We start from the raw sequence: 241,952 nt of genomic DNA, 5'->3' as shown, positions 1-241,952 counted from the left end.
AGACGCCAGGATCATCTAATGCACCCTGGCCATCACCAATAGTCTTGACTTTTGTCTTGCCACTGGACTTTGATGACTCTAGAAAAGAGAGTGGGGCTGAAGACTTTGCTCAATTTTGCCTCACTTAAATCCAATTCACACACCAGTCAAGACATCACCTATCATTCATTTTTACCCCAATTGTGATTCCATTGGTCCTCTCCAAAAACAAAGAAAGAAAAACAACAGCAGCAGCAGCAGCAAGCCTTCACTCTGAGATTACCTCAGTTTATCCTATATGCAACTTGCTGGCATGTTGCTTCTCCCAATTGACTGGGAGCTTTTTGATGTCAGACACCGTTTTTGCCTTTCTTTGTATCTTGTTGCCCTGAATCTGACAACGCAGAGAAGGGCTCATGGTTCACTTCCAGTGGACCCAGAGGCCGCTGACATCCTGAGGTGATAGCTGTCCCAATATCCTACATCTTTACCTTTGCCCTTGTGCTCTTACCTTCATTAACTGTCTTTCTCTGTTTTTGTTAACCTCTCATTCATGTTGCATGTATTTTCATAAGCCTTGCTAAATCATGGTGCTTCCTTTGGTTTTCGTACCGTGTACATTCCTGTCTGCTGTATGTTCAGTTCAGCATCCCTGTGACATTCCACTGCAGATGGCTGCCCAGTAGGCTAGTATATCTTCCTGCTGGATTTGTGCCTGAAACAGGCCTTCACTGTTGGGGCCTGGCTCTGAACTACTTGGAGTAATCGCACCCATTTCAGTTTGGGGAACTGACTACTCCATGATACTCTTAGCTGTATTAAAGCTAGGATATGCCAACTCACCAGTGCTGGCCAGCTCTTTGGGTGGACTCATTCCCTGGGCAGATGAACCTGTTCATGAAATATCATGTTTGACCAGGAACTTATCCCTCTGTATTGAGATTCCCCACCACCCTTCCTTACAATTTGTAGGGACTGTTCCTCTTTCTGTGTTGATTACACAATCATGGTAGATCTAACCAGGTCATTTCCTGTATTCCAGGCCCCTATTGCATTTAGTTGTTCAGTCCTATGCCCTAACTGGCTACTGCATTTTTGCTGGAGTGCACTCTGATTGTGACCATAGCCCTTGTTGTCTGCTGCCTGGAACCCCACTGGTGTTTAATGTTTGTACTGGGAGCACTGCTACCTTCACTGCAATTCCCCTTGTGACCATACAGATGAATCCCTTTTTGCCCTACTCCAGGGATTTCGCACCCTCCTCCCCCAGCACCTATGCTGCCAAACATGATTGAGTGAATCAGGGACTCTTCTGGGTTTATGGCCATGACGTTTGCCTCTCTCTTCCCCCTCCATGGACTGGGCAGTGTGGTGTGGAGTTGTTACACTGATGCCTGATATTGGCCACAGGCCCCATCTTCCGGCAACACTTGTCTCCAACCTTGGCCTTCTGGAAGCTGCCTGATTTTGCCCTGGGCCAGGGCAATTCTGGGTGGTGGACATTCTTCTGCTTCACTTTCCCATGGTTTGCCATGGTCTCTCTTGAGGCTGCCCTATAGGATGTCTCTGCATAAGTTGCTGAATCGATAAATACTACTTCGTAGTTAATCTCTGCTGTTCATGAGGAGCTTCTTACTTTCAGGAGTGGTCCTGAACAGCTGTCGTGTTCATGCCTTGGCTGCAGCACAGGGTGGAGCCTGTACCTGTATTGGAGAAGAAAAGAATGTTGTTTCTTTATTAAGTGATCTGGTATGATACAAGAAGGCCCTGCAGCCTTAGAAGAAAAGGCTTCTTATTTCTATGCTACAGAGCAATGGAATTTGGGTCTGTGTAGCTGGTTCCCCAAGGGCTCAGACCATCCTTCAGGGGTAGGGTCTCTTGTTAGCTTTCTGTTTGCTCACCTTTATCTTTGGTAACTATCTCTGTACCCTTGCCTCCAGATGCTCAGCCCAGGTGGCATCCAAGATAACGTTTAATCAGGTGTGGTCATTAGTGCTGCCTTGACTACAATGGGGAAATGTTGCCCTGAATCCAACTTAACTTATCTTCTTGAATTGCCATATATGCCAGAAACACTGGACCCAAAGTGTGCAGGAGACCCTAAATGTGTCAAGGATGAACCCCTCCCCCCACAGCTGACATAATTTCTTGTTTGCACCCCAAGCTGGAAGCCCTGTGTGTCTTTGGAGTCAAGACAGGCACCAGTCAATCTGCACTACACCCGGAAATTGCTTGTGCAGCTGGGACCCTTGTAGATAAGCAGACCATCCCATCGTAATGGTCTAGCACAGTAGTGTGGAACCTGCAGCCTTAAGGCCACATGTGGCCTTCTAGGTCCTTAAGTGCAGCCTTTGGACTGAATCAAAATTTTACAGAACAAATCCTTTTATTTTTATTAATACATTTTTGTTCATCTTTCAAATTTTTATTTTATTTCTTACAGCTAAATATTAATGTGGCCTTCCAGCACCTGGTCTAGCAGTTTCTGAGGGAAAAGAATTTGGCTTCTACCATCATCTTGCTCATCCCCTTCAGGAGGGGTTTAGTCCTTTCCCCAGCCCTGCTGCTCATTTCCTCCTCCCACACCACTCCCACTTAGGAGGAGATTTCTGTTTCCTCGTCTTTCCTTGGTTGCACTTTCATAAACATGCCAGCTTCTGTTTGGAATGTGAACTCTTCGCACTTGCATAGGGTTCCACATGCATGTTCATTTCTCTTGTAATAAACCTCATTTTTCAAGTATGTTTCATGAAGTTCTGATGGCCATCTTCAGCATTCAGCACAATGCTTGGTACATAGCAGGAGCTTAATAAATCCTGGGTGACTAACTAGGTGCTAATCGCAGTCCTTTCAACTTTTTTGAAGGCAGATAAGGGCTGTCAGTGCCCTGGGGCAGCCTGATGCCTGGGTCTAACTAGACCCAATATCTTGCTTTCATTGCAACCAACATCTTCAAACTAGAATCTTCAATTGTTCTCTGATCGCTTAATGTGCTTTAATGTTGTCTCTCCAATCAGATTATAAATTTCTAGGAAACTCATATAATAGTTGGAGAAGTGGACGGGGAGCCTAGTGACCTGAATCGGAGAGCCAGCTTATGACATCCTATTTGGGTGACCCGGAACTAGGCATTTCACCATCTGGGCCACAGTTTCCTCATTTCTAAAATGAGGAAGGTGCACTAGATTACTTCTGAGGTTCCTTCCAGTTCTAAATCTACGGTCCTGCGACCTCTCAGAGCCTCATTTTCTTCATCTGCAAAATAGGAATAACAGTACTTCTACTGTCTAACTCACAGGGTCATTGGGAGGATGGGGCTTGGCAAACCTTAAAAGGCCAAGGAAATGTGAGCTATTATTAATTCAATTCAACTCAGCCAGTGTGCATAAAGGACCTCCTATGTGTCAGGCCCTAGGAGAGCCTCTGGAGATACAAAGATCCTCTTGGGGAGCAGATACTCCCCTTGATCCTGACTTGGTTGCCCAAATCCCCAAAGCCAGGCTGGATACTCCAGTAAAAAATGCTCATTTACAGCTGTTGCTATTTCCTCTTTCCAGTTGCTGGTTGAAGATAGAAAAAGGATTTATCTGGAGTTTCATAGGACCCGTATTTGTCATCACGTTGGTGAGTCAAAAAACAACCTTTTATTTTCTGCTTCAGTCAAAATGAGCTGAAAATCAAAAAGAATAGTGGGCAGTGGAAGTACCACTGGATTTAATATCGCAGCACTTGACTCCAAATCTGGATTCTGCTTACTCCCTAGATGACATGGGATAAGTTACTTAGTCAATCCATAAATATGTATAAATGTTTACTCTATGCTAGGCTGGGTGCTGGGTGCTAGGGATAGAAAGGCAAAAACACATTCCCTGCCCTTAAGGAGTTCATATTTTAGTAATACTGACAACGTGCAATCAACTCTGTACATATAAGAAATATGCCGGATAAATGGGAGGAAATCTCAAGGAAAAGCCACAAGGCCCTGGGGGTGTGTGGAGGAAGTACAGGGAACTGGGAAAGGTCTATTACAGAAGATGGGATCTGAGCTGAGTCCACTGGTTATCAAAGAATGATCCATATATCCCCGGGAGGACAATAGTTTTGTCCTCAAAGTCAAAATTATGTTTAAAGAAAATTTTGCTGTTTAGTCATTTCTGACTCTTGGTGACCCCATGTGAGTTTTTTGGGGGGCAGAAATACTGGGGTGGTTTGCCATTTCCTTCTCCAGCTCATTTTTACAAATGAGGAACTGAGGCAAACTGGGTTGAGTGACTTAGCCAAGGCCACACAGTTAATAAGTGTCTGAGGCCAGATTTGAGCTCATGAAAATGAGTCTTCCTGACTTCAGACCCAGCACTCTATCCACTGTGCCAGATAGCTGTCCTTTAAAACAGTAAGATGCTATCTGCCTATTAACATACTCATCCTTTTTCCAACTAAATATCGGCAAGATTCAATTTTCTTCATATACTTGAACTGAAAAAAAATCACAACATATTGAATACAAAAGCCTTCTATTAAGCCAGACATCAAAGCAGTAAAGAGATTTGCAAAGATATTTATGTGTGTTTATATCTATCATCTAACTATCTGTGTGTGTGTGTGTGTGTGTGTGTGTGCATGTGTGTGTGTGCGTGTGTGTGTGGCATGTATGCATATAGATATGTATAAGCAATGGCACTCACTAAATTTTTGTTTTGGAAAAAAAAGACTTTTTAGAATAAAAAATGGTATTTATGTTATTATGTAGTAGGTTTATTGTTATTCTTAAATGAATAAATATGCTTAAAAGTTTCTCAGTTCTTATTTCTGAAATAAAAAATATCAATGAGGAAGTTAGGTCAGTCAGAAGATTGAGACAAAGAGAGCATTCCAGGCCTGGGTGGCAATCAGGTAAAAGGCGAGAGTTCTGGAGACGTAATGTTGCGTGTGAGAAACAATAAATCATGGTCACTGGATTGTAGAACACATGGAGGGCAATAAAGTGTTCAAATGCTGGAAAGGTAGGAAGGGGCCAGGTTTTGAAAGCCATTAAATTGGAGGATCTTAATTTTGAACATGGAGGCAATAGGGACCCACAAGTTATTGAGTAGTGGGGTGAGCTTTAGGAAGACCTCTTTGGCAGCTGAATGGATGATGGACTGGAGTGGGGAGAAATGAGGCAGGAGACTAACCCAAAAGTTATTGTAATAGTCCAGGTGAGAAGTGATGAGACTCTGGACCAGGGTGCTGGCACAGTTCGAGAGAAGGTTATGTGCATTGTTGTTATCCTTCCTTCTCAAAGATGACCAAAATGACACTGCTATGTTGGGGTCAAGGTATAACCATATGTATATGAGAAGTGTTGTGAAAGTAGAATCAAGGGCAGCTAGGTGGTGCAGTGAATAGAGCACCAGCCCTGGAGTCAGGAGTACCTGAGTTCAAATCTGACCTCAGACACTTAACTAGCTGTGTGACCCTGGGCAAGTCATTTAACCCCAATTGCCTTTAAAAAAATTAAAATTAAAAAAGAAAGTAGAACCAATACTTGGAAACAGACTGGATATTTGGAGTAATTCTGAATGAGGGTACTAGGATGACACTGAGGTTGTAAGCCTAGGTGACTAGGAAGATGGTGGTCCCCTAAACAGGAACGAGGAGGATCGGAAGAGAAGAAATTTGGGGACAGTAACAAATTATGTTTCTGATGCGTTCAGTTGGAAATGCCCATGGAGCACCCAATCTGCAGTTGCTTACATGAGGATGGAGGGCAGCAGAGAGATTAGGGCTGAATGAAAAAAAAAATCTGGGGATTTTCTGCATTAAGATAACAATCAAACCAATTCTGTTTTTCTTCATTTATAAAATAAGGGCATTGTACTAGATGGCTTCTAAAATTTCTTCTATCTAGAAATCTATGATCCTGTATTAAAACTGTAACAGAATCAGTCATTGAACATAAGAATGAAGTTGTCATATCCACTTTTGACATGTATCTTAATCTAAAGGTCCAATTATGTAAAGAAAGAGGCAACATGGACTAGTTAATCAACTCCTGAACTTGGAATCAGAAGGGCCTGGTTTCAAATCTCTTCCAACATTTACTAGCTGTACAACCATGAGCAAGTCATTTAATATCTTTTTGCCTCAGTTTCTTCCTCTGTAAAAAGGAGATATTAATACCTGTAGAATTTACCTCACAGAGCTATTGTGAAGATTCAGCGAGATACCGTTTATAAAGCTCTTTGCAAATTTTGAAACACTCAGTAAATACCAGCATGTAATTCACTTCATTTGAAGTCGTGCCTTGCTCCAACATTTCCTTCACGCATCCCTGTTCTGATGCAGTCTTGTCATCTACCTGTGGTTCTCTTACACCTCAGTAGAGCACCCTTGAGCATTTTCACCAGATCTGTGTGTCCTATTCCTTTCTGAACATGGCCTAAATAATATCCTCCAATGCTGGGTGGGGGGTGGAGCTAGATGGCACAGGTGATAGCATGCTGAACCTGGAGTCAGAAGGACCTGAGTTCAAATCTGACCCCAGACACATTAGCTGTTTGACCCCGGGCACATTACTTCACCTTGCTTGCCTCAGTTTCCTCATCTGTAAAATGAGCTGGAGAAAGAAATGGCAAACCACTCCATTATCTTTGCCAAGGAAACCCCAGATGGGGTCATGGAGAGTCAGATATGACTGAAAATGACTAAATAACAACAATACTGGGGAACCAGCTGATAGGTCCATTGGTTGGAGGGTTACAGCCATATCAGTTGTAAATATTGGCCCCAGAGTTTGGTTCAAAGATTTCTTATTGTTCTTATAGATAAATTTGACCTTTTATTTGACAACCCTGTGGATTTTGAGAGAGAGACTTTCATCACTCAACAAAGAAGTGTCCACCATCCAAAACACAAGGTAAGCTGGTCAGCCCCTTCCTTGCCAGAAAAGTCTAGGGAACTAGGGGAATCTTAAAGCAAAAGTGTGGGGCTATTGGCTAGGTAACTTGTAGAGGACGATGTTGCTCTAGTCTGGCCTCCCAGGTCCCTCCCAATGTTGAAGTTCTGTGAACTCTGTGGGCTGAGCTGATTCAGCACCTTAACAGTATATTTCTATTGGGTAATAATAATGAGGAGGAGGAGGAAGAGAATAGCTCCCACTTATAAGGTACTTTAGAGTTAATAAAGAATTCTCCTCACAAAAAAAAAAAAAGAATTTTGCTCACTATTGTCCTTCAAGGTATACCACAATAGACATTATCATCCCATTTTAAGAAGAATAAATGACCTGTCCAAGGTCACCTAGCTATATAAGTCACAGGGATGGGACTTATACTTAAACCTCTTGACTCCAAGTCCAGTTGTCTGTCCAATAAAACCAAGTGGCCTCTCCCAACAACTCCCCCTTTGCATTCTGATAGATCTAGAATTATCATTAAGCCCTGGAACTAAAGCCAATACTGCCAGGTGGAAATCAATCAGCATTGTATGTGAGACAATGGGAAAAGTGTAATGGGCTGCCTCAGAAACTAATGAGTTTCCCATCAGGAGAGATTTGTTTTGCCACTTGAGGGAGGAAAGTCTTGCTCTAGTTCAGGTAGGACTAGATGACCACTGTGGTCACTTTCACCTTAGAAATTATGTTGGCAAAAGTGATTCATTTAAAAATATTTCTCTCATATGACTTCTGAAAAAATCTTTTATAAAATTAAAATTTCTTTTTTATCATGAACTTCACAATCACTAAAAATATGAACATTTCAATATACAGAGAACAAGATATATTTCCTTTAAAAATAGCCATACATAACAGAAGCCAATAGTTTCATATGCTACTTTTTTAGGAGCTTATCTATTGTGCAAGGATGGGTAGTGCTAGCTGTAATATAAAAACAATTTAAAATACACATTCAATGTGCTCCTCTTCAAGTTAATGGCCAGAACTTTCAGCTCTATATTTATTATTAATTAATTTCCCCAATTACTTATTACTTATTACTGTCATTACTTGAACATGAGCAAAGCTCAGGTTAGTTATGCCTGCAAAGGCAGCCTTGAAGAAGGGTAGTCAAAAATAATCCTCAGGAATGGGAGAAAAGGAAAAGAAGGGGGTAAAAGCCATTTATGTAGGACCTACTGTGTGCCAGGCACTGTGCTAAGTGCTTTTCATAAAAATTATCTTGCTTGTTAGTAGGATATGGACTATTTGTGCCTGACCTGTGATAAAGCCTTCTAAGCTCACATTGGTCCGATCAGCCAGGTTGGACACACTGTACCTTGACTCCAACATAGTGATGTCATTTTGGTCCTCTTTGAGCACAAAAGACAACAACCAGATGGGAATAGGAAATGCTGAGTTGGGTAGAAGATAAAACATAAAAGATGAATCTCATCTCTGCCTCTTGGTTTTCACAGGACCCTGGCAATTAAAGCCTTAGCTCAGCTCTTCATCCTGGGCTGCTCGTGGAGTCTTGGCTTCTTTCTGATTGACTCTATAGATGAACCAGCCAGATCAGTCATTGCCTACACCTTCACCATCATCAACTCCCTGCAAGGCGTCTACATCTTCCTGGTACACTGTGTCCTCAGCCGCCAGGTAATACGAGGCTTTCATCCTCTTGCCAGCTCACATGAAGAGTCCCATTTCCGAGAAGTACAGATTCATAGAATCTTAGAGTGGAAAGGGTCTCAGAGGCCATTTTGTCCAATCCATACCTGAACAAATGTCCCCTCTACATCTTGCCCTACATATGTTCACCTGGTCTTTGCATGAAGACATCCTGCCACTCATTGAGACAGCCCATTTCACATTTGGATAGCTCTAGTTCCTAGGAAAGGTTTCCTTATTTCAAGACCAAATTTAACTCTTTGTAACTTCCATCCTTTGCTCCCATTTTATGGCTACACATTGTCTATTTCTTTCCTGACTCACTGTATTCTCTCAAATGTTTTCTTCAGAGAGGGTGCTCCTTCTGACTGATTACTTCCCTTGTTTTCAATTTTCTGGTTTCCTATCACTTGACTGTACAACAAAAGTTCTGTTGTGATTCCCTTAACTCATTTTCTTGATGGAGAAATAGTTCTTGGCAGAACAGGCAGTAACCTGTTGGGCAATTTTTTCTTAATTTTCTTGAAGCTTTCACTGTTTTCCTGATGACAATACTAGTTCCTTTTTCCCAAAAAAAGGATTACAATAAAAACATAGGAAGCATTTCAGATATATTTCTCTAATCCTCTTTGTCAAACCATCAGTGGTAACAAGGACAGGTCACCTGGGGTAATAACATGCTCATGGCCAAAGTCACTGCCAAAATCATGTGGACCCTAACCCTGCCAACTCATCTAGGATATTTCTTTCCATCTGCCTTTAGATATCCCAACAAGAGATTGCTTGTAGACTTTTGACCTTCCTTGAGGTCCAGATGCCCAGCTGCCTAATCTCCCCAGATGCCCAACTGCCTAATTCCTAATTCCCTCACTAAAAATAGTGCACAGCAGAATGGAAAGCAACTAACAAACCCTGTACAAAATGTGGGAACTGTTTCCTCTGTTGTCCTACCTATATAATATGAACTCTTCTCCCGTCCCTCACAAAGCTCCTATTACAGGGACTTTATGATAGAAAAAGGAACTGAGATAAATGAGCCCTGAACCCAGATCTCACATTTAGAGTACCAACAGGTAAGTTAATATTCTAGAGCACTTTTTTTGGAGAGTAAGTCCCCGTCTGTGATTTCCTAAGTACAGGGGACTCCTTGGAATGGAAATTCCCTTTATCAATATACATCAGCAACTTGCCTATGACTTAGAGTCATAGCAGCCTAGAGGACTGAGTAACTAAGTGACACAGCTAGATTCTGTCAGAGAAAAAAACCTGAACATCCATCTTCTTCACTCCCAAACTGGCTCTTAATGCACTAAACCAAGCTTTTTGTTGTTGTTTAGTCATTTTTTCAGTCATAGCTGACTCTTCATGATGCCTTTTGAGGTTTTCTCAGCAAAGATACTGAAGTGATTTGCCATTTCCTTCTCCAGCTCATTTTACACATGAGGAAACTGAGGCAAACAGAATTAAGGGACTTGCACCAGACGCAGCATGTCTGAGTCCAGATTTGAACCCAGCCAGGGCCAGCATTCTATCCACTGTGTCATCCGGCTGCCTGTTAAGCCATGCTAAATCTTATCACGTCCATCAGCAGAGTAATAACATTAAACTCTTAAAACTCCTTTGCTCTTCCCTCCTGGGTTTATTTTTAAAGGATCTTTGCATCTATAATCTCATTTGTCTTCATAAGCCCCTGTGAGGTCTGTAAGACAGCTAACATTTTCAAAAGCCCTCTGACCACAAAGCAATAGTGTTACACAATGAAAGAATGAGAAGCATCTCACGATACCATCAGGAGAATGGAAGTGACTTCCCCTGAAGAGCCAATGGGTTAGTGTCTTTAATTCAATTTTACAAATAAGAAAAATAGAAAGTACTGGACATGGATTCACAGGACTTGACATTGAATTCCAGCTTTACCTCTTCCTAGCTGTGTAACCCCGGGCAAGTTATTTTATGTCCTTGGGGTTTAGTTTCTTTAGGTATAAAATGAATTCATCAGACTGTATGATTTTGAAGGCTCCTTCAATCTCTAAACCCTAATCAACTTTATCTAAATCATAGAGAATATTAAGGAAAAAGTAGACATTAGCACACACATACATGTGCACACACACACACACACACACACACACACATATTTCTACTTCTACTTCAGTGATGTGGCTGCTAAATTGACCCTCTGTGTCAAAATTCAATTCTCTGTCCTCCCAAATCTTCAGGTCCAAGAGGAATACAAGAAATACTTTAAGAGAATTAAGATAAGGACTGAAACAGATACCTATGTAATGGCTCTTTCAACTAGCCACAGCAGAACGGTAAGACTATTTCTTTATCACTCAATATCACTGTCCAAATCAAATACCTCAAGTTTGTTGGGAATCCTTGCTCCTTGGCTTGCCAAGAATTGTGTGACCTGATTCCATACTACAGCCATCCAGAGTTCACAGAGTTGTAGAAACCAATAGCAAGCTGAATTCATTTTCATATTTTACTTTGAAGTAAGTTGAGTTCAACCATAGAAAATTAAAACCTATGCATAGGAAGAGCTCCTTCTGAGGGGAAGGGATGATAAAGGATATGCTTGACCTTGACTCTACATATGCTGCCAGGAAGATGTCTCACCCTCGTGAGTGAGAGATTGGGTAAAACTTCATGGACCGCATTACTCACCTACCTTGGACAGCGTCACTTCTCAAGATCTCGGGGGTGGGCTAGAGAATCTGTCAGAGAGCATTACGTAAGCACAATACACACTTATGCATGTTTTGCCCCAGGGTCCTGAATAGTTTTTAGCCCTTTCTTGTAAGTGAAATGAAAATGATCTGGGTTGAGGTTGGGTTTGTTCATATGAGTTAAAGGATGGCCAGAAGTCACAAAGGTAAAACGAAAGAACCAGCTGTTCATTAAGATGCTAGTCCCATGCATGAGAATCTGGAGCTCATAGTCTGGACAACAATAGGTCCCTGCCCAAGCGCCACTTCATGGTTATTTGGGGGCCCTCCCGGCTCAGGGTGAATATAAATAGTAACTGTTTCTTTTTGGCCAGCAATCCTGAGGGTCTTCCCTTCCCAGTTTGATTTTTTTTTTATTAAAGGGGCCATCCCTTGACTCACTTCTTAAACAGAGTTCTTCGCTGAATAGATGTTGCCTTACTCAAAGTGAGAACCAGAAGAGACCTTAGCTTAAAAGGGCCAGGGTCTCCCATTGCATCCTGGGCTATCTTCAGTCATCCTGATGAATATCTGGCTACTGGACCCAGATGGCTCTGGAGGAGAAAGTGAGGCCAGTGACCTTGCACAGCCTTCCCTCACTTAAATTAAAGTCAATTGCAAGTCCTGTCATCATCTCCCTGATGTCATGGTCCTCTTCGAGAACGAAGGACAAACACAGCAACAAGTCACATACAGCTCTTTCCCAAATAGATCTAATTACAATCACAAACATTTAAAAGTGTAGCTCTGATTCATCATGTCTGATTCAAATATGTAAACCAGTTTGTACAAAGTTTCAAATTACTATATAAGACCCATTTTTTCATCCTCTAAGCAAAAGTCTTTTGCTTTAGAGTTACATTCTCACTCATTTTCAATCTCTTTTTGTCTCCCTTATGTTACCTGCTTCCTTTCTTTCACTTTATTGCCTCTCTCCCTGCACACCCTCCCTCATCAACACAGCTGGGAAAATAATTGCACTTTGAAAGGAAAAAAAGATGCCACCTCTGCCTGAAAGGATCTCATTGCTCATTCCATCAGCAGACTCCAGCTCCTGGGAGATCAGAAGAAAGAGAGGGAGCTTTCATCAATGGCACATTCAGGAAGTACCACCTCTTGCTATACACTTATAGTACCGAGAACTTGTTTCAGAAAGATGCTCCTGCTAGAGCATTTTGTTAGATTTCCTTGATCACTATGTCTATGTCATGTCCTCAGTGACACATTCCATGCATCTGACCTGTAATTATCTGCTATACAAGCTATTATTAACCCTTTTCCCTGGCTGGCCACTTTTTTCCTGAATGGGATTGGGAGGTGGGGAGGTAAGAAAGAAGGAGGGTTTGGAGACGCAAAGGTACTTGCCATTCAGAGGATGAACTAGATTAGGGAAAGGTAGGCTTGGGAGATTATTGTCTGATTTCAATTCTTCCACCCAGCTAGTTCTTCAAAGGAATATGTAAGCCAGTATCTGCCTAGACACTGACATGCTGGGGACTAGAAAAGAAGCAGGAATTATCACTGGGCTATCTCCTTCCTTATATAAATTGTCTCATTCATTTTTCCCCCTCTCTCTTCCTATGTAAACAATTCTAACCCTCCTCACACCCTCCTCTTCTGATTTTATAAGATTTTACTTTCAATATTGATATTGCAATAATATCATCTGCTCTTTTATCACAAATGTACAGCATTTCAGCTATGTGGTTCAAACAAGGGTTGTGTGGGCTAGCCTGGGAATGTGACCGCTAGTCATGAAATGCTTTTCGTGTTGCTAGTTTCAAAGAACCAATTCACAGATAAAGTTTGGTAATTTCACTCATTTGGTTACTTATCAGTTTTTTGTAGTTACTTTGTAAGTTCATAATCTATAGGCAATATTAAAATAGTTACTACTACTGTCATCTCTCAGTACTGTATTATCAATCTGTATGCCATTTTGAGTTAGTTACATGCATGAAAATGAATAAAACTAAGTTTTTGCTGTCTTAATCTCATTGATCTGGCACCCAAGAGTCTACCATCTTCATTCCATTACAGTGAACTTGGAAGGAGTCAATGAACAAACTTTAAAGATTTGATGCCAAAAGAAGGAACTAAAAAAACTGAGAATTCCCATTTATGCTTGCAGTTATAAAATTAAGATATGGCCCTAAAAATCTTTAGTATCAGTATCCTCAACATCAGTAAGGTTGTGACATTTGACAATAAAAGAGGACAGTAGAATGTAAGCACTCTAAATGAGACTCAATACTCTTCTGTCCCAGAATATAAAAGTTCATGAAAGCAAAATAGAAAGCAGGTGGAAATTTGGTTGCCAATACTAAATGTTTGTTGAATTGAAATAAAACTACCAGAAAAGTCAAAGGACCCTGCTGAAGATAGTGAGTATGATAACTTAAGTGAAGGTGAAAAAAATCAAGATGCTTTGATAGTTAATTCAATAATTAAATTTTGCAGAAAGTCACCCAGGCCATCACCTTGATACCTCTCTGAGTCATAGCTCAGCTCAGCTATCAGTCACAGATCAGTACAGCTGCATGGGAAGAGGTGGGGCAATTCACAAGCTCTGGGCTGATTGTTCCAGTTATTAGCAAGGTTTTGACTAGAGGCAAGGGAGAGCCAGCAGTATTCTTAATCACTCCCATTTCTCTTAATTTAAAGAAATAAGTAGATAAACCTTTCTCCTGCTATGTCTCCAAGTATCTCACATCTTTATCCAGCTCAACCACACCCCTATTCAGTCATGAGATTGAAGTGGCCATGATTTAGACATGATTTAGAACTTTAAGGTTTACAGAGCACTTTCTTTGCAATAGAACTGTAAGCTAGGGTGGGTGGCTTATTCCCATTTTACAGCTGAGAGTTTAATGAAGCCAGGGAATCTAGGAGGAAGAGATCAGGAGGGAGAGCATCAAAGTCAGCCAGTGTAAATACCTGGAGTAATCCAAATTCTTTTTTTTAATCAATTAATTTATTTTTAGTTTTCAACAATCATTTCCATATGCTTTTGAGTTTTAAATTTTCTCCCTCTCCCTCCCTATGTCCCCCCCCCACCCAGGACAGCATGCATTCTGATATAGGCTCTAGGTATACATTCTTATTAAACATATTTTCACATTAGTCATGTTGTAAAGAGCTAGAACCAATAGGAGGAACCACAAGAAAGAAGAAAAACAAAACAGAAGGAAAAGAAGAGTAAATAGTCTGCTTTGATCTGCATTCAAACTCCATAGTTCTTTCTTCGGATGTGGATAGCATTTTCCATCATGAGACTTTTGGAGATGTCTTAGATCCTTGCATTGCTGAAAAGAGCAAAGTCTATCAAAGTTAGTCATCACACAACATGGCTGTTACTGTGTACAACTTTCTCCTTGTTCTGCTCACTTCACTCAACATCAGTCCATACAAGTCTTTCCAGGTTTTTCTGAAGTTCACATGCTCCTCATTTTTTATCGCATAATACTATTCCATTACATTCATATACCACAACTCATTCAGCCATTCCCTGATTGATGAGCACCCTCTCAATTTCTAATTCTTTGCCACCACAGAAAGAGCTGCTATAAATATTTTGTACACGAGAGTCCTTTTCCCTTTTTATGATCTCTTTGGGATACATCCCTAGAAGTGCTATTGCTAAGTCAAAGGGTATGTATGCACCTTTTTATAGCCCTTTGGGCATAGTTCCAAATTGCTCTCCAAAATGGTTGGATCAGTTCACAACCCCACCAAGAATGCATTAATGTTCCAATTTTCCTGCATCTTCTCCAGTATTTATCATTTTCCTGTTTTATCATGTTAGCCAATCTGATAGGTATGATGTGGTACCTCAGAGTTGTTTTGATTTGCATTTCTCTAATCAATACTGATTAAATCATTTTTTCATATGACTATAGACAGCTTTAATTTCTTCATCTGAAAACTTCCTGAAGTAATCCAAATTCTTGAAGGAAAAATGATTATGCTAGATGGGGAACTCAACTTTCCCCTCTCAGAACTAGATAAATCTAACCATAAAATAAACAAGAAAGAAAGTAAGGAGATGAATAGAATTTTGGAAAAGTTAGAGTGATAGTTGTTGCTTCTGAGTCATTTTTCAGTCCTGTCCAACATTGGGTTTGCTTGGCAAAGATACTGGAGTGGTTTGCCATTTCCTTCTCCAGATCATTTTGCAAAATGAGGAACTGACGCAAACAGGATTAAATGATTTGCCCAGGGTCACACAGCTAGCAAGTGTCTGAGACTGGATTTGCACTCACAAAGAGGTGTCTTCCTGACTCTAGGCCCAGCGCTCTATCCACTGTGTCACCTAGCTGGGTGGGAATAGAAAAGAGTATACCTTTTTGTCAGCTGTAGATGGCACCTTCACAAAAATTGACCAAGTATTAGGGCATAAACACTTCATAACCAAATGCAAAAAAGCAGAAATATTAAACACATCCTTTTCAGATGATAATGCAATACAAATTATATTCAATTAAAAAAACATGGAAAGATAGATTAAAACTAATTGGAAACTAAAAGATCTAATCCTAAAGACTGAGTGGGTCAAAGAACAAATCATAGAAACATTGATAATTTCATTAAAGAGGATGACAATGAGAAGATGTGCCAAAATTTATGGGATACGGTCAGGACAGTACTTAGAGGAAATTTTATATCTCTAAATGGTTACATCAATAAAATAGAGGAAGAGTAGATCAACGATTTAGTCATGCAACAAAAAAAAAATCAAAAAAGAATAAATTAAAACTCTCCAACTAAACACCAAATTGGAAATCCTAAAAATCAAAAGAGAAATTAATAAAACTGAAAGTAAGAAAACCATTGACTAACAAATAAAACCAGAAACTGTTTTATTTTTAAAAATAATAAAATAAATAATCAGTTAGTTTGATTTAACAAATAAGAACCAAATTACAAGTAACAAAAATGAAAATGTAAATTCACCACCAGTGAAGATGAAATTAAACAACTTTTAGGAGCTGTTTTGTCTAATGACATACCAATAAATCCAACAATCTGAGTAAAATAGATGAATATTTACAAAAACATAAATCCACAGAAAAGAAAGTAGAATAGTTAAATAACCTTATCTTAGAAAAAGAAATTGAGGGGCCAGCTAGGTGGTGCAGTGTACAGAGCACTGGCCCTGAAGTCAGGAGGATCTCAGTTCAAATCCAGCCTCAAACCAAACACATGACACTTACTAGCTGTGTGACCCTGGGCAAGTCACCTAACCTCAATTGCATTAAAAAAAAAAAAGAAATTGAATGAGGCACCAATGAGCTCCCTGAGAAAAAATCCTCAGTACCAGATGGATTCACAGGTGAATTCTCTTAAACATTTAAAGAACAATCAATTTTAATACTATATAAACTATTTTGAAAAATAGGCAAAGAAGGAGTCCTACCAAATTCCTTTTATGGTGCTTATACCTAAACCAGGATGAGCTAAAACAGAGAAAGAAAACTATAGACCAATTTCCTTAATCAATATTGATGCAAAAATGTTAAATAAAATACTAGCAAGGAGAGAACAGCCCTATATCACAAAGATCATATGCTATGACCAGGTGGGATTTATACCAGGCATGCAGGGTTGATTTAATAATAAGAAAACTATCAGCATAATTGACCATATCAATAACAAAAGCAAAAATCATATGATTATCTTAATAGATGCAGAAAAAGCTTTCAACGAAATGCAATGCTCATTCCTATTCAAAAAAAAAACACTAGAAAGCATAGGAATAAAATGGAGCTCTCCTTAAAATGAAAAGTGTGCTGTTGTTCAGACATTTTTCAGTGGTGTCCAACTATTCATGATCCCATTTGTGAGTTTTCTTGGCAAAGATACTGCAGTGGTTTGCCATGTCCTTCTCCAGATTATTTTACAGATGAGGAAACTAAGGCAAACAGGTTTAAGTGACTTGCCCAGGATCACACAGGTAGTAAGTGTCTGAGGCCAGATTTGAATTTAGGGAGATGAGTCTTTCTAACTCCAGGCCCAGCACTCTACCCACTCTGCTATCTAAAACCATTAGCAAGCATTATCTAGAAGGTGGATAAACTAGAAGCCTTCCCTGTACCCTTGGGCATATCCCTTCTTGTTCTTTTTAGCAGATTGCCCCAACCATCATTTCTACTCCTCTCTAATCTTTTGATCTTTCCCAATCTATTAGCTCCTTCTCTGTTGTCTACAAGCATGCCCAAGTCCCCACTACCCTCAAAAAGCCTTCCTTAGGTCCTACCTTTCCTACTATTTATCATCCTATATGTCTCCTCCCCTTCTCAGCCAAATTCCTTTAGAAAGCCCTAATTCCTCTCCTCTTAATCCCTTTAAAACCTTCTTCCTCTTCTCAGTCCTCATTCTTCTTAACTTCCCTGAAACATCTTATACTGCTGATCATTCCTCCTCTGGGATATTCTTTCCTCTTTAGCTTTTCATGACATGTCTATCTCTTGCTTCTCCTCCCACACGTTTAACTACTTCTCAGTCTCCTTTAGCTAGATCTCTATTATTGTCATGTCTACTAAATGTGGGTATACCCCAAGGCTTTGACTTGAGTCCTTTACTCTTTTTTTTTCTTTTTAACCTCGCATCTCATCAGTCATATCATCAGCTCCTATGGGTTGAATTATAATTTCTAGCAAATTATTTCCAGATTTATATATCTGTTCTGCATATCTATTTATTTATATCTATTCTGTTCTCTTGAGTTCCAGTATGTGCCATCACCAACCATCTATTGGACTTTTCAAACTGGGCTCCTCATACTCAATGGAATCACATTCCTCTCTCTCACTCGCTCCTTGACACGTTCCTGTTTCTCTTAAGGGCATCACGATCCTTCCAGTCACTCAGCTATGTAAGCACATATTCATCCTCAACTCTTTCCTCTGCTTCACTATCCATTTTCAATCTGCTGGTGAATCCTGCCAATTCTATTTCTGCATGTCTCACATCCATCTCTTTCACTGTACTCACATGGCCACCTCCCTTTTTTAGGTTCTTATCACTTCTCTCCAGGACATTGCAATAATCTCCTAATTGTTCTTGCTTCTACTCACTCCTTTCTTAAATTCATCCTTCACAAAACTATCTAAACAATCTTCTTAAAAGACAGGTATGCCCATGTCACTCCACTGATCAAAAAACTTCAAGGGCTTTCTATTACCTCTAGGATAAAACACAAATTTTAGATACTTAGCTTAGATTCCAAGCCTTTCACTGTCTGGCTACAATCAACTTTTTCTGGCTAATTGCACATGATTCCTCTTCATACATTTAAAATATATTTGAACTGACCTATTTGCATTTCCCTAAACTGAACCCAACTCATATTCCTAGCTTTTCTACTTCCTACTTCCTTTTACCTACTGATCTATATAAATATTGTGTCCTCGTCCCACCACCATAGAGAAGGCAAAACTCCTTAAGAGTCATTTTTAAATTTTTCTTCATTTCCCAGAACCTTGCCCATACTAGGGACTTGATAAGTCCTTGAATGCATGTAAGAATTGCAGCCTCCTCTGCACTATAAGGAAGTGAAATCATGGATATCCCAAAAGATAGAATGCTAATTTAGGGAGGGAGATATGGTTCCTAAAGAGAACCCAGCCACATAAAAACCACTTTCCTACTTTTCCTGGGACATTCAGTTGCTACAGATTATATCTATACAGACAACCAGACAATTTGGCCAATTTTGTGAAACCACAGGTTGAATTTAAAGGAATTGAGAACCGCTCAATCACAGATCTGCAAAGAATGTCAATGAACATCCAGCACAACCCATTACCTGAAGCATAATCCCCCTCTACAATATTCCAGAGGAGTAGTCATCCACCTTCTGTCTGAACCTCTCCAGACAGGGCACAAACCAACCTTAGAAGTATACCTGTCCCATTGTTGTGCATATCTAGTTGTGTGCCTTATTCTGAACTTAAATATCAAATAAAATGGATATTTTCATATGTGTGTAATATAACAGAAGAAGAGGATTATATATGAAACTTCAGATTTCTTGTATATACATTGTCTTTTCTTTTAACTATACATTCAACATGTAACTTTCAAAGAGGATAGCTCCAATTGTTGGGAGGCTCTTCCTTGCATTGCGTCCAAACCTACTTCCTTATAGTTCCTCCCCATAGGTCCTAGAGCTGTCTTCCAAGGCCAAGGATAATTAAGGTTTTTTTGACTAGATAGCCCATTAGAAATATGGAGACAGTTATACCCAACTGAAGTCATCTCTTCTCCAAAATGAATAGACCCAGTATATTTTCACATTCCCTCAGCATGATGGTTATCCTTCTCTGGACAAACTCCTGAGATGACCAGAATTGAGATCAATTGATGTAAGTCAAGCAGTTGGTTCAGTCAAAAGAGTAAATCCATTAGCACTGTATAGACTAGTGTAGAGAAAGACCATGACTAAGCCACTCTGTAGTGCAGTGAATTAAAAGGTAATGATGACATGGCTGGAAAGAAGAGGCAAGCAATGCATAGATTCCTTTAACTCCATCTCACCTATTTTACTAGAAGATATAGCAATTGAAAAAATTCCTTTTCAGAGTGGGATTAACTTAATTAGATGGTCAAACCAGTTACAAAGCACTTTCCTTTTATTAGGCTTGCAAATGAACTATTTCCATTGCATCAATGAAGAAAGATGCAGCCTCATGCAACCACTCAAAATCTTGTGGAACAAGAGGACAGATAAAAAGATGACACAATTCCTCTTGGTTATCAAGAAGCAGCTACCAAGAACTATGGCTGAGAACTGGGCCCTGCTTCTTTGGGATAGTGGCTCTTTCTTTAGCTTCCTTTCTTCAAATAGAAAATGTCCTACTTGTCATCTACTCTTTGAGAAGGAGCTGATCACCTCCTTCATGAATTTCCTGCTGAACAGAATCAGGCAATAGTAACAAATAATTCTCTAGGGCTTGAAGACTTACAAAGTACTTTTCTCATATTCTCCATGTTGGGTAAATAATGTGAATAATATTATTTACATCCCTCAGAGAAAATTAAGGTGAAGAAAGGAGAAGGACTTGTCTAAGTTCACACAGCTAACAATTGTCAACGGTAGTGATGGAATATCAGAATGCTAGGCATCATCCAGTCCCATGCTTTTGTTATACAGAAATCCAAAGAGGGGTTGGGAATGTCTAAAACAGCTGGTCAACATTAGCGCTAAAGCAGAATGTTAGAATATGGGAGGTCAGCAAGTCAAACCTCATTTTACTGACACAAAAACTAAGGTCCTAAGAAGGAAAGAGGCTTGCCCAAGCTGTCAAATATGATTTAAGTATGTTACCCTTGTTAGGCATTCAGACCTGCTCATTCTTTCTGCTTTGAAATCCTACAAGCCTCTGGATATTCTCTCTGCGGTGGAGCTCTCTGAGAGCCATGAACACTAGGGAGACCAGTTTGATGTGGTAATAGATGTTGCTGGGAAAATTGGGATCATGCTATGAACAGAGAAATGTGATAGCAGGTGACAATGTGCTTAAGCTTAAATATCTTCAGACTCTTGACGTTTCCCCTGCCCCTACTCCCTCATTGCTCCTAAAGCCAAGCAGGACAATTGTTCATGATTAACTTTTCAGAAGATTAAGAAACAATTATGTCTCCCTACAACCCTCTTTTCTCTAGACTACACATCCCCAGTTCTTGCCTAATCATATGGGGTCAGATTTAGAGCTAGACGGGATTTTAAAGATCATATAATTCAGCTCCATCATCTTACAGAGGAATTTATGGCCCCAAAGTGCTGGAGTGTCATGTGGTTACAAAACCAGTCTATATTTAAAGCCAAGATTTGGACAGCAATCTTTTGACTCCTGACTCCAGACCCAGACAGAGCCTTTCTCACTGTACGAGTTTCAAATCCCCTCTAGATTCTAGAAAATTCTGACCTTCTAAGCCTAATTTTTGGAAAGAGGATCTTCATTGTTTCTTATCTACAAGGCAGTATTTGCATCAATGAGAAAGACAAATGAGGCAACAGGGAGTCCCTGTCTCTGAGATATGTTTCTGCTTTTTTATTCCCTTCAAAGTAGAATAACTGCTATTCTGCTAGTTAGAGGCCTTGGCCTTTAAAAAGAGTATCTTAACGTCCTAAGAAAGGGAAAATGACATTGGTATAGTTTATCAGCATCATCAATAATTCCCCACAAATATCTGTTGGACTATGTATCTATTATGTGTCTTCTAAAAAGAAACAGATGTTTGCTAATCCTGGACCTCTGTCCTAAACAGCTGTGTACCTTGGGGAAAATCACTTAGACACAGTAATCTCTATTGTTCCCTTCTAGTTCTTTGTTCAGTTGGTTTTCATTCATGTCTGACTCTTCGTGACCCTATTTGGGGTTTCCTTGGCAAACATACTGGGGTAGTTTGCCATTTCTTTCTCCAGCTCATTTTACGGATGAGGAAACTGAGACAAGCAGGATTAAGCGACTTGCCGGGGGTCACACAGCTAGTAAGTGTCTGAGGCTAGATTTGAACCCGTGAAGATGGGTCTTCCTGACTAGACTCCAGGGCTCCACCCACTGTGCCACCTGGCTTCCAGCTCTAGAATTCTATAATTCTGATAGAGAACTTTCCTTGGAGATATTTACCATAGAGACTAAGGATCTCAAAAGGTAGTATGATTAATTAGCAGGAGCCCCAGGCTGAAAGTCTTCCCTTCACCTCTCTAGACCTCATTTCTCCCATCTGTACAAGATCCATATGACGTGTCAACAAAACTTTGACATCTGCAATGCATTCATGACACCTAGCCCATATAATTCTACACTGTTCTACACATCTGAAAATATGCGTTTAATTTAGGACTTTTAAAAAGAGAAATGCTAGTCTAGTGCATGGATGAACTAATATTTGCCAGAAAACAAGCAAGGGAAAACTGTAATTCCTTAAAAGGAAAGTTCAACTATTCTCCACAAAAGAATAAATCTGAAGACCTTCCCTCTTGGCAATGGAAAAGCTAGTTAGAGAGGAGAGAGAATGTTAAAGGACTCTTTGTGCCCAAATATGCAACTTGTTTCACATCCCTACACCCCCAAGGTCTTTCCCTATTTCCAAAATTGTGATATTGCTCAACTCAGTCTAAGTGAAATCGTTTTCTTTGTAGATGAGAGATTTCTTCATCCCACAGATAAAGATTAACTTTCTAACACCTCTCCGGCCAATCACTTCCCCAGAATCTCCAGAAAGCTAGAAAATGGAAACATCTCAAATGTGTGTCTGAGATGAAATCTCTTTGCTCAAAAAAGTGAGCATGTGCTGCCATCCTGGGGGTGAGCTGCTACTGCTCGCCTAATGATCAGTGGTGCTGGAATAGAGATGATAATGCCTTGGGGGTGGTATGAATACCTGGGAGGGGTGCTAAGATCTTAGGCTAACCCAGGTGCCAAGACCTTTTCTCTGAAGTCTACTGGGTGATTTGAGTCTCTGAATTGCTCAGACAGCTAGTGCTACAACCAAAACATATCCTTCAGCAGACTTCATTAGGATTCTTAAATTGTATACCTCTGGCCCATTTATTTCCTCCCTGGGTATGGCCCTTAGTTGATCACAGTAGCACTTATTTAGAGGAAGATAGTTACTAAGTGTAGGAAGTAAAATGAATAGGAGAATCTGACCAACTCCTCTCTTCTATTTTTTTTCAAAGAATAAGGTACTAGCAAATAGGTGGCTCAGTGAATAGAGTGCTAGACCTAGAGAAAGGAAGATCTGAGTTCAAATGTAAATGTAAGAAATAAAAGAAGCATGTCCATAATACAATAGAATAGAAAAAAAGATGATTATACATGAACCTGCAAATCTATTAGGTACCATTTGCTATTCTTTTTAAAAATATAATAAAGTTATCATATAACTTTCTTTTTTCCTTTTTTTCTTTCCTCTCCCCCCCCCACCCTAGAGATGGCTACCATTAGACACAAATGTGAGTGTGTGTATTTGCATGTAAAACCATTCTATACATACTTCCATTTATCAGCTTTTTCTCTGGATGCAGATAGCATCTTCCTTCATATGTCCTTTGTAGTCAATTTGGGTATTTATAATAGTCAAAATGACTTAATCACTCAAAGTTCTTCAAAAAAACAATATTGTGCATTGTTGCCATATACAATATTCTCTTGGTTCTGCTCATTTTACTCTTCATTATTTCGTACAAATTTATCTGTATTTTTCTGAGATCATCAAGCTCATTGTTTCTTATAGTGCAGTAGTATTCCGTTATGCTCACATGCCACAACTTGTTCAGCCATTCCCCAATTGACAGGCATCCCAGCAATTTCCTGCTCTTTGCCAGGAAGAGAGCTGCTATGGATATTTTAGAACATATAGGTTCTTTTCCTTTTTCCCTAATCATCTTGGGAAACAGATCTAGCGGTGGTATTGCTGGGTCAAGGGGTATAGACAGTTGGATAACTCTTTGGGTATAATTCTAGATTGTTCTCCACAGATATAAAAATAAAAGTCCCTGTTCTAGCAAGCCAAATGGGAACTGAGAATGCATGGAGGAGTAACATGAAATACTGTGAAATTGAAGTGGCAACAAGATGGTGGAGATCTTTTTCATAATATGGTATCTTATCCTAAAGGGAGTAGGAAAGCCGCCGAAGAATTTTCAGTAGGGAATAGCATGATCACATTCGAGTTGAGTTTTTAGTACAATCAAATTGACAGCCAAGTAGCTGATGAAATGGAAAGCTGAGAGGATGGGAGGAGAGGGAGTAATTAGGAGATTATTCATCCCAGCAAGAGAGTTTGTGTGAGTAGAGAGAGAGAGAAACAGATGAGAGAGATGCTGAGGAGGTGGAATCAGCAGGACTTGACAACTCATTGGATAGGGAAGATGATAGAAAGGAAGAGTCATTGTGAATCCAGCTGGCAGTGTGGTGGTATCCTAAATAAAAATAGCAAAATCTGGAGGAGAAATGATTTCAGGAGAAAATATGACAAGCTCTGTTTTTGATATGTGGGATTTTTAATACCTACTAAAGATGTAAGGAGTTAGTTAATGACGTAGTGCTCATATTCAGGAGATCGATTAACACGTATTAGATTCTATGAGCTGCTGACAAAAAAGAATTGTTTTTTCTATGCCCCACAAGAATACACATGTCTCGTATGCACTCCATTTTGAGTACACGGGAGCATCCAATTACTCAGATGGCCCCATCCAGGAGTAGGATGTTTGGTGAGGAGATAAGTCACTGGGTATCTTCGGGTTCAGGACTTAGGTGTTTTTTCTCATTTCAGTGAATTCCGTAGATTTTTCCAGTTCTTCAATCTTGGAGAGAAGAAAGAAGAGAAGGAAAGAGATGTTGAAAATGCCTCTGAAATCCTCCAATTTCCTCTAGGAGATTCAAGATAGGAATCATCTAGAGCTTAACATTATATCCAAATATCTCATATTTAGGACTATATTGCTAAATAGTACAGAGAAGTGAAATTTTATTTTTCTAGACCCCCTATTGTGATTGATGCTAACTAATTATGTTTTTATTTAGTGATTTCCATTAAGCATTTGGCCCACAGAGCAATTCTTATCTTGTAACTAATGCCATTAATTACATCCTACTCCCTCAAATCCAGGTTCTGCCCATTCCTATTCAACATCCTCAAGGCTAAAGGAGACCATGAAAACAGAGCCCATATGAGCCTCTTAGGGACCTGAGCCCAAGGCAGTAATGTGCTCAATGCCTGGGCAGCTGCCATACAATCATTGCCATCTCCTCCTAACCCAGCCCAGCCTGGGCATCAAAGCACAAAGGTGAGGATGGGGGAAGATACACACAAGCAAACCTGCCAATGCCAAACACAAAGATGATGAGTGCACTGGGTATAAGGGCTTTCAGATATCCCCTCACCATCACCCCCAACTTAAGAATGAGTCCACGGTCACTGAAATTTCTTTCCTAGAGAGTTAGAAGTACTTAAAAGCTGAAAGGGACACTGTATCAGTGACAGTGATCAGTGATCTCCTAAAGTGGGAGCAATTCTACCAAAAAGAGATTTCTAATATCACCATGTAGTCTTCTTGAGGGAGCAGCTGGGTGGTGCAATGCATAGAGCACCAGGTCTGCAGTCAGGAATATCTGAATTCAAATCTGTACTCAGACATTTACTAGCTGTGTGACAATGAGAAAGTCACTTTACCCTGTTTCCCTCAGTTTCCTCATCTGTAAAATGATCTGGAGAAGGAACTGGCTAGCCACTCCGGTATCTTTGCCAAGAAAACCCCAAATGGGGTCATAGTCAGACACGGCTGAAATGAATGAACAACAAAAACGGCAACAATCTCCTTGAGAGCCAGGAACTGTGTTACTGGACGTGTTGTTGGAGTAAACATTCCAGGACCTGAGCTGGATTGTGCCGTGCCATCTACACGATCCCTCTGAGTCTGCCTCTTGGCCAAGGCCACACACAATGAAATGGTGGGTCTGAGCTACAGGCTGTGCAGTTTCTCAGCTTGGGGACACAGTTCTTCAGAAACAGGAAGAGAAAGTAACCTCAGCTAAAGTTACTCTCTAGACCTGGTATCACTGAAGCGTTACTGTTTCTTTGCGCTTTGAAATGTGTCGTGGCTGAGTAGCCACACGAGATAGGACCCTGACTGTCAATAGAACTATAAGCAATGGCCGTAACTCACAGGCCGCTTCCAGGCCTCTCCCTGCCCCTCGCTGCATAGGCTTCATCTTCTCCTACACACTTCCCCATCCATCACTGTGGTAGAAGCGGCATCTGTTTTATGTATTCTGGCTTGGCTTCCCTTTAAGGGGGCAAAGAGGTCCTTCTCAGGATTTGGTTGGTTCAGGCGACCAGGACATCAACTACTGGTAAGGCTTCTGTGTTGCTCAAGGCATTAAAAAAATCTTGTGGTGCTCTCCTGTGGGAACTTGGCAGGCTGGAGAATTAGTGGAATTTCCATTGCCCTTTGGGAAGTCTTTCTGACCCATGATTGCAGAGTCCATTTGAATTTGCAGTTACTATAACTTTTACTCTTTTATCCTAAGCAATTTTTTTTTATTGTGGTCCACAATTGTTTCATTGTGTTGCAGTCCTCATTGGACTGGCCTGAGTTAGGCTCGGCCCAGAACAACCCCAGCAATCCAGAAACTTCCCAGCATCCAACTGCACTCAGTCACAGTCCTCCTCATCTGCTCCTAGGCAACGGCGAAAGCTGTGGAGAGAGTTTTCCCTCTGGCCCTGGGAAGCAAAACATCCCATCTACAAATATTCCATAACTCAGACCCACTGTTTCGTTGGCCAAGAGGCAAATCCAGAAGGAGAGTGTAGACGGCATTGCACAATCCAGCCCAGGTCCTGGAGCATTTACTCCAACAATGTATCTAGTAACATAACTCCTGACTCTCAAGGAAGACTACTTAGTGATATTAGAAATCTCTTTTTTGTAGCTGTGTCACCCTGGATGAGTCACTTAACCCCAATTGCCTAAAAAAATCTCTTTTTAGGAGAATTGTTCCCATTTTAAGAGATCTACATAGGGTGTCATTGATACAATGTCCCTTTCAGCTTTTGAGTCCTGCTTACTCTCTGGGAAAGAAATTTCAGTGACCTTTGACTCATTCTTAAGTTGAGAGTAATGGTGAGGGGATATCTGAAAGCCCTTATACTCTGTGCACTTATCTCTGTGTTTGGGCATTGGTTTGCTTGTGTGTATCTTCCCCTCCTCCTGCCCCTTGTGCCTTGATGCCCAAGCTGGTCTGGGTTAGAAGGAGATGGCAATGATTGTGTGGCAGCTGCCCAGGCATTGAACACATCATTGCCTTGGGCTCAGGCCCCTAAGCGGCTAACATAGGCTCTGTTTTCATGGAAGAGCATCCTGAGGAAGGATGAGCTCAAGGGTATGATGATCTAATAGGTTGAGGGAGTTAGCTTTCAATGCAAGGAATTTGGAAGAACAGATTTACCTCTGTTAATCCCCTCTAAACTTGTGCAAAGGCTCAGTTGAATTGGAAGCTTTGACCCAGGGTTGCCAGCATTTCTGGTTTGGGGCTTCAGACAGAGACCAGGAGCCTCATCCCTGACTCATCAGGACAACAACAAGCCAAGGGGTGAGGAGACCGAGTGAGATGCGGCTGGAGGTATTTGATCAGGAGAACAGTGCTAAGAAAGAGACAAGCTCTTACCACTTTGCTTTGAGTTGAACGAGCAGATACTATATCACTACTATCTGTCTCACTTATTTTCTGCATCCCCTTAAACCACTTCTTGTATTCTTCCTGGACCTGAAAATTTAGAGCAGAGAGATATGAACTTATGGCATCACAGGGCTTAGGTCTCAAAGAGTTCTTGGAGATCTCTTAGACCAGAAATTCTTCATCTTTTTTGTGCCATGGACTTCTAGCTAGAGGTAGCCGAGGGACAGAGCAGATAGAGTGTTGGACCTGGAGTCAGGAAGTACCAAGTTCAAATCTGCCTGCAAATGCTTTAGCTGTGTGACCCTGGGCAAGTCCCTAAACCTCTGTCTGCCTCAGTTTCCTCAATTGTAAATTGTGGATACTATTAGTAACTACCTCCTACAGTAGTTACAAAGATCAAATGAAATATTTCTTGCTCTAAATCACTATCGATTAGAGAAATGTAAATCAAAACAACTCTGAAGTACCACATCACACCTAGCAGATTGCTAACATGGCAAAACAGGAAAAAGATAAATGTTGGAGAAGATGTGGGGAAATTGGAACACTAATGTATTGGGATCACAATCACAGCTGAGAACTGATCCAACCATTCTGGAGAGCGATTTGGAACTATGCCCAAAGGGCTAAAAAATTGTGCATATTCTTTCACCCAGCAATACCACTTCTAGGTCCATATCCCAAAGAGATCATAAACGTGGGAAAAGAACCCACATGTACAAAAATATTTATAGCAGCTCTTTTTGTGGTGGCAAGAATTGGAAATTGAGGGGATGCCCATTAATTGGGGAATGGCTGAACAAGTTGTGGTATATGAATGTAATGGAATACTATTGTTCCATTAGAAATGATGAGCAGGTGGACTTCAGAAAAACCTGGAAAGACTTAAAGGAACTGATACTTAGTGAAGTGAGCAGAACCAGAAGAACATTGTACACAGTAACAGCCACAGTGTGAGATGACCAACTTTGATAGGCTTAGCTCTTCTCAGCAATGCAGGGAGCTAAGAAAACTCCAAAAGACTCATCACAGAAAATGCTAGCCACATCCAGAAAAAGAACTATGGAGTCTGAATGCAGATTGAAATACACTATTTGCTCTCCTTTTTTTGTTTGTTTGTTTCTTCTTTCCTCTCATTGGTTCTAATTCTTCTTTACAACATGACTAATGTGAAAATATGTTTAATATGAATGTATATGTAGAGCTTATATCAGATTGCATGCTGTCTTGGGGAAGGGGAGGAGAGAATGAGGGGGGAAATTTAGAATTCAAAATCATATGGAAGTGAATATTGAAAACTAAAAATAAAAAAGAATTAAAAAAAATTTTAATACTATTTGTAAAGTGTTTAGCACAGTGTCTGGCACACAGTAGGCACTTAGTAAATTATTGTTTCCTTTCCTTTCCTCCTTTCATGCGTCAGTCTAAGGAATCCTAGGGACCCCTTCTCAGAGTAGTGTTTTGAAATACACAAAATGAAAGGAAATCAACTGCATTGAAATGCAATTACCAAAATTTTTAAAACAAGTTCATAAACTCCAGCTTAAGAAGCCCTGATCTAGACTAAGCCTCACATCTTATGAAACAGGAAAGTGAGGCACAGAAAGGTACAGTGACTTGTATGAGATCACAAACGAATGAGTGAATTTTTAAAAACCCATGTATTATGTACTTATTATATGCCAAATACCATGTTGTATACTGGGGTTACACACTGCAAGGGCAAGAAGGGCCTGATCCTGAGGGAGAGAGAGATAGAGACAGAGACAAAGAGAAAGAGGGGGGGAGGGAGGAAGAGAGAGACAGAGAAACAGAGAGAGACAGAGACAGAGAAAGAGAGATAGAGACAGAGACAGAGAGACAGAGACAGAGAGAAACAGAGAGATTTTGGTCTGGTAAGTCCGAAGGATGTGAGTGGAACCATAGGGCAATTGAAAAATAAATCCTTCCCAGGCTGGGGTTGTTATTATTTCTCCCAGGCCTTAAGGAGGAGACCTCTGATTCAGACCCAAGTCTTCTGACTCTAACATTCAGGGGTCTGCTTATCACACCATGCTTCCTTTAGAGAACACTGAAGGATAGAGCATCAGCCCTGGATTCAGGAGGACCTGAGTTCAAATCCGGCCTCAGATATATAACACTAGCTGTGTGACCTTGGGCAAGTCAATTAACCCCATTGCCTAGCCACAAAATAAAGAGAGAGAACACTGAAAGAACTATAGGTTCTCATCTCTTCTCTTTTTTTGATTCCCTATGGTCAAACTGACAGGTTTTTAGCAAACTTTGCTTTCCTCATCTGTAAAATAGGACTTTATCCTAGCCCTTAAGCAAGTAGGTGCCATTTAGGTTCTGGTGTGGCTATTACTCTGTGATGGCCATTCTTTCGCCAATGTGACTTTGGAGCTGGATGAGAATACATTCCAACAGAATGGACTGCCTCAGGAGGGAGGGAGCTCCCTGCACTAAAGGCCCTGTAAGGCCCTGGTGTATGTGCTAGAGGAGCTTGCTGGCCAGGTGACAGGTTGCATGAGGTGACTTCCAACGTCCCCTCAAACTCCCAAACTCTGTGATTCTAGAGATACGTCAGCGCCATTTTGTTGACTTCCCCTGTGTGCAAGGGCAGGCAATGTACTGTATTCAAAGCCTGAGCACAAACATTTCAGACTACCCACTTTGACAAGAGCATCTTCTGTGCCCTCTGTTCTTCTGGGAAATCTGGGTTCGTTAAAGGAGGGATGCACTCAACTCTCTGCAACCTTAGTACATTTCAATGGTAGAAAACTGGGAACACGCAAACTGGGGGACACAGCAGGTGTCAGACACAGGGTCAGAAGAAGGCAGGAGCACCCCACCTCCAGGCACCCAGAAAGAAGAACAACCAACAAGGGTCTAGCAATGAGCCCAGGAAAATGAGGTGCCAACAACCAGAAAAGAAGGGGTTACCTATGGCTAGTGAGACAACTGATGAAGGGCGATTTACCTGGCGATTGAAGACACAGTATATCAGGAAGATGTACACTCCCTGCAGGGAATTGATGATGGTGAAGGTGTAGGCAATGACTGACCAGGCTGGCTCAGGTATAGAGTCAGTCAGGAGAAAGCTAAGACTCCAGGAGCAGCCCAGGATGAAGAACTGAGCGAGAGCCTTAAAGGTCAGGGTCCTGTTTGAAGAAATAAAATAAAATATAAGGAACTCGGTATGCCTCCAAACACCTTGGCAAGTCTTATCCCCTCTCCAGGCCTTGATCATAAAAATGAGCAGCTGAACCAGATGACATCTAAGGGCCCTTCAAGGACTAAATCTAGGATAACTTGTTTGTTACTAGAGCACAGATCTCCAACATGGGAGCTATACACCACAGGAGGCATATAAGATGATCAATGGGGGCACAGGAAGAAAATACAGACAGAGGCTTCCCTCCTCCCTCGAGACAAAAGCAATGACAGCAGGAGCCTGCCAGTTCTTGCTTCATCACCCTCCAAGAGTTGGGAAGTGGTAGCACCTTGGAGAAACGGGTGAGGTCAGTGAAGAAGGGCAGCCACATCCAACCAAGATCAAGAACGGCCACTAGAGTGGGCAGCTGGGTGGCGCAGTGGATAGAGCACCAACCCTGAAGTCAGGAGGACCTGAGTTCAAATCTGGCCTCAGACCAAATACTTGACACTTACTAGGTATGTGACCCTGGGCAAGTCACTTAACCCAATTGCCTTAAAAAAAAAAAAAGAATGGCCACTGGGGGAAAAGAAGATAAAAACAAAAGAATGCCCAGGGCTCCCACCTCACACTCAAGTGGCTAAATGAAGGGGTGAGGCCAAGTGAATGGGGCAGTCCTAGGGGTGCATTGGGTCTATTGGAGTGCCCCCTACTTCCTTTTTCCTTCCTTGGCTACATAATGAGAAGACTGGACTCATTGGAAAAGACTTTGACATTGGGAAAGACTGAAAGCAAAAAGGAAAAGAGGACAACAGAGGATGAGATGGATACATAATGTCATGGAAACCACAGACCCGAACTTGGACAGACTTTAAGCGATAGTGGAGGAGAGAAGAGCCTGGGCATGCTATGGTCCATGGGGTCATAAAGAGTTGGACATGACTAAATGACTCAGTAATAACAACAACAACAGCAACAACCACTTCCTCTAAACATTGGATGGTTGCCGTGGAAGGAACAGTCCAAGCAAGGGGATTGGGGCTGCAGAGGTCCGGCAAGAATCAGCCAGGAAGAGCAGAGCCTGGGAGGCATGGAAATGACAGACGTGGAGGCAGCAGCAGTAGCAGCAGGAGGGGCACATGGTCACGTGAATCAGATGATCACTAGGAGAAACTAGTCTAGGGTACTGACCAAGCAGTCAGCAAGCATTGTTTATATAGTAGTACCAAGTACTAGGGATGTAAAGACAAAAAATGAAAGGCACTTCCTTCAAGAAGCTTATGTATGAAGGACAAACAATAACAATTCTATGAGGTATATTATGTTCTATAATTGGTATATAGAAAATAAATACCAGATAATTTTAGAAGTGAGAAACTAGCAACCCAGGGGGAGGAATTAGATCAGGAAACACTTCACGTGGAAGCCTTAGCTAAGCCCTAACGAAAACTATTACAAATATATATGTGTATGTGTGTGTGTGTGTGTGTATATATATATATATATATATACACGCACACATACACATATACATACATATATACATATATATAATCATATATATACATATATATGCATATACATATATATATATACATATACATATATACTATATATATATATATATATATATATATATATATATGGATTATAAGAGATGGAAGTGAGAAGGAAGGGAGTACATTCTAGTCATGGGAAACTGCCAATGCAATAGTCAAGAGGTGGGAAATGAAGCATATGAGGAACAATAACATCTACTTAGCGGGGGCATAAAGTATATACAGGGGAGTAATCAAGCAGGAAAAGCAGGTTGGCTGCAGGTTGTGAAGAGCTTTCAAGGCCAAATAGAAACCTTCAAAGAAGAGACCAATGAATTGGCAAAGTATTCCCAAATGAAGATGATCTCTGATGAGGATGGATATCAAGATATTCAGAAAGAGGTAGAAGATGAAGATGGAAAATCACAGGGCTGGGTGGATTTCCATTCCCTGATGAGCTCTGCAGGTGACTCATTCTCAGTTTCACTTGGTAGGGGAAAATAAGTGGGACCCTGAAGCTTCATCTCCCAAACAACTCTGTGGCCTCCCTATGGGCTGTGAGTCATTTGGTCCATGACCTTCAAGGACTGCCTGTATCATTCCAGCTAAATGCGGTTGCTGAGTTAGTCCAGGCTCCCACTTCCTTAGGGCTTCCACTCCTCTAAGGCTCCAGCAGATGAAATCAAAGAACATAGAAGATGGCAAAGAATTGGAATGGTGACAAGACAGCCTTTGGGGCATGTCTGTGATACAATATCCTATGCTATCAATTGTCCAGTCCCTACAGATGAAGATGGGCTCTGGTCATATTCTTCAGAGGCTTGTCAGAAAAGAAGTGCCCTGTTTCAACCAGCTGGACCCTTTCAATGAAGAACGAAGTCTGCTGCTAAATATAGATGCTCCTACGAAAGAGGAAGACACACACATATCTCAGAACCCCAAACCCAAGAAAATCAGGAAGGTGGCTCAAGAGAAACATGTTCCTGTAAAACTCCATGATTAAAGAAAGAGTGTTTGGAATCTGCATAAACACCAAGTACATCCAAAAATGTTATGGAGAAAGGGCTTGAAGACAGCACCGCATGACTTCCTAATGAAAATAAATTATCTGGAGAATTGTGGTTACTTTATTACTGATAGAAATTATTATGATTCCTCAAAAGCAGGGAAAAGATTAATTGAATCAAGACCTGAATGCATCATGCACCAAGCAGTTTAATAAGGGAGACTTGGTACACAGAGGTGGGAGAAAGTCACTTGAATTCCATCCTACCCGAGGTAGATTAAAGGCATTGGCCAGAGGGAAAAGTCACGCTCATGGAGAGGAGAAGTGGGAAAGAATGGTTCTACCCAATCAAGAGGATGGGGGCAAGAAGAGGAAGAATTAACCACTAAAGACTAATATTGAGGGTATGTGCTTTTACTGATTGTATATCCAAAAAAAAGTTGAAGAACACTGGACTTGATGATTTCTAAAGTGCCCTCCAGCTCTGTTCTGTGAAATATGAAGATGCTTGGATCTGTAGTTCAAAAGCTGGCTAGGCTACTTAGTACTTGAGTTACTTAGGGCAATTAACTTCTCTCTGGGCCTCAGTTTTCCAATACAAAATGAGAAGGTTGGATGTCAAAGATCTTTTCCAGTTCTAAATCCAGTTCAGTGAAAATGGAGTTAGAATTTCTCTCAGTGGTTTTATATAAAAATACATTAGACAGGCATAAAAATATTTCCTGAATTTCCCCTCCACTCTTCCATCTTATAGCCCAGGGAGACCCACACCAGAATTTCTCCAAGTTTTTATAAATATAATTCCCCCAGCAGTGTATCATGAGCTTAAGTCATAGGGCCCTTCTCATTTGGGTATCTTCTCACCTTGTGTTTTGGATGGTGGACACATCTTTGTTGAGGGAGGACAGTCTTTCTCTCAAAATCCACAGGATTATCAAATAAAAGACAAAATTAAACTGGAAAATGAACAAACCACAAAATGTTAATGTGAGGGTTATTATCTTTAGTTTTTGCTGTTTGATGGAAATAGAGTGCTTCACAGCAACAGCAATGTTGTTCAGTGATCAACTGTGATAGACTTAGCTCTTCTCAGCAACACAACAATTCAAGACAATTCCAAAAGACTCATGATGGAAAATGCTATCCCCTTCCAGAGAGAGAACTGATGGTTGCTTGAATGCAGATCAAAACATATTACTTTTCATTTTATTTTTGGTTTTTTGTTCTTTCTTTCTTATTGTTCTTCCCTTTTGTTCTGATTCTTTTTTTCACAACATGACTAATACAGAAATACGTTTGACATGACTATGCATGAATAACCTATATCAGATTGCTTGCTGTCTTGAGGAGGGAGGAGGGGGGGAAGGGAGGAAAGGAGAAAAATTTGGAACTCAAAATTTTATAAAAAATGAATGTTGAAAACTATCTTTACATGTACTTGTAAAAATGAAAATCCTGTTTAAAAAGAAAAAAGAAAAGAAAGAGAGTGATTCAGAGGCAAGTGACCTGGGATTGAGGTGTGCTGGAACCAGTTCATCCTGCTTTGTAAAACTAGATAGCTAAATGTTCAGTGCGAGCATTTACACATTGGAAATCAGCAAAAGCTACAAATCAGGGCTTGATTTTATATTTTATTGATCGTCTGGACTTTAAAAAGTGATTAATATCAATAATACAGGTTAACTTTTAAAAATTCTTTTTATTCATTTTGTTAGGTATTTCCCAATTGCACTGTAAAAAATATTTTACAATCTTTTTTTAAATTCTGAGTTCTAAATTCTCTCTCCCTCCTGACCCTCCACTCTCCTTGAGAAGGCAAGCAATTTGATTTCAATTATACATGTGAGTCATGTAAAACATATTTCCCTCTTAGACATGTATGCAAATTAAACTAAAAGTGTATTGTGTTTTAGCTCATTCTCAGCAATACAACAATCCAAGACAATTCCAAAGGACTCATGATGAAACTTGCCACTCCAGAGAAAGAACTGATGGAGTATGAATGCAGATCAAAGCATACTACTTTTCATTTTCTTTAATTTTTTCATGTTTTTTTTCTTTTGGTCTGTTTCTTCTTTCACAACATGACTAACATGGAAATATGTTTTACACAATTGCCCATATAGAACCCACATCAAATTGCTTGCTGTCTTGGGGAAGAGAAGGTGAAAGTGGAAGGGAGAAAAATTGGAGTTCAAAATTTTTAAAAAAATGTTAAAAATTGTCTGAGGGCAGCTAGGTGGCCTCAAAAACTTGAAGGCCTGATTGCCTCAAAAAATTGAAAAAAAAAAAGACAAAAAAAATTATCTTTACATGTAATTGGTAAATACAAACGGGCAGCTAGGTGGTGCAGTGAGTAGAGCTCTGGCCTTGGAGTCAAGAGGACCTGAGTTCAAATCCGGCTTCAGACACTTAACACTTACTAGCTGTGTGACCCTGAACAAGTCACTTAACCACAATTGCCAAAGCAAAAAGACAAAAAAAGGAAAAAAGAAATTTGGTCAAAAATAAATACTATTTTTTAAGTGTGTTGTACATACTTTTATTTTTAGACAAAGAGAACCAGCTGTTAAACAGCTCCCAATATACTCCTCCTAGAAGGAAATCTCATCTCTGATATTCACTACCTGTGTGACCTTGAACAGATTACCTGTTCTCTCTTAGACTCACTTGCCACCCATAAAATGCCTACCACAGACTGGTGGTTCTAAGGCCAGTGAATGCACTCTAAGCACTATACAAGTGTGAGGGATGATCATTATTTCCATTCCCTTTTTCAACAGGAGGAACTGTTAACACCTTCTATCTTGCTCCACTGTTTTTTTCTTAAGTGGAAGGAATATATAGTGTGTGATATTCTAGACACCTCCTGCAAGTGGACAAGAAGGAGCACAATTAGAACACAACAGACAGTGACTACCAGGAAAAAAAAAGGTACCCAGAAATGACCAGGGCTTTCAAATGACAAGACAGGGAATGCTTTTATCCGATATAAATCGCCTCGAGTCAGGTTCATAAGCATTTATGAAGTGCCTCCATGTACCAAGCACTGTGCTAAGCACCAGCAATATGAAGAAAGGCAAAAACAGTCCTTACCCACCAAGAGATCCTATTCTAATAGGGGAGAGAACAGGCAGGCAACCACATACCAAAAAAGAAGTCTATAGGAGAAGCTGCAGAAACTCTTGGAGGAAAAGCACTAACTAACATTAAGGAGGATCATATAAACAATATAAACCATATAAACAATATAAACCATATAAACAAGGGAAAGGCAATCAGACCAGTTCAAGAGGAAGTGGGGTCATGTTGGGATGGGAAGGACCTTGGATTTGAAGTCATAAGGTTTTCATCCTGGTTCTTCTACTTTCTTGACTTTGTGCAAGTCATTTAACTTCTCTGGGCCTCAGTTTTCTCATCTATTAAATGGGGGCAAAGGGAGGAAGACTGTCATTGTTATTGCTCAATCATGTCTGACCCCGTTTGAGGTTCTCTTGCTAAAGGTACTGGAGTGGTTTTGCCATTTCCTTCTCTTCCTCATTTTATGGATGAGGAAACTGAGGAAAGCTGGGTTAAATGACTTGCCCAGGGTCACAGAGGTAATAACTGTGTTAGGCCAGATTTGAACTCATGAAGATGAGTCTTCCTGATTCCACTTTGCCACCTAACTACCCAGCTAGGAGGTAGACTACATGATCTTTAAGGTCCCTTTCAGCTCTACAACTATAATCCTACAAAGGTCTCCTTCAACGTTTTATTGTGGAATGAAGGTAACCCTGATTCTCAAAGAAGGCATCAGCGGAATACAAGTTTCAGATACATCCTACAAGCCTAGCACTGAACCACTGCCCTGTTGTCTCTCAGGACCAACTTAGTTAATTTGGGAAAAGCTCATCACCAAAGTGAGGAGATACTGGGATACTTTGGAGTCAACATCAATAAAAGAGAACACCCCACCCAGATAGAATTATGGGTCTAGGCAATAGGCACCGCATCCTCTATACATGCATATCTTGACCTGTTGGATCATGCCATAAAGTCTACAGAAGGGATGTTACAGGAAAAACCTCAGGGGATGTATTCCAAGCCTCTTTCTCAAAGCAAGCGAATTGTTAATGTCTCTTTACAAAGACTTGTTAATCATATGTTTTTTAAGGCGCTCATGATTCCAGGGGAGGCAGATGCTTTGGTCAAAATGTTAGACTGGAACAGGTCAGAGGATCACAGGTTTAGAGTTGGCAGGCAGCTCAGTGGTCACCTAGCCCAATCCACTCAGAGGAAGAAACCGAAGTCAACACTGGTGAAGTGGTTTATGTCTGCCAAGGTCACCCAGGAGTTCCAAGCATCCTAAAATGACACATCTAGAAGTGGAAGGCTCAAAAGCCACCTAGTCTAACTCTCTCATTTCACAAATGAAGGAATTGAGGCCCAACGTGGTTAAGTGACTTGTCCATGGTCATACATGTAAGCGTCAGAGACAGGATTTGAATAATGGAGCCAAGATCGAACCTCAGCTTTTCCGACTCCCGATCGAAAGGGCTTTCTGCTGTATCACACTGCCTCTTGTTGTGCTATTAAAGCTTGTAGAAAGTTAAAATGGCATGATTTTGGACTGTTGACTAGTCTTTTTTTCAAAGGCTAAGGCAAGGAATTCCATATACCCACCAAAATTATGGCAATCACTGGTCCAACAAAGCTCCAGATAAACCCTCTTTTCAGGGTGAGCCAGCAGCTAGGAAGAGGAAGAAATAAAGTTTACTTAGGAACAGACACAGAAAATGAAAGAAAAGAAACCCTCACTCTCTCAGGTGACTGAAATATAGATCCAATTTTTATTGATAGTGTAGCCCTGAGACTATCTTTGCATTAGCTTTTACATCTGTCCTTAGGTCAGTTTGCCCTCTCCCCAGATAACACCACCCCAGTTCAGGCCTTTGAGTGACTCACCTAGACCATTTCAATAGCTTCTTAACCAGGGTCTCTTCTTGGGGTCTGTTCCCTTTCCAATTCATCATTCACAAAAGTGATCCTGCAATCATCCTAATGTACTGTTCTTATCAGTCTCGATTCTATATATAAAACCCCACAACGTTCCCCTTTGTCTACCGAATAAAGTATAAACCCCTAATTCTGGTATCTAAAGTTCCCAAGTACCTAGCTCCAACCTGCCTTTCCAGCCTTATCTCAAATCCTTTCTCCTCACAAGTACTACACTCCAAATTGGGCTATTTACTCTTCAATTTTCTCATCCTGTCCTTTGCAGTCTCTTTGCCTTTGGACACTGTATGTCAGGCCAAGAATGGGATCTTCACTTCAACTCTTTCAGTTACAATCTCTCTCCCCAAGACACAACTTGGGAGTTACCTCTCCACGAAACTTTCTCACATCTCTTTAGGTGAGAGTGATGTCTTCTCCCTCACATTTCTCATAACACTTAGTCTGATTCTCCCCCTTTGTGTTCAGAACAAGTATTTCCAAGCCTTGTGGAAGCGACTGGAATACAAGTTCAGTGAGGCAGAGGGAAGCTAAGAAAGGCATATGGCTATCTATTCCACAAAATCTTTGAGTTGGTGTTCCTTCCTTTGCCTTCGAAGAGAATTTCTTATATAAGTTTCATTGATTTCAGATAGAAAAAGAAATTCCTATCCATATTCCATTTGGAGTTTTCCTTCCAAGTGACAGAATTTGAGCAGATATTCCATGGGCACTGTAGCTATAGATGTGCAAGACAGAGCACAGCAAACACCAGAATTGCTTCTGGAGAAGTTTGGGAGAGGGTAAGTGAATGACCTGAGACCTGGAGAACAAGAAGGAATGGGAGAAATCGAGAAAAGGCTATATTGGATTCAACACTGATGAGACTGGCCACACCATGAACCACAGCATTGATGAGATCACCTAGTGCCAATTCTCTTTTCCCCTGCTTTGTGTTGTCTCAGAATGGTTGTCAGGGAATTTTCATCAAGTCTCAAAGCTCAGAGGAGGTGAGGAATAAAAGACTTTGATCCTGCTAGAGTTAACCCTTATGATTGCTGCCCAAAAGTGCTTTACATCCTGTTTGTTAAGCTAGCCTCAAGAGTTCCTGTACTGTATTTCAAAAACTACATGGCCATAAAACACACACACACACACACACACACACACACACACACACACACAACAAGAATTGTCGACTCCTTCAAGAGGACTTAGTTATGAATGAAAAGGAGAGTTTCCAAATCAGGGAAATGGGACTTGAAACAGAAGAGAAGAGATTTTTTTATTTGGGGCAATTTAGAATATATTCTAGGTCATATTCCTAGATCTATATACAACCCGGGACTTGCTGTAGCTGCCTGGAGATGGAGGGCTCAGGCCAGTAAGAGGGAACAGTAGATGACTGGTGTGTAATCACAGCACCATCTTGTAGGCAATGATGGAATTGGGAAAAAATGCACAAGTGTAGTCACTGGGTGGGTGGCCTCTAAATCAATGCCAAGTGTTGGCCACAATATACATTATACTCCTTTCTGGCTAATTAATTAATTGCATAGTAGTCTACTGATCTCTACAGAATGCAGAAAATAAGGGAATGAGCCAGGGTATGAGTGAGAATTATTCTGGTAGCAATTTGACACTTAGCCCACCCAACCTGTCACATATTATCACATTCTGCCTAAAATACTTGCTTCTGAGTATCTCTTATTTCTCCTCCCCAACTACATTAAACTCCATAATTGTCATTCTCATTTTTACATTGTGCCTAACACTGTGTTTTGCATGTGGTAGGTGTTAAGTAAAACTTTAATTTTAATTTCAATTTTATTCCTCAGCTTTTGGCTTGGCTTCTCTGAATTACAAATGCTTGTATGAAAAGTGGAGGCCTTGCACATCATCTTGGGGTGGGGGGACGGGCAAGATGGGGAGAAAATTTAGAACTAAAAATCTTGTGGAAGTGAATGTTGAAAACTAAAAATAAAAAAATTTTTAAAAAGAATTGAAAAGTGGAGGCCATAGGCAGCCACCATGTTGCCATAATGCTTAGGGTCAAGAAAGGCTGATACGGGAAAGAATTCTCTGAACTATACCTAGGAAAAGCCTGTAGCATATGTGGACTCCCTAGAATGGCAGTGGGACCTAGCATAGTCCTTGATAGCAGGAGGCATACATTTTCAAAAGGATAGGGAATCTTGAAAGTCATAAAAATCCTGGCTCGTGGAAGAAAGGTCTTGAATTGTGAAAAATGAATTGGGAAACATGAAAAAAAGACTGAATTTTAGAACACAAATTGGGTTTGTAAGTCATTCCACTGGGGAAACGCTATGACCTACTTACTGCTTAACAGTCCCATAGCCCTGGGGGTCAGTTCCTGCCGACACAGCCACAATCACAGCTGGGATCCCATAGCCAAAAAGGTACATGAATCTCTTCTTGAACTGGCTTGCACTGGTATAATTGGCAACTTTGAGGTTCCTGACAGTGAGGAAAAGGTGCAGCCCTTCCAGGAACATCCAGGTGAAGGCGGCCAGGTATAGGTAATGCAACCCTACAGCAATGACGGAACACAGGACCTAGGGATGAGGGGTAATAGAAAAGATGGAGATATTTGGTGGGTGCACGAAGGATAACATCCGCATGGGCTCACAAGGGTTGCCTCAGAGCAATGCAATGGGAGAATAACATCCAATCCTGTAGGTCTTTTGGAGCATTCTACTAAGAGTCATGAAATTCTAGACTAAAAAGAGGCCTTTTGTGAGATTGCCTCATTCCTGCCCTAAACCATCCAAGAGCATGAGAAATATACTTGCTTTGTGAAAACAGAAAAGAGAATTCCAAACCGCCCCCATTGGAAAAAGCCAATGAACCTCATTTTGTGCAATTTATTTCCTCTGTAAAAGTTTCATGTAACTTCTACCTCATGTGCCGTTTGGTTTACGCCAATGAGGAAGAGGAGATCAGCCAGAAAGAGGCACAGGGAGAGCTGCAGGTGGAGGAAGGTGCTGGTGCCCTGGATGGCTTGACACAGGAGGAAGGTGAGGGCAGCCAGAAAGAGACACAGCAGGGAGAGGCTCAGTCCCACATAAGTGATCACTGTCAGCACACCGTCCTCCACCTATGGCCCAACAATGGAGAAATTGAAGTCAAGGTTTTGAAATAAATAGAAACAACTAGAAATTAGAAATGGGAGTAACTAGAAATGCACAAAATTTTCTAATATGAGGCAGAATGGGATAAGTAAGGGCTGGCAAAAGTAGAGGGCAAGATGAGGTTTCCTGGCAATGCCCAGATCCAAATGGGGTACAAGAACCGGGATACCTGGCCTGTGAAAGCCATCAAGAGAGCAAAGGTGGACAGGTGGCTGCAGTTGCAGCTGGTGTGAGTGTCATTGGTTTTCAGCAGGTAACAGCCTTCTGTGGACCAGCTGGCCCCCTCATGGGTGCTCTTCCAGTAGACACAGAGGAACTGCTGGCCTCGGCGGTAACCTTCCTGGGAAAGAAGAGCTTTTTCATCTTTACTCATGATAATTTCTTGAATACCATTAACAAAGGCCTAAGAGGCAGCTAGCTGGTTTAGTGGAAGAGTACTGGCTCTGAAGTCAGGAAGCCTTGAGTTCAAATCCAGCCTCAGACACTAGCTGTGTGACCTTGAGCAAGTCACTTAACCCTGATTGTCTTCCAATCAAAAGAAAAAGGAAAAGAAAGACAAACAAAACAAGCATAACTGGGAAAGAAAACTCTCTTGTAAGAAGTCAGGCCCCATCTACTGTCACTCTGTAAGTCACTAATAGGGCCCAGGAACACGTTTGTGAGTCCTGCTTTAGGGATCATGGACAAGGGGGTAGAGTAAAAAGGATATTGCCATTTGGAATGAAGTTCAAGTAATCAACTAACAAACATGTATTAAGCACGTACTGCCATGTTTGAGGCCCCAGGAAGCACAACGAATGAACCGATCCCTATACAGAGCTCTGAGCTCCAATCATCGGACTGCCTGTCACCTCAGCTGGTTCCATTCTTCCCTCAGAGCTGCAGTCTCCCTCGTATAAAATGACGAGGTTGAACAAGATGATCTCTAAGGTCCTCCCTGGCTCTATATTCACACCCACAGGCCTTGAGAATCATGGCTTTCACTCACCTGAAGATGCTGAAAAGTCAGGATAGCAGAGCTGGTGAGGGTGCTGTCTTGTAAGCGTCCAGTGGTACCACTCACTACCCTGGAGTTCATGAAAATACTGTCCATCTTCTGCAAATGCCTCTCCTCCTCAAAGAAAGATCCATTGATGATGTTCCCCAGGGTAGAATAAGAGAGAAAAGCCACAGCACTTTGACCTGAGAAGAACAAATCAGAGCAAGGACTTCAACTCCCATTGGTCTCCTTGACTGGTGACCAACTACAGCTGCTGGCGGTGGGTATGGAGAAGGGATGGAGGAAGGACTCCGCCAGGGCTGCATCTGTGGGGGATGAGTCTCACCTAAACTATTCACTAGCCTAGCTGTCTGCCTCCACTGCATTTTAGGACCTCAGTCTGTCCCCTCAGAGACAATTTATAACAGCTGGTGAAAATGAGGACTGGGCTGGGGTCAAGGGGAAGGAGAGTGAGGCCTAGAGACCCTGAAGTAGATCCAGTGTGGGAGAACATGCAGCCAGTCAAGATGGGGTTGTGTTGTGTTGGTTGGCTTTGTTTTTAAAGGGAGCTTGCAACCAGCACACCAGCCCAGAAAGTAACTGAAGATCATGAAAACCTTGTCATGGCGACCGTTTGACTAAAGCTTGTAGGTTTTCAACTTGACCTAAAACCAAAGATGAAGAGGCGGGAAGAGAAACATATACTGACAAGTTCTGATGCTCATTTTCTTCCCCATCTCCTTGACTTTCTTTACAGTCTGCATGTCTGTCTGTGTCTCTGTTTCTCTTGGTCTCTGTCTCTCCTGTCTCCCTCCCTCCCTTCTCTCCTCTCTCTCTCTCTCTCTCTTCTCTGCTCTGTCTCTTTCCTGTGTTTCTCTCCTCTCTCCCCTCCCCTTCTCTCCCCTCCTCTTCTCTTCTCTCTCTCTGTCTCTTTGTCTCCCTCTCTCTCCCTCTCTCTCTCTTTCTCCTCTTCTCTATCTCTTTCCTCTTCTCTGTCTCTTTCCTGTGTTTCTCTCCTCTCTCCCCTCCCTCCCCCCCTCCCCTCCCTTCCTCTCCCCTCCTCTTCTCTTCTCTTCTCTTCTCTTCTCTTCTCTTCTCTTCTCTTCTCTTCTCTTCTCTTCTCTTCTCTTCTCTTCTCTTCTTTCTCTTCTCTTCTCTCTCTCTGTCTCTCTCTCTGTCTCTCTCTCTCTCTCTCTCTCTCTCTCTCTCTCTCTCTCTCTCTCTCCATCCTTCTCTCTTTCTCCTTCTCACACACACACACACACACACACATACACACACACACATCACACAAACACACCACTCCAAATTTCCTATTGAATTCCTTCCCATCCTCTGAAGCCCAACTAAAATTTATCTCCTCCAAAAAGCTTTCCCCAATCTATTCTGTTCCCAAATCCTCTTCCTTCTTAGACCTCACAAAGCAGGTTGGTTCACACCTTTGCTGTGTATTTACTCTGTGTGTATGTGTGTATGTGCACATGCACTCATGTGTGTGTGTGTCTGTGAGAGAGAGAAAGAGAGAGAGAGAGAGAGAGAGAGAGAGAGAGAGAGAGAGAGAGAGAGAGAGAGAGAGAGAGAGAGAGAGAGAGCCAACAAGAATTGTGTAAATGCTTACTTTGTACTGGACACTGTGGTAAGCATAGTGGGATATAAAGTGAAAAACAAGTCCCTGCCTTCAGGGCACTCACAGTTTAATGTGGGAGGGGGGAGGCAACAGGCAAATAACTTTGTACGTAAAGACATATACAATGTACATGGCAGGCAATTTTGGAAGGAAGTTCTTGCCTAAAAGGAGGAGAGGCTGGGCTCAAGAAAAACTTCAAGCAGAATGGATCTTGAAGGAAACTATAGAAGCAGGAGATGGAAATGAGGAGAGAGAGCATTTCAATCAGGAGATGTAATGTCCTGTAAAAGGAGCAGGAAGTCACACTGACCTGCACATGGGTCTTTTTCCCCTCACAGACTGGATGGCCCTGACTTTCCCCCCTTCCCTACTAGAAGCTCTCTGAGGGCAGGGGCATGACTTCTCTAAGCTTCGTGTCTCCCCTAGCACTGGTCACAGGATCCTCCATGTAGGAGGCACTGAACAAAGGCTTGTTGAACCAGACTGATGAGTGCCCACTACAGCATGCTCAAAACTCCACTGATGTTTGACCCACTGGGGCACAGCTAAAGCATTAGCAGCCACAAGACATCACTTTTTTTCCAAATCTTCCTAGATTCTTTTTTTTTAGTCAATCAAACTGAAAACACAGGTAGAAAAGTTCCAGAAAGTGAAAATGGCTCATGCGTACACACAGAGACACAAACATACTCATACTCATACACTTACATACATACACACTCAGACATTAACCCTCACACACAGAGATACAGACTCACCTGCTAACACACAGGCACACACACTCTCACAGACACACTGACACACACTAATACAGACATATGCAGACACACATTCACACTCATACACACTCACATACAGACATTAATACTCACACAGAGATACAGACTCACACTAACACACAGACACTCTCACAATCATACACACACACTCATACACACTCACACACAGACATTAACACACAGACACTCTCACAATCATACACACACACTCATACACACTCACACACAGACATTAACACACTCAGAAATACAGACTCACACTAACACACAGACACTCTCACACTCATACACACATACTCACACTCATACACACACACAGACATTAACACTCACACAGAGATACAGACTCACACTAATACACAGACACACTCACACTCATACACATGCACACATATGCATACAAATAGAAACAAAGAGAGAAATGGGAGTAGGGGTCGGTGACAAGAAACAATAAAGTGGCAGATAGAAAGAGACTCTCCATTTTGCCCAACCATGCTTTCATTCCATTATTTCTTGGTACCATATCTGGAATACATGTTTTAATGTAAAAAGCTCTGGTCAAATGATTCTTCTCCTTCTCTAGCTTAGGAAGGGGCTGTGGTACTTCTGAAAAGCCTGGACGATAGAGAGCATTAAACTACGTCATCTACAATAAGGTTATTCTCTTTGTAAAATATTTCATGGATGTCAATGTTTAAAGCCTATAGCAAAATCTCTGGTGGCAAAAGGGCCTGGATCAGAAAGGCAGAATCAAAAACAGAATGACCAGGGATCGCTAAGGGGAAATCCTCTCCTCTTCCCCCATCCCCTACAACTACTATGGATGACAAGGTATAAAACAAGTGGGTTCTGTCCAAGGTGGATTTTAGGGACCACACATCTGGGGGCCCCACAGCCCTGGAGAGTCCCAGGCCCAGTGACTGAGGGACAAGGCCAATCCCACTGTATTGCCAACATTTGACTACAGTGAGGGTGCCCTCATGATAGGCCAATTCTGAGTGTGCTGTCCCCACCCACCTTTGGTGCTTTTTCTGACGACTTCAGTACAATGGATGGTCATGGTGTCTTCTCCAGCCTTCAGTGTGAAAATCCTCTCAGAGCAGTTATTGTCTGGAATAACTCGTCTGTCAGTAACTGGTGACAACAGCCCCCCAAGAAAGAAAGTGAGTCTCTACAGGAAGCATGAAGTCTCTGAGTCAAAAGGGACTGCAGAGTTCATCCCACCCAATCCTTATTGAAATTATGAGGCCCTTCCACAGTGCCCCTGACAAAGGGGCCTCTGGTGTTAACTTGTTTAAGTCTTTACTTCTTTATGGGACCAGACTCATTTCCTCTTCACAAAGCCAATAGCTTTAGAAACCTCCTGAGCGCTAGTTGGGGGAGGCACCAAGACCACTTGTGGCACTAATGATGCTTCACGCGCCAGTGTGAACTATGACCCCTGTCTTCAATTCCTTTTTGATTTGGTTTGGTCTTTGAACACACTGGGCTAAGGCCAGGTTGCTGGCTTTGATCTGTGTGAGGTGAGAATGAGAATTGCATATGAGAATAAGCATAAAGATGAGCATTGAATCTATGAGAACTGAGGAGATCACAAAGTGGAGAAAAGAAGAGAACTCAGGACAGAGCCCTATGGGACACCCACCTTTAGTGGGTGTGACTTGGATGAAGATTCAGCAAAGGAGACTGAGAAGGAGTAGTCAGACATGTAGGAGGAGAACCAGGAGGGAGCCGTGTCATGAAAACCTACAGAGAACCTAGTATCAAGGAGAAGAGGGTGATAGCCAGTGCCTAGGGTTGCAGAAAGATTAAGGATAAAATCTATGAGATAAGACCATTGGATTTGGCCATTAAGAAATAATTGGTAACTTTGAAAAGCACAGTTTTGGCTGAATTATGAGGCCAAAAGCCAAAATGCAGAACACTGAGAGAGGGTGATAAGAAAGGAAATGAAAGCATCTACTGTAGACAGCTTTTTCAAGGTTAGCCACAAAAGGGAGGAGAAATATGAGACAAAGCTAGTGGAGATGGATGGATCAAGTGAGGGTTTTCTGATGATAGGGGAGACTTGGGCATGTTTATAAGCAATAGGGAAGCAGCTGGTAAACACAGAGAGATTGAAGATTAGTGAGAGAGTGCAGATGATAGATAGATGGAGCAATCTGCAGAAGAAGACGGGATGGAATGGGACCACATGTACATGGGTTTGCCCCAGCAAGGAGAACGCCCACTTCTTTATTTGAAACCAGGGTGAAGAAGAAGATAGAGGTGGAAAGCATCCAAATGATGTGAAAGGGGGAGGGAAGAACAGGGATGTCTTCAAAAACAGTCTCAATTTTTTAATGAAATGAGACAAGATTCTCAGTTGAGAGGATGTGTCATGGAAGTTTGAGAAGGGATGAAAAGATCTGGAAGAGCCTTTGTGCTGAGTGGGATAGCAAATCCTTTGGGGAGGTGTGAAAAGATTGTTTTGCCAGAGTGAGACAGTTAAGATTATGTAATCTAATTTTGCAGTCATCATGGCTTCCTGATTTTTCTCCATCTTTCTTCAGTCACCTGTGACAGCTTTCCTGTCTCTTGTTAGAAGACTCTCATTTGTAGGTTTTCTAATAGACAAGTGAAAATGCAACATTTAAAAGAAACTTGCCCAGTCCTATGACTTTTCTCAAGAACAAGATTATCAACAAAACGAATGACATCAGCCACTACACCTTGTCAGTTTAGAAACACACAAAACATGAAGAACCATCCTCTTGCCTGTTATCTCCAAATCAGCCTGCCTAAGTTCAGAGAAATTAATATCAAAAAGGTTGGCCACAAATCAGCTGATTTTTTAAACAATTTTTTGTTGTCATTTAGTTGTTTCACTCGTGTCCAAGTCTTTGTGACCCCATTTGAGGTTTTCATGGCAAAGATACTGGAGTGGCTTGCCATTTCCTTCTTCAACTCATTTTTCAGATGAGGAAACTGAGGCAAACAAGGTTAAGTGACTTGCCCAAGGTCACACAACTAGACTGAGACCAGATTCTTTTGAATTCAGGAAGAGAAGTCTTCCTGACTCCAGGTCTGGCACTCTTTCCATTGCGTCACCTAGCTGAAAACCATCTACTTGTAGAGCGAAAAGTATAAATTGCATCTGTAGGTTTAATTGTAGAGTTGGCTGACTGACTGCCCTGATGAAATCACAGATCCTCAGAACTATTAAAATAAATAAATAAAGGCCATTGATAGGGCTTGGTGGTGGAGAGAAATTTTACTTCTCCTCTGATGCCTCTTCATGGTTTCAAAGTAAGCCTGGGTTCTGGAAGCTCATGCCAGCACACTCAAGCCAAAAATGCTCTGAGTATCATCAGGCAATGGGCTCTGCCTCTGTGGTCCAAAAGTCAATCAAATGAAAAGCATTTATATGCATTGGGCAGTGTGCTGACCACTCGCGGTGCGAAGAAAGACAGAATCGTGGCCCCTGCTCTCACAGAGCTCTTGGAAGAAATGGAAAGTTCTGATGAAGAAATCTGGGTGGCTTTCTCTTACCTACAAAATTGTCTGGCGTTTGTACTCCGTTGTTAAACTTAAATGCACCTTCTAATGCCGTGATTTCCATGTTTTGAAGCAGATTGGTGGCTGAGAGGGCAATGGTGCTTTTGTTTCCACTGAAGTATATATCATTAAAGATACCTGGAATATTTTCAGAAATCTGTGGCACCATTTGAGGGGGGGAAAAAAGAATAAAACAAATAGTTACCTAAGAACGGGCACCCAGGAAGCCCAAAATGATGATCAAGATAATGGGCTTAGAAACTTCTCTCCTCTCTCTGCCTCTGTCTCTGTCTCTTTTTCTCTCTCTCTTTCTCTCTCTCCTCTGTCTCTCTTCCCCACCGCCTTTCTCTTTCTCTCTCTGTTCATCACCTGAATGAAATAAAATGATTCTATGAAGCCTCCTCACATCAGGAAGGCATGAGAGGGAACAGTGCAGCAATAGGTATAAGCTATCTGAGGGGAGGCTGAAGGAAATTGTAGAAGTATAAGGCTAATATGCCTACCCCACAGCACTTCTCTTCATGGTATCATTGAGCTTTGGAAGGTGCTTTAGGAATCATCTAGTCCAGGGGCGGGGAACCTGTGGCCTCAAGGCCACATGTGGCCCTCTAGGTCCTCAGGTGCAGCCCTTTGACTGAATCCAAACTTCACAGCACAAATCCCCAAGGGAGAGGTGCCGAAGCAGGGAGGATTGGTTCTGTTCTGAGGGTCTGAAGAGAAGAAAGAGAAGAGACTAGTGTAGAAATGAGAAAGTGAAAGGTCGGACTTCCTATTCTCATCATTGTAGTACAGCAGAAGAAGGAAGGGATTGGGAAGGGGAGAGTGCATCAAATGAATATCACTCTGATCTGAAATGGACAAAGGAGGATTGAACACACACACACACACACATACACACACACACACATACATACACACACACACACAACACACACACACACACACACACACCCCACCATCATCAACACCATCAACAGCAACTTGATGTAAAAATACATCCAATTCAACAGGAAAATAAGCGGAATGGGAGGGGGCAGTATGGAACGGTTAAAGGGAGGGTAATACTGGAAAAAACATAGTCATAACCAAAATACACTTCTTAATCCTAAAGGGGGAATTGAAAGGAGTAATAAAGAGAAAAACAACTAGAATTTAAGGGGTCACCTTAGATTTCCTCTTAAACTATTGGAGAATGGCTGAAGAAATTGTGGCATATGAATTAATGGAATGTTATTGCACCATAAAAGGGGGAGAGGGAAAAAAGATGATTTCAGAGAATCTTGGATAGTATGAACTGATACAGAGTGAAGTAAACAGAACTAGAAGTACAATTCATATAGGAACAGCAACATTGTAAAAAAAAATAACTTTCAAAGACTCAAAAATTGGTCAATGTCTCCAGAGGATTTACAATGATGTAGTCTTGTTACTTACCTCCTGAAAGAGAAGGTACAAAAAGAGATATACATTTTTGGACACAACTACTGTGTGTATTCATTTTGCTTAACAATGATCATTTGTTACAAAGAGTTTTTTTATTTCTTTTATTTAGTTTTTGATAGGGGCGAGGGTAGAGGGAGTTTGGCAATAGTGATTTTGTAAAAAACCATTTTAAAATGCAGACAAAAGAAAAGAAAAAAGTTCAGAAAGAAGAACAGACAAGAGGGATATAAATTAGCTACTTTCAAAAACTCTCCTTCTTGTATGTGTCTTCTTGTCTTCTAATTTATCATATAGGGTCTTTTTAATCAAGAATGGAAATTCACCATTTCATATAAAATTCTCTTTGGGGTCTTAGCTGTGTGTATGGAAGTGTTCTCTCTGTCTCTCTTTCTGTCTCTCTGTCTCTCTATGTCTCTGTCTCTTTCTCTCTCTCTCCCTCTGTCTCCCCCTCCCATCCTTCTTCTCTCTTTTCCTCTTCTTCTCTCTCCTCTCCTGACTCCTCTCCTCTCCTCTCTTTCTCCTCTCTCGATTTTTCTCTCCTTCCCTCTTTCCTTCTCTCTCTTCTTCTCTCTATCCATGTCTCTCTGCCTGGAATAAGTTTTCCTCTGGATGCCTCATTCTGCCCATCTGCCCAGTATGCACCCTGTGGCTCTTTAAAAACACAAATTGTAATGTCTCCACCAATGTTCCCTGCTGTGTCTGTCTTGGTGGATGGTTAACGACATTTTGGGACTATTTCTCAGGCCACAGTTCCTCCACTCACCTGATCGCTGCCTCCAGAAGACGATGTATCTTTTGCAAAAGGGAAGGAGCAAGAAGGTTATCAGTTAGTGAATCTCAGCATTGGAAAGGATTCAAGGTCAGCTAGTCCAACCCACAACTAAAAGAGGAATCAAAGTCCTTTCCAACAGTCCCAACCAGTGAGCATTAAGTGGCTACCACCTAAAGCCCTTCAGGGACAACAGCACCAATTGTGCAAGGTTTTCTCTTATATTGAGCTAAGTTTTCCTCTTTGCAACTTCAACTATGTTATGCCTTGCTCTGCTGCTGACCCGAGCCAGCCCTTCAAATACTTAGGATTATAGGTTTAGAGCCAAAAAGACCTTTGAGGTCATCGAATCCAACCCACTCATTTGACATGTAAATAAAAGGAAGCCCAGAAAGGTTGTGACTTGTCTAGTGTCACACAGCTAGTAACTGTCTAACATAGGATTCAAATCAAAGTCTTCTAGTCCAGCATTCTATCCATTCTCCCATACTGCACAGCTGCATACAGCTTTCATCACATAGCCCCTGAGTCTTCTCCTTTCTGCACCAAACATTCCCAGTTCCTCCAATCTACCTTATATGGCATAGGATTCTTCCTACTGGTTGCCCACTTCTGTATACTTTTAGGTTGAGACATTTGCTATTGCCCTCATATCAAGCTTGTTGCATTTCTTACAAATAGCAGCTAGGTAATAGCTAGCACCTAGATAGTGCCTTAAGATTTGCAAAGCACTTTATAAATACAGCCTCATTTGATCCTCGCCACAACCCTGGGAGGTAGGTACTATTATTATCCCCCTTTTACAGATGAGGAAACTGAGGCTGAAAGAAGTTAAGTGATGTGCCCAGGGTCACACAGCTAATAAGTCTCTGAGGCTGGATCTGAACAGAAGTCTTCCTAACTCCAAGCCCAGCACTTTTTACCACTATGCCACCTAGTTACCCCATGGAGCAGTCTGACAAGGAATCAGACCTCCTTGTTCTCTGAGCCTTCCCTCTAAACCTCATCTAAGCTCTTATAAATCCTGAGACTGGCCACATTTTCCTAATACAGTAATAAAGAAAACAAAGAGTCCTTACCAGGACAGGATTTGAAAAAACTAAGGAATGCATGGATTATGTAGTTTGAGCTGTAACAGCTACATTCATAACTTCCATCTCTATTGATACACACTTCATTTTTCCTGCATGTATCACTGTCATGACATTCGTTAATATCTGAAACATGAGAGGGAACACGTTATCATTCCATTCATTCATTTAATCTGCCCCTTCTTCTATCCATCTATCCTTCCATCCATCCATTCTTTTACCTCTCTCTTCATCCATCCCTTCATCTATCCATTTATCAATCTATCCATTCATTTATCCATTCATTCACTCAATTCATTTAACCAGCATTTGTGAAACTTTTGCTTATGTGTCAGGTCCTAAGGATACAAAGATAAAAATAAAACAACGGTTCCTGACCACAACCTGCTTCTATATCACTGGGTGGAAACCACATACACATAGATGAGTTGATATAAAATATATACAAAGAAAAAACAAAGTAGTTTTGCCACAGAAATCTCAGATGACAGCATTTGAGGGGAGCCTTGAGAGAAGCTAGAGGGTCAAAGGACAAGATGAGAAGGAAGTGCATTCCAGGCATAGGGGAAATGCTACCCAAAAAATGGAGGGCATGTTATATAGAGAAAGTAAGCTGGATTGAACTGGAACCCAGAGTATGTGAAGGACAGTGCTGTGTAACCAGTCTGGAAAGACAGTTTGGAAATAAGATTATGCAGGGCTTTAAATACCAGGCAAAGAAGTTTGCCCTATATCCTAGAAGCAATAGGGAGCCATTTAAGCTTCCGGAGGAAGAAAGTAACATGGCCATACTTGTGCCTTAGAAATATAATTTGCCACTGTACAGATGACGGATAAAGAGGGGAGCTATCTGAGACAAAGATACCTTTTAGGAGGGGTGATGAGGTCCCGAAATATAGTGATAGATGTGAGAGCGGAGAAGAGACAGGAGACAACAATATCATGGAAATAGAATGAATAAGACAGCAACTGACTGAATATGGGTACAGAGGGGGAGTGAGGAAGAGAGGAGAGTTAAGAGAGAGGGAAATTTAAAGATGATACCAACATTAGATGTCCTGTAGGATTACTGTTGGGAATGAGGTGAATGTTCCCTAAATGACTGTGATATAGCCTTGCTATTGTCTGCTCCAAAACCCAGGAGCACATTCAACCCCAGACTCCCAGGATGAACCCCAGATTCCAGGATGAGCAAGTGATCAAGAGAACATCCTTTCCCCTAGATTTCCATATCTAATTAGTTCCCCCCCTTTTTTTTATCTACAGGCCTAAACTCTGGCTTTCAAACCTAGAAGAGGTTCCCATTATAATCACTTGACCTACATACTACCACCTTATCCTGAAGGAGAAAGCTCTGTGGCAAAAGAGCTGATTAACAAGGAAAATGAAATTGTGAAGATGGTTTGGGGGGAACTGCGGAGATGAAGAAGAGCCTGAACTCGGGCGTGGCAAAGTTGGAGAATTTGGGAGAGTCTGAAGAACAATTGGAAGAGAAATATTGCAGCAGAAGGAAGAGGAGGACTCTTTCTAAAGGAGAAAAAGACCCAAAGAGAAGATAGATAACTATGGGGGAAAGAGAAGGCATGTAGTTTGCAAGTAAGAACATTTCAGTAAAACAAACTGGTAGGATAAAAAGAATTTCGTGAGAGAAAGGAAGCAGAGTTGGGTGAGACTATCAAATTGTTAAGGGTTGACAAAAGGGAGTAAAAAGAATGAAAAAAGGTAGAGGTAGAAAGTGAAGAAAGGGGACTAACTCCCGAAAAAGGAGTCAAAGACAATAAAGGTTTAAAAAGGGTAAAAAAAAATATATTATCCAGTAAGAATAGAGTCACGTGATCAGGAGGCTGGCAGAATGATTGTTTTTTTACACACCTCTCCAACCTCAAGAAACCCCAAAAAAAAGAAATAGACCCCAAATATGTAATAATTCAAGCTGAATTGACAAGATGGAAATCGTGACCATCTGCACAGAAGTCTCATAAAATAATAGCAGAAAACTTAAACACTTAAAGTGCCCATTGATCATTCCAATTCCCAGCCCCGCCCACACTCTGGATGCAGCCAGCACAACCTCACAATCTGATATTCCTTATATTTAATTGACATCATACTGTATACCACAGTAAGTTTAAAGAGGGTTTGCTATTGTTCAGCCATTTTTCAGTTGCGTCCAACTCTTCATGACCCATTTGGGGTTTTCTTAGCAAAGATACTGGAGTTGTTTGCATTTCCTTCTCCAGCTCATTTTATAGATGAGGAAACTGAGGCAAACAGGGTCACTCAGCTAGTCAGTATCTGAGGCCAGATTTGAACTCATGAAGAAGAACCTTCCTGACTCCAGGCCCCCATACTCTATCCACCACACAACCTAGCTGCCCCTTCAAGTGGATACATGACCTAAATATAAAAAGGTTATGTCTTTTAAAATGTGGAAGAAAATTGTTGGAAGTGCCTTTCACAAATGGCTAAATGGAAAATTCTTAATCAAATAAAGGATAGAGGAGAACATAGAAGTCTAAGAAACAGACAAATTTCATTACATGAAGGTAAAAAGCTTTTGCTTGAACAAAATACAGCTCAGATAATAAGAAAAATGATTGATTGGGGGAAATATTTCTGTTGAATATCCCCAATTTTAAGGAATGAAAACAAATATATAAAACCAAGAATTATTTTCCAATAGATAAGTAGTCAAAGAATGCCTACATATTTCTTAAAAGAATTGCAAGCTATTAACAGCTATAGAAAAGATTGCTTTAAATAATTCATCACAAAAATGCAAATTAAAGTAATTCTGTGGTTTTCCTTATACCCAGTGAATTGCCAAATATGATGAAAATGTAAAACTAGGCCATGTTGCTGGGGTTATGGGAAGACAGATGCACTAATACACTGCTAGAAAATTCTCATCTGCCAAACATTTTTACCCCAGGGAAATCAAAGAGCAAGACAGGTCCTACATAGACAGAATATTCAGAGCAGGAATTTCTGTTGCAGGAAAGAATTGTAAATAAAGTGGCTGCTCATAAATTGGGGAATGGCCATACAAACTGTGTTGCATGAATGTAATGGAATATTTTTGCTTCATAAGAAATGACAGTTCAGAGTTGGAGTTCAGAGACATATGAAAAAGATTTATATGGACTAATGCAGAAAGAAGAAAGTAGAATCACAAAACAATATGCACAATGACTATAACAAATTCAAATGCAAAAAGGACAATAAAATTAAACTAAGTGTATCTACCAAGCAAAATACCATAAAGAGAGCTATGAATTAGGATGAGAATTGCTGCTGAGACCATTAGAAGTTCAAAGGAGATAAAATCCAAGAAAAAAAGCTAGTACTGAAGCCTATGACCTCAAATTTCTATATACAAATGCACACAATTTAGCCAATATGCAGGATAAATTATAGGTCTAAATGCAAGGAGGCCAATCTTACTTTACAGGCATCACTGAGACCTGGGGAATGAGACTCCTGATTGGAATGTAGTTCAAGTTGGGCATACATTATTCAAGAGAAATAGTGATGGGCGTAAGGCAGATACATAGCACTGTACATTAAGATTTATGTACTCAAAGCCAGGAACTTGCAGGGAGAAGCATGATGGAATGCATTTGGGTGAAGATAAGTGGAGGAAAAACAAAAGCAATTCTGTCATTGGAGTAATTCCAATCCTGCCTAGCCAGAAAGAGATGCAGAATTCAGGAAGCAAGTCACATGCCTAGCACAGAGCCATGATGTAATAATGATAGGGACTTAATTATTCTGAAATCGGCTGGAACGCCTCTGTGTCTCCCTGTCTCTATCTCTCTTAAAAACTAAGCATTTTTCACTTGACTTAATGCTCATTTCATCCTTCAAAAAATGGAGGAAACAAGGGAGAAAATCAATTTTCAACCTGATTCTCCTCAACAGGAAGGAACTCTTTGTTGGCTTGTAAAGCACAGGATCCTTGTGGGAAGTGAGCACTTCCTCTTTGAAATGGTAATACAGAAGAAAAGGAATGCTGGCATAGTCGGACATGTACTCCAGATTTTAACTAGCCATCACTTTCTAGCTAAGAGGATGATGCTCTGAGCTTTCCAGCACAGAGACTGAACTAGGACCTAGGACTATATACACAAAAGAACCTGATTTTGTGCACAAAGGAAAATCTTAACCACCTAAAAAAATGTACCACCTGACTGCCAAAGAAAGAACTTCCTATTTATTCTGGAAATAATAGGGAGCCACTGGAGTTTACTGACTAAGAAGAAGTTGGTATGGTCATATCTATGTATGCAAAACAGTGCAGCCAGTGCTATAAAGTATAGCCAGGGAAAGAGTGCCATCAGGAAAGAGCTAGATCTCAGTGAGGTCCAGAATATGGAAAGGATCAAGAAAGAAATAGACTTAAGAAAAGGTTTAGAATTATGAAGCAAGCCTTCTAGAAAGCGTAATAGAAGGGTCATGGGGTAGAGGAAAGGATGGGGGAGGTGGCAATGAGGGAGAGGGGAGCTGGGGTTGGGAAATGGTATTTGCTCATCAGTAGTTGTTCAGAATCATTAGCATGGAGAGAGTAAAAGGAAATGGGAGTGTGCAAGCAGTAAGCAAAGAATCCCTACAAAGTATTTGTGAATAGGGAGATGTCCATGGAGGGAGATGGATGATTAGACAGTTCAAGGGCTATGCTGCATGACAAATTGATGAATGTGGAACTATTTGATGGTTGAACTCAAAGACTAATTGTTAATGGTTCAATGACAATTCAAAAGGACATCTATAGTTGAATCCTCCAGGATTCTGTGATGGGATCTGTGCTGATCAATACTTCGATCATTGGATAGAGTCATAGATGAGTAGGTGACTTATTTATCAAATTTCCTGAGCATACAAAATTCAGAGGAATGTTTTTGATAACACAGACAGGATCCCAAAAGACCATTACATTCCAGAGTAGTGGGGTTAAGCAAAAATAGAAATAGGTTCCTGTAGGGCATATCAACTTGAAAAATGACACATTAACATTATCTATGTTGTATTATATTTTTATTTATTTTGTTAAACATTTCCCAATCACATTTTAATCTGGCTCCTGCTGCCTTCAGAGTTTTGCGGCTCCGCAAACCCACTGTCTATGAATCTGACAGTCTTTACTCTAGAGCATTGGAATGACACTATTAGGTTGAAATTTAATAGGGATAAATCTAAAGCCTTACTCGGCTTCAAAAAATCCACTTCACAAGTGCAATAGATAGATACATACTCAGACAGCCGTTTCTCTGAAAATGATGAGGATTTCCATAGACAGCAAGCTCAATGTGATCAAGGCAAAGAAGGCAGCGTGATCTTGGGGTTTAGCATCTAGGAATAGGAAACTGGTAATCCCTACAATGCTGCCCTTATCACATTACATCAGAAGGGCTGTGTTCCCTTCTGAGCTCTACAGATTCGGAAGTACATTGATAAACTGGACAGTATCCAGAGGAAGGCAATCAGGATACTGAAGCATCTTGAGTTCATGGCATTTGAGGACCAGTTCAAGGAAGGGAGGATTTTAGTATGGAGAAGAGAAGGCTCGGGGGAGACATTACAGCTATCTTCACGTACTTAAAAGGCTATAATGTAAAAGAGGCAATAGATTGGTTCTGTTTGTCCTCAGGGGAAAGAAACAGGATGGATGGATGGAAGTTATGAAGAGACAAATGTATGGTTGATGTCAGGGAAAACTTCCTGAGCTAGCCAAAAGTCAAATAGGATGACTAAGGAGGTAGTGCCTTCCTTCTGGCCTCAGGTCTTCAGGCAAATGTTGAGTACTCAACCACTTGGCAGTCACACTGGACTCATTAGCCAGTATGGGTTGGAACAGATGGCCTCCAATGTCCCTTCTAACTCTGAAATTCTGTGATTCTGTGACCCGTAAGTGAACCAGGGGTGCTCTGGGCTCCGTCTCAGGAGTCTCCTAGTTGACCTTTCTCCTGAGCTTAATGAGCTAAGTTTCCCATCTCCGTCACCTTATCCTTCTCATTGTATATCATGGTCAGTGAAAAAATCCCAGTTTCTAAATCTCCCATGCCTACTAGCCCTCAACTCCCGCCACCCCAGAAATCTCTGATTAGAAATCCACCTTTCTCAGAATGTTCTTTACCTATGCATCCCTCTTTAGGGTCAGTGAAGAATCTGTCCCCCGACTCAGAAGTATATCCATCCTGGCAGGTACAAAAGGTGCCATTGACACAGCTGGAATGCTGAGGACATTGAGGACAGGAAGCTACAGGAGAAGAGAGACTGTCAGAGGGGTCCCCTGGGTGTAGGGAACAACTTTTGAAAAGTCAGATGGCTTCCATATTGTAAACCCGTGTTCTCAGAGATATTACCAACACAAAAATGAGACATACCCTGGAGAGAAAAATTCATGGGTTACAGAAGTGCTCCATGGACCTGCCATGGAGCAGTGGCCTGGAGAAAGCCATGAAGGTCCACTCTCCATACCTTAGATCCCTCTAATGTTGGTGCTGTGAGGGTCCTTAGAACAGAGGATATGGAATGTCCAAGGTGGAAGGGATTTAAAGATCTCGTAGTCCAACTCCTTTATTTTACAACTGGGTAAAGTTTGTCCAAGATGGGAAGAAATCTGAGGTATAATGGAGTCTGCTAATGATAGCAGGGGTTATTTGTTTCATGTCACAAAGGACACAGAGTCTGTGGCCTATCCTATGAAACAAACTTTTCTTCCTGGTCAAAGAGCCCTTCTCTGGGGTCTGGCACGGAATGGGGCAAGTTCCCAGTAGACTTACCTCTCTGATTCTGAACTGTAGCGGTTGCCAACAGGATGAAGAGCCCTGGAAGAGAGAGAGGTAGAGCTGGACACCAGTAGGGAAGGTGGAATGAGGTCCAAAACCACGTGCATGCCCAGAACATGCCTACTGCATCATAAATTCACAGTATCATAGAATTTCAAAGATGAAAGAGACTTAGGAGGACATCTAATCCAATGCCTACATGAACAAGAATCCTATCTGTTATATATCAAACAGACACTCACCCAGCCTCTGCTCCATGCTTTCCAGTGTGGAAGAACCCAACAATTCCTGAAGCCACCCGTTCCCCTCTGTAGGTCTTTAATTAGGATTAAGGGTTCATAGACTTAGAGGTAGAAGGGACCTGTTACATCATCAAGTCCAAATTAGATAATCAAATGGGATATTTGTAAAATGTTCAGCACAGTGCCTGGCATGTAGGAGGTACTTAACAAATGCTCACTGCTTTCCCCACTCTAGTCTAGCCCCTTAATTTTACAGATGAGAAATCAGAGGTCCAGAGAGGTTAAGAGACTACTGGGTCACACAGCCAGCAAGTGACAGGAGCAGAATTCCAAGCCTGCCCTTCTGCCTGAAGATGTTTGAACCACAGTTCCCCTAATCATTAGGAATTTCCTTCTACAAAATCCTTAATTGGTCTCTTGACAAATTCTGTCTTCTGCCTAAAGTCAGACCCTTCAGGCCTAGCAGAAAGGGTGTAATCCCTTTTCCCCGGGCTAGCCCTTCAAATACTGGGAGACACTTGCCATGTCCCCCTGAAGTTTCTATTCTCCAGAATAAACACCCCCAATTCTTTCAGTTGATCCCCACAAGGCCTGACCTTAAGGCCTTTCACCAGCCTCTTCTCTCTCCTCCTCTGGATGACCGTCATCAAAGAACATCCAGAAAGTGATCCGTAAGACATGACTGCCACTGATTTAAGAGGGAGGCAAGCCTGATGAATGGAGGATTCAATGTCCGAGGACTTGAGTTTGAATGCTGGCTCTTCTACTTCCTGCTTGTGTGACATCTGACAAGTTCTTCCCTTCTTTGGGTCTCAATTCCTACAATTCCTCAATTCCTAAAACAAAGGCATTGGACCAAATGACCTCTGAGCTTCTTTCCAGCTCTGAACCTACAACCCTGAAGTAACTGCAGCACCAACAGCCAATTAGGAAGAAGCTAACTCTGTTTTCCTTGGGGTGAGGGAAGACTAAGAGAGGTAATTACGTTTAACCTCACAGAGTCAACACTTTCTATCTGATATAGGGAAACAGGAACCTTATTGACCATGGAAATCAGGAAATAATCCCCCCAAAACTCAGCTTAGGTCTACATCCTCCAGCAACGAGTTTTAACTCAGGCTACTGGCAAGTAGCCAAAGGGACTGAGCAGATTTGGGGTTTATCTCTCCTCCTGGTCCCTGATCTCCACCTAGAGAAAATCTACAAGCAAAGCAACAGAAACACACAGAATAGAATGGAAAGGGTATTGGGGAACCCAACTCCCGCACTAGCTGTATGGCCATGAAAAAATCTGTTGGACTTCAGTTTCCCAATCTGTAAAATGAGGGTTTGCTTATAATACTAGAAGGCACTTCGTCAATTTTAAAATACAATAAGAAAGTGCACTCTCATTATTACGGCATTCTAGAATTGAAAGGTAGAAAGAAGTCATCTAAGTTAGCCTTTTCATTTTACAGATGAGGAAACTAAATCCTGGAAAGAAATGACTTACCGAAAGTCACATAGGTAGTAAGCAGTACAACTGAGATTGAATCCCACATATTCTGTGTCCAAATTCTGACCACTATTCAATTCAACAAGCACTTATTAACCACCTACTATGTGTACCATGTATTTTGTTAGGTACTAAAGCTATAATGGGAGCAGCTAGGTTGTGCAGTTGATAGAGCATGGGATCTGAAGTCAGGAAGATCTGAATTCAAATATGATGTCAGACACTTGCAAGCTATGTGACCTTGGTTAAGTCTCTTAACTCCTTTTTGTCTCAACCCCTCATCTGTAAAATGTGGATAACCCACTCCAATATCTCTGCCAAGAAAACACCATGAACAAAGTCCATGGGGTCACATAGAGTTGGGCACAACTGAACAACAAAAACATTTACATTCTCATAGGGGCACAGTATGTACACATAAATCTGTACCTACTACATATAAAGTAGGAATAGAGACGGGACCTAAAATCTCATTGATACAAGGAAATTCCTGAATGGGGAAACTCTTTATACTAATGCAGGTCAACATTTCTCTGCAATTTACAGTAGCAGGAATTGCCTCGAGCACTCACAAGTTAAGGGACTTGCTTTAGGGACAGCACCTAAGCCCAGTTCTTCCTGGCTCTGAGGCCAGCTCTCTCTCCCCAGACCATGCTGGCTTTCTTTATAGAATATAGCATAAAACAATTTTGAGAGCCAGAGAGCAGTCACTGGTGGATTAGGAAAGGACTCTCATAGAAGTTGGTACCTATGCTGTACTTTGAATGGAGGCAGGGCTTCTAGGATGTGGACGTGAGAAGGCAGCATTGTCCAAACAAGGAGAACCTCCTATATAAAGCCAAGAAGGTAGGAGATGGAATGATGCATGGGAATACATTAGGCCAGTTCAACCACAATGGAAAATGTGGGAAGATTTCTACAAAGGGAAAGACTAGGAAGGGACATCGGAAGTGGAGGGCTTTAAATGCCAGACTGAAGATACTGTATTCTAGAGGTAATAGGGAGCCATTAATGATGTTTGAGCTCTACAATGTTGAACAAGTTAGATATTTAAAGAGAGAGTCAACAGATGCGGTGGCACATGTGTTTAATCCCTGCTACTGGAGAGGATAAGGCTGGTGGATCATCTGAGTTCAGGAGTTAAGAGCTGCAGCAGGCATCCACATAAAGCTGACAGGTGTCCACATAAAGTCCAGCACCAATATGGCAAACCCCAGGGAGATGGCATTCAGCATGCTGGCTAAGGAGGCGTGAACCCCCTAGATCAGAAGTGGAGCAGGTCAAATTTTCTGTGCCAATCAGTATTAGGATCTAACATGTTACCCCTGGACCTTTAGCCCAGACAAAATAGACTTTGTCCCAGTTTCCAAATAAAGGTTAAGGGGAGAGTAGGATTGAGATTGTAGGAAAAGAAGAATGAGATTGCTGTTCTTCTTCCTTATTACCATCATCCAATGGTCTTTTCTCAGTCTTTATCCTTCTTGACCTCAATTGCGTTTGACACATTGCATTTGACCACACCTTCCTCCAGATTTTCTCTTTATTCTGAGTTTTTAAGACTGCTCTCACCCAATTCTCCTCCTACATCTCAGACCAATTCTTCTGAGTCTCCTTTTCAAGGACCATTGCTTGCCCCTAGAAGTCTACATGACCCTGTTCTGGGTCCTCTTCTCTCCTCTTTCTCCAACCTCCCCATTTATGACCTATGCCCCTCCTATCTGCTTAATTATCATTTCTGTGTAAATGACTCCCAACTCTCCCCATATAGCCCTCATCTCTCCCCTGAGCTCCAGGCCATCTTCATCAGTTGCCTGCTAGACACCTCCACCTGCATGTCCCATTACTCAACATGTCTAAAACTCAACTCACTGTCTTTTCCCTTACCCTGTGTCCTCACCCCCTTGCTTCCTAACTTCCCTATTTCTGTTGAGGAAGCCACCAGCCTTCTAGTCACTGAGGGTTGAAACCCAGAAGACTTCCTCAACCACCTACACCCCCTTACCACCCACTTCCCCAAACAGTTGCCCAGTTTTGTTGATTCTACTTCTTATAACTATCTTCTTCTCCAACTCGGATCACTGCTCACATGGGCTATAATAGTCCTCTAATTGGTCTCGTTATATCCAGTCTCTCCCCTTCTCAATCTATTGCCCAAACAGCTGCGCAAATCGATGTTCCTAAAGCACAGGGTGGATCATGTTACTCCCCTGCTCAAACATCTCCAGTGGCTCCCTCTTACCTCCAGTATGGAATTCTTACTGTGCTGTTTGTCACTTAAAACCCTTCTGGCCCTAGTCTACCTTTCACACCTTCTTACACGTTACTCCCTTTCACACACTCCGTGGTCCAGCCAAAGAAAGGCAAAAGAGAAGGAGCTCACAGACTAATGGGGAAGGAAACATGCGAACAGTAACGTACAGATGAGACACATACAGATTGAATTGGAGATAGTCGGCAGAGGTGGGTGCTGGCATTAAGGCACCAGCCCAGGGATGAGCTCGTGGACTCCCTGAAGCACTTTCCAGCATCTTGAAGGAAGATTTGCTAACAGCAGTTCTCATTTCTCCAGAGCGTTAGAGTTTACCTATGTGTTTTCTTCACTGCAACCCTGTGAGACAGGTAGTGTTTGGGCTCAAATCTCAATTTTACTAAATACCACCTTGTGACAATGAGTAAATCACTTCCCTTCCCCAGGCCTCAATTTCCCCATCTACGCAATGGGAGGAAGAAAAAAGGAGAATATGTGGAAGAAATGATCACTAAAGGACCTTCCCATCCTAAATCTTATGACGCTATTCTTATATCATCTTTTTTGATCTCTACAACAACCTGGAGGGAGAGTGGAGGTAATAATATGCCCACTTTACAGATGAGGAAACTGAGGTTTCTGAAGGTCAAGGAACTTGTCCTTGGTTATACAATGAGTGTGTTTCAGAGCCAGAACTGAAGGACTGAAACCAGGACTCCTGACCCCAGCCCCCAAGGGTTTTACTCTTTCCACTATATATCACAGTGTGTTTTTCTGCTTGTTGACTTCTCTTTTAGGGACAGTTGATTCCAACATTTTAGTTTTAAGTTTTTCCCCCTCTTCCACTTACTTTGGTCATAAGATTGTAGATTAAGAACTAAAAGGAATTTTAGAAGTCATTGAGTCCAACCCCTTCATTTTACAGATGATGCAACTGAGGCACAGAGAAGTCAAGAGACCTTCCTAAGGTCACACAACTAGTAAGTGACTGAAACCCAGGTCTCCCTGACTCCAAGTCCAATGCTTCACTGACTACACTATATGCCACTCAACTCATCAGTCTATTAACTCTTCAAATTGGAAGGGAGGTTACACCCAGATGTCTCATTGTACACAAGTGTAAACTGAGACCAGAGAAGAGAAGAGATGGACTCAAGTCCATAACTCTTCCCTTTAAACTACATTACTTCTAGAGATTATAAGGCTCTACATAGTACATCCCAAGGGCGGGGGGTGGTATCACAGAATAGTAGTGTCAGAGCTAGAGGGAACCATGTGTTCATCTAGACCAGAACTTCTTAATCTTCTTGGTGCCATGGACCCCGCCCCCTCCTGTGGTAGTTAGTCTGGTGAAGCCTGAGGACCCCATCTCAGAAGAATATTTTTAAATGTATAAAAAAAAATTTAAAGCATAGGATTACAAAGGAAACCAATGGCATTGAAATACAGTTATCAAAATATTTTAAAAACGCATTTAGAGAATCCATATCTTATAAGAACCTCTGACCTAGTCCAATGCCTTCATTTTTAACTTTGTCTCAGAGAAGTTAAGTGACTTTCCCCAGGACACTCAGCTAATTAGCGACCCAGGACTAGAGCATATCTACCTCAGTACATAAGATACAGAAGTAGGTACTCAGTGAACGTTTGTTGATGATAGTGATGGAAAACAATCAACCCATTTCCCCTTTCCAAAGACTGTCGATCTTCTCTTTAAATATCTAATGCCTCTAACTCCCTGAAAATGTTATTCCATATATTGAGGTTGAAGAAAAGGGGGCACACTTCTCACAAACAATCTTACTGCTGCCTCATTTGTCTTTTCTAATGACATAAATACTTTCTAGTAGATCCAGCCTTAAAAGGAAGTTGGAAATGTAATTATTTGTGACATTAAGAAACAGTTACCCAGTCAAAACCTTGGTATCATCCTAGACTCCTCACTCCCCTATACCCCTTAGATCTAATCAATCAACAAGTCTTTGTCTCATCTTCAGCAATGTGCTGGTAAATGTTTAACAACCAGTTCTCAAGAGAGTAAATTGTCTGCAAGACACACTTTTAATCTGCATTATTAGCATTTTCTCCATTATTTTTTAAAGTCTGGACAATTAACAAAATAATAAATCAAGTCCTGATTTATAGTATTTGCCAATTTTTCAAGTGTGAATGTGCATACTGAAAATTTAACAATCAGCTCTCTTGAGGCAGTTTGAGCTGGTTCCAACACAGCCCATCTTCTACAATATCATTCATATCCATCCCCTTCTTTCCACTCCCACAACTGCCAGTATTGTCATAGCCTTCTCATTGGTCTCCCAGCTTCAGGTCCCTTCCCTCTCTAAGCCATCCTCTACAAAGCGATCAAAGTGGCTCTGTATGCCTGTGGGTTAAAACACCTACTGGGCTGTCTACTGTTAAAAGCCATTCATAATCTGGTTCCAGTCTACTTTCTAAGACTTACTATACATTACTGCCCTTCACAAGCTCCATGGTCCAGCCAAACTGGCCTCCATGCTCTTCCTCCCAAACAATTCATTTCTCTCTACCTTTACATAGTTTTTCAGCCATGCCTAGCATTTTCTTGCTCCTCACTGGAGACTCTTTGTAGCCCTAGATGCCTTTAAAACCCATTTTAAGTGTTGTCTCCTCCAGGTGGCTTTCCTGATCCTTCGAGTGATTAGTTCCCCCAAGCTCCCCAGTGAAACTGCCTTGTATTCACTTTGTTAAACATGTTGTACTTTGTATACATGTACATGTTCTTTCCCTCATGTAGACTGTAAGCTCCTTGAGGCCAAGAACTATTTTGATTTTGTATTTATGCCCCCGGCACTTAGCAGAGATCCTGGCATATGTTGTTGTTGTTCAGTTGTGTCCAACTCTGTGACTCCATTTGAGATTTTTTTGGCGAAGACACTGGAGTGGTTTTGCTATTTCCTTCTCCAGCTCATTTTACAGATGAAAAAACTGAGGCCAACAGGGTTAAGTGGCTTGCCCAGGGTCACACAGTTAATAAGTGTCTGAGGCCAGATTTAAACCCACGAAGATGAACCTTCCTGATGCCAGACCTGGCACTCTATCCACTGTGCTACCTACCTGTCCCCCCAGCACATAGCAAATTGTTCACAGATGCTTGTTAATTGAATGATTGAGTATTCTGAAAGGTCGTCACATAAAAGTTAGTTTTGCCAGATGCCATGAGCAATGGGGTAAGGGTCAGTGTGAAGAATTGGGATATTTAAGCCTTGGTTTTTCGAAAGCATTAACCTATTATATTACCCTTGTCTTTCCAGCATTCTTGATTATCACAGAGTCCCATGAAACAGAGCATGGGGAAAAAAGACGCATCCCTACAAGGTAGCAAAAAAATCTAAAACTGGGGCTGGATGCCAACAAGGGTAATAGACAGAGCTGGGTTTATTTTCCCTTCCAAAATTTTTCTTGATATGTTTTCTTTTCCCATCACTTCCATTTCAAAATATAGCCTTACTCATACCCCTTTCTGGGGAGCCATACCTTACATGAATGAAAAAGAGACAGAAACAGAGAGGAGGAGAAGGACAGACACACACAGAGACAAAAATATAGAAAGAGAGAGATCGTAGCTTAACAAAATTAAGCAAAGTATGAACTGTATTTGACAGACAAATATTTTTGTTTTCAGAACCATATCCTGAAACAAAGGAACATTTTCTATTCTTCAGGGTCAGCTTGATCATTGTAAGGTAACAAACTTTTTAAGAATGTAACATGATGGCTTAGGCAAATTCTTTCCCTGTTCTGAATCTCAGTTTTCTCATCTATCAAATGAGGAGGTTGGGCAAGAAAAACTCCAATATTTGATTCTCACACTGACATTAATTAGCTGGGCAATGCTGGGCAATTCGCTGCCTTTTCTAAGCCTCAGTTTCCTCTTCTGTAAAGAGAACCCCTAATATTCTAATATAATGTCCTGGCACTGTCACTAGCTAGGTAACCACAGACAAAGTCTTCCCCTGTCTGGGTCCCATTTTTCCCTCCTGTAGAATAAGGATAGAGATATTCATAATACCTGCCAACTATGGTTGTTCTCAGGGAAGCATTTTGCAAACTTAAAAATACTAGAGAAATATCCATTATTGTGTATGATTCCATTTATCAGGAAGTCCATGGAAGTATTGACTAGTTCTCTTCTAATATTACATCACAAGTAAGCAATGTGTATTGTAGAGAAGTAATTTGCCACTTACCCCAAAGAAGCAAGGACCAGCTCTCAGCCATGGTCCCTGGTAGCTGCGGTCTGAAAAGCAAGAGGGAACTATAGCTCCTCTTATCTTCCTCTGATGTTTCTCAAGGGTATGGGTGGGTGGGAGAGGTTGAGTAATATAGTTTGCAGGGCTTCTTTTCACTAATGTAATTGAAATAATACATTAGCAGAGCTAACAACAAGAAAGTATTTTGAGATCTACATGAGGTTCTGAAGACGATGTTTTCATTGCCATTGATTCTAAGGTGAAATTTGAATGATGGACATGGGGATGAGGGAATCAATGCATGGCAGGGCACCACACCCACCACTGCCCAATCCCATGCCATCATTATATTTCAATTCTTTGCATCAGGGAGTACTTCAGTCATGATCTCTTTGTGAGTCTATATCTACAAAGGGCTATGGGAATCATCATGAAGACTGAACCAACTTGCTGACTCACCTCAATTCTGGCCATCTCTAATGTGTATCCTGAAGATGACAACCAGATTGGTGAGGTAACTCTGTGAAATAAATATATGAACTAAGACGACTTGGCACTTCTGGTGCCAAGATGGTGGGGTGAGGAAGGAACCCTCTGAAGGGCTCCCAAATTCCCCTCCAAACAACTAGAAAACCACCTCAGAATTGATCTAGGAGCAGGGAAGGAGCTTACCAACACAGTAAGGAAAGGTCTGTCTCATTGGGGTGGGAAGGGAGCAAGGTGCAAGAACAACAGCAGCAGCAGCCAGCCTCACAGCAGAGGGCCTGCAGTAGGAATCCAATCCTGGAGCAATCACCAGTGAGGTGCTACCCTCCTGCAAACCAGCAGACTCCTAGGTGAGTGAACAGTCAGTGCAGCACAGCACAGTCCCCCCCCAGCGACCCCACCTTCAGCACAAGCCACCAGTGAGGCCTTGACCCCATTGCTGACCAGTAGTGAAGCCTCACCCCAGGGCTGGCCAACAGCAAGACCCCACCTCTGCATCCTTCCAGAAGAGAGACCCAGTTTCCATAGCAACCCAACAGCAGAGCTTCATCCCTGGGGCAGACCAGAAACACAATCTCTCCCCCAGGAACAGTCACAAAAAAGACTCTGTTACCATAGGAACCTAGCAGCAAGGCTCCACCTCTGGAGCAGGCTAGCAGCCAAACCTCACGCCTGGGGAGGCTCCATTCCCCCCCATTACAAGCCAGAAGGGAAGCCTACTCTCCAGAGTAATCAGATAACTTCTGGAGCTCAGTGAAAACCAGCAGTAAGACCCAGAGCCCCAGCACAAAAACTTAGAACAGTGCAGGACCAGAGCCCAACTCTCACATAAAAACATAGAGTCACAAGGGGGAAAAAAGGGCAGAAAAAAATTGAGCACAAAACAAAGAAAAAAAAGCTTAATGATAGAAATATATTATGGTGATAGGCAGGATCAAAGCATAAATTTAGAAGAGGATAATAGTGTCAAAATGGCTACATGAGATGCCTCAAAGAAAGAGGTAGTCAGGTCTCAGGCCCAAAAAAATTCCTGGAAGAGCTTAAAAAGATTTTAAAAAATAAATTAGAGAAGTAGAAGAAAAGTTGGGAAAAGAAATGAGAGTAATGCAGGAGAATCATGAAAAAAGAGTCAATAGCATGGGAAAAGATATACAAAGATTTACTGAGGAAAATAAGTCTCTAAAAAATAGGATTAACCAAATGGAAAAAAAGGAAGTACAAAAACTCACCAAGGAAAATAATTCCTTAAAAATTGTAATTGAGGGGCAGCTATGTGGTGCAATGGATAGAGCACCAGCCCTGAAGTCAGGAGGACCTGAGTTCAAATCCGGCCTTAGACCAAACACTTGACACTTACTAGCTGTGTGACCCTGGGCAAGTCACTTAATCCCAATTGCCTTTAAAAAAAATTAGAATTGAACAAGTGGAAAACTAGTGACTCTATGAGACATCAAGATACGATAAAACAAAATCAAAAGAGTAAAAAAAAATATGAGAAAATGTGAAATTTCTCATTGGAAAAGCAACTCACCCTGAAAATAGATCCAGGAGAAATAATATAAGAATTAATAGACCACCTAAAAGCCATGATTTAAAAAAAAAAAGGCTGGACAACATCTTTCAAGAAATTATCAAACAAAATTCCTCTAATATGTTAGAATCAGAGGGCAAAACAGAAATTTAAAGAATCCACCAATTACCACCTAAAAGAGGTCCCAAAATGAAAACTCTCAGAAATATCATACCCAAATTCCAGAGCTCATAGATCAAGGAGAAAGTAGTGCAAGAAGCCAAAAAGCTACAGTCAGAATTACACAGGATTTGGTAGCTTCCACATTAAAGAACCAGAGGGTTTGGAAGATGATATACCAAAAGCAAAGGAGGTAGGATTACAACCAAGAATCACTTAACCAGAAAAATTGAATATAATCTTTGAGGGCAAAATGGATATTTAACAAAATAGAGGACTTTCAAGCATTTCTAATTAAAAGACTAGAACTGAATAAAAAAAATTTTCCTTCAAATACAAGACAGAAGGGAAACTTAAAAAGATTTAAAAAAAGAAACAAGAAAGAGAAAACATATGATATTCAACAAGATTAAACTGTTTATATTTCTATATGTCAAGATGATATTTGTAACTTTTAACAACTTTATTATTATACGAGAAATTAGAAGTACTATATGTCGACAGAGGGTGTGGATATAAGGTGACTTTCATGGGATGATACTCCAAAGAAAGAAAATAAAGGAGTGAGGAAAATTGTGCTGGAAGAAGAAGAAGAAGAGAGATTGAATGGAGTAAATTATTCCACATAAAAGAGACATGAAAAGCTATTATAATGGAGGAGAGGATGGGGGGGGAGGCTGGCAAGCAACACTTAAACCTTACTCTCATCAAAAATGGCTCAAAGAGAGAATAACATACATACTCAATTGGATACAGAAATCCATCTTACCCTATAAGGAAGTAAGAAGGGATGGGGATAATAGAAAGTGAAGGGGGAACTGATAAAAGGGAGGGTATACTGGAGAAGGAAGTTATTAGAAATAAAACACTTGTGAGGAGGAAAAGGGAGGGGGGTAAGAGAGAAAGGGATATAAACAAGTAAAAAATAGCATGGAGAGAAACACACAGTTAGTTATCATAACTATAAACGTGAATGGGATGAACTCACTCATAAAAAGGAAGTAGATAGCAGAATGGATTGATTAAAAACCAGAATCCTACAATATGTTGTTAATTAGAAGCACATTTGAAGCAGAGAGATACACACAGGGTAAAGGTAAAGCACTGGAGCAGAATCTATTATGCTTCAGCTGCAGCAAAGAAAGCAGGGGTAGCAATCATGATCTCAGACAAAGCAAAAATAGATTTTAGTAAAAGAGATAAAGAAGGAAACTATATATGCTTAAAGGTACCACAGACAATGAAGTCACATCACTACTAAACATATCTGCACCAAATGGCATAGCATTTAAATTTTTTAAGAAGTTGCATGAATTACAGGAGGCAATCAATAATAAAACTATACTAGTAGGGGACCTCAACTATCTCCTCTCAGAAGTAGATATATCTAATCAAAAGACTAAACAAGAGGGACAGGTAGGTGGCACAGTGGATAGAGCACCAGGCCTGAAGTCAGAAGAACCTGAGTTCAAACCAGTCTCACATCAGACACTTGAGACTAACTAGCTGTGTGACCCTGGGCAAGTCACTTAACCCCAACTCACACACACACACACACACACACACACACACACACACAACATACACAAAAGAATTAATAAGAAGTTAAGGAGGTAAATAAAATTCTGGAAAAGTTAGATATGAAAGATCACTGGAGAAAATTGAATGGGAATAGAAAGGAACATACCTTTTTCTCAGTGGTACATGTCACCGACACAAAAATTGACTATGTGTTAGGACTGAAAAACCTCACAACCAAATGTAGAAAAGCAGGAATAGTAAATGGATCCTTTTCAAATCATAATACAATAAAAATTACATTCAGTAATGGACAATGAAAAGAGAGATTAAAAGTTAATTGCAAATTAAATACTCTGATGCTAAAAAACAAGTGTCAAAGAACAAATCATAGAAATAATCAATAATTTCATTAAAGAAAATGACAGCAATGAAACAACATACCAAAATTTGTGGGATGCAGCCAAAGCAGTACTTACGGGAAAATGTATATCTCTAATTGCTTACATCAATCAATTAGAGAAACAGTAGATCAATGAATTGGTCATGCAATTAAAAAAAAAACTAGAAAAACAACAAATTAAAAATCCCTAATTGAACACCAAATTGGAAATCTTGAAAATAAAAGAGATTCATAAAACTGAAAGTAAGAAAACCATTGAACTAATAAATAAAATTAGAAGCTGATTTTATTTAAAAAATAGATAAACCATTGGTTAATTTGATTTAAAAAAGGAAAGAAGAAAACCATATTATTAGTTTCAAAGATGAAAGGAGTGAACTCACCACCAATGAAGAGGAAATTAAGACAATTGTTAGGGGCTATTTTGCCCAATTATATGCCAATAAATTTGACAATCTAAATGAAATAGATGAATATCTACAAAAACATGAATTACCCAGATTAACAGAAGAAGAAATAAAATTTATAAATAACCCAATCTTAGAAAAAGAAATTGAACAAGCCATCAATGAACTTTCTAAGAAAAAATCTCCAGGACCAGGTAGATTCACTAGCAAATTCTAGCAAACATTTAAAAAAAAACAATTAATTCCAATGCTATATAATTTGTTTGTAAAAAATAGGTGAAGGAATCCTACCGAATCCCTTTTATGACACAAATATGGTGCTGACACCCAAACCAGGAAGAGTCAAAAGAGAAAAAGAAAATTAGAGACCAATTTCCCTAGTGAATATTGATGCAAAAAAGATTTAAATAAAATACTAGCATACAGATTATAGCCATGAATCACAAGGATCATACACTATAATCAGGTGGGATTTATACCAGGAATGCAGGGCTGGTTCAATATTAGGAAACCTCAAGAGTTGCAGAAAAAGCTTTTGACAAAATACAGCACCCATTCCTATTAAAAACACTAGAGAGTATAAGAATAAATAGAGGTTACCTTAAAATGATAAGTAATATTTATCTAAAACCATCAGCCAGCATTATCTGTAATGGGGAGGCTAGAAGCCTTCCCAGTACAATCAGGAGCGAAGCAAGGATGCCCATCATCACCTCTATTATTTAATATTGAACTAGAAATGTTACCTATAGCAATAAGAGAAGAAAAGGAAATTAAAGGAATTACAATAGGCAATGAGGAAACAAAACTATCACTCTTCGCAGATGGTATGATGTTATACTTAGAAAATCCTAGAGATTCAATAAAAAAGCTACTTTAACTTATTACAACTTTAGCAAAGTTGTAGGATATAAAATAAACTCACACAAATCATCAGCATTTCTATATATTATCAACAAAGTCTAGCAGCAAGAAATAGAAAGAAAAAATCCATTTAAAATAACTGTAGACAATATAAAATACCTGGAAGTCTACTTGCCAAGACAAAAATATGAACACAACTGTAAAACAGTTTTCACGCAAATAAAGTCAGAGCTAAACAATCGGAAAAATATTAATTGCTCAGAATATGCTGAGCCAATATAATAAAAATGACAATTCTACCTAAATTAATCTATTTATTCAGTGACATACCAATCAAACTATCAAAAAATTATTTTATAAAGCTAGAAAATAGTAATAAAATTAATCTGGAAGAACAAAAACTCAAGATTATCAAAGGAAGTAGTCTTGCAGCATTCAGCCAAAGAACTCACGAACAGAGGGGACAGGGGCAGGACACTAAACTCCTGGGGTGGGAGGAGGCTATACCAGCCTTGAAGGAAAGGGAACCAGCATACAGCTAGGGCCAATGCTCTCACCTCAGAAAGCGCTTGGTGCATGGAATGAAGTTGGCAAAAACTGAGCTGTCCAACATGGGAAGAGGTTGATAGTTTTGTGGTGTGTCCCTTAAGGGATCTGCCGTTAAAGTGGGAGGAGTCAGAAAGTAAACAATAGGAGAATATAGGAGGAAAATAGCTGAAATTACCAAAGATCGCAGGAGGAATACCACGTTTGAAAACCTTAAGCATAAGCAGATGAAACAGCAGGGGAGGTATTAAAACAGAAGGTAAGATTGTCACCAAGACATTTAAATGAGTCCAAATATATCTAAATAGTATTGCCAAACAAGAAACATTGAGCCAACAAAGGAAATTGATGAGGCAGGGGTCCATGTGGAGTCCCCAGAAAACATGGAACCACCACAGAATGCTCCCAAATGGTTCAAGAGAGAGAGAGATGAATTGTAAAAGAAGAATCTATGACCTGCAGAGCAGAAATAATTGGAAGAATAGAAGCCAGATAAAATCAACAAGCATTTATTAAGTAACTTCTGTGTGGCAAGCATTGTGCCAATCACTAGGGACACAAAGAAAAACAGAACAAAAAGTTTCTACTCTCAAGGAGCTCATAGTGAAATGGGGAAGACAATATGTGAACAACTATGTACAAGCAAGAATGTATCCAGAATTAATTGGGGATAGTCTCAAAGGGAAGGCACCAAGATTAAGGAGGAGTGAGAAAGATTTCCTGCCTATGGTGGGACGTTAGCTGTGACTTGAGGAAAGACAGGAAATCCAGAAGGCAGAGATGAGGAGGGAGAGAATTCCAGACACAGGACACAGCCATTGAAAATGCACAAAATAGGGAGACGCTATACCTCGTGTGAGGAGCAGCAAGAGGGCTAGCGTCACTGGATCATAGAGTACGTGGGGTAAGTACTTGGCTTTATACTCAAGAGCTTAAAAAATTTGTTGAATTTGAAAGATAAAACTACTTTTAAATTCAATTTTCTTTCTGAAATTTGATTTGTGTAATTAGGTTACGTAGCAAATTTATGACATCAAAGATAGAATGAATTTCAGAGTTATAAAAGAAACAATACACATAAACATTATAATGCATAGAAAAGATTTAAATTTAAAACAGTAAATTATGAATTTTATTTACTCTGGCAAATTCATGAGCATCCTGGGAAAATCCCATTGACTATACTGCATTTTTATAAATGCTCCATTGAGCTGGGGTAGAAATAAGACTACAACTCTTTTACTAATCTAAAAAATGGAGTAATAAACATTTAATATTTCTCTGCAGAATAGATATTCTATATCAGAGCATAACTGAGGCTGGTAGGTACCAGCATGCTTATCAAAGAATGACAGCAGGCCATCCAGTCTAGCACATCAGCTTTTGACTGCTGCCTTCACTATCTACAGTATCTCCACTTATTCTTGCTTATTTCTGTCACCATTCTGGGACAATGTTCTAATGTATCCAGATAGTCTAGTCTTCTTCCCAACTGTTTTTCCTCAGGCATCAGAGGCAGAATTTAATGATAAGAGGGAGTCACTGTACTAACAGATACATACCACTCCTCTTCCAGTATAATGAACAGGCAATGATAACTGAGAAAGGTTGCCAAATATTGGAGGTACATAAACTGTTCATAAGATTGTTAATAAAAAAAAACCTAGAAACCAGGGCAGTTTTCCTTATGTCCTATCTAAAATCTCTCCAATATAAAAGCCTATGTAATATTTCAATACCACAAAAATCTTTCTATTCCATTGGAGATCACTGTTCTCAACTTCAGTGGTCAACATCTTTTAGCAGATATTTATGTTTTTACATAATAATTTTGATTGTGAATCTTACCATTGTAAAGAGGTTGTGAGTTGTATTCTCCTGTTACTGAGAATTTAGGTGCTTATAGGCTATTTACCTAGGCTGATACAATCAGAGTAGCTGGATGGAAGAAGGTGGCGGAATTGCTGCATATATCTATTTTTTGAGATATAGGGAAAGGTGATGGGAGAAAAGCTACGTTCTAGGCTCTACTTACTGTCCAGAGCTGAATCAATCAATAAACATTTATTAAAGAAGGCATTAGAATTAAGAGGGGTCAGGAAAGGATTCCTGTAAAATGTGGTACTTTAGTTGGGACTTAAAGGAAGCCCCTTAGACAGAGATGAGGAGACAGAGCACTCCATGCATGGAAACAGAGAAAATGCCCAGAGTCAAGAAATGGAATGTCTTTTTCATAGAACAGCCAGGAGGCCAGTGTCACTGGATCAAAGAGGATGCAGTGTGGATTAATATATAAAGAAGATTGACAAGGTAGAAGGGGGCCACAGGGTCTTTTGTATTTGATCCTGAAGATGAAGGGGCATTACTATAGTTGGGGTGGGGGTAACTATGGACAACAACACACGGTTGAACCTGAGCTTTAACAAAATCACTTTAGCAGCTGAATGGAGGATGGATTGGAGTGGGGAGAGACTTGAGACAGGTAAACCCAACAGCAGACTATTGAAATTGTCCAAGAATGAAATGACTATGCACCAGAGTGATGGCAGTATATTTGAGAAATGTTGTAGAGTTGAAATCAATAGGCCTTGGCAACAGCTTGCATATGAGGGGTGAGAGAGAGTGAAGAATCCAGGATGACTCCTAGGTTGTGAGTCTAAAGGACTGACAGGATGGTGTAGCCTCTACATTAGCAGGGAAAGTAGGAGAAACACATAAATTCAGAGTAACACAGAAAAGACACATTCAGAAATCAAGAGAACAGAAATGTAAAATCAGTACGTAAACAGACAAGTACAGAAGTTGGTGGTCTAATGTTATGTTCACATTCTGAAACAATATGTTTTGGTAGCTACAGCACCCAGCTCTGACCAGGTCACTCTCTTCCTTGCTCAAGAAATTGTAATGAATAGCTTCCAATTGACTCTAAGACAAAGTACAAACTCTTCTGTTTGGCACTGAAAACCTGTCTCAGTATGGTTCTAGTCTATCTTTCCTGGTTTATTACACATTACTGTCTTTCACAGATTACATTCCAGCTAAATTAGTACTTTCTATTCTGTTCTTACAAATAAGGACCACTATAGTTTACTCATTTCCTTCCAATGGGATATTAGGCCCAGTTAAAGTTATTTTCTAAGGATGATATTTAAGTATTTATTAATATCTCAATTGAGTATTTGAAATTATTTTAAGTACCATGATTTAATCTTTTCATAATACCATTGAAACTATTAATATTTACTTTTTAGCCCTCTTGGGATTTGACATTCTAACCATTTTGTAACATATAAAAAATTCAAGTGACATGGTATCTGGATAATTAATCATTTCATTAGTCATGCTAGCAATAGTTAATAAAAAGGGTCAGTGACACTCTCAAATACCAAAGGCTCCTCATGGAACCCACTCAACACTTCTATGCCCTTGGAAGAGTGGGTGTTCCTGAGGGTGACAATCAACTCTGATTGGTTAACAATTAGTGAGAGGAATGAATATTATAATGAGAGGTGGACCTATTCTAGTGAGGGGCTGGGGGACTTGATTGTGATCACTCAGTCTTGGATAAAGACACAACTCTTATCCGGTCTACCTCCACCTAGGGCAATCTAGACAAAAAGAGGTCCATGTCTGCTTGGACCTAGCTGAGTGGAATAAAATGGGCAGTAATTCACCTTAGATTAAATTCTTTGTAAGGTTCTCTAGTTGGGTGGGGCAACAACTCACACTCAGGATGAAAGGGTTGTACCCAGGTATTTGAGCAATCTCATCTACCAACAATGTCCTTCAGATGATGGCTTGGCCTAGTAGAGAATAACTTTTCAGAAAAGGAAAAATCCTGTGTCTCCCCAATAATAACAGATTAGTTATTTAATAATCATTTCTCTCAATTTCAATTGCAGGTTCACAGACTTGGAGATGAAAGAGACCTTAGAAATCCATGAGTCCAACTCTCTAATTTTACAAATGAGAAAAATCAGACAAAGAGAGCTTAAAGTAACTTTCTCAAGGTTATACAGCAAATCTACAGGGGGATTTGAATCCAGGCCTTTCCTGCTCCAAAAGCCAGTACCCAATCTACTACACCCCAACCAGGCACAATAAAATATTTTTAATTAAGTTACTATAAGTTAAAATTACTGCATAATTAGATGATTAGATTAGTATAGTCCTATATAAATTATATCCATGTGGAGAAAAACAACTATGCTGAAAACATTCTGAATCATTAAGAAAGATCTAGACATTTTATTTTTTAAATTTGTAACAAAAATAATTATTAAAATACTGGCACAGAATGTCTATTTTATCATTGGAATGAAAATATGTCATGGTAGAAAGAAAACTGGACTCGGAGTCTGAAAATAAATCTTGTTTTTGACACTGTGCTGCACTCTTCTGGACACATCTATTATGCCCATGCCAGGAATCTCTTCATCCTGAAAGATTACTTCAGCCCTCTCGCACATCAGTACTCTCTTACGAGGAATTATGACTGTAATGACTACTGAGAAGCATGGAATGATGGAGAGTAAAGTAAGCAGAGCCAGGAAAACAATTTAGGCAGCGACTGCAACAACATAAATGAAAAAAATTACCACAAAGCGATTGAAAGTGAGCATTGCAGAATTATGAAGAAGAATTTTGGCCCCCAAAAAAGAAATATGAGAAGACCTACCACCACCACCCCACTCCTTTACAGAAGTGGAAGATCAATGGGTGTGATCATCTCATATATGTTCATTTTATTGATTGGTTTGGTATAGTTTTTCTCTTTCTCTTTATTTTTCTTTTAAAAATTTCTTTATTATGTAGAAATGCTTTCTGGAAGAGAAAAGGGATAATGGGAGACATTTAAGCAATGTAAAATTAAAGCAATCAATAAAAATGTATTTTAAAAAATTAATACATTAGCCTATAATTTCACTGAATTGCTGTGAAGATATATACTGTCAACTAATTGATTATAAATATGCAGTCACAGGAAAAACAGCATAGCAGATTTCATTCTCCAAGCCCTCTTCAGGGCACCTAAGTGGTATAGTGGATAGAGTGCCAGGCCTGGAGTCAGGACGATCTGAGTTCAAATTTGGCCTCTGGCACTAGCTGTGTATTCCTAGGCAAGTCACTTAATTCTGCCTGCCTCAGATTCCTCATCTGTAAGATGAGCTGGAGAAGAAAATGGCAAACCCCTCCAGTATCTTTGCCAAGAAAACCCTAAAAATGGGTCACAAAGAGTTAGACCTGCCTGGAAAATGACTAAACAACAAACCCTCTTCAGGGCTCAACTCCTTCTGATATTTTGATTTTCTTTTCTTGAGGAATCTCCAATTTGTCTTTATTAGGTAGCATCCATGCCTTCAATGAACAAATATTTATGAAGTACCTACTACTATGTGCCAAGTACTGTGTTGATTACCGGGGATGCAAAGATAAAATTTAAAACAACCTTGCCCTCAGTGAGCTTACATTTTCTTGGGGAACAAGAGATTTTCACAGCTTGATAAATTAAAATATATTTTGAGGATAGAAAGAGCAATAACATATAAGGGGTCAGAAAACTCTTCCTGTAGAAGCTAGGAACTGAGTTGAGCCTCAGAGGAAATTCAAGAAGCATTTATTAAGTGTTTACTATGTACCAAGCACTTGCTAAGGGCTGGAGACACAAAGACAAAAGTGAAAATAGCACCTGCCCTCAAGGAGCTTGTCATCTAATCAGGAGATGCAATATATACGTAAGTGGGCATACATAGAAAACCAATACAAAGTAGCTTTAGTGAGAGGGCACTAGCAGGTAGGGGAATCAGGAAGAGCATCTAGGAGGCAGAGGTAAAGAGGGAGTGTATTCTGGGACTGGAGGACAGCCTTTACAAAGGCACAGATGGGGAAGATTTAATGCAGAGTTTGCGGGCCAATCTGACTGGAGTGTAGAAGATACAAGCCTAGAAAGAGAAGCTGGAGCCAGACTATGAAGGGCTATCCATGCTAAGCTGTATTTTATCCTAGAAACAATAGGGAGCCCCCACAAGCCTCTTGATCGAGGGAGTGACATTGTCATATATATGCTTTTAAAAGGTTGTTTTGTCAGCTTTGTGAAGAATGAGATTAGAAGATGAAAGGGGAGAACAGGAAGACCAATTAGGAGAAGAAGTGATAAGAACCTGGAGAGTCTATCTATCACTGAATGAAAAAGTGACTTGGAATTTCTCATTTTTCTGATGCACTTTTGGAGATGAGTAAATTTCCCTTTTCTTTTGAAATTGTTCTTGCTGTTGTTTTAATGAATGCCAGAATGAACAGGGATGAGAAGATGCATCCCAAACCTCTGCCTGTGTGGCCAGTTTTACAAGCTGGGGGCACTTCTTCCTCCTCTAAACTCAAATAACAGTAGACTACATGTCTATGGCAGTTTATGTCTTAAAAACATTCTCCTTAAAACAACTGGTTGCAGTAGGCAGCATAAGTAGTGACTCCATTTTACATCTGGGAAAACTGAAGCTCAGATAGAGTGCCCTGGATCACACAGGAAAAGTCAGAGAAAGGCCTTCAACCCAGGTCCTGGATTCCAAATCCATATTTCTATCCAATGCCTCCTAAGGCACATAGCATTTTGTGCCCCTATACTACACTCCCCGTGCTATCCTTTATGGAATAGTCTGTATGTGTGTATGTGTGTGTGCATGTTACATCCTCCTCCTAGACTTAGAGCTTCTGGAGAGCAAGGGCTACAGCTCATTTATCTCTGCAGACCCCATAGCACTGGGCAAGGGGTTTACAACTAGAATAGAATAGAATGGGATGGAAAAGAATAGAATGGAATGAGATAGAATGGAAATAGAATAAAATGGAATGGAATAGAATAGAATGAAAATGGAATGGAATGGAAAAGAATAGAAATAGAATGAAATGGAGTAACACAGAAAGGAATAGAATAGAATGAAATGGAATAGAACATAATGCAATGGAAGTGAAATCAAATGAATAGAAGAGAATAGAAATTGAATGAAATTGAATAAAACAGAATGCAACAGAAGAGAATGAAATGGAATTCAATTGAGTGGAATAAAATGGAATGAAATGGAATAGAATAGAACAGAATGGAATGAAATGGAGTGGAATAGAATGAAATATACCTGAATAGAATGGAACAGAACAGAACAGAATAGAATATAGTGGAACAGAATGGAATGGAATAGAACAGAATGTAATAAAATAGAATGAAATTGAGAGAAATAGAATAGAATAGAACTGAATAGCATGGAACAGAACAGAATGGAATAATTGGCATAGAATGGGATGGAATACAATAGAAGAGAACAAAATAAAATGGAATAGAATGGAATGAAAAAGAACAGAATGGACATAGAATAAAATGGAATAATGGAATGAAATAGAATATAATGGAACAGAATGGAATGGAAAGAGAATAGGATGTGAGAGAATGGAATGGAATGGAATGGAATAGAATAGAATGGAATGGAATGGAGCTGAATAAAATGGAATGGAGCAGAATGATCAGATCAGAGTGGAATAGAATGGAATACACCTGAATAGAACAGGATGGAGTAAAATAGAATGAAATGGAAAGAAATAGAATAGAATAGAATAGAATAGAATAGAATAGAATAGAATAGAATAGAATAGAATAGAATAGAATAGAATAGAACAGAATAGAATAGAATAGAATAGAATGGAATAGAATAGAATAGAATAGAACAGAATAGAATAGAATAGAATAGAATGGAATAGAATAGAATAGAATAGAACAGAATAGAATAGAATAGAATAGAATGGAACTTAATAGCATGCAACAAAACAGAATGGAATAGTTTGGCATGGAATAGAACAGAACAAAATAAAACAGAATAGAATGAAATGAAAAAGAATAGAATAGAATGAAATGGAATAGAGTGGAACAGAATGGAATGGAAAGAGAATAGAATGTGATAGAACAGAATGGAAATAGAATAGAATGGAATGGAATAGATCAGAGTGGAATAAAACAGAATGGAATAGGATCTATTCCTTCAAACTACATGTGTGCAACATGGCTAATGTGGAAATATGTTTTGCATGACTTCACATGTATAATGGGTAAGGTATTTCTTGCCTTCACAATGAGTGAGGAAGGGGCAGGAAGGAGGGAAAGAATTTGGGACTGAAAATTTTAAAAATGAATTTTAAATAAAAAACAATTTCTAAAAAAATAAATTAAACTTGACTCTACCTGGAGGACACCACATCTCTGGCAACCCTCTCCACTAGAAACGATTCCTTTTATCACTCCTCTCAACTCAGTTCTAAACATATGATCCAGTCAACTCACAGGATCAAGGGAAGGGGCTGATGTGATCACTGCTTCCCATTACTATTTCCTGACTATGCCACACACACCCTTCAAAATTCCTCTTAACTTAATAAATACTTTTTCAATACATGCATAAAAGAATGGCTTCTTTTTGCTACTATAAAAAGGAGGAAAAAAGGAAGTTAAGTTGGGAGGGATGTGTGAGCACTAAGGGTTGGCCCAGTAAAGGGCACTATTCTGATTTTCTTGTGACTATATATCTATACTCAATTAGTTGACGCAGTCTGTGTTCTCACAGACAACCAGGTGATTTGGACAATTCGGTGAAACCACACATCAATTTGTTAAATGAAGATAAACTAGTTGTTTAAATGCAAAAGAATTAGAGAATCATTGAATTTTAAAGCATCAAGGAAAATTAGATGGCATCTAGTCCCACCCCCTGTACCTGGTATGTGATCCCTTTGCACATTCCTGATGAGTTAAAGTATTTTCAGCAACAGGCACACATATCATATCTCTTGAGGATATCTGATCCAGTTATTAGCACTTCTTCTTACCCTGAGACTAAATCTACCATCCTGTAACTTCTCATTTCTCCTACATTTGCCTTATATGTCAAACAAAATAAGTGTATTTAAATAGAGAACCCTCTGAATATGTGAAGGCAGTGATCATACCTTTCCTGAGTTTTTTCTAAACAAAATAAACCCGATGCTTACAATTATTTCTCATCTGATAAAGTCTAGTGCCCCCTAGACAATCTGGTCACTGTCCTCTGGACACATTTCAGAGATGACCAGGGTTACAGACAGTTTAGGTGCTGACCAGTTGGTTCGGTCCAAATGGTGAATCCATTATGTAGACATCCATTTTAGACACTGATTCAGACATAAAGAAAGACTGCATAAGCTACCCCCTGATGTAGTAAATTGAAAAGTAATGATGGGCTGAGATTCTTAAAATCTAGCCCAATGCTCAGATTCTTTAAAACTCTAGCCACCGGCTCAGATTCTTAAGATCTGGCCTGCTTGCATTAGCAATACAAATGCTTAGATTCCTTAAGAGTCTGGCCAATATGGTGGATTCTTTAAATTTCACCCACCCTGATCAATGTTCTAATAAACTTTGTATTTGGCTGAAAGAAGATTTGGGTCTAATTCATTCAGGCAGGACCCATGTGTCATGCCATATGGGGAAGCTGCCTAACCCTAAGCTCTTCTCCAGCCAAGACTGCAAGGTATGTAAGCGTCCCTCCTGCTTTCTTACCCTGCAGTTGGGGTGGCTCCCCAAGCACCTAGGAAGGCTTGGAGGTGCTTTTCAGGCAGACAGTCATGAGACTATCTAGCACTCAGCCTGACACTCTCAGGTTCTCAGTCCATGGGTTCAGTTTGAGGCCATGGATGTGGGTACATTTTCCACAGCACAAAAGACAAGGACAGATGCCCTATCTGGAAGTGTATGCCCAATTCTGTCAATTCTCTCAGCACTCGGGAATTGGGAAAACTGCAGGTGCTTTTTGGTTCACTGAGGCTTAATTACTCCCTTCCCTCTATATCCCTGGATCCTCTTTCATGGAGGCTACAGGGAAAAGTTAGAATAGCGAAAAACATCTTAGCAGATTCTGGTGGCTTTGTAATCAATTTTAAAGAGTTTTGAAACACCTCCTTACAACCCTGGTCACTCTCATCTCCCACTCCCTTCCCTTGAGTCAAGAGGGTATCTTTGTTAACCCCTCTCATAGAAGAAGAGAGTTTCACCCTTCCCCCCTCATTTTTGAATTCATCCTCCCCCACTTTATGAAAGGAAGGGGGGAGGGGCAGCAGCTACAGAGTGGGCCCCACTGGCAATGACCTTGGTCCCTGGGGCAACCTTTGCCTGGAAGCATCAACCAGGTTCAGCACATTCTGCTCATCCCCCAATCCCCACCTCAAACCCCAGCAGCTTTGGGGAGAGAGGAAAGGAGGATAGGTCAAGATAAAGAAGCTAGCCAGCCTCCAAATTTGAGTAAGCCCGCTCTTTTAAAGTTGTAGTTTTGACTAATAATGATGAGATGTTGACTCTCTGTGTAAAGTAATTTGGAAATGCATGTAACAAAATTGAAGTCACCTGATTGGTAATGGGTTTGTTTCAAATTGGTAAACTTCTTGTATCAGTTGGGACATGCAACTTTTCATAATTTGGTTACAGCTAAAACAATTTGGCTATTATTGGTTATTGTTTTAATGTGTAAACTTGCCAAAGAGTTTGTGTTATGGCTTGCTGAGAATTTGCAAGTGCAGGAAGAGTTTTTCCTAATCTGTGATTAATGGAACTTGCTGGTTGAGGTAAAAACTCATGGGACTGTAAATGATTTTATTTTGAGTTGTCTAATGGATCATAATAATCCATCAATAATCAATAATCTACCATCTGAGAGAAATGCCACAAGCTACTCAGACAGAATGTGATACTGGTGGGAAGTCAGCATCAGGAAAAGCTGAAAGGACAATTTTAGTCTCAGTCTAAGATGGGATCCTCCTGCATCTATTTCCCCATGATGTTCCTTTGAAAAGGCATGGCTATCCCTGAGTCTGGCTATGAGGTGGATTTGATGCTGCATGGTGGGAAAACTGAATGATCTGAATTCCAGCAGAGCTAAGGATGTTTTACCCTGAAATATTTAGGCCGTAAGTCTTGTCCTTGCTTTATCCTTTTACAGCAAATTTCTATAGTCAGAGCAAAATAGACAGCAAAAGATATAAGCACAATGCAAGTGCTGAGATCTTGCTGCTTTAATCTGAATGTCTAGTAATTCAATACCCCCAAACAACTGAAATTAAATCAGAAACATCTTCGGTTTGGATTGTGGAGGAGAATTTCAGTGATAATTGAAGTGAAAGTCAGTGTCTAGCAGATTCATTTGTGTAATCTGGGGTGGAAAATTTTTACTTACAGAAGTGCTACTTAAACTTTTGAAAAAGTAACAAGATCAGATAATCCTGCACATCAAATGTAAATGATTTTAATGGGGCTCTTACACTTTTACTTCTCCTTATATCTGGGCCCTGAAGTCTTTTCTATCAGATTTGTGACTTCCAGACTACAGGCCATTCACTACAGTTGGCAGCAAACAGTGGATACCAGCCAATGTCCCCCATCATCCCCTGGATGTGCTGTGGTCTGAGAGGTTCAGAGACCCCCTCAATGACCAGAGTACAGGACAGGGTCATCTGAGATAAATTCACAGACTCAAACATTCTTTAAGTCAAGGTGCCAAAGATTTGTTGTTACCCTATATAGTGGGTAAGTATTCTCAAGGAACCTACAACCTAACAGGAATGATGCTAAAGCCTATATAGGAAAAGCAGTGGAGTATGTGCCAAGTGTGCTAATTAGGTGATAACATACAACCTTAGTCACAGGCATCATTCACAACCGGAAACCAAGGATGGGGGGTCCTAAGGGGTGTATTTTTGTTCTGTTATGTGTGTAACAAGATAGTTTCAGGAATGGATGTCTATAACTTGATCTCTGGATTGTATTGTTGCATTCTGCAAGATTGAGACTACTCAAGGACCAGAGTATAGGATGGGTTCGTCTGGAATGAATTCACAGACTCAAGCATTCCTTCAGTCAAGGTGGCAAAGATTTATTTTTACACTATACAGTGAGCAGAGGTACTTAAGGAATTCTGCCATGGTGGGCAGAGCTCCCTAGGAAACTTGCAACTGACAGGAATCATCCTGAAGCTTATATAAGAAAAATAGTAAATTATGTGGTAAGTATGCTAATTAGGTGATAACATACAACTACGTCATTCACCACTGGAAACCACAGGGAGGGAGAGTTTCCTAAGTGGTATATTTTTGGTCTGTTATGTCTGAAACAAGATAGTTTCAGGAGTTGACAGCTATAGCTTGACCTCTTGATTGTACACAGTAACTGTAGGCATCAGTCCTTGATCGTTCAGCTGATACAAGATAGTACAAAGGAAATTCTATAGAGGTCAGCTTGTTCTTGTAACAGGGAAAGATAGTTTGCCTCACTGGGCCCACTCATGAGTTATTGCCAGATATAGAGTCCTTGGGCTGGAGGAAAATTGCCAGGGCTAGTGTTTCTGAGGCCCAGGAGAAATTGAGGCCCAAGCCCAGGCACCCAAGCACCCCATCAGATGCAGCCTGTGCTCGGTTTCAGTCAACCTCCTCTTTGGGACCCCCCTGAGGCAGGGACAGCTCTACTATTGTCAGCAGAAATCAGTTTCAGAAGCCAAGACCTTTGTCCATTACCCAAAAGAATTTGGATCTCATTTGTTTAAGGGGAGAATGGTGGGGATGGGATCTGGACTGGACCCCTAAAAAGAAAAGCCCTCGACTTTCCCACATGGCCAAATCTCTGGTGTTCACCTGAGGCTATAATCCCATCAACTGGCCTTTTGTTATTGCCTACACCCAATCTCCCAATTCTGTTACCCTTAACCTAGCCTAGCTCTCCATTGTCTTACCTCCCTATGCCCCCCCCACTTCCTACCCTTAATCCTATATAGGCTCCATTCTCCCTTGGCCATGTGGTTCAGGTCCTCGGCATTCTGTTACCTCACAGTTACCCCAGCTTACTGACCACCCCATCCAAATCCTCCTTAGATCCCTCCTCCAGTCATGCCAAACTACTTGGCCACTCCTAGATCCCTCCCACAGTCTTTCTGTACATAAGGTCCATCTAGCCTCCATTAACGTGCTGAGATTTCTTAAAATCTAGCCACTGCTTGGATTCTTTAAGAGTCTAGCCAAGGTCTCAGATTCTTCAGATTTGCCCTGCTTGCATTAGCCATACAAATGCTTAGATTCCTTAAGAGTCTGGCCAATATGGTGAATTCCTTAAGTGTCACCCACTCACAATCAATGATCTAATAAACCTTGTCTTTGGTTGAAAAAAAGAAAGAAAAGAAAAGTAATGATGACATCACTTTGAGTGATAGGGAATATAAGTAAAACTTATATTCCCTTTCCTTTGAACCCATACCTAGCAATTAATTTTCATGCCAGAAGCTATAGCAATTTAAAAGCCTCTTTAAATGAGATTAGTTTTCTCAAGCTATCATACAGTGCTTTCAAGCACTTTCCTGTTGTTAGGCTAGTTAACAGACTATAGACCACATTATTCAACCTCATTCACCCACTCAAAATCTTGAGAAACATTAAGGGAAAACAAGAGAAGACACAATTCCTTTTTGGTTATCATTAAGTCTCTACCACGGACCATGGCTGAGAGTTGGGTCTGGCTTCTTTGAGCTATGTAAAAAATAATGTATTCTTTTCAGATAGGAAATTCCACCACTGATGATCTAATCTTCAGGAGAGAAAAACCTAATAGATGCCTCCATAGAATTTCCAATGAGTAAAATCACATAATAATAACTGATATTTTCTTAATACTTTTTAAAGTTATCAAAGAACTTTTCCCACAACATTCCTGTTAAGTAGATAATGTAAGTATAATTATTCCCATTTTACAGAATTAAAAACGAGAGCCAGGGATGATAATGGATTGGTCTAAACTGCCATGTGATGTTATTTAAACATTTATAGTCTTCTGGCCAGGAAAGCAGCCTGAACTGAGCTCAGCCTGTTACCCAGGTCACCCATACATTCTCCAGCAAAACTCTCAAATTCACACCAAGCCAAATAAGGATGAAGATATCCAATAAGTGGAGCAGCTAGGTGGCACAGTGGATGGAGCACTGGCTCTGGAATCAGGAGGACCTGAGTTCAAATCCAGCCTCAGACACTTGATGCTTACTAGCTGTGTCACCCTGGGCAAGTCACTTAACCCCATTGCCAAGAAAGAAAGAAAGAAAGAAAGAAAGAAAGAAAGAAAGAAAGAAAGAAAAGAAAGAAAGAAGAAAAGAAAGAAAGAAAGAAAGAAAGAAAGAGAAAGAAAGAAAGAAAGAAGAAAGAAAGAAGAAGAAGAAAGAAAGAGAGGAGAGGAAGGAGGGAAGAGAAGGAAGGAAGAGGAAGAAGGAAGAAAGAAAGAAAGAAAGAAAGAAGAAAAAGAAAGAAAGAAAGAAAGAAAGAAAGAAAGAAAGAAAGAAAGAAAGAAAGAAAGAAAGAAAGAAAGAAAGAAAAGAAATCTAATAAGTAACTATAGTGAGTGAGTGACTCGACATTATAGAATTGTAAAAAAGTAAAACTCATGGGCAATCAGAAAAAAGGGCCACTTGCAAAGCCTGCAACGGCATAGACAAATAAGCCTCCAAAAGAGACCAGAGAAGGGCAGTGAGACATGTAACCTTTAAGACCCTGTGACAAGAATCAGCAAGAGTGGAAAATCCCAAAAAAGGGAGAAGGCCACAGATCTTGGAATCCTCAAAAAAGAGAGGCAGCTACCTAGGTGGTGCGGTGGATAGAGCACTGACCCTGGGGTCAGGAGGACCTGAGTTCAAATGCGGCCTCAGATAAGTAACACTCACTAGCAGTGTGACCCCATTGCTTAGCCAAAAAGAAAAAAAGTAAAGAAAAGAAAACAAAGACCAGAGTAGTGTATCAATGCTTAGACTAATACACCCCAAGGGCTCTGAATTCCCCATTGTTCTGTCCTAAGATGCCACTGAGGACATTGAAGATTCCTTCCCTAAATCTCAAAGATTTAAGGACATCTGAACTCAGGAGAGTCATCACAGCAACTCAGAGGAAATAAGGAAGGACCAAGCAGGGCCCACCACCACAGGGTAGCAGGGGCTGAGTTTGGCCCTCAAACAAAGCCTCAATTCAGGAATAAGTCAAAGAAACTACTGATCAACATTGAAAATTATTATAAATCTGGATATTCCCAAAAGGAGAGTGTGACTCCATCATAACAACTGAAAGCAGTCATTTATAGGAAAATATGGATCCTTCCATAAGGATTACATGAACATCTAGAAGAACTGAAGCAAGAAATAAAAAAGGAAATTAAAACTCTTGAAGAAAGAATTAGAGAATAAGTAGTTTAGAAGGGAACATGGTAAGCCTTACCTAAGAAATGGACTCCCTGAAAGCTAGAATAGTCCAAAAATAGACTCCATTAGACAGCAACAAATTTTAGAACAAAATGAAAGATTGAAAAAAAAATTTAATGCAACATATTTGATGTTTAGAAAAAACTGATAGGGACAGCTAGGTGATGCAGTGGATAGAGCACTGGCCCTGAAGTCAGGAGGACCTGAGTTCAAATCTGGCCTCAGACCAAACACTTGATACTTACTAGCTGTGTGACCCTGGACAAGTCACTCAACCCCAATTGCCTAAAAAAAAAAACTGATGTGAAAAACAGATCAAGAAGAGGTCATTTAAGAATCATTGGACTCCCTGAAAACTATAATTTTTTAAAGTCTGGACCCTATACTTCAAAATCACAAATTAAAATCCCCAGATCTATTAGAACCAGCAGACAAAGTGAAGATAGAAAGAACCCACAGATCCCCTCCTGAAAGAAACTCCAAAAGAAAAAGTCCCAGGAATTTCATAACCAAAATCCAAAGCTCTGATATCAAGGAAAAAATACTTCAAGCATCCCAAAAGTGGTTCAAATGTTAAGAAATCACAATAAGAATCACACAAGACCAAGTAGCTTCTAGACAAAAAGAGAGGAGACACTGGAATACAATATTCCAAAAGTCAATAATAAAGGCTTACAATAAAAAATAATTTACCTTGAAAATCTGAGTATAATCCTACAGAGGGTAAAATGGACTTGTAATGAAATAGAGTATCTTCAAGTATTTCAGATAGATAAAATGATGACTGAAGAGTAGAAACTTTGAAATGCAAGCCAACAAAAAAAAACATCAAGAGAAACTTTCTAGGTAAATTTATTTAAGTAACAACAAGGGACCATGTGATGATATAATGCTACCATTCCATTTTTCAAAATAAAAATTTTATTTGAGCAGATTAAGTAAAATATATGTCTTTCCTCTGAATTTAGCAAAATCTATTAGTCCTCTTGGCTATGCAACATGATTTGTCATTGTCACACAAAATTCCATGGGACATAGGAAACTTGGTTTTGGAGCAATACTACTGACTGAAGGCAAACACTAACTACTGCAGCACTTTCTCCCACTTTCATGATCTGGATGGAGTAGGGTTGGACATGGTGATGGGCCCTATGCTTCCTGTACATCTTGTGGGCCTCATTCCTTGAATTATATAGCACAGCCAGGTGCCAAAGTTTTTCTCTCTAAGAGAGGACTTCTCAAACACTTACCCACAGAATTCAATTTCTCTAGAGGAATTCTTTATCAGAAAGCATCAGAATGAAGACTTTTTTCAAGAACAGGATTAGGAGCTAAGGCTTGTATCTTATAAAGAGACAGCACTGGACACTTGAAACTGGGTAGTGCCCAGCTACCTTATACCCTGTCACGATTCCCAAGGACTTTATGTTGCTGCTGCCTCACTTCTCTCCAATTTGTAAAAGTAGTACATACATTCTAATTGTGGAAAAGAAACATATCCTTTGAGAAATACAATATCTTCAGAGGTTGTTGAGGGAGTTATATAAGAAAAACAGAAGACCTGAGGTGGATTGGTTATGTTCTGATAGTTTTAAGAGGTGAAAGAAAAAAGATAGTATAAGGAATAAACTTGTGTAGCAAAGAGGAAGGAAGGAGTGAAACTTTCTATTTCTCATAATTAGGGGACATGAGAAATAAGTATACAAACATAAAAGGAGTGGGAGGAAGATGAATATCAGATGAACTTCACTCATATGAAATAGCAAAGGAGGATCAACCGTATTTACACACACACACACACACACACACACACACACACACACACACAAAGGTTTTGTAGAAAGATACCAAACTCAACCAAGAAAACAGTCATTGATGTGAAGAGGGGGTTCTGTGGAAGGGAAGGGAAGGAAAGAGAAATCCATAGGGCTGTTCATCAATTGGGGAATGCCTTAAATTGTGATATATGGATGCAATGGAATATTATGCCACAAGAAATTATGAAAGAGGTGATAGTAAAGAATACTGGGTAGTGCGAACTGATGGAAAGCAAAGTGAGAAAAAGCAAGAAAACAAATTATACAAAGATAAAATTGTAAAGAAAATCAACTTTGAGTGAATTATGATCAATGTTTATGATTAAGAATCATGATCAGTGCAATAGCGAGCCATGTTTCCAGAGGACCTAGGATAAGATATGTCCTCGGGGCAATTAGGTGGTGCAGTGGATAGAGCACAGTCCCTGGATTCAGGAGGACCCGAGTTCAAATCCAGTCTCAGACACATAGCACTTACTAACTGTGTGACCCTGGACAAGTCACTTAACCCCACTGCCTAGCCAAAAAATAATAAGAAGAAGAATAAAATGAGACATGTTCTGTGTTTCCTAACAGAGAGATAATGGACTCAAGGTTCAGAAAGAGACATATGTGTTTTTGGATACAGTCACTATGTAAATTCGTTTTGCTTTCCTATAATTATTTGTCACAAGAACTTTTTTTTTAATCTCTTTCAGGTTGTTTGATTGGAGAGGTAGAGAGTTGGTAGATGGGATAAGCAATACTGATTCCAAAACAAACAAGTGCCATTGAAATTTTTTTGATGCATAGAAGACAACAGAAGTATATTCAGAAAGAATCACAGACAAGCAGGATAATTCTAATAATAATATGTGGGATTTCTTACATATTTTTAAAAATAAGCAGTATAAAATGGAGGTTCATGTTCCATACACAATCCTCTTTTATGTTCTTGTGTATGTGGCAATGCAATTTTTTGTTTGAGTTCAAAAATTTTAAGTGAAAATTTTTAGTGGCTTGTGTTTTTAAAGGCTGCTTTTATTCAAATGAGTTTAAAGATTTTTAGCAAAAATGAATTTTTATATTATCAAAGGGTTTTTCTTCATATATCAATATGATTATGTGACTTGTACTGTGTGGGATATTAACATAATTGTGTTAACTCTTTTTTAATATCTAAGGTTGAACCTTGTATTCTTCCTGGTATAAACCCAACTAGGTTGCAGTGAATATGTTCATATATATATATATATATTATATATATATTTCTGCAATCTTTCCCTTAGAGTTTTATTTAATTTTTTCTATTTCATTATTCAATAAATATATCAATCAATTGTTATTTTTCTCTGCTTTATCCCTCCTGGGTTTGGGCATTATAATCATACTTGCCTTCATGAAATGAGTTTTAGAGAGTATTTTCTCCAGTTATTAAGAAAAATTTGTAAAACATAGATATTGTTGCCCTTTAAATGTATGATATTATTTGTCTATATATCCTTGTGGACCAGGTTTTCCCCCTACCCTTGGTAATTCTTTTATAGTTTGTTTAATTTCACCTTTTGAGATTGAATTGTCTAAGATGTTTGGATCCAAAAAATGGATGTTTTCTTTTTTTGTAGATAATTATCTATTTCCTTTAAATTTCCTGTTTTGTTGGCATGCATTTGTGTCCAATAGGTGCTAATCACCTATTTTATTTCTTCTCTAACTGTGCATTTACTTCATTCTTTTTTTATTTGACTTTTCTCCTTTTTAATCACTGTAGTTAAAACTTTGCTCATTTTTTTAAACTTCTGAAAGAAAATATTTGCCATTTCTACAGATTTTTGAATTTTTTATTAATTGGAACCTGAATTTCAAGGTTTGTTCTTTTGAATTCATTTTGGGCTTGTTAATTTATCAATTCTTCATTCTTTTAATTGCCTACTCAGTTCATTAATCCTCTAGCTTTTTCTATTCTATTAAAGTTTATTTTCTTTTTTGATATCACCCCCTCGAAGTCATCTTATACCCACAACCTCTCTCTATGTATACTCCTTCTAACTACACTGATAGTGTTATTGTTCTTAAGAATTACAGGCGAGAGAGAGAGAGAGAGAGAGAGAGAGAGAGAGAGAGAGAGAGAGAGAGAGAAGGAAAGAAAGAAAGAAAGAAAAAGAAAGAAAGAAAGAAAGGAAGGAAGGAAGGAAGGAAGGAAGGAAGGAAGGAAGGAAGGAAGGAAGGAAGGAAGGAAGGAAGGAAGGAAGGAAGGAAGGAAAGAAGCAAGGAAGGAAGGAAGGAAGAAAGAAAGAAAGAAAGAAAGAAAGAAAGAAAGAAAGAGAAAAAAACTACAAGTTTCATCTTCCTGTATTGGGATACAAACAGTTTGGCCTTATTGAATCCTTTATAAGTTTTTTTTCTTCTCCCTTTTGCCTTTTTATACTTTTCTTGAGTCTTGAAATTGGAAATCAATCAGAAAAACTCAGAAGCCTTCTATTTTATTGAATGACCATTTTTCCTCCAAAGGATTATGCTCAGTTTCACCAGGTAATTCTTGGTTGTAGTCACAGATCCTTTGCCTTCCAGAATATCATATTCCATGCCTCCCAATTCTTTAATGTCAAAGCTGCCAATCCCGTGTAATATTGATTGTGGTTCCCCAATATTTAAATTATTTCTTTCTGGCTGCTTGCAAAATTTTCTCTTGACTTGGGAGTTCTGGAATTTGTCTATAATGTTTCTGGGAGTTTTCATTTTGGAATCTCTTTCCAGAGGTGATTGGTGGATTCTTTCAATGTTTATTTTACCCTCTGGTTCTAGGATATCAGGGCAGTTTGCTTTGATAATTTTTTGAAGTATAATGTCCAGGTCCTTCTTTTTGTCATGGCTTTCAGATAGTCCAACAAGTCTTAAATTATCTCTATTTACAAGTCCATTGTTTTCCGAGGGGATATTTCAGATTTTTTTTCTATTTTTTTCATTCTTTTGATTTTGTTTTATTGATTCTTGGTGTCTAATGAAGTCACTATTGTCCACTTGTCCAATTCTAAGGAATTATTTTCTTGAGTTAGTGTTTTTATCCTCCTTTTCCATTTGGTCAATTCTATTTTGGGGGTAGTTGTTTTCTTTGGTAAAATTTGTACATCTTTATTTTTTTGATTTTTTGTGCTTCTTTTATCAAGCTGTTGGCTTTTTTTTCATAATTCTCTTGCATCACTCTCATTTCTTTTCCCAATTTTTCTTCTACTTCTCTTATTTGATTTTTAAGCTCCTCTTTGAGATGTTCCAGGAGTTCTTTTTGGACTTGAGATCATTTGACATTTTTCTTTAAGGTTTTGCACATAGGTGTCTTGATATTGCTATCCTCTTCTGAGTTTGTGACTCAATCTTCCCTGTCACCATAATAACTTTCTATGGACAATATTTGTTTGGTTTTGTTCATCTTTTCCAGCTTATTTCATTACTTTTAAAGTTAAACTTTGTTCCCGGAGTGATTTCCCAAGCTTCTTGTGATGGAGACTGCAGGCCCTGGCTGTTTGTCTGGTGCTGCACCGGTGCTGCCATGAGGCCTGCAGGGGACCCTTCCTCCTGTGTTGAAAGTATAGAGGTCTGGCAGCTTACCTGATACTTTTCTGAGGTGAAGGCACAGGTGGTTGATGCTGCCATGGTGCCTCAAGTATCTGGAAGTTCACCTTCTGTTGCACTGAGCCCCATGGGGAGCCCGGCATTGGCATCTGCCATTTGCCCAGTGCTATGCTGAGATGGGGGATGGCTGGTGCTGTGCAGCATCATAGGGGTCTGATGGGCAGCTCACTTACCATGCTGAAGCCCATGGGGTGGTAGGAGGGATGGAAGTAGTTCTGCGCTGGGGCTTCATGGAAGGGAGGGGTAATGGCTTGCCAGCTGCGGCAAGGGGACTGTGGGGTCTTTGTCACTGACTTGCACTGGGGCTCAGGGCCACCCACTGGCTTACTGAGGTAGGGCCTGCTGCTGGCTTACCAACACTGCCTACCGTACACTGTGCTCCCCTTTTGCCCAAGTGAGATAGACCTTTGCCTGCTGACCTTCCAAGTTGTCTTAGGCTAAAAAATTGTTTCACCCTGTCTTTTTTGTTGTTCTGTCCTTCCAGAATTCATTTGGGGACACTATTCAATAGTTAACCAGAGGTAAATATGGGGGAGCTTGGGTGATTTTCTGCTTACTCCACCATCTTGGCTCCAGCAAGTCCTAAAGTTTCTTTTCAAAGACATAAATTTCTCACTGAGAACTGCTTTTGTTGTATCTTTAAAAGTTTAGCATGTTGTCTCAACGTTATTCTCTTTGATGTAGTTGTTCATTCTTTCTTCGTTGTATTCTTTTCTCATTCATTATTCAGACTGTGGCTATTTAGTTTCCATTTATCTCTTACCCCTGTATTAAGTACTATTTTTCATGAATTCTTGCATGTAACACCATAAAGGGAAAAAACAGAAAACTTGCCTCTGAGTCAGGCTTAATTTCTGGCTCAAACGTATACCAGCTACATGAACATGAGCAAACTGCATAATCTGTCAGGGTCCTAGGCAACTCTTCTAAGACTATACAGTAAGCAAAATAAAGATTGTTATAGTTTTTGTATAAAGGAAATTAAAGTGAAGGTAGATACTTTCTCCTTTTTCCCACTGAGACAAACATCACTATCTCAACTCTTTCCTTATGAAATATCTCCTCTTAAACTCCTATGAAACATAGAGTGGAGGGGAAGCAAAAGGATTTTTGTACTATTCCTCAGTGACAAAGGTAAGCGGAGAAGCAAAAGAAGCTTGCCGGTTCACCCAATCCAATCACTAAACAGGGTTCAGGGCAGAATCGTACCTAGCTCTGGACAAGAGCTAATTATAGTGTAATATTTTTCCCCTTAAATCTAGTCAATGACCAGATGTCCTAGCAGATGTCTCTTTCTCCTGCCATGGTATCTCAACTCCACTCAGAAGTCCCCTAGGGGCCGTAACTTAAAGTCATATTCCTTTTATCTTTGTGATGTCCTTCAAGACTCTCTGGTCCCACTTATACCATCAGTGGCTGATTGGATCCCCAGAACGAAGGCTGTTACTACTTTCTACTTTCTTTACTACTTTGCAGGATTCTAGGTGTTATTCTTTGGGCAGCTATCCTCTGAAACACTAGCTCATGAGACCCCAACAGTGTGTTCTCCCTTAATAATCAACCAGGAGACCTATCTTTTGCAAATGGATTTATTCAAGTGGCATAGCAAGAAGAACAATAACAAATCATTCTCTCTTCCTCCAATACTGGAGCACAGTTTACCAAAAATACACCCTGAATGCAGGAAGGGAAAAGAATAGGCAGAAACTCAAAGTAGAATGGTAGTCAGCAACACATATGAGAGATGCATGTAGCCAAGGCAACTTATAACTCTGGGACCTATAGAGCGCAACGTCTTTTCTCTCTTCCAAGGTTCTTCATGAAGTTTATTCTGTTATTCATGAGGTTTACTTCTCTATTCATCTAGGCTGACTCCTTTCAGAGCATGGTCTCTGCTGAGTCAATCTGCTGCTGGGCTGGGTTGAGGTGGACAGATTATTTAATGACTTTACTGTCTTCTTACCAGGCTCTGAGGCTCCTGGAGGGGCTAGGCAGGATATTGTGCCACTAGGTAGCTACTGCCAAGGTGGGTAGGGCAGGCCTCTGCCACCGGGCTCTTCCCAGTGTGCAGATCCTTTCCTGTCAATCCATCAGTTTCAGTTTCAATAAGTGACTACAGCCTCTTTCTACCTTCAGTCACTGGCTGGGCTAAGGAGCACTATGGTCTTTCCAGCTCAAGTGCTACAAAGCTCAGTTAAGGCAATGACCCCTAACTTAGAATCGACAGAAGATTCTTGCCTTTGTCTCTCTCTGATACTCTTCTTTTGAGCTGTTAATCACCTCCTGGCAGGAGATGGGAGAGTATTTGCCTCTCTTTTTTGACAAATACTGCCTCCTTCAAAAGTGTCTTTGTTAGCAAGGATCATCAAGACTCCTTGGTACTGACTAAGAAATAGAGCGGTGGGTCAGTGGAATAAGTTAAGTATGCAAGACACAGTGGTCAATGACTACAGTAATCTATTATTTGACAAACCCAAAGACCCCAGCTTCTGGGATAAGAACTCACTCTTTGATATAAACTGCTGGGAAAACTGGAAAAGAACATGGCAGAAACGAGGCATAGATCAAAATCTCACAGCATATACCAAAATAAAGTCAAAATTGGTTCATGATTTAGATATAAAGGCTTATACTGTAAGCAAACTGGAAGAGCAAGGAATAGTTTACCTATCAAATTTATGGAGAACAGAAGAATTCATGACCAAATAGGAGATAGAGAACATTACAAAAAGCAAAACGGATAACTTTGATTACATTAAATTGAAAAGTTTTTGCACACAGTCACTGAGCCGCCGCCGAGGACTCAGCAGCCTCCCCCCTCGAGCCCCCTCGCTTCCCGACGCTCCATCCCCCCTGCCCGCCTTCTCCCGCCACTGCCTTCCGCAGGCCGTTTCCACCGAGGAAAAGGAATAGTATTGTATGTCCGCTATCCAGAACCTCCACTCTTTCGACCCCTTTGCTGATGCAAGGAAGGGTGATGACCTGCTTCCTGCTGAGACTGACGATTATATCCATAGAAGAATTCAACAGAGAAATGGCTGGAAGACCCTCACTACAATCCAGGGGGTCGCTGATGATTACGATAAAAAGAAACTAGTGAAGGCATTCAAGAAGAAATTTGCCTGCAATGGTACTGTAATTGAGCATCCAGAATATGGAGAAGTAAGTCAGCTACAGGGCGACCAGCGCAAGAACATATGCCAGTTCCTCTTCGAGATTGGACTGGCTAAGGACGACCAGCTGAAGGTTCGTGGGTTTTAAGTGCTTGTGGCTCACTGAAGCTTAAGTGAGGATTTCCTTGCAATGAGTAGAAAAATTCCCTTCTGTCCCTTGTCACAAGTTTAAAAACCTCACAGCTTGTATAATGTAACCATTTGGGGTCCGCTGTTTAACTTGGACTAGTGTAACTCATTCATGTAATAAACTGAAAAGAGCCATGCTGTCTAGTCTTGCAGTCCCTCATTTAAACAGAGATAAAGCCTGGCAGTTCCCAGCCTGAAACACAAATAATCTAATGTTTCAGTCAAGTCCAAAGCCCTAGGTAGCATCTGAGACCATGTCTGTCCAGAGGCTCCTTGGTGATCCCTCTTCAGGGCTCCCTGTCCGTTTAAGAGAACATTACTACCCTCTGAGCTGCCCTTGACTATGCTCAGAAGAGTAAGTTAAAGCCACCACCATCCAGTCCAGTTATATTACCACAAGAGTTAGCCTTTGGTAGCAAAACAGGGATACCCCTGGTGATTTCCACCACCTGACCAGGGAGAAGTTTCGTTTTGGGGCAATGTCAGGACATTTTCTTTCTTACATTGTTGAGGGCCGATCTTAAGAGTCTGATAAGGCTTTAAGATCCAAGGCAGAGTTTGACCTCTGCTCAGGCTTTCACCCCAAAGGGCTCAGGGATTAAGTGGTACGGCTCCCCAATTCCTTCCTGATAAAGAGGTCTCTGAGACATCCCTTCTCTCTCTTTGAACCTTAGGTTTACATATTTACTTCTCTATGCAGATGGCACCTAGGAGCCTGGGAAAACCTTGGAATCTACAGCCCAATCTAGGAACCCTGATAAGGAGGAAATTCATGATTGTTACATCCTCAGCAGATGTTCTGGGGGAGTATCTCACGGGGAGGACTCTTTGAAGTTAGGCTAGATCTTCCCTATATATTCTGTGCCCTCAGATGAACAAACTGAGTCAGTAATTCTACTCTGCCTGGCCCATGTCATAAGTTATTTCACGCCTCTCCGTTCGGTGTACAATCTGGTTGCGGGCAACATTACATCACACCAAGGTCCAATGTTGTCTGACCAGACTTTTTTGTAGTGGTAGTAGTGCCCTATCTCTGGGGGATGTACGAGTGGAGAAAACACCATACTGTGAGGCCAACTTTACCTGAATTAAACTTTTGACAAGGGAACAAATTTTAAACTAATGTATCAAAACAGTCAATGTAGTAACTGCAGAGCTTGCAATTTACTAGCAACAGCTGCCCAATGCCATGTGAAGTAACAGACTGGTTTGGTTTTGGTTTCCTTTTTTTTCCCCTTTTTTTCTTTTTTTTTTTAGTTTAAATGTTATGTAATGTATTTAAACTCTTATTTAAATAAAACTGCTTTTCAGAAATGTGAGGAAAAAAGAGTTTTTGTACAAACAAAGCCAATACAACCAAGATTAGAAGGAAGGTAGAAAATTGGGAAAGAATTTTTACAACCAGTCTCTCTGATAAAGGCCTCATTTCTAAAATTTACAGAGAATTAAGACAAATTTATAAGAGCACAAGCCATTCCCCAATTGATAAATGGTCAAAGGATATGAAAGGCAGTTCTCAGATGAAGAAATTAAGGCCATCTATAGTCATATGAAAAAGTGCTCTAAATCACTATTGATTAGAGAAATGCAAATCAAAACAACTCTGAGGTACCACATCACACCTACCAGATTGGCCAACAAGACAAAACAAAAAATAAATGTTGGAGAAGATGTGGGAAAATTGAACACTAATACATTGTTGCTGGAGTTGTGAAACGACTCAACCATTTTGGAGAGCAATTTGGAACTATGCCCAAAGGGCTATAAAAATGTGCGTACCCTTTGTTTGACCCAGCAATAGCACTTCTAGGGCTATATCCCAGAGAGATCATAAATATGGGAAAAGGACCTACATGTACAAAAATATTTAGCAGCTCTTTTTGTAGTGGCAAAGAATTGGAAATTGAGAGGATGCCCATCAATTGAGGAATGGCTGAATAAGTTGTGGAATACTATTGTACTATAAGAAATGATGAATAGGCTGACTCCAGAAAAACCTGGAAAGACTCATATGGTCTAATGCCGAATGAAATTAGCAGAACCAGGAGAATGTTGTGCACAGTAACAGCCATGTTGTGCAATGACTAATATTGATAGACTTAACCCTTCTCAGCAATACAAGGATCTAAGACATCTCCAAAGGCCTCATGATGGAAAATGCTATCCACATCCAAAGAAAGAACTATGGAGTTTGAATGCAGATCAAACCATACTATTTGCTATTATTTTTTCTTCTGCTGTGTTTTGTTTCTTCTTTCCGGTGGTTCCTCCTATTGGTTCTAATTCTTGCCTACAACATCACTAATGTGAAAATATGTTCAATAGGAATATATATGTATAGCCTATATCAGATTGTGTGCCGTCTTGGGAAGGGAGGTGGAGAGAGAGGGGGAGAAAAATTTAAAACTCAAAAGCTTGTGGAAATGATTGTTGATAGTTCAAAATAAATTAATTAAAAATTTTTAAAAAGAAAAAAAAGTGCCTTTGTTCTGTCAAGAATACCATGTTCCCTTAAAGTGATAGTATTTTTTTCTTCTCTTCTATGTCTTCAGGAATCCTGAATAGATGAATATCTAGGGAACATCTGTGTGAATGCAGTCTGTGCTTTGTAGCCATATTTACTGCCTTGCAGGCCTCTTTATAGTCAATTAAGGAAGTCAAGCTTTGTACTATTTCTAGATTGGGGAATGCCTATTTTTATCTACAGGCTTTGCCCTTTACCACTCAAAATTTCTATCTTTAACATCTACAGACTTTCAGCTTTTGCTGAAGTCTCACACAGCACACATTTTGTCATCCACTTTACCCTGGATAGTCCTTTTAATGATACAATGGTCTAGGATGATAGATCAAGAGCTGGAAAGGACTGCAAAGGTTATCTGAGAGGCAACCTTTTCATTTTACAGATAAGGAAACTGAGGCTGAGGAAGTTTAAATAACCTGCCCAAGTTCACACAGGTAGTTTGTATGAAAGGACAGATCTGAACAGAGGTTTTCTGAGTCTAGAATCAGGGAGTTTTCAGCCATATCATCCTCCTTCCCTCTTGCTTGTCCTCTGAATTTGCAAGGGCTCATGGGAGATTCAAAAAAGGTAGACGCAATGAGGCAAGAGTATCCCAGGGTATATTTATCAATCAAGAAATAAGAAAAGCAATGGGGTGTGGCAATGAGGGCACTTGCTTGGTTTGGTAAGTCATTTAAGCCCGTTTGCCTCAGTTTCCTCATCTGTAAAATGAGCTGGAGAAGGAATGACAAACCATTCCAGTATCTCTGCTGAGAAACCCTGAATGGGGTCACAACAAGTTGAACATGACTGAAATAACTGAAAAACAACAACATCCTCAATCCATCACTTCTTTCAGAAGGCAGGTAATATGCATTACCATCTATACTCTGAAATGGTGCATGGTCACTGAATTGATCATACCTCTCAAGTTTTTCTAAATTGTTTGTGTTTCCAGTGTTGTCATTGTGAAAATCATGCTCCTGGTTCTACTTACTTTGCTCTGAATTCATGTGTCTTCCCAAATCTTTCTGAAAACATCTTTCAGTATTTCTAGTGACTCAATAATATCCAGTACATTCATGTACTGTAATTTATTTAGCCATTGCCCAGTTGGTGGGATATCCCTTTAGTTTCTAGTTCTTTACTACTTCAAAAAGAGTTACTAAAAAAAAAAAAAGAGTTGCTATAAATATGCACATATGGGTCCTGTACATCTTTCCTTAATCTCTTTGGGGCATCTGCCTCATAGTGATATCACTGATTCAAGAAGTAAGTACAGTTCAGTCATTTTTGAGCTATAGTTCTAAACTGCTTTCCAGCATGGTTAGACCGGTTCAAAGATCCACCAATAGTGCATTTCTTGTGCCTGTTTTCCTGCAGCCCCTCCAACATTTGTCACTTTCCTTTTTTTTTTTTGTCAACTGTGACATTCTGCGGGACATGAAGTAGAACCTCTCAGTTGTTCTCATTTGCACCTCTCCAACCATTAGTGAATTGAGACATTCTTTCCTTTGGAAACTGTCTTTTCATATCCTTTGATCGTGTAGCAACTGGGAACAGACACTAAGTCTGATAAATTTGAATCTCCTCCTTATATAAGTTGGCAATAAGACCTTTCTCAAAGAAACTTGCAACAAAGATTTGTTTTACCCACTTACCCGTTTCCCTTCTACTGTTAGCTACATTTGTTTTCTTTGCACAAAAACTTTTATATTCCATATAGTTACAGTTGTCTACTGTATCTTCTATGAGTCTCTTTCTCCTTGGTCAGTTAAGTTCAGTTACTCTGCATCTATCCATACAGTTGTACTGCTCTTTTAGCCTGTGACTCAGGGAAGAATCAAAGATATAAGTATAACCTGATTGCCTTTCTGTAAAATTTAATTATTAATCAAAATGCTAAGATAACTAAATTTTACTGCTTCCTATAAAGTCATCATCTTCATTTTCTTTATCAAAGTACTTTGATTTTTCAGCCTCAGATACTGACTAGTTGTATGACCCTGGGCAAGTCACTTAACCTCCATCGGACTCAGGCTCCTTCCTCTGTAAAATAGGATAATAACAGCACCTACCTCCCAGGATCATCACGAGGATAAAATGAAATACTATTTGTAAACCACCTTGCAAACCTTAAAGGGCTATAGAAATAGTAGCTTTTATTTATTGTTGTTTGTTACTGTCTCAAAAATATTTATTTCAGTCAAGAAGCATTAGTTGTTGTTCAGTCATTTCAGTTGTGTCCTACTCTTCATAACCCCTTTTGGGGTTATCTTGGCAAAAATCCTAGAACGGCTTGCCATTTCCTTCTCCAGCTCATTTTACAGTTAAGAAACTGAGGCAAAGTTAAGTGACTTGCCCAGGATCTCATAGCTAATGTCTGAGGCTGGATTTGAACTCAGGTCTTCCTGACTCCAGAACCAGCACTCTGTCTATCGTGCCAGTTCACTGCCCCAAGAAGCATTTATTAAGTGCTTATTTTGTGCCAAGCACTATGTCAAGCACTAGAGATACAAAGAAAAGCCAAAAATACTCCCTGGCCTCAAGGAGCTCCCATTCTAAAGGGCAGACAACAGTAAACAACTATACACAAGCATGGTTTTATAAAGTGTAAATGAATCTGGCATGGAGGGCAAAGGGGAAGGTCAGCCAATGCTTCTTGCATAAGGTAGGATTTTAGCTGAGACTTAAAAGAAGCCAAAGGGTAGATATGAGGAGGGATAACAATCCAGGCACTGGGGACAGCCAATAAAAATATGGAGTTGGGAGATGGAATCTCTTGTGTGAGGAAACACAAGGAGACCAGGGTCATTGGATCACAGAGTACATTGAGAGGAGTAAGGTATAAGAAGACTAGAAAGGTAGGAAGGAGCCAGGTTATGAAAGGCTTTTAGAGACAAGCAGAAGCCTTCATATGTGATCTTAGAAGTAATAGGGAGCCACTGGAATTTATTGATTTGGGGGAGGGTGGCAACATGGTCAGACCTGCACTTTGGGACAATCAGTCTGGTAGTTGAGTGGAGAAGAAACTGCAGTGAGGGGAGCCTTGAGGCACGGAGAGCAATCTTCAGGCTACTACAGTAGTCCAAGCATGGAGTGATGAGGGCCTACACTATGGTGGTAGTAGCGCCAGAGGAGAAAAAAGAGTATATATAAGAGACATCGCCAAGATAGGATCAACAAGACTTGGCAGCATAATAGATAAAAGGCATGGATATTAGACATAAGGGCAGTGTATTTGATATAAACTTAGAAGGAAAGAGTGAGGAGTGGAGAATGACGCTTAGTTAGAGAGCTTGGGTGACTGAGAAGATGGGGGTACCTGGCCTCTTTGCTGTTCCCCATTCAGGACACTCCATCTCCCAACTCTGTAAGGAAATTAGGAAGATGGGAGAACCTGGGAGCATTCAGTTTTGGACATGGTGGGATTCAGATATCTGTGGGACATCCAGAGATGTCCAATAGGCATTCAATTCAAAAAATATTCTCTATTGATAATCAAGTTTCAACCTTCTTTCTATTTCGGTCATTAACCAATCAATAAACATTTATTACTTGCATGAATTTTTGTATTCTGTAAAGTATTGGGATCTCCGAGTGAATTCCACTGCCCTCTTATAAGGAAGCATTGCCACCTTGTGGATATTTAGGAAATTGATGTTAAAAACATTAAAAATATGCTTTATTTTTGCAACCATAGGCAATAATAAATAGGATTTCACTTTTTTCTACTTGCTTCAATACCAGATGAAGAATTTTTCACTAATATCCATATACATTATAATATTATATATTTAAAGGCAGTAGACTTTTTTGGTGCCAAGTTAATGAGATTCTAAATGCTTAGATGGAATCAATAGGCTTTATTCAACAGTGTAATCATAACAAACTATTACATACACAGTGGCCACATCTTGGTGAACTGTTTTGGAAGATGGGCAAAATGTGCCCTAAATTGGGGGAAGGACAATACACCAGAGCGAGAAGGCAAGAAACTCCTAGACCTCAATACACAACTACTGATGTGGAGGCTGCCACAAAAGATGGGGGAGCAGGATTAGGATAGGATGGGGAAGGAGATCATGCCATCTTGCAATCTAATGTTGTTAAGTCGTGTCGGACTCCTCATGACCCCATTTAGGGTTTTCTCGGCAGAGATACTGGAGTGGCTTGCCATTTCCTTCTCTAGTTCATTTTACAGATGAGGAAAATGAGGAAAACAGGATTAAGTGACTTGCCCAGGGTCACACAGCTATTAAGTGTCTGAGGCTGGATTTGAACTCATGAAAATGAGTCTTCCTGACTCCAGGCCCAATACTCTTTCCACTACCCTATCACAGCTTTTGTTGCTGTTGTTTAGTTGATTAACCAAATTTGACTCTTCGTAACTATTTGGGGCTTTCTTGGCAAAGATGCTGGAGTAGTTTGCCATTTCCTTCTCTAGCAGCCAAAATATATAAAAAGCAAATAAATACAAAGTAATTTTTAGTAGAGAAAGAAGGGTACTACCCGGGAGAGTCCAACCATCAGCCGTTTTCCATTGAGTATATGGCAAGGATGGAGCAGAGCAAGCACGGTGACAGTTTGGACATTAACGTCCACTTGGGGCAAAGCTGATAAAAGGGCCGCGTGCCAGACTTTCTGAAATTGCTTGTAAAATAAGAAACAACATGGCAGAATGGGGTCAGTAAGACCTGGGTTTGGGTTCACTCTGACACATGTTGGCTATTTAACTCTTGACAAGTCAGTCCATCAATTAAGTACCTACTGTGTGTGCCAGGCACTGTCCTAAGTGCTTGGGATCTAAAGAAAGGCAAAAGACAGTCCCTGCTCTCAAGAAGCTCACAGTCTAATGGGAGAGACAACATGCAAACAACTATATACAAACAAGCTATAGACAGGATAAATTGGAGATTGTCAGCAGAGGAAAGGTACTAGAATTAAGAAGGATCAGGGCCTTGGAGTCAGGAGGACCTCAGTTCACTTGACACTAGCTGTGTGCCCCTGGGTAAGTCACTTAACCCCAATTGCCTCACAAAAAAAAAAGGATCAGAAAGAACCAATGGTATTTTTGAGAGATTTTAGCTGGGACTTGAAAGAAGCTGGGGAAGCCAGGAGGCAGTTGAAGAGAGAGAACATGCCAGGTATGGAGGATATTAATTGAAAATGCCTGGATTTGAGAGAAGGGAGGGATTCGTTCAAGGAACAGCAAGGAGGCTGGATCAAAGAGTACATGACCTTGAATAAGGTACAAGAAGCCCAGAAAGGATGGGAGTGGGGCAGGACATGAAAGGCTTTGAAGGCTAACCAGAGGAGTTTTATGTTTTATTCCAGAGGCAATAGGGAACTACTGGAGTTTATTTAGTGGGAGATGGAGTAACATGATCAGACTTACATTTTAGGAAAATCACTTTAACACTTTAGGACCCTAGGCAATTCTTTAAGAATACAAACTACCAATAAGTTACAATCTCCATTGGGAGATGGAATTTCCACACTGGGAAACACCAATAAAAATATACGTCTTGAACAAAAAAAATATATGAAATTGAAATATTCAGTGACAGATTTATGAGGTGAAATGTCAGAATAGACTCCAAGGACCAAACTTTGTCTAAGGGAATCTTTCTAAGAGATTAGTTACGAGGGAGGTAGAGGGGTAGCAAATGAAATCCTAGGCTGCATGAAGAGAAGCACAATATCCAAATGAAAGAGTAGGTTCTGTGTGTACACATATGTCTACATGTACATACATACTTACACATGTACTGTTTTACCTTGGATAAGTAATGCAAGATGGTCCATGTCAAATGCTGCAGAGAGGTCTGGGACAGGGGGGTGAGGTTGAAAGGAAGCTTTTCAGCTTGGCAGTTAAGAAGGAATTGGTAACTTGGAGAGTACAGTTTCTTTTTTTTTCCTTTTTTTCTTTTATTTATTTGTTTATTTTGGTGAGGCTATCAGGGTTAAGTGACTTACCCAGGGTCACACAGCTAGTAAGTGTTAAGTGTCTGAGGCTGGATTTGAACTGAGGTCTTCCTGACTCCAAAGCCGGAGCTTTACCCACTGTGCCATCTAGCTGCCCCCAGGAGTACAGTTTCAATTAAATGATGAGGTTAGATACTAGATTGGAGAGGGTTTAGGAGAAAGTGAGGGAAAATAAAAGCAGTTATACATGACATTTTGAAGAAGTTTCACTGAGACATAGAGGAGAAATATGGCACAATAGCTGATGGAGATGATAAGATCAAATGAGGTCTTTTTTTAAGGGTTGGCTAGAGTGGGGTTGGCTTTGCCAAGGAAAGGGGCAATTTCTTTATATGAGACTAGACTGAAGGAGGAGATAAAGAACAATGATGTCTGGAGGAGGGGGTGTGTGATGAGGGGAAGGAGATAAGAGGAACCTCTTGGTGACTGGCCTCATTTTTTTTTTGATGAAGTACAAAGTGAGCTCCTCAGATGAGAGGGTGGGAGAAGCAGTGCTATGGGAGACTTGAGGAGAGAAGATAATACTTAGAACAGCCACTGTGGTGAAGAGAATAGAGAAGTGATTGTTGAAGAATAGGATTGCCTTGATCCAGTGAGGACTCAGTTGAGATTAGATGATACAAATTTGTTGGAGACCCAGTCAGTATGGTTTTGTGACTTCCTCCAGCTCCATTCAGCAGTGAATCAGTAGGAATAAAAGAAGTGGATGAAAAAAATAATTTAAAATTTTTTAAAAATAAGAAAGAAGTGGATGGTAACAGCAATCCAGGGCTGAGGTTTAGCAACATATGACTGGTAAAAGGAAAAAGGGCAAGGGATTTGAAAGTGTAAGCTAGTGAGCAGTTCAGCTACTTCACCAAAAGGTCAGAATTTGGAAGAGCAGAGAGAATAACTATAATGGGGGTGATGGTCTGGGAAAGTACTGAACGGAAGACAGATTGGTGGTCATGGTGAGAATGAAGAGTAGACTTAGAAGCAGTAAAGAATAAGAAGAGATAAGATGGTTGCATGTTAGGATAATGTAACTTGGAGTCCTTGAAGATGAAAATGGAACACTTCTGGATGGTAGCAAGACCGAGGGCATAGCCATCTTTGTGTCTAGTTGAGGAGGAGTGGAAGTTCACACAGTGAACTATTCACCGCAGTGGCTGTTCCAAGCACTATCTTCTCTCCTCAACTCTCCCATAGCACTGCCTCTTCCACCCTCTCATCTGAGGAACTCACTTTGTACTTCACAAAAAAACAAAAAAAAAGATGAGGCCAGTCACCAAGAGGTTCCTCTTAACTCCTTCTCCTCTATCTCCTCCTTCAGTCTAATCTCATATAAAGAAATTGCCCTTTTCCTTGGTAAGGCTAACCCCGCTCTACTTCATAAAAGTTGAGTAGATTAAGGAATCAGGAAATCAGGGTATTTCAGGTTAGATCAATACATCAATATTGATATCCCCTAGTAAGTGGGCAGGAGTTGGGTTGGAGAAGAGTATAATGGGCAAGGTACTAAACTCATTGAGAAAGGAAAGAGAATGTCTTAATGGTAACTAATAGGCACCAGGATCCAGATTGGGTGATAATGCTGGATTGTATGAACCTTAAAGGAGAAAAGATGGTTTAGTGATGGTGGTAGAATCTGGAAGAGGCAATGGGGAGCAAGGAGTATTCTGATTTCCCACTGGGACCAGTGAATTGGGGGTATGAGAGAAAGTATGGCTACTAGCAGGGGTGGCCAGGACAGTTCCATTTGGAGGAAGCCAGATCTCAGTAAGTGCCAAAAGATAGAATGAGTAAGAGTTGTTGTAAGATTCACTATAAATATAATATAACAAAATACTCTAAGTAAAAATATAATACCAATATAATATAGTGATATACTGTAAAATAAAGCTTGTTTCTCAAGGAGCAGATATTTCAGAGGGCTCAGGGGAGGAGGTGTGCAGATCTAGAAGAAGAGAGGGCCGGGTAGAGTTGAAGGAAGAAGGGAGCAGAACTGAGGTTGGGGAAGGAGATCTAGTCTTCAGCAGCTGGGTCTTGAGCATCACTGGCATGGGGAGACTAAGAGAGCGTGGGAGAATAGCAGAAGCATTTCCTAGTACGCTCTTAACCTAGCTAGCCCCTTTCTTTGGCAGTCCCATCTGAAACACTGAAGTTTGTGAATTGGCTCGTTTGTTACCTGATCTATACCATCTTCATATTCAGTTACAATGTGTCACAGCTCCTACCTTTCTCCTTCTGATCTCATGGCAACACAAGTTACACTGTGTGCAACTGAAATCACTTTTGCTGTGCTTTTGACATCCACAAAACTGGAAGTATGTGATTGAAATCAACTTCATTTCATTGTCATCTGAAATTGCAGTAGATTTGGAGTCAGAAAGACTCTAGTTTCAAATCACACCACCACTTACTAGCTATACGAGCTTGGACAAGTGACTTCTGGTGTTTGAACCTCAGTTTTCTCATCCATTAAGTGGGGATGAGTGCTTTGGCCACCTACTTCGACAGGTTAGCATGAGATCATATAAGTGAAGGCAGGGGCTCCATAAACTATATAACCACTTACCTTTCTCTACCACTTTAAGGCTTAAAAAGCTATTTACCCATAACCCTAAATGCCCATAGTAATTGACCTTGCTTTGAAAGAGTTATCTATTCATGTGCAAGATTGTAACTAGGCTGGGAGACTAGAGTTTACCCCCAGGGCACCAAACTGAGAGGCATTGATCAGATCAGCATTCCAGGCCCTTTAGCATTATGGAAACAACAGAGATCAGTACCTAGTTAGCAAAAATCAATTAGAAGTTAAAATAGGAGGTGGGGAGAAGAGTGCTCTGGCTACCTACTTCATAGGGTCATCACATCTGACAAAAACCACAAGAATAATAAAGGTATATGGATACAAGGGGAATTTAAGAAATTCATTGATAAAACACTTAGCAGGTGATTGACTTTTAGGAACTGCTAGTAACACACATTTGTAGGCAACAGAAGACACCAGTTAGTTTCCTTTCCTAGTGCTTTAGACAAAGATTGAGTTAACAGAAAGCAGAGAAAGATCCTTTAAAAAGAAACAGGAAGTTACAGAGGGTTGGGGTTTTTTTCCTCCTTAGTAGTGAGGAAAGGGGATAACACTGTTCCACAAATGTGGCCACAAGAAAAGGGTCTTTCAACCCAAGTTCACCCCTATCACAAAAACAACGTAATCGATTCATAGAACTTAGGATGAGGCATGCATGTATTTTAACAAATGCCAGTGCTTGAATTCTTACTGAGGAGTATGATTTCAATTTTTCCAGTGAAAGCAAATTGTCCTTCCCTCCAGGGATTATCTTAGAAAAGTAAATAACAGGGGCAGCTAGGTGGAGCACTGGCCCTAGAGTCAGGAGAATCTGAGTTCAAATCCAGCCTCAGACACTTGACACTTACTAGCTATGTGATCCAAGGCAAGTCACTTCACCCCATTGCCTAGCCAAAAAAAAAAAAAAAAGGTTTAAAAGAAAAGTAAAGAAGCCATGGGAAAGTGCTTCTTTGTCTCATTATCTTGGAGAACAGGAAGGCCATTGGCAACCACAACCCCAAGATAATTATCTTCAACTGCAGAGAAAGAGGGAAAAAGCCACCATATGTCTTAACACTTCTGTTTTTAAGAAATGCTCAGGTCTGAAATTTCATGAAAGAGAGGGAGTTTTAAGAGTAGATAAGATAGCCTGCAACTGGAAGAAAAACAAATTAACTAGAGAATAGTTTCTTTACTTATTCCCTTGAGGTGGAGTTTTGTGCCCTCTAATGCAAACCTCAATCTTTCTGGAGGGTTGGGAATTTAGTGCCAAATTACACAAGATTGTTGTGATGGTTACCCTCATCAGTGAATCTTGTATCAACTTGAAAGATCAGCAGAAAAGGTTTTTTCTCTTTTTCTAAATTTAATTTAGTGTTATTTTCAGTTCCGTATTCTTTCCCTCTGCCTCACTCAACCACTGAGAAGGCAAGAAAAATAAAATAAAAATTTTAAAACCCTCTTATTAATATGTGTAAACAAATAAAACAAATTTCTACATTAGCTATTTTAGCAGACAAGCTTTGTTTTGTTTTTTAAATCTCAGAAAAGGCTGAACACCAACACAAGAACTTTACATATCTTGCCTACTTGGATCAAAAGTAAAAAGGGATTAATCTTTGCTACAGTGTTATTTAGTGAATGGCCTCAATTTGGGGGGGGGGGCACGACAGTGAAGTGTAAAGTGAGTTCCTCAGGTGAGAGGGTGGGAAAGGCAACGCTGTACATGCCACCATTCAGAGGACACAGAGCTTCCAGGAGTTCCTAGCAAGGAGCTAGAAAGAATTGTCATTTCCTCATTTCGAGCACCAAAAAGATATTCAGCATTGCTACATTTATCAGCAACAGGAATAGGCCACAACTCAGGAAGTGTTGTCATAAGAAGTTATCAAAAAAAACCCAGCAACCAAATTGTTACAAAAATGCTAATTAAATAAGGGGAAGAGAGAAATGCATCCACTCATCTACATTTCTTGCTCATCATTTCTAAACCAGTTGGCTCAGAAGACATCAAATTCTGTGAGACTTAAAAGGCCTGAAATAAAGCACAAGATAAAGGTTTTTCAAGTGGCTAGTCTACTGGATATGATTGCTTAACATCATGGGAATCAGATATCCATTATTTCTTCCAGGTAAGTAAAGAGGGGAGAGTGATGATCACAATTTTAACTTGGAGAAGAAGGAGTAACAAGTTGGAGAATTCTTTCAGTCTTTGCCATCTCCCCTTGCTTCAGATCCCTTACTTTTGGATAGCTCTCTGCTTTAGCTACTTTGCAAGAGAAGAATAGGGGCAGAGAGGCAAGATAAAAATTAAATCAGTTTGTGTAGTAGGTTTTAGTAGCAACAACTACATACACACACACACACACACACACACACACACATACACACACAAAAGTTTGATAGAAGAGGAGCTTGAAGCTGTTGAGTAAAATGTGACTTTGGAATTTTCTAGATTTCAGAAAAACCCAGAAATTCTTATATCAGTGGGTGCTGAGGGGACTGAGCAGAACCAGGAAAACACTGTAGACAGTAAAGCAATAGTGTGTGATGACAAACTTAGCTCTTCTCAGCAATACAATGATCTAAGACAATTCCAAAAGACTCATGATGGAAAATGCTATCCGCTTCTAGAGAAAGAACTATGGAATCTGAATGCAGATTGGAGCATACTATTTCCTCTTTTTTTTCTTGCTCATGGTTTTTCCCTTTTGTTCTGATTCTTCTTTGACAACATGACATGGAAATATGTTTAGTGTGGTTTTATTTAATATGATTGTACGTGTATGGCCTTTATCAGATTGCATGATGTCTTGTGGGAGGAGAAAAAAATTGGAGCTCAAAATCTTATAAGAGTGAATGTTGAAAACTATCTTTACATGTAATTGGAAAAAACTAAATACTATTAAGGGGGGAAAGAAACTTGACTATTATGGGACTGGATCCTAGGGATTTTCTGAAATGCCAAACTTAAGTTAAATGGAAATCAAAGACTTGCAAATTTTACAACTGGAAAATTGGATTTAGAATAAGAGAAACTGGATGCAGATTCTACTTTTGCTAATTAATACCTGTGCAACCTTAGTTGGCAGACCACTCTATCTCTCTGGAACTCAGTTTTCCCATGTAGAAAATTTAGTGCATGGATCCCATAATATACAATGTCCTTCCCAACTCCAAATCCTATTATCTTGTGAAACAAATTTCTAAATCAGAATTTTTGAGCTTCAAGTGACCACGGAGATAATCTAGTCCAACTAGAGGAGAACACTGAAGTTCAGAGGGTTAACATGAGCAGGTGACCACAGAGTAAGAAGCAGAGCCAGAATTTGAACTCAGGTTTCCTTCATCCCTTGGCCACCCCTTCAGTGGCACAGTGTTGGCTGCACTTAACACCCTTATTTCCTGACTCACTGACCATGGTGGGGAAATTGAAGCAATTTTTACTCCCCACTGCTGTTTCCAGACTCTCCTACATCACATAATCATTCGTCAACCTCTCCTCCTTTGACACTCATATAATCCAAACATATCAACCAATCCATGTTCTGGTAGCTGACCATTAGGACATTCTTCTTTTTCAGTAAGTCAGATACTTGGTTCACCCCAATTCCCACCTTTACTCTAAGGGACTTCCAAATACGTGTTGTTATTCTTGACTTCTGATTTCCCTAATCTATTCATTTCCCATGGCTTTACTTCTCTGCTCTACCTCAGATGCGCATAATGATGGTCATATCCTTGGTCTTACCATCACCCATAAGTGTTCCACTTCCAGTTTCAAGAACTCCAAACTTCCTTTAGCCAATCAGACTCTTTTAGCTTTTCACCCCTCTTGTGCCTTATTTCCAGTAACCCTTCTCTTCATCTTCACCATGACTTCCAATCCATCCATCTTGCATCACTCCTACTTTGTTTATACTGTCCTTCCTTCCCAATATCAACTTCTTGAACCAGTTCAACTCTCCACTATTCCTGTTCCCTTTTCTTATTGCAGATCACACATTGCCAAATCCCAACCCTGGATAATTCCCAGCTGACTTCATTCCCATTTAAATAAAAATGATGGTCATAGTAATACTAACAATAACTACCATTTATACAGCACTCTAACATTTGCAAATTGCTTTACAAATATTATCTCACTATATTCTCACTACCCTTGGAGGTTGGTGCTATTCTTATCATTTCTACCTTACATATAAGGAAACTGAGGCTGAGAGAGGTGAAGTTAGTTGCCCAGGGTCACACAGCTAGTAATTGGACTGGATTTGAACTCAAGTTTTCCTGACTTCAGGCCCATCATCTGGTGCCTCACATATTATTAAACTGAAATGGAAGAAGTCACAAAACCATGCTAACTGGGTCTACTGCACATTTTTGCTTGTTAATCTCAACTGGATCACTTCCTCACTGAAATCATTCCTGCCACTGCTTCCAAAGTAATTCTCTATCCCATTCAACACAGAAGTTACGCAAAACCTTTTCCATGCCACTCTCTCCTAGACTCTCAGCCAAGGACCTCTTCTCATACTTAACTAAAAGAATGAGACTGTTCACTGAGAGTTGCCTTTTCTCTCTTCATCATCTCATATCTCCTGAACAGGCACACAGAGATTTATGAGTCAAATTGTGATTTCTCTGGTTTGGTCTGAGCGCCCCTGATCCAAACAGCCCTGTGGCTGGAGGTACATGATGCAAGCAAAAGAGTAATGGATTTGTGCTTAGAGGTCCTCGATTCAAATCCTGACTTGTTACATACTAGTCATATGGCCTTAGGAAAGTTCTTTCCTCTCTCTGGCCTCAGTTTCTTCCTCTGTAAAATGAAGGAACACTGTGCCTAGAGGACCTCTTTATGACCTTTCCAGCTCTAAATCCCATCAGTGCTCAGCCCCCATCCATGGAGCTAATGTGACAGAGGGAACAGAGCCCTTGGCAAAGTGAGAGGAAACTGCTCTCAAATGCTGGCTCTTCCATGTAGTCACCGACTCTCAGCAAATCTCCACCTCTCTGAGCTTCACTTTCCTCATGTGTAAGATGGGGCCAAAAATGCCAGTGCTGCCCACTCTGTGACCTCTGTGTAAAGGGAAATGCTTCATCAAACACCCAAGAAACCAGAGAGTTTAGATTGTTTTTTCTGTAGCTCTCAACTTCCCAGGTAATTGGTCTTCATCACATTGTGTTTCTTTGACTTCCCCTTTCCTCTATCTCCTCCCCTCTGCGCTACTTGGGTTCTCTTCTCAGTTTTATACGGTAGATGAGAACCAACCCAGGAATTCGAGTCAGAGGCTCCAGGTTCAATCCCTCTCTGGGTCTTAGTTTTCAAGTTTTTATAGGGAGGACTATGTGATCTCTAATGACTCTTCCACCTCATACATTCTATGAGGTAAATAAGCAGTTCAGTGGATAGAGCACTAGACCCAAATTTAGGATAAGACCTGAGTTCAAATACAGAATGAGATGCTTACTAACTATGTGACTCTGGGTAAGTCTTCTATTTGCCTCCATTTCTCCATCAATAAAATGAGGATGATAATAATCCTACCTCCAAGGGTTGTTGTTGTGAAGATAAGATGAAATCATATTTGTAAAGCAATTTACAAAGCTCAAAGTCCTACAGAAATGCTGATTATTGTTACCATTATAATTGCTCTGGGTCCAGGGCCAGGAGGGAGAGCCAATGTGGTTGGCACATGTGACTGAAAGGTCAGGATTCTTTCTCCCTTAGATTAATAGACTGCTGGAGTTGGAAAGAACCATCCAACAGGACACCGACCCCCACATTTTACAAATGGGCAAAGTGCTTTATATGCATTGTTCATTTTATCTTCTCACCAGCCAAATGAAGTAGACAAAACAGGTTGCATTATCCCCATTTTGCAGAGATGGCAACTGAAGCCCAGAGAGCATAAATGATTTACTGCTGGTATCACCTGGAATAGTTTTCTTTCTTCCTTCTTTCCTTTCTCCCTCCTCTCCCTCTCTCTCTCTCTCTCTCTCTCTCTCTCTCTCTCTCTCTCTCTCTCTCTCTCTCTCTCTCCTCATCTCTGTCTTGCCTGGGCTAGAAGTACAAGTGGCCCCGAGCAGCCCAATCTCACTACCAAATGGCACAAATGCTTTAATTGTTCCATTTTCTGACCTGGGGAGGTTCACCTTCCTTGGGCAGCCTGGGGACCTACCATATTTGAGCCAGACTTGGTGTGGACACTTGATCAGCTTTAGCCCCACCATGGCTCAGAACTTCTGAAACCAAGTGACCAACTAGCCTTAACCTCCCTCAGCAGCAGGAATTACAGGTAGGGAGAAGAGATGACTTCTGCAATCCCTTACCAACTCAGAACTTCTGTGATGCTGGGATCAGAATCAGGTCACACAGGTAGAGAGGAACAGAGACTTAGGGCTAGAACTCAGATCTCCAAACTGCTAGTATAATACTGTCTCCATCACACAATGCTGCTTCCCTCTTAGAAGATCTGAATTTGTAAAGTACTCTAAGATCCTCAGAAGAAAGATGAGAGAGAGAGAGACAGAGAGAGAGAGAGACAGAGAGACAGAGAGACAGAGAGAGACAGAGAGAGAGAGAGAGAGAGAGAGAGAGAGAGAGAGAGAGAGAGAGAGAAGAGAGCATATGAAGTGACATTTTCCCCAATGATGCCCTGGCCCTGGAGGTAGAGGTGGCGATGGGGGCAGAGTAATCGATGAGGTTTTAATAGGCCCAAGAGGCAGCTCCAGCCCCAGACAGCCAGACAGGGGGGTGGGGGAGGGAAGCAGTAGGTTTTCCCGCCTGCCGGGAGGAAAAGTAAACCAGATGCCATGGGTGGAAAGACTGGGAGCCAGGGATCGGCTCCTGTCCTGGCTTCTGTTTGTGGAGTTTCCAACTCCTTTTCCAGATGGAGAGTGGAGGGTCATTCAGAGCAGACGTGGGGGTTGAGGACATAGAATCTGGGGCATACTAGCTTCTATCCTTCCTTTCCCATCCACCCCCAAAATGACCTCTGCCGGCATCACTGCTCCTCCCTCCCTCCCTTGGCCCTGCCTCCTCCTTTACCCTCCCCACCAGACAGAGAAAGGGAAAGGCCCAGGTTGGGGCCTCCACCAGATGCGCTGGAACTGCCAAGGCTGGGGGTGGGGGCAGTGGACAACAGAAGGAGGGCTGGGTGATTTCCATCATTTGGCCATCCCCAGGGGCCAGACTAGGGAGAGGGAGCCCCAGGGCTGGTCAGCACTGTATTGTAGGGGATGTATGTGCATAGTGGTAGTGTTGGGGGGTGGAAGGTAAGGACCCAGGAGCCCAGCTTCATCCCAAGTCCTTCTCCACAGCTCCTCAGATTTAGACAGATGCCTAGGAGACAGGGTCAGCCTTACCAAGAAAGCCTAGTGGTCCTAGAATAGCTTTAGAGCTGGAAGGGCCCATAGTGATCATTGAAGCCAATGCTCTCACCTTACAAAGGAGAAAACTGAGGCCCAGAAAAGGGAACTGACTTGCCCAAGGTCACACAACCAGGAAGTAGCAGAGCTGACATTTGAACCCAGGTTCTCCAACTTTAAAGCCAGTGCTTTTCCCCCAATGTCACCCTGCCCTAGGTCTCCCTCTGCCTACCACCCACCCTGGAGGCTTCCAGCTCTGCTGCAGCCCCTCTGGCTCTGAAGCTCTGGCTCCAGAATTCCCCTTCGAGCCTGAAACCCATCAGGGGCTCAAGCTGAGAGTGTCCCAGGGTGACTCAGTCGTTCCATTCTGTCCAGGAAATGACTCAGTACCTGCCCTCCCCTCTGCCATTTCGCCATGACCCCCTCCCACTGATCCAGTCCCTCAGGCTGTCCCTTTCTCTCCCTCTGCCTGCCTGACAGTCGGGGGCCCTCTCCACACTATAGATTCATTCTGTGCTTCAGATCAGCCCTCCCTTGGCAGACTTACAGAATCTCAGAGCTCCAAGAGACCTCAGCGGGGCCCTGGATTAACCAAGTCTGGATGAGAATCCACAACTAGGGGGCATCCGACCTCTTGCTTAAAAACCGTCCCCAATGGCGGGGAGCCCACAATCCCTGGAGGAACTCCATTCAACTTTCCGATGGGATGTTCTCCCTAGAACAGAATATTTCATCTGTCTATCTACCCCAACCTCCCTCTGTCCACCCCATCCATATACCCCATCCACCTCTTCAGATTCCAGCCTAAGGATTTAGATATTAATGAAACTCAGGAAAAAGATAACAGGAGACTCAAGAGCTATAAAAGTCCATCATCTGGTCCAAATCCCCCATTTTACAGGTGAGGAAACTGAAGCCCATCTAACTTTTGTTAGATGACTTTTCCAAGGTTACAAAGGTGTCGATGTTTAGTTTTGTCCCACTCTCCGTGATGCCATTTGGGATTTTCTTGGCAAAGATACTGGAGCCATTTCCTTCTCCAGCTCATTTTACAGATGAGGAAACTGAGGCAAACAGGGTTGAGTAACTCATCCAGGATCACACAGCTAGTAATTGTCTGAGGCCAGATTTGAACTCAGGTTCTCCTGACTCCAGGCCCAGTGCTCTATCCACTGTGTCACCTGCCCGCCTCAACACAGGTACACAGGCAGGAAGCAGCAAAGCCAAGATTCCAATACAGGTCCTTAGACTTTAGGGATCCTTCACCTGTACTGTTCTACTTCTAAAAGACATATTCTGGGATAGGAGGGAGAGCATTCCCGGGGCAAAGAGACTCCTCCCTCACCCCCCCCGCCAAGGAATAAAGATAGAAACAGGGCCTCAATCAATCCAGTCAAGTCAAAAGCATCTCCTTAATTCAAACAACATGGGATCCAAGTCTTCTGACTCATAGGTGAGCAGCCAGACAGAGGAATGGGCCCCACCTAGACCTGGGCTCACATCACTTCCCATCACCTACTCTCCTCCTCCTGGTAGGCAGTTCACCACCACCTGGCCCCTTCTTCCCAGCAGACAATACTTTCCTTGGGGAGAAAGAAAGAAAGAAAGAAAGAAAGAAAGAAAGAAAGAAAGAAAGAAAGAAAGAAAGAAAGAAAGAAAGAAAGAAAGAAAGAAAGAAAGAAAGAAAGAAAGAAAGAAAGAAAGAAAGAAAGAAAGAAAGAGAGAGAGAGAAAAGAGAGAGAAGAAAGAAAGAAAGAAAGAAAGAAAGAAAAGAGAGAGAGAGAAAAGAGAGAGAGAGAAAAGAGAGAGAGAGAAAAGAGAGAGAATGAAGGAAAGAGAGAGAGAATGAAGGAAAGAGAGAATGAAAGAAAGAGAGAAAGAAAGAGAGAATGAGAGAAAGAAAGAGAGAATGAAGGAAAGAGAGAATGAGAGAAAGAGAGAGAGAATGAAAGAAAGAGAAGGAAGGAAGGAAGGAGGGAGGAAGGAAGGAAGGAAAGAAGGAAGGAAGGAAGGAAAGAAGGAAGGAAGGAAGGAAGGAAGGAAGGAAGGAAGGAAGGAAGGAAGGAAGGAAGGAAACTGGATCTGGAGCTGGAAAAACTTTGTTGAAATCTTGGCTCTGTGGCTTTCCACCAGTGTAACCTCAAACAAGTCACTTCCCCTCTATGGCCTCAGTTTCCTGATTTCTAAAGTGAGGAGGTTGGAACAGATGACTTTGGAGATCTTTTCCAGCTCAGGATCCAGAACACTGTGGAGCAGTGGTGTTGACAAGAACTCTGAGCTTCACCAGATTGTAGGAATTAGAGATGGGAAGGCTCTTAGAGGTCATCCAGTCCAACCCCCTAAAATTATGAGTGAGGAAACTGAGGTTGTAGCAGGGGAAGAGATTTCCGAAGGACCCCCCGGTAAATGGAGGGGGTGAGACAGAAGGAGGGTTCAGAAGGGTGCCGTCTTTGGGGAGAAATAGGAGGGAAGGTAGAGAAAAAAGAGCGGGCACTCCAGCTACCTCTCCCTCTCCCCATACAACCAATTCTTCCCTTCCCCAACATTTTCCCTTAGCGTTAGATTCATTTAGTCTACAGTAGATTTTAGTTTCAGCAACTACCCTGATGATCCTTGTTTGCCAGTGGCCCACTGGGGAAGCAGGTGACCCAGTGGAGAGAGCACTGGGCCTGGAGTCGGAAGACCTGAGTTCAAATCCAGCCTCAGACACTTACTTGTTTGCCTCAGTTTCCTCATCTGTAAAATAAGCCAGAGAAGGAAATGGCAAACCAGTCCACTATCTCTGCCAAAGCCCTAAATGGGTCATGGAGAGTCAGACACAACTCAACAACAACAACCAATGGAGAAATGCATTGTCAAATGCCCCATCACAGAGAGTCAGAGAGCGCTGTTAGAACATCAGCCCCTTGAGCACAGGGATGACGTTACTTTTCTTTCTGTTTTCCCGTTGGACAGCAGGGTGCTGGGCACAGGGTGAGCACTTACCAAAGGACTGTTGAGATCAGCTTAGCCACCCCCTTTTTGTGGGGCAGCATTTGGTGGAATTAGGTGGGTTGGTCAACCCCCAGAACTACTGCAGACAAGGACGTTGTGGTACAGACTTGGGGCAGGTACATTGGATCTGGAACCCACCTGTGGACCTTTGGACAAGAAGAGCTTAAAAGCAGGTTTTTGGAGGGTGGCAGATGACTCCTGTGCCAGGGAAACTCCTTGCTGGAACTCACTTATTTCTTCTTCAGACACTCTTTCCTGGGGGTATTTGAAGGTCCTTTTATTAAAGAGATTGTTTGTTTGAACCTGGGGCTCTGAGGGACCCAACCAGATGTGGAACCGGGATGTGGAGGCTACCCATTGCCCAGAAGGGGCAACTGAGGCCCAGAGAGGGGAAATGAGTTGCCCTAGGTGGCCCAGCTAAAGCTTTGGAGGTAGGACTCAAATCCAGTATCCTGACTCCCATTGCAGGGTCTTTTTTCCCCTGTACTGCCTAGAATGCTTTCCCTCCCCTTCAATTTCTCCTTACTTTGAACCCAGGTCTCCTGGTTACCCGTCCAGGCATCTTTCCAATGGAATTTGGCTGCTGCTTTTTTGCATTAAATTGTAAGTTCCTTGAGGGCAGGGACTGTCTTTTGTCTCTTTTTGTATCCCCAGTGCCTGGCACAATGCCTGGCACATAGTAGGTACTTAAGAAATCTTTATTAATTGATTGATTAGACTCTTAAATCTCTAGTGAGACAGAATGCTGTAAAGGAAAGAGCCCTAGGTTTGGAGGCAGAAGACCTGGGTTTGAATCCTGACTCTGCCACCTATTATCTGTGTGACCTTGGGCAAGTCACTTCCCTTCTCTCTGGGCTTAGTTGCCCAAACTATTAAAAGTAAAGTTTCGACTAGATTATCTCCAAGGTCCCTTCTGACTCTAAATCCTATAATGGCTCCTAAGTGCCCACAGGACAGGGGCAACCAGGTCCTAGAATCATGCCAGTAGGGACCTTACAATTGATCTGGCCCAGCCCCTTCTTTCTACAGATGGGGAAAGTGAGTTCTTGAAAGAGGAAGCCATCTGATCCAAGCCTGAGGAAGGCCCGTTTGCTGATGATCCCAGGCCTCCAGAGACGTGACAAGCCTGGGCCTTTATTCCTTTTTTTCTTTAGAGTCAGAGGACCTGGGTTTGAATCCCTGTACTCCTAACTAACTGTCTGACCTAGACCAAGAACATCGTAAGACTGCCCAGGGCCTCAGTTTCCTTATCTGTAAAACAAAGGCATTGGATCAGATGGTCACTAAGGTCCTATATTCCCACCCCTCCTCTATTTCAGGCCTCTGTGTCTTGGTCCTTTTGGAAACTGCTGCAGCCCAGAGCTCCAAAGGTGAGTATGCTTGGAGCCCACCCCATTCACAGCTGGAGACTGAGGGAAGCCCAGCCAGGGAAGAGAGAGGCCTGATCTGGGGAGTAGGGCATAGAGAGAGGCTGCCTCTACAACTCAGCAAACCCCACTCAAGTCCCTTGGCTATATCCCCCCTCCAATGCCGCCATCCTCACTCGAGATCAAATCCCTACTCTGTTACTGGCTAGCTGGGTGGTCCTGAGCAATCCCGGGCCTCAGCCTCCTGATCTGTAAAATGGAGGTGATGATACTTGTGCCATGGACCTCACAGAGTTGTAAGGAAAACACCTGATAAGCTTTAAGGTGTGGTGGAAATGTGTTATCTTTTCAAAAATTGTTATTAGCCTCACTACTTCCTCCTTACCCCAACTAAATGATGAGAAAAAAGAAGCTATTGTTGGCCTCCTTCCCTTATCTGCCAGGTTCACAGGTTAGCCAGTTAGCTGACCTCCTAAGCTATGGACTCCCCAAACCCCCAACCAGGTATAGAGATGAAGCTAACAGAATATAACAAGGGCTACTCCCATAAGAGCATCAGCTGTCAGTTTCCTCATCTGTAAAATGGGGGTAATATTCACAGTGTTTCATACCTTACAGTAATGTTGTGGCAGATGTACTATATAAACCTGAGAGCGTTCCAGAAATCAGGGTTCTGACTATCAGTTTTATTCCTCTGGCTAGGTTCTCAATGTCGGTGTCCCCAGCATGCCACTTGTATCAACGGGACCCACTGCACCTGTAATGATGGATTTGCTACTTGGAGTGGGCAGAAATACTTCAATGACCCTCTGGAGATCTGTGATGGTAAAGAGGCCTTACCCACATTAGTCCAAGAGTTGGGAACCAGAAGGAGAGAGCAGCTGAGTGAGGGGGAGGGAGGTGCAAGGAACCCTGCCAAGTGGCTGCTTTTTGTAGAGAAGGGAAGTGGAGGAGGCAGGAGACAGGGGGAGAAGGCAAGAGGGAAAGAGAAGCAGCAGCAGAAGAGTGGCCTGGTGGTGATGGGGTCAGGATGCTGGTGGGCCTCGGTGGCAGCCAGGAACCCGTGAGGCTAGGATCTCATACTGCTGGCCCGTTAACTTGTTCTGGTCATCTCAGTCACTTCAATGCCTCGGTTTCCCCATCAGCAAATGGCCGCTGTGCTTGGTGATTGAGGAGGTAACTCCAATGCATCTGTGATGTCATCAGTTTGGATATTCCCTCCAATAAAGCAGCTCACAACCCTTGCACGCCTTCCCACCCTGGATGACTCTCTTGTCCGAGTCCTGTCCTTGAGTTTGACACACACAGACTTGCAGTTCCCCCCAAGGTGCCTGAGGCCTTCCTCACTTTCTCCTGAAAAGGAGGAGACTCATGGAGCGTTCTGGCTGTTCACCTGTGTCTTTTGAAGCTTAGTAGTTGTGTGACCTTGGACAAGTCACTTCACCTCTGTTTACCTCCATTTACTGAACTGTAAAATGGGGACCATAATAGCACCTGCCTCAAAGGGTAGTTATAAGGATCAAATGAGATGATATTTGTAAAAGTATCTGGCACGTAGCAGGTGCTGTATAAATTTTTATTCCCCCCCACACACCACCATGCAACTCTCCATTTCTCTGTATCTGATACACATTTTAAATTCTTCAGAGATTCTTGTGTTCATGTCTTATAGCCAAACCACAACACTGGTCAAATATTAGCTTATAAAATATCGACTTTTGTTCAGGGGGAAAGATTGAGACCCTGAAAGGAGGCTTACAGTTTCTTTTTTTTTTTTAGATTTAATTTCATTTGTTTGTTTTTAGTTTGCAACATTCACTTCTATAAGATTTTGAGTTCTAAATCTTCTCCCCCTCCCTCCATTCCCCCTCTCCAAGATGGCATGTAATCTGATATAAGTTACACATCTTACAGTTTCTTGAAGGCAATCCAGCCTTCTCTCCTCCTCCTGCTTAATTTTAGGCCCAACTCATTATTCATTTGTAGTATCTGTCCCAGAAATACATACAGATGGACAAGCTCTTTATGTTGTTCATGTAACAAAAGGTCATAATCTGGGCAATAGACATACTTCATCCACTTAGTCTTTCCTGTGTGGATGGTCAAGCCAAATCTTTTGAGCGATTATGGATTGGGGAGAAACAAAGAAGAATGCCATAGACCCTGCCTTCAAAGAGCTTACTAGAAAGGATAGGACACAAATAAGTAGAATACAAAGTAGACTGTGATAGACCACCCTCAGCCACCCCAAAAAAGGCCAAAACTTTGAATGGGGAAAGTTGAACAGAGAGAGAGATTCCTTTGAACTGAGGCAAGGGGGTGGGAATGTAAACTCTTTGGGGACAGGGAGCCTGTTCTGGTTTTGTTCTCAGTTCCTGGCACACAGTAGACATTCAATTAGAGTTTGTATAATTGAACTGAACAGAAGATCCTCACAGGCAGGGATGAGGAGGCAGTGTGCTCCAGGCAGGAGGTACAGCCTAGATAAATACATAGAAGTAAGAGATGGCATGATGACCAGGAGAAGCAGAATTTCCCAACCACGGATCGTGGCAGAATGATTTTCCTACTCTAAAAAACATTTACTCTTTAAAATTATTGAGATATAGTCACTTATATTCTTAAAGAGCATCTTGGAGCACTAAGAGGTTAAGTGACTTTCCCAGGATGACACAGCCAACATGTGTCAGGGGCAGGACTTGAACCTGGGTCTTCTGGCTCCAAGGCCAGCTCTCTGTCCACCATGATATTCTTGCCTCTCTAAAAGCACTAGCAAAACATTTTAAATCCAAAGAAAATGAAGCCCAAAGAGCTTGTGCCTGAGGTAGCTGGTGAGCTCAGTGGATTGAACATAAGACCCAGAGTCAGAAAGACCTGAGTTCAAATCCAACAGCAGATGCTTGCCTGACCCTGGGCAAATCAGGTCACTTTGCTTCCTTCCACTTCATAAACTGTAAAATGGGGATAATAACAGAACCCAACTCCCGGGTTGTTGTGAGGATCAAGTGACATAATATTTGTAAAGCACTTTATAAACCATAAAGCACTATTGAAATGCTATAATTATGATTGTCCATAGGCAGGTTGTAAGTAGCTGCTGAAAAATGGCGTCTTATCACCGGGAAGCCAGAGCGTCCAATGGGAAGAGCATTGGCTCTGGAGTCAGAGGAGGGGAGAATTAAATCCCACCCTTGATACTCACTGGCTGCGTGAACCTGGACAAGTCACTTCCCCACTATGGGTTTCCCTTCCTTTTTCTGTAAAAGGAGGAGGTCAGGCCCCTAGCTGTAAACATGTAATCCCATATCCTGGATCAAATTCTTGTTGTCTGATTTTAACTGGCCCTTCTGTGCTAGATAGTAATCCCTCAATTCTCTCTCCCTCCCTCTCCCTGTCCCTCTCCCTCTCTCTTCCTCTCTCTCTCTCTCTCTCTCTCTCTCTCTCTCTCTAGGTAAGTTTTCTCCTGTTTCATCTCCAATCTGGGCCAATTTCCCCATCTTTAGGCAGCCTGGTGGCCTTCTGCTACTAGGAACTGACTATATTGGTGCTGGACTTAGTGTGGACACTTGATTCACTTGATACCTCTTGTAGCTCAGAATTCCAAAGCTCAAGGGATCCACCTCAGTCTCCCTCTCAGGTGGCAGAGTTTTTTGGGCATCCTATCTGCCTGATCCTTTTGTTTTTCATGATTTAATCTCGGTAATACTTCTAAAGTGTCTACCCTTCGAATGTGGCAGTTCAAAACCCTGTTCTGTCCCCTTAAAACTCTCATGGCCATGACCATCTGCCCCCTTGGGTCTCAGCAAAGAACCTGGCCTCCTACTCTACTGAGAAGATCAAGGCTGCCCTTCCAGAGCTCCTTCACCTCCTGCATTTCATACCCCCCACACCCATCCTCTTCTCCTGTTCTTCTTTTGTTGGGGAAGAGATATCACTTTTCCTTGCCATGGACAGCTCCTTCACTCATGCCCTCCATCTCATCCCCTCTCATCTCCGCAGGAGCTGGCCCTGGAGACCATGACCTGACCTTCCCCTCCAAATCATCAGCCTCTCCTTAGCCATGGGATCCTCAGATCTCTCCCATCCTCAGAAATCCCTCTCTTGACCTCCTCAAGTTAGCCTTCTCTATCGTTTCTTTCTTTTACCATCAGAGGCCTGAAAAGACTTGTCTGTACTTACATGCCAGCAGGAATCTTCCAGTTAGAATTCAGAGATGAAGCTTGACACTGTCGCTGAGCCCACCTCCTTGCATTGACTTGATATGTTTTCTTTTCTTCCCTTTTCTTTTTTTGAATCAATAAGCATTTCTTTCCTCTTCCTCCCAATCTCTTGAAAAAGAAAGAGAAAAAGAAAGGCCCCATAATAAATAGCATACTGCAGTCAGATGACACAAATTCTCTCATTGGCCATATGTATATATGTGTGTTTCATTTCTTATTTTCTTCTCTTCTTATGTGGCAGATGTTAATGAATGTGTATCACCCATCAGTATCTTTTGTGGTAAGAATGCAGACTGTGTTAATACAGACGGAAGTTATCACTGCTCCTGTGTCCCTGGATATGCATTTCCTTCTGGGGAGAAGACATTCCAAATGCCACCATGAACAACTGTCAAGGTACAAACCTCTCTGGCATTCTTTGGCTAGCCTGGGACTCAGTGAAGAGCTCTTCCTGCTGAGCTGAGAAAGAGAAGTCCCTCCCTGCACGGACCACCTCTGCCCAGGGCCCTTTGCCTCCTCATATGTCCCCTTCTCTCCTTCCTCAGGCCCCTCCCTCACTCTGCCTCTCTCTGATCAGTGCCCTTAGCTCCTCTCTACAGGGGCCGCCTCTAAATCCTGGAAACTCTCCCCTTTCCCTATTCGGTCCATCCCCGCTCAGGCCCCCTCAGGAAACCTCATCCAAGTGCTGTGGCCAGACCTGGGCTCAGGCCTGGGAGGTTCAGATCTCGTTCCAGGACATTACCCAGAGAAAGAATTGAGGCCACAAGAGGCTGACCTGCGCGACAATGCTGCCTCGTGGGACTCAATAGTTAGGAGTCACAGGGAGGGGGGATATTTTGGAGGGGACTAGACAGTGATGTCTCCACCAATGCCCTGCTAACTGCTCTCAAAGGGAGATGTCTGAGGCACTGAGAGGCTGGGGGCCTTGAAGACTCATGGAGCCAGCATGTGTCTGAAGGGAAACTTGAACCCAGATCTTCTGAACTCTCAGCCTGGCTCCCTCTCCACTCTGCCACATTCCCTCTCTTCTCCAACAGGCTTTAACTTCCCCCTGCCCCATTACATGGGCCATTTCTTTTCCTTTCTTGCTTCCTTTCTTTCTTTTTTTCTCTCTCCACCCCCATCTGCTCCATCCTGGGTAGGACTTCCTCTTGCCTCAGCCTCACAGACCAACAGGGGCCTCCAGCCTGAGGGGAGGAGAGATCATCAGAATTAGTAGCTGGATTTCCACAGCTGTTCAGGTTTACAAAGCCCTCCCTTCTCTCGTATTTTACCTCCCATTTACACTGTACATATCTTGTCTGTGCACGGCTGTTTGCATATTGCATCCCCCTGAGACTATGAGCACATCCTCCAGTACAGAGACAGAGTTTTGCCTCTCTTTGTACCCCCAGTGTGCCTAGCACAGTGCCTGGAACATAGGAAGTATTCCATAAATGCTTATGGACTGACTGACTGAGGGAGATACTAGAGATATCTTTGGTCCTCTGATAAGGAAAGTGAGGTCCCTGGAGGTACAGAAGCCTACCTCTGTGCAAGGCCCCCTCCCTCACTGTGGACCAGGTCCCCACCCAGGACCAAGCTTTTCTTCTCTAGCAGCTGCTGAGCTGACCAGTCCCCCTCTTTCTGATTTCCAACTGTCATATTTCTCTTTCCCACCAATACAGATGTTTAGGGATAGGAAATCAAATTGGCCCATTTCTTAGAGGAAGTGTACAGGAAGTTGACTCTGGAAAGGAGCTGTGAAGCTTTTATGCAGGCCTTTGCCCTGACAACACCCTTTAGGGGAGACACCAAGGAAACCATAAATTCCAGCTTGAATGGAAGCACAGCGTTAGCATCATCTACTCAACTTCCTGTAGAGATCAGGAACCTGATGACCTTACATTGTTAACAGGTGCTTTGGGAGGTCAGCTTGAGGACCAGGTAGTTTGTTGAGGCTGGCAGGAATCCCTGGGCCACATCTTGACACAGCATCACAGGGAGATAAATGCTCACAGGTCCCACTGCCCCAGGGAGGAGGGGCTGAGAAGATCCATGGAGGGCCCTGTCCTTCCTGCTCTCAGCATCTACTCCCTGCCCCTCACACCAAGCCAGCAGCTGGCGTCACTAAAAGACAGACATTAGTTCTCTCTGCTACATCTGGAGGCTCTGGATTTCCGAATTTGTTTGGATAATTAGTATCTATTCTAGGCAAAGGGGATAATGTCAACCAATGGGGCAGAGACTGGGGGGGAATGGCCAGATACGAGATGGGGCCTCCCTCCTCCCCAGATGAATCAGCCTGTCTAAGACCACACAGAGCCAGACTTCACCACATCAAGGGGGCAAAGCATCTGAGTCACTAGAGAGAAGCCTAAGGGACCCCTCAGCCAACGTGAAGCAGAAGGCATTTATGAAGCATTTATTATACACTCAGCAATTTCCTAAATGCTGTTGACACAAATGTGAAAGAAAAAAAATGAGACACTGTCCACGGCCCTCAAGAAACTTCTGTTTTAATCATGAGAGAGAATAGAAGTCTGGGGCCTTAAACCCCAAATTCAATGACACTAACTAGCTTTATGACCTTAGGTCACTCAACCTCTCTGGGCCTCAGTTTCCCCATTTGGTATTAGAACAGATAAATTCTAGGTTCCTTGCCAACTCTTTTTTGTTCAGTCATGTCTGTCTCTCTGTGACCTTCTTTGGGATTTTCTTGGCAGAGATACTGGAGTGGTTTAACATTTCCTTCTCCAGCCTATTTGACAGATGAGGAACTGAGGCAAAGAGGGTTAAATGACTTGCCCAGGGTCACAAAGCTAGTAAGTCTGAGGCCAGATTTGAACTCACGAAGTTTGGGCTTGCTGATGGAAGGGAAGTCTGCTTCTCAGGTCAATTTCACGCCAAGAGGACCTGGAGTCAGAAAGATCTGAATTCACATCAAACTTCAGCTGCTGTGTGACCCTGGGCAAGTCACTTAACTTCTGCCTGCCACAGTTACATAAACTTTAAATGGAGATAATAACAGCACCTATCTCTCAGGTCGTTGTGAGGATCAAATGAGATAATATTTGTAAAGTGCTATAAACCTGAAAGCGCTACTGAAATGTAGCTATCCTTATAATTTTTATCCATAGGCAGGTTGTAAGTAGCTGCTGAGGAAAGTCATGTCATCACTGGGAGGCCAGGGGGGTCCAATGGGAAGTCAGAGGAGAATCAAATCCCATATTTGAGACTTACTGGCTGTGTGAATCTGGACAACTCACTTCCCCACTGTGGGCTTCTTTTCTTTATCTGTAAAAGGAGGAGGTTGGGAGGGTCTCCCCAGCTCTAAACATGTGATCCCACATCCTGGATCAGCCACATATTTCTGTTGCATGATTTTAACAGCCACAAATGTCTGTTCCCTGTTAGACAGTAGTCCTTTTACTCACTTTTCATTTCATTTCATTTCTTTTCTTTTCTTCCTTCCTTCCCCTTTATTCCTTCCTTTCTTCTTTCTTTCCTTCTTTCTTTCCTTCCTTTCTCTCTCTTTTTCTTTCTTTCTTTTCTTTTTCATTCTTCCTTCATCTCCCAGTCTCATCGGGCTGGAAGTGCAACAGATATTTATCATCCCAATCCCACTACTAATTTATTGGCAAGGGAGTTTTCTCCTGTTCCATTTCCAACCTGGGCCAGTTTTCCCATCCTTAGGCAGACTGGAAGCCCTCCCCTCCTAGGAACTCATCATTTTGGTGCCAGACTTAGTGAAGACACTCAATTGACAATCACGCTCCTGTAACTCAGAACTCCAGAGCTCAAGATATCCACCTCAGCCTCCCTCTCAAGTAGCAGCAATTACAAGGAATACCTGGCTAATCTTTCATTTGTCCCCAATTTGATCTCTATAATACTTCTAAAGTTTTTACACTTCCAATGTGGCAGTTCAAAACCCTGCCCTCACTCCATAAAACTCTCATGGCCATGACCCCCTTCCTCCTGGAATCTCAGCAGAGGATCTGGCCTCCTACTCTACTAAGAAGATCAAGGCTGCCCTCCCAGAGCTCCCTCACCTCCTGGACATCATATACCCCCCAGGCACATCCTCTTCTCCTGTTCCTCTGTTTCTGGGAAAGAGATGGCTCTTTTCCTTGGAAGGCCAGCCCTTTTACTTGTGCCCTCCATCTCATCCCCTTTCATATCTCCAGTATCTGGTCCTGGAAAACATGACCTGATCTTCCCCCTCCGAACCTTCATCCTTTCCTTAGCCATCGTCTCCTCAGATCTCCCCCATCCTCAGAAATCCCTCTCTTGGCCTCCTCAAATTATTCTCCTCTACGTGTTCTTCCTTGTCTAAAAGACTTGTCTATACTTACATGCCAGCAGGAATCTCCCAGATAGAATTGAGAGATGAGGCTTGACTCTGTCTCTGAGCCCTCTCCTTCCACTACCTTGCTGATCTTTTATCTTCCTTTTTGTTTCCTTTTTTCAACCAGAAAGCATTTCTCTCCTATTCCTCCAACCCCTTTGGAAAAGAAAAAGAAAGTCCCTGTAACAAATACCATTCTGTAGCCTGATTAAATAAATTCCCATATTGCCTATGTGCAAATATGTGTGTTTCATTTCCTTTTTTCTTTTCTTATGTTGCAGATGTTAATGAATGTGCACCACCCATTAATATCTCTTGCGGTCAGAATGCAGACTGTGTTAATACAAATGGAAGTTACCACTGCTCCTGTAAGCCTGGATACGCACTTCCTTCTGGGAAGAAGACATTCCGAAATGCCACCATGAACAACTGTCAAGGTACAAACCTCTCTGGCATTCTTTGGCTAGCCTGAGAGTCAATGAAGAGCTCTTTCTGCTGAGCTGAGAAAGAGAAGTCCCTCCCTGCATGGACCACCTCTGCCCAGTGCCCTTTGCTTCCTCATGTGGGCCCCTCCCTCCCTCCCCAGGCCCCTCCCTCACTCTGCTTCTCTCTGTTCAGTACCCTTACCTCCTCACTACAAAGGCCACCTCTAAATCCTGGAAACTCTCACCTTTTCCCTATTCTGTCCATCCCAGATCAGGCCCCCTCAGGAAGCCTCATCCAAGTGCTGTGGCCAGACCTGGGCTCAGGGCTGGGAGGTTCAGATCTCGTTCCAGGACATTACCCAGAGAAAGAATTGAGGCCACAAGAGGCTGACCTGCGTGACAATGCTGCCTCGTGGGACTCAATAGTTAGGAGTCAGAGGGAGGGGGGATATTTTGGAGGGAACTAGACAGTGATTTCTCTCTCCCAATACCCTGCTAACTGTACTGTCAGAGGGAGATGTCTGAGGCACTGAGAGGCTGGGGGCCTTGGAGACTCATGGAGCCAGTATGTGTCTGAGGGAAAACTTGAACCCAGATCTTCTGAACTCTGAGCCTAGATCTCTCTCCACTCTGCCACATTCCCTCTTTTATCCAATAGGCTTTCCCTTCCCCCTGCCCACATTACATGGGCCATTTCTTTTCTTTTCTTGTGTCCTTTCTTTCTCTCCCCACCCCATCTGCTCCATCCTGGGTAGGACTCCCTCTTGGTCAGCCTCAGAGGCCTTCAGGGGCCTCCAGCCTGAGGGGAGGAGGGATCATCAGAATTAATAGCTGGATTTCCACAGCCCTTCAGGTTTACAAAGCTCTCTCTTCTCTCTGATTTTACCTCCCATTTACACTGCGCATATCTTGTCAGTACACAGTTGTTTGCATTTTGTGTTCCCCTGAGACTGTAAGCACATCTTCCAGTGCAGAGACTGAGTTTTTGCCTCTCTTTGTACCCCCAGTGTGCCTAGCACAGTGCCTGGCACATAGGAAGTGCTCCATAAATGTTTGTGGACTGACTGACTGAGGGAGGTATCTTTGATCTTCTGACAAGGAAAATGAGGTTCCTGGAGTTGCAGAATCCTGCCTGTATTGGACCCCTCCCTCACCATATGCCAGGTCCCTACCCAGGCTGAAGCCTCCCTTCTCCGGCAGCTGCTGAACTGACCAAGGGCTTTCCATCTGCCACATTTCTCTTTCTCACCAATACAGATATTTAGATCAGCTTAATAACCAGGTGGTATATTGAGGGCCAGCAGCAATTTCTGGGCCACATCTTGACACAACATCACAGGGAGATAGATGCTCACAGGTTCCACTGCCCCAGGGAGGAAGGGCTGAGAAGATCCATGGAGGGCCCTGTCCTTCCTGCTCTCAGCATCCACTCCCTACCCCTCACACCAAGCCAGCAGCTGGCTTCATTGAAAGACAGACATTAGTTCTCTCTGCTACATCTGGAGGCTGTGGGTTTCCTAGTTTGTTTGGATAATTAGAATCTGTTCTAGGCAAAGGGGTGGTATCAACCAATGGGGCAGAGATTGGGGGCAATGGCCAGATATAAGATAGGGCCTCTCTCCTCCCCAGATGAATCAGCCTAAAACCACATAGAGCCATGCTTTACCCTCTTCAAGGGGGCAGAACATCTGGGTTACTAGGGAGAAGCCTGAGGGGCCCCTCAGCCAACATGAAAGAGAAGGCACTTATGAAGCATTTACTATGCACTTAGCAATTTCCTAAATGTTGTTGACACAAATACAAAAAAAAAATGAGATATTTTCCTCTGCCCTCAAGAAAGTTCTGTTTTAATCGTGAGAGAGAATAGAAGTCTGGGGCCTTAAACCCAAATTCAATGACACTAACTAGCTTTGTGACCTTAGGTCACTTAACCTCTCTGGCCTCAGTTTCCTCGTTTGGTATTGAAACAGATGAATTTTTAGGCTCCTTGCCAACTCTTTTTGTTCAGTCATTTTAATCATGTCTGACTCTCTGTGACCCTCTTTGGGGTTTTCTTGGCAGAGATGCTGGAGTGGTTTACCATTTCCTTCTCTAGCTCATTTGACAGATGAGGAACTAAGGCAAAGAGCATTAAGTGACTTGCCCAGGGTCACACAGCTGCTATGTGTCTGAGGCTGACTTTCCACTTGCTGACTCCAGACCTAGCACTCTATCCCCTGAGCCAGGTCGAAGAACGTATAGTAGAAGGGAGTTCTGCCTCCTGGGTCAATTTCCCCCAAAGCGGGGAAGAAGAAGAAACGAGTGTCACTGAGATCATTGCTTCAGGAGGCCCAGGCCAAGGAGGGAAACAGAGACTTCACAGAAAGCTCTGGAGGCTCCAGGGGCTTGGCATGTTTCTGTCCAGCCCAGTTCCATCGTCTTCAGGAGCTAGAGAGTGGCAAGAGACGACAGTGTCCGGAAGCCCCACCTGGGTCTATGTTGTATCCATACTAGGATTGTTCTTTATCCCCCTTTCCTTTCTTCTTACAGATGTGGATGAATGTCAGCTTAACAGTTCACTCTGTACACCTGGTGGGCTCTGTATAAATAAGCCTGGAAGCTATGTATGCAAATGCAAGCCAGGCTTTGCCCGAAGCAACAAGAACCAGATTATGGACTGCATTGGTAAGCCCCTGGGGGAGGCAGCCCAGGGACTGCAGGGGATGAACTGAGTCCCTCAGTGTGTCTCTGAGAAGCCCCCTGGGTGAGCCAGCCAAGGATCAGGGCATAAGGCAGGGAGCAAGCTTGTGTGGGGAAGGTGATGCTTCTCCCTGAAGTCAGAGCCAAGAGGGCTGGGGCAGAGCCACCTAGGGGGAATTTGGGCTGCGGTCCAGAGCTTCTGACAGGGAGTCAGCTACAAAGAACTAAACCAGGAACCTCTGATCTGGGAGAGGAAGTGTGGGCCCAAGCACTGTAGGAAACGGAATGTGGGCAATGCCAACCGAACACCCTGGAGCCTGTGGGCACTGAGGCAGCAGCAGTGGCCTTCGGACAGCACCCACTGGCACTCCCTGCTATGAGACCATGGATAAGTCACTTACCACTTCACAGCCTCAGATTGCTCATTTATAGAACACCCATCCCCCTGTGCAGGGGTGGGGAGGGAGGGAGAAGGAAGAGAATGAGCATTTACATCGGCATGATGTGAACTGCTTTATAAAGATAATCTCCTAACAATGCTCTGCCACCAGGTGGCGCCATAGTGCACAGAGTACTGGGCCTGAAGTCATCAAGACTCTTCCTGAGTTCAAGTCCAGCCTCAGACACTTAGTAGCTGTGTGTCCCTGGGCAAGTCACTTAACTCTGTTTGCCTCAGTTTTCTCATCTGTCAAATAGGCTGCAGAAGGAAATGGCAAACCAGTCAGGTATCTTTGCCAAGAAAACCACAAATGGGGTCATGAAGAGTTGGACAAAATTGAAGAACTGAATAAATCACAGGATGACAAGATGGAATGGACAAGCAGGGTTTCCCAACCACGGCTCATGGCAGAATAGTTTTCCTGCTCTACACAACTTTTATTCCTAAATCCTATAAATTAAAAAAAAAACCATCCTGCCCCTTCCTGCTCCTCCCAGTCCCAGGTGCCTAGCTTCACCTCCCCCATCCTGAGCTAGCCACAGAGGCCAAGGAGGGTGGAGGAGGCCTTTTAGAATGGATGTATTTGCCTGGTTTGGGATAAAGTCATTTAGGTGGTACCGTGGATATAGTGCTGGTCTGGGAATCAGGAAGACCTGAGTTCAGATCCAGCCTCAGACACTTAGTAGCTTGCTGACCTTGGACAAGTCACTTAACCTCAGTTTCCTCAACTGTAATAATAATAGCACCTACCTCTGAAGGTTGTTGTGAGGATCAAATAAAATAATGTCGGTAAAGCTCTTAGCATGGTGCCTAGCACATAGTAGGTACAATGGGAATGTTAGCTCTTATTAGAAGTCACTGAGCCCGATGACATCTGAAATGGAAACTCTCTCATCTTCTCCCAGAGATGAGGAGGAGCTCAGGTCTAGCATAGCTTAGCTCTCTGCCAATGCAGAATGTAGAGTAAATAAATGTGGTAGTGTGTGTGTGTGTGTGTGTATGTGTGTGTGTGTGTGTGTGTGTATGTGTGTGTGTCTGTGTGTGTGTGTGTATGTGTGTGAGGGTGGTGGTGGTGGTGTTTTCTCCCCTTATCCCCTCCTATTACTCAGAAATATCTGCCTATGACTCTTAACATAAAAATGAAGCCCAGTTAAGAATAGTATCATAGATCCAGCTCTGGAAGGGACCTAGAAGGCATTTAGAACAACCCATGGTTTTGACAGAAGAGGAAACTGAAAGCCACAATTCATCATTTTGTTTTCCTTGGCTGTATATATTTGTTACAAAATGGGGATGTGGGGTGGGGGTGGGGGAGAAGGGGAGGCCATCCTTGGGAAGTGGCAGTCGTGTTCTGTTTTGTTTTTTAAAAGAAAAGAGCATCAGAAAATTTAAAAAACTAAGAGGTTGCATCTCAAAGACCTTGTGACTTAGCCAAGGTAAGACTAGGATGTAGTAATTAGCTGGTGGAGGACTTCACAAGATGACTGAGAGCCGGTGTGGAAATGTGGCAACAGCACTGACTCTGTAGTCAGGGTTGGGGTTCAAACCCCACCTGTGATGCTTAATACCTTGCCCAGGTCTCTATACCTCTCTGGGCCTCAGTTTCCTCATCTGTAACATATTGGTGATGGACTACATGACCTCTAACTTTCCCCCCAGATCTATGATTTTATAATAAAAGGAGTTGGGGGAGGCAAGGGTGCTGCTTGGGCCAATCTCACCCAAAGAAGGGAAAAGAAGGAAATGAGTTTTACTGAGATCATTGTCTCAGAAGCCCCAGGCCAGGGAGTGATATGGAGACTGAATGGAGAGATCTGGAGGCTTCAAGGCTTGGGATGTTCCTGTCCAGCCCAGGCCCCATCCTCCCCAGCAGGCAGACGGGGCAAGAGATGCCAGGGAGTTTAGAAGCCCTACCTAGGTCTCTGGTGTGTCCAAACTAGGGTTGTTAATCACCCCTTACATCTTCTTTTTGGAGATAAAAATGAATGTCAGAACAAATCAATCTGTGAACCAAATGGAATCTGTGAGAACACAATCGGGAACTCTGTGTGCACATCAAACCAGGCTTTATTAAAAGCAGGGAGAACCAGTTTGAGTGCATAGGGATGCATGTCTCTAGGGAACAGGAGGACCCACAACCCTGTGAGACTCCTGGGGGAAAGGACTAGAGAACTCAGTGTGACTATGAGAAGCCCCCTAGGTGAGCCAGCCAAGGATCAGGGCCAAGGCAAGAAGTACCTTGGATGGGGAAGGGGTGATGCTTCCCCCAGAAGTCAGAACCCAGGAAACCAGGGCAGGCCCACCCGAGGGGAACTTCGGCTGCTGTCCAGAAACTATGGCTGGGTTAGAACCAGGAACCTCTGAGCTAGAAGAAGTTCAGAAACAAGTGCTGTATGGAACAGAATATGGGCAGCACTAGCTAGATTTCCTGAAGTCTTGGAAACCCTGTGAGCACCGAGGCAGCCCTGTATCTATCTGGTGGGAAGAACAGTCACCTTCAGAATAGAACCCCCGGGTCTGATGCACTGGCCTTGCCTACTTTGGGGCCACGGGCAAGTCACTGACCCCCTGTGAGGCTCAGGGGGCTCACCGATAGAACTCCCAGCCCACCTCCCAAGGGTGTGGCAAAGCATGGCTTTGTAACCTGAAGGTGCCACAGAAATAAGGGCTGTTATTATCCTGACTGTCTATTTCCCTTTGCCACAAGGAGCCTTCCTCCAGCTTCTTCTGTAACTCTAATTGAGCACTTGGACCAGTTCCCCTGACTTCCCTCACCCTCTTCACGTTCCCTGACCATCTATTTTCTAGCATGTGTTTCCCTGATGACAATTTTCCTTCTGTTCTTTGGAGCTCCTCATTGGTTATAGGATACAGGGATTCACACCCTCGTGGGCCTCTCTAGCATCCTCTGTGTGGACCTCAATTATTTTCTATGCCTCACAGACTAACACCAGTGGAATACTGGTATTAAAATATAGACTTTTATTTTTCAGGGGTCATTAGAATACATTGGCCATTTCTTGAACTCCAGCCTGCTATCCTCCTCTGCTGAATTTTTAGCCCAATTCACTTTCTATCTGTACTGTCTCTATATACATGATCATGAGCATGCTCTATAGGTTTCCATCCAACTGCAGGTCATTATCTGGGCATTAGACATTCTTCATCCACTTGGTCTTTTCTGTGTGGGTGCTCAGGCCAAATTCTTGTGTGTAGTTATGGATTAGAGAGATACAAAGAAGAATACCACAGATTCTGCCTTTAAGGAGCTTACAGTCGACTTGAAAGGCTATGGCACAAATAAGTAGAATACAAAGTAGACTGTGATAGGCAGGCTGTTTCCCTACCCCTTGCCCCACCCCCATACCCCAAAAAGAGGCCAAAAACTATGTATGGGAAAATTTGAACAGAAATAGAGATTCCTTTGAACTCAGGCAAGGAGAATAGAATAGAAGAGGATTCCAGTAGAATGTAAGCTCTTTGGGAACAGGGAGAGTGGTCTGGTTTTGTCCTCAGTGCCTGGCACACAGTAGGCACTCAATTAGTGCTTGTTGAATTGAACTGAACATAAGGGGATCCTAATAGGCAGGGTTGAGGAGACAGTGTGCTCCAGGCAGGAGGTTCAGCAGAGATTCCCTGATCTACAAAACATTTGCTTTTATACCTTTTTAATACACAGCCACTTATAATCTTAGAGAGCTGCTTAGAGCACTGAGAAGTTAAGTGATTGTCCCAGGATCACATAGCCAACATGTGTCAGGGGCAGGACTTGAACCCAGGTCTTTGGGCTCCAAGGACAGCTCTCTGTCCATTACGATATCCTTGCCTCTCTAAGAGCACTAGTAAAACGTTTAAAATCCAAAGAAAATGAAGCCCAAAAAGCTTGTGATTTGAGGAAGCTAGTGGGCACACAGGATAGAGCGCTGGACTCAGATTCAGAAGGACCTGAGTTCAAATCTAACAGCAGATGCTGCATGACCCTGGTCAAGTCACTTCACCTCTCCCTGCCTCAGTTTTGTAAACTTTAAAATGGGGATCATAACTACACCTAACTCCCAGGTTGTCATGAGGATTAAGTGATATAATATTTGTAAAGTGCTTTATAAACCCTAAAGTACTATCTAAATGCTATAATTACAATTTTTATCCATAGGCAGGTGGTAAGCAGCTGCTGAGGAAAGTCATGTCATCACTGGGAGGCCAGGGGTCCAATGGGAAGAGCATTGGCTCTGGAGTCAGAGGAGAGAAAATCAAATCCCATCTTTGACACTTACTGGCTATATGAACCTAAAGCAAGTCATTTCCCCACTATGGGTTTCCCTTTCTTCTTCTGTAAAAGGAGGAGGTTTGGGTGGTTCCCCCAGCTCTAAACATCAGATTCCAGATCCTGTATCAGGCCCAGATTCCTGTTGCCTGATTTTGACTGGGCCTTCCATGCTAGACAGTAATCTTTTTATTCTCTTTCTTTTCTTTCTCTTCCTTTTCTTTTCTTTCTTTCACTCTTTCTTTCTTTCTTCCCTTCTTCCTTCCTTCCTCAGTCTCCCAATCTCACTAGGCTGGCAGTGCAGCAGCCACTCCTGGTTCCAGTCCCACTGTTGATTGTCAGAGAACTTTCCCCCTGTTCCATTTGCAATCTGGGCCAGTTTTCCTATCTTTAGGCAGCCTGGTTGCCTTCTTCTCCTAGGAATTCATTTTCCTGGTGCCAGACTTTAGTGTAGACACTCAATTGACATAAATCCTCCTGTAACTCAGAACTCCAGAGCTCAAAACACCCACCTCAGCCTCCCTGTCAGGTAGCAGGCATTCTTTGGCTAGCCTGGGAGTCAATGAAAAGTTCTTTCTGCTGAGCTGAGAGCAGAGATGTCCCTCTCAGCATCGGCTACCTCTGCCCAATGCCCTTTGCCTCCTCATATGGGCCCCCTCCATCCTTCCCCAGGCCTCTCCCTCACTCTGGCTAATCCTTTTATTTGTCCACAATTTAATCTCTGTAATACTTCTAAAGCTTCTACCTTTCCAATGTGGCTGTTCAAAATTTTCTCCTGCCTCCATAAAGCTCTCATGGCCATGACCCCCTGACCCCTTGGGTCTCAGCAGAGGACCTGGCTTCCTACTTAACTGAGAAGATCAAGGCTGCCCTTCTAGAGCTCCCTCACCTCCTAGACATCATACCTCCCAGACCAACCTCTTCTGTTCCTCTGTTCCTGGGAAAGAGATGGCTCTTTTCCTTACCAAACCCAGCCCCTTCACTCGTGCCCACCATCTCATCCCCTCTCTTCTCTCCAGGAGCTGGCCCTGGAGACCATGACCTGACCCTCCCCCTCCAAATCCTCCACCTCTCCTTAACCATCAGCTCCTCAGACCTCCCAGATCCTCAGAAATCCCTCTCTTGGCCTCCTCAAGTTACCATTCTCTATCTTTTCTCCCTTATACTGTCAGAATCCTGAAAAGACTTGTCTGAACTTATGTGGAAACAGGAATCTCCCAGATAGAGTTCAGAGATGAGGCTTGACACGGTCCCTGAGCCCATCCCCTTCCACTACCTTACTGATCTTTTCTTTCAATCAGCAAACATTTCTTTCCTCTTCCTCCCACCCCTCTTGGAAAAGAAAAAGAAAGCCCCTGTAACAAATAACATACTGTAGTCAGATTAAACAAATTCCTACATGGGCCATGTGCAAATATGTGTGTTTCATTTCTTTTCTTTCTTCTCTTCTCATGTTGCAGATGTTAATGAATGTGCACCACCCATTCGTATCTCTTGTGGTCAGAATGCAGACTGTGTCAACACAGAGGGAAGTTATCACTGCGCCTGTAGCCCTGGATATGCACTTCCTTCTGGGGAGAAGACATTCCAAAATGCCACCATGAACAACTGTCAAGGTACAAACCTCTCTGGCATTCTTTGGCTAGCCTGGGAGCCAATGAAGAGCTCTTTCTGCTGAGCTGAGAGCAGAGAAGTCCTTCCCTGCATGGGCCACCTCTGCCCAGTGCCCTTTGCCTCCTCATATGGCCCCCTCCCTCCTTCCCCAGGCCCCTCACTCACTCTGCCTCTCTCTGTTCAGTACCCTTACCTCCTCACTACAGGGGACACCTCAAAATCCTGGGAACTTTCCCTTTTTCCCTATTCTGTCCATCCCAGATCAGGCCCCCTCAGGAAACCTCATCCAAGCACTGTGGCCAAACCTTGGCTCAGGGATGGGAGGCTCAAATCTCTTTCCCAGCTGTTACCCAGAAGAAGGAATTGGGGCCACAAGAGTCTGACCTGCCTGGCAGTGATGCCTTGTGGGACCCAATATTTAGGAGACAGAAGGAGGAGGGATATTTTGAAGGAGACTAGACTGGTGATTTCTCTCTACCAACACTCTCTCTACCCTACTCTCAGGCAGAAGTGTCTGAAACACTGAGAGGCTAGGGGGCCTTGGAGACTCGTGGAGCCAGCATGTGTCTGAGGGGAAACTTGAACCCAGATCTTCTGAACTCTGAGCCTAGCTCTCTCTTCACTCTGCCACATTCCCTTTCTTGTCTAATAGCCTTTACTTAAGTTACTTAATGGCTTCTATAGGAGTATACGAGTATTGTATGGATCATTCAAATTTCAACAACCTAGGACAAAACTCCTGTCATTCCAATGAAGTTACACTCTGTGTGTGTGTGTGTGTGTGTGTGTGTGTCTGTGTGTCTGTGTGTCTGTGTGCACACGCACGCACACTGACTAGGAGCGTACAATATGGATTTAACTACATGTACCAAGGACTCTTCTGACCGGAGCATCTTCTGTTAGTTTCCTCGCCTGTAATTTGGAGATAATACTAGTTTGTACTGCCTACTTCACAAGACTGTGGAAAACATGCTTGGTAAACCATAAAGTGTAAGAGTCGTTACTATCAGTTTTATTCCTCTGACCAACTTCTCAATGTTGTCTTCAGTGTCCCTGGCATGTGGGGGAATGCAATCTAAGATAAATGTAGCACCAGTACTGAGTTCATTCTCCAGACCTACAGTCAAACTGGCAGAACCAGTCCCCAAAACTGGGCTGCTTCTCTTCCTCATGGGATTCAATGACACCCAGAGTGGCTGTGATGTGGTCCCCCTAAACCAGAAGTGTGGCATCTGTGGCCTTCTAGGTCCTTGGGGGCAGCCTTTTGACCAAGTCCAAGTTCTACCAAAAAATCCTTTTATTAAGGAGATTTGTTCTGTGAAGTTTGGATTCAGTCAAAGGTCTGCACTTGAGGACGTAGAGGGCCATATGTGGCCTCAAGGCCAGAGGTTCCCCACCCCTGCAGCCATGCTCCAAAAAGTATGCTTCACCCAATGAGTGTCAATTGATATCAGTCAGCCAGACTTAATTACCCTATAGAAACAGATATTTACTAAAGTGGTGCCCTAAGAACAGTTACTACAAAACATCTCTCCCCCAAAACCATTACAGGTTCTCCCACAAATGCACACACACACACACACACACACACACACACACAGTCCAAGGAAAAGTCTGCTCAAGCGCAAAGGGCCCATGTGGTAAAGGGCTATTTCACTGTTACTGGTTGTTGATTTCTCCCAATCATGGAGCCCTTATGAAATTCACCTTTGGAGTACTGTAGCTTTCTGCTGGACTCCTCATAGAAGCTGCCTTTCCTCAGCATGACAACTTTGTCCCCAATTCTCAGTGCAGGCACTGCTGTCTGCAGCTCTGAGGGTGCTGCTAGGAAGATGCTGATGGGAAGTCCCAAACCTTCTGAATCTTTCAAGATTCACAGGTCTTTCTCTGGTCACGCTGGGGCAAGGAAGGAAGTAGGCAAAGGCTCCTGGCCAGGTGGAAAAGAGGGAAAGAATGAAGGTATTCATTCCTCATCTGGGCAAAGCCCATGAAAACAGACCAAAAGATGAGTCTGAGCTTCTGCACCTAGACATAGACTCTTCTTTCCTTCCCTTCCAATCTCTCTCATTGCGTCATCCCGGTCTCAGATGCCAAGAGACTGATAGCTGCAAACTTCATTATAGTACTAGTAGCCTACCCTATGAAGTCAGATAAACATAACAGAAAGTATATGGAAAAATAAAAAATAAGCCAAAAAATTCCAAGGGAAATTATAATGAAAACTGATGAAGACTGACTTCTTTTAATTTTGAAATTAACAAATCATAAACAAAACAAAACAAATACAATCATTTCCATATATACAAAGTAGAGCTCAAAAAGAATTTTCTTTAAGAAATCATGAATCTCTCTATTCTATACTACTTGCCTTTTTAAAGAATATAATAAATTCAACATGTTTCTTTCAAAAGTGTCTTCTCTACACTTCTTTCTGTACTTTCTTCTGTTCTCCTCTGTGCAGTTTTTTTAATGTCTCAGTAGCTCTCCTCTTTTTCTTTCCTACTTTTTTCACATCACCATCCATACCCACCTGTCCTCCAAATATCTTCTCATTAAAAATAGGGAGGAAGAGAGAATCCTGTAATAAATAAGCATAGTTGAGCAAAATAAATCTATGCAATAGTCACAGCCAGAAATGTATGTCTCCAAAACTGGAGTCCATCACCTTCTATCAGGAAGTAGATAACACGCTTTGTTACAGATCTTTCTGGGGACATGGTTGTCATTGCTTGGATCAGAGTTCCTAAGCCTTTTCAAATTGTTCTTCTTTATGATTTGTTATCATTATAAAATCTGTTCTCCAATTTCTGCATCAGTTCATATTTCCCAGGATTCTCTGAAGTTACCTGTTTCATCATTTCTTTTGGCACAAAAATATTCCATTAAACAACTTCTTCAGTCATCCCCCAATTCACAGGCACCCTATTGGTTTCTAGTACTCTAATTTTTGTTTGTTGGTTTGTTTACAATCAGGATTGTAAAACTAAATAAACTTATGACTTCTCTCTCTGACATGGTCCTCCTTCATAGCCAAACTCCCTTTCCTATGCCTGCCTGTTTCTCTAATGAGTTTCATTCATTTCTACACCGTACTGTGTATATGTGTGTGTGTGTGTGTGTGTGTGTGTGTGTGTGTGTGTATGTATTCAAAACTCCTTTATCTGGTTCAGAAGAGTGAAGTTCACCTGTTGCCCACTCTCCTCAGCATTTCCTCTGTATTGCATATTCTTCTCACAACTCAATTTTGAGAAAGAAGTAGTTCTACCTCCTTCCCTCTTCTACATTTCTACAATTCTACAATATTTCCTTTTATGTTGCTTTTGCTTCCTACCTTAAAGCCCTCAGAATAGAATGAAGCTACAGTTGGTGACTCAGTAAGTATTTTACTAAGAGCTAACTAGCACCAGGCACTGTGTTAAGCCATGGGAATAAAAATATAAGCAAAAAAAGCACCAGCCCTGCCTTCAGGAAGCTTACTTTGTAATGCAGGGAAGACAATGAATGAAAGATGAGCTAAAAAGAGGAGTGAGAAATAAAGAGGTACTTGGTTGGGGGACTGGTGGCTAAGTTAAGAGAATGAGAGATGGCTGGTCTAGGGCCCTTCTTCAAAATGGAGACTCTAGGAAGAACTTACTAGTAGGAGAAGGGGCCCACAGGAACAAAATCAGGAGGAATTGTGCTTAAATCTAGACATAGAAAGATGGCTGGTCTGGGGCCTTTCCCAAAACATGGAAGTATTGAAAAGAACTCATCAGTGGGAGAACAAGGCAACCAGGAGCAGATACAAGAGGCAGCTGAGAGGGCAGCTAGGTGGTGCAGTAGATAGAGCACTGACCCTGAAGTCAGGAGAACCTGAGTTCAAATTCGGCCTCAGACCAAACACTTGACACTTACTAGCTGTGTGACCTTGGGCAGATCACTTAATCCCAACTGTCTAAAAAAATGGTAAGAGGCAGCTGAGACAAGTCCACAGAATCAGGGATGGTTGGTCTGGAGTCCTTCTCCTAAATAGAGGTTCAGGGATATATCTTCATATCCTCTCTTTGTCTTATATAACTCCCTCAATATTCTTGGAAGACATTAAGATTCTATGAGGACACTTGTTTCTTCTACCTATTAGAATATTAGCTTTTCATCATCATATAGCACCTTCTAACTGCTCAAATAAATTTTTCTTTCCAGGTTTCTCCTAAATCTTATACTTGCATTTCAAAGTTTCTGCTTAGTTCTGATTTACTCCCTGTAGGATTATACTTCGTTTTGAAGGGTAAGTTATTCTTGAATATAAACACATATCTTTTACCATTTAGAATGCTTGACTCCAAGACTTCCTCTCATTTGTGGTAGAAACTGCCAAGTTTTGTGCACTTCTGCCTGTGGTTCCTTGGTACTTAAATTTTTTTTTTCCTGGCTGCTTGTAAAATATTTTCTTCAACATCGAAGCTTTGGATTTGGGCTATAAAATTCCTGGGATTTTTCCTTCAGAAGTTTCTTTCAGAAGATCAATGGGTTCTTTCCATTTTCATTTTGCACTCTGATTGGATCAGGACAAGTTTATCACAATTTCTTAAAATATGGTATCCAGGTTCTTTTTTTTAATCTAAGTTTGCAGGGAGTCTGACAATTCTTGAATTATTTCTCCTTGACTCTCTTCTAAGATAATTGTTTCTGATAGAAGACACCTTCTATTTTCTTCTATTTTTCAATCTTTTGACTTTGTTCTAATCTTTCTTGTTGTCTCATGGAATCATTGATTTCTGCAGAGTCTATTCTAATTTTCAGAGTGTCCAATACTTGACTAAGGTTTGCCACTTTGTGTTCTAAAATTCTTTCCCTAGACATTTTATTTCATGGTTTTGTCTTATCCCATTTATTCCAGGCATTCTTAAAATCCTTATGGAAAATCCAATTTTTTTTTTGCTCTCTGCTTACAGTTATTGCTCCATACCAATGCTCTCTAGTTTGAATTTCAAGAAATCTCTAAAACTGAAAGAATTCTTTATGGTGACTAGTGTCCTCTGTTTACTAATCTGTCTGACCTGCCTTCCACCTCCAAAGGTTAGCTTGTCCTTAGATTTTTGAAGTTCAGGGTGCTTTATCTTCCAAGAACTCTATGGCATCTGAAGAAAGAATGCTAGGGATCTGCAAGCCCCTAGGCTTAGGTTTCTGAATTCTACTGCCCACACTGGCTCATTGCTTTCCCTCCTGGTTGGTTTCAAGGTTCAAACCAAGGGTTTCCTTACATATTGGGGCTTTCTCAGGGAATTTCTGTTCTTGCTATCTGTAGATGCAGAGTCTTGCAGGACACATTTCATTATCAGAGACTGGAAGAGAGAGTGAGAGAGGATGTCAAGAGATTTTGAGATGAAGAGAAGAGGAAAAGATGGAGCTCAAAATGAATGACCTCAATTTTCACACACACACACACACACACACACACACACACACACACACACACACACACACATACGGCAAGGTTCTAATTTGAGAAAGTAAAAGGAAATTTTTCACTTTTCCTATCTCTTAACTATATGGTTCTTAAAAGGGGTGCCTCAAATTATTCCATGAAATTCCCACTTGTCCTCTGAGACTTGCACATTCCCCAGTCTCTGACCCCAATGGCAATGCTTGGAATTTAGAATTTAGAAGAACACAGTAGACATTTTATCCATGGAGGTGTATAGCTACCTCTTCTGCTCAAAGTCCAAGGGAAGAAAAGGAAGCAACAGAGGAAAGAAGGAAAAATGGAGGAATTTCAAGGGCTAGGTAATGGAGTTGGAAGTGTAGCTGCCAGATAACCCTGATTTCTTGCCAAATTCAAGAGTGCTTCAATTTAAAATAGCAAAGTTCTCAAGTAAAGAAAGTTTAAGAAACACAGCTTCCAAGTAAACTGTGGAATAAGAATTCCCTATATATCTTGGAAAGATATTTTATATTGTTTATCAGAGGTAAGTGATAAGAAGTTTTTCCTATTTAATAACTTCCTTCTTTTTCTGGTTGCATTGATTTTTGTTACTTCAAAACACTTATTGTGAATGGGGATGGAAAAAAATTATTACAATCTCCCCACTGTTTCAAAGAAGTTACAGAGGCTAAAGCTAGAACTAGAAGGAAAAATTACTTATAATCTCCCTATCTATCCTGGCTGAAGATCAGTTATATATGCACATGCAAATCAGGCTTTGCCAAAAGCAGTAAAAACCAATTGAAGCAGTGCATAAGGATGTACCAGGGAGAAAACAGACCCGTCGCCCTTATGGCAGTGAGCTCCTTCCAAAGCTAGAATGGATGGTCCTGTGTTCAGAGCTAGGCATGTCTCAAGTCCATTCAGTAGCTCCTGCTGAAGATGCAATGAGGCGAGACACTTACAGAGCACATGATGGTAAACAAACAATAACAGCATGGAAAGGCTACTCAACAAGGATATAGCATGTTCCAGTTAGGCACAGCTCCCCTTGCCACCACTCATTTCCTCAGGGATATGCACCTGGCCAGAAGGTTGTGGTGACTCACAGAGCAGGGAGGAATCTTCTGATGAATGATGATCCCTGACTGCTTGGGTACCATTCTATTACACCTTAGACCTCTGAGAAGTTATGTCAGCAGTTCATACTTTAAACTCCTGGTTGAATCCAGTCTCAGAGATGATATCATTGACTCAAGTAAGTTTAGGCTATGCATGGAAGATTTCAAGTTACTTAGGAGGGCTTAATGTCATGATTTCCAACCAGGTTAGTAGAAGCTATCACTCCTACCACACTTTGGGTGGTAGTAGATTGCCTTTCATTAGATGTCTTCACACAAAAATTGAATAAACAATTACTGGTGGTCACTCGTGCAGTATATTGTACAGGTAGTTCTTGCTCAGATATGGGCAGGATTAGATGGCCTGCAGGTGTGTAGGATCATAAATTCAGTGTTAGAGAGCTTAGAGATTTCATAGCCCAACACTTCTGTTTTAGCAGATAAGGAAACTGAGTTTCTTCTCCCATTGGTGAATTCCTCCCAGAACCTCAGTTTTTGGAAAGAGGCCTAGGCCAACTATCCTTCATTTTCTATACTATGCCAGCATGCCCTCCTCTGGGTAGCTTGCCTTTTTGAATCTCCCTTTTCTTTGTTGGCTTTCCCCTATTAGAATGTAAGCTAGGCGAGGATAGGGACTGTCTTTCTTTTTTGCTTGCATTTGCACCTCCTAGGTTTAGCACAGTGTCTGGAATTTAGTAAATTCTTTAACAAATGCTTGTTGGCTAATAGATTGACTGATTATAAATTAATTCTGATATGGTCTTAAGAAAGGAAAGGAAATGGAGGATTAAAGAAATACTCTAGTATAGAAAAAAAAGGCAGAGAAAAATGGAACTTGCTCTTCCTCAAAGTTGGGTTGTGTAAGAAGAGTACACAATATAGTAATCCATTAATATTGTAGTGAAGTTTGAGCATCTTGGTGTTTGAGATTGGGATGAAGCCATGAGAGGAACTGAAAGAGAAAGAAAGCTTTGATGTCTTGGCTGTGCACCAGCACAGATTTACCCTCTATCCATTTACACGGACTTTGCACAGACAAAGAAAGAATTCCAATCCTTTATTTTATTCCTCCCATGGCCAGGAGCGGAGAGATTAGATGTTCCACTCTGTCATTCCATGCCAATTCTTCCAAGAGACTTGGAGCGAAGAAATATCCTGGTATGGCTACAGTCTTAAGTTGCAGCTGTGCTATGCACAGCAAAGAAGGAACAGGTGCAGAATCAAAGATTTGTGGTAGTCATACAGAGATCCAGGTGATCAGGAAAGGACAAGGTACTGTCATGGGTACTGGAACAGAGTAAGACCAAAGAGGGCTGGCTGCTCCTGTGAAACCCCAGCATGATCCTTCCATGGTCAGACCAGGGAGAGTTGGTATCAAATGCTGACACTGCCCCTATTTTCTCCATTTGCTTGGAGGAGCAATATTGTCAAGTTATGAATTTGCCATCCCTCTCCTGATTCTATTCCTCAAGCCCCACCATACAGTGAAAATTGAAAGCAGGAGGATCATAAGGAAATTTAATGGCTTGTTTACAATTGCCAGTCATTAAACTTCTTTCAATAAATTACTTGACCATTAAGAATAGAATTTGGCAACAAAAGATAATGTAGATAATTTTAATTACATGAAATTGAAGTTCTTTAGCACCAATTAAAGCAATATAACTAGGATGAGTTGGGATGCTCTTATTTGGGAAAATATTGTTTTCAATCAAGTCTCTCTAATATGATCTGATATCCAAAATTTATAGGAAATTAACCCCAAACACAAAAGAATATGAGTCATTCCCAAATGGATGAGTGGCAAAAAGAGACAATCATTTGGCCTTGTCTTCAATGTTGGCCTTGACTCTGCCATCCATTATGTTAACTATCCTTTCCAGCTCCCATCACCTGAAAAAAAAAAATGCCTTCACTTGAGTCTTTGATAAAAAAAGAATCAGGTGAAGAGATCAGGCCATGGACAGCAAAGGGAGGTTCAGCACAGGAAATGGTCATTCAATCTTTGTTTGAAGCTCTTTAATGAAAGGCAACCACTACCTCCCAAAGTGTAGTAGTAGCAATAACCCCTACCAATCTGGTTGGAAATCATGTCATCGGTCCCTATTGTGCAGTTTGAAATTCACTGTGCATAGCTAAGCTTTCTTAAGTGAAAGAAATGATTTTTCAGACTTGACTCATCCAGGAGATTAAAATATGAATTGTTGATGTAACTTCTCAGAGGCATAAGGCATAAAAGCCCAGTGCACATACAGTCAGTGATCATCATTCATCAACACTACTCCTCCAAAGAAGGAGCTTGGTAATTTGGTTTTCTTCTTTTTTGAATCAAATTAATCAATGGTTTGCCTTTTTTTACCTAAAACCACCTCTTAGTTTTATTCATTAATTCAATGGTATTTTTGCTTTCAATTTTATTAATCTCTCCTTTGATTTTCAGGATTTCTATTTTAGCATTTAATTGGGGATCTAAATTTGTTGTTTTTAAGTTGCATGCCCAATTCATTGATCTACCCTTTCTCTCTCTGTCTCTGTCTCTGTCTTTCTCTGTCTCTCTGTCTCTCTCTGTCTCTGTCTGTCTGTCTGTCTGTCTCTCTCTCTCTCTCTCTCTCTCTCTCTCTCTCTCTCTCTCCCTCTCCCTCTCCTTCTCTCCTGTTGTAAATGTTTAGAGATGTAATTTTTTTTTCTAAGTATTGCTTTGGCTGCATTCCACAAACTTTGGTAGGTTGTCTCAATGTTGTCATTAACTTTAATGAAATTATTGATTATTTCTTTTATTTGTTCTTTGACCGACTCATTCTTTAGGATTAGATTATTTATTTTCCAATTAATTTTCAATCTGTGCTTCATGGGTTACATTTTAGTAGAGATTTTCAAGCAGGGGATAGACAACCAGTTGTCAGGGAAGTCATAGAAGAAATACTAATTCAGAAATGGGCTCAGACTAGATGTCTTCTGAAATCTCTTAAAACTCTGAGAATCTCTGTGATTCTCTAAGAAGAAAATGAGTGAGAGTTGAGCCACTTTCTCTCTCTACCTCAGTTTTCTCAACTATAAGATGGGAGCAATAGTCTGTGAACTGTGTGCCTCATAAGATGTTGTAGAGTTAATCGAGAGAAAGGATATAAAAAATCATGTCATAGTGTAAAATGTCAAACAAGATGTAATTGATAATTATTGCTCTGAGACAAAGCCCAGGCCATGCACCCAGAGCACACATTGTCCCCACGTCTCCATGGAAGTGAAAAGACTGTAAGCACTTTTGGGAGAGGTCTTGTTTCTTGGTCATGGGGAAGTTAGAGGAAGAAGGGAGACTTTCCAGGAGTCAGCTAGTAGAGGAAAATTTTGACTTGGGAGACAAAAACATCATCTCATTCCCCAAATGGCCTTGATCTTTCTGGTTTTGAAAGCCCAGATGTGAATGAGTATCCTTCTGGGCTACACACCAACACCCCAGGCAACTACAGAACCCCAGAATCCAGAAGCACCTTACCAATGAAAGCAAAACAGCATGATCTTAAGTCAACCCGAGACAATCTTTGGGGGATTAGCAGAAGGTCTGCATTTTAACACATGTTCCTAATGGTCCTGCCTTACCCATCTCTCTTGTAGAAGTCTCCTTTCCTACAATGCCCCGGAACCCTGGAGGCAGCGGCAAAGTAAGTTGTTGCTGAATATGAATAAGATGGAGTCAAGCGGTGAGAGAGGAACCAAGTGAAGTTAGTTGAGGCCGGAGAGAGGAGAGAGAGGGTCAGATAAAGGGAATAGTAAACGAGATCAAGTAAAACTGAGACAGATCATTGATTCAGAACCAGAAGAAGCATCAGAAATCATCTAGTTCATGGGGCAGCTAGGTGGCACAGTGGACAGACCACCGGCCCTAGAGTCAGGAGGACCTGAGTTCAAATCCAGCCTCAGACACTTGACACTTACTAGCTGTGTGACCCAGGTAAGTCACTTAATCCCATTGCCTTGCCAAAAAAAAATCATCTAGTTCAACCTGCTTATTTAACTGATGAGGAAACTGAAGTCCAAGGAAGTGAAATGAGTTGCCCCAGGTCACATAGATAGTAAGTGTCAGAGGCAAGGTCCTCTGACTCCAGCTGTGCTGTTCTTTCCACCATACCATGCTACCTCTCTTGGGATAGAATCAAAGAGAGGAGTCCGGATGCTAGTCGGCTAAAGGTGAGACAAGGGAAGGGTGTAAGAAATAGAATTAAGTAAGAAGATAAATGAGATGACAGAGAACAGAAATGGAATCCTAGAAAGATGAGACAGGCTCAAGGAGAGAGTGGGAATCAGGCAAACATGACATGGGGTTAGGAACAGGAGAGTCAGGGTCCCAAGGTGGAGAGTCCAGTAAAATGTCACAGACATCTACATCTAATAATGGCTGACAATTGTACAGTATTTTGAGGTTCCTAAGGTGCTATGCATACATTATCCCATCTCAGCTCCATGACAACCCTGTAAGGCATATGGTATTGTATCCATTTTACAGATAAGGAAAATGCTCAGAAAGATTGCTTGACATCCTCTAGTCACAAAGTCATTGAGTATCATTGGTAGGATTTGAACTCAATCTTCCTGATTCTAAGGTCAGCATTCCTATCTAGCATCCTTCCTCCTAGCTTAGCCCAGGTCCCAGAGCAATGCCTTGGACAGGTGTTCTAACCTTATGAGATAATTCATTTTTTCTCATCAGCTGGAGAATCTTTCTTTCCACCTTGAATCACTTATTACCATTCATGACTCTTGGCCTGCTGAGAAAAAAAGAAGAATTGGAAGTGATGTGACAGAACTATTACAGAGCCTAGAACAGGCTGTGTTGGAGGATGCTCTCAGGTCTCCTAAGATCCAGGTGGTGCAAAGCAACTCTGTTCTGGGTAAGGCCATTATAACAAAAGGTAGCTGTGTCTTCAGGATCCCAACAACCATTGGATTCAGTCCACTCAATGAAACAGCAAGTAATCCAGTAGAAAAGTCAATTAATCAGGTTGTTATAGTGAATGTATAGCATTCAGTGACCCACATGCAGAATAGTGGGTCTAGGCAAATGTCTGTCAAACACATAGTAGGTGTTTCATAAGTCTTTGTTGATTGATTGGTTGGATGGATGGGCTCTTAAGACAAGCTATGGATGAACAGATTTGGAGCAAAGGTAGCTGACTTTCAGGACTGCACTTCCTTCCAGTGGCAGCTTCCTTCAACTCATACCATATAACAAAATCACCTTCACTCCATTGCCCAACCCCTCCAAGATGAATGTCTTCCCTCATGGTAGTACCCCTCCCTACCTGCCTCCTCCTACTCCAGCTGCCTCACCTGCTGCTGAGGGCGAGGATCAGAAATCAGGCAGCATTCATAGCCAAACTGCAGGGAGTCAGGCTAAACTGTGTAGGTGATGGGCAGCCTAATCTTTTCATGGGGAAGGGACAAATAAATCCACCTTTCCTTGACTTAATCTTCCCTAGGGGTTAGAATTCCTAGTTCTGCTGGGACCCACCCAGCTGAATTTAGAAAAGCTAGGATCACCTTGTCTGATCAAGTGATAAATATTTTGACCATCCAGCCTTTGTAGAAGACCTCCAATGAAAGGGAATGCACTGCTTCCTGAGACATCCCTTTGTGCTTCTGGAGAGTTCTTCTAGGAAGGCTTTCCTGATATCAAGCCAATGCAAAACTTCCACCCTTTCATTGTTCCTGGTTCCAAACAGTATGAGTCTACTCCTCCTTCCAACTGAGAGCTTTGTCAGCTTCAAATCAAAGTAGGGAGCTCACGCTATTGAAAAAAAATGGGGAAATGGTGGTAGGCTAGTCCTTGAGTAAAATGCTGACCTTTAATTATGGTTGACCATCTGCAATGTCACTATCCAAAGCACAACTAAGATGTATGTCTGATGTGGATCCCTCAGACTCATACAATCTACATTTAAATGACAAGGAAACTATGCGATTCAGACACTCCTGCCATTGGCCCAGATAATTGAATCCTTCCCCTGAGTGCCAGTGGTCCCAAAAGAAGACAAAATCAGCTGTCATCTCACATAACGTCACGGGGGTCAGATGTAGCTCATTCAAGGAAATGGGCTAGGATGCTTCATATAGTGGTGGCTTCTTGGCTAAGAAGCAATGCAAGTGGGCTCATTTGTTTCATTGTTTTTCCCAGCTTTTGAAACACGTGTAATCAGCAACTGCTCCCAGGAAAATGGGAACTCTAGACTGGAAGCTCAGAATAACTCAGTGGAAATTTCCTGCATGGACATCATCCACTCAGATACTCAAGGTACACTCACTTTATGGACTCTGTACTCACCCAGAACAGACTGGAATGCCACACAATCCTTCAATGTCAGAGAGTCCTCAAGTATCCGACTCAACCAACCTGTAACTATCTAAACAAAAATCCCTTCTGCCATAGACCTCAATGGCAAATAATCATCAGGTATCTGTCTAGAGGGCTACAATGGGGGAAGCTACATCCCTGGCCACCCCTCACCACTTCGGGATAGCATACCTTGTGAGCAAAATCTTCCTTCAAGGACAAACTGTCCTAATGGCAAATACCATTACAAATACCATTAGCCTAATCTTTTTTTTTTTACAAATTTTACTAGATTGCTGAAAGCTAAACTATTGTTCTGTTGCTGTCCGGATCTACAGTTTCATCAGCGTGGGGAGCTCCCACCAATGCAGATCAGTAACTCATCTGGAATTGGAGTGCTGAAAGGTTCCGTGATTTGCCCACGGTCACTGTAGAAGGAGGGGCTTCTGAGGAAGCTTTGTTAACTGTTACTTTGTCATTTAGTAGTTTTCAGTACTGTCTGACTCTTCTTGATCCCTTTTGGAGTTTTCTTGCAAAGACTGGAGTGGTTTACCATTTCCTTCTCCAGCTCATTTCACAGATGAGGAAGCTGAAGCAAACAGTAAAGTGACTTGCCCAGAGTCACACAGCTAGTAAGTGTCTGAGGCCAGATTTTAAGTCAGGTCTTCCTGATGCCAGACCTGGTACTCCAGGTGCTCTACCTAGCTGCCCTTTATTAACTGTTAAACTCAGATTTAAGTCAACTGGCATTTATTAAGTGCCTACTATTCACAAATCAGTGAAAGACAATGTGGTATAGTAGATAGAGATCTGGCCTTGAAGTCAGGAAGACATGGGTTTAAGCCAAAGCGATCTTCCTAAAAGGCAAGCCTAGCCATGTCATGTCCCACCCCCTTTCTCAGTAAACTCCAATGGCTCCCTATGACCTCTAGAATGAAGTGTAAAACTCTCTGACAATCAAAGCCCTTCATAACCTCTACCCTACCACCAACTTTTCCAGTCTTCTCACACCTTATACCCCACCAGTGACATTGGCCTCCTCGTTGTTCCTCACACAACAAACTCCATCTTTCCACTTTGAGCATTTTCCCTGGTTGTCCTCCATGCCTGGAATGCTCTACCTCCTCATCCCTACTTCTAGCTTCCCTGGCCCTCTTTAAACCTTTTGATGTTCCTTCAAATGTCCTAACTTCCCAATTCTGAAATTTCACAACTCCTCACAACTCAACTCCCACAACCAATTCTGAAGTTCCATTTCTGCTACCCACAGGATTAGTTGGACCCGTGATCTTGCCACCCCCTTCAAGAGGCTTATGGGCCTCTTAACTTGACCTCTCAGACTCTCAGAGTGAATGAATGTATACGACATGGCTGAAGATAGAACAAAAGAGACTGTGAAGGAGCAGTCAGACAAGAAGGAGCAGAACCAGAAGAAAGCAGCATCATGATAACTCGGAGAAGAGATAGTATCCAGGAGGAGAAGGTAGTCAACTGTGTCAGATCCAGCAAAGGTCAAGAAGTATGAGGATCGAGAAGAGGCCAGTAGATTGAGAATTAAGAGATCATTTGTCATTTTGGAGAGACAGCAACTTCAGTTGAACAACAAGATTGGAAGCCAGATCACAGAGGTTTGAAAGCAAATGAGAAAGTAGAGGCATTTCAAGTGCCTTCCAGACTCTCAGCCACAAGTGCTGGACAACAAAGCCCCAAGCTTAGCCTTCTCACTCCCGTCCTCTCAACTCTATCCCCAATATTTCACTCCATAAACTCCCACTTTTCTACTGTGCCTGCCGAAAGGTCTGTTCCACAATTAACAGAAGTGGTTTCATCTTAAACATCTCCTTTCTCCCCTTCTTGTTCTTTTCATCTTTGGCAACTCATGGAGACCTGGTTCACTCCAGATTCCCTGACCACCCTTTCCAGCAATGGTTGCTTTCACTCATATGCTCTGACTCAATGGCCATGATGGGAGAGTCCTAATATTCTCTGCTTCCCATTACATCTGGACTCTTCCTTTACCATCATCACTCAGCAACCTCTCCTCTGAGTTTCATGCAATCCAGATCTTATCATCTAATCCAGATTCTGATAGCTATAATCTACTGACTCCCAAGAGAGCCTCCCTTTCTCATTGAGTTTGGTGCCAAGTTGACAGTCTCCCTTTCCACCTCATGTTCTTCCTTTCATTTTAGGAGACTGCAACATATATTCTGATGTTCCTTCAAATATCCTAACTTCCCCATTCTGAAATTTCACAACTCAACTCCCACAGCCAACTCTGCAGTTCCACTTCTGCTACCCACAGGATTAGTTGGACCCGTGATCTTGCCGCCACCTACAAAAAGGTTGCCTCCATGTTCAAAACCTCTGGATTTTTATCATAATCTCTTATCTTTTCATCATTCCCCATGCCTCTCTCCCCCTAAACCTTTTCTGTGTTCTCATGATGACCTCCAATCCTTCCATCCCTTAGCACAATTCCAGGCCATCACCCCTATTCCAGTTAGACCTCCCCCTTCTCCAGTCTTGGCTCCCTCAAGTGAACCAGTTCAACTATTCTATTCTCTACTCTTGAATCAATTGCTTCCCTATCCTATCATTAATCATGTTTTGGTAAGCCTCAACACTCAATTATTCCCCACCTGCCTCCTTTGCTCTAATTCAAATGCTGCTGATTAGAGCTGGAGGAAATCACAAATCATTGTGGACTATAAAATTGTGCTAGACAATTTCTCCTGGGCCTTCACTCCACCAAGGCAGGACTCTTTAATTGGCTCCCTAGCTACTTATCCGTATTCAAAACCTGTTTCTCCCTCAAGCTTCTCAAACTACTTCTTTCTCTGCTGAGGAATTTGTCTCATACTTTACTGAAAAAAAAATAAGGCCATGAAACCCCTTGAAAAAAACTGTCAACACTCAGTGCCTCCACTTCCTCAGTTGCTTTGAGACCTCTGTGATCTGACTTTCAACCTTGTCATGTCAAAGTTCTTCTCTCTACGAAATGGCCAGAGATCTCTTAATTGCCAACTCTAATGGCCCCTACTTGATCTTCATTCTTTGACCTCTTTGACACAGTGGACCCTGCTCCTCCTAGATACTGTCTCTTCTCTGAGTTTCCGTGATGCTGCTTTCTCCTAGTTCTCCTTCTTGTCTGACTGCTCTTTGGATGTCTCTTTTGTTCTGTCTTCAACCATGTCACCTACATGAACTTTTTTAGGTTATGTCCGGGATCCTCTTCTCTTTTAGTTCTATTTTATTCTCATTTTGTGATCTTATCAATTACTATGCATTCAAGTATCATCTGCCTCGGTAGATGATTCCCAGATCTGTTTGTATATTCCTAGCCTCTCTCTCTTCACATTACCAAGTTCCTGTCAGACATTTCAGACTAGATGTCCTATAAGCATCTCAAATTCAATATGTCCAAAACAGAACCTATTATCTTTTTCTCTAAACCTTTGCTTACTAAGAGCATCCTTTTTACTGTCAAGAGAACCACCATCCTCCCAGTCACCCAACTTCTCAACCTCTATGTCATCTTCAGCTCCTCTCTCTTACTCATCTGGCATGTCCAATCAGTTCCCAAAGCCCATCATTTCTACCTTCACAACCTTCTCTCTCACACATCTTCTTTCCACATCACCTGAATATCAGCCTTCAGCACCAGTCCAACCTGTACTCAGATAACAAAGTAATTTTCCTAATGTAGAAGTCTGATCATATCATCTCCTTTCTCATTAAACCCCATGATTTTCTACTACCTTCAGGACCAAATATAAATCTCTTTTTTCGGCATTTAAAACTCTTTATAATCTGGCCTCTTCCTACCTTTCCATTATTCTTACATTCTATTCCTCTTCAGGCTCTCTATAATCCAGCCATACTGGGTTCCTTGCTGTTCCTTATACGTGACACTCCATCTTTTATACTCCATGCATGCCATTCATTAGCTGTTCCCCATGCCTGGAATGTTCTCCCTCCTTACCTCTAACTCTTAGAATCCCTGATGTCCTTTAAAATTCAGCCTAAACACCACATCCTCCAGGAAGACCTACCTAGTTATCTCACACACACACACACACACACACACACACACACACACACCTGCTAGTGTCAACATCTCTAAGGTTATCTGTATTATGTATTATCCATATCTGTACTCTGTATTTATCTTGTATATTTTGATTTATATATGTGTACTCACCCATTAAAATATAAACTGCTTGAGGTCAGGGACTGTTTGTTTCATTTCTTTTTATCCCTTGTGCTTAGCACAGTGGCTATCACATTAAGTAAGTCTTTAATAAATGCATATTGATTGAGTGATTGAGTGGACAGAATGCACCTCCAGGAAACTAACTTGCTGAGGAAACATGGGATTGAATAAGACCTTTTGCCTTGGAGGACTTTACTCTTTTTTCCTTTCCTTTCCTTTTTTTTTAGGTCCAAGTGCAGTTGCTTTCGTCTCCTATTTTTCCCTTGGAACCATTATAAATGCATCCTTTTTTGAGGAGAACCATGGGAAGAAGAGTTATGGAATCTACCTGAACTCCCAAGTAGTCAGCACTGCTATAGGACCTCAGCAATCTGAATCCTCCTCTTTTTCTGTTCTTCTGAGTTTCCAGCACATTCAGGTGGGTATGAACCACAGGTCATAGGCAATATATTCATGGAAGTGGGCAAGGCAGCTAAAAGATTCAGTACTATATGAGCTAAAAGATTCAATGAAATAATATTTGTAAAAAGCTTAGCACAGTATTTGCATATAGTAGCTGCTTCATAAATGGTTTCCTTTCTTCTTCCCATGGTCAGAGCAATGTGTAGAGCAGTAGGAGCATAGGATGGGCCTTAAAAAGATAGGTTTTTATATGCCAGAATTCATCTGGTTTCCTTGTCTAAAATTTGTTATTTATTTTAACATTCTTTTCTTTTTAAATTTTGTGTTCCAAATTCTCTTTCTCTCTCTTACCCCCTCCCTCACGCACTGAGAGGGCTGCAATATAATATCAACTATACATGTGAAATCATGCAAAATGTATTTCTATATTAGCCATATTGCAAAACAAAGCCAAAAAAGTGAGAACATTTTACTTCAATTTGCCTTCAGAGTTCTCAGTTTTCTCTCTGGAGGTGGATAGCATTTTTCCATTATGAGTCCTTTAGAATTATCTTGGATCACTGTGTTGATCAGAGTAGCCAAGTCTTTCACAGTTGATCATCATTACAACATTGCTGTTACTATGCACAAGGATCTCCTGGTTATTCTCTCTTCACTTTGTATCAATTCATATAAGTCTTGGCATATTTTTCTGAAACTATCCTACTCATCGTTTCTTATAGCATAAGAGTATTCTATCACAATCATATGCCACAGCTTGCTCAGCCATTTCCCAATTGATAAGCATCCCCTTGATTTCAAATTCTTCACCACCACAAGAAAGAGCTGCTATAAATATCTTTGAACATTCTGTATAGGTCCTTTTCCTTTTTCTTTGATCTCTTTGGGTTACACACCTAGTAGTGGTTTTGCTGGAAGAATGGGTATGGACAGTTTTATAATGCTTTGGGCATAGTTTCAAATTGTTCCCCAGAATGGTTGGACCAGTTTACTATTCCACCAACAGTTCATTAGTGTAATTTTCCCTCATCCCCTCCAGCATTTGTCATTTCTGATAAATATGAGGTGGTACCTCAAAGTTGTTTTAATTTGCATTTCTCTAATCAATAGAATAGCTTTATATGACTATAAATACTTTTGATTTCTTCTTCTGAAAATGGCCTGTTCATATCATTTGACTATTTATCAATTGGTGAATGGCCCTTATTTTTATCGATTTGACTCAGTTCTCAATATATTGAGAAATGAGGCTTTTATCAAAGAAACTTCTGCAAAAGAAAATTTTATATTACTTCATTGTCTATGGTGCCTTTCAGCAAAATGTAATTTCCCTCATTATCACTTTAAATCTATTTTTGCTTTTGCTTTGTCTGAGAGCATAATTGCTATCCTTGCCTTTTTTACTCCAGCTGAAGTTATTAGATACTGTTCCAGTTCTTTATTCTAACTTTGTGTGTCTTTCTGTTTCAAGTGTATCTCTTCTAAACAACATATTGTTGGATTCTGGTTTCTAATCCATTCTGCTATCTGCTCCCATTTTGTGGGTGAGCTCATCCTATTTGCATTCACAGTTATGACTGCTAACTGTGTATTTGCCTCTATCCCATTTTCTTCTGTGTAGTCTTCCTTCTCTCTTTTCATCTTATCCCTCCTCAAAAGGCTATTTTGCTTCTAACCCCTGCCTCCCTTAATTCACCCTCCCTTTGATCATCCCCCCTTTTCTTTTATTCCCTTCCACTCCAATTTCTCTTTTGGGTAAGATAGATTTCTATACACAATTGAACGTGTGCATATGCATGTATGTATATAGATGTATATACATACATACACACACACACACACACACACACACACACATATATATATATACATATATATATATGTATATATATATATATATATATATATTCTTCCCTCTTTGAACCAACTCCAATGAAAGTGAGGTTTAAGTATTGCCTGCCACTGTCCCTCATTTTTGCCTTCACTGTAAAAACTCTTCCTTGCATACCTTTTTTATGTGAGAAAATTTTCCTCATTCTACCTCTCCCTTTCTCCTTCTCCTAGTGCATCCTTCCTTTTCACTCTTTCTTTTTTCTTTTTTTTCTTCTGGAGATCATTCCAACATAATTAAACCCATGTCTTCTGCCTATGTAAACTCCTTTTAACTACCCTAATAATGATAAAGTTCTTAGGAGTTATGTGAATCAACTTCTCATATAGGATTGTAAACAGTTTAACCTTATTGAGACTCTTATGATTCCTCTTTCATGTTTACCTTTTTGTACTTTTCTTGTGTCTTGTGTTTGAATGTCAAATATCCAGCTCTGTTCTTTTCATCTGGAATGCTTGAAACTCCTCTACTTCATTAAATATTCTTTTTTGTCTCCTAAAGGATTATACTCAGTATTGCTGGGTAGGTGATTCTTGGTGTAATCCTAGCTCCTTTGCACTCTGGAATATCACATTCCAAGCCCTTCAATCCATTAAGGTAGAAGCTACTAAATCTTATGCTATACTGACTGTGGCTCTACAACATTTGAATTGTTTCTTCCTGGCTGTTTGTAATATTTTCTTCTTGACCTGGGAGCTCTAGAATTTAGCTATAACATTCCTGGGAGTTTTCATTTTGAAATCTCTTTCAGGAGGTGATTGGTGCATTCTTTCTATTTCTATTTTACCTCTGGATCTGAGATATCAAGGCAGTTTTCCTTGATAATTTCTTGAAATATGATGTCTAGGTTCTTTTTTTGATCATAGCTTCCTGGTAGTCCAAAAATTCTAAATTTTCATTTTTCAATCTATTTTTCAGGTTAGTTGTGTTTCTGATGAAGTATTTCACATTTTCTTCTATTTTTTTCATTTTTTAAATTTTGTTTTATTGTTTCTTGATGTCTCATGGAGTCTTTATCTTCCACTTGCCCAATTCTAATTTTTAAGGAATTGTTTTCTTCATGAACTTTTGTACCTCTTTTTCCATTTGGCCAATTCTGCTTTTTAAGGAATTTGATGAATTCCTTTAGTGAATTTTTGTGCCTCTTTTACCATCAGGTCAATTCTGTTTTTAAAGTGTTATTTTCTTCAATGTTTTTGTGTCTCTTTAATCAAGCTGTTAATTCTCTTTTCATAATTTTCTTGCCTCGCTCTTGTTTATTTTTCCTCTACACTCTTATCTTCTTCTTTAACACTTCCTGAAATTCTTGTTTCATTTGTGCTCAATTAACACTTTTCTTTGAGGATTTAGTTGTAGCTGTTTTTGCCTTATTGTCTTCTCTGAGTTTGACCTAGTCTTCTCTACCACTGTAGAGGTTTTTTATGATCAAGTTCTTTTTTTGTTGTTTGCTCTTTTCCAGACTATTTCTTCACTTTAAATTTTATGTTAAAGTTGGGTTCTGCTCACCTAGGGGTGGGCAGCCACTGTGCCAAGCCTCGGGCTTTTTGTGCTGTTGTTTTCAGAACTAGTTCTGGGAATCTACAAGTTTTCAGTGCTTCCAAAGTGCTATAATAGGTGGAAAGGCATGGTCTATGCTCTCCTGGTCTGTGCTCTGGTCTTTACACATGAAGGGCCCCCTTTTTCCTGAAGCTGCAAGCACTAGCACCCCTCTTGACCCTGGAACTGTGACCAGGGCTCCTACTACCTTATGACTGACCACAAGTGTTCCTCTCTGCTCTGGAACTGCAACCAAGAATTAAGTGTGGGCATCATCAGTGCCAGCTGTACCCAATGCCAGCAACTAGTCCCCTGGAATCTCTTTCTGACCAGTTGTGTGACCCCCCCCCTTATTGTCTTGGCGCTTAAGAGTTCTCAAAGCTGCTGCTGCTGTAGCTACTGTTCCAGCCACAACATGTGACCTGTCCTGTGCACCTTGTATATTTTCTAAGGCTGGAAAAATGTCTCTCCCTGACTTTTTATGGGCTCTGCCCCTCCAAAATTTGATTTGAGGCATTATTTTATGATTGTTTGGAGGGGAATGTTGAGAGAGTTCAGCTGGGCTAATGCCTCTAATCTGCTTTCTTGGCTCTGCCCTCAAGAATGCCTTTCCATGCTCCCATATGCCAGAACTCTTGATCAGTTCAGGGGAAAGGAAGAAAATAAGCCCTTATATACATGCACTATATGTCAGACACTGTACTAAGTGTTTTTATTAATATTTCATTATCACAACAACCCTGCCAAGTAGACACTATTATTATCCTCTTGTTTATAGTTGAGGAAACTGAGACTGAGAGAGATTGATTTGCCCAGGGTCATACAGCTAGTAAGTGTCTAAGGCTGAATTTGAACTTAAGTCTTCCTGACTCCAGACACAGGTCTCTATCCACTGTGCCACCTACCTGCCTAGTTTGAGTAAAGATTAATGTGTTAGGACAAGAGCAGGATCACAGAACTATTTAGTTTCTCCTTCTCAATTATTCTGTTTGGCCTCCATTCTACATTTGCCATAAAACTTAGGTTTAGAAACATCCTTATCATCAGAATTAGAACCAGGAAAGGGCCACAGACACTTTCTCCTTGGGTCCAAATTTATAGGGTACTGACAGCATTTCAGAAACATCAGAGCTTAAAACCTAGTTAGTTAAGAAAAATTTGTAAAAATAAAGTGCTACCAGATGGCACACATTCTGTTAAATTCTTCCCCCAATCCAGCCTGCTCACCATATGAAGATAATTTTCAGGCCACATGTCCAGGCACAAAAATTCCTAGTTAAGGGTCTGCTGGTCTCCATCTTTCTTAGAACAATGAGTATTTCTGATCATAATCTCCAATCATTACCTCATTCCCTATGCTTTAGTATTAAATGCAATCTTACTAGCTTAATCTTCAACATGACCTCCAATCTCTCTAACCCTCAAGACTTTCCCAGGCCATGACTCCTACTCTGGCTTCACTTACCTCCCTTCCTCATCTCTTATTCAGTTAACCAGTTCACCTTGATACTATTCTCTACTCTCTCATATCTCTTCCTTTATTCTATAACCACTCACATCTTTCCAAATCCCAATCCTGTATCACTCTCACCAATGATCTCCTCCACTCCTACTCAAATGCTGCTCAAAGGCAATCCTTTTACTCTTCCCCAACTGATTTTCTCCCTATAGCAGTTGTCAGCCTTCTTTTCTCTCTTTAAATGTAATTAGCAATATTTCCTTTCTTCCCCTCACCCCCATCACCCTCATGGTTGAAGACTTTGCTTCACACTTTACTGAGAAAACAGATCCTTTGCCATACTTCATCTCACATCCCCTTGATATCTTGCCCCAGTGCCTTCTCCTTTACTACAGTCTCTGATGAAGAAATGGGCCTTCAATTTCCCATGGCTGGCCCTTCTATATGCATCCTTGATCCTATCTTCTCCCCACCGTCATCTCCCATCCTTAAGCTTAAATATTTCTACTGGTTTCTTCACTGTCACTTAGAAATACACCTAAGGTAGGGCAGGATGTGATCAGGGTTAAGTGACTTGCACAGGGTCACACAGCTAGTAAGTATCTGAGGCCAGATCAGAACTTAGGTCCTTCTGACTCCAGGGCTGGTGCTGTATCTACTGCACCACCTAGTCTCCCCAGTCATGTCATATTTTTAAGATAAAAAAACCTCACTAGATCCTACCATCTCTTTGAGCTATTGTTCAATATCTCCTCCATTTCTTAATCAAACTCCTATCAAAAACTGTTACTTCCACTTCCTCACCTCCAACTCCTCACCCCTTTTAAACCTAATTTATCACCTCATTATTCAACTGAAACTGCTCTCTCCAAAATTACCAAGGATCTCTTCATCACCAGTCTTCTTTCTCCACCTCTCTGTAGCATTTGACCCTGTTCACTACCATGCTACTCTCTTGGATCCTCTCTCCTCTCTGGGTTTTCATAACACTGAATATCTCTCTCTGTCTCTGTCTCTCTCTGTGTCTCTCTCTGCCTCTGTCTCTGTGTGTGTGTGTCTCATCAGCTCACAGGAGTTTAATAAGAGAATCAGTGTGTTGTACTGAGTAAAAACTGCCCTCAGAGTCAGAAAAATCTGAATCTAAACCCTGCCTCCAGCATGTACTAGCTGTATGACAAAATGAAAATTATTTACAAGTTTCAGAAAATGTGCCCCCAGGTCTGGATATCTAGCCCTAGTCTCTCTCCCAGGAGCCAGTCCTATATCACCAACTATTATTTCAACTTGGATGTCCCATGGGAATCTCAAACCCAATGTGTCCAAATCTGAAACCCACCATGTCTTTCAAACTTCTCTATGTATGTCAAAAGCACCACCATGTCTATGTTAGGAACCTTAATGACATCTTCCTCACTCTCTCTTATCCCATCTATATCCATTCTGTTGATGAATCGTGTCAATTCTACCTCCAAGCACACCTTAAATTTGTTCCCCTCTCTCCACTCAGCTTCAATCCTAATTTAAGCCCTAATTAACTCTCACCTGGATCATTAGAATAGCCTCCTAATTGGTCTCACTGCCTCAAATTTCTCCCTACTCCAGTCCATTCTTCACAGAGCTATTAAGGAAATTTCCCTGAAGTATAAGTCTGATCATTTCGTTCCTCTCCTCAACAAATACTAGTATTTCCCTACTATGTCTAAGATAAAATATAAATTCCTCCTGTTGGCTTTTAAAGCCTTCACAACCTAGACCCAGTACACCTTCCCAGGCTTATTAAACATCACCTCCCTTCCCATGTATTGCAACCACACCAAACTGAACTTCTTACTGTTCCTCAAACACAATCCTCCATCTCTAACCTCTGTGTCTTTGCATTAACTGTCCTTCATGCCTAGAATAAAGTCCTTGCTCAATTCCATCCAAGGGCCCTTTCAGTTTCTTTCAAGGACTGGCTCCAGTGCCTTCCTCATAAAGCCTTCCTTATAATCCCAGCTGCTAGTACCTTCATACAAAATCACCTCAATATATTCTCTATATGTATATACTTCTATATATACATACATGTCTTTTCCAACTAGACTATAAACACCTCAAGACAGGAACTATTTCTCTTTTATATTTGTATTCCTAGAATCTAGCACAGAACCAGAAAACAGTAGGTGCTTAATAAGTGCTTGCTGATTGAATGATTGATTGGGACAAGTAAATGATCACAGTGACACTTCAACTAACTTTCACAATCATTAAAAAAAGAAAAAAGAGTACCATAGTCTACCTGCCAAGACAAACCCTGGAACTATATGAACACAATGACAATACACTTTTCACACAAATAAAGTCAGATTGAAACAATCAGAGAAATATTAATTGCTCATGGGTAGACTGAGCTAATATAATAAAAATGACAATTCTACCTAAATCTATCTATTTATTCAGTGTCATACCAATCAAACTACCAAACAATTATATTATAGAGCTAGAAAAAATAATAACAAAATTTATCTGGAAGAACAAAAGGTCAAGAATGAAAAAAGGTGAAGGACGGTGATTTAGCTGTACCAGATCTCAAACCGTATCAAAAGTAGTAATCATCAAAACAATCTGGTACTGGCTAAGAAACAGAGTGGTGGATCAGTGGGATAGATTAAGTATATAATATATAGTAGTAAATGACCATGGTAATCAAGTGTTTGATAAACTGAAATATCCAAACTTTTGGGACAAGAGTTCACTATTTGACAAAAACTGCTGGGAAAACTGGAAAGCTGTTTGGCAGAAATCAGGAATAGATCAACATCTCATATCGTTTAACAAGATAAAGTCAGAATGGTTACGAGTTAGACATAAAGGGCAATACCAAAAGCAAATTAGGGTAGCATGAAATAGTTTACCTGTCAGATTTATTCATAAGGGAAGAATCCATGACCATACAAGAGGCAGAGAGCATTAGAAAATACAAAATGGATGCTTTTTATTACATTAAATTAAAAAGGCTTTACACAAACAAAATCATTGCAGCCAATATTAGAAAGAAAGCAGAAAACTGGAGGAAGAGGGGAATTTTACAGCAAATTTCTCTGATAAAGGCCTCATTTCTCAAATACATAGCAAACAGAGTCAAATTTCTAAGACTACAAGTCATTCTCCAATTGACAAGTGGTCAAAGGATATGAACAGGCAGTTTTCAGATGAAGTCAAAGCTACCTATAGTCATATAAAAATGCTCTAAATCACTGTTGATTAGAGAAATGCAAATTAAAACAACTCTGAGGTACCACTTTACACCTATCATATTGGTTAATATGAAAGAAAAAGAAAATGACAAATGTTGAAGGGGATGTGGAAAAATTGGGACACTAATGCTATGTTGGTGGAGTTGTGAACTGATCCAACCATTCTGGAGAACAAATTAGAACTATGCCCCAAAAGGCTAAAATTTCTGCATACCCTGACCAGCAATAGCACTACTGGGTCTATATACCAAAGAGATTTTTTTAAAAAAGGAAAAAGACCTATATATACAAAAATATTTATAGCAACTCTTTTTGTGGTAGCAAAGAACAGGAAATTGAGGGGATGTCCATCAAGTGGGTAATGGCTGAACAAGCTGTTCAATGTTGATTGCAATGGAGACTATTGTGCTATAAGAAATGATGAGCAGGAAAAACCTGCAAAGACATGAATTGATGCAAAGTGAAGTGAGTAGAACCAGGAGAACATCATGCACAGTAACCGTAATATTGTATGATATCAACTGTGAATGACTTAGCTATTCCTAGCAATACAATGATCTAAGACAATTAATTCTGAAGGACTCATGATGAAAAATGCTATCCACCTTCAGAGAAAGAACTGATGAAGTCTGAATACACATCAAAGCATACTTTTCTTTTAACTTAATTTTTCTTGGACATTTTTTTGTCTGTTTTCTTTCACAATATGACTAATATGGGAATATGTTTTTCATGACTGTACATGTATAACCTCCATCAAATTGTTTGACTGTTCAGTGAGGGTGGAGGAAAGGAAGGGAGGGAGAGAACTTGGAACTAAAAAATGTTTTTAATGTTTAAAATCTTTTACATGTAATGGAAAAAATAAAATATTCAAAAATAAGAGTATCATAACATATCATAGAGAATTAATCACAGAGGGTTTATATGGTCATTGCTTCATTTAAGTGATAGGTGGAGTATGGAATAGTGGATAGAATACTGGTCTTAAAGTCAAGATGGGCTCAAATATATCTGTGTAACCAAAATACCTTTGTTCCAAAGGCAACTCCCTTAGACTTATCTATTAAGTCAGAGATGAACTTCCTCTGGGAAAGGAGCTCCCCATGTTGATGGTGTCATCATATCACAAGATGAAATCCTGGTATTACATGCTAGAGTTAAATTATTTGTGTAAAGCACAGAATGAAAGTAGAAACAGGAATAACAAAGTATGTCTTCTCAAGATATTATGTTTGAAGCCTCACAGATACCATAAGGATGGAGGAGAGGAAAAAATGAATTCTCTATTGTCTCTAAAATCCATCTTGAATGGACCAGATCATGACCTTTCTGCTAACACCAAATTATTCCAAAGGCCTATGCCTTCATCCATCCCTGCACAGCTTTCACACATGCATTTCTCAAGTGATTCACCATGCCTCAATGAAGAATAATAATAATAGTAGCATTTGTGTAATTGCTTTAAGGTTGGCAGAGTACTTCACAAATACTATCTCATTTTATCAGTCTTTCTAACCTGGTGTTAGTCAAAATAATTCATCCTCTATGGACCAAGTGGCTAATGATGAATTTTTCCCAATAGAGCCATTTTGGTACTCTCACAACAGACATACAATCCCCCAGAAAGCCTATACTTGAAACTTTTATTAAAAAAAAAAACTTATTTGGATCTGCCAGAGCTTATGCTCTTTCTTCCTTCCGCATATTTGTTACTCCACACCATGATGAGCTGTGAGAGAAGGACTCTGGTAGAAGAAACAAGCAATAAGAAACCAAAAATTGGAAATCAATCAAAACTGATTATACACTGCTAAGGGCAGCTATCTCCACCCCAGTTCCCACATGTCAAGTAGTGAAAGAGTTCAAGCCAATGCTTGTTGTTGTTATTAAAAGGCTACTTTGATGACCAAGTGGGCCAGGCACTATGCACAAAATTGGTTCAAGACTTATAAGATGTTATGAAATAAGCCATACACCAATACTCACAATGGATCTAGGATCTCTCTGATGTGGGTAGTCCTTTCAACAACAGAGATACTTTCCATTCCTGACCATGCTGTGTGATTCTCATCTATGTCCTCCCATAAATTTACTATTTAAGAGGCTCCATCCAATAACTTACTAACCTTCTTCATGTTCTCTTCACATTGTGTGGATACCAGTAGAGTGCACAGGCTACCCATAAGTTGTCCTTCACTCTTACTTTGTGACTGGTCCATTGTTTCTTCCATTAACCATATGGAGCCCATACTCGAAGTTTTTTGAGCTTGGTTGGACCTACCAGAGCTTTCTGTGTATTTATTACCCTCAGTCCCCTCTACACCTGATGAGATATAAGAGAAGAATTCTAGTGGAAGAAACACACAATGAGAAACCAAAAATCAGAAATCAAACAAAACTGGTGATACATAGCTAAGGACAAGATATCCCACTCACACAATCCCCGTTTTCCTTACATCAAGTAGCAAAAGAGTTCAAATTGATAATGATGATGATGATGATAAGGAGGAGATGACCAAGTGGTCCAGGGATTATGCACAAAGTTGGTTCAAGGCTGATATATTCAAATCAGTTTCTTTTTTTTTTTTTGGTGAGGCAATTGGGGTTAAGTGACTTGCCCAGGGTCACACAGCTAGTAAGTGTCAAGTGCTTGGTCTGAGGCCGGATTTGAACTCAGGTACTCCTGACTTCAGGGCTGGTGCTCTATCCACTGTGCCACCTAGCTGCCCCAAAATCAGTTTCTTTTAATGTCATATGGCATCTTGGAAATATTTGTCAGATCAGAACTGATGGAATCATCTCACTTTATTTTAGAAAAAGAAGGCAGAAGAAAGGTCTGTCTGTGTCTACTGGAAAGCACTGGAAGATGAGGGAGGTGTCTGGTCCAAAGATCTTTGCAACCTCAGCAAGTCCAATGAAACACACACCAGCTGCAACTGCACCCACTTGTCTACCTTTGCTGTCCTGATGGCTCCCAAATCCCAGGTACATGTCATGTCCATTCAAACCAAAGCCTCCAAATAAATCTGCTGTAAGCAGAATCATAGACCCCTAGTGGGAAAAGTCCATGGAGAGTGAGGTCATGAGTTCTTTTGCTCTGTTGCTAGGTAACCCTCAGATGAAACTGTTTCTAACAAGTGAAAAATGTCCCTGTTTCTTAAATGAAGGTGATGTCATGGGTTTCCTAAATAATCTTTGCCAAACTTAATCATTCCCATTGTGTGTTTAACCAAACTGAGTCTCCCAGGCTACACACTAATGTTTTCTCCTGTCTTCCTAGATTAAGGATGGCTGATCACTATCCTCTGTGTATCTTGGTTCAGTCCAATGTAACAAGCATTTATTAAGTTCTAGTCTCTATGCTAATTGCTGAAGATAAAAGAACAAAACCCACTTCCTCCTTTTAAGGAACTTATATTCGTTCTACTGGGAGAATGCAAATGTTCTCTCTGCTTCCTATAAAAGTTATTAAATTATTCCTCTGTCCTCTTTTCACCAGGCAATTCACTTTTCCACATTGACCTTATTTTCCAAACATCCCACCCTTTCAAAGGTTTATCCCCAGTGCTCTATTTCCATCTAAAGCAGGGGTTCTTAACCTGTTATATATAAAGCATATGTTTCAGGGGTCCATGAACTTGGATGAGGAAAAAAAATACATCTTTATTTTCTGCCCTCTAACTGAAATTTAGCATTTCCTTACATTATGAATACAGGAAATAAACCACCATTCTGAGAAGGGGTCCATAGACTTCACCAGACCACCAAAGGGGTTCATGACACACACATACACAAAAAGATATAGGTAGCACAGTAGATAGAGTTCTAGCCTTGGAGTCAGGAGGACCTGAGTTCAAATCTGACCTCAGACACTTGACACTTACTAGCTGTCTGACCCTGGGCAAGTCACTTAACCCCGATTGCCTCACCAAAAAAAAGATATTAAGAATCTCTGCTCTAAACTAGTTACAGAGATGGCCACTGCCTAGCTCACCTTATTTACTCACATTTGAGTTCTTCAAGGATCTGACCTCAACTATGGAGATCACAGAATCACTCTTAGAACTAGAAGGAGGGGCAGCTAGGTGGCACAGTGGGTAGAGCATCAGCCTTGAAGTCAGGAGGACCTGAGTTGAAATCTGTCCTCAGACTTACTAGCTGTGTGACCCTGGGCAAGTCACTTATCCCCAATTGCCTAAAAAAAAAAGAACTAGAAGGAACCTCAGGGATAGTATACAGGTGAGGAAACTGAGACCTGAGGAGGCTCAGTGACTTAACCTAACTCACATGTGTATTAAGTGTCAGAGGCAGGATATGAACCTGGATCTTCTGATTCTACATAGAGTGAATAAAGATCATAATGCCTCTGTACCTTAACAGATAGCCTTTGCTGGTTGCTGTGATGGAGGAAGTTCATTATCTCATTACTAAACTTGGATTATATCTTCCTTCAGTAAGCCTGGTACTCAAACAACAGGGGGAAAAAATGGACTATTGCTGAGTTACCCATGAAGTTTTTCTGACTTCCAGATGTTTCCTGTTGCTATAGTTGTATCTAGTTAAAACTGTACTTGGGGCAAATTCAATTGAACTGGAAGAAGAGTCCCGTAGTTCCGAGCAGGGCTGTAGGATCAGTCAGCAAACATCTGTGAAGCACTTACTGTGTGCTAGCTACTGCGCTAAGTGCTGGAGACACAAAGAAAGGGAGGAAAACCAACCCCTGATCTCAAGGATTTCACAGTGCAAGGCACCAAAAAGGTATTGCCCCCCCCATAAAGTCTCCAAAGGGTACTTGTGCCCTAAGCCACCAAAAGACCATGAAGCAAAGTGAGCAGAGTAGCCTTGTGGCAGAAATGCCCTAATCCCAGGAAGAAAACACACGCATCAGTGTTGGTGCCCTAGGTCAAAGTTCCATTTGTCCCACTCTAGTTATAGTTCTGCTAGCATGGACTTCAAGACCCCAGGATCTCCCAGAATCACAGAAGCTCAGAGTCAAATGGGACCATCTAGTTGTAGTCCTACCTACACTTGAGAAAGAATCCCATCGACAATATTGCCAACAAATGCTCATCAAACTCTTGCTTAAAGATCTCTAGTGCAATCTGGATACAGGTCATTCAGTCAATCAATCAATCAAATCAAGATGCAATGAGTAAGTCCCAGGCACTGTGCTGGCCATTGTAGATACAAAACAAATAAAATAACCCTTGCCCTCAGGGAGTTTACATTTTAACAAAGGAGACAACCTAGATAAAAGACATATACAAAACATGGGCAGTTGGAGGAGGGGGAGGTGCTGGCAGGTGCACAAGGTTCCACTTGAGCCAAGTCTTAAAGAATTTAGCAATTTCAAGAGGAAGAAGGGAAGAAGGAGTGGGATGGGGGTATGAATTGGGGGAGATGGGACAGCCAGTGCAAAGGCCCAAAGATGAGCAAATCCAAGAAGGCCAGTTAGGCTGGACTGTGGAGTGACGTGTAATAAGTCTAGAAAGAAAGGATAGGGGCAGGTTATGAGGAGCTTTGACTGAGAAGTGCAGGCATTTATATTGACTTTGTGGTAGGCAGATGCCATTGTTAAATATACACTTCAGGAAATCACTTCAGCAGCCATGTGGAGGATGGATTGGAATGGGGGAAACTTGAGTCAGGCAGTCCAGTTAGAAGGCCACTGCAATCATCCAGGCAGGAGATGATGAGGGCTTGAATGAGGGCTGGGAGGTGGAGAAAGCGGATGGATGTTAGATATGTCATTAAGGTCAAATGGACAGATTTGGCAATTGATTAGATACATGGGCTTGATGGAAAATGAGGAGTCAAGAATGACACCAGTGTTGCAAACCTAGGGGGCTAGAAGGTGGTTCTCTCAAAAATAACAGTCAAATTCAGAAGAGGGATGAGTATGAGGGAAAATATTATGAGTTCTGTTTTGGACATCTTGAGTTTGAGATGCCCATAGGATATCTAATTCAAGATGTCCAATGGGCAACTGGGTATGCAGCATTATAGTTCAGGGTAGACTATGGCTGGATATACAGATCTGGGAGTCATCCATATAGATATGACAATCAAACCTCTGTGCGTTGATGAGGTTACCATGTAATAGTGTAGAAACAGAAGAGAATAGGATCCAAGACAGAGCCTTGGGGGCAACCATGGTTAGAGGCATGACATGGATGATGATATAGCAGAGGAGAATGAGAAGCAATGAGCCAACACACAGGAGGGGAACTAAGAGTGGGCAATAACACAAAAACCCAGAAAGGGAAGAGTATACAGCAGAGGATGGTCAGGAGTGGCAAATGCTGTAGAAAGGTTAAGAAGGATCAACACTATGAAAAGGCCAATAGATTTAGCAACTAAGAAATGACTTCAGTGAAGGCAATCTCATTTGATTCATGAGGTCAAAAGCCAGATTGCAAAGGGTTTAGAAGAGAGGGAAAGGAGAGGAAGTAAAGAATAAATAGAAACAGCTTTTTCAAAGAGTTTGGTTCAGAAGAGGAGAAATCTAGGATGCTAGCTAGTGGGAATGATGAGATCTATTGAGGATATTTTTAAGGATAGAGAAAAGTTGGGTTGTTGCCTCCATCTAGGCAGTGGACTGGGACCAGAACTGGTTGTGGATGGGGATAGAGATGATGGGGCCAGAGGTAGATGAGACTGAATTGACAAGACTTAATGAGACCTGGTTATTGGGAGCAAAGGAGAGAGAAGATTCTCTCAGCCATTAGAGGTCTTCAAACAGAGGCTAGATGACTACTTCGCAGGCATGTTGTATTGGAAATTCTTCTTTTAAAGATGAGAAAACTAAAGCTCAGAGAGGTTAGTGACTTGCCTATAGTCACACAGCTCATAAGTGATTAAACTGCAATTCAAATTCAGGCATACAGGTTGATAGACTTTCCCCTTCCCTTACACCAAAATCAAGTAAAGTCAACAAATATTTATGAAGCACTTATTATGGGACGGGCACGATGCCTCTCCAACCCCAGAACCAAAGAACAAGAAAGCGTGATTGCCATTTCTCCTTTGTGGAAGAATAAGGAAGAAGATTGGGTGCTGACAGTGATCACTTTCGTGGGGCTGAGCCTCTCCCTACTGTGTCTCTTCCTGGCTGCCCTCACCTTCCTCCTGTGCCGCACCATTCAGAACACCAGCACCTCCATTCACCTGCAGCTTTCGCTCTGCCTCTTCCTGGCTGATCTCCTCTTCCTCATAGGAATTAAACAAGCCAAAAATCAGGTATAAATGGCATCCCAAAATACTGGCCCCTGACTGCCCCCATTGCAGGCACACATTCCAGGAAATGGGAGCAGCTAGTAGATATTGGAATTCTTGTTACCTGTGACATTGCAATGTCCTGTTCTCTCTTTCATTTGTTTTAATGGCTCTGGGCCCTGAGGGAGGGTGTTGTATAAGGGAGATTATCTAAGGACTTCACTCCAGGCCCAAAAGCTCTTCTGATATTGTATCCCTGTCCTGCCAGGTCCTATGTTCCATCATTGCAGGCTTATTACATTATTCTACCTGGCCTCTTTCACCTGGATGCTGCTGGAAGGCATGCATCTCTTTCTAACTGCACGGAACCTGATGGTTGTCAATTACTCCAGAGTAAGCCAATCACTGATGAAGGTCATGTATCCCCTGGGCTATGGAATTCCAGCTGTGATTGTGGCTATTTCTGCAGCATCAAGAGCAGATCTTTATGGAACATCTTCCCAGTAAGTAGAGCTTATTCATCCCTGCGTGCTGCCATCCATTGAAGATGCTAGAACACCAGGTGGGAATAAAAAGAGGATAAATTGTCTTTGTGTTCCCAGTGCCTAGCACAGTGCCATGAACATGTAGACTATTTTTGTTGTTGAGTTGTTTTCAGTTGTGTCTGACTCTTTGTGACCCCCCATTTGGGGTTTCCTTGGCAAAGATACTACAGTGCTTGGGCATTTCCTTCACCAGCTCATTTTACAGATGAGGAAACTGAGGGAAACAGGGTGAAGTGACTTGCCCAGAGTCACACAGATAGCAAGTGTCTGAGGCCAGATTTGAACTCATAAAGATGAGTCTTCCTGACTCCAGGCCTGATACTCTATCCACTGCACCACCTAGCTGCCCACATAGGCTATTAACAAACACCTATTGAATCAAAATAAGTCAAATTGAACTGAATTGAGATATCAAGCTAGAAGCTTCCTGGATAAACTTTAGCATACTTTATGTGATTGTCTTTGGCCCACAGATCTTTAAGCTTTAATAGGAAAGTCTGAGCAATTTTTCAGAGATAATTGGGTCATAAAACCACCTTATCATATGGGTTACAGAGCTCCTACCAACTGTACTCCCATTCAGGAAAAATGAGGGTGGGGATGCTTTTAATAGACTGTTGTTATGGTGGAATCCTTAGGATTTTCATGCAGGATCTTGTGGGCTACAACCAAAGAAAGCTTTTTTGAAGCATAAAGTGGTTTGCCTAATTTATCAACAAAAGTAAAAATCACTTTGAAAATATCAGAAAAATTCTGATCCACAGGAACAGTCTTTCTGTCCGTAGACCTGAGCCCAGCAATTTAAGCAACTGAAAAGTCTTCTTGGAGTCCTAATGGTGGAGACTGTGTTATATTAAGTACAGTAAGTATTGTGGGTAGGATACTGAGAAGGGACACAGATGCTCAAAGGATCATGGGTCAGGTGGTTTATGACTCACGGGCAAACAAGCAGGCTGCTGCTCAGTCAGAGCACCCTAGGGGCAGCACACGCAGTGGGATGTGTACTCTGGATGACAGTCCAGAACTTTGGGCCTCCGACTTTCTATCTAATTATTGTTGCTGGGCAGAGTCACAGGGACTGGGTGAAAGGGGAATCAATCAGCAGGTGATCTAGACTTATCACCCACATACACAAGGAAATTGTGATTAGGAAAGTTTGCTAACCTTACATACATGAATTAGATGAAGTGCGCTAAAGCTATTATGATCAAGAGGGCTTTGCATTCCTTGCCTCAATGTAGCAGACCAAACCAAGATTGGGTAGATAGGAACTGCCCGATACCCAGGCAGGTGATCAAACATGGAGTTACTTCTGTTAGGCAGGACATAGCAATAAGCCAGTTATCATAAACCTGGGATTTTTATATGCATAAGTATATATATGTTATTTATATGAACATATAAATAAGTGAATATGTATACAATGCATATTGGAGACATGATAAAAATATATACATACAACTAGATATGACATCTGCGGCACCCCTCTCTCACACATGAGGTCTTAAAAATAGCAGCCACAGGTTCGAGATATTCCTTGGGTCCTTATCTGTTCAAAAAGATAGCTCATAAACTCCATCAATCTTTACTTTTTCTCTAGTCAGCCAGAGGACACAATTAGTTCAAAGCATACACGGTTAACAAAATTACATTGGAAGAAGATTTGAAATAGAACTTTTGCCCTATAAATATAGGGCATGCCATCATACAAATACACATATCATCACTGTGAAGAGTGATTTAGCATAGGAATCAATCAATGAACATTTATTAACCATTTACTTCCTACCAGGCAGTGTGGTGAATGCTGAGATTGCAAAAAGAGGAAAAAGACAGTCCCTGCCCTCAATGAGCTTATAATCTAATGGAGGGGAGGGACAACACGCAAACAAAGGCATATAAACGAGTTATATACAGGATAAATAAGAAATAATTAACAGAAGGAAGGCACTAGAGTTAGGGTTTGAAAAAAGCTTCCTGCTGAAGATGGGATTTTCCACCAGTAAGGAACATATGGTGAGCACAGGGAGAAACTCACACCTCCAATGCTACAGGATCCTGGATATCTTCCAATGATGTTGTCAAGTTTCTCTCCTTTGGCCTGCTCTTCTCTGGGTCTGGTGACTCCACTGGGTATGTACTGGGCTTGTTCCTTAATGGTTTTGTGTTGCCTACCACGGCTCACCGGACACAGTGTGTCTGCTCTATTAGACCCTCCTGGTCTCAAGCTACATAGTCTTCTCTGGCATATTGTTCAACTTATCTCAGTGTCTCTCTATCAGATATTGCTCCTTGCTATTATCTTCTTGATGCTCCCCTTCAGGACCAGCCAAGCCATCTGTGCTTCAGTCTGCTAGGGTATAGTGGCCAGACCTTCTCCCTTATGAAAACAGGCTGACAGTTCTTTAATTATAACTATCACATCCAATTAACGAAAGCCAGGAAGAGTGCCCTTGGTCTAAGATTAGGTCTTTCCCTTTTTATTCATATGCCTGTGTAAGATATCAAAACCTTCTGTTACCAGTAACTAATTTAGAGTTTGGACTTACTTATTCCTGAGATATTGCCTCAGCTATAAAAGAATTTGATCCAGAACAAAAAAAAAAGTAGACTAGGGAAATATGGTCAGTATTCTCATCAACCTCATCCAAATTCCTATCTTGTTATATACAGAGGAATCTGGCAGAGCGGATGAAGAACTGACCTTGAAGCCAGGAAAACCTGAATTTGAGTCCTGCCTGACATAGACTGACTCTATATCCCTAGGCGAGTCATTTAACTTCTTGGTGTCCTAAGCAACTTTCCGCAAGCATCAGTTCCTGAGAAGGTTCAATCTGCCTTATGAGAGGGCATGTCTTCACTTGGGAGTTCCCTACACCAGTGCAATCCTAGTTCCCAACCAGATCCTTGTTATGCACATCTCTGATTACCATCCAGTTTTGCTACAGTATTTAAAACAGCAAAATCAATCTCCCTACATGTGTATGCCTATGATTTAGCCAGGATTTAGGAACCCCTGGGATCCAGGGGCAGCATTGCCTAGTGAGTGGAATACTGGACTTTGAATCAGGAAGACCTGGATTCAAAATCTGTCACTTACCAGCCCCATAACTATAGACATCTCCTCTCTGGCCTCAGGCAATTCCCTAAGATAACAACAATAATTAATTAGTAATAGCTACCACTTATATAGCACTTTAAAGCAAATCACTTTGTATAGATTATCTCACTTGAATCTCACAATAAAAATAACTAGCATTTCTAGAACATCTTAAAGTTGGAAAGGCGTTTTCCGTGTATTATTTCATTTGATCCCCGCAATAACCCTTTGAGGTGACTGTTAATATTATCCCCATTTTACAAATGCCTAAATGGAAGTTGAGAGGTTAAGTATGGAGAACTCACACAACGCAAGCATTCACATGGTGTTGAGAAGAAGCTATACAATGACACTCTCAAGGTTTTTCTTAAGAACTTTGGAATTGATTGTGTGACGTGGAAGATGCTGGCACAGGACCACTCAGCATGGCTGTCTTATCAGAGAAGGTACTGTGCTCTGTGAGCAAAGCAGAATTGAAATAGCTCAGAAAAAGCACAAGATGCACAAATTTAGAGAATTCACCCCAAATGTTCACACAGAATATTTGTGCCCTACCTGTGGTAGAACATTCCAAGCTCATATAGGATCAGCCACAGTGGGACTCACGGAAACTTGACTTTAGCATGGTGATGTCATTCTGGCCCTCTTCAGCAACAAAGGACAGCAACTAACCTACTTGCCATGGAACATCCAGCTAGTATATGTCCAAGGCAGGGTTTGAATTTGAGTTTTGCTGACCTCAAGTATATAAACTCAGCATAGATTACAAGCAGATTATGATCTGTGTTGTTAGAAGGAATTCCCACACTAGTAACTCCCACAGTGACAAAATTATAGGTGGCACTATCCACTGTGCTACCTAGCTGCCTTATAATATTTCAAGTTTGTAAAAGACTTTCCATGAATCATCTTCATTTGAACTTCACAACCCTGTGAGTTGTCTACCACCGATATTATTATCCCCATTTTACAGGTAAAGAAACTGAGTCTCAAAGGAGTATTGGGGGGGGGTACGGGTATGGGTATATGCACGAGCATCTGCAGCACTGCATCAGACCACAGACGGTTAAGTGGTTTTTGTTGACGTCAGTAGGTATACCTGACAAGCTAACCCAGGTTTCCTTTCACATCACCCAAAGCTATCTGCTCAAGTTGGGGAAGTCTCCATCTCACCAAAGATTAAGAAAGATTTTATACCCGTCAATGCTGATGCGCTCGGCCACCAGGGCTCACTAATTGTTCTTCCTTCTCTGTCTCAGCTGCTGGCTCCAGTCGAATAAAGGATTTCTCTGGGCTTTCCTTGGACCAGTCTGTACTATAGTCTGTGTAAGTGAACATATTACAACGTAATTCTAGCCACTAGACAGAGGGATCTCCAACAAGCTAGAGGGGCTGAACAATGTATCGGGAGCAACAATCAATGATCCTGGATGGTCAGGTGGCCCAGGTAGCTGTGTAGATACATATGTTTGCACGGGGAGGGGGGGCGGACACACATACATGTGCACAGTGCAGTAACTAGTGCTAAATCCAAACTCAGGTTCCAGGTAAAGCACTTGGGCCGATGAATTTTGTATTGTTCCCGCAGGTAAACTTTGTTTCTATTCTTCTGGTCCTTTGGATTTTGCAGAGCAAACTTTCCTCCCTCAGTAGTGACGTATCCACTCTCCAGGACACAAGGCGAGTTAAAGCAAAAGATCCTTAATCTTCTGGGCTGTCTCTGAAAGACAGAGCCATGTTCCCTGGTTGGGTTCAATGTCACATCTAAGCGCACCTCACAGAGTCGTAGGACCACAGGTTTAGACCTGGATGGGACATTATAGGACATGTAGTCCAAACCTGCTCTTTTTTGTTTAGGCAATTGGGGTTAAGTGACTTGCCCAGAGTCACACAGCTAGTAAGTGTCAAGTGTTTGGTCCGAGGCCGGATTTGAACTCAGGTCCTCCTGACTTCAGGGCCGGTGCTCTAAACTCCACGCCACCTAGCTGCCCTGAAACCCACTCTTTTAGAAATGAGGAGGGGTAGCTAGGTGGTGCAGTGGATAGAGCACTGGCACTGGAGTCAGGAGGACCTGAGTTCAAATCCGGTCTCAGACCAGATACTTGACACTTACTAGCTGTGTGACCTGGGCAAGTCACTTAACCCCAATTGCCTCGCTAAAAAGAAGGAGGGAGGGAGGGAGGGAGGGAGGAAGGGAGAGAGAGAGAGAGAGAGAGAGAGAGAGAGAGAGAGGAGAGAGAGAAGAGAGAGAAGGAGGAAGGAAGGAAGGAAGGAAGGAAAGGAAGGAAGGAAGGAAGGAAGGAAGAAGGAAGGAAGAAGAAAGAAAGAAAGAAAGAAGAGAAAGAAAGAAAGAAAGAAAGAAAGAAAGAAAGAAAGAAGAAAGAAAGAAAGAAAGAAAGAAAGAAAGAAAGAAAGAAAGAAAGAAAGAAAGAAAGAAAGAAGAAGAAGGAAGGAGGAAGGAAGGAAGGAAGGAAGGAAGGAAGGAAGGAAGGAAGGAAGGAAGGAAGGAAGGAAGAGAAAGAAATAAGAAAACTGAAACCAAAGGAGAACAAGTGACTTGCCCAGAGCCACACAGACAGTAAATAATAGAAGAAGATTCAAACCAAGTCAGTATTATATTAACTACATAAAGATGTCAAAATAAAGATGATGGTGCTCATCCCATATGGAGCAATGGAGCTGGATCTTAATGAAAGGAGGGATTTAATCCCATCACTGAAGCAAATAATTTCTCGACCTATATGGCAAGGAAGTTGAGAATTTTTATTCTCTTCAGCCTATCCTTTTCCTTGGCCCAAGTTCTTCTAGGTTTTGTCCAGGGTTTGGGGAGGGGGTGGGGACTCTCATTTGCATATATTACATTTTTGTTATTTGTTTTTTAATCATGTCTGATTCTTTGTGACCTCATTTGAGGTTTTCTTGGCAAAGATACTGGAGTGGTCTGCCATTTCCTTCTCCAACTCATTTTACAGATGAGGAAACTGAGGCAAACAGGGTTAAATGACTTGCCCAGAGTCACACAGCTAGTAGGTATCTGAGGCTGGATTTGAATTCAGGAAGATCATCTTCCTGACTCCAGGCGTGGCACTATCCACTGTGCCACCTAGCTGCCTTATAATATTTCATAAAATTATCAAAATTCAGCTCATATTTAATGTCATCCCAGTTTAAATGCTAAGGAAATTTCCAAATATAGTTGACATCTTATTTATCCATTAAGTTTTTTATTTCCACCCTAGTTTTGCATGATAGAAAAAAGGAAAAAGAAAAAGACTCACTTTTTCCTTTAAGTTCATTTGCTACAAAAATTCAAAAGAGAAGAGGACATAGTACTGAGTCTCCCAAATGTTGCTCCCTACTTAGGTTTAAAAAAAAAAGTCAAGGCATGTAGCACTCTAGCACTTGTGCCACCTGGGGCAAGCAGGATGAAACACACCCTGGACAGGTCAGAGGAATGGGAGAAGAGTAGGCCAGGCTGGGGAGAAGCTTCAAAGGAGTATGGCTGTAGGGGGAAGAAACAGAGAAGGGCACAAGAATTTATCAAGCACCTACTATGTGCCAGGAACTGTGCTATGTGCTTTAGAAATATTATCTCATTTGGCCATCACACCAACCCTGTGAGGTAGGTGTCATTATTATCTTCATTTTACAGTTGAGGAAACTGAGGCAGGTGAAGTTTAGGTGACTGGCCCAAAGTCACACAGCTAGAGAGTATGTGAAGTATGATTTGAACTCAGGTCTTTTCTGATTTCAGGCCCAGGCCTCTCTCTGCTATACCATGTAGTATCTGGGAGTTTCCTATTCTTACTAATTATTCTTACCAACTAAGTGCTAAGATCTATTGTTTCTAAGCTGTTGGTGAACTACATTTGCCTCTAGTACCCTGAACTAGAACTCTAGTCATGCCTTCATTATGGCTCTGGAGACGTGACCTTATTTCAGTCAGAATCCCCAGGCCTGAGCAACAGGTAGACGAAGGTTTTCCAATGAAAAAGAAGTTTGTATGAAAATATTGGAAACCACTCAAAATGTGTCAAGTGAATGACAGATCTGTAGATGTTTATTAAGGAGAAGTCAGGCTTTTGGAAGATTCTTGACAAAGATTTACAGGACAGCATTCTGTATTACTCTGAGTCAGTCCCTACCCAAGGCAGAACACTGTCCCAGGCAGACATTGTCCAGGCCCACTTTTGTGAAAAAGACGCTAAGCTGTTGTTTTTCAGTCATGTCCAGTCTCCAGGACCCTTTTTGGAATTTTCTTGACAAAGATATTGGAGTTGTTTGCCATTTCGTCCCTCCAGTTCATTTTTACAGATAAGGAAACTGAGGTAAACAGGGTGAAGTGATTTGCTTAGGGTCACACAGCTAAGAAGTGTCTGAGACCGCATTTGAATTCCAGTCTTCCTGACTCCAAGTCCAGCACTCTGTGCACTATGGCACCACCTAGTGGCCATTGAGAGTGAAGACTAAAACTCAGCCCTCCATCCGAGGACTTAGTCCGTGGAATTTATGTCTATGGAACTCAAGTCTATGGAACTTATCATAAGACTCAGGCAGAAACTGGGATTGCTGCCAAGGGGGCTGAGAGGCAGATGCTCTCAGAACATATAACAGATTCTCGCCTTGCACTCCTATTTAGGTTGTTGACATTTAAAGCCCTGGCTCAGTTGTGCCTGCTGGGCTGCACCTGGTGTCTGGGCATTCTGCAGATTGGCCCAGCTGCTTGGATCATGGCTTATCTCTTTACTATCATCAACAGCCTGCAAGGAGTCTTCATCTTCCTGGTGTACTGTCTCCTTAATCATCAGGTGAGTTCTCTTTCCACTTCTCCTTTTCCTCTCCCTCATTGCACACAGTGAACTAACCCAGAGACTCCTTTGGCTTTCCAGGTTCAGGAACAGTACAAAAGATGGCTCATGACAATCAGGCAAACAAAATCCGGATCTGAGTCACTCGTGCTCTCAAGCAAGGTTGTCTCTAGCTCCACCCAAACCCAGACAGTAAGAAAATCCACTGCTCTTTTAATACCTGCTCATCATGTTGCCTGTGCTACTTAATTCCTTGCATTCTCTCTGTCTTCTCATAGGGCAGTTCAGGGTCAGGATCACTGACCCATAGGCTGGCTTGATCCTGGTATGGGCCATTGGCTGCTCCCTTAATAGCTCCATATTTCCTAAAGGGCATTATGCTCTGTTAAGACAGCATTTTCTCCCTTCCTTGCCTCTGCTATCCTGAGTGGAGATAAAAATAAATAAATAAAGACAGACAGCTTTGAGGCAGGCACCACCATCCCTGGAATTGAGTTACATCTCTATGCCTAATAATAATAATGACTAGGGGTAGATAGGTGGCGCAGTGGATAGAGCACTGGCCCTGGAATCAGGAGGACCTCAGTTCAAATCCAGCCTCAGACACTTCACACTCACTAGCTGTGTGATCCTGGACAAGTCACTTAACCCCAATTGCCTAGCAAAAATAGTAATGACTAGCATTAGTATCACACTTTAAGGTTTGCATAGTACCATTGTAGAGTGGCACAGTGGATAGAGCACCAGGCTTGGAGTCAGGAAGACTTATCTTCATGAGTTCAAATCTGGCCTCAGACACTAGCTGTGTTACTCTGGGCAAGTCACTTAACCTTATTTGCCTCAATTTCCTCATCTGAGAAGGAAATGGCAAACCACTCTAGTATCTTTGCCAAGAAAACCCCAAATGGGATCATGAAGAGTAAGACACAACTGAACAACAGACAAGAATTGTATGGCAGACAGAGATTAAGTGACTCATCCAGGGTCACACAGTAAGTATCTGAGGCCAGATTTGAACTCAGATTTTTCTTATCAGTGCTCTATCAACTGTGCCATCTAACTATCTCTTATTTTAGACATTCTCCTTCTATCAAACCAAGGCTAGGCAAGAGGATTCATGATGCTCTTCCTGCCGTGTGTCATTTCACCTATGCTCACAGTCTGGCTGAAACCAGAGGACAAGTCATGCTCGCAGCTTTAGGTTTTTCTCCCGAACTCTATGTGTACATCTCATCGTCTCTGTTTTTTGTTTATCTCTTCCAGGAGAATCAAAAATGAAAAACGTCTCAGTCCCAGTGGTCAGGAAAACGCTGCTCATTGATATAGACCTCCTGGCCTGCCAACAGCCTGGCCTCACGAAGAAGTGAGGTGAAGAAGAGTAAAGAATATGCTGGCCAGTTTAGGGAGGAGACGACACCCTTCTGTGCCCTTCCTCACGTTGAAGGTTCCAGGGAGAACTCACCAATGGGGGAAGGGGCAGAGAGAGGAGGCAGCCAACGCATGGTAGCAAAGTCAAAAGGATCATGCTTATACTTTGCCAAACCCCAACCCTGACTCAACACTGGGGTCCTTCTGGATGATCTGTCTTCTCTGGGTTTTTATGACTCTGCTCTTTCTTAATTCTCCTACTTATCCAACTGTCTTCTCAGTCTCATACGTTGGCTTTTCATGTCACAGGAACTAAGTGGAGGTGTAAAGAAGGGTATGCTGGTAACTGTTTAACAACCAGATTGGAGTTGGGGGGAGGTGTTGGAAATGTCTGCTGGGAACATTTTTAAGTTTCATCTGCACTGTTAACATTTTCTCAAATCTAGACAATCAACAAAACAATAAATGAAGCCCTGTTTGGTAGCATTTGCCAACTTCTGAGGGGCAAATGCTCACATTGTAAAATAATTAAGGATATTTTATACCTAACCCTTGCATAGTGTCTAGCACTACTGGAGGAAGTCACACAAACATGCCAGCCCAACCTGGTTCTCCTACAAATTTCAGTCATCTAATCTCAATTGGGCCCTCGTTGCTCTTTGCCAAATCTTTCATTTTTTCCTGATTGACTCAATGTTGTGCTCCCCCTTAGGGGTTGTTCCAAACCTTCTCTCCTTGCCTCAAGCCTTCTACTTCATCTATTTCCTACTTCGTCTCAGCACAGAACTTTGCTTCATGGTTTGTTGTTGTTTTCCCCCCTGGGAAAATAAAGTGAATTCATCAGGAAAGCCTTCATCTCCTCTATTCATTCAATGTACCAACAAGCACTTATTTAATGTCTATTATGTGTATTTAGAACCATATTACATTTGAAGAAATTTTAAGGGAAAACAGGTCTTAGAAGATAGAAGTTGAAAGAATCCACTGAAATCACCTGCTGAAAATAATTCCAAAATGGAAACTCCCAGGAATATTATACTCAAAATTCAGAGCTCCCAGTCAAGGAGAAAATATTGCAAGTAGCCCAAAAGAAATCATTTAAATACCATGGAACAGCAGTCAGGATCACACAAAATTTAGCGACTTTTATGTTAAAGGAGTAGAAGGCTTGGAATATGAGATTCCAAAAGGTGAAAGAGCTAGTATTACAACCAAGAATAACCCATCCATAAAAACTGAGTATAAACCTTTCAGGGGGAAATTGGATATTTGATGAAAGAGAAGACTTCCAGGTATTCCTGATAAAAAGGATCAAGGCTGAATAGAAAATTGGACATTCAAATATAAGTGCTCAGCCCTCATTCAGGGTCATTTGGCCTAACTGAGGCAGCCTTTTTGATCCATTTTATTAACAGATTTGTACACTCTGTTAATAAACCGATAAAGCTCAGAAATTTTGAACCTCAGACTAGTTTTACTCATTTCTATCACCACAAGGTCAAAGAACAAATCATGGAAACAATCATTAATTTTAATGAAGACAATTAAAACAATAAGACAACAAACCAAAATTTGTGGGATGAAGACAAAGTAGTACTTAGGAGGAAATGTATATCTCTAAATGTTATATCAATTTTTAAAAAGAGAAAAAGCAGATCAATGACTTGGGCATACAATTTTTAAAAAAAAACAACTAGAAAAAGAACAAATTTTAAATCTCCAAATAAATACCAAAATAGAAATCCTGAAAACCAAAGGAGAGATTGATAAAATGGAAAGTAAAAATAAATAAATTAAAACCATCAAACTCATAAATAAAACTAGAAGCTGGTTTTATGGGGAGGGAACAATAAAAACAGATAAATAATTGGCTAATTTGATTAAAGAAAAAGAAAACTACCAGTATAAAAAATTAAAAGGGTGACTACACCAGTAATGAAGATGAAATCAAAGCAATTGAGAGCTATTTGGCCCAATTGTATGGCAACAAAACTGACAATCTAAGTGAAATGGATGAATTTTATAAAAATATAAATTGCCCAGATTAACAGAAGAGGAAATAGATTACTTAAACAATCCTATGTCTTAGAAAAAGAAATTGAACACACCATAAATGAACACCCTAAGAAAAAATCCACAGGGTCAGATAGATTTACAAGTGAATTCTATCAAACATTTAAAGAATAGTTCTAACATGATATAACTATTTGAAAACATAGATAAAAGGGTCCTATTCCAGGACTTTCTGTGACACAAATATGGTTTTGATACCTAAACTAGCAAGCAGAAAAATACATAAGGAAAACCATAAACCAATTTCTTTAATGAATATTGATGCAAAATTTTAAAATAAAATATTAACAGCAATATATCACAAAGATCATACCCCATAACCAACTGGGATTTATACCTGTAATGCAAAACTGGTTCAATTTAGGAAAACTATAAACATAGTTGACCATATCAACAAAAAAAATGAAAAAAAATCATGATTATCTCAATAAATGCAGGAAATTTTTTAATAAAATACAATCCCATTCCTAGACTAGAAACACTATAAAGTACAGGAATAAATGTAACTTTTCTTAAAATGATGAGTTGTATCTATCTGTTGTTGTTGATACTTTGTTCTCAAAGAAGATAAATGACATCATGAGAGGGATGTCTTGATTTACAAGCATTATTTGTATGACGAGGTTAAACTAGAAGCTTTCTCAACAAGATCCTGATCTTAAACAAGGATGTCCATTATCACCACTATTATTTACTATTGTACCCAAAATGTTATCTATAGCAACAAGACAAGAAAAAAAATTGAAAGAATAAAAATAAGCAATGAAGAAACAAAACTATCACTCTTTACAGATGATAGGTATACTTAGAGAACCCTACAAAATCAACTAAAAAACTAATTGAAACAAATAACATCTTTAACAAAGTTGCAGAATATAAAATAACTCCACATAAATCATCAGCATTTCCATATATTAGCAACAACACATAGCAGGAAAAGAAGAAAGAGAAATTCCACTTGAAATAACTTCAAACAATATCAAATAGGAGGCTATCTACCAAGACAAACCCAGGAACCATAAAAACATAACACCATTACAAAACACTTTTTACACCAATAAAGACAGATCTAAACTGGAGAAATGTTAATTGCTTGTGGCTGAGCCAATATAATAAAAATGACAATTCTACCTAAATTAATTTTTTATTCAGTGCCATACTGTTGCCAGCAATCAAGCAGGGCACCAAACGGGAGAGTGCGAAATAAAGAAAGACATGGGCCAGGCCATTCAGTGAAGACAGAGTGTTGATTCATCTGAGGGTCACAGCATATATAGAAAAAACCCAACGTAACTTCAAAGAGTCATCCCCGTGAGACACTCCCCAAACATCTTCTGTGTACGTGACAACATACATTTCCTTGTTATCAGGGTTCCTAGATAGGGCAGTATATTCCCAGATCTTCCCCGGCTCCACCTGCGTGGAGGAGTGGTGTATAAATCTAAGGTACCAACAATTATTTTTCTCATGGGAACAATAACCAAGGGAGTCCCCCTTGAACCGTTTCCTCACCTCCTATAATCTTCAAGGTCCTTCTGTTCTCAAAAGAGACAGAGCAAGGGGGTTTGGAGAGCCCACATTCCTGACTTAGGTAGCCATCGGATAGAGGAAAGCAATAGGTAAAACTTGGACCAGCCTGAATCCTCTGACTTGTCAGTGCTGGCCCTCAACACCATACCAATCAAACTACCAAAGAATTATATTATAGACCCAAAAAAAAAGAATAACAAAATTTATCTGGAAGGACAAAAGATTAAGAACAGGCCTGCACAACTTTGCCACATGCCAAAGGATTTCAGGAAGTCAGTGGAAAAATGTTGAGGAAAGCATCCTTTGTATATAGAGGAATCCTTTGGAGTGCTTCAAGTGGCTGGAGAGTCCCTAAGTGGCTAGTACACCGCAAGTTGTGCAGGCCTGGTTAAGAACATCAATGGAATCAATGAAAACAAAAAAATGTGAAGGAAAGCGACCTAGTAGTACCAGATTTCAAACTATATAATAAAGTGGTAATCATAGAAACAATCTGATGTTGGCTAAAAAACAGAGTGGTGGATCAGTGCAATAAATTAGTACACAATAAACAGTAGCAAATGACCATAATATTCTAGTGTTCAATAAACCCAAAGATCCAAGCTTTAGGGGCAAAAATCTCTTTATTTGACAAAATTTTCTGGGAAAACTGAAAAGTAGTTTAGCAGAAAGTAAGCATAGACCAACATCTCACGCCCTATTCTAAGATAAGGCCAAAATGGGTCCATTATTTAGACAGAAAAGATAAGTATAAGCCTAATTAAGCCTATAAGTGGAGAAGTAAAGAAATTACCTGTCAGATCTATTACCCTTGATATTGGAAAGTCCCCTAGCATTATATAACACCAGATTTTGGTACAAAAAGATACTATTTTATATATTCCTGTGCTTTTTATTATTTAATGTAAATTTGCATTGTATTTTTCTAAAGCTTTTTCATACAAATATATATGTGTGTGTCTAAAACTGGTATCTCTTTTTTACATTGCCAAAATTTCTCCCAGTATATCTCCCCATTACCCTGTCCCAGAGAACCACACCATATAATAAATAATATATTTTAAAGAGAAGAGAAAAATTAACAAAACTGATATGCAGAAAAAGTCTGAAATATGGGCAGTGTGCCTCACTCATGAACCTCCCTGGTGTTCAAAGGAGTGAGGAGAGAAACTCAAAGATTTTAATGTCTTCTCTAAACTCTTCTTTGTAATTGTGCTTGTTTTCTGCAATATTCTAATATTCCCTTTTGATGGTTTTGTGGTTGTCTTTCTGTTTGCATTGTAATTGTTGTGGCTGTTGCTTCCTTGGCTCTGCTTACTTCATTCTGCACCAATTCATATAGATCTTTCCATGCTTCTCTTTCCATCTATCAAAACTATGTGTTTCACTATTTTTATTTTTAACACAGTCTACTGTGTTTCTGGTTTTTGTAATATTGAACCAAACTTGCATTTCTGGTATAAACTTAACCTGCTAATGGTGTATAATTTTTAATATGTTACTGTAGACTCTTTGCTATTATTTTATTGAATATTTTTGTCTCAATACTCTTTAGAGACCTGCCTGCCATTTTCTTTCTCTTCTTTCTCCCTTTAGGATTTAAATATTAGAACCATATCTTTCTCATTAAAGGAATTTGGTAGGATCCCTTATTTCTCTCTCTCTCTCTCTCTCTCTCTCTCTCTCTCTCTCTCTCTCTCTCTCTCTCTCTCTCTCTCTCTCTCTCTCTCTCTTCCCCTCTCTCTCTCTTTTTCTCTCTCTGTCTCTCTCTACAAACAATCTATATGATATTGAACTTAATCTTCCTTCAAACATTTTGATAGACCTCTTGTAGGTACATCTAGGCCTTGAGTTTTTTCCCTTTAGGGGTTCATTTATGACCTATTCAATATCTTTATCTGAAAATGGGTTGTTTTTATTCTCTATTTCTTGTTTTGTTAATCTTATTCTTTTGTATTTTGTAAATATTCATCCATTTAATCGAAATTATCAGTTGTATTGACATAATTGGGCAAAATAATTTCTAACTACTTACTTCATTTCCTCTTCTTCTGTTGTAAATTTTTCTTTTTAATTTTTAGGTAATGATAATTTGGTTTTCCTCTTTTTTTTTTTATCAAATTAGCTAGTATGTACATTTTGTTAGCTTGGGGGTTTTTTTCCAAAAAAAAGTATCTCTTAGTTTTCTTTATCAATTCAATGGATTTTCAATTTTATCTCCTTTGATTTTCAGAATTTCCATTTTTGTTTAATTGAATTTTTTAAAATGTGTTGCCTCTCTAGTTTGCTCTATTCCTTTTCTCTTGTTGATGAAAGTAATTAGGGAGCTATATTTTCCTCTAATGAATGCTTTGACTAAATCCCAAAAGTTTGGGTGTTCTCTCATTGTTGAAATTTTATTTGATAAAATTATCTGTTATTTCTGTGACTTGTTCTTTGACCCACATATTTTTTAGGATTATATTATTTAGCCTCCATTTTTGTTTGAATCTTTCAAAAGTCCTTTATCAATTAGAATTTTACTCTGTTGTGGTCAGTAAAGGATTTTCAACTGAAATTCTTGAAAGAAACTGAGACTAAGACAGTGTTAATGTCATTCCTTGGAAAATTAACCACCATTCTGTTTGTGAGACAGAAGCAGAAGAAATTAACTGTCATCCCTAGAGTTTGTGAAAGGAATGACTGATGATTTGAGAGAATTGTGTGTAACTCTTATTCTGCAGAGAAGACATTCTACAGAGAAGACTGGAGGAGAATTTTTGGGAGACCATGACTGTGCCATCCTGAGAGTGTTGAATAGTAAGTCTGTCCTTCCAGCGTCTGCAGAAGAAGCCAACAGTTGCATTCAGTAGATGCAAGTAACTCTGGTTGTGATCTTTCCCATAGTTGATACACTGTTGGAATATTTCACTATGCCTCTCTGTATTGCTTGTTTCACTATAAAGAAATTACAAAGTCATGTTTTGACTGCCCATGAGACCAGGGTCTGATCCTTAGAGAAAAGAGAAAGTTTCTGGAAAAGACGTTTACCTAATTCAAGAAATGTTGAAATTTTAGTAATTTGTGAGGAAATATAAGAATATACGTCTTGATTGCCTTCAAACCCTTCAATAAGGTAACAAATCGAGTAGTAGGTTAGAGTTTGGAGATTTTGCCCCTGAGAGTCCCTAAAAGGTGTGGCTTTCCCCTTGCAACACATATTTATACTCTCATCCATGGGACTGCAAAGAACCTGGCTATATGTGAGAGTGTCATCCTTAAGCACTGCTGGTGGGGTGGGACAAAGTTCATCCTTAACACTGCTATATTATTCATTTTGTGTTGGAGAAGATGGGAGGAAATTGCAACACTAATACATTGTTGGTGGAGTTGTGAACTGATCCAGCCATTCTAGAGAACAATTTGGAACTCTGCCCAGAGGGCTATAAAACTGTACATACCTTTGATACAGCAATACCACTACTAGGTCTGTATCCGAAAGAGATATTAAAAAGGGGGAAGGACTCACATGTACAAAAACAGTTATAGTCAGCTTTTTTTGCAGTGGCAAAAAATTGGAAATTGTGGGGATACCCATCAGTTGGGGAATGGCTGAACAAATTGTGGTATATGAATGTAATAGAATACTATCTTTCTATAAGAAATGATGAACAGGTGGATTTCTGAAAAGCCTAGACTTAACTGATGTTGAATGAAGTGAGCAGAATCAGGAAAACATCATACACAGTAAGAGCAGCATTGTGCGATGATCGACTAGAATAGGCTTAGCTCTTCTCAGCAATACAATGATCCAAGACAATTCCAAAAGACTCATGCTGGAAAATGCTATCCACATCTAGAGAAAGAACTATGGAGTCTTTTTTTTTTAGGCAATTAGGGTTAAGTGACTTGCCCAGGGTCACACAGCTAGTAAGTGTCAAGTGTTTGGTCTGAGGCCAGATTTGAACTCAGGTCCTCCTGACATCAGGGCCAGCCGCTCTATCCACTGTGCCACCTCACTGCCCCAAGAACTATGGAGTCTAATGAAGATCGAAGCATACTATTTTCACTTTTTTTTGTTTTTTGTTTTTTCTTTCTCATGGTTTTTCCATTTTATTCTGATTTTCCTTTCACAACATGAATAATGTGGAAATATGTTTAATATGATTCTATATGTATAAACTATATCAGGTTGTTTCCTGTCTTGGGGAGGTGGGATGGAAGGTAGGGAAGGAGAAAAATTTGGAACTCAAAATCTTACAAAAATTATCTTTACGTATAAATTGAAAAAATACTATTAAGTGTAAAAGTCAAAAAAAATTAAATATATTATTCATTTACTTCTGTCTCTAATCTTATATTCATAGACCTTGATGAGAATATTTCTTTGTATACAAACATACATAGTATATATAGGTGTGTGTATGTATATATATATATATGTGTGTGTGTGTGTGTGTGTGTGTGTGTGTGTGTGTGTATGTATGTATGTATATATATATATGTGTGTATGTATACACACACACACACACACACATGTGTCTATACATATATACTACAAGGTATTTATTAGAGAGAAAACACTAGCATCAGGGGAGATCAGAAAAGGCCTGCAGTAGAATGCTCAAACTGAACTCAGTTTTAGAGAAACAAAGAATTCTAAAGTAATAAGAGGACTGGGCTCTCAAGGGTAAGGGGGTTGGGGGCAGGGGAGTTGCAGTCTTCCCATGACACTAAGAAACAGAGTAGAGTAGAGCAGAGAGTACATTCCAGGCCTGGAGGACAGTTCGACCAGTGCAGAGGCACAGACATAGGAGATGAAGTGGAGTGTGTGAGAAGTCTCAAGAAGGCCACTTTGCTTCCTTTACTATAGAAAAAGACTCCTTCCCAGAGTTCTGGGGACTTCAAGCCGGGTTTTCATCGAAACCCTACACATATGACTTCTTTTATCAGTCAATGTGTTACCTCCTCTTGTTCGTTTACATTAAAGTTCCACTCTCCCTGCTTTTTGGCAGAGAATGAGGACCAGCAAAGGGCTCAATAGCTTGGAAATTCTCCATGCCCACCATATACCACATTGTGTAGGATAGGTTCATGAGGAGTTACAAGGAGAAATTTAGGATTGTGTTGTTGCTTCAAGAATATCACAGATAAATTCATGGATGACAAATCCGTAATGGCTTGTTAAGATGAGACACTTCCCTAACTTTCCAAAGTCAGCATGATAGATTGCAGATGTCAGACCCTATCAGAGACAGAACACAATCCCTGATAGACATTGTTCAGATCTGCTTCAGCATTTCTTGTGTAAACACTAACTAAAATTGGTTAAGACTTAGTATGACAGAGTAAGGATTCCAAGTGTGGGGCTTGCCATAAATTTCAGGTGAGTTAAGATCCATTGCTAGGATTTAAAGGAGCATCTGAGAAGGATGGGCCAGTCAATACTTTTTTTTTTAAATTGGCCCTTTAATTTATTATATTTAATGGAGATCAACACGGCTTAACTACAGATACACAAGGAATCACTGAGAGAAATAAAAGGACAGCACAGGAAATATGCTAGGCGCAGAGGTTCCCAAACTTATTTGGCCTACTATCCTCTTTAAAAAAAAATTACTCAGTATGCCCCCTTGGAAATCTACTTTCTTTAACCCTTTAATGGTTATTTTGAAATTTGCATCATTTCAAAAAAAATAGAAATTTTTTTAAATGACACATCCTAAATTTAATAATTCACTGTAAATTTGTGGGTGTTTTCCTGAATTGAAATTTTGATGATGCAATATTGCATCATGTAACTGTATAATATTGTATTGTAAGCAAGTCATTACATGATGCACATATTCCTGCCAATGCAAGCTGGATTTCCCAACAATGTGTGACACACTGACCTGCTCACTTGATTCTTAAGACTTGTTGGCAGACTTAACCATTGATTGATTATAACTTGCATTTTGTGCGCTTATTTGGAAAATAATGTAATTACCATGAATTAACTCTGTTATACAACAGATGAAACATGTATGAACAATTTTTCATAATTTTTTCTCTTCTTTCCTTATGCTTCCACCACCCCCTTATTTTTATTCAATGCCCCCCAATTGCACCTGAGGCTACTACTGCCCCCTGGATCATTCCAGCACACCTAGGAGGTGGTATCACTCACTTTGGGGACCTATGTGCTAGGGAACAGGCGTTTCTTCTACTAGGGAAGCAGCTAACACAATCACAATGGGGAAAGCCCACCAACATTCTTCACTGGGCCAAGATTGACACTTCCAAATTTGAAACTTCCAAAGGGCAGGGAAGAAGTGCAACCAGGGATGGTACTAGAGACCGTCAGGTACTTTGGTCCTTAGGTAGAAGCAGGGAGTCCACTATGGCTTTGACAGGGGCTGCCACAGGAACTGATACATCAATATATCAAGTTTTTCCTGGGACCATTCTCACTCTATGCATTAGGGCAGCTTAGGATCAGGTAGTCCCAGGAGTTTTCTGTAGAACAACGGTGTCCCATTCAGGAGAAACTATATTAGTTTACCATCTCTGCAGTCACAGGCTATGATATATACCAATCACTAGGGAAATGGAAGTTTTTAGCCTGGAAACTTAAAGGTATAAAAGACTCCAACTATGGTAGAGATAGAAAGAAAAAGTTAGAAGGGAAGCAGTGCCAGGCACAATGGTTGTGTGTCCACGGCAAAGACAGATCATTAACTAAAACTAGAATAGGGCTGAAAAATCCAAGGCTTTTCCAGGTTACAGCAAGGAAAAGGCTGGGTCTGCCACACCAATATGAAGATTGAAAAGAACAGAAGCACAGCTCTACATTCAGTTTGATCCAAACACCAGAGTTTCTAAAAATCAATCAACATTTATTAAGCACCTACTGTGTATGAAGCACTATGATAAGCACTGGGGATACAAAAAGAAACAAAAGACAGTCCTGCCCTCAAGAAGCTTACAACCTAAGTGGGAAAATAATAATAATGACTAATATTTGTGTAGTGCTTACTATGTGCCAGGCACTGTGCCAAGCACTTTACAATTATAATCTCATTTGATCTTCGCAACAACCCTGGGTGCTATCATTATTCCCATTTTACAGATGAAGAAACTGAGATCAACAGAGGTTAAGTGACTTGCCCAGAGTTAAAAAGTTAGTAAATGTCTAAGGTCAGATTTGAACTCAGGTCTTCCTGACTCACCCAGCACTGTATCTACTGTGCCACCTACAATCTAATAGGATACAGACCACTGGTAACATACAAGCATACAGAAAAGATGCTAGGATATGTGCTGATTTGCTTTCCTACCATCTGGTCTAGATGGTCATTCTGATCCAGTGATATGGAGCAGAAGAGTCTCAGGGAAGCAGCTCTTCTGAGAAATGCAAGCTGATCCTAAGTGACCCTCCTTGGTTAGGGTGAGCACTGTCTTATATTCTTTATATATTCTTATATATATGTTATAAGACAAAAGGAGCTGCAGGCCTTTACAAATATAACAGTCTAGAATAAGCAGACCCCCAGCATCTCTGAATGCACCAATTATGGGTAGGGCAGATAAGTATGAACATCAAGGCTTGTCAAACCCCTCTGGGGTCAATGGCTGCACTTCTGGCTTCCTTTGTCATCCTAGCTATTTCTGTTTGCATGCCTGTCTTCCACCCCCTGGGGATCAGGGGTCTCATCTGGCCATCCTTCATAACTGGGATTGTTGCCAACAGAGCCAAGATGGAAAGAAACATTGTTGAACCTCACCAGGAATATGATAGATGTTCACCTCATGTTCTTTTTCAAGTTGTTGACATCTAAAGGCATTCATTCCATAGCATTTCATCCTAGGCTGCATTCTATGCCTGGGGCAGCAGTCTAGAAAAAGCTTTCAGTTAGGGAGCTGAATCTTTTTCTGTCTCTGCTCTAGATACACTCCATTCTCTTGCCAGGCACCTTTCCCTATTCTGGAATATGCCGTACCTGAAAAGGAGTTTGGAGGAGGGGCAGGTATAGGACAGATGGTTACTCCCCCATGGTCAACTGTTGCCTCTCTCCAGATGACTCTCAAATGTCCATCTCTAGTCCTGATCTCTTAGTCTGAGCTCCATGCTGGCACCACAGTTGTCTACAGGACCTTCATGTCCCATTGGCACCTCAAACTCACCTTGTACAAAATTTAGCCCAATATCTTTCCCCTTCAACTTGATCCTCCATCTGACTTCACTGTTCCTAATTTTGGCATCACCTGTTACCCAAGTTTCCCATATTTGAAACCTTGAGGTGATGAACTCCTCCATTTTTCTCGCCTCTCAGATGGAATGGGTTATTAAATGTCATCATTTTCATCTCCACAGCAGCTCTCATATTCATTCTCCCATTCTCTATTCCTTTGTTGATCAACCTAGTCTAAACACTTTGTACATCATTTTTGCATTTTGTCTTTCCAAGTAGACTGTGAGCTCCTTGAGAGAAGTGACTGGGGGGAAGGGTCCTTTCTTTGTATCCCCAATGCTTGACACAGTGCCTAGTATATAGTAGGTGCTTAATAATTGCTAATTGACTAATGGTGGACTACACTGTTCTTAGTGGCTGGCACAACGTTGGGTTCTTCCATACCCCTGAGCCTGAACTGGTCAATGATCATGAAGGCAGGCACTCAAGTCTCCAAAACAATACAGAGTAAAATAAGCAGAATATGCACACGACTGCATACAAAATACACATAATGACTACAAAAATATAAGTTGAAATTCTGAAAAGTGATCAGACTCTGATTAGCTGCATTTGGAAGTAAGGGAGTGAGTGATCAGAAGAGCTCCTTATCAATTTGATGAGGGCCCTGATCATCTCAATAGTATTACAGGATATGTGTCTTCACTTGGAGGCATCTGAAAAGCGCCTCCCAAAAGAGTGGGAGCATGTTCATTGGCACCCTACTAAAAGGACAGAAGGGAATTACTGGCTGGGTTTCAGAGACCTGGGCTGTCTCCAAGATCGTTTACTAGTTTAGGCTCAAGGGTATAGAAGAACCCACTGTTGTGCCAACTATTAAGAACAGTATAGCCCATCATTAGCAAATTAGAATTTATTAAGCTCCTACTATGTGCCAGACACCGTACCAAACACTGAAGATACAAAGAAAATATATACATGACTTCTTTCAAGGAGCTCACAGTCTAATGGGGGAGACAAGATGCAGAAACTATGTGCAAAGAAGACATACACAGTATGAATGGGAGATCGTCTCAGAGGGTAGGCACAAAGACCAAAGAGGACTGTGAAAGGCTCCTTGAAGAACATGGGACTCTAGCTGAGGTTTGAAGGAAGCTAGGAAGCAAAGATGGTGAGGAAGGGTATTCCAGGTATGAAGAAGAGCCATAAAATATGCTCAGTCAGGAAATGGAGCATGATGTGCAAGGAACGGCAAGAAGGTCACTGTTACTAGAACATAGAGTATGAGGAGGGGAGTAAGGTATAAGAAGACTGGAAAAGTAGGAAAGGGCCAGGTTATAAAATGCTTTAGAAGCCAAACAGGACTTTATATTTGATCCTGGAGGTAATAATGAGACTGTTGCTTCCTTTTTCATTTTCGGTGAAATAAAATAAAGACATTTTGAGCCAAATGTGCACTGAAACTTTAAGGGTCTGTATGGAAGCTAAAGAAACTCCATTACTCATATATGGGAAAGGCTAGCTCAAGCTATACCTAAGCTATATTTAAAGATTTCCCCCCAAGCAAACTCCAACATGGAAGTGTTATAACAAGCCAAAATGGAGAAACTGCCCCACTTTGAGGTAAGTTCATAAGATCAGACCCAGTCTGTTTTAGTCAAGGATACTGAAGGTCCCTGGGCTATAGGTTACATAATGACCCATCTTGGCCCTGGCAAGCCCATGACAAAACATGTCTCCCTTTTCTTGGTGGAAAGTGGAGGATTTCCTAGATGGCCGGTAGGAAATTTGGGGAACAGCTACAAGCCAGAGTGCAGGCCAGACTTGAGTTATATTAGAGCTGTTCCATGGTGGCCACAGCCTCAGCCCCAAAAAATAGGCTGAAGGGATTATTAGCAGCTCATCAGAATTCTTCAGATGCCCCCAAACAGCTGCCATCCATCATTGGACAATGTGTGGCAATCACTGGGAGCAGCAGTAGCCTATTTCCTATGCACGAAAAGTAGGGATCGGAGGTAAGAGCAGCAGAGGTGGTGGTGCCGTGACTGGGCCTAAGTTGCATCAGCTGCTACTCTTTGTCTGCCTCAGTTTCCATGACCACATCTTCTTCTTCCTCATCAGCCATCACTGCCATAGTTGTCAAGACCAGCATAAAGTAAAGCCAGCCAGGTCTAGCAAGGATGGAAGCCTGTGCCTACATAGAATCATCTACAAACCATAGGCTAGCCAGGTTAACATCAATTCCAGACAAAAATCCTAGAATGTATTATTAAGGAAATGGTCATATCCTTGTCTCCCAAATAGAATGTAAGTTCCCTGAAGGCAGGAACTCTTTTACTTTAATACAAGTATATTCAGTACCTAGCACAGTGCCAGGCACATACTAAGCACTCAATAACTGTTTATTGATTGATCAATTGCCAAGCATAAGCTTCTCAATCCTTTTTAGGTAGAATAAAGGGCTAAGGACAGACACATAGCCCATCACTAAGTACACATGAAGTCATGGGAGATGAAAAAAGCTAGCACAAATTTGTTTCTACACGTGAGTTACAGGCCTAAAAACATGTGTACACAAAATAATGACAATCAGAAAAGAATATGAAGCCAAAAGAGTTTAATTTTGTTGCTTTTTCCACTTCTCGACAAATTTTATAAGTGTATATGTAGATATGTGTGTGTGTGTGTGTGTGTGTGTGTGTGTGTGTGTGTGTGTATATATATATATAATCATATATAAATGAAGTATATATGCATTGTTGTTCAGTTGCTCAGTGGTGTCCAGCTCTTTGTGACCCTGTGGACCATAGCATGCCAGGCCCTTCTATTCTCCTCTATCTCTGGACACCTGTCCAAGTTTATGTTCATTGTTTCCATAATGCTATCTATCCATCTCATCCTCTGCCATCCTCTTTTCCTTTCACCTTCAATCTTTTCCAATATCAGGGTCTTTTCTAATAAGTCCTACCTTCTCATTACATGGCCAAAGTATTTAAACTTCAGCTTCAGTAATTGACCTTCCAGTGATTAGCCTGAATTAATTTCTTTAAGTGACTGATTTGATCTCCTTGCTGCCCTAGGGACTCTCAAAAGTCTTCTCCAGCAGCAGAATTCAACAGCATTGCTTCTGTGGTGCTCAGCTTTCCTTATAATCCAACTCTCACAGCCATACATTGCTACTGGACAAACCATAGCTTTGAGTATAAAGACCGTTGTCAGCAAAGTGATGTCTCTGCTTTTTTGTATGCTGTCCAAATTTGCTATAGCCTTCCTTTCAAGGAACAAATGGTCTTTTAATTTCCTGGCTGCAGTCACCATCTGCAGTGATCTTTGAACCCAAGAATATAAAATCTGATACTGTTTCCATTTCTTCTCCCTCTATTTGCCAGGAAGTGATGGGACCAGTGGCCATGATCTTAGTTTTAAGATTCAAGCCAGCAAAATGTGTGTGTGTGTGTGTGTGTGTGTGTGTGTGCGCGTGTGTGTGTGTGTCTGTGTCTGTGTCTGTGTCTGTGTGTCTGTGTGTCTATGTATGTGAACTTTATATATTTATATGTAATAAAAACTTATATATAAAGTATATATCATGAGCATTTATGTGTGTATGGGTGGGTATATGTGTGTGTATAAATACTTAGAAAGAAATAGATATAACTAAAGATAAGACCAATGAGGCAGCATGGATGGGACAGTGAGAAGAATTTTGGATTCAGAATCAGGGGGCCTCAGCTGGAATCCTAGCTCTGCTACCAAGATAGCAAATAACTGGAACCTTTGATAACCCTAGGGGCCTTTGGACAAGTCCTTTCTTCTTCCTGGGCCGAGGTTTCAGCATGTGCAAAATATATGGAATCAGAGGTTGGACTATATGACCTCCAAGGTACCTCTAAATATACGATCCCAAACAATTTAGGTTTTAAAGCCAGACAGGGCTGTTAGCTATAATCCTGGACCTGATGCAGGGGGTTAACTATGTGCAGTTGGGACATGGGTATGAAGGAGGTGACCAGGCCCATGAACCAGGTCAATGATGGACTCCCACTCTGCCACTTTGCCTGGGATAAACCTAACTCAGGCCGTTCCAGAATCCATGAAATGTGGTAAGAGATGCCTTCCTTCACCTATCCCTCAAAGGTTAGTTCGGTTCTGCTCAAACCTCCAGAGTGGACCTAGAGAAGTCACAGCAACTAAGCGGCATAACCCAGTTTTATGTTTTCCCTCATCCAAGAAACCCTATGAGACCTAGAGCCTTCCTTAAAACTCAACCCATATTGATTGAAGTAGGGATTCCAAGTTCTTGGACCAAAGCAAATCCTTGATCTGTCTGGAAGTAAACCTAAACCCCCCAGCCCAAACTCCGAAGAGCCCTTGGGACTAGTGATGGTCTTCAACTGCATAGTGGCCCAAATGAAGTCATCAAGGCTGTGGGGACCAAGTGCCAAGGGCCAGATTGATCTTCTGCCCCCTACTTTCATCCTACCCACCTCATAGTGGGCTCAGCTCACTGTTTATTGTCACATTATAGGATATTCAGACCCAAATCCTGGTCCTTGAAATTAAACTGACATCCATCTTGCTGGACACTGCTGAGTCAGGTGTTGTGGAGAGGAAATCAATGTCATAGCAGTCTGAGACCCTTGACAAGCAAAGACTTGGGGACCATTTTCTGAAAGGGTAAGTTTCTACCCCAAATCTGACCACTCATCTAAGAAGAGGAGGCCCTGGGTCCAGCCTCCAGCTTCACTTGAGAGAATCAACAAGTAGATTTCTTCTCACAAATCCAATACGTGGTCAAGAGACAAGATACATCATTCCACTGGCCATCTAAGAGCATGATGACACAGTCTTCATTGTATACATTATTGGGCTCCCCTAGTTTCCAGAAGCTAGAGAGAAGAGAGAAGAGTTGAAACAATAAAGGTATTCATGTTTAGTGCCCCTTTCATCCATTGACAAGTCACAATGTCACCTTCCTAAACTTCAGAACTTAATTTTCTTGATAACAACTTACGTCATCTGCTCTAACTTACTCCACCTAGCTCCTCTCCTTCCTCTGTGAACTGCATAATCCTATCTCAGGCTACCTAGTCTCTCCCACCAGAAAGACACAGTGGTATGGTAGATAAAGTCCTAGACCTGGAGTCAGGAAGATCTGAGTTCAGATAAATCCAGCCTTAGACATTTACTAGCTGTGTGATCCTGGGCAAATCACTTAACCTTTAACTGCTTCAGTCTCCTCATTTTAAAATAAGAATAATGCTGGGGCAGCTAGGTAATGAAGTAGATAGAGCACTGGCCCTGAAGTCAGGAGGACCTGAGTTCAAATCCAGCCTCAGACCAACCACTTGACACTTACTAGCTGTGTGACCTTGGGCAAGTCACTTAACCCCAATTGCCTAAAAGCAAAAAATAAATAAATAAGAATAATGCTTTAAGGATCCAAATGAAGTATTTCTAAAGCACTTTGCAAATCTTTTTTTTTTGGGGGGGCTAGGCAGTGGGGTTCAGTGACTTGCCCAGGGTCACACAGCTATAAGTATCTAGCATCTGAGTCCAGATTGGAACTCAGATCCTCTCGACTCCAAGGCTGGAGCTCTATCCACTGTGCTTCCTAGCTGGCCCAGCACTTTGCAACTCTTAAAGTGCTATATAAATGCTAGTAACAACCCCCACAATAATAGTATCCTGGGAGCTTGATGATACCCATTGTTGGGGTCTAGGGACTTCACCACATTGCCAAAGGGGTCTGTGACACCTACCAAGATAACTCTTTCCACTTTGGAGCAGTCTAATTGTTAGCAAGTTTTGCCTTAGTTCGAATGGAAATCTGCCTTTCTCTAAAACAAATTCGTTCTTCCTCCTCCTTGTCCTCCACCACCATTACCTTCTCCTCCTCCTCCCTTAATTCTCCCCTAAAACTCACTGCTTCTAGGAAGGAGACTTTTCTTTACAGGAAGTCACTGTCAGAACTCCCCTGAGTACTGCTCAGTGGGACTAGGTTTTGGTTGTCCCTGGCTCTTGAGAGGATTATCCCCATCCCATTAACCTTATTTACTAAGTAGGGTATTGTTGGCTCATCACCCCGGTGTTTAAAGCCTGCCGCAACCTGACTCCAATCTATCTCAGTTGCCTTTCTTCATTGCTCCCCTTCATTCATTCATTCTGTCGTAGCCAAGATGGGAAGACTGACTAGCCATCACCTGAGCTCTGAGTCCTGCCCTCTCTAAAGCCCTTGTGCACCTGATGCATCCTCCATACCTGAAATGCACTCCCTGCTTGACATATTGATGGACTAATCAACTTTGCAAATACAAAGTCTTGTTGTATATACTTCGTATTCACTTGTCTGTGTACATGCTATTCCCAAACTCTTCTGCCCACACAATTTGCTCCACTGCAGGAGAGGTAGAAACCCTGGAGACAGACAGAACTTACCTTAAAGTAAGCAAGGACCCATCCAGCCATTGCCACACCCCTTCCACCTCTCTGTCAGTCAGTCCCAGCCAGTAGGTCCTCTTTGAGGAATGGGCCTCTGTCACAAAATTCTGGAAATAGAAATCCGGATGAATCCACAGCCAGAGCACTAAATTGACCGCATTGCCCAGTCTTCCCCTCCTGTTGCTCCAACCACCTCCATCCATTAGTTCCGTCTTGAGCATCACTGCTTTTGAAAAGAACTTCCCAAGCCATTTTTGGATTCCCAGTAACATAGTAACTCAGCACTTGCTAGGGACTCCTGCCTCTGCCGTGTCCACTCCCTTTCATCCCTGTGGCTATTACAGCATCCACCCTCCACCGCCCCACCCCACCCTCACAACAACTAAGTTCAATCCTACAATTTGTGTGGTTTTGTATATATTTCTAAATATCTCTTGACAATAACAAAAATTAATATGTTTCATTATAACCAGAAGATACACAGATGCTTTTGTGGAACCCTACATAATCAGAGCTGAAAGGGCTCTCAGAGACAGACAATGCTTCATCAGGGGTCCATGGCATCTTTTAAAGAACTATTTTGATAACTATATTTTAATATAATGAGAGAAATGATTATTTCTCCTTCATATTAATAATCAATTATTGAATTAGGACCAGGATTTTTCAGAAGCCTGTAGATTGTTTAAACTCTGAAAGACATAGCTGATAATGAGATTTAAATAACTTTCTCTCAATCTTGTTCAGACCCCACCCAACCTAAAATGGGAAAACCTACTATGTTCTATACAGGTTTGGGTAGAGGAAAACGCTTTGATTAGATTGCCCAAGACTGGGCAATTTAAATGACATATGCAGTGTATATACACACTACACACACACACACACACACACACACACACATACATACATACATATAAACATGAGGCAGCATGGGACAGTGAAAAGAATTCTGGATTCAGAATCAGAGGGCCTCAATTGGAATCCCAGCTCTGCTGCTTAGACAGCAAATAATCTGAACCTTTGATAACCCTCTCTTTAGGGGCCCTTGGACAAGTCTCTTCTTCCTGGGCCCAGGTTTCCTCATGTGCAAAAAATATAGAATCAGAGGTTGGACAATGTGACTTCTAAGGTACTTTTCTACCTCTAATTATATGATCCCAACCAGTTTAGGTTTTAAAGCCAGACAGGGCTGTTGGCTATCATCCTGTACCTGATGCAGGGGGTTAACTATATGCAGCTGGGACATGAGTATGAAGGAGGTGATCAGGCCCATGAACCAGGTCAATGATGGACTCCCACCTACCTCTAGCCCCTCATTAAAATAGGTTCCTCGCTCATTAATTGTTAATTTGATTGCCACCCTCAGGAACACCCATTCTGTGAGTCCATTTATGATTTGTCTTTGATATTCGAGATCCATTTTATTGGTAATATGCTAGCATTATTAATAAAATGATTAATTATCCAGACATTATGTCTCAAGCTTTTTAAACACTGCAATAATTAATTTCCTTTGTAATGCTATGAATTTCATTTTATGCATTTAAAGACATTATTAAGAGGAGTCTAGGGGCTTCACCAGACTGCCAAAGAGGTATATGACACCAAAAAGGTTAAGAATTCCTGATCTGGGTCAATTCCATCCAATCAAAAGAAAGACAAACAGGTTCAGAAATCCTAAGTTATTCACCTGAGGTCACATAGCTTCTTAGCAGCATCCTTGACTATTTCCATTCAACAGCACTATACCTCTTTAAAAGAGGGTGCCTTTATAATAAGCTATTAAAGAAAACAAACACTGAAGTAAAATTTGGTACCTGTCTCACTGATCATTAATTGTTAGCCATTTATTCCAATCTTTAATCTTATTTAAAGACCTTGGTTAGAATTTTCTTTTGGGGGCAATTAGGCAGCACAGTGGATAGAGCACTGGCCCTGGAGTCAGGGGGACCCAAGTTCAAATCCAGCCTCAGACACTTGACACTTTCTAGCTGCTTGACCCTGGGCAAGTCACTTAACTCCGATTGCCTCACCAAAAAATTAAAGGATTTTCAAACCATCCCATTTTCCTACATAAAGAATGAAGACTCTTCTCTAGGTCCTGGGACTTCAAGACTAGTTTTCTTCAAAAGCCTTTACATTTGGGGCAGCTGAGTGGTGCACTGCATAAAGCACCAGCCCTGAAGTCAGGAGTACCTGAGTTCAAATCCAGTCTCAGACCAAACACTTGACACTTACTAGCTGTGTGACCCTAGGCAAGTCACTTAACCCCAACTGCCTTGAAAAAAAAAAAGCCTTTACATTTGACTTTCAACTACCAATGAGTTTCCTCCTTTTATTCCTTCAACCCTAGAAGGCATCTAAATAAAAGATAATAATCCTGTTCCTATAGCACTTACAGGCTTATGAATTACTTTCTTCACAACTATCCTAGGAAATAAGTGTATATAAGATCCAGAACTGAAATCCTGGGTTATTTGACTCCAAAACCAAAGGTCCTCACTTTTTCCTTTAACAAGTAGCTAATTAGTACCTATTGGTACCTAATTAGTATGTTCCAGGCACATAATAAGGGTTTTACAAATATTACCTCATTTTATCTTCATGACTCTAATAGATTGGTTATCATCCCCTTTTTACAGATGAGAGAACTGAGATAGACAAAGGTTAAGTGACTTGCCCAGGGTCATACAGTTAATAAGTATATGAAACTGTACTTAATTATAAGTCTTCCTGACTCCAGGTCCAGTGCTCTATCCACTGGGCTGCCTTTACTACAAGACAGCGTGATAGCAGACGCAGGCAAGATCTCAGTTTGAATCCCACCCCTGACATTTGCTGTGTGACATTGGGCAAATCACAACTTCTTTAAGCCTCGGTTTCCCTATTCATAAAATTGGAATAATGGTAACCATAGGTGCTCGTGAGGCTCAGATAAGCTTTTTGTTATTCAGTCATTTTTCAGTCCTGTACAATTTTTGGTGACCCCATTTGGGGTTTCCTTGGCAAAGGAGTGGTTTGCCATTTCCTTTTGTAGTTCATTTTACAGATGAGGAACTGAGGCAAATAGGGCAAATGACTTGTCCAGGGTCACACAGCTAGTAAGTGTCTCAGGCCAGATTTGAATTCAGGAAGATGAGCCTTCCTGATTCCAAGTCCAATGCTCTATCCACTGTGCCACCTAGCTGCCCTCAAGTGAACTGATTTATGCAATGTGCTATGTAAAATTTAATGTGCTCAATAAATGTTAGCTATACTGTTGTCTCTAATCCAAGGTCACTTGTGGGCTAAGTCAGTCCTCTGTGTCGTTGAGTTCACTCAGGAAAAGTACTAGAAGTCTGGGTGAGGAAATCTCCTTGTAACAATCTGACATAACCCACCTGCCTAACAAGTTCTGGGGCTGACAGAAAACGTGAGTCAGAGCCACCAGGGACATGATAAGTACAAAGCAAAGTACTGGAGTTGGAGTCAGAGGACTTGGGTGCAAATCCTGGCTCTGCAACTTACTATCTATATGATATTGGAATCATCATTTCATTTCTCAGCTCTTAATTTCCAATAGGTGATGGAACTGGCCTCAGTGACTTCTAAAGTCCCTTCCTGTTCTAAATCTATGTTGTAACCCTAAAAACAAGCCCCACCCCTGCCCCAGTACCTGAGATCTAACCTCCTCCATGGAGATGGGGATGATGCCATTAGCATCTCTAAAGCCAAGAATAGACAATGACTAAGACAAAAGGAGAGAAGGGCAGCCACAAGACAATTGAAAGTGAATGTTACAAAACTATTAAAACAAAGCAATCAAAAGCGAATGTTACAAAATTATAAAACATTATAAATCTATTATAAAAAAAAAAAAGGATGGCCCTAAAGAAGAGATTTGAGAAGACCCTAAGGCTTGTTTCATTGCAGAGTGGAACAAGTGTGGAACATTGCATACAACTTCAGGTTTTTTGATGTGCTATGTGAGAAATGATAACCGATAACCAATATCTTGGGAAGATTCAGAGGTTCTCCCCTTCTAAATTACTCATTTTAAAAAGTTTCCTTTTCTTGAAGGACTTCACTGATAATGAGATTGCACTGATCTCCCAAGTGGACCCCACCCAACTTTGCTAGGAATTAAATATAGGGTGGGGAAGTCCATTGTGTTCTCCTCAAACGTGGGTGGAAACAGATCCTTTTGTCTAAATAGCCAAAGGAGTGGTCTGGTATGGAGATATTTTCTCTGTCCAGGGGTGACATGATGATGGGGTGGCATCAGCCCCTATTGGAAGGGTGTATAAACTGTGAGTCTGCTGCCATGATTGTCTTTGGTAAGAGAAAGATGCCAAATGACCATTTTTTTTTATTAATAACCTTCTGGTCTTACTAATAAAATGAGCAAATTACTCAGAAACTATGTCTCTTGAACCTTTTTAAACATCACAGTTGATCGGCTTTGTTGACATTTTTTTTTCTCTTCTTCCTTCTTAAAAAAAATTCTTTGATTTGAAGGATGACTCTCTGTGTGGGGGAGAGATACAGGGGAAATCTGAATGAAGTAAAAACAAAAGATATCAATAAAAATCAATTTTTAAAAAATAGCCAAGCACAGAGCTCTGGGTGCCCTGGAGGAGCAGGATATCTTCCCATTCCATTTGCCCTGGAATCACTAGGTCACTTGTGGGCTAAGTCAGTCCTCTGTGTGGTTGAGTTCACTCAGGAAAAAGTACTAGAAGTCTGGGTACTCAGAAAACATCCTTACCATGAATTCTATTGGCCCATGGGGTGAGAGATCAAAGAACTATAATAATGATAACTGATTTCTACTAGGCTTTAAGGCTGACAAGCATTTTCCCCACAATAACCCTGGGGGATTCATCATATGAGGATGATTAGGCCCATTTCACAGGTGAGCAACCTAAGACTCAAGCAGATTAAGTAACTTGCTCAGAATCACTCAATTATAAGTGTCAGAACAAAGACTCAAATCCACATCTTGTGACTCCCAGTCCAGAGTTTGTTGTACTACATCAGTACATAAGCTCTTGGAGGACCAAAGGCCTGGTCCCTACCTAGGATACTTCCTCCTTCCCACTTACCCCAGTCCCTGGAATGGCTCACCTGTTCCTCAGTGTTGCTGATGATGACCAGATGAGAGTAATTCTCCAGGCAAAATATATTGGCAGCATCCCAGTTCTTGGTTATTGTAGAGAAAAAGTAGCAGCTTTCCCCAAAAGGAAGCCAGTTCTTTGGACAGGACTTTCTGGTGCAGCCTGAAGGACAAGATGATGCCACTGTGGGCCATTCTTGAACCCCAGCCAAGGTGATTCCAGTAACAGCACCCAAGGATTTAGGGCCAGGAGGGAACTTAAGGATGAGTTTGTCCAATTGCCTTATTTTACAGATGAGAAAATAGAGACCCAGGAAAGGAAAAGGACCTTGTCCAAGGTCACCCAGCTAGTAACAGAGACTGAACCCAAACCCAGAGCCTCTGACCCCTAATCCATCATTCTTTCCCCTATGCCTGTGGATGGTTGCCTTGGTCCTAGAGAGGTTAGAAAGTGAGGATAATGATTCTCCTTTGTCCATCACACAAGAATATCATAAACATCCGAGTCTGGCATAGAGAAGTATCCCAGAGGCCCTTGAATTCAACCCCCACATTTTAAAAATGAGTAGACTAAAGAAAGTCTAAGAAAGTTAAATGAATTACCCAAGGTCACATAGGTAGTAACTGACAGTGGTGGGATTTAAACCCAGGTCCTCTGTCTCTAGAGCTGGAATTTCCCCCATTGTATCACTTATCTTTGTTCATAATGATTTCCCCTAATAGAATGCAAGCTGCCTAATGGCAGGGAATGCTTCATAACATTGTAGATCTAGATCTGGAAGGGACTCATTGGCCATTTAGTCTACCTCCTTCATTTAACAGGAGGAAACTAAGACCTGGTGGGATCTTGCTCATGCTCCCACCTTTTCCCTTCACCCAGTCTCAGCAGTGTTTTCTCACCAATTAAATCTTGAAGCTCAGTTATGGTTCGGTTGGTGTCATCTCGGATTTGATCAATGTACTTCTTTAGTCCAATCAGATCCCTTGGTCCAGTCACTGAAAACATGAACACCCCCTGGTGAGCAGAGTTTCATACCAAGAACTTTGTGTTCCCTTTTTGCCCTCACCACAAAAGACAATAGATCTCCATCCAGCTCTTCCAAACCCAACGCTGCTCACTCTCATAGCTTCTTATTCCCTTGTATAATAATAATCACCCTGATCCCTATAGCACTATAGAGTTTATGAGACACCTTATATCTATAATCTCACTTGACCCTCACAGCTTCTCTGGTGCATCCCAGAAGCACAGAATGGTGGAATTGGAAGAGATCTCAGTGGTCATTTGGTCTAACCCATACACGAAAAGAATCCCCACTCTAACATGCCTGACATCTGGCTTCAGTTTGAAGACCCCCAAAGAAAGAGAAAGCAATCCAGGGCAGCCCATTCCACTTTTGGAAATTTCTGATTGTTACAAGGTTTTCTTGACATCACATCTAAAGTTGTCTTGGCAATTTCTACACACTTCGCACACACACACACACACACACACACACACACACACACCTCACTCCCCTGCAATTTCTATTCCCCCCCCAAGCCTAATCCACATTCTACATTACAGCCATTCAAATGTTTTTGAAGACTATTCTCATTCATGTCTCCCCTAGATCTTCTCTTTTCCAAGCTATTCATCCCCAACATCATCAACTGATTCTCATATGGTGGGGTCTTCAGGCTCTTCACTAACCATCCTGGCTGCCCTCTGGACTTTTGTTACCTTATCAATGTCCTTCCTAAACTGTGACACCTAGAACTGAACACAACACTAAACCATGCCTCTCTAATACAGCCCAAAGGCACATAGCCTTTTCTGGTTGCTAAGTCATAATTAGCTTGAAATCCACTAAGCCTTCCCCCTAAATCTTTTTCAGACAAACTACAATCTAACCACATCTCTTCAACTTTCAATTTGTCCGGCTGATTTTCTGAACTCAAGAGTAAGATGTTACATTGACCCCTACTGAATTTGATCTTGTTAGATTCAGCCTAATGCTCTAGCCCAGCAGTTCTCAGTGTGGTCCATGGACCACTGGCAGTCCCCAAGACCTTTTTCAGGAGGCTGATGAGGTCAAAACTATTTTCAGATGTTGTTTGCCTTTTCCATTCTCACTCTCTCATGAGTATACAGGGGAGTTTCCCCAAGGCAACATGACCAGTGAATTGAAAATGTAACTGCCAACAAGAAGACTGAGTTGATATTGCATTTATAGAACCAACTTCTCAAGTTCAAAGAAGAATATCCGCAATTATCTGAAAAGGATATTAAAATATTCCTCTCTTTTCTAACTACATACCTGGGGGGGGCTGAATTTTCTTCACATATTTTAACCAAAACAACCTATCACAACAATTTAAATGCAGAGCAGATATGAGAATCCAGCTGTCTTTTATTAAGCAGACATTACAGAGAATTGCAAAAATGTAAGACAATGCCACTCTTCTAAGTTCTTGTTTTAGGAAATATAATTATTTTTTCATTTTAAAATGTTATTTATTTTAACGTGTGATGAATTCATTGTTATTTTTAATGAATTAATATTTTTAAATTTATCTACTTCAATTTCTAATATGGTAAATAGTGATCGATACATCCCACATAAACAAAAGCTCTTTGGGGAGGCTTGATAATTTTTAAGAGTGTAAAGGGGTCTTAAGACTAAAAATTTTGCTAACCACTGCTCTAGCCAGTCAGGATTGTTTTGGATCATACCTCTGTCATCCAAAGTATGATCTATTCCTCTCACACTTTTCATCCACAAATTTGATGAGCAGGCCATCTAACCTATTTTGTAAATGAAGAAACTTAAGACTGGTTAAGTGGTTTCCTCAAGGCTACACAAGCTAATACATTATATAGTCAGAACTCTAACCCAAGTTTCTCAAATCCCAAATCCAATGGACTTCCATTGTATCCACATTGAAGAATCCACATCCTCCTTCCATTTCCAAGAAGTGGTGTGGCACACTGGTTAGACCAATGGACCTGAAGTTAGGAAAATTTGCCTTCAAATCTTGCCTCAGATACTTACTGATCATGACAAGTCACTTACCTGGGCCTTGGTTTCTTTATGTGTGAAATGAGGATAAGAGAGAATGATCTCACAGATTGCTTGTAGGGATCAAATGAGGCTGTGTGTGTAAAGGGCTTAGCAAACTTATAGTGCTGTACAAATGCTAACTAGTATTATTGTCCCTCCTCAGTGCTCACTCTTTCTGGAAGGTCCCTCCCCATTCCTTTGTAGCCTTCTATGGGGAAATGGAACTGGAGCAGAGATCAGTAGCAAAGGGCTTCTCTCCTCACTGTGTGACTCTTGCCTTCTCCTTCTATCATTCTCTCTCTTGCTTGACTAACGTAAGGTGCCTTCCTGGCATCTAGCTCCCCACCTTCTTCCCTCAGTTATTGTGGCCATTTATTCTTCATTGTGCGTTAGCTTCTCTGCTCACTAAATGAGAAGAAGTAGACTGGTTAAGAGGAGATACAGGGCTTAAGCCTTGCCATTCAGGAGGCTCACTTCTGTGAGAGTAGGCTTAGATCTCCTCCTGGCCCTGCCTCACCTGGGTCAGCACCTTCAGTGCCGGAGGCCAAACAACAACTTCTGAACATTGACTCCCCCAGTTTCAACTATCACCTCTGTGGAGTTGCCTTCAAAAATCACTGCCACCAGTCTTTTCCTGTCATCTGAGTTCAATACCTATGTCTTTAACTGCCTACAGGACATCTTCCCCTGGATGTCCCACCCACTGGCACCCCAAATTCAACATGTCTCAAACTGAGTTCATTATCTTTCCCTCTAAGAAAAAGTGGAGAGTCTGCTGGGCCTGGAGTCAGGAAGATCTAAGTTCAAATTCAGCCTCACATACTTACTAGCTATAACCCTGAGCAAGTCACCTGGGCTCTGTCTGCCTCAGTTTCCTAAACTGCAAAATGGAGATAATAATAGTACCTACCTCCCAGAGTTGTTGTGAGAATCAAATGAAATAATATTTGTTAAGTGCTTAGCACAGTGCCTGGCACATAGTAGACACTTAGCAAATACTTTTTTTCTTCCTCTCTTCTCCTAACCTTGTTCTTCCCTCAGTCTTCCTCAATTCTATGGGAGGGAAAGTCATTCACCAAGTCTCCCATTTTTGAAGCATGGATGTTAGCTTTTGTTTTGCTCTCTCCCTTATTCCTCATGTCCAATCAGATACCAGGTCCTGTGAATTCTCTTCTCATTTTTATCCCCTCCCCCCCCGAAGTCCCAACCCTAGTTACTAACCTTCACAACCATCCAACTGAACAATAGCCTCCTAAAACCCAGAGTTGTAACCAGCAATTGAATCCAATCACACTTCCTTTGGGTTCTTCCTACTTTCATGCTCTTCCTCTTCCAATCTAGCCCCTGGAATAAATCTTCTTTACACTTAAATGAGGTCAAGTTACATCTCTCCCTAAAATCCTTCAATGACTCCCTATTGTTTTGCAAGTAAAGGTCAGACTGATCTGGGATTTACACAGTTTGGAGCCAGTCTGCCTATTTTAGCCTTCCCAAGGTTGTTGTCAGGATCAAATGAGACAATGTTTATAAATCACTTACCATGGCGTATGGTACATGGTACATATTTGTTTTTGTTCAGTCTTTTCAATTATGTCTATCTCTTCATGACCCCATTTGGAGGTTTTCTTGGCAGAGATACTGCAGTGGTTTGTCATTTCCTTCTCCAGCTCATTTTATAGATGAGGAAACTGAGGCAAAGAGGGTGAAGTGACTTGCTCAGGGTCTCACAGCTAGGAAGTGTCTGAGGCTGGATTTGTACTCATGAAGATGAGTCTTCCTGATTACAAGCCCAGAGCTCTGTGCACTATGGCACCACCTAACTGCCCATGGTACATATTAGGCATTTAATAATTGCTTATTTCCTTCTCTTTTCTCATATTTTCCCAACCTTTACACATGCTGTAACCAAACTGGACTGTTCTTGGTTCTCCAAACACACCTTACACTTTCCCACCTCCATGCCTTTGCTATTAGTTCCCTCCTTCCCTTTCTTCACCTGTTTAACTTGCAGTTCTCCTTTGAAGGTCAACTCAAATACCCTCTCCTCCAAGGAGCCTCCATAATGCTGCTGAATGGCAATGAAGCCCCCTACACACACACACACACACACACACACACACACACACACATCCCCTTTGTTTTGCCTTTCTCAGTGGCATTTAGCATGTAATAGTGTTTGTGCCATTGTTACATTGAAAGCTCCATGAGGGTAAGTACTTTGTCTTCTTTAACCTTACCTTTTCCCAGTGCCAGCACAGGGCTCTGCACAGACTGTGTACTTAACATGTTTGAGCATCTCTTATGCTGGAGGCCCCAGGTTACACCTTCAATAAGGCCAAAGTGGGAAAAAAGATAGACCTGAGCTCACTCAAGGAGCTCACTGTCAGATGGAGGAGAAAATAATCCGACTGCAAATTGAACAAAGATTTAGTAAGCATCTGACGTGTCAAACACCACATATGAGACAGCCTAGGAGAGGTTCTCCCTCCTCACCTCCACCTGCTGTCTCCTCTGGCCCCCCTGGCAGCCTCTTAAATCTCCTTTCCACTTACTAGCTGTGTGACCTTGGACAAGTCACTTAACTCCAATTGCCTCACAAAAAAAAAAGCTTCTTTCTCTTCCACCCATCACCTCATCTTCCATCTACTGTATTTATCATGTATTTACATAGTTGTTTGTGTATTATCTTTCTCATTAGTATGTGAGCTCCTTGAGAGCAGAGAGTAGGGTTTTTTTTTCTTTCTTTTTATCCCCAGTGCTTAACACAAATGACTGGCATATAGTAAGTACTTGAAAAATATTTGATAATAATGAAAAGTTACTTTAACTGAGCTTTGATTTTTTTTTCTTTTTTAGTCAATTGGGGTTAAGTGACTTGCCCAGGGTCACACAGCTAGTAAGTATCTGAGGCCAGATTTTAAACTTGGGGCCTCCTGACTCCAGGGCTAGCACTCTATCCACTGTACCACATAGCTGTCCCTTTTGTTTGTTTGTTTTTAACTAGGCATCAAAAGACAGACATCCACATGAATAGAAAAAAAGGGAAAAGCTATACTCTGGGAAAATGAGTTCAGCAAAGACACAGATGTGAATATGAGCATAGTTTTTAAAGGGTTCAATAAATAAATGAGTCTGATTGGAATAAAATGTTCTAATAGGGAAGGATGAGAAGTTAAGATTGAGGAAGGGAGTCACAAATTATGGAATGCCACACTAAGGAGTCTGGCCTCTGTTCCACAGGCCAAGGAGAGCAGTGGAAGGATATGGCCAGAGCAGGTCGCTGCTAATGCCTTCCCTCAGTTGTTTGCCTCCAATTTATCTGTATATATCTTGTTTGTACATACTTGTTTTCATATTGTCTCCCATATTAGACTATCAGTTCTTTGAAAGCAGAGACTATCTTTTGCCTTTCTTTGCATCCCCAGGATTTAGCTTTGGCACATAGCAGGCATTTAATAAATGCTTCTAGATTGACTGACTAGGAGGGACCAGAAGAGGAGAGATTGGAGGCAGGGAGATATACTAAGGTCAAAATGAGTAAAGGTGCAACTGAGCTTCCTTTCCACCACTGACAAGCCATCCAAGACCCAGGGGTAAGAAGAGAAGGCCAAAGTTAAGTTTCTTAGACAATCTAGAATCCTAAATGGATATAGGCTGGAGACAACTAGGAGGGAAGTATCCTGTTTCTGTTGAGGCCACTTCCATCATTCCAATCATTCAGGTTCAAAACCTCAGTTCTTTCCATTCCTTCACGCTTATAACTCAGTTGCCAAGTTTCCTCAATTCCATTTCCACAACATCTTTCCCATCTTGTCCTCTTCTCTCCAGCCACACAGCCACAATCCTAGTTCATTACCTCTCACCTGGACTATTGTAATAGCCAACCCTTTGGTCTCCCTGTCTGAAGTCTTTCCGATCTACCTTCCACATTGCTGCCAAAGTGATATTCCTAGAGCAAATGTCTTCAACCATCTCATTCTCCTGCCCAATAAACTCCAGCAGGGGCAGCTAGGTGGCACAGCAAATAGAGCTCTGGCCTTTGAGTCAGAAGGACCTGAGTTCAAATACAGCCTCAGACACTTAACACTTATTAGCTGTGTGACCTTGGGCAAGTCACTTAACCCCGATCACCTCACCAAAAAAACAAAAACAAAAACCAATAAATTCCATCAGCTTCCTCTTATAGCTAGGGCTAACTATAGATTCTTGTGCTTGGTATTGAAAGCCCTTTACAACCTAGCTCCAACCTAATTTTCCAGCCTTATTATATATTATATCCCTTCACACACTATAATGTAGCCAAACCAAACTTTCTCTCTGTTCTTCCAACATGGTACTTTATCTCCCATTTCCATAACTTTGCATAGGCTGCCCCCATGCCTGGAATAAACTCCCTCCTCACATTCACTTTTTAGAATCTCTAGTTTCATTCAAAGCTTAGTTCAAATATCACTTCCTTCAGTAAGCTTTTTCTGCTCCTTCCCCACTACCAGCACTGCCTCTCACCACCACCACCTCCTACAAAAAAAAAAGTCACTTGATATCTACTTTGTATATATTTACTTGTATATGTTTACTTTGTATATATTTGTATTGATCACCTGATATCTACTTTGTATCTTTCTACACGTATACATGTTGTCTCCCCCCACAGAATGTAAGTTACTTGAGGGCAGGGATTATTTCCTTAAGGTCTTTGCATGCCCTGCGCGTACAAAGCATAGTGCCTGATACATAGCAGGCACTTAAGAAATCATTGTTGACCAATTACTTGCTTGACTCATCATCATTCATTATCTATTCTATCTGCTGAAAGTTCGCTATCTTCAGTTCTACTATCATCTGGTCTGAGGAAGAAAACTAAGTGACTTCTCACTCATCATAGGATTTGGAATAAGAAGAGATGTCATTCACCAGACTACCAAAGGAGTTCATCCATGACACATACACAAAAGCTTAAGAACCCCTACTCTTGTCAGTGTCTTTTCTAAAATAAGGTATCCCAAACTGAACACAGCATTCCAGATAGGACCAGGCAGATGATAGTACAACTATTGTTTTCCTTATTCTGGACCCCTCACCTCTTGTAAAGCAGCATAGGGTAGTGTTGGCATTTTTGGCTACCAAGTCACACTTGATGACTCATATTAAACTTGCCATCTACTAAAACTCCCAAATCTTTTTGTTTTTTCAGAAAAACTGTTATCTAGCTGTAATTCCCTCATCCTGTTTATGAGGCTAATTTCTTGAACCCAAGTATAGAATTTTCCATTTATCCCTAATGAAAGGGCTCTCATTCAGTCTGGCCTATTGTTGTAACCTATAGGATAATTTTGTATCTTACTTACTTCCAGTAAATTAGCTGTCCCTTCCTAGTTTTGTTTCACCTGCAAATCAGTAAGCACGCCAGCCATGCCTTCATCCAAGTCACTTATAAAATGTTGAATAGGACAGAGCCTGTAATTCTATGATGAAAACATTGTAGGATCCTGTAATTTGCAGCCAGAAGAGACCTTAGAGATCATGGCATACAATGCCTTCATTTTATACTTCAGGAAAGGCTTGGCAGGGTTAAGTGATCTAGCCAAAGTCACACAGGTAGTAAGTAGAAGATCCAAGATTCAAGCCTAGATCTTATGACTCCATATCTTTCCCCTAAACCACATAACCACATTTTGTTTCTGAGTCTCAGCTTCCATATCTATTAAATTGGGATAATGGCATTTGCACAAAGCTATTGGGGGGGGGGAAACATTTTGGAAGCCATAAACCATCATAAAAATATGAGTTGTTGCTATTATTAATATTCTCTACCTCTCTTGACTCTTACATCCTTTCCTGGTTTTCTGTAATGAGACCAGTTGCCTTAGACTGCATTCAGTCACTTCCCCATGTTCATGTTACAAATCATACTCACAGTTCATCAAAGTCACAGCAAGGCTTGTCACCCCCAGCAGCAATGCTATCCCCACCAGCATACAAAGGCACACTGCTATTTTCTCTTTCCGAGTGAGCTGGATGATCTTTCTTTTCTGGCTGGACTCGAGCACCTGGGTAAGCTGAAACCCTTGGCTGAACTGGGGTTCCTGGGTGAACTGTGGCCCTTGACTTGGCTGCAACATCTGGCTGGACTGGGACATCTGGCTGGACTGGGGTACCCGGCTGAGCTGAAACCCCTGGATGGGCTGTGGGTTGGGAACAACTGTGAAAAGCAAAAGACATCAAAGCTTGAGGCCAAGGAAAGAAATGATTCCTTGGGCCTTTACTGAAGAGAGAAGGAAGGAATCATAGGATCATATTAATTCCAGAGACGGAAGAGACATTAGAGATCATTTAACCTGGGCTCCACGGACCCCTAACAGCACTTTGGATAGATTTCAGGATCTGTGCACTTGAGTAAGAAAAATTACATCTTTATTTTCACTAACTTCTAATTGAAATTTGGCACTTCCTTCAATTATTAAAAAAAAAACCATACATTATGTGAGAAGGGGTCTCTAGGTTTCACTAGGCACCAAAGGGGTCCAGGACACAAAAAACAATGTTAAGAACTCTTCTTTACAAATGAGAAAACTGTAACCCAGGGAGTTCAGAAGGGTCTCTCTTAGCCATGATAGAGATAAGATACCAAAGCCCAAACACATGGCAGAAGCAAGAGAATGGCACACGCAGTGACTACGCCATAACAAAAACATCACCTCAAGGCAGCTGGACTCAGAGTAAATGCAATGAACTATTTTGGTTCTAAAAAACAGATGACATGACACACATCCTTCCTCTCAGGGGAGAAGTGCACCTACAGTTACAAGATTTAGGCTACATTGTCAGACTTAGTCGCTTTGCAAGTTTGTCATACTTAACAATTTTTCTTTGTTGCAAAGGAAAATCCAGTGGGAATTGGTGAGAAGAAATGAGTATCATTTTTTTAAGGCATACTTTTTTTTAATATGGAAAGAAATGAGAGTTTGGCAGTGGGAGATCCTGAACTGATGACTCAAGATGCTCTAGTTATAGTTTATCCTTCCCAAGCTGAAGGGAATCCCAGTTTATCTCTTTCTGGGAAATGACAATTTGCCAAAAAAAAAAAGGGGGGGGGGCATTGACAGGAACTCTCCCTTCCTTGGTTCTGCATCTTGCCTTGTCCTACAGCTAAGTCAGCTTTGACTAATGCATTTGCTCATTCCTTTATTTAATAAACATTTTCTAAGCCCCTACGCTGCATTCCAGAAGATGGCTTGTGGCCGAGAACATTACACTTGAACGTAGCAGACACTTAACAGATACTTCTTTTCTTCCTCTCTTCTCCTAACCTTATTCTTCCTTCAGTCTTCATCAATTCTATGGGAGGGAAAGTCATTCACCAAGTCTCCCATTTTTGAAGTATGGATGTTAGCCTTTGTTTTTCTGTCTCCCTTATTCCCTTTCATCCCTGTGGATATCACAACAGTCCCCCCTCCCCCGCAACAACTAAGTTTGATCTTACAATTTGTGTGGTTTTGTGGATATTTCTAAATATCTCTTGACAATAACAAAATTTAATATGTTTCATTATAACCAGAAGATATACAGATGCTTTTGTGGAACCCTACATAGTCAGAGCTGAAAGGGCTCTCAAAGACAGACAGTGCTTCATCAGGGGTCCATGGCATCTTTTTTAAAACTATTTTGATAACTATATTTTAATATAATGAAACCCTGAGCTTTTTAACTGTTGGGGAGACTCAGGGGCTCCAGCTACCAGGCCTTCTGACTGTGGAAGAGAGTAGAGAGTCCATCAAGGAATCAGGACTCACCCATCTGGGGTGGTTGACAGGCAGGGGAGTGGAAAACAAAAAATTCACCAAGGTAACCATGTCACCCAAGTAAGCAAAACCATCCTACAACCCTGCTGCTCTCCCTCCATCTTTGATCACGGATTTAGAACTAGAAAGTCCAACCTCATTTTACAGATGAGAAAACTGAGGCCCAGAGAGGTTAAATGACTTGCCCATGGTCGCACAGCTAGTATCTGAGGAAGGATTTGAACCCTTCCTGATTCCAAAGCCAGAGCTATAATGACCATAACATGCTGCTTCTTGATTAGAATGGGCAGACATAGGGAAGAGAGGGCTCTAGAGTGAGGTCAGGGAAGATCCTAAGGGTTGTAGGGTAGAGGGCAGTAAAGGCCTCATGGATGTTTCTGTTGCTTATTCCCAGGCAGAGACTGCCTATTACTTACCCATTTGGGGAAGCGGGGAACAGGACACAACAGCAGGGCCCAAGCCTAGAAAGAGGAGAGAAGAGTTACCTGGGACAAAGCATTAAGCAGGAGAGGTGATGGGAAAAGAGTGGCCCAAGGTCTCACCTGCTGCTTGTGGGGACTTGCTGGGAAGTGCTGGTTTCACTGTTTTCTTCCCTGGGCAAGAGCGAGACAGAGAAGAACAAAATCTCTGAGCTGAAAGGGCTCTCAGACCATATCTTGTCTAGTCCACACATAAACAATATCTTCTACTACAAGGTATCTGACCTCCTCTTGAAGACCTCCAGTGATGGGAAAGTGACCACGCCCTGAAGCTGCCCGTCCCATTTTTGAATAGCTCTCATTGGCAGGAAGTACTTTTTTATATGAAACCATAATCCCTACAACCTCTGACTATTGCTCCTGGTTCTGGCCTCTGGGGCTAAACAGAATCCTATTCCTTCTTCCGCATGAGAGCCTTCAAATTCTTGAACTCAATGATCACGTCTCCATAAATTTTCTCTTCTTCAAGATAAAAATCCTCCATCTGAGGTCTTCAGGAGACTAGATGACAACTTTTGTCCAGTACATTTTGGTGACAATTCTTTTTTCGGTGTGGGTTGGCTTGAATGACCACAGGAGTACCTTCTAACTATGAAATTCTGTGATTCTCTGGTTCTATGAAGTGATCGTATAACCTGGTCTCTTGTTCTGTCTTTGGGAACCAAGAGACCAGAGCCATAATTGCCTCTGGATCCAAAGGCTGATATACCCCACCCCACAGAAAATCTTCTCAAGTCAGCTCACCTGCTCTTGGAGGTCTTGGGGGAGCTATTGAACCTAGGGGAGAGAGTAGAAAAGCTGTTGGTTCATAATTTTTTTTTAGACAATTGGAATTAAGTGACTTGCCCAGGGTCACACAGCTAGTAAGTGTCAAGTGTTTGGTCTGAAGCCAGATTTGAACTCAGGTCCTCCTGACTTCAGGGCTGGTGCTCTATCCACTGTACCACCTAGCCGCCCCCGTTTAAGAGGCATCCAGGTAGCAGTAGCAAAAGCCCTGGGCTTGGAGTAAAGAAGACTTGAATTCAAACCCTGCCTCAGACACTTACTAGCTATGTGATCCTGGACAAGTCACTTAACCTCTCTCAATCTGTTTCCTCATCTGTAAAATGAAGGGTTGGATTTGATGGCCTATAGGGTTTCTTTCAACTCTAACTCTGTGAATCAACTTAGTTTGGTCTACCTCCCTACTATCTTATTTCTTCTGTATTCCCTAGGCTCCCCTATTTCCTAAATCAGCAGTATCAAACATGGGTGGGGAGTAGGGTTGGGGTCAAATGTAGCCCAATCAGATTAAAATGTAATTTGGAAATATTTAGCAAAATAAATAAAAATTTAATAAAACATAGATAACATTACATTTTAAAACTAAGTCAATATGTGGCCCATAGGAATTCTTATTTACAGATTATTGGCCCCTATTTCTATTTGAGTTTGACACCACTGCCCTAAGCCAACCTCTCTCTGCAAGGCTTCTGTGGCCCAAAGACCAAGTGTCTAGAACCAGATCTCTAGGGGATGTGCCCAGTGGCATGGAGCTGGGGAAGAGGTGGGGAGTAGGGAAACTAAGGCTAGAGAGGGGTCCTTGGGTATACCTGCCTCCTTGGGGATACATGGAGGCCCAGCCCATAAAGATTTCCTCTCCCACCCTCTGATTAACCCACAGCTGGTCACATAATGGAAGAGAAAACAATCTGGACTTGGAATCAGATACCAGCTCTGATAGGTCCTGACTTTGGCTTTGGGGCAAGTTTCTTCTCCTCTATGGACATGTTTTCCCATCAGTAAAATGAGTCAGACTAACTGATATCTAAGGTCTCTGCCCAGACTAAATTATCTGATTTACTGACATTTGAAGGGGGGATAGGGGTGGGGAGAGGTCTTCCTTTCAGGCAGTACTCCCACATTCCTCACCTCTCAGCCATCCCAATCTTCCACCTGGGCCTGGAAACTTCCTGGTCCCTGGTTTGGGAGGAAGGTCTTCTTTGGATGGGGCCATGTTCTCATAATCCTCATCTTCTGGACCTTCAGTTACTCCTTCCAGAAAAGAAAAAAAAGTAATTTCCACTCATGCATATTGCTACTCTGATAGCCAGGGTAGATATGGGAGCTGAGCTGGCACACAATAGTGCCCCAAACTCTCACATGACTATTTGTCATACCAAACTTCCACTCTGAACATGCCTCACTAGTACCCATCCCCAGATCCCCCCTTTGCCATATGAATCCATTTCAGATGGAGGCACCAGACATCCCAAGCTATAGTCATGACCGTCAAAGTGACACCTACCACAACCACCATGTCCCCTAACCCCCAGACAAAACCTGACTCAAAATCATACCTGTTTGTCCTTTGAACGCGAAATTTCTATACATGCTAGTGAAAGACATCACTGCCTACAGCCAGGGAGGAGAAGAGCCAGGATACCTCTGCTGCTCGATCCTTCAGTCATCAAGACTCAAGCCTCATCCTCCCCACCTTCCGTCTCTCACATAACCACATGCTAAGACCCACCTTGTCTCAGTTCCCTCTTTGTCATTGGGGGCAAGAACATGCAAATCCAGGCCCCTGCTAGCCATTCTCAGTGCAGGTACTCAGTGACCTAGCAACCCAGGAGGAAACTGGGGAACCAGGGCTGAACATCTGTAGTCATAGGACCTGAGCTGAACCCCGGCTCTGCTGTTTACTAGCTGTGTGGCCTCAAGAAAGGCACTTCAACTCTCTGGGATTCACTGTCTTCCCCTATGGCAGGTGGCCAATCAGTTAGCAATTATTAAGCACCTAGTATGTGTCAGGACTGTACTGAACACTAGGGGTACAAGGAAAGAAAAAAAATCCCTGCTCTCAAGGAACTCTGAGCCTAATGGGTCAACAACTACTTACAAGCAAGATATGTACAGGATAAATTGGGAAGGCTCTAAGATGAAGGAGGACTGGAAAAGGCTTCCTACAGAGAAGGGGATTTCTGCTGAGGAAGCCAGGAGGTGATGAAGAGGAAAAGCATTTCAGTTGTGGGGGACAGCCAAAGAAATGTTCAGAGCCATGAGATTGAATGCTACATACAAGGAATAATAAAGGGGCCCAGGGTCACTGGGTGGCAAAGTTCTTGGGGAAGAGAGTAAAGGGTAGGAAGACTGGAAAGAGAGCAAAAGACAAGGTTATAAAGGGCTTTAAAAGCCAAACAGGATTTTACATTTTATCCTGTAGGTAATAGGGAACCACAGAAGTTTATGAGATGGGGGAGAAGGGGAGTAATATGGTCAGACCTGCACTTTAGGAAGATCAGTTTCACAGCTGAGAGAAGGATGGACTAGAGTAAGGAGACACTTATGGAACAGAGACTAAGCATTAGGCTAGTGCAATAATCCAGATGTGAGTTGATGAGGGCCTGCACCAGAGTGGTTTCAGAGTCAGAGGAGAGAAGGAACCATATTAAAGAGATGTTAAGAAGGTAGAAACAATAAGACTTGACCACAGATTGGATATAAGGAATGATAAAGAGTGAAGAGTCAAGGATGACGCCTAGGTTGTGAACTTGGGTGACCAGAAGGCTGGTGGTCACCTTGAGGAAGTTAAGAAAAGGGGAGGATTGGGGGAGGGGGAAGATAATAAGTTCAGTTTTAGATATGTTGAATTTAAGGTATCTATAGGACATCCAGTTCAAGAAATCTAATAACAACTCCTGGAGGTCAGGAGAGAGATTAGGGCTGGACAAGTAGATCTAAGAATCATCTGGATAGAAATGATAATTGAAACCATGGGAGCTGATGAGACCAAGTGACATCATGTACAGTAAAAAGAGATGAGGGCCCAGGGCAGAGTCTTGAGGAACCCCCACAATTAGTGGGTCCAGCAAAAATGAAGAACCAGGAGACCCAACAGTGTCATTAGAAGAGAATATCGAGAAGAAAGAGGGAACTGAAGGCTGCAGAGTGGTCAGGAAGAATGAGGACTGAGAAAAGGCCATTAGGTTTGTCGACTAAGAGATCTGGCAACTTTGGAGAGAGCTGTTTCAATTGAATGGTGACGTCAGAAACCAGACCGCAAAAGTTAAAAAGAAAGTGAGAGGAAAGGAAGTAGACACTCTTTGTGAAGAGTTTAGCCACAAAAGGGAAAGGAGATATAGAAGAATAGCTAGTGAGTATGGATAGATCAAGTGAAGGTTTTTTTGAGGATGATGGCACTGTGGCCATGTTTGTGGTCAGTAGGGAAGCCAATAGACTGGGAGAAACTGAAGATAAGTAAGAGAGTAGGGATGTTAGAGGGGGTCAATCTGCTGGAAAAGACAGGAAGGAATGAGATCATTGAATGTAGAGGAGTTTTCCTTAGCAAGGAGAAAGGCCACTTTTCTGTGTGAAACACGGGTGATGGAAGAAAGAATGGAGGAAGATGTATTCATATAAAATAAAAGAGTTGAACTAGTTTCAGCCTAAGATCCTTCTAGCTCTAAGTCTTGTGGTCACAGATTCTCGGAGTTAGAAAGAACATGAATGGCATTCTAGTCCAACCTGTACCTGAACAAAAATCCCCTTGAAAATTTACCCAACAGCAGTCATTTCTGGGTCCACTGCCTGGGCTTCAGCTTCCTCCTTTGTGAAATGAGCAGGCAAAGCAGATGAGAAGGCAATGTGATGCAGTGGAAAAATCTACAAACAGCAGCAGCTTTTCTGTATATCATTAACAAAACCCCAAAGGAATAGAGAGAGAGAAAGATTTCATTAAAAATAACTATAAATGGCATTAAATATTTGACAGTTAAGCTACCAGTCAGATACTTGGGATTTATATAAATACCAAAATATTTTTATTATATATATGATATACTATAATATAATTATATATAAATCCTATAAAGCACTTTTTACAGAAATGAAGGCACTTTAATAATTTGAAAGGAATTCATTGTTTATCCTATCCAGGCCATATCAATACAATTAAAACTATGACACCACCCACATTAATTCACAGATTTAGTGCTATACCTATCAAACTGCCAAAGGGATATTTTATACAACTAGACAAAATACTAGCAAAATTCCTCTTAAGCAATGGTCTCTAGAATGAGCACTAATGCCTCCTCAGAAGCCAAGGCACGATCCCAAGCTGTTTGTGATGAACCAGTGGTGAGTAGAAGTATGGGTTGCATCTCACTCTTCTACCAATCAATCATAGGGCTTATCTCCAACACTGCTACATCTTCCCTTCACTCATTACAACCCAATACTGCCTCACTTCCACCCCCTCCTACCACTATGCAAGCTCCCAACCCGAAATGGACATTGGCACCACAGGGTAGAAAGATAAGTATGTATTCATAAAAGATGAGTGGCATGTCCACGTGGTTTGTGTGAATGTACAGACAAAGCTTGTGGGTAGCGTAGATAGATATAGTCAGAGACTTAGCTCAGCTCCACAGAGGGGAGAGTCAAGGGTAGTGTCTAGATTCTAGCTAGAGCTTGGGGGTAGGGACAAGCAGTTCCCAGGAAAGCCACAAGCCCGAGTGCTTTTTTCTCCAGTCTCTGAGAGAGATATTGGGCTAGAATTATATCTCTCTGCCTCTCTCACATGAGAGGAACAGTCTAAGGGAAGAGTGTTTAAAGGTTCAGAAGAAAAGCTACTTCCCTGGTCACTCTTAAGAGGGATGATAGTCCTTAGTTTAGACTTATCAGCTTATTTCCAAACACTGATCACACCAAAAAAAAAAAAATCATCACAAATAGCAAATAGTAAACCCATTTATCCAAGCAAAACAACAAACAGAAACTGAAGAACATGCCAGGAAAATGGACAAGAGTTAATGAATTTTCCAGTTGAGAGTGAGATAATATCTCAGCTCAAACCAGGAAAGAAAGAACTCTCAGCCAAAGAAGGTTCATTCTAGTGACCTCTAGAACTTCAAGCAAGTCCAAAAACATGACATGACCAGTTTCCCATACATGTCATCTATTTCCCAGTCTTTCTCTTCCTCCTTGGACTCTCCTCAGTCCAACTGTTTCTTCAGATAACTAACTCCTTAAGTCCCTTACACAAGTACTTAGCATTTTCTCCAATAATCTATAGCCACCATCTCCTGCAAATGTAGCCACACGCAAAACATCCTGGGTTTGGATTATAGCCCACTTACATAACCTAATCGTAACCAGACAACCCTAACAGCAGCTGCGTAAGTACTACTGGGAAAATCCCCACCCTCAGTATGCCCTCTCTTGGTCCCCCAGATCTCCTTATTGCTACAGTAGCCCACTCAAAGGGTGGGCTCTGTAATTTGGGTTGGTGAGCCTGCTCTCCCCTTTCCATTTTGCATGAGACAAAGTAATTTGCATGGTTACAATCTGTATGCAGATCTTGTTACATTATCTTTTCCCCAAAGTCCACTCATCTTCCAAACTTCTCCATTTCTGTAGAGAGCACCACCATCTTTCTAATAACCCAGGTTTAAAACCTCCTTGTAATCTTCATCTCCTCACTCTGAGTAACCCCATATATTCAAACAATTACAAAAATTGTATCTTTTCTGTATCCACAGCATCTCCCACATCCATCCCCTTCTCTCTACTCTGTAGCCACCACTCTAATGCATCCTCCAGATCACCAATGTGATTTTCCTAAAGTAAGGATTGGAGCATGTAATTGTCATCCCTACTCAATAAACTCCAGTGGTTTCCTATTACCTCCCAGATCAAATATAAATTTCTCTGGTTGGCTTTTAAAGTGCTTCACAATCTAGCCCCAACCTATTTTTCCAGCCTTATTATACTTCCCTCCCTTTCTTAAATTCTATTGTCCAGCCAACTGACCTTCTTCCTGTTACACTGATTAGAAATCAAAATTAAAATATCCAAACATGGATAAGAAATTAAGGTATGCTACCATCCATTAAGCAGAACCACATAAAACAAGAGGAATGAATTTATATTGAAAACTTTCTGCTGAGCTGAAAGCAGCAGAACTGAAAAAAAAATTCATTTTGATTGTTATTTTTGCATCATGTGTATTGAATAACTACATTGAAATATGCTAGAAGACTTCTTAACCATAGGATAGGGAAAATACTCAAAATTTTTAAATATGCAATTTTGATTATTTAAAACTTAAAAGCTTTTGTAGGTTAAAGAGGGAAAAAATTCATTGTGCCAAATATATCTGAAAAAATTTAGATTTGCCAGATGTATAAGGGATTGACATAACCATGTAAAACCAAGAGTTATTTCACAATAGATAAGTGGTCAAGGTATATGAACATTTTTCAAAAAGAAATGCAAAAATCATAACCACATAGAAAAATTCCCTAAATCACTTATAATAAGAAAAATTCAAATTAAGACAACTCTAAGGTTTTATCTCTTTCCATCAAATTGGCAGTGGTTATAAAACATGGAAATAGCCAATGGTGAAGAGACTGGAGGAAGTCAAACACACTATATGTGAATAGCATACTATGTGAATTAGTCTGACTATTCTAAAAAACAACTTCAGGATTAATGGAGAAAAGTTGCTCAACTATTCATCTACCTTGATTCAGATATACTGCTACTGAGCATGCACCCCAAGGAAATCAGAAATAAAAAGAAAGCATGGAAGGAGTCCTGGTTGCTTCTTTTTAAATCTGTGAGCTAGATAGTGAGGAGTGAATGCCTCTCCTCAATTCAAGTATGAGCAAGGAATATGTGTACTTAGGGACTTTTCTGGCACACTACCAAGCCAGGAAGGAGTAGCTAAAATGGCCACTATGTATTCTCTTTTGCATTTTAATTCCATATTATTAAGATTATGCGATCACACACTTAGTGTCTGGATCTATGGGTGCTGAGGGAAGAGAGCAGAATGAATCTGAGAGGGTAGGGACAATGAACCAAAAAATACAAATGTAGTCAATTTAATATTTTATTAATATTTCATCTCCTATACTAGACTAAGACCTGGTGGCAAAGGAAAAGTGTCCCACCAAGGTACTATGTCAAAGATATAGTCTCTACCCTGTCTTGTTCTGGCTGTCAGCCTAATAAAAGATCTGTGTAAGAACTCTGGGACAGATGGGGAGGAATTCTTCAAGGAGACCCTGCACTAAATTAATTCAACTTCTTGACTGGATTTTTACCTGGTGGCACAAATGAGTCAATGACTTCCCTGGTTTCCTTTAAGCCCAAATTAAAATTCCATCTTTTACAGGAAGCTTTTTCCAACACCTTTTTAATCCTAATGTCTTCTCTCTGTTAGTTATTTCCTATTTATCCTGTAGATATCTTGCTTTGTATATATTTGTTTGCTTGTTGTGTCTCCCATTAGATTGCAAATTCCTCGAGGGCAGGAACTGTCTTTTGCCCCTTCTTTGTATCCCCAGCACTTAGTACAGTAGGTATTTAACGTTTATCAATTGATTGAATTCTCCATGAGAACACCATACCACAAGTACTTACTTCACACGTGTATATATTATGTGTTCATTTATGTCACGAATATAGTCATTTAAATGAAAACAGGGCAAAAAGGCAACCAAACTCAGACTAAATGCAAGGAGCAATATTGAGTCCAAAGACAATCAGTATAGGTGTTAAATTTGGCAGGTGTAGACAGATAGAGTTGATGTATTTGAATGACAGTCTTGCTTGACTCTTTTTCTGTGTTACAAATATTGGAAAATGATTAGAATGTACAAAAACATGAATATATTATCTTTAAAAAAAACTTTAAAAGAATAAAAGGAAAAGTTCACAGAATTTGGAGTCCCAGATCCCCATTCTCTATCTATGTTATATTAAACAAGTGACTTTGCCTCTCTAGTCGTTAATTCCTACTTTGTAAAATGAGGGGCTTGATGATTTTTAAAGTCCTTTACAAGATGAAATCCTATGATCCTACAGTCTGTTTGACAAGTCACAAGAGTGGCCCAAATGTCTGAATGTACACCACCCTAGCCCAAGCCCCTCTCCAGTTCATCCACCTTCCCACCCCAAAACCTCAGTGAGAAAGCCTTGCAGAATTCAGCAATATATTAGAATACTCTGTGGCCAGCCCACGATATGGGCCCTGGTCTCCCAGGACTCAGAGTTGGGGAAGAAAAGTGGCAGAAATAGGAAAAATGACTGAATGTATTCAAGGACCAAAGTGTGTAATCTAAAAAAAAGGGTGCTCTGGATTTGGGAAGGAAAGAGTTCAATGTGAACAGACACAGTCAAGGCAGATTTCCTAAGGAAGTAGAATCTGACAGCATTCATTAGACACTCAACCAGTGTGCCACCTCTTCCATGAAGCTTTCAGCTGATCCCCCTCTGAGGTGTTATTTAATTCTCTCTTTTCTCCTCAAGTTACCTTTTTTATTTACTCATCATTTATTTATTTACACATCATTATCATCATCATAAATTAACATTTACCTAGTGCATTAAAGTTTGCAAAGTGTTTTACATAAATGGCCACACTGGCTCCAGCATAACAACCCTGTGAGATAAAATGCTTTTATTATCCCATTTTACAGATGAAGAAACTAAGGCTGGGAAACTACTAGTGCGCATGTTGTGCTTTGCATCATCTACCCCAAAAAATGTAAACTCCTAGAAGACAGATTATTTCATCTTTGATTTTTTTTTTAATAATCAATGCCTCCTGTGGTATCATACATATAGTAGGAGCTAAATTAATGATTTTTAAATTTTTATTTATTTTTACAACCATTTATTATCTCTCCCTCTCACTTCCCTGGCCCCTACTGAACCATGTAAAAAAATGTATGTCTCGGGAAAGCTAGGTGGCACAGTGAACAGAGCTCTGGCCTTGGAGTCAGGAGGACCTGAGTTCAAATTCAGCCTCAGACACTTAACACTTACTAGCTGTGTGACCCTGGGCAAGTCACTTAACCTCATCACCTCACCAAAAAAAAAAGGGGGTAAAAAAAATGTATGTCTCATTCTGCATTTTAAGTCCTTTACCTCTCTGGCAGGAGAGAAGAAGCATACTTGTTCTCTCATCCTCCAGAATAATGATGTGTCATTGCATTGATCAGAGTTCAAATGTCTTTCAAAATTGTTTTTCTTTATAATGTTGCTTCATTACATAAATTGTTCTCCTACTCCTGCTCATTTCCCTCTATATCAGTTCATAGGTCTTCCCAGTTTCTTCTGAAACTGTCCATTTCATCATTTCTTATGGAACAGTAATAGTCCATTACATTCATATACTATAATTTGTTTAGCCATTCCTCGGTAGGTGAACAGTTTAGTTTCCAGTTCTTCAGTTCTATGGGAAAAGTTGCTATAAATAATTTTATGCTGATTGATCTTTTTCTTTGATCTCTTCGGAGTATAGACCTAGTAGTAGCATTACTGGGTCAAAGGGCATGGAAAGTTTGGTGACATTTGGGACATTGTTCCAGAATGGTCAGACCTATTCACAGCTTCATTAACAATGCATTAGTGCACCTGTTTTCCCATAGCTCCTCCAGCACTTGTTATTTTCCTCTTTTGTCACCTTTGCCAATTAATGTGCATGATTATATCTTGCCACTGGACCCAGATGACTCTGGAGGAGAGAGTGAGGCTGGGACTTTACAAAATGCAAAATCTTTCAAAGATCATTGACTGTGGAATAGAAACCACATTTGTTCATCTTTTCACTAGGTCCTAATGGCTGGAACTAATTGAAGAGAACTAGATGCTCACTTACTATCTTATCTGTCACCTATCTTCATTTTCAATTTCCTATTAACCATTTTGGTTTCTTCCTTCTCAATAAGAAGTTCACTCTCCTTGAAACCAGAAACAAAATAAAAAGTGAATAATTCTGGGGCAGCTAGATGGCGCAGTGGATAGAGCTCCAGCTTTGGAGTCAGGAGGACCTGAGTTCAAATCCAGCCTCAGACACTTGATACTTACTAGCTGTGTGACCCTGGGCAAGTCACTTAAGCCCAATCGCCTGAGAAAAGAAAAGGAAAAAAAGTGAATAATTCAACCTTCTCACCCTCATCCATTGCCATTATCCTATGTATCTGGAACAGTAATCCTGTCCATCCTTCGACTCTCCTCTTGCCCTAGTATAGGCCAAAAAGTTACCTTTTTTTTTGTTGTACATCATTCATCATCTGTTTCCAGCATTCCTTATGAAACCATTCCTTTAGCACTGTTCTTATGGGACTTTTCTACCATTTTATGTTTATGCTCAATTGCCTGCCTTTGCTTCCATAAAGATAAGTGATACAGTGAATAGAAGCTGGTTCAGCATCAGAATACCATGATATGAATCCTGCCTCCTATACTTACTACCTCTTGAACCGTGGCCAAGTCATTTAACTGCTCAGTATTTCAGTTTCTTCATCTACATGATGGTAATAATAATATTTGAACTATCCAATGCATGGGGTTTTTAGGAAGAAAGCATTTTGTGAAACTTAAAGTGCTACAAAAAACGTGGGTTGCATATCTTTTTTAAATGTTTGGTTATAAAATCCCTTAACCTCTCTGGACCTCAGGTTCTTCATATACAAAATGAGCATATTGGACTAGATGACCTCTAAGATCCATTCTAACTCTAAATCTATGGTCCTTATGGTATAAGTAAAAGATTATACAGAGAGTTTTGTTTTCTTATCCAATCTGTCACTCTTTCACGTTATTGGATTGTTAACCCATTTACATTTAAAATTACGAGTTAGGTTTATATTTTCCTCCATCTGTCTCTAAAATTAGGATTTTTTTCAAGTTATGACTTTTTGCCCCACTATAAACACAGTATTACGTTTCTTCAGTTACTTTAATCTTTTTTTAAGATGACCCTGTTCCCACCGACTTTCTTCACCTTCACCCCTAACCCCCTCTTCTTATTTGTTACCCCTTTTCCTTTAAAATTTTGTGTATGGGTTCCTTTTGCTCTATTGCTTTTATCTGGTTATATATTTCTTCTCCTTCTGGTAGTTTCCTCTCAGTCTTTCTCCCTTCCTCTCCTCCTCTTCAGCTAGTCCTATTCATTTTTTCTTTTTAATTTCAATTTTGTACCCTTTTTAAAAAATTTCTCTCCCCCTTTTCATTATCCATCTCTCCCCTCTATTTACTCTAGATGCTCATTCTCTGATTCATTACCCTATAATCATCTGGTCTCTTTTCTCTTTATACTCTTCATGCAATCAAAGCGTCTAAGATTCAGTTCTAGGCTCTCTCCTCTAGGGGCTTTCTACCACTGCCTTTCAGGGCTTGCCTTGTAGATTCCCCCTTTTCCATTGTGCCTTACTCCCAAAACAATGCCAATTATTTCAGGTGTCAGAGAGGACACTGCCCCATGATAGAGTTCCTCCACCATCACTCATCTATACTCTCTCTTCTTGACCTTTTTTTTTCTACATTTGCTGGAAATCTCTTTCCTGTGTCCACTTTTCCAGCTGACAGTTGCCCCTATAAGCCATAACTCTCCCCCCCCCCATTCTTGTAGTATAATAACCATCATTTCCTCTCCTAGTTAGAAATGTAAACTCCAGGGCTTAGTACAGTGCCTGGACCATGATGGAAACTCAGTAAATGCTTGTTGATTATTTATAGAGACAAAATAAACATTTATACCAAAGAAAAGTAAACATACTCTCCAAGGTTTCTTGATGTTCCAAGAGGGAGCCCTAGCAGAGAAAACAGGTATAGGAATGTAGCTTTTGGCTCTGTAGACAGGCAGGGGGATGCTTCAGGAACACAACACTCATGGCCAGTCCACCCCAATAGCTTCACCATAAGAGCCCTGATCCTTTTCTTTGATCCTGCTACCTCTGTCCAGGCTTTTGCTCTCCCAGCCCCACAAAGCTTCTCACCTCCTCCCTTTCTTCAGCTTCATTCATCTTCTATACTTCTCAGGAGCGGGGGTTCTTTCTTAAGTCTAACTTCTGCTTGGGCTGATAAAGAACATTTAAGACCACCTGGTGACATGGCCTGTCATCATTTAGCAAACAACATGTCCTATCTTTAATTCACTAGATCAAGGGACTTATTCATGAAGGGTTCCCCTGAAGTGGCCCATTTTTAGTTAGTATAACATCTTGCTATCTGTCTCTTTTTTGTTTGTTTGTTTATGTGGTTATAATGTAACAAAAACTAGGTCACAGAGGCAGCCAGGTAGTGCAATGGATAGAGCTCCAGCCTTGTTCAAATCTGGCCTCAGACACTTGACACTTACTAGCTGTGTGACCCTGGGCAAGTCACTCAACCCTGATTGCCTCACCAAAAGGCAAAAAATAAAATAAAAATAAAAAAACTAGGTCACAAATAAGTATTTGTGTGATATTTGCTTAGTGATGGCTTGTGTGGTGGGTTGTGGTATAGGTAAAATCCAGTCAAAGTGATTGAATTAACTCAAGAATACAACACCTGAGTTAGTCAACAGGGAGTACTCTACCTGAGCTGCTGTTCCTGTCTGCCATAGGGCATTATTAGTTTGAGTTACACATATCCTAAGAGATGACTATCCCCTCTGACCATTAGAAAGTGTTCAAACCTGCAAATACCTAAACTGGTCCTCTCCACGCTATAGCAAGGCCTATTTCATATAGAAAGCAGCTGAAACCTTGCTGGCCAAAATCTAGTCTTGGAGAAGAAATATTCTGTTGTTGTTTAGTCATTTTTTCAGTCATGTCTGACTCTTTATGACCCCTTTGGGAGTTTTCTTGGCAAAGATACTGGAGCGGTTTGCCATTTCCTTCTCCGGTTCATTTTATGGATGAGGAAACTGAGGCAAACAGGGTTAAGTGACTTGCCCAGGGTCACACAACAAGTAGGTGTCTGAGGTTGGATTTGAAATCAGGTTTTCCTGACTCTAGGCCCAGAGCTTTATCTGCTGTGCCACATAGCTGCCCAAAGAAACATTAATAAGCTATTTCAATACTACATTTATTACGTCTATATGCTTGATTCTACCTCCAATTCTTTGGAATAATTCACTCTCTCAACTTATCGTGTATAAGCTGGGCCTAGAGTCAAGAAGACCTGAGTTCAAATCCAACCTCAGATACTTACTAGCTGTGTGATTCTGGCCAAGTCATTTAACTGCTATCTGCCTCAGTTTCCTCAATTGTAAAATGGAAATAATAATAGCACTAACCTCCCAGGGTTGTTGTAAGGATCAAATGAGATAATATTTATAAAGTACTTAGCAGAATGCCTAGCACATAGTAGGCGCTTATTAAATATTTGTTCCCTTTCCCTCTTTTCCTCTCCCATTGATTAAGAAATCCAACATGTGTTAATGGCAATTTATTGCCCATAGAATAAATTGAAAAGGAAAACAGAAAAAAAAAATCCTGCACCCCCAGGAAGATAGTCATTTCCACTACCTACCTTTCCATGTTCCCATCATGCCCCCTTCCTTCACAAATTTTTGAGTACAGAGAGAAAATTAGTCCCAAGCACTCACTCCCAAACTCTGTAAAAAGAAAAGGAAGAAGGGCTTTTTTTCACAAAGAATGCGCAAAGACCCAAAGTTTTAAAAACACCCTGATGGGATTCATTAGTAGCTTGTAGTCTTCCCAAACTCTGGGTGATGCTGATGAAAGCACCCGCTGCTCACTGGCTAGAGCATCCCCAGGGCCGGATCTCTCTGCCCCCCAGGATTCTCACTTTGAAACCAGAAGTCCATATGGGAAGAAGATAGGACAACATGGACAGTATCCCTTTGGTTCTCATCTCATGGGTCCAGCCATGCTTTGGCCACAAAGGTAAGAAGATCAAGGTCAATTCCGTATTATTTTTTCATTGATCCTATTTACAAGTAATTGATTTTGTCCCATAACTGCTATCGTCCTGTAACTGCTTAAGCTGTGGTTCTTTGTCTCTGAACTTAACTTAGAGATTCAGCTAGCCCAGAGGTGGGGAACTCAAGGCCATATGAGGCCCTCTAGGTCCTCAAGTGCAGCCCTTTGAATTCAAACTTCACAGAACAAATTCCCTTAATAAAAGGATTTCTTCTGTAAAATTTGGACTCAGTCAAAAGGCAGCACCCAAGGACCGAGAAGGCCACGCGTGGCCTCAAGGCCACGGGTTCCCCACCCCTGAACTACCCTATAATAGGCTAAGTATAAGTATCTAGCTCTCCTGCTAACGGCTGATCTAGTCTTGCCTCAAGAAATTTAGTTGACTTGGGAGATGTGAGTGAACACAGAGGGAGTCAGTCTGATGTCTTTACACCACTAAGCCATCCTTTAAAGATGTCTAGTTTACTGTCCAAAAGTCTGGCCCACTATCTCACACCTGAATTGGAATAATGAGCACTTCTCAATCTCATGGGAAAAGGGAGGGTTGTGGGGGAGTCGTTGCTGGCCACATCACCGAACTTCCAGCCAATCACGTTGTACCCTGCGCCTCAGCTTTGTAACCAGTCATGTTGTCCCCAATCACACAATGTCACCTACCCCGTTCTGTTCTTTGTTCTGTATTCCCCAAAGCCTCTATAAGAGGAACTATCCTTTTGCTCAGGGTCTTGGACATAAATGGAATCAATCCATTGAGCCATTTATCGACAGGCAGCTACTAATAAATGTTATCTTGCATGAAGGTTTGCCTCAGTGTACACTTTTGTTAAATTTCAATCACAACAAAAGTGTCATTACCACCCTTTCTGTAATAAGATCTAAGAATCTGTTCCCCTTGGTCTCCTCTGAGAATCAGCCTGGGGCTCAGAACAATTCACAGAGACAACAAAATGATACAAGATTCATCCAGACTACAAAGGCAAATGATGAATTTAGATGCTCTGCTTTGGGTTCAGAAAGTTACATGGCTTCATATGGGAGAAGAGCAACACACCAAATTCAGGAACAATGGCAGAGTTGATTTGATGATGGCTCCAGAAGTGGGGAGTGGGGTGGAAGGAAGAGAAAAGGGTGTGTAATTGGTGACAGTACTCCACGGCTATGATAAAGTTTTTGAGGAGATGACTGGAGAGTGGGGAGTGAAGGGAAGCACAAATAGGACTTTCCTGAAACAGTGGGCCAGAAAAGGCAGTCAGTCATCCATCAGGACAGTGGGTTTGCTGGGTGGAAGTTTCCTCCGTGGGGCATTGTCTCTGTTATGGCTGGCAAGGTGGGTAGACATCTTGTAGGAATTTTCTACCAAAAGCAGAGCAGCTAATAAGTCTCCTCCAGGGGCAGCTAGGTGGCACCATGGATAGAGCCCCAGCCTTGGAGTCAGGAGGACCTGAGGTCAAATCCGGCCTCCGACACTTACCAGCTGTGGGACCCTGGGCAAGTCACTTAACCCCGATTGCCTCACCAAAAAAATAAAAAATAATAAGGCTCCTTCATGGCCACTTCTATGTATTGTCTTCCTCTTCTGTTGTTTGTCCTTCTTTTCAAAGAAGACCAGTGACATCATGAAGTGATGTCTTGACTCTCGAATGAATTAAGTGAGACAGAGTTACACAATGTTGTCAGCCTCACTCTCTGCTCCAGAATCATCAAAGTCTAGTGGCGAGACAAAAATAAGATGACTGGCAATGGCTTGGGATGCAGTGGATGACTTTCGTGTCTTTGATGTCTGACCAGGCTCTAAGTGCTCCATGGCACCTGCTTCAGCCTCCTGCATGGTTGTTGGAACAAATTGTTCTCATCCACCTGTGTCTTCACCCGCTTGGAGGAGACATCCACCCAACTCACTGATGAGTATGAGACCCTCAAAAGTAGATTGCTTGAGAGTAAGGACTATTTTTGCTTTTGTATTTGTATCCCCAGCACTTAGCACTGTATTTGGCCCACAGATAGGTAAATACAAGGTACTTTCAGAAGGGAGCGAATCTGGGGAAATCTGGAAAGACTTCCTTTAGAAACAGAGCCTGAGCTAAACATTGAAGGAACCTAGAGATGTTAAGAGATGGATGTGAGGGAGAGTTGAACTCAACAACCTCTGAGGTTCCATGATTCTCTGGACTTAATAGCAGTGGGACCATGAACAAGTTACAACATTCCTGGGCCCCCACTTCCTTATCTAATATGAGGGTAATTATGTGGAGGTGTTGTGAGGAAAGTGCTTGGTGAATCATAAAGCGCTACAGAAAAGGGAGCTATTATTATTATGAGGAGGAGGAGGAGGAAGCAGTCAGAATGTAGGCTGGTTTGATGCTAGTGTGGAAACTGGAGGTGGTGGAAAGGTGAAAAAAAATAAACCTTGAAGCCCAAAGAGAAAGAAGTTTGCCCCTTGCTCTGTGTACTTGTGAGGATGAGTAGGCTCTGTATTAAAAAGGAATTTAGATCTAGTCTGGAGTCACTAAGAACCATAGCATTTCTTAACTGGCAGAGACCTTAGAAATCACTGAGTCCAAGTATGTCATTTACAGAGATAGCACATTATAGTGGGTGAAACACTAGACTTGGAGTTCCCAAGTTTATTAGCTGTGTTGCAATAACCAAGTCCCTTACCCAGGGGTGGGGAATCTGCAGGCTTGAGGCCACATGTGGCCTTCTAGGTCCTCAAGTGCAGCCTTTTGACTGTGTCCAAGTTTTACAGAACAAATCCTTTTATTAAGGGGATTTGTTCTGTGAAGTTTGGGTTCGGTCAAAGGGCTGCACTTGAGGACCTAGAGAGCCTCATGTGGCCTTGAGTTCCCCACCCCTAGGCTAGCTGAATCTCTAAGCTAAGTTCAGAGACAACGAACTACTTCTTAAGCAGTTACAGGACCATAGCAGTTATGGGACAAAATCAATTACTTGTAAAGAGGATCAATAAAAAATAATACGGAAAGGGGCAGCTAGGTGGCGCAGCGGATAGAGCACCAGCCCTGAAGTCAGGAGTACCTGAATTCAAATCTGGCCTCAGACCAAACACTTGACACTTACTAGCTGTGTGACCCTGGGCAAGTCGCTTAACCCCAATTGCCTAAAAAAATAATAATAATAATATGGAATTGCAGCCTCCCCACCCCTGCTACCCTTACCCTTCTTTATCTATTAAATGGGATAGTAATCCCAGGATGATTGATTGCAAGGCTCAAATGAGCTAATATGGGCAGAATGTTTTCAAACATTAAAACGTTACATAAATGAAAGCTATCATTTTAAATGAGGCCACTCCAGCCTCATTTAAGGTGGGAGAGGGGCTCTATATTTCCTATACCTTCTCCAACAGCCCTTAACATAGACTTGCAGTCAATAGACACTGGCATAGAGACAAATCACTTTGTTTTTCTCTTCCCCTACACACAAGAATTACCCACTATTCCTACCCCTATGCCTTCATTTCCATACTTACTAGACCATTGAGAGACAGAGAACACACCCTGAATTCTTCCCCCTCTCACACCTACCAAACCCCAAACATATGAATGAGGCCAGCATTGGAGCAGGGCATGGGCAGATGCTACAGGTTAGGCCAGAGTAAGGACCAAGGTAAAAAGGAGCTCATGTGAGAGTTCCTAAGCTGTGATTTGGGGAGTGAGGAGGGACAGGAGGAGTCACAGGAAGATGAACTGGTGGTGATCTGAGACACTATGGCAGAGGAAACCACAATACCTCTTGTATCTGTTTGGCCTCTCAACAGCCACTGCCACAATTTTGATTCAGTCCTTTAGGTGGACCATCATTAAAGCCCCCCACCCTCTCTCCCTGCTGCCTTCTCTCCTCTATCCAAATCAGCCTTCACACGCTATCAGAATAATTGTCCTAATATTTTTAAGGTAAAGAGGGGGTCAGAGAGTAACCCGAGGGGTTCCATAGTCAGTTTGTTTATAGAGTTTATAGAGTTTATAGAGAAGTGAAAACTTTGGGGGACACATACCCATTGATAGTGTGCTGAGAGTACAGTGAACAGCTTCTGACTGTACTCTGGGAACTGGAGTTAGCACCAAGATGAATGGCTAGAACTCTTAGGGGTGATAGACTCTTGTTAAAGGAGTCACCCCTCCCCATTGCACCCCCACCAAACCTAACAAAACTGTTCTTCCTCTTTTGGTGGGGGGAGTGGGCGGGGGCATCTTTTTTGTTGTTTGCTTGTTCAGGCAAAAGGCAAGAATAAAGTAGACCTGTGTTCAGGGTGGGGGGAGGGGAAGAAAGGGGAAAATGGTGAGGGAGGATAAAGAACCCCACTATGCTCACAGATTCCTCCCCCCAGGGACCCATAATGGCTGTCTTGGGACAGAAGCAGACTTGTACTTGTCCACGTGGCCCAAAAGACAAGATGACAGATGGAGGATGAGAGATTTAAGTTTCCTAGAACACAATCCTAGAATCTAATCTACTAGCCAGAGAAAAGAGATTTCCTGGGAAGCACCAGACTTGGGGATTGTTTTGAAGGGTGACTCCAAGTTTGATATCCTGGAACTTAGCCATCTATCAAGAGAAAGGGGATGTCTTGAGCAGTGTGATCCTAGAATCTAGCTTTCCAGCCAGAGGAGGGAGAGTTCCTGGCCAGCACTACTAGGAAATTGCCTCTGGAGTAGCCTCAAGTTAGAGAGTTTGGGAATCAGATATAAAAAGAGAAGAGGATTCACAGGGCAGACTTCTTGTGGGAAGAAGGAGATGAGGGAGCTGATAGCCCCCTTCTTTTTCAGACCATGACAATATATCTGGAATTTATTTGACAAAATGAGGAACAATATGGGATGCATTTCAGTTGGAACATGCGGCCGTTCAAACGCCTTAAAACCACAAGAATGGTTGTCCCTCTGGTATTTCTATTTAATGCCTCCAAAGAACTCCAGACCTTCCTCCAGTACCTCCTACTTCAACAACTTGTAAAGCAGTTGTCCATCAACTTTGTCAAATTGATTATAAAACTAAGCTTTAGGCATGTAACGTCTGTTCTCAAGGAAATCGGTTCCCTCTAGCATACTCAGACCTATCCGAGATGAATCACCCTGAGGAACTAATCCCCCAGTTTTCTAGAGTTGAATACCTAGTGCAGTGAGGGGCCTGCTCTATGTTGTTGATAGCTGTCTGGAAGATGAAGACCCTGATTTCTTTACAGTAGTCTTTACAGATGTCCCTGACCCTTCTCCCTGATAGTCCAGGAGGTCTGATCATGTTTGGTGGAACAGGATAGGCTCCCAAACTGAGCTGTGAAAGAATCTCAAAAAGCTATGAGGACTTGACTGCAAAGCAAATGCAGGATACGTTGGGTGTCACCAAGCCAGCCAGCTATGCCTGCTCAGCGAGCAATTCTTGGCCAACTACAGGAATAACATTTTACTCTAAGAAGATTTCTGATGCCAATGCATAAAGTTGATATGAACCTGACACATCTCCTTGGGGAAATTATGGAAAGATCCATGGCCAATAACTCAGGGGAAAAGATACTTGCACATCATTAGTGTTGCTTTGTCTGTTACTATTGGATTGCTGGAGAGCACTTTTCAAAAACTGGAGCCAGAAGAACAGGCATGGTAATCAAAGATGAATTATAAGTTCCCCTTCATTGCAATGAATGTTTTACTTTAAAAAGCAACCAATCACTTGGAGATGCTTGCTAATTCCACAGTCACAAACGGTCACTGTATTGATTTTTGTGTCTGTGTCTTTGACCAAACTGGTCTCTTTGGAGATGAAGTGTTGTGCAAATCTTAAGTCACAGGATTATTCTGACTGCATCCAATACAAATTTATGTTATCTAATCTCAAATGGGCCCTTATTGCTATATGGCAATCTTCTTATTCTTCTCTGATTGGCTGAATATCAAATGCACTGCACCATTCCAATTCTTCTCTCCTTTCCTCAAGTCACCTCCACCATACTCTTCTCCATCCCTTTTCAGAAGAGAAACTCATCTCATACTTTCTAGGGAAAAAAATGAGGCCACCCATCATGAACTACCTCTTCTTCCCAATTCTATACCTCAAATACTCTCAACATTATCCCCTATTCTTTCCTCCTTTGCTCAAATCTCAAAGGAAGAGATGCCTCTTTTTCTTACCAAAGCACTCTTGTATTTATGTTCTAGATTCCATCCCCCCCATTCTCCTCTGAGATTTTGCTCCTTCAATCATTTTCTCCACTTCTCTAATTTTCAGTCTCTCCCTATCCACTAATTCCTTCCCTGCTCCCTATGAACAAGCCTAAATTCCCCCAAAATTCAAAAATTTTCATTTCTCCCTGCGATGTCTTCAAGCCATCTCCTCTCTTTCACAATCAAAATACCAGGAAAAAAAAACTGCCTACACTTCCTCACCTCCTATTTACTTCTCATCCCCTTGCAGTTGGGCTTCAGACCCACCCAATGGACTAAAATTGTTCTCTCCAAACTCAGCAGTGATCTCTTTCTTGCTAATTCCAATGGCCCTTGCTCAGTCTTCATCCTTCCTGACCTTTCTACAGTGTTCAACACTTGACTACCCCCTCATATCCCAGCTAGTTTCAGTGACACTGTTTTCTCCTGGTTCTACTAATCTGCTATTTCTTCTCAGGCTCCTTTGTAGCAGAAGCATCTATATCCCTAGGTGTAGGTGTACCCCAAGTGCTCTATCTTGGTCCCTCTCGCTTTCTCTCTCTACACTCCTTCTTAGTAATCTCATCAGCTCCTGTAGATTCAATTATCATCTCTTTCAGATGATTCCCAGATCTTTTATGCACAGCTTTAGTTCCAAGTTTCCTGAGTTCCAACTCCCCAGCATCAACTGGGAATATTTCAAATTGGATGGCTTGTAGTCATCTCAAATTCAATATTCACAAAATAGAATCCATATTTCCCTGAAAGTCCATCTGTCTCCTGAGCTTCCTCATTTCTATTAGGGCATTCCCTCTATTGATTATCTCTACTTTATCCAGCATGCGTCTTGTTTGTACGTAGTTGCTTTCATGTTGTCTCCCCCATTAGACTTTGAACAGACTGTCTTTTGCCATTCTTTGTATCCCAGCGCTTAGCACAGAGCCTGACACATAGTAGGCATTTAATAAATGTGTGTTGACTATGATCAAGGGTGCCATTATCCTTCCAGTCAACCAGATTCATGGCCTTGGTGTCATCCTCAACTCCTCACTTTCCCTCACCTCACCCTATGTCCAATTAGCTGCTGAGTCTTTTCAGATTCATCCCCTCCTCTTCTCTCAATGACCACCTTCCTGGTTCCAGCCCTTACCACCTCACCTAGACTATTAAAATAGCCTCTTAATTGGTCTCACTTCCTGACCTCTCTTCACTATAGACCATCCTCCACACAGCTACCAAACTGATAGTCTTAAAACACAGGTCACATGTCACTCTCTTGCTTAATAAATTCCAAAAGCTCCCAATTACCTCTAGGATCAAATACCAGCTCCACTTTAGCATTTTGCCATAAAATCCTTTTACAACTTGACTCCAAGCTACCTTTCTAGATTTATTACCCATTCTTTCCCTTTATACACACTTGAGTACAGCAAAATTGTCCTAGTTGCTATTTCTGTAAGGTTGAACCCATGCCTAGAATGCATTCCCTCCTTATATCCATCTCTTAGAATCCTAAGAATCACCTTCTTCTATATGGGACCTTTTATGATTCCTCCAGTTGCTAATGCCTCCCCTACCCCTGCCAAAAAAGAAAATGACTTTATATCTATCTTTATATATTTCTATGTTTATATGCTGCTTCTTCTGATAAAATATAAGCTCTTTGAAGATAAGGTCTGTTCTATCCCCACCATCTAGCATGGTGCCTATTACATAGAAAGTGCTTCAAAATGCTTTTTACTGATTGGAAACCACTTAGCTTTTGGATTGAACATAACTCCAATCTGATGAACCATCCAGATATTACATTCCCTTGATGGACTCTATAGTGCCTTTATATATTATAATAATGCCTTTCTGTAGGTTTAAAGAAAAAATGCTTGAGCCAATTTAGGCTCTTACATTATTGCAGCACCCCAAGTTTTACATGGAATGCCCATCCTGTGCACACAAATCCCAAAGACATTATGTAAATACAATAAACTCAGAACATGCTAAGTAACTGATCTATGAATGCAATGGGAAAGGAACTGAGAAAATAAAACTAAAATAGTTTAGTGGCTCTAAGATAGCTACAGACAGCAGATTTAATGTGAGAAGTGAGGGATGAAGTATGCAGCATGATACATACATTTCTGGACATAGCCAATGTGGGAATTTGTTTTCCTTGAATACGCTTATTTATTACAAGGGTCTTGTTTTCTCTCCCCCCTCCCCACAGAAGAAAAGTGGGGAAAAGAGAAAATAAATACTTGTTCATTGAAAAAATGAATAATATTTGGACTTATATTCCACTTAATACCTTAGATTAATTTTGATCTCTCCAGGTCCAAAACTGCTTAGCATCACCAAAGCAAGTTTTGGTAGCAGATGTGGTTATAAGTTTAGGTCCCTCTGGTGGCCAGCAGGGATACTGCAGCCTCTCGGAAAAATACAATCTCCCACATATGCTAGAATAAGAAACTTAAAGAGCTTAGCTGGGGTTCAAAGACGGTACCACCTGATGTCTAATTCCGATATTGCACTTCCTTACTAGATAATGAAAATCATGAGACGGTCCCTTTCTGAAGCTTAAATAAGGTAGCATTCAAGCCACACAAAAGGGTAGAGGAGGAGGAGGAGGAAGAGGAAGAGGAAGAAGAAGAATGAAGGAATAAGTGAATGAATGAAGGAAAATTCCCAGAGTAGACAAGAAGAGTAAGATGAAGGACACAAGTAGAGGGATTGGTCTTGGCAAAAAGAGAAAGGGGGATGATGTTAATGTTATGTGAAACATAAAATGGGAAAAAAGTTTGAGACAAATGTCCTTAATTAATTGTAGATGGATTTCTCAAGGACTTTTGCTGAGAAAGGAAGGAGAGACCTAAATTAATAGCTTGAAAGGATAGTAGGGTTTGAAAATAGTTTGAAAGGATAGTAAAGATTTCTTAAGAATGGGAAATATTTTAGTGCATTTATAAATAGCAAGCAAGGAGCAAATAGTGAGAGGGTGAAGATTAAGGGGGCTGATAATGGAGGTAATATGCCATGGAAGACAGGAGAGGATGAAACTAATGGTATATGTAGAGGAAATGGACTCGAACAGGAGAAGGGCCACTGCTTCATCAGAGACTCAGGTAAAGAAGAAAATAATGGGGCATTAAATTAAAGTTATGAGATGAGAAGGGAAAATAATAATAATAACAACTAATTATAGTCAATATTTACATAGCATTTATTATGTGCCAGGCACTGTGCTAAGCACTTTTAAAAAATTATCTCATTTGGTACTCACAACAACCCTGGGAGGTAGGTATGCTATTATTATCCCCATTTTACAGATGAGGAAACTGAGGCAAACAGCATTTAAGTGATTTGCCCAGAGTCACATAGCTAGTAAGTATCTAAGGCTGAATTTGAACAAGATCTTCTTGACTCTAAGCCCTGAGCTCTATCCACTGTCCTACCTAGCTTCCTTACCTTGTGGCAAGGAGTCTTAATATTTTTTTTAATTATGATTTGACATATAAAAGATTATGGAAGTATGGGATAAAGCTGAAGATTTGGTGAAATATGAATCTTGCCTCAGCTGGGGAAGAAGGGGAAATGATGCTCTGGGGAGGTATAACTGTGGATAGTAGGCTAGAGAATCAATTAGAGAGGAGCATGCCTTGCTGTAGTGAAGGTCCAGGGGAGACTGATAACAAATTTTCTGTGGCCTCAGTCGGAAGGGTTGCTATGACATTTCCTGTTGTGAGTAGGAATAGAGGAAGCAGATGGTAAGCATAATTCAGAGGCAGAGTTTGACAAGGCACAAATGAATGATAGCACAAGAGAGCAAAGGATTCAAGAGTGGAGACTAGAATAGAATTGCACTGATTCACTATGGCGTCAAGACTGGGGCAGCTAGATAGTGTAGTGGGTAAAGTGCCAGGCCTGGAGCCAGGAACACTCATCTTCCTGAGTTTCAAATCTGGCCTGAGACACTTACTAGCTATATGATCCTGGGCAAGTCACTTAATCCTGTTTACCTCAGTTTTCCTCATCTGTAAAATGAGCTGGAGAAAGAAACGGCAAACCACTCCAGGATCTCTGCCAAGAAAACCCCAAATGGGGTCAGAAAGAGTCGACACAACTGGAAATAACTGAACAACAACAACAAAATTGGAAAGGAAAGAAGTTGTGGCCAGGGGAGAGGAGATGGCCTAGGACGGAATTGAGAGTGGTAGAGAGATTTTATTAATGACAGTTGTTAAACACCATAGAACCAAGCACATATCCCTAGGGCACAATAGAGACTTCCTTCAAAGTTGACATAGAGTCATTAACAATTACTTTTTGTCCATTTAATCAGTTTCAAATATATGTAACTGTAGTAGTGTCTAATCCATATCCTTTCTTTTCTGTTCCTTTCTGTACTTTTCTTTCTTTCTTTTTTTTTCTTGAGGCTAGATCTCCATATCTTGCCCAAGCTGGAAAAGTGTAGCAGCAGCTTCTGATGGACTTTATTATACTACTGATCAGCACGGGAGCTTTGGCTTGCTCCATTCCTGACCTGGACTGGTGTTGCTCCCAAGGAACTCGCCATATTGGTGATAGACTTACGGTAGACATCTTATTGACTGTTAGCCCTATTGCAGCTCAGAACTTCTTAGTTCAAGGGATGGGACCACCTCAGCATCTCTAATGGCACGGTTAACATTCCCCCTCAATTTTTTTCCCCCAGGATAGCATGATTTTAGCAAATGCTTTGTTAAAACATAGGTAAGGTTAAACCAGATCTAAAGCATCTACCGATCTAGTTGTTGTTTGTCCTTCATTTTTGAAGAGGAGCAATGACATCATGGGATCATATCTTGACTCTCAAATGAATTGGATTTAGTGGGGTACAGTTGAACAGCCTCACTCTCTCTTCCAGCGGCAAGACAGAAGTCAAGAGCACTGGCGATGATCCAGGATGCAGTGGATGACCTTCAATGTCTGACCAGGCTCTAAGGACTCCACAGCCCCTGCTTCAGCCGCCTTCATGGCTGTTGGAACAAATTGTTCTCCACCCATTCTGCCAGGGGAAGTCATCACGTTTGGGGTAGACATCCCCCTAACTCACTGATGGGTTTGAAGCCTGTCTGTTACCCTCAACCTGGCTTAGCCCATCTGCCAAAAGAGTTTACTGGGATGTGACCACTGAGTGCCAGGTAGACACCAAAGGCGGATGAGCAGCCCTGAAAAGGGCCCAGCAGGCCATTGCCCCAGAGGTGCTGGTCCTCCTTGAACACCCATCCACCTCAGTCTAGTAATGCTACCAAAAAAGGGCATGAGGTTAGTTTGGCCATGACCTGTTCCAGCTGAGCCATGCAGGCTCTTTGTGAAGGCCCATTTATCTCACCAAATAACTCCTTACTTACCCCCTCCTACAGATGCTGCCAAGAATCAGAGACAAGATCTGTAGCATCAAGTTCATAGTCTCTTTTCTCTTCCCTTTTCCAAAAACATTTACCCATTTCTAATTTTAGAATATCATCTCATCCAACTTTGTGAATTTGGAGCCAGGATTCAAATTTCAATCTGAATTCAGTAAGCCAAATCCACAGCTCTTTCTACCATACTGTGTCTTTCCTGTGGTCTGACTTTTTTTTTTCAAGCATCATAGGCACCATCTATGTAAAATTTTTTTTTGCATAATTTCCAAGGTGCTTATTATTTATTTTGTAAATACCTACTTTTGGGGGCAGCTAGATGGCACAGTGGATAGAGCGCCAGCCCTGGAGTCAGGAGGACCTGAGTTCAAATCTGGCCTAGGACACATGACATTTACTAGCTGTGTGACCCTGGGCAAGTCACTTAACCCCCTTGCCTAGCCAAAAAAAAAAAAAAAAAGAAAAGAAAAAAGGTAAATACCTGCTTTTGCACATGGCGTCCCTTCCCAGACCCCACTCCTCCATGGAAATTAGCTCTACCTCTGTGATCCTAGTAGTATAATAGCCAGGAACCCAGCTCTAATTATCTCACAAGGGCTTGTTAAACTTTTGGTGCAAGCATTTATACCTCAGAAATATGCAATTGCTACAAATCAGGGTCTGATTTTTGTTGACTCCTAGACTTTAAGAAAGTATGAATAGTTCAGTCTAAACTTAAAAATATATGTGCATATATTCCTCACCCCTCCCCTTCCCCCAGCCCCAGAGAACCGGGTGTTAAACATTTACTAGCTCACCCCTGCTTTGTTCTATAAACATTGCTTGAGCAGTAGAATGATCAGGAGATGAATTCATCACCAGACGGGAGGCCTGGGAACTAGAGGCTGATAAAAATAACTGGCATTTATATACTGCTTTACATCCGAGTTCTACAAAACCCCTGATAATAAGCATCATTTTGTCTCCCCTGATAGAATGTAAGCTCCCCAGAGCAGGGACCGTTTCAATTTTGTCTTTGAACCCTCACCACATAGCACAGTACCCAGAATATATATAATGTGCCTTTAAATGCTTGGTGATTTATTGATTACTTGTTTACATACTGGTAAGTTCCCTGAGTGACGCAAGCTGATGAAGAATAGTAATTGTTTTAGTTTCATCTATCCCTAGCAGCTTACACAAAACCATGCACACAGTAGGCGCTTAATAAATGTTAGTTTAATGCTGAAGCACAAGTCTAGATGTGCAG

General features: G+C 41.2%; 6 protein-coding genes, 1 long non-coding RNA gene and 1 pseudogene across 11 annotated transcripts in view; 6 read left to right on the top strand and 2 right to left on the bottom strand.

Moving 5' to 3' along the window:
• Positions 1 to 2,257, top strand: part of LOC144456590 (adhesion G protein-coupled receptor E2-like) — a 52,045-nt gene extending 49,788 nt beyond the window's left edge. Inside the window, exon 6 of the mRNA XM_078151813.1 lies at positions 2,144 to 2,257. Within this exon, the coding sequence (XP_078007939.1) occupies positions 2,144 to 2,257 (114 nt within the window). The remainder of the gene's footprint in view (positions 1 to 2,143) is intronic.
• Positions 2,258 to 3,153: 896 nt separating this feature from the next.
• Positions 3,154 to 13,269, top strand: LOC110203441 (putative adhesion G protein-coupled receptor E4P). The gene is made up of 5 exons (XM_020979943.2): positions 3,154 to 3,603; positions 6,786 to 6,877; positions 8,374 to 8,554; positions 10,786 to 10,881; positions 12,241 to 13,269. The coding sequence occupies exons 1-5, from the start codon at positions 3,379 to 3,381 to the stop codon at positions 12,250 to 12,252; spliced, it is 606 nt and encodes a 201-aa protein (XP_020835602.1). The 5' UTR covers positions 3,154 to 3,378; the 3' UTR covers positions 12,253 to 13,269.
• An 11,002-nt stretch (positions 13,270 to 24,271) lies between these two features.
• Positions 24,272 to 67,377, bottom strand: LOC110203429 (putative adhesion G protein-coupled receptor E4P). Of its 2 annotated transcripts, XM_078153953.1 has the most exons (18): positions 67,200 to 67,377; positions 66,987 to 67,047; positions 66,525 to 66,682; positions 58,305 to 58,349; positions 57,656 to 57,778; positions 51,511 to 51,648; positions 50,426 to 50,454; positions 48,214 to 48,376; positions 45,700 to 45,816; positions 42,286 to 42,479; positions 41,467 to 41,637; positions 41,066 to 41,263; positions 40,486 to 40,721; positions 37,837 to 37,903; positions 34,036 to 34,127; positions 30,454 to 30,634; positions 27,462 to 27,560; positions 24,272 to 24,598 (listed from the first exon to the last, which is right to left on the bottom strand). In XM_078153953.1, exons 3-18 carry the CDS (start codon positions 66,553 to 66,555, stop codon positions 24,545 to 24,547), a joined length of 1,938 nt encoding a protein of 645 aa, XP_078010079.1. In that variant the 5' UTR covers positions 66,556 to 66,682; positions 66,987 to 67,047; positions 67,200 to 67,377; the 3' UTR covers positions 24,272 to 24,544. The 2 variants fall into 2 exon arrangements, with proteins under 2 accessions (XP_078010079.1, XP_078010080.1); XM_078153954.1 differs by lacking the exons at positions 48,214 to 48,376; positions 50,426 to 50,454; positions 51,511 to 51,648 and having other exon boundaries at positions 67,200 to 67,375.
• A 5,685-nt stretch (positions 67,378 to 73,062) lies between these two features.
• LOC144457081 (uncharacterized) lies at positions 73,063 to 77,343 on the top strand. The gene is made up of 2 exons (XR_013486406.1): positions 73,063 to 73,345; positions 76,344 to 77,343. It is a non-coding gene; the product is annotated as an uncharacterized LOC144457081 (long non-coding RNA).
• An 18,639-nt stretch (positions 77,344 to 95,982) lies between these two features.
• Positions 95,983 to 96,843, top strand: LOC110203438 (eukaryotic translation initiation factor 1 pseudogene; annotated as a pseudogene).
• A 21,540-nt stretch (positions 96,844 to 118,383) lies between these two features.
• LOC110203439 (adhesion G protein-coupled receptor E3-like) lies at positions 118,384 to 180,672 on the top strand. The gene is given in 14 exon segments (XM_020979942.2): positions 118,384 to 118,460; positions 119,177 to 119,227; positions 119,927 to 120,049; positions 149,890 to 150,006; positions 154,489 to 154,679; positions 165,603 to 165,773; positions 169,824 to 170,027; positions 170,272 to 170,305; positions 170,308 to 170,506; positions 174,908 to 174,974; positions 175,237 to 175,328; positions 178,288 to 178,456; positions 178,538 to 178,648; positions 179,720 to 180,672. Coding segments are annotated over 14 exon segments (1,578 nt in total). The 5' UTR covers positions 118,384 to 118,426; the 3' UTR covers positions 179,735 to 180,672.
• On the top strand, positions 123,738 to 141,459 carry LOC144457077 (adhesion G protein-coupled receptor E2-like). 2 transcript variants are annotated; one of them, XM_078153958.1, is made up of 5 exons: positions 123,738 to 123,840; positions 128,056 to 128,211; positions 130,729 to 130,863; positions 137,042 to 137,197; positions 141,378 to 141,459. In XM_078153958.1, the coding sequence occupies exons 1-5, from the start codon at positions 123,825 to 123,827 to the stop codon at positions 141,386 to 141,388; spliced, it is 474 nt and encodes a 157-aa protein (XP_078010084.1). In that variant the 5' UTR covers positions 123,738 to 123,824; the 3' UTR covers positions 141,389 to 141,459. The 2 variants fall into 2 exon arrangements, with proteins under 2 accessions (XP_078010084.1, XP_078010083.1); XM_078153957.1 differs by lacking the exon at positions 141,378 to 141,459 and adding an exon at positions 137,700 to 138,198.
• A 13,510-nt stretch (positions 180,673 to 194,182) lies between the features above and the next one.
• Positions 194,183 to 216,946, bottom strand: CLEC17A (C-type lectin domain containing 17A). Of its 3 annotated transcripts, XM_078153955.1 has the most exons (11): positions 216,781 to 216,946; positions 216,353 to 216,475; positions 215,186 to 215,218; positions 214,505 to 214,555; positions 214,379 to 214,423; positions 212,078 to 212,362; positions 204,017 to 204,112; positions 203,128 to 203,279; positions 202,436 to 202,555; positions 198,016 to 198,125; positions 194,183 to 196,466 (listed from the first exon to the last, which is right to left on the bottom strand). In XM_078153955.1, the coding sequence occupies exons 1-11, from the start codon at positions 216,827 to 216,829 to the stop codon at positions 196,334 to 196,336; spliced, it is 1,197 nt and encodes a 398-aa protein (XP_078010081.1). In that variant the 5' UTR covers positions 216,830 to 216,946; the 3' UTR covers positions 194,183 to 196,333. The 3 variants fall into 3 exon arrangements, with proteins under 3 accessions (XP_078010081.1, XP_020835594.1, XP_078010082.1); XM_020979935.2 differs by lacking the exon at positions 202,436 to 202,555 and having other exon boundaries at positions 216,781 to 216,945; XM_078153956.1 differs by lacking the exon at positions 194,183 to 196,466 and having other exon boundaries at positions 198,040 to 198,125; positions 202,436 to 202,527; positions 216,781 to 216,945.
• Positions 216,947 to 241,952: the final 25,006 nt, after the last annotated feature.

This window comes from Phascolarctos cinereus, unplaced genomic scaffold (assembly GCF_003287225.1).
Source record: "Phascolarctos cinereus isolate Bilbo 61053 unplaced genomic scaffold, phaCin_HiC Scaffold_4;HRSCAF=312, whole genome shotgun sequence".
Taxonomy (NCBI): Eukaryota; Metazoa; Chordata; class Mammalia; order Diprotodontia; family Phascolarctidae; genus Phascolarctos; species Phascolarctos cinereus.
Note: the sequence above shows the minus strand (reverse complement) of the source record. Positions and strands in the feature narration are given on the sequence as shown.

Bases quoted from the DNA above. Each gene is read 5' to 3' on its own strand.
- LOC110203441 (XM_020979943.2), top strand. From the start codon at position 3,379: ATGTGTCAGGCCCTAGGAGAGCCTCTGGAGATACAAAGATCCTCTTGG. The intron at 3,604-6,785 runs GTGAGTCAAAAA...TTGTTCTTATAG, and splicing joins CCGTATTTGTCATCACGTTG to ATAAATTTGACCTTTTATTT. The intron at 6,878-8,373 runs GTAAGCTGGTCA...TGGTTTTCACAG, and splicing joins TCCACCATCCAAAACACAAG to GACCCTGGCAATTAAAGCCT.
- LOC110203429 (XM_078153953.1), bottom strand. From the start codon at position 66,555: ATGGCTGAGAGCTGGTCCTTGCTTCTTTGGG. The intron at 40,722-41,065 runs GTAGAAGTTACA...CCTCATCCCTAG, and splicing joins TAAACCAAACGGCACATGAG to GTCCTGTGTTCCGTCATTGC. The intron at 37,904-40,485 runs GTAAGTAGGTCA...TCCTCTTCCTAG, and splicing joins GGCTATGGGACTGTTAAGCA to CTGCTGGCTCACCCTGAAAA.
- LOC144457077 (XM_078153957.1), top strand. The intron at 128,212-130,728 runs GTACAAACCTCT...TTCTTCTTACAG, and splicing joins CACCATGAACAACTGTCAAG to ATGTGGATGAATGTCAGCTT. The intron at 130,864-137,041 runs GTAAGCCCCTGG...CTCATGTTGCAG, and splicing joins CCAGATTATGGACTGCATTG to ATGTTAATGAATGTGCACCA.
- CLEC17A (XM_078153955.1), bottom strand. From the start codon at position 216,829: ATGTCTTTCACTAGCATGTATAGAAATTTCGCGTTCAAAGGACAAACA. The intron at 216,476-216,780 runs GTATGATTTTGA...CTTTTCTGGAAG, and splicing joins CGCGTTCAAAGGACAAACAG to GAGTAACTGAAGGTCCAGAA. The intron at 203,280-204,016 runs GTGAGAAAACAC...CTTGTCCTTCAG, and splicing joins TGAGCTTCAAGATTTAATTG to GCTGCACCAGAAAGTCCTGT.